This window comes from Scyliorhinus torazame, unplaced genomic scaffold (assembly GCF_047496885.1).
Source record: "Scyliorhinus torazame isolate Kashiwa2021f unplaced genomic scaffold, sScyTor2.1 scaffold_36, whole genome shotgun sequence".
NCBI lineage: Eukaryota > Metazoa > Chordata > Chondrichthyes > Carcharhiniformes > Scyliorhinidae > Scyliorhinus > Scyliorhinus torazame.
This window is the reverse complement of record NW_027307763.1, coordinates 192,181-480,538: the sequence shown is the minus strand read 5'-3', so window position 1 is coordinate 480,538 and position 288,358 is coordinate 192,181.

Below are 288,358 nucleotides of genomic sequence, written 5' to 3'. Positions count from 1 at the left end.
GCACACCGCACACCACTGACAGTACACAATGTACCACACCCCCATCAGGCACACAGCACACCACACACCACTGACAGTACACAATGTACCACACCCCCATCAGACACCCAGCACACCGCACACCACTGACAGTACACAATGTACCACATCCCCATCAGGTACCCAGCACACTGCACACCACTGACAGTACACAATGTACCACACCCCCATCAGACACCCAGCACACCGCACACCACTGACAGTACACAATGTACAACACCCCCATCAGACACCCAGCACACCACACACCACTGACAGTACACAATGTACCACATCCCCATCGGACACCCAGCACACCGCACACCACTGACAGTACACAATGTACCACAGTCCCATCAGACACCCAGCACACCGCACACCACTGACAGTACACAATGTACCACACCCCCATCAGACACCCAGCACACCACACACCACTGACAGTACACAATGTACCACACCCCAATCATACACCCAGCACACCACACACCACTGACAGTATACAATGTACCACACCCACATCAGACACCCAGCTCACCACACACCACTGACAGTATACTGTGTACCACACCCCCATCAGACACCCAGCACACCGCACACCACTGACAGTACACAATGTACCACACCCCCCATCAGACACCCAGCACACCGCACACCACTGACAGTACACAATGTACCACACCCCCATCAGACACCCAGCACACCGCACACCACTGACAGTACTCAATGTACCACACCCCCATCAGGCACCCAGCACACCGCACACCACTGAGAGTACACAATGTACCACACCCCCATCAGGGGCACAGCTCACCACACACCACTGACAGTACACAATGTACCACACCCCCATCAGGCACCCAGCTCACCGCACACCACTGACAGTACACAATGTACCACACCCCCATCAGGCACCCAGCTCACCGCACACCACTGACAGTACACAATGTACCACACCCCCATCAGACACCCACAACACCGCACACCACTGACAGTACACAATGTACCACACACCCATCAAAATCCCAGCACACCGCACACCACTGACAGTACACAATGTACCACACCCCCATCAGGCACCCAGCACCCCGCACACCACTGACAGTACACAATGTACCACACCCCCATCAGACACCCAGCTCACCACACACCACTGACAGTACACAATGTACCACACCCCCATCAGACACCCAGCACACAGCACACCACTGACAGTACACAATGTACCACACCCCCATCAGACACCCAGCTCACCACACACCACTGACAGTACACAATGTACCACACCCCCATCAGAAACCCAGCACACCACACGCCACTGACAGTACACAATGTCCCACACCCCCATCAGGCAACCAGCACACCACACACCACTGACAGTACACAATGTCCCACACCCCCATCAGGCAACCAGCACACCACACACCACTGACAGTACACAATGTACCACACCCCCATCAGACACCCAGCACACCACACACCGCTGACAGTACACAATGTACCACACCCCCATCAGACACCCAGCACACTGCACACCACTGACAGTACACAATGTACCACACCCCCATCAGGTACCCAGCACACCGCACACCACTGAGAGTACACAATGTACCACACCCCCTTCAGACACCCAGCACACCGCACACCACTGACAGTACACAATGTACCACACTCCCATCAGACACCCAGCGCACCGCACACCACTGACAGTACACAATGTACCACACCCCCATCAGACACCCAGCACACCGCACACCACTGACAGTACACAATGTACCACACCCCCATCAGGGACACAGCTCACCACACACCACTGACAGTACACAATGTACCACACCCCCATCAGACACCCAGCACACCGCACACCACTGACAGTACACAATGTACCACCGCCCCATCAGACACCCAGCACACCACACACCACTGACAGTACACAATGTACCACACCCCCATCAGGCACCCAGCTCACCGCACACCACTGACAGTACACAATGTACCACAGCCCCATCAGGCACCCAGCACACCGCACATCACTGACAGAACACAATGTACCACACCCCCATCAGGCACCCACAACACCGCACACCACTGACAGTACACAATGTACCACAGTCCCATCAGACACCCAGCACACCACACACCACTGACAGTACACAATGTACCACACCCCCATCAGACACCCAGCACACCGCACACCACTGACAGTACACAATGTACCACAGCCCTATCAGACACCCAGCACACAGCACATCACTGACAGTACACAATGTACCACACCCCCATCAGACACCCAGCACACCACACACCACTGACAGTACACAATGTACCACACCCCCATCAGACACCCAGCACACCGCACACCACTGACAGTACACAATGTACCACACCCCCATCAGGCACCCAGCACACCACACACCACTGACAGTACACAATGTACCACACCCCCATCAGGCACCCAGCACACCGCACACCACTGACAGTACACAATGTACCACACCCCCATCAGACACCCAGCACACCGCACACCACTGACAGTACACAATGTACCACAGCCCCATCAGACACCCAGCACACCGCACACCACTGACAGTACACAATGTACCACACCCCCATCAGACAGCCAGCACACCACACACCACTGACAGTACACAATGTACCACACACCCATCAAACACCCAGCACACCGCACACCACTGACAGTACACAAAGTACCACACACCCATCAAAAACCCAGCTCACCACACACCACTGACAGTACACAATGTACCTCACCCCCATCAGACACCCAGCACACAGCACACCACTGACAGTACACAATGTACCACACCCCCATCAGACACCCAGCACAGCGCACACCACTGACAGTACACAATGTACCACACCCCCATCAGACACCCAGCTCACCACACACCACTGACAGTACACAATGTACCACAGCCCCATCAGGGACACAGCTCACCACACACCACTGACAGTACACAATGTACCACACCCCCATCAGGCACCCAGCTCACCGCACACCACTGACAGTACACAATGTACCACACCCCCATCAGGCACCCAGCACACCACACACCACTGACAGTACACAATGTATCACACCCCCATCAGACACCCAGCACACCGCACACCACTGACAGTACACAGTGTACCACACCCCCATCAGACAACCACAACACCGCACACCACTGACAGTACACAATGTACCACACACCCATCAAAATCCCAGCACACCGCACACCACTGACAGTACACAATGTACCACACCCCCATCAGGCACCCAGCACCCCGCACACCACTGACAGTACACAATGTAGCACACCCCCATCAGACACCCAGCACACCGCACATTACTGACAGAACACAATGTACCACACCCCCATCAGAAACCCAGCACACCACACGCCACTGACAGTACACAATGTCCCACACCCCCATCAGGCAACCAGCACACCACACACCACTGACAGTACACAATGTCCCACACCCCCATCAGGCAACCAGCACACCACACACCACTGACAGTACACAATGTACCACACCCCCATCAGGTACCCAGCACACCGCACACCACTGAGAGTACACAATGTACCACACCCCCTTCAGACACCCAGCACACCGCACACCACTGACAGTACACAATGTACCACACTCCCATCAGACACCCAGCGCACCGCACACCACTGACAGTACACAATGTACCACAGCCCCATCAGGCACCCAGCACACCACACACCACTGACAGTACACAATGTACCTCACCCCCATCAGACACCCAGCTCACCGCACACCACTGACAGTACACAATGTACCACAGCCCCATCAGACACCCAGCACACCGCACACCACTGAGAGTACACAATGTACCACACCCCCATCAGGCAACCAGCACACCACACACCACTGACAGTACACAATGTCCCACACCCCCATCAGGCAACCAGCACACCACACACCACTGACAGTACACAATGTACCACACCCCCATCAGGCAACCAGCACACCACACACCATTGACAGTACACAATGTCCCACACCCCCATCAGGCAACCAGCACACCACACACCACTGACAGTACACAATGTACCACACCCCCATCAGGTACCCAGCACACCGCACACCACTGAGAGTACACAATGTACCACACCCCCTTCAGACACCCAGCACACCGCACACCACTGACAGTACACAATGTGCCACACTCCCATCAGACACCCAGCGCACCGCACACCACTGACAGTACACAATGTACCACAGCCCCATCAGACACCCAGCACACCGCACACCACTGACAGTACACAATGTTCCACAGCCCCATCAGACACCCAGCACACCGCACACCACTGACAGTACACAATGTACCACAGCCCCATCAGACACACAGCACACCACACACCACTGACAGTACACAATGTACCACACCCCCATCAGGGACACAGCTCACCACACAACACTGACAGTACACAATGTACCACCGCCCCATCAGACACCCAGCACACCGCACACCACTGACAGTACACAATGTACCACACACCCATCAAACACCCAGCACACCGCACACCACTGACAGTACACAATGTACCACACCCCCATCAGGGACACAGCTCACCACACACCACTGACAGTACACAATGTTCCACCGCCCCACCAGACACCCAGCACACCACACACCACTGACAGTACACAATGTACCACACCCCCATCAGGCACCCAGCTCACCGCACACCACTGACAGTACACAATGTACCACACCCCCATCAGGCACCCAGCACACCACACACCACTGACAGTACACAATGTACCACACCCCCATCAGACACCCAGCACACCGCACACCACTGACAGTACACAATGTACCACACCCCCATCCGACACCCAGCACACCGCACACCACTGACAGTACACAATGCACCACACCCCCATCAGACACCCAGCTCACCGCACACCACTGACAGTACACAATGTACCACACCCCCATCAGACACCCAGCACACCGCACACCACTGACAGTACACAATGTACCACAGCCCCATCAGGCACCCAGCACACCGCACACCACTGACAGAACACAATGTACCACAGCCCCATCAGGCACCCAGCACACCGCACACCACTGACAGTACACAATGTACCACACCCCCATCAGGCACCCACAACACCGCACACCACTGACAGTACACAATGTACCACACCCCCATCAGACACCCAGCACACCTCACACCACTGACAGTACACAATGTACCACACCCCCATCAGACACCCAGCACACCGCACACCACTGACAGTACACAATGTACCACACCCCCATCAGACACCCAGCTCACCACACACCACTGACAGTACACAATGTACCACAGCCCCATCAGACACCCAGCACACAGCACACGACTGACAGTACACAATGTACCACACCCCCATCAGACACCCAGCACACCACACACCACTGACAGTACACAGTGTACCACACCCCCATCAGACACCCAGCACTAAGCACACCACTGACAGTACACAATGTACCACACCCCCATCAGACACTCAGCACACCACACACCACTGTCAGTACACAATGTACCTCACCCCCATCAGATACCCAGCACACAGCACACCACTGACAGTACACAATGTCCCACACCCCCATTAGGCACCCAGCACACCGCACAGCACTGACAGAACACAATGTACCACACCCCCATCAGAAACCCAGCACACCACACGCCACTGACAGTACACAATGTCCCACACCCCCATCAGGCAACCAGCACACCACACACCACTGACAGCACACAATGTCCCACACCCCCATCAGACACCCAGCACACCACACACCACTGACAGTACACAATGTACCACAGTCCCATCAGGCACCCAGCACACCACACACCACTGACAGTACACAATGTACCACACCCCCATCAGGCAACCAGCACACCACACACCACTGACAGTACACAATGTACCACACCACCATCAGACACCCAGCACACCGCACACCACTGACAGTACACAATGTACCACACCCCCATCAGACACACAGCACACCGCACACCACTGACAGTACACAATGTACCACACCCCCATCAGACACACAGCACACCGCACACCACTGACAGTACACAATGTACCACACCCCCATCAGACACACAGCACACCGCACACCACTGACAGTACACAATGTACCACAGCCCCATAAGACACCCAGCACACCGCACACCACTGACAGTACACAATGTACCACAGCCCCATCAGACACCCAGCACACCGCACACCACTGACAGTACACAATGTACAACATCCCCATCGGACACCCAGCACACCACACACCACTGACAGTACACAATGTACCACACCCCCATCAGGCACACAGCACACCACACACCACTGACAGTACACAATGTACCACAGCCCCATGAGGCACCCAGCTCACCGCACACCACTGACAGTACACAATGTACCACACCCCCATCAGACACCCAGCACACCGCACACCACTGACAGTACACAATGTACCACAGCCCCATCAGGCACCCAGCACACCGCACACCACTGACAGTACACAATGTACCACAGCCCCATCAGACACCCAGCACACCACACACCACTGACAGTACACAATGTACCACATCCCCATCGGACACCCAGCACACCGAACACTACTGACAGTACACAATGTACCACAGCCCCATCAGGCACCCAGCACACCGCACACCACTGACAGTACACAATGTACCACACCCCCATCAGGCACACAGCACACCACACACCACTGACAGTACACAATGTACCACACCCCCATCAGGTACCCAGCACACTGCACACCACTGACAGTACACAATGTACCACACCCCCATCAGACACCCAGCACACCACACACCACTGACAGTACACAATGTACCACACCCCCATCAGGTACCCAGCACACTGCACACCACTGACAGTAAACAATGTACCACACCCCCATCAGACACCCAGCACACCGCACACCACTGACAGTACACAATGTACCACATCCCCATCGGACACCCAGCACACCGCACACCACTGACAGTACACAATGTACCACAGTCCCATCAGACACCCAGCACACCGCACACCACTGACAGTACACAATGTACCACACCCCCATCAGACACCCAGCACACCACACACCACTGACAGTACACAATGTACCACACCCCAATCATACACCCAGCACACCACACACCACTGACAGTATACAATGTACCACACCCACATCAGACACCCAGCTCACCACACACCACTGACAGTATACAGTGTACCACACCCCCATCAGACACCCAGCACACCGCACACCACTGACAGTACACAATGTACCACCCCCCCCATCAGACACCCAGCACACCGCACACCACTGACAGTACACAATGTACCACACCCCCATCAGACACCCAGCTCACCACACACCACTGACAGTACACAATGTACCACAGCCCCATCAGACACCCAGCACACAGCACACCACTGACAGTACACAATGTACCACACCCCCATCAGACACCCAGCACACCACACACCACTGACAGTACACAATGTACCACAGCCCCATCAGACACCCAGCACTAAGCACACCACTGACAGTACACAATGTACCACACCCCCATCAGACACTCAGCACACCACACACCACTGTCAGTACACAATGTACCTCACCCCCATCAGATACCCAGCACACAGCACACCACTGACAGTACACAATGTCCCACACCCCCATTAGGCACCCAGCACACCGCACAGCACTGACAGAACACAATGTACCACACCCCCATCAGAAACCCAGCACACCACACGCCACTGACAGTACACAATGTCCCACACCCCCATCAGGCAACCAGCACACCGCACACCACTGACAGTACACAATGTACCACACCCCCATCAGACACCCAGCACACCGCACACCACTGACAGTACACAATGTACCACACCCCCATCAGACACCCAGCACACCGCACACCACTGACAGTACACAATGTACCACACCCCCATCAGGCAACCAGCACACCACACACCACTGACAGTACACAATGTACCACACCACCATCAGACACCCAGCACACCGCACACCACTGACAGTACACAATGTACCACACCCCCATCAGACACACAGCACACCGCACACCACTGACAGTACACAATGTACCACACCCCCATCAGACACCCAGCACACCACACACCACTGACAGTACACAATGTACCACACCCCCATCAGACACCCAGCACACCGCACACCACTGACAGTACACAATGTACCACACCCCCATCAGACACCCAGCACACCACACACCACTGACAGTACACAATGTACCACACCCCCATCAGGCACCCAGCTCACCGCACAGCACTGACAGTACACAATGTACCACACCCCCATCAGACACCCAGCACACCGCACACCACTGACAGTACACAATGTACCACACCCCCATCAGGCACCCAGCTCACCGCACAGCACTGACAGTACACAATGTACCACACCCCCATCAGGCACCCAGCACACTGCACACCACTGACAGTACACAATGTACCACACCCCCATCAGACACCCAGCACACCGCACACCACTGACAGTACACAATGTACCACAGCCCCATCAGACACCCAGCACACCACACACCACTGACAGTACACAATGTACCACACACCCATCAGACAGCCAGCACACCGCACACCACTGACAGTACACAATGTACCACACCCCCATCAGACACCCAGCACACCGCACACCACTGACAGTACACAATGTACCACACCCCCATCAGACACACAGCACACCACACACCACTGACAGTACACAATGTACCACAGCCCCATAAGACACCCAGCACACCGCACACCACTGACAGTACACAATGTACCACAGCCCCATCAGACACCCAGCACACCGCACACCACTGACAGTACACAATGTACAACATCCCCATCGGACACCCAGCACACCACACACCACTGACAGTACACAATGTACCACACCCCCATTAGGCACACAGCACACCACACACCACTGACAGTACACAATGTACCACAGCCCCATGAGGCACCCAGCTCACCGCACACCACTGACAGTACACAATGTACCACACCCCCATCAGACACCCAGCACACCGCACACCACTGACAGTACACAATGTACCACAACCCCATCAGGCACCCAGCACACCGCACACCACTGACAGTACACAATGTACCACAGCCCCATCAGACACCCAGCACACCACACACCACTGACAGTACACAATGTACCACATCCCCATCGGTCACCCAGCACACCGAACACTACTGACAGTACACAATGTACCACAGCCCCATCAGGCACCCAGCACACCGCACACCACTGACAGTACACAATGTACCACACCCCCATCAGGCACACAGCACACCACACACCACTGACAGTACACAATGTACCACACCCCCATCAGGTACCCAGCACACTGCACACCACTGACAGTACACAATGTACCACACCCCCATCAGACACCCAGCACACCGCACACCACTGACAGTACACAATGTACCACATCCCCATCGGACACCCAGCACACCGCACACCACTGACAGTACACAATGTACCACAGTCCCATCAGACACCCAGCACACCGCACACCACTGACAGTACACAATGTACCACACCCCCATCAGACACCCAGCACACCACACACCACTGACAGTACACAATGTACCACACCCCAATCATACACCCAGCACACCGCACACCACTGACAGTACACAATGTACCACACCCACATCAGACACCCAGCTCACCACACACCACTGACAGTATACAGTGTAACACACCCCCATCAGACACCCAGCACACCGCACACCACTGACAGTACACAATGTACCACACCCCCCATCAGAGACCCAGCACACCGCACACCACTGACAGTACACAATGTACCACACCCCCATCAGACACCCAGCACACCGCACACCACTGACAGTACTCAATGTACCACACCCCCATCAGGCACCCAGCACACCGCACACCACTGAGAGTACACAATGTACCACACCCCCACAGGGGCACAGCTCACCACACACCACTGACAGTACACAATGTACCACACCCCCATCAGGCACCCAGCTCACCGCACACCACTGACAGTACACAATGTACCACACCCCCATCAGGCACCAGCTCACCGCACACCACTGACAGTATACAATGTACCACACCCCCATCAGACACCCACAACACCGCACACCACTGACAGTACACAATGTACCACACACCCATCAAAATCCCAGCACACCGCACACCACTGACAGTACACAATGTACCACACCCCCATCAGGCACCCAGCACCCCGCACACCACTGACAGTACACAATGTACCACACCCCCATCAGACACCCAGCTCACCACACACCACTGACAGTACACAATGTACCACACCCCCATCAGACACCCAGCACACAGCACACCACTGACAGTACACAATGTACCACACCCCCATCAGGCACCCAGCACACCGCACACCACTGACAGTCCACAATGTACCACACCCCCATCAGAAACCCAGCACACCACACGCCACTGACAGTACACAATGTCCCACACCCCCATCAGGCAACCAGCACACCACACACCACTGACAGTACACAATGTCCCACACCCCCATCAGGCAACCAGCACACCACACACCACTGACAGTACACAATGTACCACACCCCCATCAGACACCCAGCACACCACACACCGCTGACAGTACACAATGTACCACACCCCCATCAGACACCCAGCACACCACACACCACTGAGAGTACACAATGTACCACACCCCCTTCAGACACCCAGCACAACACACGCCACTGAGAGTACACAATGTACCACACCCCCATCAGGCAACCAGCACACCACACACCACTGACAGTACACAATGTACCACACCCCCATCAGACACCCAGCACACCACACACCGCTGACAGTACACAATGTACCACACCCCCATCAGACACCCAGCACACTGCACACCACTGACAGTACACAATGTACCACACCCCCATCAGACACCCAGCACACTGCACACCACTGACAGTACACAATGTACCACACCCCCATCAGACACCCAGCACACCGCACACCACTGAAAGTACACAATGTACCACACCCCCTTCAGACACCCAGCACAACACACACCACTGACAGTACACAATGTACCACACCCCCATCAGGTACCCAGCACACCGCACACCACTGAGAGTACACAATGTACCACACCCCCTTCAGACACCCAGCACAACGCACACCACTGACAGTACACAATGTACCACACTCCCATCAGACACCCAGCGCACCGCACACCACTGACAGTATACAGTGTAACACACCCCCATCAGACACCCAGCACACCGCACACCACTGACAGTACACAATGTACCACACCCCCCATCAGAGACCCAGCACACCGCACACCACTGACAGTACACAATGTACCACACCCCCATCAGACACCCAGCACACCGCACACCACTGACAGTACTCAATGTACCACACCCCCATCAGGCACCCAGCACACCGCACACCATTGAGAGTACACAATGTACCACACCCCAACAGGGGCACAGCTCACCACACACCACTGACAGTACACAATGTACCACACCCCCATCAGGCACCCAGCTCACCGCACACCACTGACAGTACACAATGTACCACACCCCCATCAGGCACCAGCTCACCGCACACCACTGACAGTATACAATGTACCACACCCCCATCAGACACCCACAACACCGCACACCACTGACAGTACACAATGTACCACACACCCATCAAAATCCCAGCACACCGCACACCACTGACAGTACACAATGTACCACACCCCCATCAGGCACCCAGCACCCCGCACACCACTGACAGTACACAATGTACCACACCCCCATCAGACACCCAGCTCACCACACACCACTGACAGTACACAATGTACCACACCCCCATCAGACACCCAGCACACAGCACACCACTGACAGTACACAATGTACCACACCCCCATCAGGCACCCAGCACACCGCACACCACTGACAGTACACAATGTACCACACCCCCATCAGAAACCCAGCACACCACACGCCACTGACAGTACACAATGTCCCACACCCCCATCAGGCAACCAGCACACCACACACCACTGACAGTACACAATGTCCCACACCCCCATCAGGCAACCAGCACACCACACACCACTGACAGTACACAATGTACCACACCCCCATCAGACACCCAGCACACCACACACCGCTGACAGTACACAATGTACCACACCCCCATCAGACACCCAGCACACCACACACCACTGAGAGTACACAATGTACCACACCCCCTTCAGACACCCAGCACAACACACGCCACTGAGAGTACACAATGTACCACACCCCCATCAGGCAACCAGCACACCACACACCACTGACAGTACACAATGTACCACACCCCCATCAGACACCCAGCACACCACACACCGCTGACAGTACACAATGTACCACACCCCCATCAGACACCCAGCACACTGCACACCACTGACAGTACACAATGTACCACACCCCCATCAGACACCCAGCACACTGCACACCACTGACAGTACACAATGTACCACACCCCCATCAGACACCCAGCACACCGCACACCACTGAAAGTACACAATGTACCACACCCCCTTCAGACACCCAGCACAACACACACCACTGACAGTACACAATGTACCACACCCCCATCAGGTACCCAGCACACCGCACACCACTGAGAGTACACAATGTACCACACCCCCTTCAGACACCCAGCACAACGCACACCACTGACAGTACACAATGTACCACACTCCCATCAGACACCCAGCGCACCGCACACCACTGACAGTACACAATGTACCACACCCCCATCAGACACCCAGCACACCGCACACCACTGACAGTACACAATGTACCACACCCCCATCAGGGACACAGCTCTCCACACACCACTGACAGTACACAATGTACCACCGCCCCATCAGACACCCAGCACACCGCACACCACTGACAGTACACAATGTACCACCGCCCCATCAGACACCCAGCACACCACACACCACTGACAGTACACAATGTACCACACCCCCATCAGGCACCCAGCTCACCGCACACCACTGACAGTACACAATGTACCACAGCCCCATCAGGCACCCAGCACACCGCACACCACTGACAGAACACAATGTACCACACCCCCATCAGGCACCCACAACACCGCACACCACTGACAGTACACAATGTACCACAGTCCCATCAGACACCCAGCACACCACACACCACTGACAGTACACAATGTACCACACCCCCATCAGACACCCAGCACACCGCACACCACTGACAGTACACAATGTACCACAGCCCTATCAGACACCCAGCACACAGCACACCACTGACAGTACACAATGTACCACACCCCCATCAGACACCCAGCACACCACACACCACTGACAGTACACAATGTACCACACCCCCATCAGACACCCAGCACACCACACACCACTGACAGTACACAATGTACCACACCCCCATCAGGCACCCAGCACACCGCACACCACTGACAGTACACAATGTACCACACCCCCATCAGACACCCAGCACACCGCACACCACTGACAGTACACAATGTACCACAGCCCCATCAGACACCCAGCACACCGCACACCACTGACAGTACACAATGTACCACACCCCCATCAGACAGCCAGCACACCACACACCACTGACAGTACACAATGTACCACACACCCATCAAACACCCAGCACACCCACACCACTGACAGTACACAATGTACCACACACCCATCAAAAACCCAGCTCACCACACACCACTGACAGTACACAATGTACCTCACCCCCATCAGACACCCAGCACACAGCACACCACTGACAGTACACAATGTACCACACCCCCATCAGACACCCAGCACAGCGCACACCACTGACAGTACACAATGTACCACACCCCCATCAGACACCCAGCTCACCACACACCACTGACAGTACACAATGTACCACAGCCCCATCAGGGACACAGCTCACCACACACCACTGACAGTACACAATGTACCACACCCCCATCAGGCACCCAGCTCACCGCACACCACTGACTGTACACAATGTACCACACCCCCATCAGGCACCCAGCACACCACACACCACTGACAGTACACAATGTATCACACCCCCATCAGACACCCAGCACACCGCACACCACTGACAGTACACAGTGTACCACACCCCCATCAGACAACCACAACACCGCACACCACTGACAGTACACAATGTACCACACACCCATCAAAATCCCAGCACACCGCACACCACTGACAGTACACAATGTACCACACCCCCATCAGGCACCCAGCACCCCGCACACCACTGACAGTACACAATGTACCACACCCCCATCAGACACCCAGCACACCGCACATTACTGACAGAACACAATGTACCACACCCCCATCAGAAACCCAGCACACCACACGCCACTGACAGTACACAATGTCCCACACCCCCATCAGGCAACCAGCACACCACACACCACTGACAGTACACAATGTCCCACACCCCCATCAGGCAACCAGCACACCACACACCACTGACAGTACACAATGTACCACACCCCCATCAGGTACCCAGCACACCGCACACCACTGAGAGTACACAATGTACCACACCCCCTTCAGACACCCAGCACACCGCACACCACTGACAGTACACAATGTACCACACTCCCATCAGACACCCAGCGCACCGCACACCACTGACAGTACACAATGTACCACACCCCCATCAGGCACCCAGCACACCGCACACCACTGACAGTACACAATGTACCACAGTCCCATCAGACACGCAGCACACCGCACACCACTGACAGTACACAATGTACCTCACCCCCATCAGGTACCCAGCACACCGCACACCACTGAGAGTACACAATGTACCACACCCCCATCAGGCAACCAGCACACCACACACCACTGACAGTACACAATGTCCCACACCCCCATCAGGCAACCAGCACACCACACACCACTGACAGTACACAATGTACCACACCCCCATCAGGTACCCAGCACACCGCACACCACTGAGAGTACACAATGTACCACACCCCCTTCAGACACCCAGCACACCGCACACCACTGACAGTACACAATGTGCCACACTCCCATCAGACACCCAGCGCACCGCACACCACTGACAGTACACAATGTACCACAGCCCCATCAGACACCCAGCACACCGCACACCACTGACAGTACACAATGTACCACAGCCCCATCAGGCACCCAGCACACCACACACCACTGACAGTACACAATGTACCACAGCCCCATCAGACACCCAGCACACTGCACACCACTGACAGTACACAATGTACCACACCCCCATCAGGCACCCATCACACCGCACACCACTGACAGTACACAATGTACCACACCCCCATCAGGCAACCAGCACACCACACACCACTGACAGTACACAATGTCCCACACCCCCATCAGGCAACCAGCACACCACACACCACTGACAGTACACAATGTACCACACCCCCATCAGGCAACCAGCACACCACACACCACTGACAGTACACAATGTACCACACCCCCATCAGGTACCCAGCACACCGCACACCACTGAGAGTACACAATGTACCACACCCCCTTCAGACACCCAGCACACCGCACACCACTGACAGTACACAATGTGCCACACTCCCATCAGACACCCAGCGCACCGCACACCACTGACAGTACACAATGTACCACAGCCCCATCAGACACCCAGCACACCGCACACCACTGACAGTACACAATGTACCACAGCCCCATCAGGCACCCAGCACACCGCACACCACTGACAGTACACAATGTTCCACAGCCCCATCAGACACCCAGCACACCGCACACCACTGACAGTACACAATGTACCACACCCCCATCAGGGACACAGCTCACCACACACCACTGACAGTACACAATGTACCACCGCCCCATCAGACACCCAGCACACCGCACACCACTGACAGTACACAATGTACCACACACCCATCAAACACCCAGCACACCGCACACCACTGACAGTACACAATGTACCACAGCCCCATCAGGGACACAGCTCACCACACACCACTGACAGTACACAATGTTCCACCGCCCCATCAGACACCCAGCACACCGCACACCACTGACAGTACACAATGTACCACCGCCCCACCAGACACCCAGCACACCACACACCACTGACAGTACACAATGTACCACACCCCCATCAGGCACCCAGCTCACCGCACACCACTGACAGTACACAATGTACCACACCCCCATCAGGCACCCAGCACACCACACACCACTGACAGTACACAATGTACCACACCCCCATCAGACACCCAGCACACCGCACACCACTGACAGTACACAATGTACCACACCCCCATCCGACACCCAGCACACCGCACACCACTGACAGTACACAATGCACCACACCCCCATCAGACACCCAGCTCACCGCACACCACTGACAGTACACAATGTACCACACCCCCATCAGACACCCAGCACACCGCACACCACTGACAGTACACAATGTACCACAGCCCCATCAGGCACCCAGCACACCGCACACCACTGACAGAACACAATGTACCACACCCCCATTAGGCACCCACAACACCGCACACCACTGACAGTACACAATGTACCACACCCCCATCAGACACCCAGCACACCTCACACCACTGACAGTACACAATGTACCACACCCCCATCAGACACCCAGCACACCGCACACCACTGACAGTACACAATGTACCACACCCCATCAGACACCCAGCTCACCACACACCACTGACAGTACACAATGTACCACAGCCCCATCAGACACCCAGCACACAGCACACCACTGACAGTACACAATGTACCACACCCCCATCAGACACCCAGCACACCACACACCACTGACAGTGCACAATGTACCACACCCCCATCAGACACCCAGCACACCACACACCACTGACAGTACACAATGTACCACAGCCCCATCAGACACCCAGCACTAAGCACACCACTGACAGTACACAATGTACCACACCCCCATCAGACACTCAGCACACCACACACCACTGTCAGTACACAATGTACCTCACCCCCATCAGATACCCAGCACACAGCACACCACTGACAGTACACAATGTCCCACACCCCCATTAGGCACCCAGCACACCGCACAGCACTGACAGAACACAATGTACCACACCCCCATCAGAAACCCAGCACACCACACACCACTGACAGTACACAATGTACCACACCCCCATCAGACACCCAGCACACCACACGCCACTGACAGTACACAATGTCCCACACCCCCATCAGGCAACCAGCACACCACACACCACTGACAGTACACAATGTCCCACACCCCCATCAGGCATCCAGCACACCATACACCACTGACAGTACACAATGTACCACACCCCCATCAGACACCCAGCACACCGCACACCACTGACAGTACACAATGTACCACACCCCCATCAGGCAACCAGCACACCACACACCACTGACAGTACACAATGTACCACACCACCATCAGACACCCAGCACACCGCACACCACTGACAGTACACAATGTACCACACCCCCATCAGACACACAGCACACCGCACACCACTGACAGTACACAATGTACCACATCCCCATCAGACACCCAGCACACCACACACCACTGACAGTACACAATGTACCACAGCCCCATCAGACACCCAGCACACCACACACCACTGACAGTACACAATGTACCACACCCCCATCAGACAGCCAGCACACCGCACACCACTGACAGTACACAATGTACCACACCCCCATCAGACACCCAGCACACCGCACACCACTGACAGTACACAATGTACCACACCCCCATCAGACACCCAGCACACCACACACCACTGACAGTACACAATGTACCACAGCCCCATAAGACACCCAGCACACCGCACACCACTGACAGTACACAATGTACCACAGCCCCATCAGACACCCAGCACACCGCACACCACTGACAGTACACAATGTACAACATCCCCATCGGACACCCAGCACACCACACACCACTGACAGTACACAATGTACCACACCCCCATCAGGCACACAGCACACCACACACCACTGACAGTACACAATGTACCACAGCCCCATGAGGCACCCAGCTCACCGCACACCACTGACAGTACACAATGTACCACACCCCCATCAGACACCCAGCACACCGCACACCACTGACAGTACACAATGTACCACAGCCCCATCAGGCACCCAGCACACCGCACACCACTGACAGTACACAATGTACCACAGCCCCATCAGACACCCAGCACACCACACACCACTGACAGTACACAATGTACCACATCCCCATCGGACACCCAGCACACCGAACACTACTGACAGTACACAATGTACCACAGCCCCATCAGGCACCCAGCACACCGCACACCACTGACAGTACACAATGTACCACACCCCCATCAGGCACACAGCACACCGCACACCACTGACAGTACACAATGTACCACACCCCCATCAGGTACCCAGCACACTGCACACCACTGACAGTACACAATGTACCACACCCCCATCAGACACCCAGCACACCGCACACCACTGACAGTACACAATGTACCACATCCCCATCGGACACCCAGCACACCGCACACCACTGACAGTACACAATGTACCACAGTCCCATCAGACACCCAGCACACCGCACATCACTGACAGTACACAATGTACCACACCCCCATCAGACACCCAGCACACCACACACCACTGACAGTACACAATGTACCACACCCCAATCATACACCCAGCACACCACACACCACTGACAGTATACAATGTACCACACCCACATCAGACACCCAGCTAACCACACACCACTGACAGTATACAGTGTACCACACCCCCATCAGACACCCAGCACACCGCACACCACTGACAGTACACAATGTACCACACCCCCCATCAGACACCCAGCACACCGCACACCACTGACAGTACACAATGTACCACACCCCCATCAGACACTCAGCACACCGCACACCACTGACAGTACACAATGTACCACAGCCCCATCAGACACACAGCACACCACACACCACTGACAGTACACAATGTCCCACACCCCCATCAGGCACCCAGCTCACCGCACACCACTGACAGTACACAATGTACCACAGTCCCATCAGACACCCAGCACACTGCACACCACTGACAGTACACAATGTACAACACCCCCATCAGACACACAGCACACCACACACCACTGACAGTACACAATGTACCACAGCCCCATCAGACACCCAGCACACCGCACACCACTGACAGTACACAATGTACCACAGCCCCATCAGACACCCAGCACACCGCACACCACTGAAAGTACACAATGTACCACACCCCCATCAGACACCCAGCACACCACACACCACTGACAGTACACAATGTACCACACACCCATCAGACACCCAGCGCACCGCACACCACTGACAGTACACAATGTACCACACCCCCATTAGACACCCAGCACACCGCACACCACTGACAGTACACAATGTACCACACCCCCCATCAGGCACACAGCACACCGCACACCACTGACAGTACACAATGTACCACACCCCCATCAGACACCCAGCACACCGCACACCACTGACAGTACACAATGTACCACAGCCCCATCAGACACCCAGCACACCGCACACCACTGACAGTACACAATGTACCACACCCCCCATCAGACACCCAGCACACCGCACACCACTGACAGTGCACAATGTACCACAGCCCCATCAGGCACCCAGCACACCGCACACCACTGACAGTACACAATGTACCACACCCCCATCAGACACCCAGCACACCGCACACCACTGCCAGTACACAATGTACCACACACCCATCAGACACCCAGCACACCGCACACCACTGACAGTACACAATGTACCACACCCCCATCAGGCACCCAGCACACCGCACACCACTGACAGTACACAATGTACCACACCCCCATCAGACACCCAGCACACCGCACACCACTGACAGTGCACAATGTACCACACCGCCATCAGACACCCAGCACACCACACACCACTGGCAGTACACAATGTACCACACCCCCATCAGACACCCAGCACACCACACACCACTGGCAGTACACAATGTACCTCACCCCCACCAGGCACCCAGCACACCGCACACCACTGGCAGTACACAATGTACCTAACACCCATCAGACACCCAGCACACCGCACACCACTGACAGTACACAATGTACCACAGCCCCATCAGACACCCAGCACACCGCACACCACTGACAGTACACAATGTACCACACCCCCATCAGACACCCAGCACACCGCACACCACTGACAGTACACAATGTACCACACCCCCATCAGACACCCAGCACACCACACACCACTGACAGTACACAATGTACCACAACCCCATCTGACACCCAGCACACCACACACCATTGACAGTACACAATGTACCACACCCCCCATCAGGCACCCAGCACACCGCACACCACTGACAGTACACAATGTACCACACCCCCATCAGGCACTCAGCACACGCACACCACTGACAGTACACAATGTACCACAGCCCCATCAGACACCCAGCACACCGCACACCACTGACAGTACACAATGTACCACAGCCCCATCAGACACCCAGCACACCGCACACCACTGACAGTACACAATGTAGACACCCCCCAACAGACACCCAGCACACCACACACCACTGACAGTACACAATGTACCACACCCCCCATCAGGCACCCAGCACACCGCACACCACTGACAGTACACAATGTAGACACCCCCCAACAGACACCCAGCACACCACACACCACTGACAGTACACAATGTACCACACCCCCCATCAGGCACTCAGCACACCGCACACCACTGACAGTACACAATGTACCACAGCCCCATCAGACACCCAGCACACCGCACACCACTGACAGTACACAATGTACCGCAGCCCCATCAGACACCCAGCACACCGCACACCACTGACATTACAAAATGTACCACACCCCCATCAGACACCCCGCACACCGCACACCACTGACAGTACACAATGTACCACACCCCCATCAGACACCCAGCACACCACACACCACTGACAGTACACCAAGTACCACAGCCCCATCAGACACCCAGCACACCACACACCACTGACAGTACACAATGTACCACACCCCCATCAGGCACCCAGCACACCGCACACCACTGACAGTACACAATGTACCACACCCCCATCAGGCACCCAGCACAGCGCACACCACTGACAGTACACAATGTACCACACCCCCATCAGACACCCAGCACACCACACACCACTGACAGTACACAATGTACCACACCCCCATCAGACACCCAGCACACCACTGACAGTACACAATGTACCACAGCCCCATCAGACACCCAGCACACCGCACACCACTGACAGTACACAATGTACCACACCCCCATCAGGCACCCAGCACACCACACACCACTGACAGTACACAATGTACCACACCCCCATCAGACGCCCAGCACACCGCACACCACTGACATTACACAATGTACCACACCCCCATCAGACACCCAGCACACCGCACACCACTGACAGTACACAATGTGCCACAGCCCCATCAGACACCCAGAACACAACACACCACTGACAGTACACAATGTACCACACCCCCATCAGGCACCCTGCTCACCACACATCACTGACAGTACACAATGTACCACACCCCCATCAGATACCCAGCACACCGCACACCACTGACAGTACACAATGTACCACATCACCATCGGACACCCAGCTCACCGCACACCACTGACAGTACACAATGTACCACACCCCCAGCAGGCACCCAGCACACCACACACCACTGACAGTATACAATGTACCACACCCCCATCAGACACCCAGCACACCGCACACCACTGACAGTACACAATGTACCACACCCGAATCAGACACCCAGCTCACCGCACACCACTGACAGTACACAATGTACCACACCCCCAGCAGGCACCCAGCACACCACACACCACTGACAGTATACAATGTACCACACCCCCATCAGACACCCAGAACACCGCACACCACTGACAGTACACAATGTACCACACCCGAATCAGACACCCAGCACACCGCACACCACTGACATTACAAAATGTACCACACCCCCATCAGACACCCCGCACACCGCACACCACTGACAGTACACAATGTACCACACCCCCATCAGACACCCAGCACACCACACACCACTGACAGTACACCAAGTACCACAGCCCCATCAGACACCCAGCACACCACACACCACTGACAGTACACAATGTACCACACCCCCATCAGGCACCCAGCACACCGCACACCACTGACAGTACACAATGTACCACACCCCCATCAGACACCCAGCACACCGCACACCACTGACAGTACACATTGTACCACACCCCCATCAGACACCCAGCACACCGCACACCACTGACAGTACACAATGTACCACACCCCCATCAGGCACCCAGCACACCGCACACCACTGACAGTACACAATGTACCACACCCCCCATCAGACACCCAGCACACCACACACCACTGACAGTACACAATGTACCACACCCCCATCAGGCACCCAGCACACCGCACACCACTGACAGTACACAATGTACCACACCCCCATCAGGCACCCAGCACAGCGCACACCACTGACAGTACACAATGTACCACACCCCCATCAGACACCCAGCACACCACACACCACTGACAGTACACAATGTACCACACCCCCATCAGACACCCAGCACACCACACACCACTGACAGTACACAATGTACCACACCCCCCATCAGGCACCCAGCACACCGCACACCACTGACAGTACACAATGTAGACACCCCCCAACAGACACCCAGCACATCACACACCACTGACAGTACACAATGTACCACACCCCCCATCAGGCACTCAGCACACCGCACACCACTGACAGTACACAATGTACCACAGCCCCATCAGACACCCAGCACACCGCACACCACTGACAGTACACAATGTACCGCAGCCCCATCAGACACCCAGCACACCGCACACCACTGACATTACAAAATGTACCACACCCCCATCAGACACCCCGCACACCGCACACCACTGACAGTACACAATGTACCACACCCCCATCAGACACCCAGCACACCACACACCACTGACAGTACACCAAGTACCACAGCCCCATCAGACACCCAGCACACCACACACCACTGACAGTACACAATGTACCACACCCCCATCAGGCACCCAGCACACCGCACACCACTGACAGTACACAATGTACCACACCCCCATCAGGCACCCAGCACAGCGCACACCACTGACAGTACACAATGTACCACACCCCCATCAGACACCCAGCACACCACACACCACTGACAGTACACAATGTACCACACCCCCATCAGACACCCAGCACACCACTGACAGTACACAATGTACCACAGCCCCATCAGACACCCAGCACACCGCACACCACTGACAGTACACAAAGTACCACACCCCCATCAGGCACCCAGCACACCACACACCACTGACAGTACACAATGTACCACACCCCCATCAGACGCCCAGCACACCGCACACCACTGACATTACACAATGTACCACACCCCCATCAGACACCCAGCACACCGCACACCACTGACAGTACACAATGTGCCACAGCCCCATCAGACACCCTGCTCACCACACACCACTGACAGTACACAATGTACCACACCCCCATCAGATACCCAGCACACCGCACACCACTGACAGTACACAATGTACCACATCACCATCGGACACCCAGCTCACCGCACACCACTGACAGTACACAATGTACCACACCCCCAGCAGGCACCCAGCACACCACACACCACTGACAGTATACAATGTACCACACCCCCATCAGACACCCAGAACACCGCACACCACTGACAGTACACAATGTACCACACCCGAATCAGACACCCAGCACACCGCACACCACTGACATTACAAAATGTACCACACCCCCATCAGACACCCCGCACACCGCACACCACTGACAGTACACAATGTACCACACCCCCATCAGACACCCAGCACACCACACACCACTGACAGTACACCAAGTACCACAGCCCCATCAGACACCCAGCACACCACACACCACTGACAGTACACAATGTACCACACCCCCATCAGGCACCCAGCACACCGCACACCACTGACAGTACACAATGTACCACACCCCCATCAGGCACCCAGCACAGCGCACACCACTGACAGTACACAATGTACCACACCCCCATCAGACACCCAGCACACCACACACCACTGACAGTACACAATGTACCACACCCCCATCAGACACCCAGCACACCACTGACAGTACACAATGTACCACAGCCCCATCAGACACCCAGCACACCGCACACCACTGACAGTACACAATGTACCACACCCCCATCAGGCACCCAGCACACCACACACCACTGACAGTACACAATGTACCACACCCCCATCAGACGCCCAGCACACCGCACACCACTGACATTACACAATGTACCACACCCCCATCAGACACCCAGCACACCGCACACCACTGACAGTACACAATGTGCCACAGCCCCATCAGACACCCAGAACACAACACACCACTGACAGTACACAATGTACCACACCCCCATCAGGCACCCTGCTCACCACACATCACTGACAGTACACAATGTACCACACCCCCATCAGATACCCAGCACACCGCACACCACTGACAGTACACAATGTACCACATCACCATCGGACACCCAGCTCACCGCACACCACTGACAGTACACAATGTACCACACCCCCAGCAGGCACCCAGCACACCACACACCACTGACAGTATACAATGTACCACACCCCCATCAGACACCCAGCACACCGCACACCACTGACAGTACACAATGTACCACACCCGAATCAGACACCCAGCACACCGCACACCACTGACAGTACACAATGTACCACACCCCCATCAGACACCCAGCACACCGCACACCACTGATAGTACACAATGTACCACAGCCCCATCAGACACCCAGCACACCGCACACCACTGACAGGACACAATGTACCACACCACCATCAGACACCCAGCACATCGCACACCACTGACAGTACACAATGTACCACACCCCCATCAGACACCCAGCACACCGCACACCACTGACAGTACACAATGTACCACACCCCCCATCAGGCACACAGCACACCGCACACCACTGACAGTACACAATGTACCACAGCCCCATCAGGCACCCAGCACACCGCACACCACTGACAGTACACAAGGTACCACACCCCCATCAGGCACCCAGCACACCGCACACCACTGACAGTACACAATGTACCACAGCCCCATCAGACACCCAGCACACCGCACACCACTGACAGTACACATTGTACCACACCCCCATCAGACACCCAGCACACCGCACACCACTGACAGTACACAATGTACCACACCCCCATCAGGCACCCAGCACACCGCACACCACTGACAGTACACAATGTACCACACCCCCCATCAGGCACCCAGCACACCGCACACCACTGACAGTACACAATGTACCACACCCCCATCAGGCACTCAGCACACCGCACACCACTGACAGTACACAATGTACCACAGCCCCATCAGACACCCAGCACACCGCACACCACTGACAGTACACAATGTACCACAGCCCCATCAGACACCCAGCACACCGCACACCACTGACAGTACACAATGTAGACACCCCCCAACAGACACCCAGCACACCACACACCACTGACAGTACACAATGTACCACACCCCCCATCAGGCACCCAGCACACCGCACACCACTGACAGTACACAATGTAGACACCCCCCAACAGACACCCAGCACATCACACACCACTGACAGTACACAATGTACCACACCCCCCATCAGGCACTCAGCACACCGCACACCACTGACAGTACACAATGTACCACAGCCCCATCAGACACCCAGCACACCGCACACCACTGACAGTACACAATGTACCGCAGCCCCATCAGACACCCAGCACACCGCACACCACTGACATTACAAAATGTACCACACCCCCATCAGACACCCCGCACACCGCACACCACTGACAGTACACAATGTACCACACCCCCATCAGACACCCAGCACACCACACACCACTGACAGTACACCAAGTACCACAGCCCCATCAGACACCCAGCACACCACACACCACTGACAGTACACAATGTACCACACCCCCATCAGGCACCCAGCACACCGCACACCACTGACAGTACACAATGTACCACACCCCCATCAGGCACCCAGCACAGCGCACACCACTGACAGCACACAATGTACCACACCCCCATCAGACACCCAGCACACCACTGACAGTACACAATGTACCACAGCCCCATCAGACACCCAGCACACCGCACACCACTGACAGTACACAAAGTACCACACCCCCATCAGGCACCCAGCACACCACACACCACTGACAGTACACAATGTTCCACACCCCCATCAGACGCCCAGCACACCGCACACCACTGACATTACACAATGTACCACACCCCCATCAGACACCCAGCACACCGCACACCACTGACAGTACACAATGTGCCACAGCCCCATCAGACACCCTGCTCACCACACACCACTGACAGTACACAATGTACCACACCCCCATCAGATACCCAGCACACCGTACACCACTGACAGTACACAATGTACCACATCACCATCGGACACCCAGCTCACCGCACACCACTGACAGTACACAATGTACCACACCCCCAGCAGACACCCAGCACACCGCACACCACTGACAGTACACAATGTACCACACCTCCATCAGACACCCAGCACACCGCACACCACTGATAGTACACAATGTACCACAGCCCCATCAGACACCCAGCACACCGCACACCACTGACAGGACACAATGTACCACACCACCATCAGACACCCAGCACATCGCACACCACTGACAGTACACAATGTACCACACCCCCATCAGACACCCAGCACACCGCACACCACTGACAGTACACAATGTACCACACCCCCCATCAGGCACACAGCACACCGCACACCACTGACAGTACACAATGTACCACAGCCCCATCAGGCACCCAGCACACCGCACACCACTGACAGTACACAAGGTACCACACCCCCATCAGGCACCCAGCACAGCGCACACCACTGACAGTACACAATGTACCACAGCCCCATCAGACACCCAGCACACCGCACACCACTGACAGTACACATTGTACCACACCCCCATCAGACACCCAGCACACCGCACACCACTGACAGTACACAATGTACCACACCCCCATCAGGCACCCAGCACACCGCACACCACTGACAGTACACAATGTACCACACCCCCATCAGACACCCAGCACACCGCACACCACTGATAGTACACAATGTACCACAGCCCCATCAGACACCCAGCACACCGCACACAACTGATAGTACACAATGTACCACAGCCCAATCAGACACCCAGCACACCACACACCACTGACAGTACACAATGTACCACACCCCCATCAGGCACCCAGCACACCGCACACCACTGACAGTACACAATGTACCACAGTCCCATCAGACACCCAGCACACCGCACACCACTGACAGTACACAATGTACCACACCCCCATCAGACACCCAGCACACCGCACACCACTGACAGTACACAATGTACCACAGCCCCATCAGACACCCAGCACAACGCACACCACTGACAGTACACAGTGTACCACAGCCCCATCAGACACCCAGCACACCGCACACCACTGACAGTACACAATGTACCTCACCCCCATCAGACACCCAGCACATCGCACACCACTGACAGTACACAATGTACCATACCCCCATCAGACACACAGCACACCGCACACCACTGATAGTACACAATGTACCACAGCCCCATCAGACACCCAGCACACCGCACACAACTGACAGTACACAATGTATCACACCCCCATCAGGCACCCAGCACACCGCACACCACTGACAGTACACAATGTACCACACTCCCATCAGACACCCAGCACACCACACACCACTGACAGTACACACTGTACCACACCCCCATCAGACACCCAGCACACCACACACCACTGACAGTACACAATGTACCACACCCCCATCAGACACCCAGCACACCACACACCACTGACAGTACACAATGTACCACACCCCCATCAGACACCCAGCACACCGCACACCACTGACAGTACACAATGTACCACAGCCCCATCAGTCACCCAGCACACCGTACACCACTGACAGTACACAATGTACCACAGCCCCATCAGACACCCAGCACACCACACACCACTGACAGTACACAATGTACCACACCCCCATCAGGCACCCAGCACACCGCACACCACTGACAGTACACAATGTACCACACCCCCATCAGACACCCAGCTCACCACACACAACTGACATTACACAATGTACCACACCCCCATCAGACACCCAGCACACCACACACCACTGACAGTACACAATGTACCACACCACCATCAGACACCCAGCACACCGCACACCACTGACAGTACACAATGTACCACACCCCCATCAGACACCCAGCACACCGCACACCACTGACAGTACACAATGTACCACACCCCATCAGACACCCAGCACAGCACATACCACTGACAGTACACAATGTACCACAACCCCATCTGACACCCAGTACACAGCACACCACTGACAGTACACAATGTTCCACAGCCCCATCAGACACCCAGCACACCGCACACCACTGACAGTACACAATGTACCACAGCCCCATCAGACACCCAGCACACCGCACACCACTGACAGTACACAATGTACCACACCCCCATCAGACACCCAGCACACCGCACACCACTGACAGTACACAATGTACCACACCCCCATCAGGCACCCAGCACACCGCACACCACTGACAGTACACAATGTACCACACCCCCATCAGACACCCAGCACACCACACACCACTGACAGTACACAATGTACCACACCCCCATCAGGCACCCAGCACACCACACACCACTGACAGTACACAATGTACCACACCCCCATCAGACACCCAGCACACAGCACACCACTGACAGTACACAATGTACCACAGCCCCATCAGGCACCCAGCACACAGCACACCACTGACAGTACACAATGTACCACACCCCCATCAGACACCCAGCACACCACACAACACTGACAGTACACAATGTACCACATCACCATCGGACACCCAGCTCACCGCACACCACTGACAGTACACAATGTACCACACCCCCAGCAGGCACCCAGCACACCACACACCACTGACAGTATACAATGTACGACACCCCCATCAGACACCCAGCACACCGCACACCACTGACAGTACACAATGTACCACACCCCAATCAGACACCCAGCTCACCACACACCACTGACAGTACACAATGTACCACACCCCCATCAGACACCCAGCACACCACACACCACTGACAGTACACAATGTACCACACCCCCATCAGACACCCAGCACACCGCACACCACTGATAGTACACAATGTACCACAGCCCCATCAGACACCCAGCACACCGCACACCACTGACAGGACACAATGTACCACACCACCATCAGACACCCAGCACATCGCACACCACTGACAGTACACAATGTACCACACCCCCATCAGACACCCAGCACACCGCACACCACTGACAGTACACAATGTACCACACCCCCCATCAGGCACACAGCACACCGCACACCACTGACAGTACACAATGTACCACAGCCCCATCAGGCACCCAGCACACCGCACACCACTGACAGTACACAAGGTACCACACCCCCATCAGGCACCCAGCACACCGCACACCACTGACAGTACACAATGTACCACAGCCCCATCAGACACCCAGCACACCGCACACCACTGACAGTACACATTGTACCACACCCCCATCAGACACCCAGCACACCGCACACCACTGACAGTACACAATGTACCACACCCCCATCAGGCACCCAGCACACCGCACACCACTGACAGTACACAATGTACCACACCCCCATCAGACATCCAGCACACCGCACACCACTGATAGTACACAATGTACCACAGCCCCATCAGACACCCAGCACACCGCACACAACTGATAGTACACAATGTACCACAGCCCCATCAGACACCCAGCACACCACACACCACTGACAGTACACAATGTACCACACCCCCATCAGACACCCAGCACACCGCACACCACTGACAGTACACAATGTACCACACCCCCATCAGACACACAGCACACCGCACTCCACTGATAGTACACAATGTACCACAGCCCCATCAGACACCCAGCACACCGCACACAACTGACAGAACACAATGTATCACACCCCCATCAGGCACCCAGCACACCGCACTCCACTGTCAGTACACAATGTACCACACTCCCATCAGACACCCAGCACACCGCACACCACTGACAGTACACAATGTACCACAGCCCCATCAGTCACCCAGCACACCGTACACCACTGACAGTACACAATGTACCACACCCCCATCAGTCACCCAGCACACCGCACACCACTGACAGTACACAATGTACCACACCCCCATCAGACACCCAGCTCACCACACACAACTGACAGTACACAATGTACCACACCCCCATCAGACACCCAGCACACCACACACCACTGACAGTACACAATGTACCACACCACCATCAGACACCCAGCACACCGCACACCACTGACAGTACACAATGTACCACACCCCCATCAGACACCCAGCACACCACACACCACTGACAGTACACAATGTACCACACCCCCATCAGACACCCAGCACACCGCACACCACTGACAGTACACAATGTACCACACCCCATCAGACACCCAGCACAGCACATACCACTGACAGTACACAATGTACCACATCCCCATCAGACACCCAGCACACCGCTCACCACTGACAGTACACAATGTACCACACCCCCATCAGACACCCAGCACACCGCACACCACTGACAGTACACAATGTACCACATCCCCATCAGACACCCAGCACACCGCTCACCACTGACAGTACACAATGTACCACATCCCCATCAGACACCCAGCACACCGCACACCACTGACAGTACACAATGTACCACACGCCCATCTGACACCCAGTACACAGCACACCACTGACAGTACACAATGTACCTCACCCCCATCAGGCACCCAGCACACCGCACACCACTGACAGTACACAATGTACCACACCCCCATCTGTCACCCAGTACACAGCACACCACTGACAGTACACAATGTTCCACAGCCCCATCAGACACCCAGCACACCACACACCACTGACAGTACACAATGTACCGCACCCCCATCAGACACCCAGCACACCACACAACACTGACAGTACACAATGTACCACAACCCCATCTGACACCCAGCACACCGCACACCACTGACAGTACACAATGTACCACACCCCCATCAGGCACCCAGCACACCGCACACCACTGACAGTACACAATGTACAACACCCCCATCAGACACCCAGCACACCACACACCACTGACAGTACACAATGTACCACACCCCGATCAGACACCCAGCACACCGCACACCACTGACAGTACACAATGTACCACACCCCGATCAGACACCCAGCACACCGCACACCACTGACAGTACACAATGTACCACACCACCATCAGACACCCAGCACACCGCACACCACTGACAGTACACAATGTACCACACCCCCATCAGACACCCAGCACACCGCACACCACTGACAGTACACAATGTACCACACCCCCATCAGACACACAGCACACCGCACACCACTGACAGTACACAATGTAGCACACCCCCATCAGACACCCAGCACACCACACACCACTGACAGTACATAATGTACCACACCCCCATCAGACACCCAGCACACCGCACACCACTGACAGTACACAATGTACCACAGCCCCATCAGGCACCCAGCTCACCGCACACCACTGACAGCCCACAATGTACCACACCCCCATCAGACACCCAGCACACCGCACACTACTGACAGTACACAATGTACCACAACCCCATCTGACACCCAGCAAACCGCACACCACTGACAGTACACAATGTACCACACCCCCATCAGGCACCCAATACACCGCACACCACTGACAGTACATAATGTACCACACCCCCATCAGACACCCAGCACACCGCACACCACTGCCAGTACACAATGTACCACACACCCATCAGACACCCAGCACACCACACACCACTTACAGTACACAATGTACCACACCCACATCAGACACCCAGCACACCACACACCACTGACAGTACACAATGTACCACACCCCCAGCAGACACCCAGCACACCGCACACCACTGACATTACACAATGTACCACACCCCCATCAGGCACCCAGCACACCGCACACCACTGACAGTACACAATGTACCACACACCCATCAGACACCCAGCACACCACACACCACTTACAGTACACAATGTACCACACCCACATCAGACACCCAGCACACCACACACCACTGACAGTACACAATGTACCACACCCCCAGCAGACACCCAGCACACCGCACACCACTGACATTACACAATGTACCACACCCCCATCAGGCACCCAGCACACCGCACACCACTGACAGTACACAATGTACCACACCCCCATCAGACACCCAGCACACCGCACACCACTGACAGTACACAATGTACCACACCCCCATTAGACACCCAGCACACCGCACACCACTGACAGTACACAATGTACCACACCCCCATCAGACACCCAGCACACCGCACACCACTGACAGTACACAATGTACCACACCCCCATCAGACACCCAGCACACCACACACCACTGACAGTACACAATGTACCACACCCCCATCAGACACACAGCACACCGCACACCACTGACAGTACACAATGCACCACACCCCCCCATCAGGCACACAGCACACCGCACACCACTGACAGTACACAATGTACCACACCCCGATCAGACACCCAGCACACCACACACCACTGACAGTACACAATGTACCACACCCCGATCAGACACCCAGCTCACCGCACACCACTGACAGCACACAATGTACCACACCCCTATCAGACACCCAGCACACCGCACACCACTGACAGTACACAATGTACCACAACCCCATCTGACACCCAGCACACCGCACACCACTGACAGTACACAATGTACCACACCCCCATCAGACACCCAGCACACCACACACCACTGACAGTACACAATGTACCACACCCCCATCAGGCACCCAGCACACCGCACACCACTGACAGTACATAATGTACCACACCCCCATCAGACACCCAGCGCACCGCACACCACTGACAGTACACAATGTACCACACCCCCATCAGACACCCAGCACACCGCACACCACTGACAGTACACAATGTACCACACCCCCATTAGACACCCAGCACACCGCACACCACTGACAGTACACAATGTACCACACCCCCATCAGACACCCAGCACACCGCACACCACTGACAGTACACAATGTACCACACCCCCATCAGACACCCAGCACACCACACACCACTGACAGTACACAATGTACCACACCCCCATCAGACACACAGCACACCGCACACCACTGACAGTACACAATGCACCACACCCCCCCATCAGGCACACAGCACACCGCACACCACTGACAGTACACAATGTACCACACCCCGATCAGACACCCAGCACACCACACACCACTGACAGTACACAATGTACCACACCCCGATCAGACACCCAGCTCACCGCACACCACTGACAGCACACAATGTACCACACCCCTATCAGACACCCAGCACACCGCACACCACTGACAGTACACAATGTACCACAACCCCATCTGACACCCAGCACACCGCACACCACTGACAGTACACAATGTACCACACCCCCATCAGACACCCAGCACACCACACACCACTGACAGTACACAATGTACCACACCCCCATCAGGCACCCAGCACACCGCACACCACTGACAGTACATAATGTACCACACCCCCATCAGACACCCAGCGCACCGCACACCACTGACAGTACACAATGTACCACACCCCCATCAGACACCCAGCACACCGCACACCACTGACAGTACACAATGTACCACACCCCCATCAGACACCCAGCACACCACACACCACTTACAGTACACAATGTACCACACCCCCATCAGACACCCAGCACACCGCACACCACTGACATTACACAATGTACCACACCCCCATCAGACACCCAGCACACCGCACACCACTGACAGTACACAATGTACCACACCCCCATCAGACACCCAGCACACCGCACACCACTGACAGTACACAATGTACCACACCCCGATCAGACACCCAGCACACCGCACACCACTGACAGTACACAATGTACCACACCCCGATCAGACACCCAGCACACCACACACCACTGACAGTACACAATGTACCACACCCACATCAGGCACCCAGCACACCGCACACCACTGACAGTACATAATGTACGACACCCCCATCAGACACCCAGCACACCGCACACCACTGACAGTACACAATGTACCACACCCCCATCAGACACTCTGCACAGCACACACCACTGACAGTACACAATGTACCACAGCACCATCAGACACCCAGCACACCGCACACCACTGACAGTACACAATGTACCACACCCCCATCAGGCACCCAGCACACCGCACACCACTGACAGTACACAATGTGCCACACCCTCATCAGACACCCAGCACACCGCACACCACTAACAGTACACAATGAACCACAGTACCATCAGACACCCAGCACACCACACACCACTGACAGTACACAATGTACCACAGCACCATCAGACACCCAGCACACCACACACCACTAACAGTACACAATGTACCACAGCCCCATCAGACACCCCGCACACCGCACACCACTGACAGTACACAATGTACCACACCCCCATCAGGCACCCAGCACACCGCACACCACTGACAGTACACAATGTACCATACACCCATCAGACACCCAGCACACCACACACCACTGACAGCACACAATGTACCACACCCCCATCAGGCACCCAGCACACCGCACACCACTGACAGTACACAATGTACCACACCCCCATCAGACACCCCGCACACCGCACACCACTGACAGTACACAATGTACCACACCCCCATCAGACACCCAGCACACCGCACACCACTGACAGTACAAAATGTACCACACCCCCATCAGACACCCAGCACACCACACACCACTGACAGTACACAATGTACCACACCCCCATCAGACACCCAGCACACCACACACCACTGACAGTACACAATGTACCACACCCCCATCAGACACCCAGCACACCGCACACCACTGACAGTACAAAATGTACCACACCCCCATCAGACACCCAGCACACCACACACCACTGACAGTACACAATGTACCACACCCCCATCAGACACCCAGCACACCGCACACCACTGACAGTACAAAATGTACCACACCCCCATCAGGCACCCAGCACACCACACACCACTGACAGTACGCAATGTACCACACCCCCATCAGACACCCAGCACACCGCACACCACTGACAGTACAAAATGTACCACACCCCCATCAGACACCCAGCACACCGCACACCACTGACAGTACACAATGTGCCACACCCTCATCAGACACCCAGCACACCGCACACCACTGACAGTACACAATGTACCACACCCCCATCAGACACCCAGCACACCGCACACCACTGACAGTACACAATGTACCACACCCCCATCAGACACCCAGCACACCACACACCACTGACAGTACACAATGTACCACACCCCCATCAGGCACCCAGCACACCGCACACCACTGACAGTACACAATGTACCACATCCCCATCGGACACCCAGCACACCGAACACTACTGACAGTACACAATGTACCACAGCCCCATCAGGCACCCAGCACACCGCACACCACTGACAGTACACAATGTACCACACCCCCATCAGGCACACAGCACACCACACACCACTGACAGTACACAATGTACCACACCCCCATCAGGTACCCAGCACACTGCACACCACTGACAGTACACAATGTACCACACCCCCATCAGACACCCAGCACACCGCACACCACTGACAGTACACAATGTACCACATCCCCATCGGACACCCAGCACACCGCACACCACTGACAGTACACAATGTACCACAGTCCCATCAGACACCCAGCACACCGCACATCACTGACAGTACACAATGTACCACACCCCCATCAGACACCCAGCACACCACACACCACTGACAGTACACAATGTACCACACCCCAATCATACACCCAGCACACCACACACCACTGACAGTATACAATGTACCACACCCACATCAGACACCCAGCTAACCACACACCACTGACAGTATACAGTGTACCACACCCCCATCAGACACCCAGCACACCGCACACCACTGACAGTACACAATGTACCACACCCCCCATCAGACACCCAGGACACCGCACACCACTGACAGTACACAATGTACCACACCCCCATCAGACACTCAGCACACCGCACACCACTGACAGTACACAATGTACCACAGCCCCATCAGACACACAGCACACCACACACCACTGACAGTACACAATGTCCCACACCCCCATCAGGCACCCAGCTCACCGCACACCACTGACAGTACACAATGTACCACAGTCCCATCAGACACCCAGCACACTGCACACCACTGACAGTAAACAATGTACTACACCCCCATCAGACACCCAGCACACCACACACCACTGACAGTACACAATGTACCACAGCCCCATCAGACACCCAGCACACCGCACACCACTGACAGTACACAATGTACCACAGCCCCATCAGACACCCAGCACACCGCACACCACTGACAGTACACAATGTACCACACCCCCATTAGACACCCAGCACACCGCACACCACTGACAGTACACAATGTACCACACCCCCCATCAGGCACACAGCACACCGCACACCACTGACAGGACACAATGTACCACACCCCCATCAGACACCCAGCACACCGCACACCACTGACAGTACACAATGTACCACAGCCCCATCAGACACCCAGCACACCGCACACCACTGACAGTACACAATGTACCACACCCCCCATCAGACACCCAGCACACCGCACACCACTGACAGTGCACAATGTACCACAGCCCCATCAGGCACCCAGCACACCGCACACCACTGACAGTACACAATGTACCACACCCCCATCAGACACCCAGCACACCGCACACCACTGCCAGTACACAATGTACCACACACCCATCAGACACCCAGCACACCGCACACCACTGACAGTACACAATGTACCACACCCCCATCAGGCACCCAGCACACCGCACACCACTGACAGTACACAATGTACCACACCCCCATCAGACACCCAGCACACCGCACACCACTGACAGTGCACAATGTACCACACCGCCATCAGACACCCAGCACACCACACACCACTGGCAGTACACAATGTACCACACCCCCATCAGACACCCAGCACACCACACACCACTGGCAGTACACAATGTACCTCACCCCCACCAGGCACCCAGCACACCGCACACCACTGGCAGTACACAATGTACCTAACACCCATCAGACACCCAGCACACCGCACACCACTGACAGTACACAATGTACCACAGCCCCATCAGACACCCAGCACACCGCACACCACTGACAGTACACAATGTACCACACCCCCATCAGACACCCAGCACACCGCACACCACTGACAGTACACAATGTACCACACCCCCATCAGACACCCAGCACACCACACACCACTGACAGTACACAATGTACCACAACCCCATCTGACACCCAGCACACCACACACCATTGACAGTACACAATGTACCACACCCCCCATCAGGCACCCAGCACACCGCACACCACTGACAGTACACAATGTACCACACCCCCATCAGGCACTCAGCACACCGCACACCACTGACAGTACACAATGTACCACAGCCCCATCAGACACCCAGCACACCGCACACCACTGACAGTACACAATGTACCACAGCCCCATCAGACACCCAGCACACCGCACACCACTGACAGTACACAATGTAGACACCCCCCAACAGACACCCAGCACACCACACACCACTGACAGTACACAATGTACCACACCCCCCATCAGGCACCCAGCACACCGCACACCACTGACAGTACACAATGTAGACACCCCCCAACAGACACCCAGCACACCACACACCACTGACAGTACACAATGTACCACACCCCCATCAGACACCCAGCACACCGCACACCACTGATAGTACACAATGTACCACAGCCCCATCAGACACCCAGCACACCGCACACCACTGACAGGACACAATGTACCACACCACCATCAGACACCCAGCACATCGCACACCACTGACAGTACACAATGTACCACACCCCCATCAGACACCCAGCACACCGCACACCACTGACAGTACACAATGTACCACACCCCCCATCAGGCACACAGCACACCGCACACCACTGACAGTACACAATGTACCACAGCCCCATCAGGCACCCAGCACACCGCACACCACTGACAGTACACAAGGTACCACACCCCCATCAGGCACCCAGCACACCGCACACCACTGACAGTACACAATGTACCACAGCCCCATCAGACACCCAGCACACCGCACACCACTGACAGTACACAATGTACCACACCCCCATCAGGCACCCAGCACACCGCACACCACTGACAGTACACAATGTACCACACCCCCATCAGGCACCCAGCACACCGCACACCACTGACAGTACACAATGTACCACACCCCCCATCAGGCACCCAGCACACCGCACACCACTGACAGTACACAATGTACCACACCCCCATCAGGCACTCAGCACACCGCACACCACTGACAGTACACAATGTACCACAGCCCCATCAGACACCCAGCACACCGCACACCACTGACAGTACACAATGTACCACAGCCCCATCAGACACCCAGCACACCGCACACCACTGACAGTACACAATGTAGACACCCCCCAACAGACACCCAGCACACCACACACCACTGACAGTACACAATGTACCACACCCCCCATCAGGCACCCAGCACACCGCACACCACTGACAGTACACAATGTAGACACCCCCCAACAGACACCCAGCACATCACACACCACTGACAGTACACAATGTACCACACCCCCCATCAGGCACTCAGCACACCGCACACCACTGACAGTACACAATGTACCACAGCCCCATCAGACACCCAGCACACCGCACACCACTGACAGTACACAATGTACCGCAGCCCCATCAGACACCCAGCACACCGCACACCACTGACATTACAAAATGTACCACACCCCCATCAGACACCCCGCACACCGCACACCACTGACAGTACACAATGTACCACACCCCCATCAGACACCCAGCACACCACACACCACTGACAGTACACCAAGTACCACAGCCCCATCAGACACCCAGCACACCACACACCACTGACAGTACACAATGTACCACACCCCCATCAGGCACCCAGCACACCGCACACCACTGACAGTACACAATGTACCACACCCCCATCAGGCACCCAGCACAGCGCACACCACTGACAGTACACAATGTACCACACCCCCATCAGACACCCAGCACACCACACACCACTGACAGTACACAATGTACCACACCCCCATCAGACACCCAGCACACCACTGACAGTACACAATGTACCACAGCCCCATCAGACACCCAGCACACCGCACACCACTGACAGTACACAATGTACCACACCCCCATCAGGCACCCAGCACACCACACACCACTGACAGTACACAATGTACCACACCCCCATCAGACGCCCAGCACACCGCACACCACTGACATTACACAATGTACCACACCCCCATCAGACACCCAGCACACCGCACACCACTGACAGTACACAATGTGCCACAGCCCCATCAGACACCCAGAACACAACACACCACTGACAGTACACAATGTACCACACCCCCATCAGGCACCCTGCTCACCACACACCACTGACAGTACACAATGTACCACACCCCCATCAGATACCCAGCACACCGCACACCACTGACAGTACACAATGTACCACATCACCATCGGACACCCAGCTCACCGCACACCACTGACAGTACACAATGTACCACACCCCCAGCAGGCACCCAGCACACCACACACCACTGACAGTATACAATGTACCACACCCCCATCAGGCACCCTGCTCACCACACACCACTGACAGTACACAATGTACCACACCCCCATCAGATACCCAGCACACCGCACACCACTGACAGTACACAATGTACCACATCACCATCGGACACCCAGCTCACCGCACACCACTGACAGTACACAATGTACCACACCCCCAGCAGACACCCAGCACACCGCACACCACTGACAGTACACAATGTACCACACCTCCATCAGACACCCAGCACACCGCACACCACTGATAGTACACAATGTACCACAGCCCCATCAGACACCCAGCACACCGCACACCACTGACAGGACACAATGTACCACACCACCATCAGACACCCAGCACATCGCACACCACTGACAGTACACAATGTACCACACCCCCATCAGACACCCAGCACACCGCACACCACTGACAGTACACAATGTACCACACCCCCCATCAGGCACACAGCACACCGCACACCACTGACAGTACACAATGTACCACAGCCCCATCAGGCACCCAGCACACCGCACACCACTGACAGTACACAAGGTACCACACCCCCATCAGGCACCCAGCACACCGCACACCACTGACAGTACACAATGTACCACAGCCCCATCAGACACCCAGCACACCGCACACCACTGACAGTACACATTGTACCACACCCCCATCAGACACCCAGCACACCGCACACCACTGACAGTACACAATGTACCACACCCCCATCAGGCACCCAGCACACCGCACACCACTGACAGTACACAATGTACCACACCCCCATCAGACACCCAGCACACCGCACACCACTGATAGTACACAATGTACCACAGCCCCATCAGACACCCAGCACACCGCACACAACTGATAGTACACAATGTACCACAGCCCAATCAGACACCCAGCACACCACACACCACTGACAGTACACAATGTACCACACCCCCATCAGGCACCCAGCACACCGCACACCACTGACAGTACACAATGTACCACAGTCCCATCAGACACCCAGCACACCGCACACCACTGACAGTACACAATGTACCACACCCCCATCAGACACCCAGCACACCGCACACCACTGACAGTACACAATGTACCACAGCCCCATCAGACACCCAGCACAACGCACACCACTGACAGTACACAGTGTACCACAGCCCCATCAGACACCCAGCACACCGCACACCACTGACAGTACACAATGTACCTCACCCCCATCAGACACCCAGCACATCGCACACCACTGACAGTACACAATGTACCATACCCCCATCAGACACACAGCACACCGCACACCACTGATAGTACACAATGTACCACAGCCCCATCAGACACCCAGCACACCGCACACAACTGACAGTACACAATGTATCACACCCCCATCAGGCACCCAGCACACCGCACACCACTGACAGTACACAATGTACCACACTCCCATCAGACACCCAGCACACCACACACCACTGACAGTACACACTGTACCACACCCCCATCAGACACCCAGCACACCACACACCACTGACAGTACACAATGTACCACACCCCCATCAGACACCCAGCACACCACACACCACTGACAGTACACAATGTACCACACCCCCATCAGACACCCAGCACACCGCACACCACTGACAGTACACAATGTACCACAGCCCCATCAGTCACCCAGCACACCGTACACCACTGACAGTACACAATGTACCACAGCCCCATCAGACACCCAGCACACCACACACCACTGACAGTACACAATGTACCACACCCCCATCAGGCACCAAGCACACCGCACACCACTGACAGTACACAATGTACCACACCCCCATCAGGCACCAAGCACACCGCACACCACTGACAGTACACACTGTACCACACCCCCATCAGACACCCAGCACACCACACACCACTGACAGTACACAATGTACCACACCCCCATCAGACACCCAGCACACCACACACCACTGACAGTACACAATGTACCACACCCCCATCAGACACCCAGCACACCGCACACCACTGACAGTACACAATGTACCACACCCCCATCAGACACCCAGCTCACCACACACAACTGACATTACACAATGTACCACACCCCCATCAGACACCCAACACACCACACACCACTGACAGTACACAATGTACCACACCACCATCAGACACCCAGCACACCACACACCACTGACAGTACACAATGTACCACAACCCCATCTGACACCCAGTACACAGCACACCACTGACAGTACACAATGTTCCACAGCCCCATCAGACACCCAGCACACCGCACACCACTGACAGTACACAATGTACCACAGCCCCATCAGACACCCAGCACACCGCACACCACTGACAGTACACAATGTACCACACCCCCATCAGACACCCAGCACACCGCACACCACTGACAGTACACAATGTACCACACCCCCATCAGGCACCCAGCACACCGCACACCACTGACAGTACACAATGTACCACACCCCCATCAGACACCCAGCACACCACACACCACTGACAGTACACAATGTACCACACCCCCATCAGGCACCCAGCACACCACACACCACTGACAGTACACAATGTACCTCACCCCCATCAGACACCCAGCACACCACACACCACTGACAGTACACAATGTACCACACCCCCATCAGACACCCAGCACACAGCACACCACTGACAGTACACAATGTACCACAGCCCCATCAGGCACCCAGCACACAGCACACCACTGACAGTACACAATGTACCACACCCCCATCAGACACCCAGCACACCACACAACACTGACAGTACACAATGTACCACATCACCATCGGACACCCAGCTCACCGCACACCACTGACAGTACACAATGTACCACACCCCCAGCAGGCACCCAGCACACCACACACCACTGACAGTATACAATGTACGACACCCCCATCAGACACCCAGCACACCGCACACCACTGACAGTACACAATGTACCACACCCCAATCAGACACCCAGCTCACCACACACCACTGACAGTACACAATGTACCACACCCCCATCAGACACCCAGCACACCACACACCACTGACAGTACACAATGTACCACACCCCCATCAGACACCCAGCACACCGCACACCACTGATAGTACACAATGTACCACAGCCCCATCAGACACCCAGCACACCGCACACCACTGACAGGACACAATGTACCACACCACCATCAGACACCCAGCACATCGCACACCACTGACAGTACACAATGTACCACACCCCCATCAGACACCCAGCACACCGCACACCACTGACAGTACACAATGTACCACACCCCCCATCAGGCACACAGCACACCGCACACCACTGACAGTACACAAGGTACCACACCCCCATCAGGCACCCAGCACACCGCACACCACTGACAGTACACAATGTACCACAGCCCCATCAGACACCCAGCACACCGCACACCACTGACAGTACACATTGTACCACACCCCCATCAGACACCCAGCACACCGCACACCACTGACAGTACACAATGTACCACACCCCCATCAGGCACCCAGCACACCGCACACCACTGACAGTACACAATGTACCACACCCCCATCAGACATCCAGCACACCGCACACCACTGATAGTACACAATGTACCACAGCCCCATCAGACACCCAGCACACCGCACACAACTGATAGTACACAATGTACCACAGCCCCATCAGACACCCAGCACACCACACACCACTGACAGTACACAATGTACCACACCCCCATCAGACACCCAGCACACCGCACACCACTGACAGTACACAATGTACCACACCCCCATCAGACACACAGCACACCGCACTCCACTGATAGTACACAATGTACCACAGCCCCATCAGACACCCAGCACACCGCACACAACTGACAGAACACAATGTATCACACCCCCATCAGGCACCCAGCACACCGCACACCACTGACAGTACACAATGTACCACACTCCCATCAGACACCCAGCACACCGCACACCACTGACAGTACACAATGTACCACAGCCCCATCAGTCACCCAGCACACCGTACACCACTGACAGTACACAATGTACCACACCCCCATCAGTCACCCAGCACACCGCACACCACTGACAGTACACAATGTACCACACCCCCATCAGACACCCAGCTCACCACACACAACTGACAGTACACAATGTACCACACCCCCATCAGACACCCAGCACACCACACACCACTGACAGTACACAATGTACCACACCACCATCAGACACCCAGCACACCGCACACCACTGACAGTACACAATGTACCACACCCCCATCAGACACCCAGCACACCACACACCACTGACAGTACACAATGTACCACACCCCCATCAGACACCCAGCACACCGCACACCACTGACAGTACACAATGTACCACACCCCATCAGACACCCAGCACAGCACATACCACTGACAGTACACAATGTACCACACCCCCATCAGACACCCAGCACACCGCACACCACTGACAGTACACAATGTACCACACGCCCATCTGACACCCAGTACACAGCACACCACTGACAGTACACAATGTACCTCACCCCCATCAGGCACCCAGCACACCGCACACCACTGACAGTACACAATGTACCACACCCCCATCTGTCACCCAGTACACAGCACACCACTGACAGTACACAATGTTCCACAGCCCCATCAGACACCCAGCACACCACACACCACTGACAGTACACAATGTACCGCACCCCCATCAGACACCCAGCACACCACACAACACTGACAGTACACAATGTACCACAACCCCATCTGACACCCAGCACACCGCACACCACTGACAGTACACAATGTACCACACCCCCATCAGGCACCCAGCACACCGCACACCACTGACAGTACACAATGTACAACACCCCCATCAGACACCCAGCACACCACACACCACTGACAGTACACAATGTACCACACCCCGATCAGACACCCAGCACACCGCACACCACTGACAGTACACAATGTACCACACCCCGATCAGACACCCAGCACACCGCACACCACTGACAGTACACAATGTACCACACCACCATCAGACACCCAGCACACCGCACACCACTGACAGTACACAATGTACCACACCCCCATCAGACACCCAGCACACCGCACACCACTGACAGTACACAATGTACCACACCCCCATCAGACACACAGCACACCGCACACCACTGACAGTACACAATGTAGCACACCCCCATCAGACACCCAGCACACCACACACCACTGACAGTACATAATGTACCACACCCCCATCAGACACCCAGCACACCGCACACCACTGACAGTACACAATGTACCACAGCCCCATCAGGCACCCAGCTCACCGCACACCACTGACAGCCCACAATGTACCACACCCCCATCAGACACCCAGCACACCGCACACTACTGACAGTACACAATGTACCACAACCCCATCTGACACCCAGCAAACCGCACACCACTGACAGTACGCAATGTACCACACCCCCATCAGGCACCCAATACACCGCACACCACTGACAGTACATAATGTACCACACCCCCATCAGACACCCAGCACACCGCACACCACTGCCAGTACACAATGTACCACACCCCCATCAGACACCCTGCACACCGCACACCACTGACAGTACACAATGTACCACACACCCATCAGACACCCAGCACACCACACACCACTTACAGTACACAATGTACCACACCCCCAGCAGACACCCAGCACACCGCACACCACTGACATTACACAATGTACCACACCCCCATCAGACACCCAGCACACCGCACACCACTGACAGTACACAATGTACCACACCCCCATCAGACACCCAGCACACCGCACACCACTGACAGTACACAATGTACCACACCCCCATCAGGCACCCAGCACACCGCACACCACTGACAGTACACAATGTACCACACCCCCATCAGACACCCAGCACACCGCACACCACTGACAGTACACAATGTACCACACCCCCATTAGACACCCAGCACACCGCACACCACTGACAGTACACAATGTACCACACCCCCATCAGACACCCAGCACACCGCACACCACTGACAGTACACAATGTACCACACCCCCATCAGACACCCAGCACACCACACACCACTGACAGTACACAATGTACCACACCCCCATCAGACACACAGCACACCGCACACCACTGACAGTACACAATGCACCACACCCCCCCATCAGGCACACAGCACACCGCACACCACTGACAGTACACAATGTACCACACCCCCATCAGGCACCCAGCACACCGCACACCACTGACAGTACACAATGTACCACACCCCCATCAGACACCCAGCTCACCACACACCACTGACAGTACACAAAGTACCACACCCCCATCAGGCACCCAGCACAGCGCACACCACTGACAGTACACAATGTACCACACCCCCATCAGACACCCAGCACACCGCACACCACTGACAGTACACAATGTTCCACACCCCCATCAGGCACCCAGCACACCGCACACCACTGACAGTACATAATATACCACACCCCCATCAGACACCCAGCACACTGCACACCACTGACAGTACACAATGTACCACAGCCCCATCAGACACCCAGCACACCGCACACCACTGACAGTACATAATATACCACACCCCCATCAGACACCCAGCACACCACACACCACTGACAGTACACAATGTACCACACCCCCATCAGACACACAGCACACCGCACACCACTGACAGTACACAATGTACCACACCCCCATCAGACACACAGCACACCGCACACCACTGACAGTACACAATGTACCACACCCCCATCAGACACCCAGCACACCACACACCACTGACAGTACATAATGTACCACACCCCCATCAGGCACCCAGCTCACCGCACACCACTGACAGCACACAATGTACCACACCCCTATCAGACACCCAGCACACCGCACACCACTGACAGTACACAATGTACCACAACCCCATCTGACACCCAGCACACCGCACACCACTGACAGTACACAATGTACCACACCCCCATCAGGCACCCAGCACACCGCACACCACTGACAGTACATAATGTACCACACCCCCATCAGACACCCAGCGCACCGCACACCACTGACAGTACACAATGTACCACACCCCCATCAGACACCCAGCACACCGCACACCACTGACAGTACACAATGTACCACACCCCCATCAGACACCCAGCACACCACACACCACTTACAGTACACAATGTACCACACCCCCATCAGACACCCAGCACACCGCACACCACTGACAGTACACAATGTACCACACCCCCATCAGACACCCAGCACACCGCACACCACTGACAGTACACAATGTACCACACCCCGATCAGACACCCAGCACACCGCACACCACTGACAGTACACAATGTACCACACCCCGATCAGACACCCAGCACACCACACACCACTGACAGTACACAATGTACCACACCCACATCAGGCACCCAGCACACCGCACACCACTGACAGTACATAATGTACGACACCCCCATCAGACACCCAGCACACCGCACACCACTGACAGTACACAATGTACCACACCCCCATCAGACACTCTGCACAGCACACACCACTGACAGTACACAATGTACCACAGCACCATCAGACACCCAGCACACCGCACACCACTGACAGTACACAATGTACCACACCCCCATCAGGCACCCAGCACACCGCACACCACTGACAGTACACAATGTGCCACACCCTCATCAGACACCCAGCACACCGCACACCACTAACAGTACACAATGAACCACAGTACCATCAGACACCCAGCACACCACACACCACTGACAGTACACAATGTACCACAGCACCATCAGACACCCAGCACACCACACACCACTAACAGTACACAATGTACCACAGCCCCATCAGACACCCCGCACACCGCACACCACTGACAGTACACAATGTACCACACCCCCATCAGGCACCCAGCACACCGCACACCACTGACAGTACACAATGTACCATACACCCATCAGACACCCAGCACACCACACACCACTGACAGCACACAATGTACCACACCCCCATCAGGCACCCAGCACACCGCACACCACTGACAGTACACAATGTACCACACCCCCATCAGACACCCCGCACACCGCACACCACTGACAGTACACAATGTACCACACCCCCATCAGACACCCAGCACACCGCACACCACTGACAGTACAAAATGTACCACACCCCCATCAGACACCCAGCACACCACACACCACTGACAGTACACAAAGTACCACACCCCCATGAGACACCCAGCACACCACACACCACTGACAGTACACAATGTACCACACCCCCATCAGGCACCCAGCACACCGCACACCACTGACAGTACAAAATGTACCACACCCCCATCAGGCACCCAGCACACCACACACCACTGACAGTACGCAATGTACCACACCCCCATCAGACACCCAGCACACCGCACACCACTGACAGTACAAAATGTACCACACCCCCATCAGACACCCAGCACACCGCACACCACTGACAGTACACAATGTGCCACACCCTCATCAGACACCCAGCACACCGCACACCACTGACAGTACACAATGTACCACACCCCCATCAGACACCCAGCACACCGCACACCACTGACAGTACACAATGTACCACACCCCCATCAGACACCCAGCACACCGCACACCACTGACAGTACAAAGAACAAAGAGAACAAAGAACAAAGAAATGTACAGCACAGGAACAGGCCCTTCGGCCCTCCAAGCCCGTGCCGACCATACTGCCCGACTAAACTACAATCTTCTACACTTCCTGGGTCCGTATCCTTCTATTCCCATCCTATTCATATATTTGTCAAGATGCCCCTTAAATGTCCCTATCGTCCCTGCCTCCACTACCTCCTCCGGTAGTGAGTTCCAGGCACCCACCACCCTCTGCGTAAAAAACTTGCCTCGTACATCTACTCTAAACTTTGCCCCTCTCACCTTAAACCTATGCCCCCTAGTAATTGACCCCTCTACCGTGGGGAAAAGCCTCTGACTATCCACTCTGTCTATGCCCCTCATAATTTTGTATACCTCTATCAGGTCGCCCCTCAACCTCCTTCGTTCCAGTGAGAACAAACCGAGTTTATTCAATCGCTCCTCATAGCTTATGCCCTCCATACCAGGCAACATTCTGGTAAATCTCTTCTGCACCCTCTCTAAAGCCTCCACATCCTTCTGGTAGTGTGGCGACCAGAATTGAACACTATACTCCAAGTGTGGCCTAACTAAGGTTCTATACAGCTGCAACATGACTTGCCAATTCTTATACTCAATGCCCCGGCCAATGAAGGCAAGCATGCCGTATGCCTTCTTGACTACCTTCTCCACCTGTGTAGCCCCTTTCAGTGATCTGTGGACCTGTACTCCTAGATCTCTTTGACTTTCAATACTCTTGAGGGTTCTACCATTCACTGTATATTCCCTACCTGCATTAGCCCTTCCAAAATGCATTACCTCACATTTGTCCAGGTTAAACTCCATCTGCCATCTCTCCGCCCAAGTCTCCAGACAATCTAAATCCTGCTGTATCCTCAGACAGTCCTCATCGCTATCCGCAATTCCACCAACCTTTGTGTCGTCTGCAAACTTACTAATCAGTACACAATGTACCACACCCCCATCAGGCACCCAGCACACTGCTCAACACTGACAGTACACAATGTACCACACCCCCATCAGACACCCAGCACACCGCACACCACTGACAGTACACAATGTACCACACCCCCATCAGGCACCCAGCACACCGCACACCTCTGACAGTACACAATGTACCACACCCCCATCAGATACCCAGCACACCACACACCACTGACAGTACACAATGTACCACACCCCCATCAGACACCCAGCACACCGCACACCACTGAGAGTACACAATGTACCACAACCCCATCAGACACCCAGCACACCACACAACACTGACAGTACACAATGTACCACAACCCCATCTGACACCCAGCACACCGCACACCACTGACAGTACACAATGTACCACACCCCCATCAGACACCCAGCACACCGCACACCACTGACAGTACACAATGTACCAAAACCCCATCAGACACCCAGCACACCACACACCACTGACAGTACACAATGTACCACACCCCCATCAGACACCCAGCACACCGCACACCACTGACAGTACACAATGTACCACAGCCCCATCAGGCACCCAGCACACGGCACACCACTGACAGTACACAATGTACCACACCCCCATCAGACACCCAGCACACCACACACAACTGACAGTACACAATGTATCACACCCCCATCAGACACCCAGCACACCTCACACCACTGACAGTACACAATGTACCAAAACCCCATCAGACACACAGCACACTGCACACCACTGACAGTACACAATGTGCCACACCCTCATCAGACACCCAGCACACCGCACACCACTGACAGTACACAATGTACCACACCCCCATCAGGCACCCAGCACACCGCACACCACTGACAGTACACAATGTACCACAGCACCATGAGACACCCAGCACACCACACACCACTGACAGTACACAATGTACCACATCCCCATCAGATACCCAGCACACCGCACACCACTGACAGTACACAATGTGCCACACCCCCATCAGACACCCAGCTCACCGCACACCACTGACAGTACACAATGTACCTCAGCCCCATCAGATACCCAGCACACCACACACCACTGACAGTACACAATGTACCACACCCCCATCAGACACCCAGCACACCACACACCACTGACAGTACACAATGTACCACACCGCCATCAGACACCCAGCACACCGCACACCACTGACAGTACACAATGTACCACAGCCCCATCAGACACCCAGCACACCGCACACCACTGACAGTACACAATGTACCACAGCCCCATCAGACACCCAGCACACCGCACACCACTGACAGTACACAATGTACCACAGCCCCATCAGACACCCAGCACACCGCACACCACTGACAGTACACAATGTACCACACCCCCATCAGACACCCAGCACACCACACACCACTGACAGTACACAATGTACCACACCGCCATCAGACACCCAGCACACCGCACACCACTGACAGTACACAATGTACCACAGCCCCATCAGACACCCAGCACACCGCACACCACTGACATTACACAATGTACCACACCGCCATCAGACACCCAGCACACCGCACACCACTGACAGTACACAATGTACCACAGCCCCATCAGACACCCAGCACACCGCACACCACTGACAGTACACAATGTACCACACCCCCATCAGACACCCAGCACACCACACACCACTGACAGTACACAATGTACCACAGCCCCATCAGACACCCAGCACACCGCACACCACTGACAGTACACAATGTACCACACCCCCATCAGACACCCAGCACACCGCACACCACTGACAGTACACAATGTACCACAGTCCCATTCGGCACCCAGCACACCACACACCACTGACAGTATACAATGTACCACACCCCCATCAGACACCCAGCACACCACACACCACTGACATTACACAATGTACCACACCCCCATCACGCATCCAGCTCACCGCACACCACTGACAGTACACAATGTACCACACCCCCATCAGACACCCTGCACAGCACACACCACTGACAGTACACAATGTACCACACCCCCTTCAGACACCCAGCACACCACACACCACTGACAGTACACAATGTACAACACCCCCATCAGACACCCAGCACACCACACACCACTGACAGTACACAATGTACAACACCCCCATCAGACACCCAGCACACCACACACCACTGACAGTACACAATGTACCACACCCCCATCAGACACCCAGCAAACCGCACACCACTGATAGTACACAATGTACCACACACCCATCAGACACCCAGCACACCACACACCACTGACAGTACACAATGTACCACAGCCCCATCAGACACCCAGCACACCGCACACCACTGACAGTACACAATGTACCACACCGCCATCAGACACCCAGCACACCGCACACCACTGACAGTACACAATGTACCACAGCCCCATCAGACACCCAGCACACCACACACAACTGACAGTACACAATGTACCACACCCCCATCAGACACCCCGCACACCGCACACCACTGACAGTACACAATGTACCACACCCCATCAGACACCCAGCACACTGCACACCACTGACAGTACACAATGTACCACACCCCCATCAGACACCCAGCACACCGCACGCCACTGACAGTACACAATGTACCACACCCCCATCAGACACCCCGCACACCGCACACCACTGACAGTACACAATGTACCACACCCCCATCAGACACCCAGCACACCGCACACCACTGACAGTACACAATGTACCACACCCCCATCAGAAACCCAGCACACCGCACACCACTGACAGTACACAATGTACCTCAACCCCATCAGACACGCAGCACACCGCACACCACTGACAGTACACAATGTACCACACCCCCATCAGACACCCAGCACACCGCACACCACTGACAGTACACAATGTACCACACCCCCATCAGGAACCCAGCACACCGCACACCACTGACAGTACACAATGTACCACAGCCCCATCAGTCACCCAGCACACCGCACACCACTAACAGTACACAATGTACCACACCCCCATCAGGTACCCAGCACACCGCACACCACTGACAGTACACAATGTACCACAGCCCCAACATTCACCCAGCATACCGCACACCACTGACAGTACACAGTGTACCACACCCCCATCAGACACCCAGCACACCGCACACCACTGACAGTACACAATGTACCACACCCCCATCAGACACCCAGCACACCGCACACCACTGACAGTACACAGTGTACCACAGCCCCAACATTCACCCAGCACACCACACACCACTGACAGTACACAATGTACCACAGCCCCATCAAACACCCAGCACACCACACAACTTTGACAGTACACAATGTACCACACTCCCATCAGACACCCAGCACACCACACACCACTGACAGTACACAATGTACCACACCCCCATCAGACACCCAGCACACCGCACACCACTGACAGTACACAATGTACCACACCCCCATCAGGCACCCAGCACACCGCACACCACTGACAGTACACAATGTACCATATCCCCATCAGACACCCAGCACACCGCACACCACTGACAGTACACAATGTACCACACCCCCATCAGACACCCAGCACACCACACAACTTTGACAGTACACAATGTACCACACCCCCATCAGACACCCCGCACACCAAACACCACTGACAGTACACAATGTACCACACCCCCATCAGGCACCCAGCACACCGCACACCACTGACAGTACACAATGTACCACACCCCCATCAGGCACCCAGCACACCGCACACCACTGACAGTACACAATGTACCACCCCCCCATCAGGCACCCAGCACACCACTGACAGCACACAATGTACCACACCCCCATCAGACACCCAGCACACCGCACACCACTGACAGTACACAATGTACCACACCCCCATCAGACACCCAGCACACCGCACACCACTGACAGTACACAATGTACCACACCCCCATCAGATACCCTGCACACCACACACCACTGACAGTACACAATGTACCACACCCCCATCAGGCACTCAGCACACCGCACACCACTGACAGTACACAATGTACCACACCCCCATCAGATACCCTGCACACCACACACCACTGACAGTACACAATGTACCACACCCCCATCAGATACCCTGCACACCACACACCACTGACAGTACACAATGTACCACACCCCCATCAGGCACTCAGCACACCGCACACCACTGACAGTACACAATGTACCACACCCCCATCAGGCACTCAGCACACCGCACACCACTGACAGCACACAATGTACCACAGCCCCATCAGACACCCAGCACACCGCACACCACTGACAGTACACAATGTACCACAGCCCCATCAGACACCCAGCAGACCGCACACCACTGATAGCACACTATGTACCACACCCCATCAGACACCCAGCACACCGCGCACCACTGACAGTACACAATGTACCACACCCCCATCAGACACCCAGCACACCGCACACCACTGACAGTACACAATGTACCACAGTCCCATCAGACACCCAGCACACCACACACCACTGACAGTACACAATGTACCAGACCCGCATCAGGCAACCAGCACACCACACACCACTGACAGTACACAATGTACCACAGTCCCATCAGACACCCAGCACACCACACACCACTGACAGTACACAATGTACCAGACCCCCATCAGGCACCCAGCACACCGCACACCACTGACAGTACACAATGTACCACAGTCCCATCAGACACCCAGCACACCACACACCACTGACAGTACACAATGTACCAGACCCCCATCAGGCAACCAGCACACCACACACCACTGACAGTACACAATGTACCACAGCCCCAACAGACACCCAGCACACCGCACACCACTGAAAGTACACAATGTACCACAGCCCCATCAGGCACCCAGCACACCACACACCACTGACAGTACACAATGTACCACAGCCTCATCAGACACCCAGCACACCGCACACCACTGACAGTACACAATGTACCACACCCCCATCAGGCACCCAGCACACCGCACACCACTGACAGTACACAATGTACCACACCCATCAGGCACCCAGCACACCGCATCCCACTGACAGTACACAATGTACCACAGCCCCATCAGACACACAGAACACCGCACACCACTGACAGTACACAATGTACCTCACCCCCAACAGACACCCAGCACACTGCACACCACTGACAGGACACAATGTACCACACCCCCATCAGACACCCAGCACACCACACACCACTGACAGTACACAATGTACCACACCCCCATCAGACACCCAGAACACCGCACACCACTGACAGCACACAATGTACCACACCCCCATCAGGCACCCAGCACACCGCACACCACTGACAGTACACAATGTACCACAGCCCCATCAGACACCCAGCACACCGCACACCACTGACAGTACGCAATGTACCACAACCCCATCAGACACCCAGCACACGGCACACCACTGACAGTACACAATGTACCACACCCCCATCAGACACCCAGCACACAGCACACCACTGACAGTACACAATGTACCACAGCCCCATCAGACACCCAGCAAACCGCACACCACTGACAGTACACAATGTACCACAGTCCCATCAGACACCCAGCACACCGCACACCACTGACAGTACACAATGTACCACACCCCCATCAGGCACCCAGCACACCGCACACCACTGCCAGTACACAATGTACCACAGCCCCATCAGACACCCAGCACACCGCACACCACTGACAGTACACAATGTACCACACCCCCATCAGGCACCCAGCACACCGCACACCACTGACAGTACACAATGTACCACACCCCCATCAGACACCCAGCACACCGCACACCACTGACAGTACACAATGTACCACACCCCCATCAGACACCCAGCACACCGCACACCACTGACAGTACACAATGTACCACACCCCCATCAGACACCCAGCAAACGGCACACCACTGACAGTACACAATGTACCACACCCCCATCAGACACCCAGCACACCGCACACCACTGACAGTACACAATGTACCACACCCCCATCAGACACCCAGCACACCGCACACCACTGACAGTACACAATGTACCACACCCCCATCAGTTACCCAGCACACCGCACACCACTGACAGTACACAATGTACCACACCCCCATCAGGCACCCAGCACACTGCACACCACTGACAGTACACAATGTACCACACCCCCATCAGACACCCAGCACACCGCACACCACTGACAGTACACAATGTACCACACCCCCATCAGACACCCAGCACACCGCACACCACTGACAGTACACAATGTACCACACCCCCATCAGACACCCAGCACACCGCACACCACTGACAGTACACAATGCACCACACCCCCATCGGACACCCAGCGCACCACACACCACTGACAGTACACAATGTACCACACCCCCATCAGGCACCCAGCACACCACACACCACTGACAGTACACAATGTACCACAGCCCCAACAGACACCGCACACACCGCACACCACTGACAGTACACAATGTACCACACCCCCATCAGACACCCAGCACACTGCACACCACTGACAGTACACAATGTACCACACCCCCATCAGACACCCAGCTCACCACACACCACTGACAGTACACAATGTACCACACCACCATCAGACAGCCAGCACACCGCACACCACTGACAGTACACAATGTACCACACCCTCATCAGACACCCAGCACACCGCACACCACTGACAGTACACAATGTGCCACACCCACATCCGACACCCAGCTCACCGCACACCACTGACAGTACACAATGTACCACACCCTCATCAGACACACAGCACACCGCACACCACTGACAGTACACAATATACCACACCCCCATCAGGCACCCAGCACACCGCACACCACTGACAGTACACAATGTACCACACCCCCATCAGACACCCAGCACACCACACACCACTGACAGTACACAATGTACCACAACCCCATCAGGCACCCAGCACACCGCACACCACTGACAGTACACAATGTACCACACCCCCATCAGACACCCAGCACACCGCACACCACTGACAGTACACAATGTACCACAGCCCCATCAGACACCCAGCACACCGCACACCACTGACAGTACACAATGTACCACACCCCCATCAGACATCCAGCATACCGCACACCACTGACAGTACACAATGTACCTCAACCCCATCAGACACCCAGCACATCGCACACCACTGACAGTACACAATGTACCACACCCCCATCAGACACCCAGCACACCATACACCACTGACAGTACACAATGTACCACACCCCCATCAGGTACCCAGCACACCGCACACCACTGACAGTACACAATGTACCACAGTCCCATCAGGCACACAGCACACCGCACACCACTGACATTACACAATGTACCACAGCCCCATCAGACACCCAGCACACCGCACACCACTGACAGTACACAATGTACCACACACCCATCAGACACCCAGCACACCGCACACCACTAACAGTACACAAAGTACCACACCCCCATCAGACACCCAGCACACCACACACCACTGACAGTACACAATGTACCACAGCCTCATCAGACACCCAGCACACCGCACACCACTGACAGTACACAATGTACCACACCCCCATCAGGCACCCAGCACACCACACACCACTGACAGTACACAATGCACCACAGCCCCATCAGGCACCCAGCTCACCACACACCACTGACAGTACACAATGTACCACAGCCCCATCAGACACCAAGCACACCGCACACCACTGACAGTACACAATGTACCACACCCCCATCAGGCACCCAGCACACCACACACCACTGACAGTACACAATGTACCACACCCCCATCAGACACCCAGAACACCGCACACCACTGACAGCACACAATGTACCACACCCCCATCAGGCACCCAGCACACCACACACCACTGACAGTACACAATGTACCACAGCCCCATCAGACACCCAGCACACCGCACACCACTGACAGTACACAATGTACCACAACCCCATCAGACACCCAGCACACGGCACACCACTGACAGTACACAATGTACCACACCCCCATCAGACACCCAGCACACCGCACACCACTGACAGTACACAATGTACCACAGCCCCATCAGACACCCAGCAAACCGCACACCACTGACAGTACACAATGTACCACAGTCCCATCAGACACCCAGCACACCGCACACCACTGACAGTACACAATGTACCACACCCCCATCAGGCACCCAGCACACCGCACACCACTGCCAGTACACAATGTACCACAGCCCCATCAGACACCCAGCACACTGCACACCACTGACAGTACACAATGTACCACACCCCCATCAGGCACTCAGCACACCGCACACCACTGACAGTACACAATGTACCACACCCCCATCAGGCACTCAGCACACTGCACACCACTGACAGTACACAATGTACCACACCCCCATCAGACACCCAGCACACCACACACCACTGACAGTACACAATGTACCACACCCCCATCAGTTACCCAGCACACCGCACACCACTGACAGTACACAATGTACCACACCCCCATCAGGCACCCAGCACACTGCACACCACTGACAGTACACAATGTACCACACCCCCATCAGACACCCAGCACACCGCACACCACTGACAGTACACAATGTACCACACCCCCATCAAACACCCAGCACACCGCACACCACTGACAGTACACAATGTACCACACCCCCATCAGACACCCAGCACACCGCACACCACTGACAGTACACAATGTACCACACCCCCATCGGACACCCAGCGCACCACACACCACTGACAGTACACAATGTACCACACCCCCATCAGGCACCCAGCACACCACACACCACTGACAGTACACAATGTACCACAGCCCCATCAGACACCGCACACACCGCACACCACTGACAGTACACAATGTACCACACCCCCATCAGACACCCAGCACACTGCACACCACTGACAGTACACAATGTACCACACCCCCATCAGACACCCAGCTCACCACACACCACTGACAGTACACAATGTACCACACCCCCATCAGACAGCCAGCACACCGCACACCACTGACAGTACACAATGTACCACACCCTCATCAGACACCCAGCACACCGCACACCACTGACAGTACACAATGTGCCACACCCACATCCGACACCCAGCTCACCGCACACCACTGACAGTACACAATGTACCACACCCTCATCAGACACACAGCACACCGCACACCACTGACAGTACACAATGTACCACACCCCCATCAGGCACCCAGCACACCGCACACCACTGACAGTACACAATGTACCACACCCCCATCAGACACCCAGCACACCGCACACCACTGACAGTACACAATGTACCACACCCCCATCAGACATCCAGCATACCGCACACCACTGACAGTACACAATGTACCACACCCCCATCAGACACCCAGCACACCGCACACCACTGACAGTACACAATGTACCACACCCCCATCAGACACCCAGCACACCGCACACCACTGACAGTACACAATGTACCACACCCCCATCAGACATCCAGCATACCGCACACCACTGACAGTACACAATGTACCACAACCCCATCAGACACCCAGCACATCGCACACCACTGACAGTACACAATGTACCACACCCCCATCAGACACCCAGCACACCATACACCACTGACAGTACACAATGTACCACACCCCCATCAGGTACCCAGCACACCGCACACCACTGACAGTACACAATGTACCACAGTCCCATCAGGCACACAGCACACCGCACACCACTGACATTACACAATGTACCACAGCCCCATCAGACACCCAGCACACCGCACACCACTGACAGTACACAATGTACCACAGCCCCATCAGGCACCCAGCACACCGCACACCACTGACAGTACACAAAGTACCACACCCCCATCAGACACCCAGCACACCACACACCTCTGACAGTACACAATGTAACACACCCCCATCAGACACCCAGCACACCGCACACCACTGACAGTACACAAAGTACCACACCCCCATCAGACACCCAGCATACCGCACACCACTGACAGTACACAATGTACCACACCCCCATCAGACACACAGCACACCGCACACCACTGACAGTACACAATGTACCACACCCCCATCAGACACACAGCACACCGCACACCACTGACAGTACACAATGTACCTCACCCCCATCAGACACCCAGCACACCACACACCACTGACAGTACACAATGTACCACACCCCCATCAGACACCCAGCACACCACACACCACTGACAGTACACAATGTACCACATCCCCATCAGACACTCAGCACACCGCACACCACTGACAGTACACAATGTACCACACCCCCATCAGACACCCAGCGCACCGCACACCACTGACAGTACACAATGTACCACACCCCCATCAGACACCCAGCACACCGCACACCACTGACAGTACACAATGTACCACACCCACATCAGGCACCCAGCACACCACACACCACTGACAGTACACAATGTACCACACCCACATCAGGCACCCAGCACACCACACACCACTGACAGTACACAATGTACCACACCCCCATCAGGCACCCAGCACACCGCACACCACTGACAGTACATAATGTACCACACCCCCATCAGACACCCAGCGCACCGCACACCACTGACAGTACACAATGTACCGCACCCCCATCAGACACCCAGCGCACCGCACACCACTGACAGTACACAATGTACCACACCCACATCAGACACCCAGCACACCGCACACCACTGACAGTACACAATGTATCGCACCCGCATCAGACACCCAGCGCACCACACACCACTGACAGTTCACAATGTACCTCACCCCCATCAGACACCCAGCTCACCACACACCACTGACAGTACACAATGTACCACAGCCCCATCAGACACCCAGCGCACCGCACACCACTGACAGTACACAATGTACCGCACCCCCATCAGACACCCAGCGCACCGCACACCACTGACAGTACACAATGTACCACAGCCCCATCAGACACCCAGCGCACCGCACACCACTGACAGTACACAATGTACCACACCCCCATCAGGCACCCAGCACACCACACACCACTGACAGTACACAATGTACCACACCCCCATCATGCACACAGCACACCGCACACCACTGACAGTACACAATGTACCACAGCCCCCATCAGACACCCAGCACACCACACACCACTGACAGTACACAATGTACCACACCACCATCAGGCACCCAGCACACCGCACACCACTGACAGTACACAATGTACCACACCCCCATCAGACACCCAGCACACCACACACCACTGACAGTACACAATGTACCACACCCCCATCAGACACTCAGCACACCGCACACCACTGACAGTACACAATGTACCACACCCCCATCAGACACCCAGCACACCACACACCACTGACAGTACACAATGTACCACACCCCCATCAGACACCCAGCACACCACACACCACTCACAGTACACAATGTACCACAGCCCCATCAGGCACCCAGCACACCACACACCACTGACAGTACACAATGTACCACAGCCTCATCAGACACCCAGCACACCGCACACCACTGACAGTACACAATGTACCACACCCCCATCAGGCACCCAGCACACCGCACACCACTGACAGTACACAATGTACCACACCCATCAGGCACCCAGCACACCGCATCCCACTGACAGTACACAATGTACCACACCCCCATCAGGCACCCTGCGCACCGCACACCACTGACAGTACACAATGTACCACAGTCCCATTCGGCACCCAGCACACCGCACAACACTGACAGTACACAATGTACCACACCCCCATCAGACACACAGAACACCGCACACCACTGACAGTACACAATGTACCTCACCCCCAACAGACACCCAGCACACCGCACACCACTGACAGTACACAATGTACCACACCCCCATCAGACACCCAGCACACCACACACGACTGACAGTACACAATGTACCACACCCCCATCAGACACCCAGAACACCGCACACCACTGACAGCACACAATGTACCACAGCCCCATCAGACACCCAGCACACCACACACCACTGACAGCACACAATGTACCACAGCCCCATCAGACACACAGAACACCGCACACCACTGACAGTACACAATGTACCACACCCCCATCAGACACCCAGAACACCGCACACCACTGACAGTACACAATGTACCACACCCCCATCAGGCACCCAGCACACCACACACCACTGACAGTACACAATGTACCACACCCCCATCAGACACCCAGCACACCGCACACCACTGACAGCACACAATGTACCACAGCCCCATCAGACACCCAGCACACCGCACACCACTGACAGTACACAATGTACCACACCCCCATCAGGCACCCAGCACACCGCACACCACTGACAGTACACAATATATCACACCCCCATCAGACACCCAGCACAGCACACACCACTGACAGTACACAATGTACCACACCCCCATCAGACACCCAGCACACCGCACACCACTGACAGTACACAATGTACCACACCCCCATCAGACACCCAGCACACCGCACACCACTGACAGTACACAATGTACCACACCCCCATCAGGCACCCAGCACACCACACACCACTGACAGTACACAATGTACCACAGCCCCTTCAGGCACCCAGCACACCGCACACCACTGACAGTACACAATGTACCACACCCCCATCAGGCACCCAGCACACCGCACACCACTGACAGTACACAATATATCACAGCCCCATCAGAAACCCAGCACACCGCACACCACTGACAGCACACAATGTACCACACCCCCATCAGACACCCAGCACACCACACACCACTGACAGTACACAATGTACCACACCCCCATCAGGCACCCAGCTCACCGCACACCACTGACAGTACAGAATGTACCACACCCCCATTAGACACCCAGCACACCACACACCACTGACAGTACACAATGTACCACAGCCCCATCAGACACCCAGCACACCGCACCCCACTGACAGTACACAATGTACCACACCCCCCATCAGACACCCAGCACACCGCACACTACTGACAGTACACAATGTAACACACCCCCCATCAGGCACCCAGCACACCGCACACCACTGACAGTACACAATGTGCCACACCCTCATCAGACACCCAGCACACCACACACCACTGACAGTACACAATGTACCACAGCCCCATCAGACACCCAGCACACGGCACACCACTGACAGTACACAATGTACCACACCCCCATCAGGCACCCAGCACACCGCACACCACTGACAGTACACAATATATCACACCCCCATCAGACACCCAGCACAGCACACACCACTGACAGTACACAATGTACCACACCCCCATCAGACACCCAGCACACCGCACACCACTGACAGTACACAATGTACCACACCCCCATCAGACACCCAGCACACCATACACCACTGACAGTACACAATGTACCACACCCCCATCAGACACCCAGCACCCCGCACACCACTGACAGTACACAATGTACCACAGCCCCTTCAGGCACCCAGCACACCGCACACCACTGACAGTACACAATGTACCACACCCCCATCAGGCACCCAGCACACCGCACACCACTGACAGTACACAATATATCACAGCCCCATCAGACACCCAGCACAGCACACACCACTGACAGTACACAATGTACCACACCCCCATCAGACACCCAGCACACCACACACCACTGACAGTACACAATGTACCACACCCCCATCAGACACCCAGCACACCGCACACCACTGACAGCACACAATGTACCACAGCCCCATCAGACACCCAGCACACCGCACACCACTGACAGTACACAATGTACCACACCCCCATCAGGCACCCAGCACACCGCAAACCACTGACAGTACACAATATATCACACCCCCATCAGACACCCAGCACAGCACACACCACTGACAGTTCACAATGTACCACACCCCCATCAGACACCCAGCACACCGCACACCACTGACAGTACACAATGTACCACACCCCCATCAGACACCCAGCACACCACACACCACTGACAGTACACAATGTACCACACCCCCATCAGGCACCCAGCTCACCGCACACCACTGACAGTACAGAATGTACCACACCCCCATTAGACACCCAGCACACCACACACCACTGACAGTACACAATGTACCACAGCCCCATCAGACACCCAGCACACCGCACCCCACTGACAGTACACAATGTACCACACCCCCCATCAGACACCCAGCACACCGCACACTACTGACAGTACACAATGTAACACACCCCCCATCAGGCACCCAGCACACCGCACACCACTGACAGTACACAATGTGCCACACCCTCATCAGACACCCAGCACACCACACACCACTGACAGTACACAATGTACCACAGCCCCATCAGACACCCAGCACACGGCACACCACTGACAGTACACAATGTACCACACCCCCATCAGACACCCAGCACACCGCACACCACTGACAGTACACAATGTACCACAGTCCCATCAGACACCCAGCACACCGCACACCACTGACAGTACACAATGCATCAGACACCCAGCACACCGCACACCACTGACAGTACACAATGTACCACACCCCCATCAGGCACCCAGCACACCACACACCACTGACAGTACACAATGTACCACAGCCCCTTCAGGCACCCAGCACACCGCACACCACTGACAGTACACAATGTACCACACCCCCATCAGGCACCCAGCACACCGCACACCACTGACAGTACACAATATATCACAGCCCCATCAGAAACCCAGCACACCGCACACCACTGACAGCACACAATGTACCACACCCCCATCAGACACCCAGCACACCACACACCACTGACAGTACACAATGTACCACACCCCCATCAGGCACCCAGCTCACCGCACACCACTGACAGTACAGAATGTACCACACCCCCATTAGACACCCAGCACACCACACACCACTGACAGTACACAATGTACCACAGCCCCATCAGACACCCAGCACACCGCACCCCACTGACAGTACACAATGTACCACACCCCCCATCAGACACCCAGCACACCGCACACTACTGACAGTACACAATGTAACACACCCCCCATCAGGCACCCAGCACACCGCACACCACTGACAGTACACAATGTGCCACACCCTCATCAGACACCCAGCACACCACACACCACTGACATTACACAATGTACCACAGCCCCATCAGACACCCAGCACACGGCACACCACTGACAGTACACAATGTACCACACCCCCATCAGGCACCCAGCACACCGCACACCACTGACAGTACACAATATATCACACCCCCATCAGACACCCAGCACAGCACACACCACTGACAGTACACAATGTACCACACCCCCATCAGACACCCAGCACACCGCACACCACTGACAGTACACAATGTACCACACCCCCATCAGACACCCAGCACACCATACACCACTGACAGTACACAATGTACCACACCCCCATCAGACACCCAGCACCCCGCACACCACTGACAGTACACAATGTACCACAGCCCCTTCAGGCACCCAGCACACCGCACACCACTGACAGTACACAATGTACCACACCCCCATCAGGCACCCAGCACACCGCACACCACTGACAGTACACAATATATCACAGCCCCATCAGACACCCAGCACAGCACACACCACTGACAGTACACAATGTACCACACCCCCATCAGACACCCAGCACACCACACACCACTGACAGTACACAATGTACCACACCCCCATCAGACACCCAGCACACCGCACACCACTGACAGCACACAATGTACCACAGCCCCATCAGACACCCAGCACACCGCACACCACTGACAGTACACAATGTACCACACCCCCATCAGGCACCCAGCACACCGCAAACCACTGACAGTACACAATATATCACACCCCCATCAGACACCCAGCACAGCACACACCACTGACAGTTCACAATGTACCACACCCCCATCAGACACCCAGCATACCGCACACCACTGACAGTACACAATGTACCACACCCCCATCAGACACCCAGCACACCACACACCACTGACAGTACACAATGTACCACACCCCCATCAGGCACCCAGCTCACCGCACACCACTGACAGTACAGAATGTACCACACCCCCATTAGACACCCAGCACACCACACACCACTGACAGTACACAATGTACCACAGCCCCATCAGACACCCAGCACACCGCACCCCACTGACAGTACACAATGTACCACACCCCCCATCAGACACCCAGCACACCGCACACTACTGACAGTACACAATGTAACACACCCCCCATCAGGCACCCAGCACACCGCACACCACTGACAGTACACAATGTGCCACACCCTCATCAGACACCCAGCACACCACACACCACTGACAGTACACAATGTACCACAGCCCCATCAGACACCCAGCACACGGCACACCACTGACAGTACACAATGTACCACACCCCCATCAGACACCCAGCACACCGCACACCACTGACAGTACACAATGTACCACAGTCCCATCAGACACCCAGCACACCGCACACCACTGACAGTACACAATGTACCACACCCCCATCAGACACCCAGCACACCATACACCACTGACAGTACACAATGTACCACACCCCCATCAGACACCCAGCACACCGCACACCACTGACAGTACACAATGTACCACACCCCCATCAGACACCCAGCACCCCGCACACCACTGACAGTACACAATGTACCACAGCCCCTTCAGGCACCCAGCACACCGCACACCACTGACAGTACACAATGTACCACACCCCCATCAGGCACCCAGCACACCGCACACCACTGACAGTACACAATATATCACAGCCCCATCAGACACCCAGCACAGCACACACCACTGACAGTACACAATGTACCACACCCCCATCAGACACCCAGCACACCACACACCACTGACAGTACACAATGTACCACACCCCCATCAGACACCCAGCACACCGCACACCACTGACAGCACACAATGTACCACAGCCCCATCAGACACCCAGCACACCGCACACCACTGACAGTACACAATGTACCACACCCCCATCAGGCACCCAGCACACCGCAAACCACTGACAGTACACAATATATCACACCCCCATCAGACACCCAGCACAGCACACACCACTGACAGTTCACAATGTACCACACCCCCATCAGACACCCAGCACACCGCACACCACTGACAGTACACAATGTACCACACCCCCATCAGACACCCAGCACACCACACACCACTGACAGTACACAATGTACCACACCCCCATCAGGCACCCAGCTCACCGCACACCACTGACAGTACAGAATGTACCACACCCCCATTAGACACCCAGCACACCACACACCACTGACAGTACACAATGTACCACACCCCCATCAGACACCCAGCACACCGCACACCACTGTCAGTACACAATGTACCGCACCCCCATCAGACACCCAGCACACCGCACCCCACTGACAGTACACAATGTACCACACCCCCCATCAGACACCCAGCACACCGCACACTACTGACAGTACACAATGTAACACACCCCCCATCAGGCACCCAGCACACCGCACACCACTGACAGTACACAATGTGCCACACCCTCATCAGACACCCAGCACACCACACACCACTGACAGTACACAATGTACCACAGCCCCATCAGACACCCAGCACACGGCACACCACTGACAGTACACAATGTACCACACCCCCATCAGACACCCAGCACACCGCACACCACTGACAGTACACAATGTACCACAGCCCCATCAGACACCCAGCAAACCGCACACCACTGACAGTACACAATGTACCACAGTCCCATCAGACACCCAGCACACCGCACACCACTGACAGTACACAATGTACCACACCCCCATCAGGCACCCAGCACACCGCACACCACTGCCAGTACACAATGTACCACAGCCCCATCAGACACCCAGCACACCGCACACCACTGACAGTACACAATGTACCACACCCCCATCAGACACCCAGCACACCGCACACCACTGACAGTACACAATGTACCACAGCCCCATCAGACACCCAGCACACCGCACACCACTGACAGTACACAATGTACCACACCCCCATCAGACACCCAGCACACCGCACACCACTGACAGTACACAATGTACCACACCCCCATCGGACACCCAGCGCACCTCATACCACTGACAGTACACAATGTACCACACCCCCATCAGGCACCCAGCACACCACACACCACTGACAGTACACAATGTACCACAGCCCCATCAGACACCGCACACACCGCACACCACTGACAGTACACAATGTACCACACCCCCATCAGACACCCAGCACACTGCACACCACTGACAGTACACAATGTGCCACACCCACATCAGACACCCAGCTCACCACACACCACTGACAGTACACAATGTACCACACCCCCATCAGACACCCAGCACACCGCACACCACTGACAGTACACAATGTACCACACCCCCATCAGACACCCAGCACACCGCACACCACTGACAGGACACAATGTACCACACCCTCATCAGACACCCAGCACACCGCACACCACTGACAGTACACAATGTACCACACCCCCATCAGACACCCAGCACACCGCACACCACTGACAGGACACAATGTACCACACCCTCATCAGACACCCAGCACACCGCACACCACTGACAGTACACAATGTGCCACACCCACATCAGACACCCAGCTCACCGCACACCACTGACAGTACACAATGTACCACACCCTCATCAGACACCCAGCACACCGCACACCACTGACAGTACACAATGTGCCACACCCACATCAGACACCCAGCTCACCGCACACCACTGACAGTACACAATGTACCACACCCCCATCAGGCACCCAGCACACCGCTGCCAGTACACAATGTACCACACCCCCATCAGGCACCCAGCACACCGCACACCACTGACAGTACACAATGTACCACACCCCCATCAGACACCCAGCACACCGCACACCACTGACAGTACACAATGTACCTCAACCCCATCAGACACCCAGCACACCGCACACCACTGACAGTACACAATGTACCACACCCCCATCAGACACCCAGCACACCGCACACCACTGACAGTACACAATGTACCTCAACCCCATCAGACACCCAGCACACCGCACACCACTGACAGTACACAATGTACCACACCCCCATCAGGTACCCAGCACACCGCACACCACTGACAGTACACAATGTACCACAGTCCCATCAGGCACACAGCACACCGCACACCACTGACATTACACAATGTACCACAGCCCCATCAGACACCCAGCACACCGCACACCACTGACAGTACACAATGTACCACACCCCCATCAGACACCCAGCACACCACACACCACTGACAGTACACAATGTACCACACCCCTATCAGACACTCAGCACAACGCACACCACTGACAGTACACAATGTACCACACCCTCATCAGGCACCCAGCACACCACACACCACTGACAGTACACAATGTACCACACCCCCATCAGGCACCCAGCACACCACACACCACTGACAGTACACAATGTACCACACCCCCATCAGACACCCAGCGCACCGCACACCACTGACAGTACACAATGTACCACACCCCCATCAGACGCCCAGCACACCGCACACCACTGACAGTACATAATGTACCACACCCCCATCAGACACCCAGCGCACCGCACACCACTGACAGTACACAATGTACCACACCCCCATCAGACACCCAGCTCACCGCACACCACTGACAGTACACAATGTACCGCACCCCCATCAGACACCCAGCGCACCGCACACCACTGACAGTACACAATGTACCGCACCCCCATCAGACACCCAGCGCACCACACACCACTGACAGTACACAATGTACCGCAGCCCCATCAGACACCCAGCGCACCGCACACCACTGACAGTACACAATGTACCGCACCCCCATCAGACACCCAGCGCACCGCACACCACTGACAGTACACAATGTACCACACCCCCATCAGGCACCCAGCACACCACACACCACTGACAGTACACAATGTACCACACCCTCATCAGGCACCCAGCACACCACACACCACTGACAGTACACAATGTACCACACCCCCATCAGGCACCCAGCACACCACACACCACTGACAGTACACAATGTACCACACCCCCATCAGACACCCAGCGCACCGCACACCACTGACAGTACACAATGTACCACACCCCCATCAGACACCCAGCACACCGCACACCACTGACAGTACATAATGTACCACACCCCCATCAGACACCCAGCGCACCGCACACCACTGACAGTACACAATGTACCACACCCCCATCAGACACCCAGCTCACCGCACACCACTGACAGTACACAATGTACCGCACCCCCATCAGACACACAGCGCACCGCACACCACTGACAGTACACAATGTACCGCACCCCCATCAGACACCCAGCGCACCACACACCACTGACAGTACACAATGTACCACAGCCCCATCAGACACCCAGCGCACCGCACACCACTGACCGTACACAATGTACCGCACCCCCATCAGACACCCAGCGCACCGCACACCACTGACAGTACACAATGTACCACACCCCCATCAGACACCCAGCACACCGCACACCACTGACAGTACACAATGTGCCACACCAACATCAGACACCCAGCTCACCGCACACCACTGACAGTACACAATGTACCACACCCCCATCAGGCACCCAGCACACCGCACACCGCTGCCAGTACACAATGTACCACACCCCCATCAGGCACCCAGCACACCGCACACCACTGACAGTACACAATGTGCCACACCAACATCAGACACCCAGCTCACCGCACACCACTGACAGTACACAATGTACCACAGCCCCATCAGACACCCAGCACACCGCACACCACTGACAGTACACAATGTGCCACACCAACATCAGACACCCAGCTCACCGCACACCACTGACAGTACACAATGTACCACACCCTCATCAGACACCCAGCACACCGCACACCACTGACAGTACACAATGTACCACACCCCCATCAGGCACCCAGCACACCGCACACCGCTGCCAGTACACAATGTACCACACCCCCATCAGGCACCCAGCACACCGCACACCACTGACAGTACACAATGTACCACACCCCCATCAGACACCCAGCACACCGCACACCACTGACAGTACACAATGTACCACACCCCCATCAGACACCCAGCACACCGCACACCACTGACAGTACACAATGTACCTCAACCCCATCAGACACCCAGCACACCATACACCACTGACAGTACACAATGTACCACACCCCCATCAGGTACCCAGCACACCGCACACCACTGACAGTACACAATGTACCACAGTCCCATCAGGCACACAGCACACCGCACACCACTGACATTACACAATGTACCACAGCCCCATCAGACACCCAGCACACCGCACACCACTGACAGTACACAAAGTACCACACCCCCATCAGACACCCAGCACACCGCACACCACTGACAGTACACAATGTACCACAGCCCCATCAGACACCCAGCACACCGCACACCACTGACAGTACACAATGTACCACACCCCCATCAGACACCCAGAACACCGCACACCACTGACAGTACACAATGTACATCACCCCCATCAGACACCCAGCACACCACACACCACTGACAGTACACAATGTACCTCATCCCCATCAGACACCCAGCACACCGCACACCACTGACAGTACACAATGTACCACACCCCCATCAGGCACCCAGCACATCGCACACCACTGACAGTACACAATGTACCACACCCCCATCAGACACCCAGCACACCGCACACCACTGACAGTACACAATGTACCACACCCCTATCAGACACTCAGCACAACGCACACCACTGACAGTACACAATGTACCGCACCCCCATCAGACACCCAGCGCACCGCACACCACTGACAGTACACAATGTACCACAGCCCCATCAGACACCCAGCGCACCGCACACCACTGACAGTACACAATGTACCACACCCCCATCAGGCACCCAGCACACCACACACCACTGACAGTACACAATGTACCACACCCCCATCACGCACACAGCACACCGCACACCACTGACAGTACACAATGTACCACACCCCCCATCAGACACCCAGCACACCACACACCACTGACAGTACACAATGTACCACACCCCCATCAGGGACCCAGCACACCACACACCACTGACAGTACACAGTGTACCACACCCCCATCAGACACCCAGCACACCACACACCACTGACAGTACACAATGTACCACACCCCCATCAGACACCCAGCACACCACACACCACTCACAGTACACAATGTACCACACCCCCATCAGACACCCAGCACACCACACACCACTGACAGTACACAATGTACCACACCCCCATCAGGCACCCAGCTCACCGTACACCACTGACAGTACACAATGTACCACACCCCCATCAGACAGCCAGCACACCGCACACCACTGACAGTACACAATGTACCACAGCCCCATCAGACACCCAGCACACCGCACACCACTGACAGTACACAATGTACCACACCCCCATCAGACACCCAGCACACCACACACCACTGACAGTACACAATGTACCACAGCCCCATCAGACACCCAGCACACCGCACACCACTGACAGTACACAATGTACCACAGCCCCATCAGACACCCAGCACACCGCACACCACTGACAGTACACAATGTACCACACCCCCATCAGGCACCCAGCACACCGCACACCACTGACAGTACACAATGTACCACACCCCCATCAGACACCCAGCACACCGCACACCACTGAGTGTCTGTGTGTGTATTACAGTGTGTGTGTGTGTGTGTGTTAGTGTCTGTGTATGTGTGAGTGTATTACTGTCTCTGTCTGTGTGTGTAAGTGTATTACTGTATGTGTGTGTGTGAGTGTGTGTCCGTGTCTGTGTTTGTGTTAGTGTCTGTGTGCGTGTGTGTGAGTGTATTACTGTGTGTGTGTGTTACTGTCTCTGTATGTGTGTGTTTGTGTGTCAGTGTCTGTGTGCGTGTGTGTGTTACTGTCTCTGTGAGTGTGCGTGTGTGTGTGTTACTGTCTGTGTGTGTGTGTGTGTGTGTCAGTGTGTGTGTGTTACTGTCTCTGTGTGTGTGTGTGTGTGAGTGTGTGTCAGTGTCTGTATGTGTGAGTGTGTTTTTGTCTGTGTGTGTGTGTATTACTGTGTGTGTGTGTGTGTGTTAGTGTCTGTGTGTGTGTCAGTGTATTACTGTGTGTGTGTGTGAGTGTGTCAGTGTCTGTGTGTGTGTTACTGTCTCTGTATGTATGTGTGTGTGAGTGTGTTACTGTCTCTGTATGTATGTGCGTGTGTGTGTGTATGTGTGTTACTGTCTCTGTATGTGTGTGTTTGTGTGTCAGTCACTGTGTGTGTGTGTGTGTTACTGTCTGTGTGTGTGTGTGAGTGTGTGTTACTGTCTCTGTATGTATGTGTTTGTGTGTCAGTGTCTGTGTGTGTGTGTGTTACTGTCTCTGTATGTATGTGTTTGTGTGTGAGTGTGTGTTACTGTCTGTGTGTGTGTGTGTTACTGTCTCTGCGTGTGTGTGTGTGTGTTACTGTCTCTGTATGTATGTGTTTGTGTGTGTGAGTGTGTGTTACTGTCTGTGTGTGTGTGTGTTACAGTCTCTGTGTGTGTGTGTGAGTGTGTGTTACTGTCTCTGTATGTATGTGTTTGTGTGTCAGTGTCTGTGTGTGTGTGTGTGTTACTGTCTCTGTATGTATGTGTTTGTGTGTCAGTGTCTGTATGTGTGAGTGTGTTTTTGTCTGTGTGTGTGAGTGTATTACTGTGTGTGTGTGTGTTAGTGTCTGTGTGTGTGTCAGTGTATTACTGTGTGTGTGTGTGAGTGTGTCAGTGTCTGTGTGTGTGTTACTGTCTCTGTATGTATGTGTGTGTGTGTGAGTGTGTTACTGTCTCTGTATGTATGTGCGTGTGTGTGTGTATGTGTGTTACTGTCTCTGTATGTGTGTGTTTGTGTGTCAGTGTCTGTGTGTGTGTGTTACTGTCTCTGTATGTGTGAGAGTGTGTGTCAGTGTCTGTATGTGTGAGTGTGTTTTTGTCTGTGTGTGTGAGTGTATTACTGTGTGTGTGTGTGTCAGTGTCTGTGTGTGTGTGTTACTGTCTCTGTATGTGTGTGAGTGTGTGTCAGTGTCTGTATGTGTGAGTGTGTTTTTGTCTGTGTGTGTGAGTGTATTACTGTGTGTGTGTGTGTTAGTGTCTGTGTGTGTGTCAGTGTATTACTGTGTGTGTGTGTGAGTGTGTCAGTGTCTGTGTGTGTGTTACTGTCTCTGTATGTATGTGTGTGTGTGTGTGAGTGTGTTACTGTCTCTGTATGTATGTGCGTGTGTGTGTGTATGTGTGTTACTGTCTCTGTATGTGAGTGTTTGTGTGTCAGTGTCTGTGTGTGTGTGTGTGTTACTGTCTCTGTATGTGTGTGAGTGTGTGTCAGTGTCTGTATGTGTGAGTGTGTTTTTGTCTGTGTGTGTGAGTGTATTACTGTGTGTGTGTGTTAGTGTCTGTGTGTGTGTCAGTGTATTACTGTGTGTGTGTGTGAGTGTGTCAGTGTCTGTGTGTGTGTTACTGTCTCTGTATGTATGTGTGTGTGTGTTACTGTCTCTGTGTGTGTGTGTGAGTGTGTTACTGTCTCTGTATGTATGTGTTTGTGTGTCAGTGTCTGTGTGTGTGTGTGTGTTACTGTCTCTGTATGTGTGTGTTTGTGTGTCAGTGTGTGTGTGTGTGTGTGTTACTGTCTCTGTATGTATGTCTGTGTGTGTGAGTGTGTGTTACTGTCTGTGTGTGTGTGTGTGAGTGTGTGTTACTGTCTCTGTGTGTGTGTGTGTGAGTGTGTTACTGTCTCTGTATGTATGTGTTTGTGTGTCAGTGTCTGTGTGTGTGTGTGTGTTACTGTCTCTGTATGTATGTGTTTGTGTGTCAGTGTCTGTATGTGTGAGTGTGTTTTTGTCTGTGTGTGTGAGTGTATTACTGTGTGTGTGTGTGTTAGTGTTTGTGTGTGTGTCAGTGTATTACTGTGTGTGTGTGTGAGTGTGTCAGTGTCTGTGTGTGTGTTACTGTCTCTGTATGTGTGTGTGAGTGTGTTACTGTCTCTGTATGTATGTGCGTGTGTGTGTGTATGTGTGTTACTGTCTCTGTATGTGTGTGTTTGTGTGTGAGTGTGTGTGAGTGGGAGTGTGTTACTGTCTCTGTATGTGTGTGAGTGTGAGTGTGTGTTACTGTCTGTGTGTGTGTGTGAGTGTGTGTTACTGTCTCTGTGTGTGTGTGAGTGTGTTACTGTCTCTGTATGTGTGTGTTTGTGTGTCAGTGTCTGTGTGTGTGTGTGTGTTACTGTCTCTGTATGTATGTCTGCGTGTGTGAGTGTGTGTTACTGTCTGTGTGTGTGTGTGTGTGAGTGTGTGTTACTGTCTCTGTATGTGTGTGTGAGTGTGTGTTACTGTCTCTGTGTGTGTGTGTGAGTGTGTGTTACTGTCTGTGTGTGTGTGTGAGTGTGTCAGTGTCTGTGTGTGTGTGTTTGTGTGTTACTGTCTCTGTGTGTGTGTGTTACTGTCTGTGTGTGTGTGTGTGTGTTAGTGTCTCTGTATGTGTGTGTGTGTTTGTGTGTCAGTGTATGTGTGTGTGAGTGTGTTACTGTCTGTGTGTGTGTGTTTGTGTGTCAGTGTCTGTGTGTGTGTGTGTGTTACTGTCTGTGTGTGTGTGTGAGTGTGTTACTGTCTCTGTGTGTGTGAGTGTGTGTATTACTGTGTGTGAGTGTGAGTGTGTGTGTGAGTGTGTGTTACTGTCTGTGTGTGTATGTGTGTATTACTGTGTGTGAGCGTGTTACTGTCTCTCTGTGAGTGTGTGTGTGTGTATTAGTATATATTTATTTGACTCCCTCCACACCACGCCGACCATACTTGTGATGTCTTTCCCAGGCTGATGTATAATTTCATTGTGTATTTCCCTTCCTCACAGTGAACCTCATCACAATTGTGGTCCTGAAGAGAAGAAACTGTGGGCTGTCCAAATGTGTGACTTGTTACCTGTTGGCCATGGCAGTGGGGGATCTCCTGGTCGTGATTCTCGACCTGATATTCAGACACATTCCCATTGTTTTTCCTGAACAGTTTTATTTCCTGTACTCCATCCCCGTGTGTAATATCCACGCCGTCCTGCTTTTTGCAGCCACTGACTGTTCTGTCTGGTTCACCGTCACTTTCACCTTTGATCGATTTGTGGCCATTTGTTGCCCGAGGCTGAAAAGTAAATATTGCAGCGAGAAAGCGGCGGCTGTGGTTCTGGGGACAGTGGCTGTGCTGAGCTGTTTGAAGGACATTTCCTGGGGGGTGATGCTGCCCGGTGGGTATCGGCTGGAGAACACCCCCTGGTTTTGTGATGTCACAGAGGGTGTTATGTACTCTCCGGTCTGGGGACCAATCGAGTTCCTCCACCACATTCTAACCCCGGGTGTTCCATTCGCCCTGATTCTGCTGCTCAATGTTCTCTCCGTCAGACACATTGTCCTGAGCAGCAGGGCCCGCAGGAGACTCCGGGCTCACAGCAGTGGGCACAGTGCCAGAGACCCGGAGATGGAGAGTCGCAGCAAATCCATCATCTTACTCTTCGTTATCTCCGCCAACTTCATCCTGTTATGGTCAACGTTAATGGTTTATTCTCTTTGGAGCCGGATGTACAATCTGGGGTATCGGTCTGTGTGGTTAGATTTTTATGTTCTGGAATTGGGCTTCATGCTGCAGCTCCTGAGTTGCTGCACAAACACTGCGATTTACGCCGTGACACAGACTCAGTTCAGGCAGCAGTTGAAAAATGTGCTGAAAGTTCCCTTTCGTTCAATTCTTCAATTTATTAAACCCTGAGAGGAAACCCCACCCACTCGGCATCTCTCTCCTCGCACTGCCGGTGAAACTGACCCTCCCCAGCCAGCCTCACCCTGACTTACCATTCTGCATGACCAGGACTATCGGTGGGTGGGTGTGACTCCCCCCATTGCCGATCAGCTGGGTGTGTGCTTCCCCCCATTGCCGATCAGCTGGGTGTGTGCTTCCCCGCATTGCCGATCAGCTGGGCGTGTGCTTCCCCCCATTGCCGATCAGCTGGGTGTGTGCTTCCCCCCATTGCCGATCAGCTGGGTGTGTGCTGCCCCGCATTGCCGATCAGCTGGGTCTGTCCTTCCCCCCATTGCCGATCAGCTGGGTGTGTGCTGCCCCGCATTGCCGATCAGCTGGGTCTGTCCTTCCCCCCATTGCCGATCAGCTGGGTCTGTCCTTCCCCGCATTGCCGATCAGCTGGGTGTGTGCTTCCCCCCATTGCCGATCAGCTGGGTCTGTCCTTCCCCCCATTGCCGATCAGCTGGGTGTGTGCTTCCCCCCATTGCCGATCAGCTGGGTCTGTCCTTCCCCCCATTGCCGATCAGCTGGGTGTGTGCTTCCCCCCATTGCCGATCAGCTGGGTGTGTGCTTCCCCGCATTGCCGATCAGCTGGGTCTGTCCTTCCCCCCATTGCCGATCAGCTGGGTCTGTCCTTCCCCCCATTGCCGATCAGCTGGGTGTGTGCTTCCCCCCATTGCCGATCAGCTGGGTGTGTGCTTCCCCCCATTGCCGATCAGCTGGGTCTGTCCTTCCCCCCATTGCCGATCAGCTGGGTCTGTCCTTCCCCGCATTGCCGATCAGCTGGGTCTGTCCTTCCCCCCATTGCCGATCAGCTGGGTGTGTGCTTCCCCCCATTGCCGATCAGCTGGGTCTGTCCTTCCCCCCATTGCCGATCAGCTGGGTCTGTCCTTCCCCCATTGCCGATCAGCTGGGTGTGTCCTTCCCCCCATTGCCGATCAGCTGGGTGTGTGCTTCCCCCCATTGCCGATCAGCTGGGAGTGTGCTTCCCCCCATTGCCGATCAGCTGGGTGTGTGCTTCCCCCCATTGCCGATCAGCTGGGTCTGTCCTTCCCCCCATTGCCGATCAGCTGGGAGTGTCCTTCCCCCCATTGCCGATCAGCTGGGAGTGTCCTTCCCCCCATTGCCGATCAGCTGGGTGTGTGCTTCCCCCCATTGCCGATCAGTTGGGTGTGTGCTTCCCCCCATTGCCGATCAGTTGGGTGTGTGCTTCCCCCCATTGCCGATCAGTTGGGTGTGTGCTTCCCCCCATTGCCGATCAGTTGGGTGTGTGCTTCCCCTCATTGCCGATCAGCTGCGTCTGTCCTTCCCCCCCATTGCCGATCAGCTGGGTGTGTGCTTCCCCCCATTGCCGATCAGCTGGGCCTGTCCTTCCCCCCATTGCCGATGAGCTTGGTGTGTGCTTCCCCCCATTGCCGATCAGCTGGGTGTGTGCTTCCCCCCATTGCCGATCAGCTGGGTCTGTCCTTCCCCCCATTGCCGATGAGCTTGGTGTGTGCTTCCCCCCATTGCCGATCAGCTGGGTGTGTGCTTCCCCCCATTGCCGATCAGCTGGGTGTGTGCTCCCCCCATTGCCGATCAGCTGGATGTGTGCTTCCCCCATTGCCGATCAGCTGTGTGTGTGCTTCCCCCCATTGCCGATCAGCTGGGCGTGTGCTTCCCCCCATTGCCGATCAGCTGGGTGTGTGCTTCACCCCATTGCCGATCAGCTGGGTCTGTCCTTCCCCGCATTGCCGATCAGCTGGGTGTGTGCTTCCCCCCATTGCCGATCAGCTGGGTCTGTCCTTCCCCCCATTGCCGATCAGCTGGGTGTGTGCTTCCCCCCATTGCCGATCAGCTGGGTGTGTGCTTCCCCCCATTGCCGATCAGCTGGGTGTGTGCTTCCCCGCATTGCCGATCAGCTGCGTGTGTGCTTCCCCCCATTGCCGATCAGCTGCGTGTGTGCTTCCCCCCATTGCCGATCAGCTGGGTGTGTCCTTCCCCCCATTGCCGATCAGCTGCGTGTGTGCTTCCCCCCATTGCCGATCAGCTGGGTGTGTGCTTCCCCGCATTGCCGATCAGCTGCGTGTGTGCTTCCCCCCATTGCCGATCAGCTGTGAGTGTGCTTCCCCCCATTGCCGATCAGCTGCGTGTGTGCTTCCCCCCATTGCCGATCAGCTGGGTGTGTGCTTCCCCCCATTGCCGATCAGCTGGGTGTGTCCTTCCCCGCATTGCCGATCAGCTGGGTCTGTCCTTCCCCCCATTGCCGATCAGCTGGGTGTGTGCTTCCCCCCATTGCCGATCAGCTGGGTGTGTGCTTCCCCCCATTGCCGATCAGTTGGGCGTGTCCTTCCCCCCATTGCCGATGAGCTGGGTGTGTGCTTCCCCGCATTGCCGATCAGCTGGGCGTGTCCTTCCCCCCATTGCCGATCAGCTGGGTGTGTGCTTCCCCCCATTGCCGATCAGCTGGGTGTGTGCTTCCCCCCATTGCCGATCAGCTGGGTGTGTGCTTCCCCCCATTGCCGATCAGCTGGGTGTGTGCTTCCCCCCATTGCCGATCAGCTGGGTGTGTGCTTCCGCCCATTGCCGATCAGCTGGGTGTGTGCTTCCCCCCATTGCCGATCAGCTGGGTGTGTGCTTCCGCCCATTGCCGATCAGCTGGGTGTGTGCTTCCCCCCATTGCCGATCAGCTGGGTGTGTGCTTCCCTGCATTGCCGATCAGCTGGTGTGTGCTTCCCCGCATTGCCGATCAGCTGGGTGTGTGCTTCCCCCCATTGCCGATCAGCTGGGTGTGTGCCTCCCCCCATTGCCGATCAGCTGGGTGTGTGCTTCCCCGCATTGCCGATCAGCTGGGTGTGTGCCTCACACTTAAACACAGTCTGTGCAGCAGAATGTGACACAGACAGAGACACAGACACACAGACAGAGACACAGACACAGAGACGCAGACACAGACACAGACAGAGACACAGATACAGACACAGACACAGGCACACAGGCAGAGACACAGACAGAGACACAGACACAAAGACACAGACACAGACACAGAGACACAGGCACAGAGACACAGAGACACAGACACAGAGACACAGACACAGACACAGACAGAGACACAGACACAGACAGAGACAGAGACACAGACAGATCAAGGGACACAGACACAGAGACACAGACACAGACACAGAGACACAGACACACAGACACAGAGACACAGACACAGAGACACAGTCACAGACACATAAACAGACGGAGGCACAGACGGAGACACAGACACAGGCACAGACAGAGACAGAGACACAGACGCAGACTCAGAAGGAGACAGAGACAGAAACACAGACAGACACAGACCGAGAGAGAGAAAAAGACACAGGCAGAGACACAGACAGAAACACAGTAAGATTCAGAGACACAGACAGAGACCCGAGCTGAGACACAGACAGTTACAGGGACACAGGCAGACACAGAGACACAGACACCAACACAGACAGAGACAGGGACACAGACAGATATACAGACAGAGACAGAGACACAGGCAGACACAGCGACGCAGACAAAGACAGCGACACAGACAGAGACACAGACAGAGAAACAGGCACAGACAGAGAAAGAGACACAGACAGAAACACAGTCAGATTCAGAGACACAGACAGATACAGGAACACAGGCAGACACAGAGACACAGACACCGACACAGGCACCGACACAGGCACAGACAGAGACACAGACAGAGACACAGACAGAGACACAGACAGCGACAGAGACTGCGACAGAGACAGACACAGACGGAGACACAGACGGAGGCATAGACACAGACAGAGACACAGACAGAGACAGAGACACAGACACAGACATAGACAGAGAAACAGACAGAAACAGCGACAGAGACAGAGACACAGACACAGGCAGAGACACAGACACAGGCATAGACACAGACACAGACAGGGACACAGACAGAGACACAGACACAGACAGAGAAAGAGACACAGACAGGAACACAGACGGACACAGGCCGAGAGAGAGAAAAAGACACAGGCAGAGACACAGGCAGAAACGCAGTCAGATTCAGAGACACAGACAGAGACCCGGGCTGAGACACAGGCAGACACAGAAACACAGACACCAACAAAGACAGAGACAGGGACACAGACAGATATACAGGCAGAGACAGAGACACAGGCAGACACAGCGACGCAGACAGAGACAGCGACACAGACAGAGACACAGACAGAAACACAGACAGACACAGACCGAGAGAGAGAAAAAGACACAGGCAGAGACACAGACAGAAACGCAGTCAGTTTCAGGGACATAGGCAGACACAGAGACGCTGACACCGACACAGACACCGAGACAGAGACACAGACAGAGACAGAGACACAGACACAGACACAGACACAGAGACACAGACACAGGCAGAGACACAGACAGAGACACAGACAGAGACACAGACAGAGACAGAGTCAGCGACACAGACAGAGACACAGACACAGACAGGGACACAGACACATACAGAGACACAGACAGAGACACAGACAGAGACACAGACAGAGACACAGACAGAGACACAGACACAGACAGAGTCAGCGACACAGACGGAGACACAGACAGAGGCATAGCCACAGATACAGGCACAGACACAGACAGGGACACAGGCACAGACAGAGAAACAGACAGAAACACAGACAGAGAGAGAATTGGACACATACAGGCAGAGACACAGGCAGAGATTTACCATTCTGCATTACCAGGAGAGACTGTCGGTGGGTGGGTGTGACTCCCCTATGGCCGATCAGCTGGGTCAGTGTGACTCCCCCATGGCCGATCAGCTGGGACAGTGTGACTCCCCCAATGCTGATCAGCTGGGTCAGTGTGACTCTCCCATGGCCGATCAGCTGGTTCAGTGTGACTCCCCCATGGCCGATGAGTTGGGTCAGTGTGACTCTCCCATGGCCGATCAGCTGGTTCAGTGTGACTCCCCCATGGCCCATCAGCTGTGTGTGTGCTCCCCCCATTGCCGATCAGCTGGGATGTGCTTCCCCCCATTGCCGATCAGCTGGGTGTGTGCTTCCCCCATTGCCGATCAGCTGGGTGTGTGCTTCACCCCCATTGCCGATCAGCTGGGTCAGTGTGACTCCCCCATTGCCGATCAGCTGGATGTGTGCCTCTCCCCATTGCCGATCAGCTGGGTGTGTGCCTCCACCATGGCCGATCAGCTGGGTGTGTGCCTCCACCATGGCCAGTCAGCTGGGTGTGTGTGACTCCCCCAATGCCGATCAGCTGGGTGGGTGCCTCACACCTAAACACAGTCTGTGCAGCAGAATGTGCCCAGACAGAGACAGAGACTGAGACACAGACAGACACGGAGATACAGACAGAGTCAGAGAGTGAGACACAGACACCGACAGACACAGCGACACAGACAGAGGCAGAGGCTGAGACACAGACAGACACAGAGACACAGCGAGACACACAGACAGACACAGAGACATAGACAGAGCCACAGATAGAGACACAGACAGAGACAGACACAGAGACACAGACACAGACAGACACAGAGACACAGACAGAGACAGACAGAGACGGGACACTGACAGAGACACAGACAGAGACAGGGACACAGAGAGAGACAGGGACAGAGAAACAGACACAGACACAGACAGGGACACAGACAGAGACAGAGACACAGACAGACACAGAGACAGAGACACAGACAGAGACAGAGACACAGACCGAGTGTGGGGGAGCACTGCCAGTGCTGGGTGTGTGGTGGGAGCACGGGCAGTGCTGGCTGTGTGGTGGCGCACTGACAGTGCTGGCTGTGTGGTGGGAGCACTGACAGTGCTGGCTGTGTGGGGGGAGCACTGACAGTGCTGGCTGTGTGGTGGGAGCACTGACAGTGCTGGCTGTGTGGTGGGAGCACTGACAGTGCTGGCTGTGTGGTGGGAGCACTGACAGTGCTGGTTGTGAGGTGGGAGCACTGACAGAGCTGGCTGTGTGGTGGGAGCACTGACAGTGCTGGTTGTGAGGTGGGAGCACTGACAGAGCTGGCTGTGTGGGGGCAGCACTGACAGTGCTGGCTGTGTGGTGGGAGCACTGACAGTGCTCGCTGTGAGGTGGGAGCACTGACAGAGCAGGCTGTGTGGGGGGAGCACTGACAGTGCTGGCTGTGTAGGGGCAGCACTGACAGTGTTGGCTGTGTGGGGGAGCACTGACAGTGCTGGCTGTGTGGTGGGAGCATTGACAGTGCTGGCTGTGTGGTGGGAGCACTGACAGTGCTGACTGTGTGGGGGAGCACTGACAGTGCAGGCTGTGTGGGGGAGCACTGACAGTGCTGGCTGTGTGGGGGGAGCACTGACAGTGCTGACTGTGTAGGGGAGCACTGACAGTGCAGGCTGTGTGGAGGAGCACTGACAGTGCTGGCTGTGTGGGGGGAGCACTGACAGTGCTGGCTGTGTGGTGGGAGCACTGACAGTGCTGGCTGTGTGGGGGAGCACTGACAGTGCTGGCTGTGTGGTGGGAGCACGGACAGTGCTGGCTGTGTGGGGGGAGCCCTGACAGTGTTGGCTGTGTGTTGGAGCACCGACAGTGCTGGCTGTGCGGGGGGAGCACAGACAGTGCTCGGTGTGTGTGGCGAGCACGGACAGTGATGGCTGTGAGGGGAGCACTGACAGTGCTGGCTGTGTGGTGGGAGCACTTACAGTGCTGGCTGTGTGGTGGGAGCACTGACAGTGCTGGCCATGAGGGGAGCACTGACAGTGCAGGCTGTGTGGTGGGTGCACTGACAGTGATGGCTGTGTGGGGGAGCACTGGCAGTGCTGGCTGTGTGGGGGAGCACTGACAGTGCTGGCTGTGTGGGGGGAGCACTGACAGTGCTGGCTGTGTGGGGGAGCACTGACAGTGCTGGCTGTGTGGGGGAGCACTGACAGTGCTGGGTGTGTGGGGGGAGCACTGACAGTGCTGGCTGTGTGGTGGGAGCACTGACAATGCTGGCTGTGTGGGGGGAGCACTGACAGTGCTGGCTGTGTGGTGGGAGCCCTGACAGTGCTGGCTGTGGGGGGGAGTGCACTGGCAGTGCTGGCTCTGTGGGGTGAAGTGCACTGGCAGTGCTGGCTGTGGGGGGGGAAGTGCACTGGCAGTGCTGGCTGTGGGGGGGAGCACTGACAGTGCTGGCTGTGGGAAGGGGGGGAAAGTGCACTGGCTGTGCTGGCTGTGTGGTGGGAGCCCTGACAGTGCTGGCTGTGGGGGGGGAGTGCACTGGCAGTGCTGGCTCTGTGGGGTGAAGTGCACTGGCAGTGCTGGCTGTGGGGGGGAAGTGCACTGGCAGTGCTGGCTGTGGGGGGAGCACTGACAGTGCTGGCTGTGGGAAGGGGGGAAAGTGCACTGGCTGTGCTGGCCCTGTGGGGGGTGGGAGGTGCACTGGCAGTGCTGGCTGTGGGGGGAGCACTGACAGTGCTGGCTGTGTGGGGAGCACTTACAGTGCTGGCTGTGTGGGGGAGCACTGACAGTGCTGGCTGTGTGGGGAGCACTGATAGTGCTGGCTGTGTGGTGGGAGCACTGACAGTGCTGGCTGTGTGGTGGGAGCCCTGACAGTGCTGGCTGTGGGGGGGGGAGTGCACTGGCAGTTCTGGCTCTGTGGGGTGAAGTGCACTGGCAGTGCTGGCTGTGGGGGGGGGGAGTGCACTGGCAGTGCTGGCTGTGGGGGGGAGCACTGTCATTGCTGGCTGTGTGGGGGAGCACAGACAGTGCTGGCTGTGTGGGGGAGCACTGACAGTGCTGGCTGTGTGGTGGGAGCACTGACAGTGATGGCTGTGTGGTGGGAGCCCTGACAGTGCTGGCTGTGGGGGGGGAGTGCACTGGCAGTGTTGGCTCTGTGGGGTGAAGTGCACTGGCAGTGCTGGCTGTGGGGGGGGGGAAGTGCACTGGCAGTGCTGGCTGTGGGGGGAGCACTGACAGTGCTGGCTGTGGGAAGGGGGGAAAGTGCACTGGCTGTGCTGGCCCTGTGGGGGGTGAGAGGTGCACTGGCAGTGCTGGCTGTGGGGGGGGGGAGTGCAATGGCAGTGCTGGCTGTGCGGGGGGAGCACTGACAGTGGTGGCTGTCTGGGGGAGCACTGACAGTGCTGGCTGTGTGGGGGGAGCTCTGGCAGTGCTGGCTGTGTGGGGGGAGCACTGACAGTGCTGGCTGTGTGGGTGGAGCACTGACAGTGCTGGCTGTGTGGTGTGAGCACTGACGGTGCTGGCTGTGTGGGGGGAACACTGACAGTGCTGGCTGTGTGGGGAGCATTGACAGGGCTGGCTGTGTGGGGGGAGCACTGACAGTGCTGGCTGTGTGGGGAGCACTGACAGTGCTGGCTGTGTGGTGGGAGCACTGACAGTGCTGGCTGTGTGGGGGAGCACTGACAGTGTTGGCTGTGTGGGGGAGCACTGACAATGCTGGCTGTGTGGTGGGAGCACAGACAGTGCTGGCTGTGTGGTGGGAGCACTGACGGTGCTGGCTGTGTTGGGGGGGGGGGCACTGACAGCGCTGGCTGTGTGTGGGGGAACACTGACAGTGCTGGCTGTGTGAGGGGGGGCACTGACAGTGCTGCCTGTGTGGGGAGCACTGACAGTGCTGGCTATGTGGTGGAAGCACTGACAGTGCTGGCTGTGTGGGGGAGCACTGACAGTGCTGCCTGTGTGGGGAGCACTGGCAGTGCTGGCTGTGTGGGGAGCACTGACAGTGCTGGCTGTGTGGTGGGAGCACTGACAGTGCTGGCTGAGTGGGGGAGCACTGACAGTGCTGGCTGTGTGAGGAGCACTGGCAGTGCTGGCTGTGTGGGGGAGCACTGACAATGCTGGCTGTGTGAGGAGCACTGGCAGTGCTGGCTGTGTGGGGGAGCACTGACAATGCTGGCTGTGTGGAGGGAGCACAGACAGTGCTGGCTGTGTGGTGGGAGCACTGACAGTGCTGGCTGTGTGGGGGAGCACTGAAAATGCTGGCTGTGTGGTGGGAGCACAGACAGTGCTGGCTGTGTGGTGGGAGCACTGACAGTGCTGGCTGTGTGGGGGAGCACTGACAGGGCTGGCTGTGTGGTGGGTGCACTGACAGCACTGGCTGTGTGGTGGGAGCACTGACAGTGCTGGCTGTGTGGTGGGAGCACTGACAGTGCTGGCTGTGTGGTGGGAGAACTGACAGTGTTGGCTGTGTGGGGTTGCACTGGCAGTGCTGGCTCTGTGGGGGGGAAGTGCACTGGCAGTGCTGGCTCTGTGGGGGGGAAGTGCACTGGCAGTGCTAGCTCTGTGGGGGGGGAGTGCACTGGCCATGCTGGCTCTGTGGGGGGGAGTGCACTGGCAGTGCTGGCTCTGTGGGGGGGGTGGAAGTGCACTGGCAGTGCTGGCTCTGTGGGGGGTAAGTGCACTGGCAGTGCTGGCTCTGTGGCTGGGGTGGGGAAGTGCACTTTCAGTGCTGGCTGTGTGGTGGGAGCACTGACAGTGCTGGCTAAGTGATGGGAGCACTGACAGTGCTGGCTGAATGGGGGAGCACAGACAGTGCTGGCTGTGTGGTGGGAACACTGACAGTGCGGGCTGTGTGGGGGGAGCACTGACAGTGCTGGCTGTGTGGGGAGCACTAACAGTGCTGGCTGTGTGATGGGAGCACTGACAGTGCTGGCAGTCTGGGGGGAGCACTGACAGTGCTGGCTGTGTGGTGGGAGCACTGACAGTGCTGGCTGTGTGGTGGGAACACTGACAGTGCTGGCTGTGTGGGGGGAGCACTGACAATGCTGGCTGTGTGGGGAGCACTAACAGTGCTGGCTGTGTGGGGGGAGCACTGACAGTGCTGTCTGTGTTGGGGAGCACTGACAGTGCTGGCAGTGTGGGGGGAGCACTGACAGTGCTGGCTGTGTGGTGGGAGCACTGACAGTGCTGGCTGTGTGGGGGGAGGACTGACAGTGCTGGCTGTGTGGGGTGAGCACTGGCAGTGCTGGCTGTGTGGGGGGAGCACTGGCAGTGCTGCCTGTGTGGGGAGCACTGACAGTGCTGGCTGTGTGGGGGAGCACTGACAGTGCTGGAAGTGTGGGGGAGCACTGATAGTGCTGGCTGTGTGGTGGGAGCTCTGACAGTGCTGGCTGTGTGGTGGGGGCACTGACCGTGCTGGCTGTGTGGGGGAGCACTGACAGTGTTGGCTGTGTGGGGGAGCACTGACAGTGCTGGCTGTGTGGGGGGAGCACTGACAGTGCTGGCTGTGTGGGGTGAGCACTGGCAGTGCTGGCTGTGTGGGGGAGCACTGCCAGTGCTGCCTGTGTGGGGAGCACTGACAGTGCTGGCTGTGTGGGGGAGCACTGACAATGCTGGCTGTGTGGGGGGAGCACAGACAGTGCTGGCTGTGTGGTGGGAGCACTGACAGTGCTGGCTGTGTGGGGGAGCACTGACAGTGCTGGCTGTGTGGGGGGAGCACTGACAGTGCTGGCTGTGTGGTGGGAGCACTGACAGTGCTGGCTGTGTGGGGGAGCACTGACAGTGCTGGCTGTGTGGGGGGGAGCACTGACAGTGCTGACTGTGTGGGGGAGTACTGACAGTGCTGTATGTGTGGGGGGAGGACACTGACATTGCTGGCTGTGTGTGGAGCACTGACAGTGCTGGCTGTGTGGGGAGCACTGACAGTGCTGGCTGTGTGGGGGGAGCACTGACAGTGCTGTCTGTGTGGTGGGAGCACTGACAGTGCTGGCTGTGTGGGGGAGCACTGACAGTGCTGGCTGTGTGGTGGGAGCACAGACAGTGCTGGCTGTGTGGTGGGAGCACTGATAGTTCTTGCTGGGTGGGGAGAACTGACAGTGCTGGCTGTGTGGTGGGAGCACAGACAGTGCTGGCTGTGTGGTGGGAGCACTGATTGTTCTTGCTGTGTGGGGAGCACTGACAGTGCTGGCTGTGTGGGGGTGCACTGACATTGCTGGCTGTGTGGGGGAGCACTGACAGTGCTGGCTGTGTGGTGGGAGCACTGGCAGTGCTGGTTGTGTGGTGGGAGCACTGACAGTGCTGGCTGTGTGGGGGAGCACTGACAGTGCTGGCTGTGTAGGGGAGCACTGACAGTGCTGTAGTGTGGGGGGAGGACACTGACAGTGCTGGTTGTGTAGGAGCAGCGCTGGCAGTGCTGGCTGTGTGGGGGAGCCCTGACAGTGCTGGCTGTGTGGTGGGAGCACTGACAGTGCTGGCTGTGTGGTGGGAGCACTGACATTGCTGGCTGTGTGGGGGGAGCACTGACAGTGCTGGCTGTGTGGTGGGAGCACAGACAGTGCTGGCTGTGTGGTGCGAGCACAGACAGTGCTGGCTGTGTGGTGGGAGCACTGATAGTTCTTGCTGTGGGGGGAGCACTGACCGTGCTGGCTGTGTGGGGGAGCACTGACATTGCTGGCTGTGTGGGGGAGCACTGACAGTCCTGGCTGTGTGGTGGGAGCACTGGCGGTGCTGGCTGTGTGAGGGGAGCACTGATAGCGCGGGCTGTGTGGGGTAGGAGCACTGACAGTGCTGGCTGTGTGGTGGGAGCACAGACAGTGCTGGCTGTGTGGTGGGAGCACTGATAGTTCTTGCTGTGTGGGGAGCACTGACAGTGCTGGCTGTGTGGTGGGAGCACTGACAGTGCTCGCTTTGTGGGGGGAAGCACTGACAGTGCTGGCTGTGTGGGGGTAGCACTGACTGTGCTGGCTGTGTGTGGGGAGCACTGACAGTGCTGGCTGTGTGGGGGAGCACTGACCCCACAATGCACACCCCACTAACTGGCTGTGTGGGGTGTGCACTGACAGTGCTGGCTGTGTGTGGGAGCACTGACAGTTCTGGCTGTGTCGTGGGGGCACTGACAGTGCTGGCTTTGTGTTGGGAGCACTGACAGTTCTGGCTGTGTGGGGGGAGCACTGACTGTGCTGGCTGTGTGGTGGGAGCACTGACAGTGCTGGCTGTGTGGGGAGCACTGACAGTGCTGGCTGTGTGGTGGGAGCACTGACAGTGCTGGCTGTGTGGGGGAGCACTGACAGTGCTGGCTGTGTGGGGGAGCACAGACAGTGTTGGCTGTGTGGGGGAGCACTGACAATGCTGGCTGTGTGGGGGGAGCACTGACAGTGCTGGCTGTGTGGGGGAGCACTGACAGTGCTGGCTGTGTGGTGGGAGCACGGACAGTGCTGGCTGTGTGGGGGGAGCCCTGACAGTGTTGGCTGTGTGTTGGAGCACCGACAGTGCTGGCTGTGCGGGGGGAGCACAGACAGTGCTCGGTGTGTGTGGCGAGCACGGACAGTGATGGCTGTGAGGGGAGCACTGACAGTGCTGGCTGTGTGGTGGGAGCACTTACAGTGCTGGCTGTGTGGTGGGAGCACTGACAGTGCTGGCCATGAGGGGAGCACTGACAGTGCAGGCTGTGTGGTGGGTGCACTGACAGTGATGGCTGTGTGGGGGAGCACTGGCAGTGCTGGCTGTGTGGGGGAGCACTGACAGTGCTGGCTGTGTGGGGGGAGCACTGACAGTGCTGGCTGTGTGGGGGAGCACTGACAGTGCTGGCTGTGTGGGGGAGCACTGACAGTGCTGGGTGTGTGGGGGGAGCACTGACAGTGCTGGCTGTGTGGTGGGAGCACTGACAATGCTGGCTGTGTGGGGGGAGCACTGACAGTGCTGGCTGTGTGGTGGGAGCCCTGACAGTGCTGGCTGTGGGGGGGAGTGCACTGGCAGTGCTGGCTCTGTGGGGTGAAGTGCACTGGCAGTGCTGGCTGTGGGGGGGGAAGTGCACTGGCAGTGCTGGCTGTGGGGGGGAGCACTGACAGTGCTGGCTGTGGGAAGGGGGGGAAAGTGCACTGGCTGTGCTGGCTGTGTGGTGGGAGCCCTGACAGTGCTGGCTGTGGGGGGGGAGTGCACTGGCAGTGCTGGCTCTGTGGGGTGAAGTGCACTGGCAGTGCTGGCTGTGGGGGGGAAGTGCACTGGCAGTGCTGGCTGTGGGGGGAGCACTGACAGTGCTGGCTGTGGGAAGGGGGGAAAGTGCACTGGCTGTGCTGGCCCTGTGGGGGGTGGGAGGTGCACTGGCAGTGCTGGCTGTGGGGGGAGCACTGACAGTGCTGGCTGTGTGGGGAGCACTTACAGTGCTGGCTGTGTGGGGGAGCACTGACAGTGCTGGCTGTGTGGGGAGCACTGATAGTGCTGGCTGTGTGGTGGGAGCACTGACAGTGCTGGCTGTGTGGTGGGAGCCCTGACAGTGCTGGCTGTGGGGGGGGGAGTGCACTGGCAGTTCTGGCTCTGTGGGGTGAAGTGCACTGGCAGTGCTGGCTGTGGGGGGGGGGGAGTGCACTGGCAGTGCTGGCTGTGGGGGGGAGCACTGTCATTGCTGGCTGTGTGGGGGAGCACAGACAGTGCTGGCTGTGTGGGGGAGCACTGACAGTGCTGGCTGTGTGGTGGGAGCACTGACAGTGATGGCTGTGTGGTGGGAGCCCTGACAGTGCTGGCTGTGGGGGGGGAGTGCACTGGCAGTGTTGGCTCTGTGGGGTGAAGTGCACTGGCAGTGCTGGCTGTGGGGGGGGGGAAGTGCACTGGCAGTGCTGGCTGTGGGGGGAGCACTGACAGTGCTGGCTGTGGGAAGGGGGGAAAGTGCACTGGCTGTGCTGGCCCTGTGGGGGGTGAGAGGTGCACTGGCAGTGCTGGCTGTGGGGGGGGGGGAGTGCAATGGCAGTGCTGGCTGTGCGGGGGGAGCACTGACAGTGGTGGCTGTCTGGGGGAGCACTGACAGTGCTGGCTGTGTGGGGGGAGCTCTGGCAGTGCTGGCTGTGTGGGGGGAGCACTGACAGTGCTGGCTGTGTGGGTGGAGCACTGACAGTGCTGGCTGTGTGGTGTGAGCACTGACGGTGCTGGCTGTGTGGGGGGAACACTGACAGTGCTGGCTGTGTGGGGAGCACTGACAGGGCTGGCTGTGTGGGGGGAGCACTGACAGTGCTGGCTGTGTGGGGAGCACTGACAGTGCTGGCTGTGTGGTGGGAGCACTGACAGTGCTGGCTGTGTGGGGGAGCACTGACAGTGTTGGCTGTGTGGGGGAGCACTGACAATGCTGGCTGTGTGGTGGGAGCACAGACAGTGCTGGCTGTGTGGTGGGAGCACTGACGGTGCTGGCTGTGTTGGGGGGGGGGCACTGACAGCGCTGGCTGTGTGTGGGGGAACACTGACAGTGCTGGCTGTGTGAGGGGGGGCACTGACAGTGCTGCCTGTGTGGGGAGCACTGACAGTGCTGGCTATGTGGTGGAAGCACTGACAGTGCTGGCTGTGTGGGGGAGCACTGACAGTGCTGCCTGTGTGGGGAGCACTGGCAGTGCTGGCTGTGTGGGGAGCACTGACAGTGCTGGCTGTGTGGTGGGAGCACTGACAGTGCTGGCTGAGTGGGGGAGCACTGACAGTGCTGGCTGTGTGAGGAGCACTGGCAGTGCTGGCTGTGTGGGGGAGCACTGACAATGCTGGCTGTGTGAGGAGCACTGGCAGTGCTGGCTGTGTGGGGGAGCACTGACAATGCTGGCTGTGTGGAGGGAGCACAGACAGTGCTGGCTGTGTGGTGGGAGCACTGACAGTGCTGGCTGTGTGGGGGAGCACTGAAAATGCTGGCTGTGTGGTGGGAGCACAGACAGTGCTGGCTGTGTGGTGGGAGCACTGACAGTGCTGGCTGTGTGGGGGAGCACTGACAGGGCTGGCTGTGTGGTGGGTGCACTGACAGCACTGGCTGTGTGGTGGGAGCACTGACAGTGCTGGCTGTGTGGTGGGAGCACTGACAGTGCTGGCTGTGTGGTGGGAGAACTGACAGTGTTGGCTGTGTGGGGTTGCACTGGCAGTGCTGGCTCTGTGGGGGGGAAGTGCACTGGCAGTGCTGGCTCTGTGGGGGGGAAGTGCACTGGCAGTGCTAGCTCTGTGGGGGGGGAGTGCACTGGCCATGCTGGCTCTGTGGGGGGGAGTGCACTGGCAGTGCTGGCTCTGTGGGGGGGGTGGAAGTGCACTGGCAGTGCTGGCTCTGTGGGGGGTAAGTGCACTGGCAGTGCTGGCTCTGTGGCTGGGGTGGGGAAGTGCACTTTCAGTGCTGGCTGTGTGGTGGGAGCACTGACAGTGCTGGCTAAGTGATGGGAGCACTGACAGTGCTGGCTGAATGGGGGAGCACAGACAGTGCTGGCTGTGTGGTGGGAACACTGACAGTGCGGGCTGTGTGGGGGGAGCACTGACAGTGCTGGCTGTGTGGGGAGCACTAACAGTGCTGGCTGTGTGATGGGAGCACTGACAGTGCTGGCAGTCTGGGGGGAGCACTGACAGTGCTGGCTGTGTGGTGGGAGCACTGACAGTGCTGGCTGTGTGGTGGGAACACTGACAGTGCTGGCTGTGTGGGGGGAGCACTGACAATGCTGGCTGTGTGGGGAGCACTAACAGTGCTGGCTGTGTGGGGGGAGCACTGACAGTGCTGTCTGTGTTGGGGAGCACTGACAGTGCTGGCAGTGTGGGGGGAGCACTGACAGTGCTGGCTGTGTGGTGGGAGCACTGACAGTGCTGGCTGTGTGGGGGGAGGACTGACAGTGCTGGCTGTGTGGGGTGAGCACTGGCAGTGCTGGCTGTGTGGGGGGAGCACTGGCAGTGCTGCCTGTGTGGGGAGCACTGACAGTGCTGGCTGTGTGGGGGAGCACTGACAGTGCTGGAAGTGTGGGGGAGCACTGATAGTGCTGGCTGTGTGGTGGGAGCTCTGACAGTGCTGGCTGTGTGGTGGGGGCACTGACAGTGCTGGCTGTGTGGGGGAGCACTGACAGTGTTGGCTGTGTGGGGGAGCACTGACAGTGCTGGCTGTGTGGGGGGGAGCACTGACAGTGCTGGCTGTGTGGGGTGAGCACTGGCAGTGCTGGCTGTGTGGGGGAGCACTGCCAGTGCTGCCTGTGTGGGGAGCACTGACAGTGCTGGCTGTGTGGGGGAGCACTGACAATGCTGGCTGTGTGGGGGGAGCACAGACAGTGCTGGCTGTGTGGTGGGAGCACTGACAGTGCTGGCTGTGTGGGGGAGCACTGACAGTGCTGGCTGTGTGGGGGGAGCACTGACAGTGCTGGCTGTGTGGTGGGAGCACTGACAGTGCTGGCTGTGTGGGGGAGCACTGACAGTGCTGGCTGTGTGGGGGGGAGCACTGACAGTGCTGACTGTGTGGGGGAGTACTGACAGTGCTGTATGTGTGGGGGGAGGACACTGACATTGCTGGCTGTGTGTGGAGCACTGACAGTGCTGGCTGTGTGGGGAGCACTGACAGTGCTGGCTGTGTGGGGGGAGCACTGACAGTGCTGTCTGTGTGGTGGGAGCACTGACAGTGCTGGCTGTGTGGGGGAGCACTGACAGTGCTGGCTGTGTGGTGGGAGCACAGACAGTGCTGGCTGTGTGGTGGGAGCACTGATAGTTCTTGCTGGGTGGGGAGAACTGACAGTGCTGGCTGTGTGGTGGGAGCACAGACAGTGCTGGCTGTGTGGTGGGAGCACTGATTGTTCTTGCTGTGTGGGGAGCACTGACAGTGCTGGCTGTGTGGGGGTGCACTGACATTGCTGGCTGTGTGGGGGAGCACTGACAGTGCTGGCTGTGTGGTGGGAGCACTGGCAGTGCTGGTTGTGTGGTGGGAGCACTGACAGTGCTGGCTGTGTGGGGGAGCACTGACAGTGCTGGCTGTGTAGGGGAGCACTGACAGTGCTGTAGTGTGGGGGGAGGACACTGACAGTGCTGGTTGTGTAGGAGCAGCGCTGGCAGTGCTGGCTGTGTGGGGGAGCCCTGACAGTGCTGGCTGTGTGGTGGGAGCACTGACAGTGCTGGCTGTGTGGTGGGAGCATTGACATTGCTGGCTGTGTGGGGGGAGCACTGACAGTGCTGGCTGTGTGGTGGGAGCACAGACAGTGCTGGCTGTGTGGTGCGAGCACAGACAGTGCTGGCTGTGTGGTGGGAGCACTGATAGTTCTTGCTGTGGGGGGAGCACTGACAGTGCTCGCTTTGTGGGGGGAAGCACTGACAGTGCTGGCTGTGTGGGGGTAGCACTGACTGTGCTGGCTGTGTGTGGGGAGCACTGACAGTGCTGGCTGTGTGGGGGAGCACTGACACTATCTGGCTGTGTGGGGTGTGCACTGACAGTGCTGGCTGTGTGTGGGAGCACTGACAGTTCTGGCTGTGTCGTGGGGGCACTGACAGTGCTGGCTTTGTGTTGGGAGCACTGACAGTTCTGGCTGTGTGGGGGGAGCACTGACTGTGCTGGCTGTGTGGTGGGAGCACTGACAGTGCTGGCTGTGTGGGGAGCACTGACAGTGCTGGCTGTGTGGTGGGAGCACTGACAGTGCTGGCTGTGTGGGGGAGCACTGACAGTGCTGGCTGTGTGGGGGAGCACAGACAGTGTTGGCTGTGTGGGGGAGCACTGACAATGCTGGCTGTGTGGGGGGAGCACTGACAGTGCTGGCTGTGTGGTGGGAGCACTGACAGTGCTGGCTGTTTGCTGGGAGCACTGACAGTGCTGGCTGTGTGGTGGGAGAACTGACAGTGTTGGCTGTGTGGGGGAGCACTGGCAGTGCTGGCTCTGTGGAGGGGGGAAGTGCACTGGCAGTGCTGGCTCTGTGGGGGGGAAGTGGACTGGCAGTGCTAGCTCTGTGGGGGGGGGAGTGCACTGGCCATGCTGGCTCGGTGGGGAGTGCACTGGCAGTGCTGGCTCTGTGGGGGGGGTGGAAGTGCACTGGCAGTGCTGGCTCTGTGGGGGGGAAGTGCACTGGCAGTGCTGGCTCTGTGGCTGGGGAGTGCACTGGCAGTGCTGGCTCTGTGGGGGGGGGGAGTGCACTGGCAGTGCTGGCTCTGTGGGGGGGGGAAGTGCACTGACAGTGCTGGATCTGTGGTGGGAGCACTGACAGTGCTGGCTGTGTGGGGGAGCACAGACAGTGCTGGCTGTGTGTTGTGGTAGCACTGACAGTGCCGGCTGTGTGATGGGAGCACTGACAGTGCTGGCTGTGTGGTGGGAGCACTGACAGTGCTGGCTGTGTGGGGGGAGCACTGACAGTGCTTGCTGTGTGGTGGGAGCACTGACAGTGCTGGCTGTGTGGTGGGAACACTGACAGTGCTGGCTGTGTAGGGGGAGCACTGACAGTGCTGGCTGTGTGGGGAGCACTGACAGTGCTGGCTGTGTGGTGGGAGCACAGACAGTGCTGGCTGTGTGGTGGGAGCACTGATAGTTCTGGCTGTGTGGGGAGCACTGACAGTGCTGGCTGTGTGGTGGGAGCACTGACAGTGCTGGCTGTGTGGTGGGAGCACTGACAGTGCTGGCTGTGTGGGGGAGCGCTGACAGTGCTGCCTGTGTGGGGAGCACTGACAGTGCTGGCTGTGTGGGGGGAGCACTGACAGTGCTGGCTGTGTGGTGGGAGCACTGACAGTGCTGGCTGTGTGGTGGGAGCACTGACAGTGCTGGCTGTGTGGGGGAGCGCGGACAGTGCTGCCTGTGTGGGGAGCACTGACAGTGCTGGCTGTGTGGGGGGAGCACTGACAGTGCTGGCTGTGTGGGGTGAGCACTGGCAGTGCTGGCTGTGTGGGGGAGCACTGGCAGTGCTGCCTGTGTGGGGAGCACTGACAGTGCTGGCTGTGTGGGGGGAGCACTGATAGTGCTGGCTGTGGAGGGGGGGGGGAGTGCACTGGCAGTGCAGGCTGTGTGGGGGAGCACTGACAGTGCTGGCTGTGTGGGGGAGCACTGAGAGTGCTGGCTGTGTGGGGGAGCACTGACAGTGCTGACTGTGTGGTGGGAGCACTGACAGTGCTGGCTGTGTGGTGGGAGCACTGACAGTGCTGACTGTGTGGTGGGAGCACTGACAGTGCTGCCTGTGTGGGGGAGCACTGACACTGCTGGCTTTGTGGGGGAGCACTGACAGTGCTGGCTGTGTGGGGGAGCACTGACAGTGCTGGTTGTGTGGTGGGAGCACTGACAGTGCTGGCTGTGTGGTGGAGCACTGACAGTGCTGGCTGTGTGGGGGTAGCACTGACAGTGCTGGCTGTGTGAGGGGAGCACTGACAGTGCTGGCTGTGTGGGGGAGCACTGACACTAACTGGCTGTGTGGGGTGTGCACTGACAGTGCTGGCTGTGTGTGGGAGCACTGACAGTTCTGGCTGTGTGGTGGGGGCACTGACAGTGCTGGCTTTGTGTTGGGAGCACTGACAGTTCTGGCTGTGTGGGGGGAGCACTGACTGTGCTGGCTGTGTGGTGGGAGCACTGACAGTGCTGGCTGTGTGGGGAGCACTGACAGTGCTGGCTGTGTGGCGGGAGCACTGACAGTGCTGGCTGTGTGGGGGAGCACTGACAGTGCTGGCTGTGTGGGGGAGCACAGACAGTGTTGGCTGTGTGGGGGAGCACTGACAATGCTGGCTGTGTGGGGGGAGCACTGACAGTGCTGGCTGTGTGGTGGGAGCACTGACAGTGCTGGCTGTTTGCTGGGAGCACTGACAGTGCTGGCTGTGTGGTGGGAGAACTGACAGTGTTGGCTGTGTGGGGGAGCACTGGCAGTGCTGGCTCTGTGGAGGGGGGAAGTGCACTGGCAGTGCTGGCTCTGTGGGGGGGAAGTGGGCTGGCAGTGCTAGCTCTGTGGGGGGGGAGTGCACTGGCCATGCTGGCTCGGTGGGGAGTGCACTGGCAGTGCTGGCTCTGTGGGGGGGGTGGAAGTGCACTGGCAGTGCTGGCTCTGTGGGGGGGAAGTGCACTGGCAGTGCTGGCTCTGTGGCTGGGGAGTGCACTGGCAGTGCTGGCTCTGTGGGGGGGGGGGAGTGCACTGGCAGTGCTGGCTCTGTGGGGGGGGGAAGTGCACTGACAGTGCTGGATCTGTGGTGGGAGCACTGACAGTGCTGGCTGTGTGGGGGAGCACAGACAGTGCTGGCTGTGTGTTGTGGTAGCACTGACAGTGCCGGCTGTGTGATGGGAGCACTGACAGTGCTGGCTGTGTGGTGGGAGCACTGACAGTGCTGGCTGTGTGGGGGGAGCACTGACAGTGCTTGCTGTGTGGTGGGAGCACTGACAGTGCTGGCTGTGTGGTGGGAACACTGACAGTGCTGGCTGTGTGGGGGGAGCACTGACAGTGCTGGCTGTGTGGGGAGCACTGACAGTGCTGGCTGTGTGGTGGGAGCACAGACAGTGCTGGCTGTGTGGTGGGAGCACTGATAGTTCTGGCTGTGTGGGGAGCACTGACAGTGCTGGCTGTGTGGTGGGAGCACTGACAGTGCTGGCTGTGTGGTGGGAGCACTGACAGTGCTGGCTGTGTGGGGGAGCGCTGACAGTGCTGCCTGTGTGGGGAGCACTGACAGTGCTGGCTGTGTGGGGGGAGCACTGACAGTGCTGGCTGTGTGGTGGGAGCACTGACAGTGCTGGCTGTGTGGTGGGAGCACTGACAGTGCTGGCTGTGTGGGGGAGCGCGGACAGTGCTGCCTGTGTGGGGAGCACTGACAGTGCTGGCTGTGTGGGGGGAGCACTGACAGTGCTGGCTGTGTGGGGTGAGCACTGGCAGTGCTGGCTGTGTGGGGGAGCACTGGCAGTGCTGCCTGTGTGGGGAGCACTGACAGTGCTGGCTGTGTGGGGGGAGCACTGATAGTGCTGGCTGTGGAGGGGGGGGGGAGTGCACTGGCAGTGCAGGCTGTGTGGGGGAGCACTGACAGTGCTGGCTGTGTGGGGGAGCACTGAGAGTGCTGGCTGTGTGGGGGAGCACTGACAGTGCTGACTGTGTGGTGGGAGCACTGACAGTGCTGGCTGTGTGGTGGGAGCACTGACAGTGCTGACTGTGTGGTGGGAGCACTGACAGTGCTGGCTGTGTGGGGGGAGCACTGACAGTGCTGCCTGTGTGGGGGAGCACTGACACTGCTGGCTGTGTGGGGGAGCACTGACAGTGCTGGCTGTGTGGGGGGAGCACTGACAGTGCTGGTTGTGTGGTGGGAGCACTGACAGTGCTGGCTGTGTGGTGGAGCACTGACAGTGCTGGCTGTGTGGGGGGAGCACTGACAGTGCTGGCTGTGTGGGGGAGCACTGACAGTGCTGTATGTGTGGGGGGAGGACACTGACAGTGCTGGCTGTGTGGGGGGGAGCACTGACAGTGCTGGCTGTGTGGGGAGCACTGACAGTGACGGCTGTGTGGGGGGAGCACTGACAGTGCTGGCTGTGTGGGTTGAGCACTGACAGTGCTGGTTGTGTAGGAGCAGCGCTGGCAGTGCTGGCTGTGTGGGGAAGCCCTGACAGTGCTGGCTCTGTGGTGGGAGCACAGACAGTGCTGGCTGTGTGGTGGGATCACTGATAGTTCTTGCTGTGGGGGGAGCACTGACATTGCTGGCTGTGTGGGGGAGCACTGACAGTGCTGGCTGTGTGGGGGGAGCACTGACAGTGCTGGCTGTGTGGGGAGCACTGACAGTGCTGGCTGTGTGGGGAGCACAGACAGTGCAGGCTGTGTGGGGGAGCACTGACAGTGATGGCTGTGTGGGGGAGCACTGACAGTGCTGGCTGTGTGGGGGAGCACTGACAGTGATGGCTGTGTGGGGGAGCACTGACAGTGCTGGCTGTGTGGGGGAGCACTGACAGTGCTGGCTGTGTGGGGGGAGCACTGACAGTGCAGGCTGTGTGGGGGAGCACTGACAGTGCTGGCTGTGTGGGGGGAGCACTGACAGTGCTGGCTGTGTGTTGGGAGCACTGACAGTGCTGGCTGTTTGGGGGGAGTACTGACAGTGCTGGCTGTGTGACGGGAGCACTGACAGTGCTGGCTGTGTGGTGGGAGCACTGACAGTGCTGGCTGTGTGGGGTAGGAGCACTGACAGTGCTGGTTGTGTGGTTGGAGCACTGAAAGTGCTGGCTGTGTGGGGGGAGTACTGACAGTGCTGGCTGTGTGACGGGAGCACTGACAGTGCTGGCTGTGTGGGGTAGGAGCACTGACAGTGCTGGTTGTGTGGGGGAGCACTGACAGTGCTGGCTATATGGGGGAGCACTGACAGTGCTGGCTGTGTGGGGGGAGCACTGACAGTGCTGGCTGTGTGGGGGAGCACTGACAGTGCTGGCTATATGGGGGAGCACTGACAGTGCTGGCTGTGTGGGGGAGCACTGACAGTGCTGGCTGTGTGGTGTGAGCACTGACAGTGCTGGCTGTTTGGGGGAGCACTGACAGTGCTGGCTGTGTGGGGTAGGAGCACTGACAGTGCTGGCTGTGTGTGGGGAGCAATGACAGTGCTGGCTGTGTGGGGTAGGAGCACTGACAGTGCTGGCTGTGTGGGGGAGCACTGACAGTGCTGAATGTTTGGGGAGAGCACTGACAGTGCTGGCTGTGTGGGGGAGCACTGACAGTGCTGGCTGTGTGGGGTAGGAGCACTGACAGTGCTGGCTGTGTGGGGGAGCACTGACAGTGCTGAATGTTTGGGGAGAGCACTGACAGTGCTGGCTGTGTGGGGGAGCACTGACAGTGCTGGCTGTGTGGGGTAGGAGCACTGACAGTGCTGGCTGTGTGTGGGGAGCACTGACAGTGCTGGCTGTTTGGGGAGAGCACTGACAGTGCTGGCTGTGTGTGGGGAGCACTGACAGTGCTGGCTGTGTGGTGTGAGCACTGACAGTGCTGGCTGTGTGGGGGAGCACTGACAGTGCTGGCTGTATGGGGGAGCACTGACAGTGCTGGCTGTGTGGGGGGAGCACTGACAGTGATGGCTGTGTGGTTGGAGCTCTGACAGTGCTGGCTGTGTGGGGGGCACTGACAGTGCTGGCTGTGTGGGGGAGCACAGACAGTGTTGCCTGTGTGGGGGAGCACTGACAATGCTGGCTGTGTGGGGGGAGCACTGACAGTGCTGGCTGTGTGGTGGGAGCACTGACAGTGCTGGCTGTGTGCTGGGAGCACTGACAGTGCTGGCTGTGTGGTGGGAGAACTGACAGTGTTGGCTGTGTGGGGTTGCACTGGCAGTGCTGGCTCTGTGGGGGGGGGGAAGTGCACTGGCAGTGCTGGCTCTGTGGGGGGGAAGTGCACTGGCAGTGCTAGCTCTGTGGGGGGGGGAGTGCACTGGCCATGCTGGCTCTGTGGGGGGGAGTGCACTGGCAGTGCTGGCTCTGTGGGGGGGGTTGGAAGTGCACTGGCAGTGCTGGCTCTGTGGGGGGTAAGTGCACTGGCAGTGCTGGCTCTGTGGCTGGGGTGGGGAAGTGCACTTTCAGTGCTGGCTGTGTGGTGGGAGCACTGACAGTGCTGGCTAAGTGGTGGGAGAACTGACAGTGCTGGCTGTATGGGGGAGCACAGACAGTGCTGGCTGTGTGGTGGGAACACTGACAGTGCTGGCTGTGTGGGGGGAGCACTGACAGTGCTGGCTGTGTGGGGAGCACTAACAGTGCTGGCTGTGTGGGGAGCACTAACAGTGCTGGCTGTGTGATGGGAGCACTGACAGTGCTGGCAGTCTGGGGGGAGCACTGACAGTGCTGGCTGTGTGGTGGGAGCACTGACAGTGCTGGCTGTGTGGTGGGAACACTGACAGTGCTGGCTGTGTGGGGGGAGCACTGACAGTGCTGTCTGTGTTGGGGAGCACTGACAGTGCTGGCAGTGTGGGGGTAGCACTGACAGTGCTGGCTGTGTGGTGGGAGCACTGACAGTGCTGGCTGTGTGGGGGGAGGACTGACAGTGCTGGCTGTGTGGGGTGAGCACTGGCAGTGCTGGCTGTGTGGGGGAGCACTGACAGTGCTGGAAGTGTGGGGGAGCACTGATAGTGATGGCTGTGTGGTGGGAGCTCTGACAGTGCTGGCTGTGTGGTGGGGGCACTGACAGTGCTGGCTGTGTGGGGGAGCACTGACAGTGTTGGCTGTGTGGGGGAGCACTGACAGTGCTGGCTGTGGGGGGGGGGGGAAGTGCACTGGCAGTGCTGGCTGTGTGGGGGAGCACTGACAGTGCTGGCTGTGTGGGGGAGCACTGACAATGCTGGCTGTGTGGGGGGAGCACTGACAGTGCTGGCTGTGTGGTGGGAGCACTGACAGTGCTGGCTGTGTGGGGGAGCACTGACAGTGCTGGCTGTGTGGGGGGAGCACTGACAGTGCTGGCTGTGTGGTGGGAGCACTGACAGTGCTGGCTGTGTGGGGGAGCACTGACAGTGCTGGCTGTGTGGGGGGAGCACTGACAGTGCTGGCTGTGTGGGGAGCACAGACAGTGCAGGCTGTGTGGGGGAGCACTGGCAGTGCTGGCTCTGTGGGGGGGAAGTGCACTGGCAGTGCTGGCTCTGTGGCTGGGGAGTGCACTGGCAGTGCTGGCTCTGTGGGGGGGGGAGTGCACTGGCAGTGCTGGCTCTGTGGGGGGGGGGGAAGTGCACTGACAGTGCTGGATCTGTGGTGGGAGCACTGACAGTGCTGGCTGTGTGGGGGAGCACAGACAGTGCTGGCTGTGTGTTGTGGTAGCACTGACAGTGCCGGCTGTGTGATGGGAGCACTGACAGTGCTGGCTGTGTGGTGGGAGCACTGACAGTGCTGGCTGTGTGGGGGGAGCACTGACAGTGCTTGCTGTGTGGTGGGAGCACTGACAGTGCTGGCTGTGTGGTGGGAACACTGACAGTGCTGGCTGTGTGGGGGGAGCACTGACAGTGCTGGCTGTGTGGGGAGCACTGACAGTGCTGGCTGTGTGGTGGGAGCACAGACAGTGCTGGCTGTGTGGTGGGAGCACTGATAGTTCTGGCTGTGTGGGGAGCACTGACAGTGCTGGCTGTGTGGTGGGAGCACTGACAGTGCTGGCTGTGTGGTGGGAGCACTGACAGTGCTGGCTGTGTGGGGGAGCGCTGACAGTGCTGCCTGTGTGGGGAGCACTGACAGTGCTGGCTGTGTGGGGGGAGCACTGACAGTGCTGGCTGTGTGGTGGGAGCACTGACAGTGCTGGCTGTGTGGTGGGAGCACTGACAGTGCTGGCTGTGTGGGGGAGCGCGGACAGTGCTGCCTGTGTGGGGAGCACTGACAGTGCTGGCTGTGTGGGGGGAGCACTGACAGTGCTGGCTGTGTGGGGTGAGCACTGGCAGTGCTGGCTGTGTGGGGGAGCACTGGCAGTGCTGCCTGTGTGGGGAGCACTGACAGTGCTGGCTGTGTGGGGGGAGCACTGATAGTGCTGGCTGTGGAGGGGGGGGAGTGCACTGGCAGTGCAGGCTGTGTGGGGGAGCACTGACAGTGCTGGCTGTGTGGGGGAGCACTGAGAGTGCTGGCTGTGTGGGGGAGCACTGACAGTGCTGACTGTGTGGTGGGAGCACTGACAGTGCTGGCTGTGTGGTGGGAGCACTGACAGTGCTGACTGTGTGGTGGGAGCACTGACAGTGCTGGCTGTGTGGGGGGAGCACTGACAGTGCTGCCTGTGTGGGGGAGCACTGACACTGCTGGCTGTGTGGGGGAGCACTGACAGTGCTGGCTGTGTGGGGGGAGCACTGACAGTGCTGGTTGTGTGGTGGGAGCACTGACAGTGCTGGCTGTGTGGTGGAGCACTGACAGTGCTGGCTGTGTGGGGGGAGCACTGACAGTGCTGGCTGTGTGGGGGAGCACTGACAGTGCTGTATGTGTGGGGGGAGGACACTGACAGTGCTGGCTGTGTGGGGGGGAGCACTGACAGTGCTGGCTGTGTGGGGAGCACTGACAGTGACGGCTGTGTGGGGGGAGCACAGACAGTGCAGGCTGTGTGGGGGAGCACTGACAGTGATGGCTGTGTGGGGGAGCACTGACAGTGCAGGCTGTGTGGGGGAGCACTGACAGTGCTGGCTGTGTGGGGGGAGCACTGACAGTGCTGGCTGTGTGGGGGAGCACTGACAGTGCAGGCTGTGTGGGGGAGCACTGACAGTGCTGGCTGTGTGGGGGAGCACTGTCAGTGCTGGCTGTGTGTTGGGAGCACTGACAGTGCTGGCTGTGTGGGGTAGGAGCACTGACAGTGCTGGCTGTGTGGGGGGAGCACTGACAGTGCTGGCTGTTTGGGGGAAGCACTGACAGTGCTGGCTGTGTGGGGTAGGAGCACTGACAGTGCTGGCTGTGTGGGGGGAGCACTGACAGTGCTGGCTGTGTGACGGGAGCACTGACAGTGCTGGCTGTGTGGGGTAGGAGCACTGACAGTGCTGGTTGTGTGGGGAGCACTGACAGTACTGGCTGTTTGGGGGTAGCACTGACAGTGCTGGCTATATGGGGGAGCACTGACAGTGCTGGCTGTGTGGGGGAGCACTGACAGTGCTGGCTGTGTGGTGTGAGCACTGACAGTGCTGGCTGTTTGGGGGAGCACTGACAGTGCTGGCTGTGTGGGGTAGGAGCACTGACAGTGCTGGCTGTGTGTGGGGAGCAATGACAGTGCTGGCTGTGTGGGGTAGGAGCACTGACAGTGCTGGCTGTGTGGGGGAGCACTGACAGTGCTGAATGTTTGGGGAGAGCACTGACAGTGCTGGCTGTGTGGGGGAGCACTGACAGTGCTGAATGTTTGGGGAGAGCACTGACAGTGCTGGCTGTGTGGGGGAGCACTGACAGTGCTGGCTGTGTGGGGTAGGAGCACTGACAGTGCTGGCTGTGTGTGGGGAGCACTGACAGTGCTGGCTGTTTGGGGAGAGCACTGACAGTGCTGGCTGTGTGTGGGGAGCACTGACAGTGCTGGCTGTGTGGTGTGAGCACTGACAGTGCTGGCTGTGTGGGGGAGCACTGACAGTGCTGGCTGTATGGGGGAGCACTGACAGTGCTGGCTGTGTGGGGGGAGCACTGACAGTGATGGCTGTGTGGTTGGAGCTCTGACAGTGCTGGCTGTGTGGGGGGCACTGACAGTGCTGGCTGTGTGGGGGAGCACAGACAGTGTTGCCTGTGTGGGGGAGCACTGACAATGCTGGCTGTGTGGGGGGAGCACTGACAGTGCTGGCTGTGTGGTGGGAGCACTGACAGTGCTGGCTGTGTGCTGGGAGCACTGACAGTGCTGGCTGTGTGGTGGGAGAACTGACAGTGTTGGCTGTGTGGGGTTGCACTGGCAGTGCTGGCTCTGTGGGGGGGGGAAGTGCACTGGCCGTGCTGGCTCTGTGGGGGGGAAGTGCACTGGCAGTGCTAGCTCTGTGGGGGGGGGGAGTGCACTGGCCATGCTGGCTCTGTGGGGGGGAGTGCACTGGCAGTGCTGGCTCTGTGGGGGGGGTTGGAAGTGCACTGGCAGTGCTGGCTCTGTGGGGGGTAAGTGCACTGGCAGTGCTGGCTCTGTGGCTGGGGTGGGGAAGTGCACTTTCAGTGCTGGCTGTGTGGTGGGAGCACTGACAGTGCTGGCTAAGTGGTGGGAGAACTGACAGTGCTGGCTGTATGGGGGAGCACAGACAGTGCTGGCTGTGTGGTGGGAACACTGACAGTGCTGGCTGTGTGGGGGGAGCACTGACAGTGCTGGCTGTGTGGGGAGCACTAACAGTGCTGGCTGTGTGGGGAGCACTAACAGTGCTGGCTGTGTGATGGGAGCACTGACAGTGCTGGCAGTCTGGGGGGAGCACTGACAGTGCTGGCTGTGTGGTGGGAGCACTGACAGTGCTGGCTGTGTGGTGGGAACACTGACAGTGCTGGCTGTGTGGGGGGAGCACTGACAGTGCTGTCTGTGTTGGGGAGCACTGACAGTGCTGGCAGTGTGGGGGGAGGACTGACAGTGCTGGCTGTGTGGGGTGAGCACTGGCAGTGCTGGCTGTGTGGGGGAGCACTGACAGTGCTGGAAGTGTGGGGGAGCACTGATAGTGATGGCTGTGTGGTGGGAGCTCTGACAGTGCTGGCTGTGTGGTGGGGGCACTGACAGTGCTGGCTGTGTGGGGGAGCACTGACAGTGTTGGCTGTGTGGGGGAGCACTGACAGTGCTGGCTGTGGGGGGGGGGGGAAGTGCACTGGCAGTGCTGGCTGTGTGGGGGAGCACTGACAGTGCTGGCTGTGTGGGGGAGCACTGACAATGCTGGCTGTGTGGGGGGAGCACTGACAGTGCTGGCTGTGTGGTGGGAGCACTGACAGTGCTGGCTGTGTGGGGGAGCACTGACAGTGCTGGCTGTGTGGGGGGAGCACTGACAGTGCTGGCTGTGTGGTGGGAGCACTGACAGTGCTGGCTGTGTGGGGGAGCACTGACAGTGCTGGCTGTGTGGGGGGGAGCACTGACAGTGCTGGCTGTGTGGGGGAGTACTGACAGTGCTGTATGTGTGGGGGGAGGACACTGACAGTGCTGGCTGTGTGTGGAGGACTGACAGTGCTGGCTGTGTGGGGAGCACTGACAGTGCTGGCTGTGTGGGGGAGCACTGACAGTGCTGGCTGTGTGGTGGGAGCACTGGCAGTGCTGGTTGTGTGGTGGGAGCACTGACAGTGCTGGCTGTGTGGGGGAGCACTGACAGTGCTGGCTGTGTAGGGGAGCACTGACAGTGCTGTAGTGTGGGGGGAGGACACTGACAGTGCTGGTTGTGTAGGAGCAGCGCTGGCAGTGCTGGCTGTGTGGGGGAGCCCTGACAGTGCTGGCTGTGTGGTGGGAGCACTGACAGTGCTGGCTGTGTGGTGGGAGCACTGACATTGCTGGCTGTGTGGGGGGAGCACTGACAGTGCTGGCTGTGTGGTGGGAGCACAGACAGTGCTGGCTGTGTGGTGCGAGCACAGACAGTGCTGGCTGTGTGGTGGGAGCACTGATAGTTCTTGCTGTGGGGGGAGCACTGACCGTGCTGGCTGTGTGGGGGAGCACTGACATTGCTGGCTGTGTGGGGGAGCACTGACAGTCCTGGCTGTGTGGTGGGAGCACTGACAGTGCTGGCTGTGTGGGGGAGCACTGACAGTGCTGGCTGTGTGGGGTAGGAGCACTGACAGTGCTGGCTGTGTGGTGGGAGCACAGACAGTGCTGGCTGTGTGGTGGGAGCACTGATAGTTCTTGCTGTGTGGGGAGCACTGACAGTGCTGGCTGTGTGGGGGTGCACTGACATTGCTGGCTGTATGGGGGAGCACTGACAGTGCTGGCTGTGTGGTGGGAGCACTGGCAGTGCTGGCTGTGTGTTGGGAGCACTGACAGTGCTGGCTGTGTGGAGGGAGCACTGACAGTGCTCGCTTTGTGGGGGGAAGCACTGACAGTGCTGGCTGTGTGAGGGGAACACTGACAGTGCTGGCTGTGTGGGGGAGCACTGACACTAACTGGCTGTGTGGGGTGTGCACTGACAGTTCTGGCTGTGTGGTGGGTGCACTGACAGTGCTGGCTGTGTGGTGGGAGCACTGACAGTTCTGGCTGTGTGGTGGGGGCACTGACAGTGCTGGCTTTGTGTTGGGAGCACTGACAGTTCTGGCTGTGTGGGGGGAGCACTGACTGTGCTGGCTGTGTGTTGGGAGAACTGACAGTGCTGGCTGTGTGGTGGGAGCACTGACAGTGCTGGCTGTGTGGGGAGCACTGACAGTGCTGGCTGTGTGGTGGGAGCACTGACAGTGCTGGCTGTGTGGGGGAGCACTGACAGTGCTGGCATTGTGGGGGATCACAGACAGTGTTGGCTGTGTGGGGGAGCACTGACAATGCTGGCTGTGTGGGGGGAGCACTGACAGTGCTGGCTGTGTGGTGGGAGCACTGACAGTGCTGGCTGTGTGCTGGGAGCACTGACAGTGCTGGCTGTGTGGTGGGAGAACTGACAGTGTTGGCTGTGTGGGGAGCACTGGCAGTGCTGGCTCTGTGGAGGGGCGAAGTGCACTGGCAGTGCTGGCTCTGTGGGGGGGAAGTGGACTGGCAGTGCTAGCTCTGTGGGGGGGGGAGTGCACTGGCCATGCTGGCTCTGTGGGGGGTGGGGAGTGCACTGGCAGTGCTGGCTCTGTGGGGGGGTGGAAGTGCTCTGGCAGTGCTGGCTCTGTGGGGGGGAAGTGCACTGGCAGTGCTGGCTCTGTGGCTGGGGAGTGCACTGGCAGTGCTGGCTCTGTGGGGGGGGGAAGTGCACTGACAGTGCTGGATCTGTGGTGGGAGCACTGACAGTGCTGGCTGTGTGGGGGAGCACAGACAGTGCTGGCTGTGTGTTGTGGTAGCACTGACAGTGCCGGCTGTGTGATGGGAGCACTGACAGTGCTGGCTGTGTGGTGGGAGCACTGACAGTGCTGGCTGTGTGGGGGGAGCACTGACAGTGCTTGCTGTGTGGTGGGAGAACTGACAGTGCTGGCTGTGTGGTGGGAACACTGACAGTGCTGGCTGTGTGGGGGGAGCACTGACAGTGCTGGCTGTGTGGGGAGCACTGACAGTGCTGGCTGTGTGGTGGGAGCACAGACAGTGCTGGCTGTGTGGTGGGAGCACTGATAGTTCTGGCTGTGTGGGGAGCACTGACAGTGCTGGCTGTGTGGTGGGAGCACTGACAGTGCTGGCTGTGTGGTGGGAGCACTGACAGTGCTGGCTGTGTGGGGGAGCGCTGACAGTGCTGCCTGTGTGGGGAGCACTGACAGTGCTGGCTGTGTGGGGGAGCACTGACAGTGCTGGCTGTGTGGTGGGAGCACTGACAGTGCTGGCTGTGTGGTGGGAGCACTGACAGTGCTGGCTGTGTGGGGGAGCGCTGACAGTGCTGCCTGTGTGGGGAGCACTGACAGTGCTGGCTGTGTGGGGGAGCACTGACAGTGCTGGCTGTGTGGGGGAGCACTGGCAGTGCTGCCTGTGTGGGGAGCACTGACAGTGCTGGCTGTGTGGGGGGAGCACTGATAGTGCTGGCTGTGGAGGGGGGGAGTGCACTGGCAGTGCAGGCTGTGTGGGGGAGCACTGACAGTGCTGGCTGTGTGGGGGAGCACTGACAGTGCTGGCTGTGTGGGGGAGCACTGACAGTGCTGACTGTGTGGTGGGAGCACTGACAGTGCTGGCTGTGTGGGGGAGCACTGACAGTGCTGGCTGTGTGGAGGGGGAGCACTGACAGTGCTGGCTGTGTGGGGGAGTACTGACAGTGCTGTATGTGTGGGGGGAGGACACTTACAGTGCTGGCTGTGTGTGGAGGACTGACAGTGCTGGCTGTGTGGGGAGCACTGACAGTGCTGGCTGTGTGGGGGGAGCACTGACAGTGCTGTCTGTGTGGTGGGAGCACTGACAGTGCTGGCTGTGTGGGGGAGCACTGACAGTGCTGGCTGTGTGGTGGGAGCACAGACAGTGCTGGCTGTGTGGTGGGAGCACTGGTAGTTCTTGCTGTGTGGGGAGCACTGACAGTGCTGGCTGTGTGGTGGGAGCACAGACAGTGCTGGCTGTGTGGTGGGAGCACTGATTATTCTTGCTGTGTGGGGAGAACTGACAGTGCTGGCTGTGTGGGGGTGCACTGACATTGCTGGCTGTGTGGGGGAGCACTGACAGTGCTGGCTGTGTGGTGGGAGCACTGGCAGTGCTGGCTGAGTGGTGGGAGCACTGACAGTGCTGGCTGTGTGGGGGAGCACTGACAGTGCTGGCTGTGTGGGGGAGCACTGACAGTGCTGTAGTGTGGGGGGAGGACACTGACAGTGCTGGCTGTGTAGGAGCAGCGCTGGCAGTGCTGGCTGTGTGGGGGGCCCTGACAGTGCTGGCTCTGTGGTGGGAGCACTGACAGTGCTGACTGTGTGGTGGGAGCACTGACATTGCTGGCTGTGTGGGGGGAGCACTGACAGTGCTGGCTGTGTGGTGGGAGCACAGACAGTGCTGGCTGTGTGGTGGGAGCACAGACAGTGCTGGCTGTGTGGTGGGAGCACTGATAGTTCTTGCTGTGTGGGGAGCACTGACCGTGCTGGCTGTGTGGGGGAGCACTGACATTGCTGGCTGTGTGGGGGAGCACTGACAGTCCTGGCTGTGTGGTGGGAGCACTGGCGGTGCTGGCTGTGTGGGGGGAGCACAGACAGTGCTGGCTGTGTGGGGGGAGCACTGACAGTGCTGGTTGTGTGGTGGGAGCACTGACAGTGCTGGCTGTGTGGGGGAGCACTGACAGTGCTGGCTGTGTGGGGTAGGAGCACTGACAGTGCTGGCTGTGTGGTGGGAGCACAGACAGTGCTGGCTGTGTGGTGGGAGCACTGATAGTTCTTGCTGTGTGGGGAGCACTGACAGTGCTGGCTGTGTGGGGGTGCACTGACATTGCTGGCTGTATGGGGGAGCACTGACAGTGCTGGCTGTGTGGTGGGAGCACTGGCAGTGCTGGCTGTGTGTTGGGAGCACTGACAGTGCTGGCTGTGTGGAGGGAGCACTGACAGTGCTCGCTTTGTGGGGGGAAGCACTGACAGTGCTGGCTGTGTGAGGGGAACACTGACAGTGCTGGCTGTGTGGGGGAGCACTGACACTAACTGGCTGTGTGGGGTGTGCACTGACAGTTCTGGCTGTGTGGTGGGTGCACTGACAGTGCTGGCTGTGTGGTGGGAGCACTGACAGTTCTGGCTGTGTGGTGGGGGCACTGACAGTGCTGGCTTTGTGTTGGGAGCACTGACAGTTCTGGCTGTGTGGGGGGAGCACTGACTGTGCTGGCTGTGTGTTGGGAGAACTGACAGTGCTGGCTGTGTGGTGGGAGCACTGACAGTGCTGGCTGTGTGGGGAGCACTGACAGTGCTGGCTGTGTGGTGGGAGCACTGACAGTGCTGGCTGTGTGGGGGAGCACTGACAGTGCTGGCATTGTGGGGGATCACAGACAGTGTTGGCTGTGTGGGGGAGCACTGACAATGCTGGCTGTGTGGGGGGAGCACTGACAGTGCTGGCTGTGTGGTGGGAGCACTGACAGTGCTGGCTGTGTGCTGGGAGCACTGACAGTGCTGGCTGTGTGGTGGGAGAACTGACAGTGTTGGCTGTGTGGGGAGCACTGGCAGTGCTGGCTCTGTGGAGGGGGGAAGTGCACTGGCAGTGCTGGCTCTGTGGGGGGGAAGTGGACTGGCAGTGCTAGCTCTGTGGGGGGGGGAGTGCACTGGCCATGCTGGCTCTGTGGGGGGTGGGGAGTGCACTGGCAGTGCTGGCTCTGTGGGGGGGTGGAAGTGCTCTGGCAGTGCTGGCTCTGTGGGGGGGAAGTGCACTGGCAGTGCTGGCTCTGTGGCTGGGGAGTGCACTGGCAGTGCTGGCTCTGTGGGGGGGGGAAGTGCACTGACAGTGCTGGATCTGTGGTGGGAGCACTGACAGTGCTGGCTGTGTGGGGGAGCACAGACAGTGCTGGCTGTGTGTTGTGGTAGCACTGACAGTGCCGGCTGTGTGATGGGAGCACTGACAGTGCTGGCTGTGTGGTGGGAGCACTGACAGTGCTGGCTGTGTGGGGGGAGCACTGACAGTGCTTGCTGTGTGGTGGGAGAACTGACAGTGCTGGCTGTGTGGTGGGAACACTGACAGTGCTGGCTGAGTGGGGGGAGCACTGACAGTGCTGGCTGTGTGGGGAGCACTGACAGTGCTGGCTGTGTGGTGGGAGCACAGACAGTGCTGGCTGTGTGGTGGGAGCACTGATAGTTCTGGCTGTGTGGGGAGCACTGACAGTGCTGGCTGTGTGGTGGGAGCACTGACAGTGCTGGCTGTGTGGTGGGAGCACTGACAGTGCTGGCTGTGTGGGGGAGCGCTGACAGTGCTGCCTGTGTGGGGAGCACTGACAGTGCTGGCTGTGTGGGGGAGCACTGACAGTGCTGGCTGTGTGGTGGGAGCACTGACAGTGCTGGCTGTGTGGTGGGAGCACTGACAGTGCTGGCTGTGTGGGGGAGCGCTGACAGTGCTGCCTGTGTGGGGAGCACTGACAGTGCTGGCTGTGTGGGGGAGCACTGACAGTGCTGGCTGTGTGGGGGAGCACTGGCAGTGCTGCCTGTGTGGGGAGCACTGACAGTGCTGGCTGTGTGGGGGGAGCACTGATAGTGCTGGCTGTGGAGGGGGGGAGTGCACTGGCAGTGCAGGCTGTGTGGGGGAGCACTGACAGTGCTGGCTGTGTGGGGGAGCACTGACAGTGCTGGCTGTGTGGGGGAGCACTGACAGTGCTGACTGTGTGGTGGGAGCACTGACAGTGCTGGCTGTGTGGTGGGAGCACTGACAGTGCTGACTGTGTGGTGGGAGCACTGACAGTGCTGGCTGTGTGGGGGAGCACTGACAGTGCTGGCTGTGTGGGGGGAGCACTGACAGTGCTGGCTGTGTTGTGGAGCACTGACAGTGCTGGTTGTGTGGTGGGAGCACTGACAGTGCTGGCTGTGTGGGGGAGCACTGACAGTGCTGGCTGTGTGGGGGGAGCACTGACAGTGCTGGCTGTGTTGTGGAGCACTGACAGTGCTGGTTGTGTGGGGGGAGCACTGACAGTGCTGGCTGTGTGTGGTGGGAGCACTGGCAGTGCTGGCTGTGTGGGGGAGCACTGACAGTGCTGTATGTGTGGTGAGAGCACTGACAGAGCTGGCTGTGTGGGGGGAGCACTGACAGTGCTGGCTGTGTGGGGAGCACTGACAGTGACGGCTGTGTGGGGGGAGCACTGACAGTGCTGGCTGTGTGGGTTTAGCACTGACAGTGCTGGCTGTGTGGGGGAGCACTGACAGTGCTGGCTGTGTGGGTTTAGCACTGGCAGTGCTGGCTGTGTGGGGGAGCCATGACAGTGCTGGCTCTGTGGTGGGAGCACTGACAGTGCTGGCTGTGTGGTGGGAGCACAGACAGTGCTGGCTGTGTGGGGAGCACTGACAGTGCTGGCTGTGTGGTGGGAGCACCGACAGTGCTGGCTGTGTGGGGGAGCACTGACAGTGCTATCTGTGTGGAGGGAGCACTGACAGTGCTCGCTTTGTGGGGGGAAGCACTGACAGTGCTGGCTGTGTGAGGAGAGCACTGATAGCGCTGGCTGTGTGGGGTAGGAGCACTGAGAGTGCTGGCTGTGTGGGGTAGGAGCACTGACAGTGATGGCTGTGTGTGGCTAGCACTGACAGTGCTGGCTGTTTGGGGGGAGCACTGACAGTGCTGGCTGTGTGCGGGAGCACTGACAGTGCTGGCTGTGTGGGGTAGGAGCACTGACAGTGATGGCTGTGTGTGGCTAGCACTGACAGTGCTGGCTGTTTGGGGGGAGCACTGACAGTGCTGGCTGTGTGGTGTGAGCACTGACAGTGCTGGCAGTATGGGGGAGCACTGACAGTGCTGGCTGTGTGGGGTAGGAGCACTGAGAGTGCTGGCTGTGTGGTTGGAGCACTGACAGTGCTGGCTGTGTGTGGGAGCACTGACAGTGCTGGCTGTGTGGTGGGAGCACTGATAGTTCTGGCTGTGTGGGGAGCACTGACAGTGCTGGCTGTGTGGTGGGAGCAGTGACAGTGCTGGCTGTGTGGTGGGAGCACTGACAGTGCTGGCTCTGTGGTAGGAGCACTGATAGTTCTGGCTGTGTGGGGAGCACTGACAGTGCTGGCTGTGTGGTGGGAGCACTGACAGTGCTGGCTGTGTGGTGGGAGCACTGACAGTGCTGGCTGTGTGGGGGAGCACTGACAGTGCTGGCTGTGTGGAGGGAGCACTGACAGTGCTGGCTGTGTGGTGGGAGCACTGACAGTGCTGGCTGTGTGGTAGGAGCACTGATAGTTCTGGCTGTGTGGGGAGCACTGACAGTGCTGGCTGTGTGGAGGGAGCACTGACAGTGCTCGCTTTGTGGGGGGAAGCACTGACAGTGCTGGCTGTGTGAGGGGAGCACTGATAGCGCTGGCTGTGTGGGGTAGGAGCACTGAGAGTGCTGGCTGTGTGGTGGGAGCACTGACAGTGCTGGCTGTGTGCGGGAGCACTGACAGTGCTGGCTGTGTTGTGGGAGCACTGACAGTGCTGGCTGTGTGGGGTGGGAGCAGTGACAGTGCTGGCTGTGTGGGGGGAGCACTGACAGTGCTGGCTGTGTGTGGGAGCACTGACAGTGCTGGCTGTGTGGGGGAGCACTGACAGTGCTGGCTGTGTGGTGGGAGCACTGACAGCGCTGGCTGTGTGGGGGAGCACTGACAGTGCTGGCTGTGTTGTGGGAGCACTGACAGTGCTGGCTGTGTGGGGTGGGAGCAGTGACAGTGCTGGCTGTGTGGGGGAGCACTGACAGTGCTGGCTGTGTGGTGGGAGCACTGACAGCGCTGGCTGTGTGGGGGAGCACTGACAGTGCTGGCTGTGTTGTGGGAGCACTGACAGTGCTGGCTGTCTGGGGTGGGAGCAGTGACAGTGCGCGCTGTGTGGTGGGAGCACTGACAGTGCTGGCTGTGTGTTAGGAGCACTGACAGTGCTGGCTGTGTGTGGGAGCACTGACAGTGCTGCCTGTGTGGTGGGAGCACTGACAGTGCTGGCTTTGTGTGGGAGCACTGACAGTGCTGTCTGTGTGGTGGGAGCACTGACAGTGCTGGCTGTGTGGGGGGAGCACTGACAGCGCTGGCTGTGTGGTGGGAGCACTGACAGCGCTGGCTGTGTGGGGGAGCACTGACAGTGCTGGCTGTGTTGTGGGAGCACTGACAGTGCTGGCAGTGTGGGGTGGGAGCAGTGACAGTGCTGGCTGTGTGGGGGGGAGCACTGAAAGTGCTGGCTGTGTAGGAGCAGCGCTGGCAGTGCTGGCTGTGTGGGGGAGCACTGACAGTGCTGGCTGCGTGGTGGGAGCACTGACAGTGCTGGCTGTGTGGTGGGAGAACTGACAGTGCTGGCTGTGTGGTGGGAGCACTTACAGTGCTGGCTGTGTGGTGGGAGCACTGACAGTGCTGGCTGCGTGGGCGAGCACTGACAGTGCTGGCTGTATGGTGGGAGCACTGACAGTGCTGGCTGTGTGGGGGGAGCACTGACAGTGCTGGCTGTGTGGTGGGAGCACTGACAGTGCTGGCTGCGTGGGGGAGCACTGACAGTGCTGGCTGTGTGGTGGGAGCACTGACATTGCTGGCTCTGTGTTGGGAGCACTGACAGTGCTGGCTGTGTGGGGGGAGCACTGACAGTGCTGGCTGTGTGGTGGGAGCACTGACAGTGCTGGCTGCGTGGGGGAGCACTGACAGTGCTGGCTGTGTGGGGGAGCACTGACAGTGCTGGCTGTGAGGGTGAGCACTGACAGTGCTGGCTGTGTGGGGGGAGCAATGACAGTACTGGCTGTGTGGTGGGAGCACTGACAGTGCTGGCTGTGTGGGGGGCGCACTGACCGTGCTGGCTGTGTGGGGAGCACTGACAGTGCTGGTTGTGTGGGGGATCACTGACAGTGCTGGCTGTGAGGGGCAGCACCGACAGTGCTGGCTGTGTGGTGGGAGCACTGACAGTGCTGGCTGCGTGGGGGAGCACTGACAGTGCTGGCTGTGTGGGGGAGCACTGACACTGCTGGCTGTGTGGGGGAGCACTGACGGTGCTGGCTGTGTGGGGAGCACTGGCAGTGCTGGCTGTGTGGGGGAGCACTGACAGTGTTGGCTGTGTAGGGGAGCAATGACTGTGCTGGCTGTGTGGGGGAGCACTGACTGTCCCGGCTGTGTGGTGGGAGCACTGACAGTGCTGGCTGTGTGGTGGGAGCACAGACAGTGCTGGCTGTGTGGTGGGAGCACAGACAGTGCTGGCTGTTTGGGGAGCACTGACAGTGCTGGCTGTGTGGGGGAGCACTGACAGTTCTGGCTGTGTGGTGGGAGCACAAACAGTGCTGGCTGTGTGGTGAGAGCACTGACAGTGCTGGCTGTGTGGTGGGAGCACTGACAGTGCTGGCTGTGTGAGGGAGCACTGGCAGTGCTGGCTGTGTGGTGGGAGCACTGACAGTGCTGGCTGTGTGGTGGGAGCACTGATAGTGCTGGCTGTGTGCTGGGAGCACTGATAATGCTGGCTGTGTGGTATGAGCACTGACAGTGCTGGCCTTGGGAGGGTGGAGCACAGACAGTGCTGGCTGTGTGGGGGGAGCACTGACAGTGCTGGCTGTGTGGTGGGAGCACTGGTAGTGCTGGCTGTGTGGTGGCAGCACTGACAGTGCTGGCCTTGGGATGGGGAAGCACTGACAGTGCAGGCTGTGTGGGGGAGCACTGGCAGTGCTGGCTGTGTGGTGGGAGCACTGGCAGTGCTGGCTGTGTGGGGGAGCGCTGACAGTGCTGGCTATGTGGGGGAGCACTGGCAGTGCTGGCTGTGGGATTGCTGAAAATTGCCATAAATGGTTGCCGTGTACTGACATAAAAAGGCTGCCGTGAACTGATGTAAAATGGTCACCGTGAACTAACATATAATGGCCACAGTGATGGCTGTGTTGTGGGAGCACCGACAGTGCAGGCTGACATAAAATGGCCACTGTGAACTGACATATAATGGCCACCGTGAACTGACATAAAATGGCTGCCGTGAACTGATATAAAATGGCCAACGTGAACTGACATAAAATGGCCACCGTGAACTGACTTAAAATGGCCACCGTGAACTGACATAAAATGGACCCCTTCAACCGACATTAAATGACCACCGTGAACTGACATAAAATGGCTGCCGTGAACTGACATAAAATGGCCACCGTAAATGGACATAAAATGGCTGCCGTGAGCTCACATAAAATAGCCACCGTGACCTGACATAAAATGGCCTCCGTGAACTGACATACAATGGCCACCGTGATCTGACATAAAATGGCCACTGAGAGCTGTAATAAAATGGTTACCTTCAAACGACATAAAATGACCACCGTGATCTGACATAAAATGGCCACTGAGAGCTGTAATAAAATGGTTACCTTCAAACGACATAAAATGACCACCGTGAACTGACATAAAATGGCCACCGTGTACTGACATTAAATGGCCCCTTCGACTGAATAAAATGCCCCCCGTGAACTGACATAAAATGGCCACTGTGAACTGACATAAAATGGCCACCGTGAACTGACATAAAATGGCCCCCGTGAACCAACATGAACTGGCCACCGCAACTGAAATTAAATGGCCATTGCAAACTGACATAAAATGGCCATTGTGATCTGACATACAATGGCCACCGTGAACTGCCATAAAATGGCCACCGTCAACTGAGATAAAATGGCCATTGCAACCTGATGTAAAATGGCCATTGTGAACTGACATACAATGGCCATGGTGAACTGACATGCAATGGCCACCATGAACTGACATAAAATGGCCATTGTGAACAGACATAAAATGGCCATTGTGAACAGACATAAAATGACTATTGTGAACTGACATACAATGGCCACCGTGAACCTGACATAAAATGGCCATTGTGAACTGACATAAAATGGCCACCGTGAACTGACATAAAATGTACCCTGTGAACTGACATAAAATGGCCATTGTGAACTGACATACAAGGGACACCATGAACTGACATAAAATGGCCATTGTGAACTGATATACAATGGCTACCGTGAATTGACATAAAATGGCCACTGTGAACTGACATAAAATGGCCATTGTGAACTGACATAAAATGGCCACCGTGAACTGACATTAAATGGACCCCGTGAACTGACATAAAATGGCCATTGTGAACCGACATACAATGGCCACCATGAACTGACATAAAATGGCCATTGTGAACTGATATAGAATGGCTACCGTAAATTAACATAAAATGGCCTCTGTGAACTGACATAAAATGGCCATTGAAAACTGACATACAATGGCCATTGTGAACTGACATACAATGGCCCCCGTGAACTGACATAAACTGTCCATTGTGAACTGACATACAATGGACGCCATGAACTGTCATACAATGGCCACCGTGAACTGACATAAAATGGCCATTGCGAGCTGACATAAAATGGCCCCCGTCAACCGACATAAAATGACCACCGTGAACTGACATAAAATGGCCACCATGTACTGACATAAAATGGCCCCCATCGACTGAATAAAATGGCCCCCGTGAACTGACATAAAATGGCCACTGTGAACTGAGATAAAATGGCCACCGTGAACTGACATAAAATGACAATTGTGTACTGACATACAATAGCCACCATGAACTGACATAAAATGGCCCCCGTGAACTGACATAAAATGGCCACCGTGAACTGACATAACATGGCCCCCGTGAACCAACATGAACTGTCCACCGCAACTGAGATAAAATGGCCATTGCAAACTGACATAAAATGGCCATTGTGAACTCACATACAATGACCACCGTGAACTGACACAAAATGGCCACCGTCAACTGAGAAAAAATGGCCATTGCAAACTGTCATAAAATGGCCATTGTGAACTGACAAACAATGGCCATTGTGAACTGACATAAAAGGGCCCCCGTGAACTGACATAAACTGTCCATTGTGAACTGACATAAAATGGCAATTGTGAACTGACACAAAATGGCCATTGTGAACTGACGTAAAATGGACCCCGTGAACTGACATAAAATGGCCACTGTGAACTGACATAACATGGCCCCCGTGAACCAAACATGAACTGGCAACCGTAACTGAGATAAAATGGCCATTGCAAACTGACATAAACTGTCCATTGTGAACTGACATAAAATGGCCATTGTGAACTGACACAAAATGGTCATTGTGAACTGACATAAAATGGACCCCGTGAACTGACATAAAATGGCCACTGTGAACTGACATAACATGGCCCCCGTGAACCAAACATGAACTGGCAACCGCAACTGAGATAAAATGGCCATTGCAAACTGACATAAAATGGCCATTGTGAAATGACATACAATGGACACCGTGAACTGACACAAAATTGCCACCGTCAACTGAGAAAAAATGGTCATTGCAAACTGATATAAAATGGCCATTGTGAACTGACATACAATGGCCACCATGAACTGACATAAAATGGCCATTGTGAACTGACATAAAATGGCCATTGTGAACTGACTTACAATGGCCAACGTGAACTGACATAAAATGGCCATTGAGAACTGACATAAAATGGCCATTGTGAACTGACATAAAATAGACCCCGTGAACTGACATAAAATGGCCATTGTGAACTGACATACAATAGCCCCCGTGAACTGACATAAAATGGCCAATGTGAACTGACATAAAATGGCCCCCGTGAACTGACATAAACTGTCCATTGTGAACTGGCATAAAATGGCCATTGTGAACTGACATAAAATGGCCATTGTGAACTGACATAAAATGGAGCCCGTGAACTGACATAAAATGGCCACTGTGAACTGACATAACATGGCCCCCGTGAACCAAACATGAACTGGCCACCGCAACTGAGATAAAATGGCCATTGCAAACTGACATAAAATGGCCATTGTGAACTGACATATAATGGCCACCGTGAACTGACACAAAATGGCCACCGTCAACTGAGAAAAATGGCCATTGCAAACTGACATAAAATGGCCATTGTGAACTGACACAAAATGGTCATTGTGAACTGACATAAAATGGACCCCGTGAACTGACATAAAATGGCCACTGTGAACTGACATAACATGGCCCCCGTGAACCAAACATGAACTGGCAACCGCAACTGAGATAAAATGGCCATTGCAAACTGACATAAAATGGCCATTGTGAAATGACATACAATGGACACCGTGAACTGACACAAAATTGCCACCGTCAACTGAGAAAAAATGGTCATTGCAAACTGATATAAAATGGCCATTGTGAACTGACATACAATGGCCACCATGAACTGACATAAAATGGCCATTGTGAACTGACATAAAATGGCCATTGTGAACTGACTTACAATGGCCAACGTGAACTGACATAAAATGGCCATTGAGAACTGACATAAAATGGCCATTGTGAACTGACATAAAATGGACCCCGTGAACTGACATAAAATGGCCATTGTGAACTGACATACAATAGCCCCCGTGAACTGACATAAAATGGCCAATGTGAACTGACATAAAATGGCCCCCGTGAACTGACATAAACTGTCCATTGTGAACTGGCATAAAATGGCCATTGTGAACTGACATAAAATGGCCATTGTGAACTGACATAAAATGGAGCCCGTGAACTGACATAAAATGGCCACTGTGAACTGACATAACATGGCCCCCGTGAACCAAACATGAACTGGCCACCGCAACTGAGATAAAATGGCCATTGCAAACTGACATAAAATGGCCATTGTGAACTGACATATAATGGCCACCGTGAACTGACACAAAATGGCCACCGTCAACTGAGAAAAATGGCAATTGCAAACTGACATAAAATGGCCATTGTGAACTGACATACAATGGCCAATGTGAACTGACATACAATGGCCACCATGAACTGACATAAAATGGCCATTGTGAACTGACATAAAATGGCCATTGTGAACTGACATAAAATGGCCATTGTGAACTGACTTACAATGGCCACCGTGATCTGACATAAAATGGCCATTGTGAACTGACATAAAATCGCCATTGTGAACTGACATAAAATGGACCCCGTGAACTGAATTAAAATGGCCATTGTGAACTGACATACAATGGGCCGCGTGAACTGACATAAAATGGCCAATGTGAACTGACATAAAATGGCCCCCGTGAATTGACATAAAATGGCCATTGCGACCTGACATAAAAAGGCCCCCGTGAACTGACATAAAATGTCCATTGTGAACTGACATACAATGGCCATTGCGACCTGACATAAAATGGCCCCCGTGAACTGACATAAACTGTCCATTGTGAACTGGCATAAAATGGCCATTGTGAACTGACATAAAATGGCCATTGTGAACTGACATAAAATGGAGCCCGTGAACTGACATAAAATGGCCACTGTGAACTGACATAACATGGCCCCCGTGAACCAAACATGAACTGGCCACCGCAACTGAGATAAAATGGCCATTGCAAACTGACATAAAATGGCCATTGTGAACTGACATATAATGGCCACCGTGAACTGACACAAAATGGCCACCGTCAACTGAGAAAAATGGCCAATGCAAACTGACATAAAATGGCCATTGTGAACTGACATACAATGGCCAATGTGAACTGACATACAATGGCCACCATGAACTGACATAAAATGGCCATTGTGAACTGACATAAAATGGCCATTGTGAACTGACATAAAATGGCCATTGTGAACTGACTTACAATGGCCACCGTGATCTGACATAAAATGGCCATTGTGAACTGACATAAAATCGCCATTGTGAACTGACATAAAATGGACCCCGTGAACTGAATTAAAATGGCCATTGTGAACTGACATACAATGGCCCCCGTGAACTGACATAAAATGGCCAATGTGAACTGACATAAAATGGCCCCCGTGAATTGACATAAAATGGCCATTGCGACCTGACATAAAATGGCCCCCGTGAACTGACATAAACTGTCCATTGTGAACTGGCATAAAATGGCCTTTGCGACCTGACATAAAAAGGCCCCCGTGAACTGACATAAACTGTCCATTCTGAACTGACATACAATGGTCATTGCGACCTGACATAAAATGGCCCCCGTGAACTGACATAAACTGTCCATTGTGAACTGACATAAACTGTCCATTCTGAACTGACATACAATGGTCATTGCGACCTGACATAAAATGGCCCCCGTGAACTGACATAAAATGGCCAATGTGAACTGACATAAAATGGCCCCCGTGAACTGACATAAACTGTCCATTGTGAACTGGCATAAAATGGCCATTGTGAACTGACATAAAATGGCCATTGTGAACTGACATAAAATGGAGCCCGTGAACTGACATAAAATGGCCACTGTGAACTGACATAACATGGCCCCCGTGAACCAAACATGAACTGGCCACCGCAACTGAGATAAAATGGCCATTGCAAACTGACATAAAATGGCCATTGTGAACTGACATACAATGGCCACCGTGAACTGACACAAAATGGCCACCGTCAACTGAGAAAAATGGCCATTGCAAACTGACATAAAATGGCCATTGTGAACTGACATACAATGGCCAATGTGAACTGACATACAATGGCCACCTCGAACTGACATAAAATGGCCATTGTGAACTGACATAAAATGGCCATTGTGAACTGACATAAAATGGCCATTGTGAACTGACTTACAATGGCCACCGTGATCTGACATAAAATGGCCATTGTGAACTGACATAAAATGGCCATTGTGAACTGACATAAAATGGACCCCGTGAACTGAATTAAAATGGCCCCCGTGAACTGACATAAAATGGCCAATGTGAACTGACATAAAATGGCCCCCGTGAATTGACATAAAATGGCCATTGCGACCTGACATAAAAAGGCCCCCGTGAACTGACATAAAATGTCCATTGTGAACTGACATACAATGGCCATTGCGACCTGACATAAAATGGCCCCCGTGAACTGACATAAACTGTCCATTGTGAACTGGCATAAAATGGCCTTTGCGACCTGACATAAAAAGGCCCCCGTGAACTGACATAAACTGTCCATTCTGAACTGACATACAATGGTCATTGCGACCTGACATAAAATGGCCCCCGTGAACTGACATAAACTGTCCATTGTGAACTGACATAAACTGTCCATTCTGAACTGACATACAATGGTTATTGTGACCTGACATAAAATGGCCCCCGTGAACTGACATAAACTGTCCATTATGAACTGACATAAAATGGCCATTGCGACCTGACATAAAATGGCCCCCGTGAACTGACATAAAATGGCCATTGTGAACTGACATAAAATGGCCACTGTGAACTGACATAAACTGTCCATTATGAACTGACATAAAATGGCCATTGCGACCTGACATAAAATGGCCCCCGTGAACTGACATAAAATCGCCATTGTGAACTGACATAAAATGGCCACTGTGAACTGACATAAAATGGCCACCGTGAGTTGACATAAAATGGCCACCGTGAATTGAGATAAAATGGCCCCCGTGATCCGACATAAACTATCCATTGCAAATTGACATAAAATGGCCATTCTGAACTGACATACAATGGCCACCGTGAACTGACATAAAATGGCCATTGCAAATTGACATAAAATGACTATTGTGAACTGACATAAAATGGCCATTGTGAACTGACATAAAATGGCCATTGTGAACTGACATAAAATGGCCATTGTGAACTGACATAAAATGGCCATTGTGAACTGATATACAATGGCCATCGTGAACTGACATAAAATGGCCGTTGTGAACTGACATAAAATGGCCATTGTGAACTGACATACAATGGCCACCGTGAACTGATATAAAATGGCCATTGCGACCTAACCTAAAAAGGCCCCCGTGAACTGACATGAACTGTCCATTGTTAACTGACATAAAATGGCTATTGTGAACTGACAGAAAATGGCTCCCGTGAACCGACATAAAATGGCCACCGTGAACTGACATTCAATGGCCATTGTGAACTGACATACAATGGCCATTGTGAACTGACATACTAATGGCTATCGCGAACTGATGTAAAATGGCCACCGTGAACTGACATAAAATGGCTCCGGTGAACTGACAGAAAATGGCCGACTGCTGATTGTGGATTTTGTTTTGGCAGAGTCCCAGAGAGAGACGGAGAGACGCAGAGACCAAGAGAGATGGAGAGGGGAGAACACCCTCCCCCCCCCCCCCACCGAGAGAGATGGAGAAGGGGAACCCCCCCACCGAGAGAGATGGAGAAGGGGGACCCCCCCACAGAGAGAGATGGAGTGGGTGGAACCCCCCTCCCCCCACCGAGAGAGATGGAGAAGGAGACCCCCCTCAAAGCGCGATGGAGAAGGGGGAACCCCCCCCACCGACAGAGAGATGGAGAGGGTGGAACCACCCCCCCCGGGAGAGATGGAGAGGGGGGAACTCCCCCCCCCCACCGAGAGAGATGGAGAGGGTGGAACTCCCCCCCCGCCGAGAGAGATGGAGAGGGGGGTCCCCCCCACCAAGAGAGATGGAGAGGGGGGAACCCTGGCCCCACCGAGAGAGATGGAGAGGGCGGACCCCCCCCCCCCCCCGCCGAGAGAGATGGAGACGGGGTCCCCCCCACCGAGAGAGATGGAGAGAGGGGACCCCCCCCCGCCGAGAGAGATGGAGACGGGGTCCCCCCCACCGAGAGAGATGGAGAGGGGGACCCCCCACCGAGTGAGATGGAGAGGGGGGACCCCCCACCGAGTGAGATGGAGAGGGGGGACTCCCCACCGAGAGAGATAGAGAGGGGGGAACCCTGCCCCCACCGAGAGAGATGGAGACGGGGTCCCCCCCACCGAGAGAGATGGAGAGGGGGGACTCCCCACCGAGAGAGATAGAGAGGGGGGAACCCTGCCCCCACCGAGAGAGATGGAGAGAGGGGACTCCCCACCGAGTGAGGTGGAGAGAGGGGACTCCCCACCGAGTGAGGTGGAGAGGGGGGACTCCCCACCGAGAGAGATGGAGAGAGGGGACCCCCCACCGAGAGAGATAGAGAGGGGGGACTCCCCACCGAGAGAGATAGAGAGGGGGGACCCCCCCACCAAGAGAGATAGAGAGGCGGGAACCCCCCACCCACCGAGAGAGATGGAGAGGGGGGAACTCCCCCCCCACCGAGAGATAGAGAGGGGGGACCCCCCCACCGAGAGAGATGGAGAGGCGGGAACCCCCCACCCACCGAGAGAGATGGAGAGGGGGGAACTCCCCCTCCACCGAGAGAGATGGAGAGGGTGGACCCCCCCCCCACCGAGAGAGATGGAGAGGCGGGAGCCCCCCCCCCCGCCGAGAGAGAGATGGAGAGGGGGGAACTCCCCCTCCACCGAGAGAGATGGAGAGGGTGGACCCCCCCCCCACCGAGAGAGATGGAGACGGGGTCCCCCCCACCGAGAGAGATGGAGACGGGGTCCCCCCCGCCGAGAGAGATGGAGGGGGTCCCCCCTCCACTGAGAGAGATGGAGAGGGGGGACCCACCCCAACGAGAGAGATGTAGAGGGGGGAACTCCCCCTCCACCGAGAGAGATGGAGAGGGTGGACCCCCCCCCCCGCCGAGAGAGATGGAGAGGGGGAACTCCCCACCAAGAGAGATGGAGAGGGGGGACCTCCCCACCCCACCGAGGGAGATGGAGAGGGGGGACCCACCCCAACGAGAGAGATGTAGAGGGGGGAACTCCCCCTCCACCGAGAGAGATGGAGAAGGAGATCTCCCACAAAGCGTAATGGAGAGGGGGGATCCTTGCCCCCACCGAGAGAGATGGAGAGGGTGGACCCCCCCCCCCCCACCGAGAGAGATGGAGACGGGGTCCCCCCCACCGAGAGAGATGGAGAGAGGGGACCCCCCACCGAGAGAGATGGAGAGGGGGGACTCCCCCAGCGAGAGTGATGGAGAGGGGGACCCCCCCACCGAGGGAGATGGAGAGGGGGGACTCCCCCTCCACCGAGAGAGAAGGAGAGGGCGACCCCCCCCCCACCACCGAGAGAGATGGAGAGGGGGGACCCCCCACCGAGAGAGATGGAGAGGGGGGACTCCCCACCGAGAGAGATGGAGAGGCGGGAACCCCCCACCCACCGAGAGAGATGGAGAGGGTGGACCACCCCCCCCCCCCCGCCGAGAGAGATGGAGAGGGGGAACTCCCCCTCCACCGAGAGAGATGGAGAGGGTGGACCCCCCCCCCGCCGAGAGAGATGGAGAGGGGGAACTCCCCACCTAGAGAGATGGAGAGGGGGGACCCCCCACCCCGCCGAGAGAGATGGAGGGGGGTCCCCCCTCCACCGAGAGAGATGGAGAGGGGGGACCCACCCCAACGAGAGAGATGTAGAGGGGGACCCCCCCCCCCGCCGAGAGAGATGGAGAGGGGGGACTCCCCCAGCGAGAGAGATGGAGAGGGGGGACCCCCCCCCCCACCGAGAGAGATGGAGACGGGGTCCCCCCACGGAGAGAGATGGAGACGGGGTCCCCCCCACCGAGAGAGATTGAGACGGGGTCCCCGCCACCGAGAGAGATGGAGAGAGGGGACCCCCCACCGAGAGAGATGGAGAGGGGGGACCCCCCCACCGAGAGAGATGGAGAGGGGGGACTCCCCCAGCGAGAGAGATGGAGAGGGGGGACCCCCCCCACCGAGAGAGATGGAGACGGGGTCCCCCCACGGAGAGAGATGGAGAGTGGGGACCCCCCACCGAGAGAGATGGAGAGGGGGGACCCCCCCACCGAGAAAGATGGAGAGGGGGGACTCCCCCAGCGAGAGAGATGGAGAGGGGGGACCCCCCACCGAGAGAGATAGAGAGGCGGGAACCCCCCACCCACCGAGAGAGATGGAGAGGGGGGAACTCCCCCTCCACCGAGAGAAATGGAGAGGGTGGACGCCCCCCCGCTGAGAGAGATGGAGGGGGGTCCCCCCCTCCACCGAGAGAGATGGAGAGGGGGGAACCCTGCCCCCACCGAGAGAGATGTAGAGGGGGACCCCCCACCGAGAGAGATGGAGAGGGGGGACTCCCCCACCGAGAGATGGAGAGGGGGGGACCCTTTCCCCCACCCCCACCGAGACGGAGAGGAAAACTGCAGGGGATGGGCACAATGGAAATGTGGAGCTTGTTCAAGGAACAGCTACTGCGTGTCTTTGATAAGTATGTACCTGTCAGGCAGGGAGGAAGTGGTCGAGCAAGGGAACCGTGGTTTACTAAGGCAGTCGAAACACTTGTCTAGAGGAAGAAGGAAGGAGGCTTATGTAAAGATGAGACATGAAGGTTCAGTAAGGGCGCTCGAGAGTTACAAGTTAGCTAGGAAGGACCTAAAGAGGGAGCTAAGAAGAGTCAGGAGGGGACATGAGAAGTCTTTGGCAGGTCGGATCAAGGATAACCCTAAAGCTTTCTATAGATATGATGTGGAGATGCCAGCGTTGGACTGGGGTGAGCACAGTACGAAGTCTTACAACACCAGGTTAAAGTCCAAGAGGTTTGTTTCGATGTCACTAACTTTCGGAGCGCTGCTCCTTCCTCAGGTGAATGAAGAGGTCTGTTCCAGAAACATATGTACAGACAAATTCAAAGATGCCAAACAATGCTAGGAATGCAAGCATTAGCAGGTGATTAAATCTTTACAGATCCAGAGATGGGGTAACCCCAGGTTAAAGAGGTGTGAATTGTGTCAAGCCAGGACAGTTGGTACGATTTCGCAGGCCAGATGGTGGGGGATGAATGTAATGCGACATGAATCCCAGGTCCCGGTTGAGGCCGCACTCATGTGTGCGGAACTTGGCTATAAGTTTCTGCTCGGCGATTCTGCGTTGTCGCGGGTCCTGAAGGCCGCCTTGGAGAACGCTTAACCGGAGATCAGAGGCTGAATGCCCTTGACTGCTGAAGTGTTCCCCGACTGGAAGGGAACATTCCTGCCTGGTGATTGTTGCGCGATGTCCGTTCATTCTAGATATGTCAGGTTTCTATAGATATGTCAGGAATAAAAGAATGACTAGGGTAAGGGTAGGGCCAGTCAAGGACAGTAGTGGGAAGTTGTGCTTGGAGTCCGAGGAGATAGGCGAGGTGCTATATGAATATTTTTCATCACTATTCACACAGCAAAAAGACAATGTTGACGAGGAGAATACTGAGATTCAGGCTACTATACTAGAAGGGCTTGATGTTCATAAGGAGGAGGTGTTAACTATTCTGGAAAGGGTGAAAATTGATAAGTCCCCTGGGCCGGATACGATTTATCCTAGGATTCTCTGGGAAGCTAGGGAGGAGATTACAGAGCCTTTGGCTTTGATCTTTAAGTCATCTTTGTCAACAGGAATAGTGCCAGAAGACTGGAGGATAGCAAATGTTGTCCCCTTGTTCAAGAAGGAGAGTAGAGACAACCCCGGTAAATATAGACCAGTGAGCCTAACGTCTGTTGTGGGCAAAATCTTGGAAAGGTTTATAAGAGATAGGGTGTATAATCATCTGGAAAGGAATAATTTGATTAGGCATAGTCAACACGGTTTCGTGAAGGGTCGGTTGTGCCTCACAGACCATATAGGGTTCTTTGAGAAGGTGAGAAACAGGTGGATGAGGGTAAAGCAGTTGATGTGGTGTATATGGATTTCAGTAAAGCATTTGACAAGGTTCCCCACGGTAGGCTACTGCAGAAAATACGGAAGCATGGGATTCAGGGAGATTTAGCAGTTTGGATCAGAAATTGGCTAGCTGGAAGAAGACAAAGGGTGGTGGTTGATGGGAAGTGTTCAGACTGGAGTCCAGTTACTAGTGGTGTACCACAAGGATCTGTTTTGGGTCCACTGCTATTTGTCATTTTTATAAATGACCTGGAGGAGGGCGTAGAAGGATGGGTGAGTAAATTTGCAGATGATACTAAAGTCGGTGGAGTTGTGGACAGTGCGGAAGGATGTTACAAGTTACAGAGGGACATAGATAAGCTGCAGCGCTGGGCTGAGAGGTGGCAAATGGAGTTTAATGCAGAAAAGTGTGAGGTGATTGATTTTTTAAGGAATAACAGGAAGACAGAGTACTGGGCTAATGGTAAGATTCTTGGCAGTGTGGATGAGCAGAGAGATCTCGGTGTCCATGTACATAGATCCCTGAAAGTTGCCACTCAGGTTGAGAGGGTTGTTAAGAAGGCGTACGGTGTGTTAGCTTTTATTGGTAGAGTGTCTGAGTTTCGGAGCCATGAGGTCATGTTGCAGCTGTACAAAACTCTGGTGCGGCCGCTTTTGGAGAATTGCATGCAATTCTGGTCGCCGCATTATAGGAAGGATGTGGAAGCATTGGAAAGGGTGCAGAGGAGATTTACCAGAATGTTGCCTGGTATGGAGGGAAGATCTTATGAGGAAAGGCTGAGGGACTTGAGGCTGTTTTCGATAGAGAGAAGAAGGTTAAGAGGTGACTTAATTGAGGCATACAAGATGATCAGAGGATTGGATAGGGTGGACAGTGAGAGCCTTTTTCCTTGGATGGTGATGTCTAGCACGAGGGGAAATAGCTTTAAATTGAGGGGAGATAGATATAGGACAGATGTCAGAGGTACGTTCTTTACTCAGAGGGTAGTAAGGGCGTGGAATGCCCTGCCTGCAACAGTAGTGGACTCGCCAACACTAAGGGCATTCAAATGGTCATTGGATAGACATATGGACGATAAGGGAATAGTGTAGATGGGCTTTAGAGTGGTTTCACAGGTCGGCGCAACATCGAGGGCCGAAGGGCCTGTAATGCGCCGTAATGTTCTATGAGAGAGATGGAGAGGGGGTAACACCCCCCGCCCACCGAGAGTGATGGAGAGTGGGGACCCCCCACCGAGAGAGATGGAGAGGGGGGACCCCCCCCCCCCCACCGAGAGGGTTGGAGAGGGGGGAACCCCCACCCCACCGAGAGATATGGAGAGGGGGGAACCCCCCCCACCGAGAGAGGTGGAGAGGGGGAATCCCCCCACAACGAGAGATGGAGGGGGGAATCCCCCCCCCACCGAGAGTTGTGGAGAGGGGGGAACCCCAACCCCCACTGAGAGGGATGGAGAGGGGGACCCCCCCTCCACCGAGAGAGATCAAGAGGGGGGGACCCCCCCCACCGAGAGGGATGGAGAGGGGGAAGCCCCCCACCGAGTGAGAAGGAGAGGGGGGAAGCCCCCCACCAGGAGGGATGGAGAGGGGGGAACCCCCACCCCCACCGAGAGAGATGGAGTGGGGGAACCACCACCCCCACCGAGAGGGATGGAGAGGGGGGAACCCCCACCGAGAGAGATGGAGAGGGGGAGCCACCTCCCCACCGAGAGGGATGGAGAGGGGGGATCCCCCCTACCGAGAGGGATGGAGAGGGGGAAACCCCCCCCCCACTGAGATGGATGGAGAGGGGGGAACCCCCCCCACCGAGAAAGATGGAGAGGGGGAACCACCTCCCACCGAGAGGGATGGAGAGGGGGAAACCACCCCCCCCCACTGAGATGGATGGAGAGGGGGGAACCCCCCCCACCGAGAAAGATGGAGAGGGGGAACCACCTCCCACCGAGAGGGATGGAGAGGGGGAAGCCCCCCACCGAGTGAGAAGGAGAGGGGGGAAGCCCCCCACCAGGAGGGATGGAGAGGGGGGAACCCCCACCCCCACCGAGAGAGATGGAGTGGGGGAACCACCACCCCCACCGAGAGGGATGGAGAGGGGGGAACCCCCACCGAGAGAGATGGAGAGGGGGAGCCACCTCCCCACCGAGAGGGATGGAGAGGGGGGATCCCCCCTACCGAGAGGGATGGAGAGGGGGAAACCCCCCCCCCACTGAGATGGATGGAGAGGGGGGAACCCCCCCCACCGAGAAAGATGGAGAGGGGGAACCACCTCCCACCGAGAGGGATGGAGAGGGGGAAACCCCCCCCCCCCACTGAGATGGATGGAGAGGGGGGAACCCCCCCCACCGAGAAAGATGGAGAGGGGGAACCACCTCCCACCGAGAGGGATGGAGAGGGGGTCCGCCCCCCCACCGAGAGAGATGGAGAGGGGTGAACCCCCGCCCCACCACCGAGAGAGATGGAGAGGGGGGAACCCCCCCCCCACCAAGAGAGATGGAGAGGGGTGAACCCCCACCCCACCACCGAGAGAGATGGAGAGGGGGGAACCCCCCCCCACCGAGAGAGATGGAGAGGGGTGAACCCCCGCCCCACCACCGAGAGAGATGGAGAGGGGGGAACCCCCCCCCCCACAGAGAGAGATGGAGGGGGGAATCCCCCCACACCGAGAGAGATGGAGAGGGGGGAACCCTCACCCCACCGAGAGAGATGGGGAGGGGGACCCCCCCCCCACCGAGAGGGATGGAGAGGGGGACCCCTCCCCCCACCGAGAGAGATGGGGAGGGGGTACCCCCCCCCCAATTCACTGAAAGAACACGGCTGAAACCGATGGAGGGAGAAAAGAAAGGGGGGGTAAGGGGGTAAACAAGGAGCAGGGGGTCACACACCAGGTCGGCCCCGAAGGGCATCACGGAGGGTCTGCGGGGGAGAGAGGGGAAGGGTTAGGGAAAGGGGGGTTGGGGGGGGGGGGGCAGACACGCCGAACTGAACGGCAACAGTTTGTAACGATAGAAACGTAAGAGAAAGCCTTTTCACTCTCTGAGAAATGTAAACTAGCCGCAATGCACAGAATTGTGGAAACGGCAATAAAAAGATTTTTACAATAAATTCAGAGCCCTGTTCAGTTTTTCCAATTAGGGGCAACTTAGCGTGGCCCATCCACCTGCCCTGCACATCTTTGGGTTGTGGGGGTGAAACACACGCAGACACAGGGAGAATGTGCAAACTCCACACGGACAGTGACCCAGAGCCGGGACTGAACAGTGGTTAGCACTGCTGCCTCACAGCTACAGGATCCCAGGTTCGATTCCCGGCTTGGGTCACTGTCTGTGCGGAGTCTGGACGTCCTCCCCGTGTCTGCGTGGGCTTCCTCCGGGTGCTCCGGTTTCCTCCCATCGCCCAAAGACATGCAGGTTAGGTGGGTTGGCCGTGATAAATCCAAATTGCCCACAGTATCTAAAGATGTTCAGGTTAGGTGGGGTGACAGCGACGGGGTAGGGGAGTGGGCCCAGGTATGGCGCTCTCTTCAGGGTTCACACTGTCTCTGTCATTATTGTTTACACCGACAATGCTGCCAAACTTTCTATCAAACTTTCTATCTCATTATCTTCAATCAGTACTCAACAAAGTCAAACTGAGACACACAGATACACACACACACACACACACACACAGGCATACACACACACACAGACACACACACACACACAGACACACACAGACACACACACACACACACAGACAGACACACACACATACACACACACAGACACAGACACACACACACAGACACACACACACAGACACACACACAGACACACACACACACACAGACAGACACACACACATACACACACACAGACACAGACACACACACACAGACACACACACACAGACACACACACACAGACAGACACACACACATACACACACACAGACACAGAGACACACACACAGACACACACACACAGGCACACACACAGACACACACACACAGGCACACACACACAGACACACACAGACACACAGTCACACACTGCAATGAAGTTACTGAGAAAAGTCCCTAGTCTCCAAACTCTGGCGCCTGTTCGGGTACACTGAGGGTGAATACATAATGTCCAATTCACCAAACAGCACGTCCTTCGGGACGTCAGGGGGGAAACCGGAGCACCCGGGAGAAACCCACACGGACAAGGGGAGAACGTGCAGACTCCGCACAGACTGCGACCCAAGCCTGGGGCTCTGGAGCTGTGAGGCCGCAGTGCTAACCACTGTGCTACCGTGTAACTTCCAGTGCCGCGTAAAGAATGCCACACATAACCCCCCTCCCCCAACACACACACACGTGTCTAGAAACACAGATACTCAAACTCAGACAGACTGGGTCAATTCATCTTTCAAATGGAGCGAGATCCATTCTCCACCTTTAACTTGGAGAGGTGTATCTGGCCTGTGTGTGACCCAAGTCACACACTGACTCTGAACATCCTCACAGCAGCTTGGGGACAGACTTTTCCAAAGCACTTTTCATCACCTTTGGGTATCACAAACTGCTTCACAGGCAATGGAGCCCTTTTGAAAGGTGGTAATTTAGGAAATGGACCAGCTAATTTCAGCGAGAGAGAGAGAGAGACATAGAAACAGGATGAGATTGTGCTGTACATGTTTCAGAGCTGTCACTGAGACACACACGAGATGTACAATATCAATTATTATTCTGAAGCATTTTGATTAAATCAGCCCTGAGACTGAATTCCAGTGTTTCAGAGTAAAGCTCCATCTACACTGTCCATCAAACACTCACAACACAAATACTGTCTGGGGTTAAATACAGAGTCAAAATCCCTCTGTCCTGTCCAAGGAATTTTTCATTGCAGATAGTTATTTTTATTTTTTGGAAAAGCAGAACTTAAATTGCACCGAATCCCAGGGTGGACTCTTGTTTATTTCAGCCCTTCACATTCAAACGTGAAGTTTAAGCTCCGATTACAGGTGTCTGCTTGTCTCTGTCTGTGTATTCAATGTTCCTGTAGCTTATTCACTTGTCTGAAGTATTTGAATAATAGGCCTTGGTTAATCAATCCTTTCTCACAGCACATGGAAGTTGTGAATCTTCAAGGCTCTCAGTCTAATGTAGTTAAAAAACAACTGCTTCCTTTGATCCTCAATCCATTTCCCAACCCGAAATAGATCTCACACATTTCCATAATGCAGGAATATCTCCATCAAAACTTCTAATCAGTTCCCCATACACTTGTTAAACTTGCCTGTGTGAAGTAAATTCCACTGACAGATTCCGAAAGCTGCACAGAGCAATGACTGGTTATTTTAAACTTTGAAACGGAACTATTTTAACTTGTCCATCAGTCCTATTAAACAGAAATGTTGTCCCTGTGGGCTGACAGTCTCTCAGCAAGATTGAAACATTGAGGGACCCCACGTCCTGCATTTGACAACATTTGTGGCACTTCCACAATCTACGATACATTGCTGTCTGTATTGTGTGAATCCAGCTGTGAAATATCTGTCCAGTTTAAACTTCCACTGTTTCTGCCTTGTCATCATTGATAAAGATCACGGTTTGATCACCCTTCTGTCTGAGGTGGGAGTGGGACAATCCAGGGCTGCAGGCCCGGCCTCCTGTCCTCCCACCCCTCTGCCTGAGGTGGGAGTGGGAGCATCGAGGGCTGCAGGCCCGTCCTCCTGTCCTCCCACCCCTCTGCCTGAGGTGGGACTGGGACCATCCAGGCTGCAGGCCCAGCCTCCTGTCCTCCCACCCCTCTGCCTGAGGTGGGACTGGGACCATCCAGGCTGCAGGCCCGGCCTCCTGTCCTCCCACCCCTCTGCCTGAGGTGGTGCTGGGAGCATCGAGGGCTGCAGGCCCAGCCTCCTGTCCTCCCACCCCTCTGCCTGAGGTGGGACTGGGACCATCCAGGCTGCAGGCCCGGCCTCCTGTCCTCCCACCCTTCTGCCTGAGGTGGTGCTGGGACCATCCAGGGCTGCAGGCCCAGCCTCCTGTCCTCCCACCCCTCTGACTGAGGTGGGAGTGGGACCATCCAGGGCTGCAGGCCCAGCCTCCTGTCCTCCCACCCCTCTGCCTGAGGTGGGAGTGGGACCGCCTGGGGCTGCAGGCCCAGCCTCCTGTCCTCCCACCCCTCTGCCTGAGGTGGGACCATCCAGGGCTGCAGGCCCAGCCTCCTGTCCACCCACCCCTCTGCCTGAGGTGGGAGTGGGACCATCCAGGGCTGCAGGCCCAGCCTCCTGTCCTCCCACCCCTCTGCCTGAGGTGGGAGTGGGACCTTTCGGGGCTGCAGGCCCAGCCTCCTGTCCTCCCACCCCTCTGCCTGAGGTGGGAGTGGGACCATCCAGGGCTGCAGCACCAGCCTCCTGTCCTCCCACCCCTCTGCCTGAGGTGGGACTGGGACCATCCAGGGCTGCAGGCCCGGCCTCCTGTCCTCCCACCCCTCTGACTGAGGTGGGAGTGGGACCATCCAGGGCTGCAGGCCCAGCCTCCTGTCCTCCCACCCCTCTGCCTGAGGTGGGAGTGGGACCACGTGGGGACTGCGGACCCTGTCCTCCCAACCCTCTGCCTGAGGGGGGAGTGGGACCACGTGGGGACTGCGGACCCTGTCCTCCCACCCCTCTGCCTGAGGTGGGACTGGGACCACCCAGGGCTGCAGGCCCGGCCTCCTGTCCTCCCACCCCTCTGCCTGAGGTGGGACTGGGACCATCCAGGGCTGCAGGCCCAGCCTCCTGCCCTCCCACCCCTCTGGCCAGCACCTCGGGGGCATCCTCCACTGCCGGGGGCAGGGCGGACAAGACATTATGTGGGGGCGGCAGCCTCCCGTCGCTCCGCTGCCCCCGCGGCGCCCTCGCCCTCCCGCCTGCTCACGCGGCAGCTGGGGGTGAAGTGCTATGCCCACCCTACCATGATCATTGAGGCGGGCACCCGTGCGATGGGCGGGGCTGTCGGCCCCTCGGCCATCGTAGCCGCCTCGCGGATGTACGGCAAGGCCGGGTTCTTCCTGCGGGCCGAGCAGGCGGCCCACCGGGCCCTGGAAAGGGGGCTCACGGTGGGCGGGACACACGTGGCGGTGGAGACGCTTGTGGCCACCGCAGAACGTGTTGTTCTATCAAACGTCCCGCCTTCCCTCCCCACCGAGCTCCTCCTGCCCCATCTCTCCCGTGTTGGTGCCCATCCCCCTGACGCCTGGCCCGGGGCACACAATGAAGAGAAGCAAGGCCGGGGGGGCCTCCGAGGCCCCCGAGCCACTCGAGCTGCTGTCGCCCCCCGAGCAGGAGGACCCGGGGTCGAGCGGAGTCGAAGCCCCTGGGGGCCCGTCCCGCCCGGTGCAAGTTTCCTCCCCGGACGCCTCCTCTTCACCATCGCCGGGGGCCGGCAGCAGCAGCGACCGCTCATCGTGCCGCTGTGGGCCGTGGACAGGGAAGGCTCCCCGCCCTCTACACCCGGGCGGGCGACGCCGGAGAGCCCTGTTTTCAAGCCGGACATGTTTCCGGGGGGCCTCTCCGAGGTCCCGGAGTTGCCGGCGCGGGTGGAGGCGCCGTCCAAGGGCCCTGAGCCGCGGGAGGAGCCTGCGAGGGACCTGCCTGAGGACGACCCTGGGGGTGGGGTCGACTCGGGCCAAGGGTTAGCCGGTGGGCCCGTGCCGCCCGCCATACTCCATGTGGCGGGGGACTCGAGCTCGGGAGGTGACCGTTCGGAGGAGGAAGGCTGCTCGGTGGCGGGTGAGGAGGAGGATTTAGACGCTCTCTGCAGCGAGGCAGAGGGCACCCTCACACCCGGCACCAACTCTCCCCTTGTCCCCCCTGGGGAACTCCGGACATTTCTGGGAACGCACCATGGTCACCCGGACTGTGTGCGGCTGGCCCTGGGCAGCTGGGGAAATCTGGGGCTGCTCCTTGGCTCCGCCCGCGCCTATGTCAGAGAGGCCCGGGAGTTCGATCAAGACCAGGGGGAGCAGCGCCAAGCTGCTCAGTTCCTTGTGGGACTCCTGAGGGAGTGGAGGGGGCGGTACCCCCACTCTGAGCACTGAAGGTGATGGATAACTATTGCTGCTGACATGGAGGTAACCATGGCCAGCCTCAACATCAACGGCAGCAGCCACGCGCACCACCGGTTCCAGTTCCTGTCTATCCTCCGGGACGGAAAGTACGAGGTGTGCTTCCTGCAGCAAACCCAGGCCATCCGGGTGACGAAGCTCAGTGGACCCTGGAGGGGCAAGGAGGAGTCTTCATGAGTCACCTGGCCCTACGTTCGGGCGGGGTGGCTATCTTGATGGCTCCACATTTTCAGCCGTAGATCTTGGGGGGTCAAGGAGCCGGGGCCAGTCCGTCTGCTGCACCTAAAGGTCCGTTTCGGGGCAGCGGTGATTCACTTTGTAAATGTATCCGCTCCCGTGGCCGGACCGCAGCAGGCGGCTTCCTTCCAAAAGGTGTCCACTCTTCTTAGCACCATCCCGGCGGGCGAGTGCATCGTCCTCGGAGGGGATTTCAATTGCACCCTCAAGGACAAGGACCGTGGTGAAGTCCAGCGCGGCCTGGCTGCGGAGGTGGAGTTGAGGGACCTGGTTAGGTCCTTTGACTTGGTGGATGTCTGGCGGACTCTCCATCCTGAATTGCGGGTGCGCACCTCTGTGCGGCCCCAGTTCGGAGCGTCCAGCATCGACCGTCTTTACATTTCCAAGACGTACTTGCCCAGCGTTCCGACGGCCTCCATGGAGCAGGTGCCGAGCTCGGATCACCACCTGGTGTGGGCGGGTCTCGCCCCGTCCCGCGCTCAGACACGGTCCGCGTACTGGCACTTTAACAACCTGCTGCTGGAGGGCGAGCGGTTCCTGGACTCGTTCTGCCGTTTCTGGGCCGGCTGGAGAAGGGAGCGGGGTGGCTTCCCCTCCTTGAGGCTGCGGTGGGATGTGGGCAAGGCCCAGAACCGTGCCTTCTGTCAGGGGTACACGAAGGGGTCTTCGGCGGGGCGGAACTCCACGATCGCCAACCTGGCTGAGGAACTCCTCGATCTGGAGTCACGTCTCGCTCAGCCCGATGAGGCCCGGCCCTGGGGCTGGTGTACAGGGAGAAGAGGGGCGCACTGCGGGACCTGCAACTGGCCGGGTCCCGCGGCGAGGACGTGAGGTCACGGATCCGTCTCCTAACGGACATGGACCGCGGCTCCCGCTTCTTCTACTCGCTGGAAAGAGGACGCGGGGCCCGTTGGCAGGTTTCTACGCTGTTGGTCGACGACCGGCCCCTCGTCTCGGATCCGGAGGGGGTCAGGTCCCTGATCAGGGATTTTTACTCCGACCTCTTCTCTCCGGGTCCGTCCAGCGAGGACGCTTGCAGAGTTCTGTGGGAGGACCTGCCGCAGGTGGGCCCGGAGGGCGCCGGGAAGCTCGATAATGCCATCAACCTCCAAGAGCTGACCGGCGCCCTGGACAGCCTCTCACGGGGCAAATCCCCAGGGCTGGACGGGCTGACCGTGGAGTTCTTCGGGGCGTGCTGGGACGTCCTGGGGAGCGACTATGCGGGGGTCCTGGGGGAATGTATCGCGACCGGGGAGATGCCCCTTTCGTGGCGCAGGGCCGTCATTGCCCTCTTGCCCAAGAAGGGGGATCTCCGCCGACTTAAGACCTGGCGACCGGTCTCCCTCCTCAGCACGGACTATAAAATCTTTGCCAAGGTGCTGTGTTTACGCCTTGGCCCCGAGCTGGACCACATGATCCACCCTGACCAGTCCTACACAGTCCCGGACCGCACAATCTACGACAACATCCACCTGGCCCGGGACATTATTCACTTTACCCAGCGGACTGGTATGTCGAGCGCCTCCCTGTCTCTTGACCAGGAGAAGGCGTTCGACAGGGTGGGGCCCGGGGATTTGCTCGGGACTCTGCGAGCTGTCGGGTTCGGGTGGTATTTTGTCCCCCGGATCCGGTTACTGTCCGCCGCCTCGGAGAGTCTGATTAAGGTTAACGGGTCCCTGACGGCGCCCCTTCGCTTTGGGAGAGGAGTGCGTCAGGGCTGCCCCCTGTCCGGCCAACATTATTCCCTCTGCGTGGGGCCTTTCCTGTGCCTCCTGCGGAGGGGGTTCACGGGGCTGGTTCTGCGCGAGCCGGACGGGGGGGTGGTCCTCTCGGCGGACGCTGATGCCGTGTTCCTCATGGTCACTGACCCCGGGGACCCCCGGAGGATGCGAGAGAGCCAAGCTGTCTACTCCGCCGCGTCCTCCCCCCGGATCAACTGGGCCAAATGTTCCGGACTCCTGGTCGGTCCGTGGCAGGTGGACCCCCTCCCGGAGGAGCTCGGGCCCTTCAGCTGGAGTCGGACCAACAGCCTCGACCTGGGAGTCCATCTTTGCCCGGCAGAGGGAGCCTGGCCGGCGAACGGGCAGGAGCTGGAGACCAAGGTCACCGCTGGCCTGGGACGCTGGACAGGACGGCTCCGAGTGCTGTCCCACAGGGGCCGAGTTCTCGTCATAAACCAGCTGATCGCCTCCATGCTGTGGTCCCGGCTGGTCACTGACTCCTCCCCCTGGCTTTGTCTCACCATCCAGAGAGCCCGGCTTCGGTTCCTCCGGGACAATCGACTGCACGGGGTCGCTGCGGAGGTCTGGAGTCTCCCGATGGCGGAGGGCGGTCAGGCGCTGGTGTGCCTCCGCACCCAGACTGCCACTTTCCACCCTCAGACTCTGCAGCGTTACCTGTACGCTGAGCCTCCCCCACGGTGGGGCCCTGGCGACGGATTTCTCCCCCCAGGGGCTCGGCCTGAACTACGACGTGCAGCTCCTGTCTGTGGACCAGCAGGGTCTTCGGAACTCTCTGTTGGCGCTGCCCGTCTTGTACCAGGACCTCCTCAAAGTCTGGAACACGGTCTCCAGGCGCCGCAGCTCTCCCCCGTCAGGAGTGGCGGCTGTCGTAAGGGAGGCGCTGCTCAGGAATCCGCACCTCCGCCAATCTCCATTCGGGTGGCTGGCGGAGCGGAGGGCGGTGGGTGCCGTGGGCAGGGCTGGGTGGGGGAGGGCGGTGGGTGCCGTGGGCAGGGCTGGGTGGGGGAGGGCTGTGGGTGCCGTGGGCAGGGCTTGGTGGCGGAGGGCGGTGGGTGCCGTGGGAAGGGCTGGGTGGGGGAGGGCCGGGCTGTGGGTGCCGTGGGCAGGGCTGGGTGGCGGAGGGCGGTGGGTGCCGTGGGCAGGGCTGGGTGGGGAGGGCTGTGGGTGCCGTGGGCAGGGCTGGGTGGGGAGGGCTGTGGGTGCCGTGGGAAGGGCTGGGTGGCGGAGGGCTGTGGGTGCCGTGGGAAGGGCTGGGTGGCGGAGGGCCGGGCTGTGGGTGCCGTGGGAAGGGCTGGGTGGGGGAGGGCTGTGGGTGCCGTGGGAAGGGCTGGGTGGCGGAGGGCCGGGCTGTGGGTGCCGTGGGCAGGGCTGGGTGGGGAGGGCTGTGGGTGCCGTGGGAAGGGCTGGGTGGGGAGGGCTGTGGGTGCCGTGGGAAGGGCTGGGTGGGGAGGGCTGTGGGTGCCGTGGGAAGGGCTGGGTGGCGGAGGGCCGGGCTGTGGGTGCCGTGGGAAGGGCTGGGTGGGGCCGGGCTGTGGGTGCCGTGGGAAGGGCTGGGTGGCGGAGGGCCGGGCTGTGGGTGCCGTGGGAAGGGCTGGGTGGGGCCGGGCTGTGGGTGCCGTGGGAAGGGCTGGGTGGCGGAGGGCTGTGGGTGCCGTGGGCAGGGCTGGGTGGCGGAGGGCTGTGGGTGCCGTGGGCAGGGCTGGGTGGCGGAGGGCTGTGGGTGCCGTGGGAAGGGCTGGGTGGCGGAGGGCCGGGCTGTGGGTGCCGTGGGAAGGGCTGGGTGGGGGAGGGCCGGGCTGTGGGTGCCGTGGGAAGGGCTGGGTGGCGGAGGGCTGTGGGTGCCGTGGGAAGGGCTGGGTGGCGGAGGGCCGGGCTGTGGGTGCCGTGGGCAGGGCTGGGTGGCGGAGGGCTGTGGGTGCCGTGGGCAGGGCTGGGTGACGGAGGGCCGGGCTGTGGGTGCCGTGGGCAGGGCTGGGTGGCGGAGGGCTGTGGGTGCCGTGGGAAGGGCTGGGTGGGGGAGGGCTGTGGGTGCCGTGGGAAGGGCTGGGTGGGGGAGGGCTGTGGGTGCCGTGGGAAGGGCTGGGTGGCGGAGGGCCGGGCTGTGGGTGCCGTGGGAAGGGCTGTGTGGCGGAGGGCTGTGGGTGCCGTGGGAAGGGCTGGGTGGCGGAGGGCCGGGCTGTGGGTGCCGTGGGAAGGGCTGGGTGGCGGAGGGCCGGGCTGTGGGTGCCGTGGGAAGGGCTGTGTGGCGGAGGGCTGTGGGTGCCGTGGGAAGGGCTGGGTGGCGGAGGGCCGGGCTGTGGGTGCCGTGGGCAGGGCTGGGTGGCGGAGGGCTGTGGGTGCCGTGGGAAGGGCTGGGTGGCGGAGGGCTGTGGGTGCCGTGGGAAGGGCTGGGTGGCGGAGGGCCGGGCTGTGGGTGCCGTGGGAAGGGCTGGGTGGCGGAGGGCTGTGGGTGCCGTGGGAAGGGCTGGGTGGGGGAGGGCTGTGGGTGCCGTGGGAAGGGCTGGGTGGGGCCGGGCTGTGGGTGCCGTGGGAAGGGCTGGGTGGCGGAGGGCTGTGGGTGCCGTGGGAAGGGCTGGGTTGGGGAGGGCTGTGGGTGCCGTGGGAAGGGCTGGGTGGGGGAGGGCTGTGGGTGCCGTGGGCAGGGCTGGGTGGGGGAGGGCTGTGGGTGCCGTGGGAAGGGCTGGGTAGCGGAGGGCCGGGCTGTGGGTGCCGTGGGCAGGGCTGGGTGGCGGAGGGCTGTGGGTGCCGTGGGCAGGGCTGGGTGGCGGAGGGCTGTGGGTGCCGTGGGCAGGGCTGGGTGGGGCCGGGCTGTGGGTGCCGTGGGAAGGGCTGGGTTGGGGAGGGCTGTGGGTGCCGTGGGCACGGCTGGGTGGCGGACGGCAGTGGGTGCCGTGGGAAGGGCTGGGTGGCGGAGGGCTGTGGGTGCCGTGGGCAGGGCTGGGTGGCGGAGGGCTGTGGGTGCCGTGGGAAGGGCTGGGTGGCGGAGGGCTGTGGGTGCCGTGGGAAGGGCTGGGTGGCGGAGGGCCGGGCTGTGGGTGCCGTGGGAAGGGCTGGGTGGGGGAGGGCTGTGGGTGCCGTGGGCAGGGCTGGGTGGGGGAGGGCGGTGGGCGCCGTGAGAAGGGCTGGGTGGGGGAGGGCTGTGGGTGCCGTGGGAAGGGCTGGGTGGGGAGGGCTGTGGGTGCCGTGGGCAGGGCTGGGTGGCGGGCTGTGGGTGCCGTGGGAAGGGCTGGGTGGCGGGCTGTGGGTGCCGTGGGAAGGGCTGGGTGGCGGAGGGCTGTGGGTGCCGTGGGCAGGGCTGGGTGGGGCCGGGCTGTGGGTGCCGTGGGAAGGGCTGGGTTGGGGAGGGCTGTGGGTGCCGTGGGCACGGCTGGGTGGCGGACGGCAGTGGGTGCCGTGGGAAGGGCTGGGTGGCGGAGGGCTGTGGGTGCCGTGGGCAGGGCTGGGTGGCGGAGGGCTGTGGGTGCCGTGGGAAGGGCTGGGTGGCGGAGGGCTGGGCTGTGGGTGCCGTGGGAAGGGCTGGGTGGCGGAGGGCTGTGGGTGCCGTGGGAAGGGCTGGGTGGCGGAGGGCCGGGCTGTGGGTGCCGTGGACAGGGCTGGGTGGGGAGGGCCGGGCTGTGGGTGCCGTGGGAAGGGCTGGGTGGCGGAGGGCTGTGGGTGCCGTGGGAAGGGCTGGGTGGGGGAGGGCCGGGCTGTGGGTGCCGTGGGAAGGGCTGGGTGGGGGAGGGCTGTGGGTGCCGTGGGCAGGGCTGGGTGGGGGAGGGCGGTGGGCGCCGTGAGAAGGGCTGGGTGGGGAGGGCTGTGGGTGCCGTGGGCAGGGCTGGGTGGGGGAGGGCGGTGGGCGCCGTGAGAAGGGCTGGGTGGGGGAGGGCTGTGGGTGCCGTGGGAAGGGCTGGGTGGGGAGGGCTGTGGGTGCCGTGGGCAGGGCTGGGTGGCGGAGGTCCGGGCTGTGGGTGCCGTGGGAAGGGCTGGGTGGCGGAGGGCTGTGGGTGCCGTGGGAAGGGCTGGGTGGGGAGGGCTGTGGGTGCCGTGGGCAGGGCTGGGTGGCGGGCTGTGGGTGCCGTGGGAAGGGCTGGGTGGCGGGCTGTGGGTGCCGTGGGAAGGGCTGGGTGGCGGAGGGCTGTGGGTGCCGTGGGAAGGGCTGGGTGGCGGAGGGCTGTGGGTGCCGTGGGCAGGGCTGGGTGGCGGAGGTCCGGGCTGTGGGTGCCGTGGGAAGGGCTGGGTGGCGGAGGGCTGTGGGTGCCGTGGGAAGGGCTGGGTGGCGGAGGGCCGGGCTGTGGGTGCCGTGGGAAGGGCTGGGTGGGGCCGGGCTGTGGGTGCCGTGGGAAGGGCTGGGTGGCGGAGGGTTGTGGGTGCCGTGGGAAGTGCTGGGTGGCGGAGGGCTGTGGGTGCCGTGGGAAGTGCTGGGTGGCGGAGGGCTGTGGGTGCCGTGCGAAGGGCTGGGTGGCGGAGGGCTGTGGGTGCCGTGGGAAGGGCTGGGTGGCGGAGGGCTGTGGGTGCCGTGGGCAGGGCTGGGTGGCGGAGGGCCGGGCTGTGGGTGCCGTGGGCAGGGCTGGGTGGCGGAGGGCTGTGGGTGCCGTGGGAAGGGCTGGGTGGGGAGGGCCAGGCTGTGGGTGCCGTGGGACCATTGTAAATAATGATATACTGCTCAGAGACCACTGTAAATAATGATATTCTACTCAGGGACCACTGTAAATAATGATATTCTACTCAGGGACCACTGTAAATAATGATATACTGCTCAGAGACCACTGTAAATAATGATATTCTACTCAGGGACCACTATAAATAATGATATACTGCTCAGAGACCACTGTAAATAATGATATACTGCTCAGAGACCACTGTAAATAATGATATACTGCTCAGAGACCACTGTAAATAATGATATACTGCTCAGAGACCACTGTAAATAATGATATTCTACTCAGGGACCTCTGTAAATAATGATATACTGCTCAGAGACCACTGTATTCCATGATATTCTAAACAGGGACCACTGTAAATAATGATATTCTCCCCAGGGACCACTGTAAATAATGATATACTGCTCAGAGACCACTGTATTTCATGATATTCTAAACAGGGACCACTGTAAATAATGATATTCTACTCAGGGACCACTATAAATAATGATATACTGCTCAGAGACCACTGTATTTCATGATATTCTAAACAGGGACCACTGTAAATAATGATATTCTACTCAGGGACCACTGTAAATAATGATATACTGCTCAGAGACCACTGTATTTCATGATATTCTAAACAGGGACCACTGTAAATAATGATATACTGCCCAGGGACCACTGTAAATAATGATATTCTACCCAGGGACCACTGTGTGAAGAATGATATATCTCGCAGAGACCACTGTAAATACTGATATACTACCCTGGGACGACTGTTAATAATGAAATACTTTCCAGACTCCACTGTAAATTAAGAGGTACTACACAGGGCACACTATAAATGATGACATAATGTCCAGGGACCACTGTAAATCATGATGTATCACTCTGGGACCACTGTAAATAATAGTACACTACACTGGGACCACTGTAAATAATGATATGTTACCCAGGGACCACTATAAATAATGATATACCGCCCAGAGACCACTGCAAATAATTATATATCACCAAGCGACAACTGTAAATAATGATAGACAATCCAGACTCCTATAAATAATGATATACTAGCCAGGGACCACTGCAAATAATGATATCCTATCCAGGGGCCACTGTAAATAATGATATACTATCCAGGGACCACTGCAAATAATGATGTACTGAACAGGGAACCCTGTAAATAATGAAATACTACCCGGGGCCCACTGTAAATAATGCTATACTACCCAGAGGCCATTGTAAAAAATGATATGCCACCCTGGAACCACTGTTTATAACGATATTCTACCCAGGGAACGCTGGAAGTAATGAGATACAACCCAGGGACCACTGTAGATAATGTTACACTACCCAGGGACCACTGTAAATAATGATATTCTACCCAGGGACCACTGTAAATAATGATATTCTACCCAGGGACCACTGTAAATAATGATATTCTACCCAGGGACCACTGTAAATAATGATATTCTACTCAGGGACCACTGTAAATAATGATATACTGCTCAGAGACCACTGTATTTCATGATATTCTAAACAGGGACCACTGTAAATAATGATATACTGCCCAGGGACCACTGAAAATAATGATATTCTCCCCAGGGACCACTGTAAATAATGATCTACTATCCAGGGACCATTGTAAATAATGATATTCTACCCAGGGACCACTGTAAATAATGATATTCTACTCAGGGACCACTGTAAATAATGATATACTGCTCAGAGACCACTGTATTTCATGATATTCTAAACAGGGACCACTGTAAATAATGTTATTCTACTCAGGGACCACTGTAAATAATGATATACTGCTCAGAGACCACTGTATTTCATGATATTCTAAACAGGGACCACTGTAAATAATGATATACTGCCCAGGGACCACTGTGTGAAGAATGATATATCTCGCAGAGACCACTGTAAATACTGATATACTACCCTGGGACGACTGTTAATAATGAAATACTTTCCAGACTCCACTGTAAATTAAGAGGTACTACACAGGGCACACTATAAATGATGACATAATGTCCAGGGACCACTGTAAATCATGATGTATCACTCTGGGACCACTGTAAATAATACTACACTACACTGGGACCACTGTAAATAATGATATGTTACCCAAGGACCACTATAAATAATGATATACCGCCCAGAGACCACTGCAAATAATTATATATCACCAAGCGACAACTGTAAATAATGATAGACAATCCAGACTCCTATAAATAATGATATACTGGCCAGGGACCACTGCAAATAATGATATCCTATCCAGGGGCCACTGTAAATAATGATATACTATCCAGGGACCACTGCAAATAATGATGTACTGAACAGGGAACCCTGTCAATAATGAAATACTACCCGGGGCCCACTGTAAATAATGCTATACTACCCAGGGGCCATTGTAAAAAATGATATGCCACCCTGGAACCACTGTTGAAAACGATATTCTACCCAGGGAACGCTGGAAGTAATGAGATACAACCCAGTGACCACTGTAGATAATGTTACACTACCCAGGGACCACTGTAAATAATGATATTCTACCCAGGGACCACTGTAAATAATGATATTCTACCCAGGGACCACTGTAAATAATGATATTCTACCCAGGGACCACTGTAAATAATGATATTCTACTCAGGGACCACTGTAAATAATGATATACTGCTCAGAGACCACTGTATTTCATGATATTCTAAACAGGGACCACTGTAAATAATGATATACTGCCCAGGGACCACTGAAAATAATGAAATTCTCCCCAGGGACCACTGTAAATAATGATCTACTATCCAGGGACCATTGTAAATAATGATATTCTACCCAGGGACCACTGTAAATAATGATATTCTACTCAGGGACCACTGTAAATAATGATATACTGCTCAGAGACCACTGTATTTCATGATATTCTAAACAGGGACCACTGTAAATAATGATATTCTACTCAGGGACCACTGTAAATAATGATATACTGCTCAGAGACCACTGTATTTCATGATATTCTAAACAGGGACCACTGTAAATAATGATATACTGCCCAGGGACCACTGTGTGAAGAATGATATATCTCGCAGAGACCACTGTAAATACTGATATACTACCCTGGGACGACTGTTAATAATGAAATACTTTCCAGACTCCACTGTAAATTAAGAGGTACTACACAGGGCACACTATAAATGATGACATAATGTCCAGGGACCACTGTAAATCATGATGTATCACTCTGGGACCACTGTAAATAATACTACACTACACTGGGACCACTGTAAATAATGATATGTTACCCAAGGACCACTATAAATAATGATATACCGCCCAGAGACCACTGCAAATAATTATATATCACCAAGCGACAACTGTAAATAATGATAGACAATCCAGACCCCTGTAAATAATGATATACTAGCCAGGGACCACTGCAAATAATGACATACTACCCAGGGACCACTGTAAATAATGATATACTGCCCATGGTCCACTGTGAATAAAGATGTACTACACAGTGCACACTATAATTGATGACATACTGTCCAGGTACCATGGTAAATCATGACATAACACCCTGGGACCACTGTAAATAACGATATACTGCCCAGGGACCACTGTGGAAAATGATATACTACCCAGGGACAACTGTAAATAATGATATACTATCCAGGGACCACTGTAAATAATGACATACTACCCAGGGACAACTGTAAATAATGATATACTATCCAGGGACCAATGTAAATAATGATATACTGCCCAGGGACAACTGTAAATAATGATATACTATCCAGGGACCACTGTAAATAATGATATACTATCCAGGGACCACTGCAAATGATGATGTACTGAACAGGGAACCCTGTCAATAATGAAATACTACCCGGGGCCCACTGTAAATAATGCTATACTACCCAGGGGCCATTGTAAAAAATGATATGCCACCCTGGAACCACTGTTTATAACGATATTCTACCCAGGGAACGCTGGAAGTAATGAGATACAACCCAGGGACCACTGTAGATAATGTTACACTACCCAGGGACCACTGTAAATATTGATATTCTACCCAGGGACCACTGTAAATAATGATATTCGACCCAGGGACCACTGTAAATAATGATATTCTACTCAGGGACCACTGTAAATAATGATATACTGCTCAGAGACCACTGTATTTCATGATATTCTAAACAGGGACCACTGTAAATAATGATATACTGCCCAGGGACCACTGTAAATAATGATATTCTCCCCAGGGACCACTGTAAATAATGATGTACTATCCAGGGACCATTGTAAATAATGATATTCTACCCAGGGACCACTGTAAATAATGATATTCTACTCAGGGACCACTGTAAATAATGATATACTGCTCAGAGACCACTGTATTTCATGATATTCTAAACAGGGACCACTGTAAATAATGATATACTGCCCAGGGACCACTGTGTGAAGAATGATATATCTCGCAGAGACCACTGTAAATACTGATATACTACCCTGGGACGACTGTTAATAATGAAATACTTTCCAGACTCCACTGTAAATTAAGAGGTACTACACAGGGCACACTATAAATGATGACATAATGTCCAGGGACCACTGTAAATCATGATGTATCACTCTGGGACCACTGTAAATAATACTACACTACACTGGGACCACTGTAAATAATGATATGTTACCCAGGGACCACTATAAATAATGATATACCGCCCAGAGACCACTGCAAATAATTATATATCACCAAGCGACAACTGTAAATAATGATAGACAATCCAGAGCCCTGTAAATAATGATATACTACCCAGGGACCACTGCAAATAATGACATACTGCCCATGGTCCACTGTGAATAAAGATGCACTACACAGTGCACACTATAATTGATGACATACTGTCCAGGTACCATGGTAAATCATGACATAACACCCTGGGACCACTGTAAATAACGATATACTGCCCAGGGACCACTGTGGAAAATGATATACTACCCAGGGACAACTGTAAATAATGAAATACTACCCGGGGCCCACTGTAAATAATGCTATACTACCCAGGGGCCATTGTAAAAAATGATATGCCACCCTGGAACCACTGTTTATAACGATATTCTACCCAGGGAACGCTGGACGTAATGAGATACAACCCAGGGACCACTGTAGATAATGTCACACTACCCAGGGACCACTGTAAATATTGATATTCTACCCAGGGACCACTGTAAATAATGATATTTTACCATGGGACCACTGTAAATAATGATATTTTACCCATGGACCACAGTAAATAATGATATACTATCCAGGGACCACTGTAAATAATGATATTCTACCCAGGGACCACTGTAAATAATGATATTCTACCCATGGACCACAGTAAATAATGATATACTATCCAGTGACAACTCTAAATAAAGATATACTACCGAAGGACCACTGTAGTTAAAGATACACCATCCAGAGTCCATTGTAAAGAATGATAGACAATCCAGACCCCTGTAGATAATGATATACTACCCAGGGACCACTGTAAATAATGATATACTGCCCATGGACCACTGTGAATAAAGATGTACTGCACAGTGCACACTATAATTGATGACATACTGTCCAGGTACCACTGTAAATCATGATATACCACCTTGGGACCACTGTAAATAACGATATACTGCCCAGGGACCACTGTGGAAAATGATATACTACCCAGGGACAACTGTAAATAATGATATACTGTCCAGGGACCACTGTAAATAATGATATACTACCCAGGGACCACTGTAAATAATGATATCCTCTCCAGGGGCCACTGTAAATAATGATATACTATCCAGGGACCACTGCAAATAATGATGTACTGAACAGGGAACCCTGTAAATAATGAAATACTACCCGGGGCCCACTGTAAATAATACTATACTACCCAGGGGCCATTGTAAATAATGATATGCCACCCTGGAACCACTGTTTATAACGATATTCTACGCAGGGAACGCTGGAAGTAATGAGATACAACCCAGGGACCACTGTAGATAATGTTACACTACCCAGGGACCACTGTAAATAATGATATTTTACCATGGGACCACTGTAAATAATGATATTTTGCCATGGGATCGCGGTAGATAAAGATATGCTGCACAGGGACCACTGTAAATAATGATATTCTACCCAGGGACCACTGTAAATAATGATATTCTACCCAGGGACCACTGTAAATAATGATATTCTACCCATGGACCACTGTAAATAATGATATTTTACCATGGGACCACTGTAAATAATGATATTTTACCGATGGACCACTGTTTATAACGATATTCTACCCAGGGAATGGAGCTGTCTCTTTGAACAACACATTGCTCTATCATAACAGTGACGCTGTCTCAGTGAACAATCGATTGCAATGTCCGAACAATGGAGCTGTCTCTGTGAACAACACATTGCACTATCATAACAGTGGCGCTGTCTCAGTGAACACTCGATTGCAATGTCCGAACAATGGAGCTGTCCCTGTGAACAACACATTGCTCTATCATAACAGTGGCGCTGTCTCAGTGAACAATCGATTGCAATGTCCGAACAATGGAGCTGTCTCTGTGAACAACACATTGCACTATCATAACAGTGGCGCTGTCTCAGTGAACAATCGATTGCAATGTCCGAACAATCGAGCTGTCTCTGTGAACAACACATTGCACTATCATAACAGTGGCGCTGTCTAACTGAACAATCGATTGCAATGTCCGAACAATGGAGCTGTCCCAGTAAACAACACATTGCACTATCATAACAGTGACGCTGTCTCAGTGAATAATCGATTGCAATGTCCGAACAATGGAGCTGTCTCTGTAAACAACACATTGCACTATCATAACAGTGGCGCTGTCTAACTGAACAATCGATTGCAATGTCCGAACAATGGAGCTGTCCCAGTAAACAACACATTGCACTATCATAACAGTGACGCTGTCTCAGTGAATAATCGATTGCAATGTTCGAACAATGGAGCTGTCTCTGTAAACAACACATTGCACTATCATAACAGTGGCGCTGTCTCAGTGAACAATCGATTGCAATGTTCGAACAATGGAGCTGTCTCTGTGAACAACACATTGCTCTGTCACAACAGTGGCGCTGTCTCAGTGAACAATCGATTGCAATGTTCGAACAATGGAGCTGTCTCTGTAAACAACACATTGCACTATCATAACAGTGGCGCTGTCTAACTGAACAATCGATTGCAATATCCGAACAATGGAGCTGTCCCTGTAAACAACACATTGCCCTATCATAACAGTGACGCTGTCTCAGTGAACAATCGATTGCAATGTCCGAACAATGGAGCTGTCTCTGTGAACAACACATTGCACTATCATAACAGTGGCGCTGTCTCAGTGAACAATCGATTGCAATGTTCGAACAATGGAGCTGTCTCTGTGAACAACACACTGCTCCATCATAACAGTGACGCTGTCTCAGTGAACAATAGATTGCAATGTCCGAACAATCGAGCTGTCCCTGTAAACAACACATTGCTCTATCATAACAGTGGCGCTGTCTCAGTGAACAATCGATTGCAATGTCCGAACAATGGAGCTGTCTCTGTGAACAACACATTGCTCTGTCATAACAGTGGCGCTGTCTCAGTGAACAATCGATTGCAATGTCCGAACAATGGAGCTGTCTCTGTGCACATCACATTGCTCTGTCATAACAGTGGCGCTGTCTCAGTGAACAATCGATTGCAATGTCCGAACAATGGAGCTGTCTCTGTGAACAACACATTGCACTATCATAACAGTGGCGCTGTCTCAGTGAACAATCGATTGCAATGTCCGAACAATGGAGCTGTCTCTGTGAACAACACATTGCTCTGTCATAACAGTGGCGCTGTCTCAGTGAACAATCGATTGCAATGTCCGAACAATGGAGCTGTCTCTGTGAACAACACATTGCACTATCATAACAGTGGCGCTGTCTCAGTGAACACTCGATTGCAATGTTCGAACAATGGAGCTGTCCCTGTAAACAACACATTGCTCTATCATAACAGTGGCGCTGTCTAACTGAACAATCGATTGCAATGTCCGAACAATGGAGCTGTCCCAGTAAACAACACATTGCACTATCATAACAGTGACGCTGTCTCAGTGAATAATCGATTGCAATGTTCGAACAATGGAGCTGTCTCTGTAAACAACACATTGCACTATCATAACAGTGGCGCTGTCTCAGTGAACAATCGATTGCAATGTTCGAACAATGGAGCTGTCTCTGTGAACAACACATTGCACTATCATAACAGTGGCGCTGTCTAACTGAACAATCGATTGCAATATCCGAACAATGGAGCTGTCCCTGTAAACAACACATTGCCCTATCATAACAGTGACGCTGTCTCAGTGAACAATCGATTGCAATGTCCGAACAATGGAGCTGTCTCTGTGAACAACACATTGCACTATCATAACAGTGGCGCTGTCTCAGTGAACAATCGATTGCAATGTCCGAACAATGGAGCTGTCTCTGTGAACAACACATTGCACTATCACAACACTGGCGCTGTCTAAGTGAACAATCGATTGCAATGTCCGAACAATCGAGCTGTCCCTGTAAACAACACATTGCTCTATCATAACAGTGGCGCTGTCTAACTGAACAATCGATTGCAATGTCCGAACAATGGAGCTGTCTCTGTGAACAACACATTGCACTATCACAACACTGGCGCTGTCTAAGTGAACAATCGATTGCAATGTCCGAACAATGGAGCTGTCCCTGTAAACAACACATTGCTCTATCATAACAGTGGCGCTGTCTCAGTGAACAATCGATTGCAATGTCCGAACAATGGAGCTGTCTCTGTGAACAACACATTGCACTATCATAACAGTGGCGCTGTCTAAGTGAACAACCGATTGCAATGTCCGAACAATGGAGCTGTCCGTGTAAACAACACATTGCTCTATCACAACAGTGGCCCTGTCTAACTGAACAACCGATTGCAATGTCCGAACAATGGAGCTGTCCGTGTAAACAACACATTGCACTATCACAACAGTGGCCCTGTCTCAGTGAACAATAGATTGCAATGTCCGAACAATGGAGCTGTCTCTGTGAACAACACATTGCTCTATCACAACACTGGCGCTGTCTCAGTGAACAACCGATTGCAATGTCCGAACAATGGAGCTGTCTCTGTGAACAATACATTGCACTATCATAACAGTGACGCTGTCTAAGTGAACAATCGATTGCAATGTCCGAACAATGGAGCTGTCCCTGTAAACAACACATTGCTCTATCATAACAGTGACGCTGTCTCAGTGAACAACCGATTGCAATGTCCGAACAATGGAGCTGTCCCTGTAAACAACACATTGCACTATCATAACAGTGGCGCTGTCTCAGTGAACAATCGATTGCAATGTCCGAACAATGGAGCTGTCTCTGTGAACAACACATTGCTCTATCATAACATTGGCGCTGTCTCAGTGAACAATCGATTGCAATGTCCGAACAATGGAGCTGTCTCTGTGAACAACACATTGCACTATCATAACAGTGACGCTGTCTCAGTGAACAATCGATTGCAATGTCCGAACAATGGAGCTGTCTCTGTGAACAACACATTGCTCTATCATAACAGTGGCCCTGTCTCAGTGAACAATCGATTGCAATGTCCGAACAATGGAGCTGTCTCAGTGAACAATCGATTGCAATGTCCGAACAATGGAGCTGTCTCTGTGAACAATAGATTGCAATGTCCGAACAATGGAGCTGTCTCTGTGAACAACACATTGCACTATCACAACAGTGGCGCTGTCTAACTGAACAATCGATTGCAATGTCCGAACAATGGAGCTGTCTCTGTGAACAACACACTGCACTATCATAACAGTGGCGCTGTCTCAGTGAACAATCGATTGCAATGTCCGAACAATGGAGCTGTCTCTGTGAACAACACACTGCTCCATCATAACAGTGACGCTGTCTCAGTGAACAATCGATTGCAATGTCCGAACAATGGAGCTGTCTCTGTGAACAACACATTGCACTATCATAACAGTGGCGCTGTCTCAGTGAACAATCGAATGCAATGTTCGAACAATGGAGCTGTCTCTGTGAACAACACATTGCTCTATCATAACAGTGACGCTGTCTCAGTGAACAATCGATTGCAATGTCCGAACAATGGAGCTGTCTCTGTGAACAACACATTGCACTATCATAACAGTGGCGCTGTCTCAGTGAACAATCGAATGCAATGTTCGAACAATGGAGCTGTCTCTGTGAACAACACACTGCACTATCATAACAGTGACGCTGTCTCAGTGAACAATCGATTGCAATGTCCGAACAATGGAGCTGTCTCTGTGAACAACACATTGCACTATCACAACAGTGGCGCTGTCTAACTGAACAATCGATTGCAATGTCCGAACAATGGAGCTGTCTCTGTGCACAACACATTGCTCTATCATAACAGTGGCGCTGTCTCAGTGAACAATCGATTGCAATGTCCGAACAATGGAGCTGTCTCTGTGCACAACACATTGCACTATCACAACACTGGCGCTGTCTCAGTGAACAACCGATTGCAATGTCCGAACAATGGAGCTGTCTCTGTGCACAACACATTGCACTATCATAACAGTTGCCCTGTCTCAGTGAACAATAGATTGCAATGTCCGAACAATGGAGCTGTCCCTGTAAACAACACATTGCTCTATCATAACAGTGGCGCTGTCTCAGTGAACAATAGATTGCAATGTCCGAACAATGGAGCTGTCCCTGTAAACAACACATTGCTCTATCATAACAGTGGCGCTGTCTCAGTGAACAATCGATTGCAATGTCCGAACAATGGAGCTGTCTCTGTGCACAACACATTGCTCTATCACAACACTGGCGCTGTCTCAGTGAACAACCGATTGCAATGTCCGAACAATGGAGCTGTCTCTGTGCACAACACATTGCACTATCATAACAGTTGCCCTGTCTCAGTGAACAATAGATTGCAATGTCCGAACAATGGAGCTGTCCCTGTAAACAACACATTGCTCTATCATAACAGTGGCGCTGTCTCAGTGAACAATCGATTGCAATGTCCGAACAATGGAGCTGTGTCTCTGAACAACAGATTGCTCTATCACAACACTGGCGCTGTCTCAGTGAACAACCGATTGCAATGTCCGAACAATGGAGCTGTCTCTGTGCACAACACATTGCACTATCATAACAGTGGCGCTGTCTCAGTGAACAATCGATTGCAATGTCCGAACAATGGAGCTGTCTCTGTGAACAACACATTGCACTATCATAACAGTTGCCCTGTCTCAGTGAACAATAGATTGCAATGTCCGAACAATGGAGCTGTCCCTGTAAACAACACATTGCTCTATCACAACACTGGCGCTGTCTCAGTGAACAACCGATTGCAATGTCCGAACAATGGAGCTGTCTCTGTGCACAACACATTGCACTATCATAACAGTTGCCCTGTCTCAGTGAACAATAGATTGCAATGTCCGAACAATGGAGCTGTCCCTGTAAACAACACATTGCTCTATCATAACAGTGGCGCTGTCTAAGTGAACAATCGATTGCAATGTCCGATCAATGGAGCTGTCTCTGTGAACAACACATTGCTCTATCATAACAGTGGCCCTGTCTCAGTGAACAATAGATTGCAATGTTCGAACAATGGAGCTGTCCCTGTAAACAACACATTGCTCTATCATAACAGTGGCGCTGTCTAACTGAACAATCGATTGCAATGTCCGAACAATGGAGCTGTCTCTGTGAACAACACATTGCACTATCACAACAGTGGCGCTGTCTAACTGAACAATCGATTGCAATGTCCGAACAATGGAGCTGTCTCTGTGAACAACACATTGCACTATCATAACAGTGGCCCTGTCTAACTGAACAATCGATTGCAATGTCCGAACAATGGAGCTGTCTCTGTGAACAACACATTGCTCTATCATAACAGTGGCCCTGTCTCAGTGACCAATCGATTGCAATGTCCGAACAATGGAGCTGTCTCTGTGAACAACACATTGCACTATCACAACAGTGGCGCTGTCTAACTGAACAATCGATTGCAATGTTCGAACAATGGATCTGTCTCTGTGAACAACACACTGCACTATCATAACAGTGGCCCTGTCTAACTGAACAATCGATTGCAATGTCCGAACAATGGAGCTGTCTCTGTGAACAACACATTGCTCTATCATAACAGTGGCCCTGTCTCAGTGAACAATAGATTGCAATGTCCGAACAATGGAGCTGTCTCTGTGAACAACACATTGCTCTATCATAACAGTGGCGCTGTCTCAGTGAACAATAGATTGCAATGTCCGAACAATGGAGCTGTCTCTGTGAACAACACATTGCTCTATCATAACAGTGGCCCTGTCTCAGTGAACAATCGATTGCAATGTTCGAACAATGGAGCTGTCTCTGTGAACAACACATTGCTCTATCATAACAGTGGCGCTGTCTCAGTGAACAATCGATTGCAATGTCCGAACAATGGAGCTGTCTTTGTGAACAACACATTGCACTATCACAACACTGGGACACAGAGAGAGCGAGGGACACAGAGAGCGAGGGACACAGAGAGAGCAAGGGACACAGAGAGAGTGAGCGACTCAGGGAGCGCGAGGGACACAGAGAGAGTGAGGGACACAGAGAGAGCGATGGACACAGAGAGCGAGGGACACAGAGAGTGAGGAACACAGAGAGTGCGGGACACAGAGAGAGTGTGGGACACAGAGAGAGTAAGGGACACAGAGTGTGAGGAACACAGAGAGTGCGGGACACAGACAGGGTGATTGACAGAGACAGATTGTGGGACACAGAGAGAGTGTGGGACACAGAGAGAGTGTGGGACACAGAGAGAGTAAGGGACACAGAGTGTGAGGAACACAGAGAGTGCGGGACACAGACTGGGTGATTGACAGAGACAGATTGTGGGACACAGAGAGAGTGAGGGACACAGAGAGAGATTGAGGGACACAGACAGAGTGAGCGACACAGAGAGAGTGAGGGACACAGAGAGAGTGATGGATACAGTGAGAGTGAGGGACACAGAGAGTGAGGGTCACAGAGAGAGTGAGGGACACAGAGAGAGTGTGGGGCAGATAGAGTGATGGACACAGAGAGAGTCAGGGACAGAGAGAGTGAGGGACACAGAGAGTGAGGGTCAGAGAGAGAGTGACGGACACAGAGAGTGAGGGACAAAGAGAGTGTTAGGGACACAGAGAGAGTGAGGGTCACAGAGAGAGTGAGGGACACAGAGAGAGTGTGGGGCAGATAGAGTGATGGACACAGAGAGAGTCAGGGACAGAGAGAGTCAGGGGCACAGAGAGTGAGGGACACAGAGAGTGAGGGACAGAGAGAGTGATGGACAGAGAGGGTGGGACACAGAGAGAGTGAGGGACACAGAGAGAGTTAGGGACACAGAGAGAGTGAGGGACACAGAGTGAGGGGCAGAGATAGTGAGGGACACAGAGTGAGGGAAACAGAGAGAGTGAGGGACACAGAGAGAGTAAGGGACACAGAGAGTGATGGTCACAGAGAGAGTGAGGGACACAGAGAGTGTGTGGGGCAGATAGAGTGATGGACACAGAGAGAGTGAGGGACACAGAGAGTCAGGGACACGGAGAGTGAGGGACACAGAGTGTGAGGGACAGAGAGAGAGTGACGGACACAGAGAGTGAGGGACAAAGAGAGAGTTAGGGACACAGAGAGAGTGAGGGATACAGTGAGAGTGAGGGACACAGAGAGTGAGGGTCACAGAGAGTGAGAGACAGAGAGAGTCAGGGACACAGAGAGTGAGGGACACAGAGAGTGAGGGACAGAGAGAGTGATGGACAGAGAGGGTGGGACACAGAGAGAGTGAGGGACACAGAGCGAGTTAGGGACACAGAGAGAGTGAGGGACACAGAGAGTGAGGGACACAGATAGTGAGAGACACAGAGTGAGGGACACTGAGAGTGTGAGGGACAGAGAGAGAGTAAGGGACACAGAGTGTGAGTAACACAGAGAGTGAGGGACACAGCGAGAGAGAGTGAGGGACACAGCGAGAGAGAGTGAGGGACACAGCGAGACAGTGAGGGACGCAACGAGAGAGTGTGAGGGACGCAGCGAGAGAGAGTGAGTGACGCAGCGAGAGAGAGTGAGGGACACAGCGAGAGTGAGGGACACAGCGAGAGAGAGTGAGGGACACAGCGAGAGAGAGGGAGGGACGCAGCAAGAGAGCGTGAGGGACGCAGCGAGAGAGTGTGTGGGACACAGCGAGAGAGAGTGAGGGACGCTGCGAGAGAGAGTGAGGGACACAGAGAGAGAGAGTGAGGGACAGAGAGAGAGAGTGTGAGGGACACAGAGAGAGTGAGGGACGCAGCGAGAGAGATAGAGGAACACAGCGAGAGAGAGTGAGGGACGCAGCGAGAGAGAGAGTGAGGGACACAGCGAGAGAGAGTGAGAGACAGAGCGAGAGAGAGTGAGGGTCGCAGCGAGAAAGAGTGAGGGACACAGCGAGAGAGAGTGAGGGTCGCAGCGAGAGAGAGAGTGAGGGACACAGTGAGAGAGAGTGAGGGACACAGAGAGAGAGTGAGGGACACAGCGAGAGAGAGTGAGAGACAGAGCGAGAGAGAGTGAGGGTCGCAGCGAGAAAGAGTGAGGGACACAGCGAGAGAGAGTGAGGGTCGCAGCGAGAGAGAGTGAGGGACACAGCGAGAGAAAGTGAGGGACACAGCAAGAGAGAGTGAGGGACACAGAGAGAGAAAGTGAGGGACACAGAGAGAGAGAGTGAGAGACACAGCAAGAGAGAGTGAGGGGCACCGCGAGAGAGAGTGAGGGACACAGAGAGAGAGTGAGGGACGCAACGAGAGAGAGTGAGGGACACAGCGAGAGAGAGTGAGAGACACAGAGAGAGAGAGTGAGGGACGCAGCGAGAGAGAGTGAGGGACGCAGCGAGAGAGAGTGAGGGGCACAGCGAGAGAGAGTGAGGGACACAGCGAGAGAGAGTGAGGGACGCAGCGAGAGAGATAGAGGAACACAGCGAGAGAGAGTGAGGGACACAGCGAGAGAGAGTGAGGGACGCAGCGAGAGAGAGAGTGAGGGACACAGCGAGAGAGAGTGAGAGACAGAGCGAGAGAGAGTGAGAGACGCTGCGAGAGAGAGCGAGGGACACAGAGAGAGAGAGTGAGGGACACAGCGAGAGAGAGTGAGGGACGCAGCGAGAGAGAGTGAGGGACACAGCGAGAGAGAGTGAGGGACACAGCGAGAGAGAGTGAGGGACACAGCGAGAGAGAGTGAGGAACACAGCGAGAGAGTGAGGGACACAGCGAGAGAGAGTGAGGGACGCAGCGAGAGAGAGCGAGGGACACAGCGAGAGAGAGTGAGGGACACAGCGAGAGAGAGTGAGGGACACAGCGAGAGAGAGTGAGGGACACAGCGAGAGAGAGTGAGGGACACAGCGAGAGAGAGAGTGAGGGACGCAGCGAGAGAGAGTGAGGGACGCAGAGAGAAAGCGTGAGGGACACAGCAGAGAGAGAGTGAGGGACGCAGCGAGAGAGAGTGAGGGGCGCAGCGAGAGAGAGAGTGAGGGACACAGCGAGAGAGAGTGAGGGACGCAGCGAGAGAGAGTGAGGGACACAGCGAGAGAGAGTGAGGGACACAACGAGAGAGAGTGAGGGACACAGCGAGAGAAAGGATGACACAGGGAGAGAGAGTGAGGGACACAGCGAGAGAGAGTGAGGGATGCAGCGGGAGAGAGTGTGGGACGCAGCAAGAGAGAGTGAGGGACACAGCGAGAGAGTGAGGGACACAGCGAGAGAGAGTGAGGGACACAGCGAGAGAGAGTGAGGGGCGCAGCGAGAGAGTGAGGGACGCAGAGCGAGAGCGTGAGGGACACAGCGAGAGAGAGTGAGGGACACAGCGAGAGAGAATGAGGGACACAACGAGAGAGAGTGAGGGACACAGCGAGAGAAAGGAGGACACAGGGAGAGAGAGTGAGGGACACAGCGAGAGAGAGTGAGGGACGCAGCAAGAGAGAGTGAGGGACACAGCGAGAGAGTGAGGGACACAGCGAGAGAGAGTGAGGGACACAGCGGGAGAGAGTGAGGGACACAGCGAGAGAGAGTGAGGGACGCAGCAAGAAAGAGTGAGGGACACAGCGAGAGAGTGAGGGACACAGCGAGAGAGAGTGAGGGACACAGCGGGAGAGAGTGAGGGATGCAGCGAGAAAGAGTGAGGGACACAGCGAGAGAGAGTTAGGGACACAGCGAGAGAGAGTGAGGGACACAGCGAGAGAGAGTGAGAGACACAGCGAGAGAGTGAGGGACACAGCGAGAGAGAGTGAGGGACACAGCGAGAGAGAGTGAGGGACACAGCGAGAGAGAGTGAGGGACACAGCGAGAGAGAGTGAGAGACAGAGCGAGAGAGAGTGAGAGACGCTGCGAGAGAGAGCGAGGGACACCGCGAGAGAGTGAGGGACACAGCGAGAGAGAGTGAGAGACACAGCGAGAGAGAGTGAGGAACACAGCGAGAGAGTGAGGGACACAGCGAGAGAGAGTGAGGGACGCAGCGAGAGAGAGCGAGGGACACAGCGAGAGAGAGTGAGGGACACAGCGAGAGAGAGTGAGGGACGCAGCGAGAGAGAGTGAGGGACGCAGAGCGAGAGCGTGAGGGACACAGCGAGAGAGAGTGAGGGACACAGCGAGAGAGAGTGAGGGACACAACGAGAGAGAGTGAGGGACACAGAGAGAGAAAGGATGACACAGGGAGAGAGAGTGAGGGACACTGCGAGAGAGAGTGAGGGACGCAGCAAGAGAGAGTGAGGGACACAGCGAGAGAGTGAGGGACACAGCGAGAGAGAGTGAGGGACACAGCGGGAGAGAGTGACGGATGCAGCGAGAAAGAGTGAGGGACACAGCAAGAGAGAGTGAGGGGCACAGCGAGAGAGAGTGAGGGACACAGCGAGAGAGAGTGAGGGACACAGAGAGAGAGAGAGTGAGGGACACAGCGAGAGAGAGTGAGGGACACAGCGAGAGAGAGTTAGGGACACAGCGAGAGAGAGTGAGGGACACAGCGAGAGAGAGTGAGGGATGCAGCGGGAGAGAGTGTGGGACGCAGCAAGAGAGAGTGAGGGACACAGCGAGAGAGTGAGGGACACAGCGAGAGAGAGAGTGAGGGACACAGCGAGAGAGAGAGTGAGGGACACAGAGAGAGTGAGGGACACAGCGAGAGAGAGTGAGGGACACAGCGAGAGAGAGTGAGGGACACAGCGAGAGAGAGTGAGGGACGCAGCGAGAGAGTGAGGGACGCAGAGCGAGAGCGTGAGGGACACAGCGAGAGAGAGTGAGGGACACAGTGAGAGAGAGAGTGAGGGACGCAGCGAGAGAGAGTGAGGGACACAACGAGAGAGAGTGAGGGACACAGCGAGAGAAAGGAGGACACAGGGAGAGAGAGTGAGGGACACAGCGAGAGAGTGAGGGACACAGCGAGAGAGAGTGAGGGCCACAGCGAGAGAGAGTGAGGGACACAGTGAGAGAGAGTGAGGGGCACAGCGAGAGAGAGTGAGGGACACAGAGAGAGAGAGTGAGGGACACAGAGAGAGAGAGTGAGGGATGCAGCGAGAAAGAGTGAGGGACACAGCGAGAGAGAGTTAGGGACACAGCGAGAGAGAGTGAGGGACACAGCGAGAGAGAGTGAGAGACACAGAGAGAGAGAGTGAGGGACGCAGCGAGAGAGAGTGAGGGACGCAGCGAGAGAGAGTGAGGGGCACAGCGAGAGAGAGTGAGGGACACAGCGAGAGAGAGTGAGGGACGCTGCGAGAGAGAGTGAGGGACACAGCGAGAGAGAGTGAGGGGCACAGCGAGAGAGAGTGAGGGACACAGCGAGAGAGAGTGAGGGACACAGCGAGAGAGAGTGAGGGACGCTGCGAGAGAGAGTGAGGGACACAGCGAGAGAGAGTGAGGATCGCAGCGAGAAAGAGTGAGGGACACAGCGAGAGAGAGTGAGGGGCACAGCGAGAGAGAGTGAGGGACACAGCGAGAGAGAGTGAGGGACGCTGCGAGAGAGAGTGAGGGACACAGCGAGAGAGAGTGAGGGGCACAGCGAGAGAGAGTGAGGGACACAGCGAGAGAGAGAGTGAGGGACGCAGCGAGAGAGTGTGAGGGACACAGCGAGAGAGAGTGAGGGACACAGCGAGAGAGAGTGAGGGGCACAGCGAGAGAGAGTGAGGGACACAGCGAGAGAGAGTGAGGGACGCTGCGAGAGAGAGTGAGGGACACAGCGAGAGAGAGTGAGGGACGCAGCAAGAGAGCGTGAGGGACGCAGCGAGAGAGTGTGAGGGACACAGCGAGAGAGAGTGAGGGACACAGCGAGAGAGAGTGAGGGACACAGCGAGAGAGAGTGAGGGACACAGCGAGAGAGTGAGGGACACAGCGAGAGAGAGTGAGGGACACAGCGAGAGAGAGTGAGGGACACAGAGAGAGAGCGTGAGGGACGCAGCGAGAGAGAGTGATGGATACAGAGAGAGAGAGTGACGGACACAGTGAGAGAGAGTGAGGGACGCAGAGAGAGAGAGTGAGGGACGCAGTGAGAGAGAGTGAGGGACACAGTGAGAGAGAGTGAGGGACACAGCGAGAGAGAGTGAGGGACGCAGAGAGAGAGAGTGTGAGGGACTCAGCGAGAGAGAGAGTGAGGGTTGCAGAGAGAGAGAGTGTGGGACACAGCGAGAGAGAGTGAGGGACAGAGAGAGAGAGAGTGAGGGACACAGCGAGAGAGAGTGAGGGACATAGCGGAAGAGTGAGGGACACAGTGAGAGAGAGTGAGGGACACAGCGAGAGAGAGTGAGGGATGTAGCACGAGAGAATGAGGGACACAGCGAGAGAGAGTGAGGGACGCAGCGAGAGAGAGTGAGGGACACAGCGAGAGAGAGTGAGGGACGCAGCGAGAGAGAGTGAGGGACACAGCGAGAGAGAGTGAAGGACACAGCGAGAGAGAGAGTGAGGAACGCAGCGAGAGAGAGTGAGGGACGCAGCGAGAGAGAGAATGAGGGACACAGCGAGAGAGAGTGAAGAACGCAGCGAGGGAGAGTGAGGGACACAGCGAGAGAGAGTGAGGGACACAGCGAGAGAGAGTGAAGGACACAGCGAGAGAGAGAGTGAGGGACGCAGCGAGAGAGAAAATGAGGGACACAGCGAGAGAGAGTGAGGGACACAGCGAGAGAGAGTGAGGGATGTAGCAAGAGAGAATGAGGGACACAGCGAGAGAGAGTGAGGGACAAACCGAGAGCGAGTGAGGGACACAGCGAGAGAGAGTGAGGGACACAGCGAGAGAGAGTGAGGGATGTAGCAAGAGAGAATGAGGGACACAGCGAGAGAGAGTGAGGGACACAGAGAGAGACAGTGAGGGACACAGAGAGAGAGAGTGAGGGACACAGCGACAGAGAGTGAGGGACACAGAGAGAGAGTGAGGGACGCAATGAGAGAGAGAGTGAGGGACACAGCAAGAGAGAGTGAGGGACACAGCGATTGAGAGTGAGGGACGCAGAGAGAGAGAGTGAGGGACACAGAGAGAGAGCGTGAGGGACGCAGCGAGAGAGAGTGAGGGATACAGAGAGAGAGAGTGAGGGACACAGTGAGAGAGAGTGAGGGACGCAGAGAGAGAGAGTGAGGGACACAGTGAGAGAGAGTGAGGGACACAGCGAGAGAGAGTGAGGGACACAGCGAGAGAGAGTGAGGGACGCAGAGAGAGAAAGTGTGAGGGACTCAGCGAGAGAGAGAGTGAGGGATGCAGAGAGAGAGAGTGAGGGACACAGCTAGAGAGAGTGAGGGACACAGCGAGAGAAAGTGAGGGACACAGCGAGAGAGAGTGAGGGACACAGCGAGAGAGAGTTAGGGACTCAGCGAGAGAGAGAGTGAGGGACACAGCGAGAGAGAGTGAGGGACACAGCGAGAGAGAGTTAGGGACTCAGCGAGAGAGAGAGTGAGGGACACAGCGAGAGAGAGTGAGGGACACAGCGAGAGAAAGTGAGGGACGCAGCGAGAGAGAGTGAGGGACACAGCGAGAGAGAGTTAGGGACTCAGCGAGAGAGAGAGTGAGGGACACAGCGAGAGAGAGTGAGGGACACAGCGAGAGAGAGCATGAGGGACACAGCGAGAGAGAGTGAGGGACGCAGCGAGAGAGAGAATGAGGGACACAGCGAGAGAGAGTGAGGGACGCAGCGAGAGAGAGAATGAGGGACACAGCGAGAGAGAGTGAGGGACGCAGCGAGAGACAGTGAGGGACACAGCAAGAGAGAGTGAGGGACAGAGAGAGAGTGTGAGGGACGCAGCGAGAGAGAGTGAGGGGCACAGCGAGAGAGTGAGGGACGCAGCGAGAGAAAGTGAGGGACACAGTGAGAGAGAATGAGGGACACAGCGAGAGAGAGTGAGGGACACAGCGAGAGAGAGTGAGGGACACAGCGAGAGAGAGTGAGGGACACAGCGAGAGAGAGAGTGAGGGACACAGAGAGAGAGAGTGAGGGACACAGCGAGAGAGAGTGAGGGGCACAGCGAGAGAGAGTGAGGGACACAGTGAGAGAGAGTGAGGGACACAGCGAGAGAGAGTGAGGGACAGAGAGAGAGAGTGTGGGACACAGAGAGAGAGAGTGAGGGACGCAGCGAGAGAGAGTGAGGGACACAGCGAGAGAGTGAGGGACGCAGCGAGAGAGAGTGAGGGACACAGTGAGAGAGAATGAGGGACACAGCGAGAGAGAGTGGGGGACACAGTGAGAGAGAGTGAGGGACACAGCGAGAGAGAGTGAGGGACACAGCGAGAGAGAGTGAGGGACAGAGAGAGAGAGTGAGGGACGCAGCGAGAGAGAGTGAGGGACACAGTGAGAGAGAATGAGGGACACAGCGAGAGAGAGTGGGGGACACAGTGAGAGAGAGTGAGGGACACAGCGAGAGAGAGTGAGGGACACAGCGAGAGAGAGTGAGGGACAGAGAGAGAGAGTGTGGGACACAGAGAGAGAGAGTGAGGGACACAGAGAGAGAGAGTGAGGGACACAGAGAGAGAGAGTGAGGGACACAGCGAGAGAGAGAGTGAGGGACACAGCGAGAGAGAGTGAGAGACACAGCGAGAGAGAGTGGGGGACACAGTGAGAGAGAGTGAGGGACACAGCGAGAGAGAGTGGGGGACACAGCGAGAGAGAGTGAGGGACGCAGCGAGAGAGAGTGAGGGACACAGTGAGAGAGAATGAGGGACACAGCGAGAGAGAGTGGGGGACACAGTGAGAGAGAGTGAGGGACACAGCGAGAGAGAGTGAGGGACACAGCGAGAGAGAGTGAGGGACGCAGAGAGAGATATTGTGAGGGACGCAGCGCGAGAGAGTGAGGGACACAGTGAGAGAGAATGAGGGACACAGCGAGAGAGAGTGAGGGACACAGCGAGAGAGAGTGAGGGACACAGCGAGAGAGAGTGAGGGACACAGTGAGAGAGAATGAGGGACACAGCGAGAGAGAGTGGGGGACACAGTGAGAGAGAGTGAGGGACGCAGAGAGAGAGAGTGTGAGGGACTCAGCGAGAGAGAGAGTGAGGGATGCAGAGAGAGAGAGTGAGGGACACAGCGAGAGAGAGTGAGGGACACAGCGAGAGAGAGTGAGAGACACAGCGAGAGAGAGTGAGGGACGCAGCGAGAGAGTGTGAGGGACGCAGCGAGAGAAAGTGAGGGACGCAGCGAGAGAGAGTGAGGGACACAGCGAGAGAGAGTTAGGGACTCAGCGAGAGAGAGAGTGAGGGACACAGCGAGAGAGAGTGAGGGACACAGCGAGAGAAAGTGAGGGACGCAGCGAGAGAGAGTGAGGGACACAGCGAGAGAGAGTTAGGGACTCAGCGAGAGAGAGAGTGAGGGACACAGCGAGAGAGAGTGAGGGACACAGCGAGAGAGAGCATGAGGGACACAGCGAGAGAGAGTGAGGGACGCAGCGAGAGAGAGAATGAGGGACACAGCGAGAGAGAGTGAGGGACGCAGCGAGAGAGAGAATGAGGGACACAGCGAGAGAGAGTGAGGGACGCAGCGAGCGACAGTGAGGGACACAGCAAGAGAGAGTGAGGGACAGAGAGAGAGTGTGAGGGACGCAGCGAGAGATAGAGAGAAAGAAGCAGCGAGAGAGAGTGATGGACACAGCGAGAGAGAATGAGGGACACAGAGAGAGAGAATGAGGGACGCAGCGAGAGAGAGTGAGGGACACAGCGAGAGAGTGAGGGACGCAGCGAGAGAGAGTGAGGGACACAGTGAGAGAGAATGAGGGACACAGCGAGAGAGAGTGGGGGACACAGTGAGAGAGAGTGAGGGACACAGCGAGAGAGAGTGAGGGACACAGCGAGAGAGAGTGAGGGACAGAGAGAGAGAGTGTGGGACACAGAGAGAGAGAGTGAGGGACACAGAGAGAGAGAGTGAGGGACACAGAGAGAGAGAGTGAGGGACACAGCGAGAGAGAGAGTGAGGGACACAGCGAGAGAGAGTGAGAGACACAGCGAGAGAGAGTGGGGGACACAGTGAGAGAGAGTGAGGGACGCAGCGAGAGAGAGTGAGGGACACAGTGAGAGAGAATGAGGGACACAGCGAGAGAGAGTGGGGGACACAGTGAGAGAGAGTGAGGGACACAGCGAGAGAGAGTGAGGGACACAGCGAGAGAGAGTGAGGGACGCAGAGAGAGATATTGTGAGGGACGCAGCGCGAGAGAGTGAGGGACACAGTGAGAGAGAATGAGGGACACAGCGAGAGAGAGTGAGGGACACAGCGAGAGAGAGTGAGGGACACAGCGAGAGAGAGTGAGGGACACAGTGAGAGAGAATGAGGGACACAGCGAGAGAGAGTGGGGGACACAGTGAGAGAGAGTGAGGGACACAGCGAGAGAGAGTGAGGGACACAGCGAGAGAGAGTGAGAGGCACAGCGCGAGAGAGTGAGGGACACAGCGAGAGAGAGTGAGGGACACAGCGAGAGAGAGTGAGGGACACAGTGAGAGAGAATGAGGGACACAGCGAGAGAGAGTGAGGGACACAGAGAGAGAGAGTGAGGGACACAGCGAGAGAGAGTGAGGGACACAGCGAGAGAGAGTGAGGGACACAGAGAGAGAGTGAGGGACGCAGCGAGAGAGAGTGAGGGACACAGCGAGAGAGAGTGAGGGGCACAGCGAGAGAGAGTGATGGACACAGTGAGAGAGAGTGAGGGCCACAGCGAGAGAGAGTGAGGGACACAGAGAGAGAGAGTGAGGGACACAGCGAGAGAGAGTGAGGGACACAGCGAGAGAGAGTGAGGGACACAGCGAGAGAGTGAGGGACACAGAGAGAGAGAGTGAGGGACACAGCGAGAGAGAGTGAGGGACGCAGCGAGAGAGAGTGAGGGACACAGCGAGAGAGAGTGAGGGACACAGCGAGAGAGAGAGTGAGGGACAGAGAGAGAGAGAGTGAGGGACACAGCGAGAGAGAGTGAGGGGCACAGCGAGAGAGAGTGAGGGACACAGTGAGAGAGAGTGAGGGACAGAGAGAGAGAGTGAGGGACACAGTGAGAGAGAGCGAGGGACAGAGAGAGAGAGGGTATCAGAGAGAGAGGGACACAGAGAGAGAGGGACAGAGAGAGAGAGGGACAGAGAGGGACGCAGCGAGTGAGAGCGGGACAGAGAGAGAGAGGAACAGAGAGAGAGCGAGGGACACAGAGAGAGCGAGGGACACAGTGTGAGGAAGGGACACAGAGAGTGAGGGACACAGAGAGCGAGGGACACAGAGAGAGCGAGGGGCAGAGAGAGAGCGAGGGACACAGATAGCCAGGGACACAGAGAGAGCGAGGGACACAGTGTGAGGAAGGGACACAGAGAGTGAGGGACACAGAGAGCGAGGGACACAGAGAACGAGGGACACAGAGAGCGCGAGGGACACAGAGAGCGCGAGGGACACAGAGAGCGCGAGAGACACAGAGAGCGAGGGACACAGAGCGATGGACAGAGCGGGACACAGCGAGTGAGAGTGGGACAGAGACAGAGAGGGACACAGCGAGAGAGAGTGGGGGACACAGTGAGAGAGAGTGAGGGACGCAGAGAGAGCGATTGTGAGGGACACAGCGAGAGAGAGTGAGGGGCACAGCGAGAGAGAGTGAGGGACGCAGCGAGAGAGAGTGAGGGACGCAGCGAGAGAGAGTGAGGGACGCAGCGAGAGAGAGTGAGGGGCGCAGAGAGAGAGAGAATGAGGGACACAGCGAGAGAGAGTGAGGGACGCAGCGAGAGAGAGTGAGGGACACAGCAAGAGAGAGTGAGGGACAGAGAGAGATGTGATGGACGCAGCGAGAGAGAGTGAGGGACGCAGCGAGAGAGAGTGAGGGACACAGCGAGAGAGAGTGAGGGACACAGCGACAGAGAGTGAGGGACGCAGAGAGAGAGAGTGAGGGACACAGCGAGAGAGAGTGAGGGACGCAGCGAGAGAGAGTGAGGGACACAGCGAGAGAAAGTGAGGGACGCAGCGAGAGAGAGTGAGGGACGCAGCGAGAGAGAGTGAGGGACGCAGCGAGAGAGAGTGAGGGACACAGCGAGAGAGAGTGAGGGACACAGCGAGAGAGAGCGAGGGACACAGCGAGAGAGAGTGAGGGACACAGCGAGAGAGAGTGAGGGACGCAGCGAGAGAGAGTGAGGGACACAGCGAGAGAGTGAGGGACACAGCGAGAGAGAGTGAGGGACAGAGAGAGAGTGAGGGACGCAGAGAGAGAGAGAGAGAAAGACGCAGCGAGAGAGTGATGGACACAGCGAGAGAGAGTGAGGGACACAGCGAGAGAGAGTGAGGGACGCAGCGAGAGAGAGTGAGGGACGCAGCGAGAGAGAGTGAGGGACACAGCGAGAGAGAGTGAGGGACAGAGAGAGAGTGTGAGGGACGCAGAGAGAGAGAGAGAGAAAGACGCAGCGAGAGAGTGATGGACACAGCGAGAGAGAATGAGGGACGCAGCGAGAGAGGGACACAGAGAGCGAGGGACACAGAGAGCGAGGGACACACAGAGAGAGCGAGGGACACAGACAGAGCAAGGGACACAGAGAGAGCGAGGGACATAGAGAGCGAGGGACATAGGGAGCGAGGGACGCACAGAGAGAACGAGGGACACAGAGAGCGAGGGAAACAGAGAGAGCGAGGGACACAGAGAGCGAGGGACACAGAGAGCGAGGGACACACAGAGAGAGTGAGGGACACAGAGAGAGTGAGGGACACAGAGAGAGGGACACAGACAGAGCGAGGGACACAGACAGAGCGAGGGACACAGAGAGAGCGTGGGACACACAGAAAGGGAGGGACACAGAGAGAGTGAGGGACACAGAGAGCGCGAGTGACACAGAAAGAGCGAGGACACAGAGAGCGAGGGGCACAGAGAGCGAGGGACACACAGAGATAGCGAGGGACACAGAGAGTGAGGGACACAGAGAGAGTGTGGGACACAGAGAGAGTGAGTGACACAAGAGAGAGTGTGGGACACAGAGAGTGAGGGACACACAGACAGAGCCAGGGACACAGAGAGAGCGAGGGACACAGAGAGCAAGGGACACACAGAGAGAGCGAGGGACACAGAGAGCGAGGGACACACAGAGAGAGTGTGGGACACAGAGAGAGTGAGAGACACAGAGAGAGTGAGGGACACACAGAGAGCGAGGAACACAGAGAGAGCGAATGACACAGAGAGCGAGGGACACAGAGAGCGAGGGACACAGAGAGTGAGGGACACAGAGAGAGTGAGGGACCCAGAGGGAGCGAGGGACCCAGAGAGAGCGAGGGACGCAGAGAGCGCGACGGACACAGAGAGTGAGGGACACACAGAGAGTGAGGGGCACAGAGAGTGAGGGACACAGAGAGCGAGGGACACAGAGAGCGAGGGACACACAGAGAGAGCGAGAGACACAGAGAGTGAGGGACACAGAGAGAGTGAGGGACACAGAGAGTGAGGGACACAGAGAGTGAGGGCCACAGAGAGAGTGAGGGACAGAGAGTGAGTGAGGAACACAGAGAGAGTGAGGGACACAGAGAGTGAGGAACACAGAGAGTGAGGGACACAGAGAGAGTGAGGTACACCGAGAGTGAGCGACACAGCGAGAGCGAGGGACACAGAGAGAGGGAGGGACACAGAGAGAGCGAGGGACACAGAGAGCGAGGGACACAGAGAGAGCAAGGGACACAGAGAGAGTGAGCGACTCAGGGAGAGCGAGGGACACAGAGAGAGTGAGGGACACAGAGAGAGCGAGGGACACAGAGAGCGCGAGAGACACAGCGAGAACGAGGGACACACAGAAAGGGAGGGGCACGGACAGAGCGAGGGTCACAGACCGAGCTACACAGAGAGCGCGAGGGACACAGAGAGAGCGAGGGACACAGAGAGTGTGGGACACAGAGAGCGAGAGACACAGAGAGTGAGGGACACAGAGAGTGAGGGACACACAGAGCGAGTGACACAGAGAGTGTGGGACACAGAGAGCGAGGGACACAGAGAGCGAGTAGCACAGAGCATGAGGGATACAAAGAATGAGGGACACAGAGAGTGTGGGACACAGAGAGTGTGGGACACAGAGAGCGAGGGACACAAAGGGCAAGGGACACAGAGAGCAGAGAGAGAGCGAGGGACACAGAGAGCCAGGGACACAGAGGGAGCGAGGGACACACAGAAAGGGAGGGACACAGACAGAGCGAGGGTCACAGACCGAGCTACACAGAGAGCGCGAGGGACACAGAGAGAGCGAGGGACACAAAGAGCGAGGGACACAGAGCACGAGGGACACAGAGAGCGAGGGACACAGAGAGTGTGGGACACAGAGAGCAAGGGAAACAGAGAGTGAGGGACACAGAGAGTGAGGGACTCACAGAGCGAGGGACACAGAGAGTGTGGGACACAGAGAGCGAGGGACACAGAGAGCGAGTAGCACAGAGCTTGAAGGACACAAAGAGTGAGGGACACAGAGAGTGAGGGGCACAGAGAGCGAGGGACACAGAGAGAGCGAGGGACACACAGAGAGCGAGGGACACAGAGAGAGCGAGGGGCAGAGAGAGAGCGAGGGACACAGAGAGCCAGGGACACAGAGAGAGCGAGGGACACACAGCGAGCGAGGGACACTGAGAGAGCGAGGGGCAGAGAGAGAGCGAGGGACACAGAGAGCGAGGGACACAGAGAGAGCGAGGGACACAGAGAGCGAGGGACAAAGAGAGCGAAGGACACAGAGAGCACGAGTGACACAGAGAGCGCGAGGGACACAGAGAGCGCGAGCGACACAGACACCGGGAGGGACACAGAGACAGCGAGGGACAGAGAGAGAGTGGGGGACACAGAGAGAGCGAGGGACACAGAGAGCAAGGGACACAGAGAGAGCAAGGGACACAGAGAGAGCGAGGGACACAGAGAGCGCGAGGGACACAGCGAGAGCGAGGGACACACAGAAAGGGAGGGACACAGACAGAGCGAGGGTCACAGACCGAGCTACACAGAGAGCGCGAGGGACACAGAGAGAGCGAGGGACACAGAGAGTGTGGGACACAGAGAGCGAGAGACACAGAGAGTGAGGGACACAGAGAGTGAGGGACACACAGAGCGAGGGACACAGAGAGTGTGGGACACAGAGAGCAAGGGACACAGAGAGCGAGTAGCACAGAGCATGAGGGACACAAAGAGTGAGGGACACAGAGAGCGAGGGAGACAGAGAGTGTGGGACACAGAGAGCAAGGGACACAGAGAGCAGAGAGAGAGCGAGGGACACAGAGAGCCAGGACACAGAGGGAGCGAGGGACACACAGAAAGGGAGGGACACAGACAGAGCGAGGGTCACAGACCGAGCTACACAGAGAGCGCGAGGGACACAGAGAGAGCGAGGGACACAAAGAGCGAGGGACACAGAGCACGAGGGACACAGAGAGCGAGGGACACAGAGAGTTGTGGACACAGAGAGCGAGGGACACAGAGAGTGAGGGACACAGAGAGTGAGGGACTCACAGAGCGAGGGACACAGAGAGTGTGGGACACAGAGAGTGAGGGACACAGAGAGCGAGTAGCACAGAGCATGAGGGACACAAAGAGTGAGGGACACAGAGAGCGAGGGACACAAAGGGCAAGGGACAGAGTGTGGGACACAGAGAGTGTGGGACACAGAGAGCGAGGGACACAGAGAGTGTGGGACACAGAGAGTGTGGGACACAGAGAGCGAGGGACACAGAGAGCGAGGGACACAGAGAGTGAGGGGCACAGAGAGCGTGAGGGACACAGTGAGCGCGAGGGACACAGAGAGCGAGGGACACAGAGTGTGGGACACAGAGAGCGAGGGAACAGAGTGAGAGAGGGACACAGAGATTGAGGGACACAGAGAGCGAGGGACACAGAGAACGAGGGACACAGAGAGCGCGACGGACACAGAGAGCGCGAGGGACACAGAGAGCGCGAGGGACACAGAGAGCGCGAGGGACACAGAGAGCGAGGGTCACAGAGAGAGCGAGGGACACAGAGAGAGCGAGGGACAAACAGAGAGCGAGGGACACAGTGAGCGAGGGACACAGAGAGCACGAGCGACACAGAGAGCGCGAGGGACACAGAGAGCGGGGGACACAGAAAGAGCGAGGGACACACAGAGAGCGAGGGACATAGAGAGAGCGAGGGACACACAGAGAACGAGGGACACAGAGAGAACGAGGGACACAGAGAGAGCGAGGGACACAGAGAGAGAGAGGGACACAGAGAGCGAGGGACAGAGAGAGCGAGGGACACAGAGAGCGAGGGACACAGAGAGAGAGTGAGTGATACAGAGAGTGAGGGACACAGAGAGAGTGAGGGACGCAGAGCGCGAGGGACAATGCGAACGCGAGGCACGCACAGAAAGGGAGTGACATCGGCAGAGCGAGGGACACAAAACCAGGGACACAGGGAGAGCAAGGGACACAGAGAGAGCGAGGGACACAGAGAGAGCGAGGGACACACAGAGAGAGCGAGGGACACAGAGTGAGCGAGGGACACAGAGAGAGCAAGGGACACAGAGTGAGCGAGGGACACAGAGAGAGCAAGGGACACAGAGAGAGCGAGGGACACACAGAGAGAGCGAGGGACACAGAGTGAGCGAGGGACACAGAGAGAGCAAGGGACACAGAGAGAGCGAGGGACAAAGAGAGCGAGGGACCCAGAGAGCGATTAACACAGAGAACGAGGGACACAGAGAGTGAGGGACACAGTGCACGAGGGACACAGAGAGCGCGAGGGACACAGAGAGCCCGAGGGACACACAGAAAGGGAGGGACACAGAGAGAGCGAGGGTCACAGACCGAGGGACACTGAGAGAGCGAGGGACACAGAGAGAGCGATGGACACAGAGAGAGCAAGGGACACAGAGAGCAAGGGACACAGCGAGAGCGAGGGAAACAGAGAGAGCGATGGACACAGAGAGAGCGAGGGACACAGCGAGAGCGAGGGACACATGGAGGAAGAGGGACACAGAGAGAGCGAGGGATACAGAGAGAGCGAGGGACACAGAGAGAGCGAGGGACACATGGAGGAAGAGGGACACAGAGGGAGTGAGGGACACAGAGAGAGCGAGGAACACAGAGAGTGAGGGACACAGAGAGCAAGGGACACAGCGAGAGAGAGAGAGGGACACAGAGAGTGAGAAACAGAGAGCGCGAGGGACACAGAGATAGCGAGGGACACAGAACGCGAGGGATACAGAGAGTGAGGGACACAGAGAGAGAGAGTGAGGGACACAGCAAGAGAGAGTGAGGGGCACAGCGAGAGAGTGTGAGGGACACAGAGAGAGAGTGAGGGACGCAGCGAGAGAGAGTGAGAGACACAGCGAGAGAGAGTGAGGGACACAGCGACAGCGAGACTGAGGGACACAGCGAGAGAGCGTGAGGGACACAGCGACAGAGAGTGAGGGACAGAGAGAGAGAAAGTGAGGGACACAGCAAGAAAGAATGAGGGGCACAGCGAGAGAGAGTGAGGGACACAGAGAGAGTGAGGGACACAGTGAGAGAGAGTGAGGGACACAGCGAGAGAGAGTGAGGGACGCAGCGAGAGAGAGTGAGGGACGCAGCGAGAGAGTGAGGGACACAGCGAGAGAGGGTGAGGGTCGCAGCAAGACAGAGTGAGGGACACAGCGAGATAGAGTGAGGGACACAGCGAGAGAGTGTGAGGGACGCAGAGAGAGAGAGAGTGAGGGGCGCAGCGAGAGAGAGTGAGGGACAGAGAGAGAGAGAGTGAGGATCACAGCGAGAGAGAGTGAGGGACAGAGAGAGAGAGAGAGTGAGGGGCGCAGCGAGAGAGAGTGAGGGACACAGCGAGAGAGAGAGTGAGGGACTCAGCGAGAGAGAGTGAGGGACACAGCGAGAGAGAGAGTGAGGGACTCAGCGAGAGAGAGTGTGAGGGACTCAGCGAGAGAGAGAGTGAGGGATGCAGAGAGAGAGTGAGGGACACAGCGAGAGAGAGTGAGGGACACAGCGAGAAAAAGTGAGGGACGCAGCGAGAGAAAGTGAGGGATGCAGCGAGAGAGAGTGAGGGACACAGCGAGAGAGAGTGAGGGACACAGCGAGAGAGAGTGAGGGACACAGCGAGAGAGAGTGAGGGACACAGCGAGAGAGAGAGTGAGGGACACAGCGAGAAAAAGTGAGGGACGCAGCGAGAGAAAGTGAGGGACGCAGCGAGAGAGAGTGAGGGACACAGCGAGAGAGAGTGATAGACACAGCGAGAGAGAGTGAGGGGCACAGCGAGAGAGAGTGAGGGACACAGCGAGAGAGAGTGAGGGACACAGCGAGAGAGAGTGAGGGACACAGCGAGAGAGAGTGAGGGACGCAGCGAGAGAGAGTGAGGGGCACAGCGAGAGAGAGTGAGGGACACAGCGAGAGAGACAGAGAGAGCGAGGGACACAAAGAGCGAGGGACACAGAGCACGAGGGACACAGAGAGCGAGGGACACAGAGAGTGAGGGAAACAGAGAGTGAGGGACACAGAGAGAACGAGGGACACAGAGAGTGAGGGACACAGAGAGCGAGGGACACTGAGCGATTAACACAGAGCACGAGGGACACAGAGAACGCGAGGGACACAGCGAGAGCGAGGGACACACAGAAAGGGAGGGACACATACAGAGCGAGAGTCACAGACCGAGCTACACAGAGAGCGCGAGGGACACAGAGAGAGCGAGGGACACAAAGAGCGAGGGACACAGAGCACGAGGGACACAGAGCACGAGGGACACAGAGAGCGAGGGACACAGAGAGCGATTAACACAGAGAATGAGGGACACAGAGAGTGAGGGACACAGTGCACGAGGGACACAGAGAGTGTGAGGGACACAGAGAGCCCGAGGGACACACAGAAAGGGAGGGACACAGACAGAGCGAGGGTCACAGACCGAGGGACACAGACAGAGCGAGGGACACAGAGAGAGCGAGGGAAACAGAGAGTGAGGGTCACAGAGAGAGTGAGGGACACAGAGAGCGAGGGACACAGAGAGCGAGGGACACAGAGAGAGCCAGGGACACAGAGAGAGCGAGGGACAGAGAGAGAGCGAGGGATGCAGAGAGAGCGAGGGACAAACTGAGAGCGAGGGACACAGAGAGCGAGGGACACAGAGAGAGCGAGGGACACAGAGAGAGTGAGCGACACAGGGAGATCGAGGGACACAGAGAGAGTGAGGGACACAGAGAGAGTGAGGGACACAGAGAGAGCGAGGGACACAAAGAGCGAGGGACACAGAGCACCAGGGACACAGAGAGGAGGGTCACAGAGAGTGTGGGACACAGAGAGTGAGGGACACAGAGAGTGAGGGACACAGAGAGAGTGAGGGACACAGAGAGAGCGAGGGACACAGAGAGCGCGAGGGACACAGCGAGAGCGAGGGACACACAGAAAGGGAGGGACACAGACAGAGCGAGGGTCACAGACTGAGCTACACAGAAAGCGCGAGGGACACAGCGAGAGCGAGTGACACACAGAAAGGGAGGGACACAGACAGAGCGAGGGTCACAGACCGAGCTACACAGAGAGCGCGAGGGACACAGAGAGAGCGAGGGACACAAAGAGCGAGGGACACAGAGCACGAGGGACACAGAGAGCGAGGGACACAGAGAGCGATTAACACAGAGAACGAGGGACACAGAGAGTGAGGGACACAGTGCACGAGGGACACAGAGAGTGTGAGGGACACAGAGAGCCCGAGGGACACACAGAAAGGGAGGGACACAGACAGAGCGAGGGTCACAGACTGAGGGACACAGAGAGAGCGAGGGACACAGAGAGAGCGTGGGACACAGAGAGAGCGAGGGACACAGAGAGAGCAAGGGACACAGAGAGCGAGGGACACAGAGAGCGAGGGACAGACAGAGAGAGCGAGGGACACAGACAGAGCCAGGGACACAGAGAGAGCAAGGGACATAGAGAGCGAGGGACACACAGAGAGAGCGAGGGCCACAGAGAGCGAGGGACACAGAGAGCGAGGGACACACAGAGAGAGTGAGGGACACAGAGAGTGAGGAACACAGAGAGCGAGGGAAACAGAGAGAGCGAGGGACACAGAGAGTGTGAGGGACACAGAGAGTGAGGGACACAGACCGAGGGACACAGACAGAGCGAGGGACACAGCGAGAGCGAGGGAAACAGAGAGAGCGAGGGACACAGAGAGAGTGAGGGACACAGAGAGAGTGAGGGACACAGACCGAGGGACACAGACAGAGCGAGGGAAACAGAGAGAGCGAGGGAAACAGAGAGAGCGAGGGACACAGAGAGAGTGAGGGACACAGAGAGTGAGGGACACAGACCGAGGGACACAGACAGAGCGAGGGTCACAGACCGAGCTACACCCAGAGCGCGAGGGACACAGAGAGAGAGGGAGAGGGACACAGAGAGAGTGAGGGACACAGAGAGAGCGAGGGGCACAGAGAGCGAGGGACACAAAGAGCGAGGGACACAGAGAGCGAGGGACACAGAGAGCGAGGGACACAGAGAGCGATTAACACAGAGAACGAGGGACACAGAGAGTGAGGGACACAGTGCACGAGGGACACAGAGAGTGTGAGGGACACAGAGAGCCCGAGGGACACACAGAAAGGGAGGGACACAGACAGAGCGAGGGTCACAGACCGAGGGACACAGAGAGAGTGAGGGACACAGAGAGAGCGAGGGACACACAGAAAGGGAGGGACACAGAGAGAGTGAGGGACACAGAGAGAGCGAGGGACACAGAGAGAGCAAGGGACACAGAGAGAGCGAGGGGCACAGAGAGCGAGGGGCACAGAGAGCGAGGGACACACAGAGAGAGCGAGTGACACAGAGAGAGTGAGGGACACAGAGAGAGCGAGGGACACACAGAAAGGGAGGGACACAGAGAGAGTGAGGGACACAGAGAGAGCGAGGGACACACAGAAAGGGAGGGACACAGAGAGAGTGAGGGACACAGAGAGAGCGAGGGACACACAGAAAGGGAGGGACACAGAGAGAGTGAGGGACACAGAGAGAGCGAGGGACACACAGAAAGGGAGGGACACAGAGAGCGAGGGACACAGAGAGAGCGAGGGACACAGACAAAGCCAGGGACACAGAGAGAGCGAGGGACACACAGAAAGAGAGGGACACAGAGAGAGTGAGGGACACAGAGAGAGCGAGGGACACAGAGAGAGCGAGGGGCACAGAGAGCGAGGGGCACAGAGAGCGTGGGACACACAGAGAGAGCGAGTGACACACACAAAGCCAGGGACACAGAGAGAGCGAGGGGCACAGAGAGCGAGGGGCACAGAGAGCGAGGGACACACAGAGAGAGCGAGTGACACAGACAAAGCCAGGGACACAGAGAGAGCGAGGGACACAGAGACAGCGAGGGGCACAGAGAGTGAGGGACACAGAGAGCGAGGGAAACAGAGAGAGCGAGGGACACAGAGAGTGTGAGGGACACAGAGAGTGAGGGACACAGACCGAGGGACACAGACAGAGCGAGGGACACAGCGAGAGCGAGGGAAACAGAGAGAGCGAGGGACACAGAGAGAGTGAGGGACACAGAGAGAGTGAGGGACACAGACCGAGGGACACAGACAGAGCGAGGGAAACAGAGAGAGCGAGGGAAACAGAGAGAGCGAGGGACACAGAGAGAGTGAGGGACACAGAGAGTGAGGGACACAGACCGAGGGACACAGACAGAGCGAGGGACACAGACGGAGCGAGGGTCACAGACCGAGCTACACCCAGAGCGCGAGGGACACAGAGAGAGAGGGAGAGGGACACAGAGAGAGTGAGGGACACAGAGAGAGCGAAGCGCACAGAGAGCGAGGGACACAAAGAGCGAGGGACACAGAGCACGAGGGACACAGAGAGCGAGGGACACAGAGAGCGATTAACACAGAGAACGAGGGACACAGAGAGTGAGGGACACAGTGCACGAGGGACACAGAGAGTGTGAGGGACACAGAGAGCCCGAGGGACACACAGAAAGGGAGGGACACAGACAGAGCGAGGGTCACAGACCGAGGGACACAGAGAGAGTGAGGGACACAGAGAGAGCGAGGGACACACAGAAAGGGAGGGACACAGAGAGAGTGAGGGACACAGAGAGAGCGAGGGACACAGAGAGAGCAAGGGACACAGACAGAGCGAGGGGCACAGAGAGCGAGGGGCACAGAGAGCGAGGGACACACAGAGAGAGCGAGTGACACAGAGAGAGTGAGGGACACAGAGAGAGCGAGGGACACACAGAAAGGGAGGGACACAGAGAGAGTGAGGGACACAGAGAGAGCGAGGGACACACAGAAAGGGAGGGACACAGAGAGAGTGAGGGACACAGAGAGAGCGAGGGACACACAGAAAGGGAGGGACACAGAGAGCGAGGGACACAGAGAGAGCGAGGGACACAGACAAAGCCAGGGACAGAGAGAGAGCGAGGGACACACAGAAAGAGAGGGACACAGAGAGAGTGAGGGACACAGAGAGAGCGAGGGACACAGAGAGAGCGAGGGGCACAGAGAGCGAGGGGCACAGAGAGCGTGGGACACACAGAGAGAGCGAGTGACACACACAAAGCCAGGGACACAGAGAGAGCGAGGGGCACAGAGAGCGAGGGGCACAGAGAGCGAGGGACACACAGAGAGAGCGAGTGACACAGACAAAGCCAGGGACACAGAGAGAGCGAGGGACACAGAGAGAGCGAGGGGCACAGAGAGTGAGGGACACAGAGAGAGCGAGGGACACAGAGAGAGCGAGGGACACAGAGAGAGCAAGGGACACAGAGAGAGCGAGGGGCACAGAGAGCGAGGGGCACAGAGAGCGAGGGACACACAGAGAGAGCGAGTGACACAGAGAGAGTGAGGGACACAGAGAGAGCGAGGGACACACAGAAAGGGAGGGACACAGAGAGAGTGAGGGACACAGAGAGAGCGAGGGACACACAGAAAGGGAGGGACACAGAGAGAGTGAGGGACACAGAGAGAGCGAGGGACACACAGAAAGGGAGGGACACAGAGAGAGTGAGGGACACAGAGAGAGCGAGGGACACACAGAAAGGGAGGGACACAGAGAGCGAGGGACACAGAGAGAGCGAGGGACACAGACAAAGCCAGGGACACAGAGAGAGCGAGGGACACACAGAAAGAGAGGGACACAGAGAGAGTGAGGGACACAGAGAGAGCGAGGGACACAGAGAGAGCGAGGGGCACAGAGAGCGAGGGGCACAGAGAGCGTGGGACACACAGAGAGAGCGAGTGACACACACAAAGCCAGGGACACAGAGAGAGCGAGGGGCACAGAGAGCGAGGGGCACAGAGAGCGAGGGACACACAGAGAGAGCGAGTGACACAGACAAAGCCAGGGACACAGAGAGAGCGAGGGACACAGAGACAGCGAGGGGCACAGAGAGTGAGGGACACAGAGAGCGAGGGAAACAGAGAGAGCGAGGGACACAGAGAGTGTGAGGGACACAGAGAGTGAGGGACACAGACCGAGGGACACAGACAGAGCGAGGGACACAGCGAGAGCGAGGGAAACAGAGAGAGCGAGGGACACAGAGAGAGTGAGGGACACAGAGAGAGTGAGGGACACAGACCGAGGGACACAGACAGAGCGAGGGAAACAGAGAGAGCGAGGGAAACAGAGAGAGCGAGGGACACAGAGAGAGTGAGGGACACAGAGAGTGAGGGACACAGACCGAGGGACACAGACAGAGCGAGGGACACAGACGGAGCGAGGGTCACAGACCGAGCTACACCCAGAGCGCGAGGGACACAGAGAGAGAGGGAGAGGGACACAGAGAGAGTGAGGGACACAGAGAGAGCGAAGCGCACAGAGAGCGAGGGACACAAAGAGCGAGGGACACAGAGCACGAGGGACACAGAGAGCGAGGGACACAGAGAGCGATTAACACAGAGAACGAGGGACACAGAGAGTGAGGGACACAGTGCACGAGGGACACAGAGAGTGTGAGGGACACAGAGAGCCCGAGGGACACACAGAAAGGGAGGGACACAGACAGAGCGAGGGTCACAGACCGAGGGACACAGAGAGAGTGAGGGACACAGAGAGAGCGAGGGACACACAGAAAGGGAGGGACACAGAGAGAGTGAGGGACACAGAGAGAGCGAGGGACACAGAGAGAGCAAGGGACACAGACAGAGCGAGGGGCACAGAGAGCGAGGGGCACAGAGAGCGAGGGACACACAGAGAGAGCGAGTGACACAGAGAGAGTGAGGGACACAGAGAGAGCGAGGGACACACAGAAAGGGAGGGACACAGAGAGAGTGAGGGACACAGAGAGAGCGAGGGACACACAGAAAGGGAGGGACACAGAGAGAGTGAGGGACACAGAGAGAGCGAGGGACACACAGAAAGGGAGGGACACAGAGAGCGAGGGACACAGAGAGAGCGAGGGACACAGACAAAGCCAGGGACAGAGAGAGAGCGAGGGACACACAGAAAGAGAGGGACACAGAGAGAGTGAGGGACACAGAGAGAGCGAGGGACACAGAGAGAGCGAGGGGCACAGAGAGCGAGGGGCACAGAGAGCGTGGGACACACAGAGAGAGCGAGTGACACACACAAAGCCAGGGACACAGAGAGAGCGAGGGGCACAGAGAGCGAGGGGCACAGAGAGCGAGGGACACACAGAGAGAGCGAGTGACACAGACAAAGCCAGGGACACAGAGAGAGCGAGGGACACAGAGAGAGCGAGGGGCACAGAGAGTGAGGGACACAGAGAGAGCGAGGGACACAGAGAGAGCGAGGGACACAGACTGAGGGGCACAGAGAGAGCGAGGGACACAGAGAGAGTGAGGGACACACAGAAAGGGAGGGACACAGAGAGAGTGAGGGACACAGCGAGAGCGAGGGACACAGAGAGAGCGAGGGGCACAGAGAGTGAGGGACACAGAGAGAGCGAGGGACACAGAGAGCGAGGGGCACAGAGAGCGAGGGACACAGAGACCGAGGGACACAGAGAGCGAGGGGCACAGAGAGCGAGGGACACACAGAGAGAGCGAGTGACACAGAGAGAGCGAGGGGCACAGAGAGTGAGGGACACAGAGAGAGCGAGGGACACAGAGAGAGCGAGGGGCACAGAGAGTGAGGGACACAGAGAGCGAGGGACACAGAGAGAGCGAGGGACACACAGAAAGGGAGGGACACAGAGAGAGTGAGGGACACAGAGAGAGCGAGGGACACAGAGAGAACGAGGGACACAGAGAGCGCGAGGGACACAGAGAGCACGAGGGACACAGAGAGCGATGGACAGAGAGAGAGGGACACAGAGAGAGAGGGGCACTGAGAGAGAGACAGAGAGACAGGAACACAGAGAAAGAGGGACACAGAGAAAGAGGGACACAGAGTGAGAGGGACTGAGAGAGAGGGACCGTGAGGAACGCAGCGAGAGAGAGTGGGACAGAGGGAGAGAGTTGGACACAGCGAGAGAGACAAAGAGAGGGGGACACATGGAGGGAGAGGGACACATGGAGGGAGAGGGTCACAGAGAGAGCGAGGGACACAGAGAGAGCAAGGGACACAGAGAGAGCGAGGGACACAGCGAGAGCGAGGGACACAGAGAGAGCGAGGGACACAGAGAGAGTGGGACCCAGAGAGAGTGAGGGACACAGAGACTGAGGGATACAGAGAGCGCGAGGGACACAGAGAGGGCGAGGGACACATGGAGGGAGAGGGACACATGGAGGGAGAGGGACACAGAGAGAGCGAGGGACACAGAGAGAGCAAGGGACACAGAGAGAGCGAGGGACGCAGAGAGAGCGAGGGACACATGGAGGGAGAGGGACACAGCGAGAGCGAGGGACACAGAGAGAGCGAGGGACACAGAGAGAGCGAGGGACACAGAGAGCGAGGGACACAGAGAGCGAGGGACACAGAGAGCGAGGGACACAGCGAGAGCGAGTGACACAAAGAGAGTGAGGGACACAGGGAGAGCGAGGGACACAGAGAGAGCGAGGGACACACAGAGAGAGCGAGGGACACAGAGAGCAAGGGACACAGGGAGAGCGATGGACACAGAGAGAGCGAGGGACACAGAGAGCAAGGGACACAGCGAGAGCGAGGGACCCAGAGAGAGCGAGGGACACAGCGAGAGCGAGGGACACAGCGAGAGCGAGGGACACAGAGAGAGCGATGGACACATGGAGAGCGAGGGACACAGAGAGAGCGATGGACAGAGAGAGAGAGAGGGACACAGAGAGCAAGGGACACAGAGAGCAAGGGACACAGCGAGAGCGAGGGACACAGAGAGAGCGAGGGACACAGGGAGAGCGAGGGTACAGCGAGAGCGAGGTACACAGCTAGAGCGAGGGATACAGAGAGAGCGAAGGACAAATGGAGGAAGAGGGACACAGAGAGAGCGAGGGACACAGAGAGAGCAAGGGACACAGAGAGAACGAGGGACACAGAGAGTGAGAGTCACAGAGAGCAAGGGACACAGCGAGAGAGAGAGAGGGACACAACGAGAGAGAGGCGGACACAGAGAGAGCAAGGGACACAGAGAGCAAGGGACACAGAGAGCAAGGGACACAGCGAGAGAGAGAGGGACACAACGAGAGAGAGGGGGACACTGCGAGAGGGACGGGTACACGGCGAGAGAGTGAGGGACACAGCGAGAGAGAGAGGGACACAGCGAGTGAGAGAGGACCACAGCGAGAGAGAGAGGGGCACAGCGAGAGAGAGAGGAGCACACCGAGTGAGGGAGGGACACAGCGAGAGAGAGTGGGACAGCACGGTAGCCTTGTGGATAGCACAATTGTTTCACATCTCCAGGGTCCCGGGTTCGATTCCGGCTTGGGTCACTCTCTGTGCGGAGTCTGCACATCCTCCCCGTGTCTGCGTGGGTTTCCTCCGGGTGCTCCGGTTTCCTCCCACAGTCCAAAGATGTGCAGGTTAGGTGGATTGGCCATGATAAATTGCCCTTAGTGTCCAAAATTGCCCTTAGCGTTGTGGGGTTACTGGGTTATGGGGATAGGGTGGCGGTGTTGACCTTGGGTGGCGTGCTCTTTCCAAGAGCCGGTGCAGACTCGATGGGCCGAATGGCCACCTTCTGCACTGTAAATTCTATGATAATCTATGACACAGCGAAAGAGAGAGAGGGACACAGCGAGAGAGCGGGGAACACAGTGAGAGAGAGGGGTACACAGCGAGAGGGACGGGTACACAGCGAGAGAGAGAGGGACACAGCGAGTGAGCGAGGAACACAGCGAGAGAGAGAGAGGGGGACACAGCGAGAGGGACGGGTACACAGCGAGAGAGAGAGGGACACAGCGAGAGAGCGAGGAACACAGCGAGAGAGAGGGGGACACAGCGAGAGAGAGAGGGACGCAGCGAGAGAGAGTGAGGGACGCAGCGAGAGAGAGAGGGACGCAGCGAGAGTGAGAGGGGGACACATCGAGAGGGACGGGTACACAGCTAGCGAGAGAGGGACACAGCGAGAGAGCGAGGAACACAGCGAGAGAGACAGAGAGAGCGAGGGACACAACGAGCAAGGGACACAGAGCACGAGGGACACAGAGAGTGAGGGAAACAGAGAGTGAGGGACACAGAGAGAACGAGGGACACAGAGAGTGAGGGACACAGAGAGCGAGGGACACTGAGCGATTAACACAGAGAACGAGGGACACAGAGAGTGAGGGACACAGTGCACGAGGGACACAGAGAGCGCGAGGGACACAGAGAGCCCGAGGGACACACAGAAAGGGAGGGACACAGACAGAGCGAGGGTCACAGACCGAGGGACACCGAGAGAGCGGGGGACACAGAGAGAGCGATGGACACAGAGAGAGCAAGGGACACAGAGAGAAAGGGACACAGAGAGAGCGAGGGACACAGCTAGAGCTAGGGACACAGAGAGAGCGAGGGACACATGGAGGAAGAGGGACACAGAGAGAGCGAGGGACACAGAGAGTGAGGGACACAGAGATCAAGGGACACAGCGAGAGAGAGAGAGGGACACAACGAGAGGGAGGGGGACACAGAGAGAGCAAGGGACGCAGAGAGCAAGGGACACAGAGAGCAAGGGACACAGCGAGAGTAAGAGGGACACAACGAGAGAGAGGGGGACACAGCGAGAGGGACGGGTACACGGCGAGAGAGTGAGGGACACAGCGAGATAGAGAGGGACACAGCGAGTGAGAGAGGACCGCAGCGATAGAGAGGGGCACAGCAAGAGAGAGAGAGGAGCACACCGAGTGAGGGACGGGGACACAGCGAGAGAGAGTGGGACGCAGCGAGAGAGAGTGAGGGACGCAGCGAGAGAGAGAGGGGGACACATCGAAAGGGACGGGTACACAGCGAGAGAGAGCGAGGAACACAACGAGAGAGCGAGGAACACAGCGAGAGAGACAGAGAGAGCGAGGGACACAAAGAGCGAGGGACACAGAGAGTGAGGGAAACAGAGTGAGGGACACAGAGAGTACGAGGGACACAGAGAGTGAGGGACACAGAGAGCGAGGGACACAGAGAGCGATTAACACAGAGAACGAGGGACACAGAGAGTGAGGGACGCAGTGCACGAGGGACACAGAGAGCGCGAGGGACACAGAGAGCCCGAGGGACACACAGAAAGGGAGGGACACAGACAGAGCGAGGGTCACAGACCGAGGGACACTGAGAGAGCGAGGGACACAGAGAGAGCGAGGGACACACAGAAAGGGAGGGACACAGAGAGAGTGAGGGACACAGAGAGCGAGGGACACAGAGAGCGAGGGACACAGAGAGCAAGGGACACACAGAGAGAGCAAGGGACACAGACAGAGCCAGGGACACAGAGAGAGCAAGGGACATAGAGAGCGAGGGACACACAGAGAGAGCGAGGAACACAGAGAGTGAGGAACACTGAGAGCGAGGGAAACAGAGAGAGCGAGGGACACAGAGAGAGCGAGGGACACAGAGAGAGCGAGGGACACAGAGAGAGTGAGGGACACAGAGCGAGGGACACAGACAGAGCGAGGGGCACAGAGAGAGCGAGGGACACAGAGAGAGCGAGGGACACAGAGAGTGAGGGACAGAGAGAGCGAGGGACACAGAGAGAGAGAGGGGGACACAGAGAGAGTGAGGGGGACACAGAGAGAGCAAGGGACACAGAGAGTGAGGGACAGAGAGAGTGAGGGACAGAGAGAGAGAGGGACACAACGAGAGAGAGGGGGACACAGAGAGAGCAAGGGACATAGAGAGCAAGGGACACAGAGAGCAAGGGACACAGCGAGAGAGAGAGGGACACAACGAGAGAGAGAGGGGGACACAGCGAGATGGACGGGTACACAGCGAGAGAGTGAGGGACACAGCGAGAGAGAGAGGGACACAGCGAGTGAGAGAGGACCGCAGCGAGCGAGAGAGAGGGGCACAGCGAGTGAGAAAGGGACACAGCGAGAGAGAGTGAGGGACGCAGCGAGAGAGAGAGGGGGACACAGCGAGAGGGACGGGTACACAGCGAGAGAGAGAGGGTCACAGCGAGAGAGCGAGGAACACAGCGAGAGAGAGGGGGACACAGCGAGAGAGAGAGGGACGCAGCGAGAGAGAGTGAGGGACGCAGCGAGAGAGAGAGGGGGACACAGCGAGAGGGACGGGGACACAGCGAGAGAGAGAGGGACACAGCGAGAGAGCGAGGAACACAGCCAGAGAGACAGAGAGACGGGGACACATAGAGGGAGAGGGACACAGAGAGAGTGAGACAGATAGAAAGAGGTACGCAGTGAAAGAGAGGGATAGAGTGAGATAGAAGGACACAGACAGCGAGAGAGAGGGACACAGAGGGAGAGAGGGATCCAGAGAGGGACAGTGAGAGGTGGGCACGCAGACAGATTAAGGGACACACACACAGAAAGAGGTACACAGCGGGTCAGGATCTGAGGTTTCGGAGGCGTGAGTGGGTCAGAGATTGAGAGTTAGGGGACATGAGGGTGTGAGGGTGTGAGGGTGCCAGGACATGAGGCAGTCAGGACATTGGGGTTATTAAACTGACCGTTTTCATTGAATCCAAATTGTTTCATTATAAATTCTAATCTCAGGAATTGACATCAGAGGATTTCAGTGAAAAATCCCATTGATCCTCACTGTCTAATAAAATTATGTTGTTGCCGATGACCGTGTACTGATTCAGGAATAAACTTTTCATCTCTCAGTGAGAAAAAGTCAAATTGAATCCATATTTATAGAGCAGCTCATTGAAGAAATCTGTCTGTGAACAACATGTAAAATATGAAGTGAAACTTTGCAATGAGCTTTGTTTTTGTGGCCAGGAATCTTCTCTCCAAATGGAGGCAGAAATGAAGTTGTGTTTAACTCACAAAATCCCTCTGTCCTGTCCAAAGAATTTTTCATTGCAGATAGTTATATTTATTTTATGGAAAAGCAGAACTCAAATTGCACCGAATCCCAGGGTGGATTCTTGTTTATTTCAGCCCTTCACATTCAAACGTGAAGTTTAAGCTCCGATTACAGGTGTCTGCTTGTCTCTGTTTGTATATTCTCTGTTACTGTTGTTTTGTCACTTGTCTGAAGTATTTGAATAATAGGCCTTGGTTAATCAATCCTTTCTCACAGCACATGGAAGTTGTGAATCTTCAAGGCTGTCAGTCTGATATAGATAACAAAAAAATACATCCTTTGATCAATCCATTCCCCAACCCTAAATAGATCTCACACATTTCCATAATGCAGGAATATCTCCATCAAAACTTCCAATCCGTTCCCAATACTCTTGTTAACATTTGCCTGTATAACCTAAATTCCACTGACAGATTCCGAAAGCTGCACAGAAAAATGACTGGGTATTTTAAACTTTGAAACAAAACTATTTGAACTTGTGCTTCAATCCTATTGTACAGAAATGTTGTCCGGTGGGCTGACAGTTTCTCAGTAAGACTGAAACTTTGAGGTACGCCTCGCACTGCACTTGACAACATTTGTGGCACTTCAGGCAAGAGAGAGAGAGTGAGGGACACAGCAAGAGAGAGTGAGGGACGCAGCGAGAGAGAGTGAGGGACACAGCGAGAGAGAGTGAGGGGCAGAGAGAGAGAGAGTGAGGGACACAGCGAGAGAGAGTGAGGGGCAGAGAGAGAGAGAGTGAGGGACACAGCGAGAGAGAGTGAGGGACACAGCGAGAGAGAGTGAGGGACACAGCGAGAGATAGTGAGGGACACAGAGAGAGAGAGAGTGAGGGACACAGCGAGAGAGATTGAGGGACACAGCAAGAGAGAGTGAGGGACACAGCGAGAGAGAGTGAGGGACACAGCGAGAGAGTGAGGGGCACAGCGAGAGAGAGTGAGGGACACAGAGAGAGAGAGTGAGGGACACAGCGAGAGAGTGAGGGACACAGCGAGAGAGAGTGAGGGACAGAGAGAGAGAGAGTGAGGGACACAGCGAGAGAGAGTGAGGGACGCAGCGAGAGAGAGTGAGGGACACAGAGAGAGAGTGAGGGACACAGCGAGAGAGTGAGGGACACAGCAAGAGAGAGTGAGGGACACAGAGAGAGAGAGTGAGGGACACAGCAAGAGAGAGTGAGGGACACAGAGAGAGAGAGAGTGAGAGACACAGCGAGAGAGAGTGAGGGACACAGCGAGAGAGTGAGGGACACAGAGAGAGTGAGGGACACAGCGAGAGAGAGTGAGGGACACAGAGAGAGAGAGTGAGGGACACAGCGAGAGAGTGAGGGACACAGCGAGAGAGAGTGAGGGACAGAGAGAGAGAGAGTGAGGGACACAGCGAGAGAGAGTGAGGGGCACAGCGAGAGAGAGTGAGGGACACAGCGAGAGAGTGAGGGACACAGCGAGAGAGAGTGAGGGACGCAGCGAGAGAGAGTGAGGGACACAGAGAGAGAGTGAGGGACACAGCGAGAGAGTGAGGGACACAGCAAGAGAGAGTGAGGGACACAGAGAGAGAGAGTGAGGAACACAGCGAGAGAGAGTGAGGGACACAGCGAGAGAGAGTGAGGGACACAGAGAGAGAGAGAGTGAGGGACACAGCGAGAGAGAGTGAGGGACACAGCGAGAGAGAGTGAGGGACACAGCAAGAGAGAGTGAGGGACAGAGAGAGAGAGAGTGAGGGACACAGCGAGAGAGAGTGAGGGACACAGCGAGAGAGTGAGGGACACAGCGAGAGAGAGTGAGGGACGCAGCGAGAGAGTGTGAGGGACACAGCGAGAGAGTGTGAGGGACACAGCGAGAGAGAGTGAGGGACACAGAGAGAGAGTGAGGGACACAGCGAGAGAGAGTGAGGGACACAGCGAGAGAGAGTGAGGGACACAGAGAGAGAGTGAGGGACACAGCAAGAGACAGTGAGGGACGCAGCGAGAGAGAGTGAGGGGCACAGCGAGAGAGAGTGAGGGACACAGAGAGAGAGAGTGAGGGACACAGTGAGAGAGAGTGAGGGACACAGTGAGAGAGAGTGAGGGACACAGCGAGAGAGAGTGAGGGACACAGCGAGAGAGAGTGAGGGACACAGAGAGAGAGAGAGGGACGCAGCAAGAGAGAGTGAGGGGCACAGCGAGAGAAAGTGAGGGACACAGAGAGAGAAAGTGAGGGACACAGCAAGAGAGAGTGAGGGACACAGAGAGAGAGAGTGAGGGACACAGCAAGAGAGAGTGAGGGGCACAGCGAGAGAGAGTGTGGGACACAGAGAGAGAGTGAGGGACGCAGCGAGAGAGAGTGAGGGACACAGCGAGAGAGAGTGAGAGACACAGCGAGAGACAGTGAGGGACACAGAGAGAGAGAGTGAGGGACACAGAGAGAGAGAGTGAGGGACACAGCGAGAGAGAGTGAGGGACACAGCGAGAGAGAGTGAGGGGCACAGCGAGAGAGAGTGAGGGACACAGAGAGAGAGAGTGAGGGACACAGCGAGAGAGTGAGGGACACAGCGAGAGAGAGTGAGGGACACAGCGAGAGAGAGTGAGGGACACAGAGAGAGAGAGTGAGGGACACAGCGAGAGAGAGTGAGGGACACAGCGAGAGAGAGTGAGGGACACAGAGAGAGTGAGGGACACAGCGAGAGAGAGTGAGGGACACAGAGAGGGAGTGAGGGACGCAGCGAGAGAGAGAGAGTGACGCAGCGAGAGAGAGTGAGGGACACAGCGAGAGCGAGAGTGAGGCACACAGCGACAGAGAGTGAGGGACACAGAGAGAGAAAGTGAGGGACACAGCAAGAAAGAATGAGGGGCACAGCGAGAGAGAGTGAGGGACACAGAGAGAGTGAGGGACACAGCGAGAGGGAGTGAGAGACACAGCGAGAGAGAGTGAGGGACACAGCGAGAGAGAGTGAGGGACGCAGCGAGAGAGAGTGAGGGACGCAGTGAGAGAGTGAGGGACACAGCTAGAGAGGGTGAGGGTCGCAGCAAGAGAGAGAGTGAGGGACGCAGCGAGATAGAGTGAGGGACTCAGCGAGAGAGAGTGAGGGACACAGCGAGAGAGAGTGAGGGACACAGCGAGAGAGTGTGAGGGACGCAGAGAGAGAGAGAGTGAGGGGCAGAGAGAGAGTGAGGGACACAGCGAGAGAGAGTGAGGGACACAGCGAGAGAGAGTGAGGGGCACAGCGAGAGAGAGTGAGGGACACAGCGAGAGAGGGTGAGGGTCGCAGCGAGAGAGAGTGTGGGACACAGCGAGAGAGAGTGAGGGACGCAGCGAGAGAGAATGAGGGACACAGCGAGAGAGTGTGAGGGACACAGCGAGAGAGAGTGAGGGACACAGCGAGAGAGAGTGAGGGACACAGCGAGAGAGAGTGAGGGACACAGCGAGAGAGAGTGAGGGACACAGCGAGAGAGAGTGAGGGACACAGCGAGAGAGAGTGAGGGACGCAGCGAGAGAGAGTGAGGGACACAGCGAGAGAGAGTGAGGGGCACAGCGAGAGAGAGTGAGGGACACAGCGAGAGAGGGTGAGGGTCGCAGCGAGAGAGAGTGAGGGACACAGCGAGAGAGAGTGAGGGACACAGCGAGAGAGAGAGTGAGGATCACAGCGAGAGAGTGTGAGGGATGCAGAGAGAGAGAGAGTGAGGGGCGCAGCGAGAGAGAGTGAGGGACAGAGAGAGAGAGAGAGTGAGGGGCGCAGCGAGAGAGAGTGAGGGACTCAGCGAGAGAGAGAGTGAGGGATGCAGAGAGAGAGTGAGGGACACAGCGAGAGAGAGTGAGGGACACAGCGAGAGAGAGAGTGAGGATCACAGCGAGAGAGTGTGAGGGATGCAGAGAGAGAGAGAGTGAGGGGCGCAGCGAGAGAGAGTGAGGGACAGAGAGAGAGAGAGAGTGAGGGGCGCAGCGAGAGAGAGTGAGGGACACAGCGAGAGAGAGAGTGAGGGACTCAGCGAGAGAGAGTGTGAGGGACTCAGCGAGAGAGAGAGTGAGGGATGCAATGAGAGAGTGAGGGACACAGCGAGAGAGAGTGAGGGACGCAGCGAGAGAGAGTGAGGGGCGCAGCGAGAGAGAGTGAGGGACACAGCGAGAAAAAGTGAGGGACGCAGCGAGAGAAAGTGAGGGATGCAGCGAGAGAGAGTGAGGGACACAGCGAGAGAGAGTGAGGGACACAGCGAGAGAGAGTGAGGGACACAGCGAGAGAGAGAGTGAGGATCACAGCGAGAGAGTGTGAGGGATGCAGAGAGAGAGAGAGTGAGGGACACAGCGAGAGAGAGTGAGGGATGCAGAGAGAGAGAGTGAGGGACTCAGCGAGAGAGTGAGGGACAGAGAGAGAGAGAGTGAGGGACACAGCGAGAGAGAGTGAGGGGCGCAGCGAGAGAGAGTGAGGGGCGCAGCGAGAGAGAGTGAGGGACACAGCGAGAGAGAGTGAGGGACGCAGCGAGAGCGAGTGAGGGACACAGCGAGAGAGAGAGTGAGGATCACAGCGAGAGAGTGTGAGGGATGCAGAGAGAGTGAGAGTGAGGGGCGCAGCGAGAGAGAGTGAGGGACAGAGAGAGAGAGAGAGTGAGGGGCGCAGCGAGAGAGAGTGAGGGACTCAGCGAGAGAGAGAGTGAGGGATGAAGAGAGAGAGTGAGGGACACAGCGAGAGAGAGTGAGGGACGCAGCGAGAGAGAGTGAGGGACACAGCGAGAAAAAGTGAGGGACGCAGCGAGAGAAAGTGAGGGACACAGCGAGAGAGAGTGAGGGACACAGCGAGAGAAAGTGTGAGGGACACAGAGAGAGAGAGTGAGGGACACAGCGAGAGAGAGTGAGGGACGCAGCGAGAGAAAGTGAGGGACACAGCGAGAGAGAGTGAGGGACAGAGCGAGAGAAAGTGTGAGGGACACAGAGAGAGAGAGTGAGGGACACAGCGAGAGAGAGTGAGGGGCACAGCGAGAGAGAGTGAGGGGCACAGCGAGAGAGAGTGAGGGACACAGCGAGAGAGAGTGAGGGACACAGCGAGAGAGTGAGGGACACAGCGAGAGAGAGTGAGGGACACAGCGAGAGAGAGTGAGGGACACAGCGAGAGAGTGAGGGACACAGCGAGAGAGACAGAGAGAGCGAGGGACACAAAGAGCGAGGGACACAGAGCACGAGGGACACAGAGAACGAGGGACACAGAGAGTGAGGGACACAGAGAGCGAGGGACACTGAGCGATTAACACAGAGCACGAGGGACACAGAGAACGCGAGGGACACAGCGAGAGCGAGGGACACACAGAAAGGGAGGGACACAGACAGAGCGAGGGTCACAGACTGAGCTACACAGAGAGCGCGAGGGACACAGAGAGAGCGAGGGACACAAAGAGCGAGGGACACAGAGCACGAGGGACACAGAGAGCGAGGGACACAGAGAGCGATTAACACAGAGAATGAGGGACACAGAGAGTGAGGGACACAGTGCACGAGGGACACAGAGAGTGTGAGGGACACAGAGAGCGCGAGGGACACACAGAAAGGGAGGGACACAGACAGAGTGAGGGTCACAGACCGAGGGACACAGACAGAGCGAGGGACACAGAGAGTGCGAGGGAAACAGAGAGTGAGGGACACAGAGAGAGTGAGGGACACAGAGAGCGAGGGACACAGAGAGCGAGGGACACAGAGAGAGCCAGGGACACAGAGAGTGCGAGGGACAGAGAGAGAGCGAGGGACGCAGAGAGAGCGAGGGACAAACTGAGAGCGAGGGACACAGAGAGCGAGGGACACAGAGAGAGCGAGGGACACAGAGAGAGTGAGCGACACAGGGAGATCGAGGGACACAGAGAGAGTGAGGGACACAGAGAGAGTGAGGGACACAGAGAGAGCGAGGGACACAAAGAGCGAGGGACACAGAGCACCAGGGACACAGAGAGGGAGGGTCACAGAGAGTGTGGGACACAGAGAGTGAGGGACACAGAGAGTGAGGGACACAGAGAGAGTGAGGGACACAGAGAGAGCAAGGGACACAGAGAGCGCCAGGGACACAGAGAGAGCGAGGGACACAAAGAGCGAGGCACACAGAGCACGAGGGACACAGAGAACGCGAGGGACACAGCGAGAGCGAGGGACACACAGAAAGGGAGGGACACAGACAGAGCGAGGGTCACAGACCGAGCTACACAGAGAGCGCGAGGGACACAGAGAGAGCGAGGGACACAAAGAGTGAGGGACACAGAGCACGAGGGACACAGAGAGCGAGGGACACAGAGAGCGATTAACACAGAGAACGAGGGACACAGAGAGTGTGAGGGACACAGAGAGCCCGAGGGACACACAGAAAGGGAGGGACACAGACAGAGCGAGGGTCACAGACCGAGGGACACAGAGAGAGCGAGGGACACAGAGAGAGCGTGGGACACAGAGAGAGCGAGGGATACACAGAAAGGGAGGGACACAGAGAGAGTGAGGGACACAGAGAGAGCGAGGGACACAGAGAGAGCGAGGGACACAGAGAGAGCGAGGGACACACAGAGAGAGCGAGGGACACAGAGAGAGCGAGGGACACACAGAGAGAGCGAGGGACACAGAGAGAGTGAGGGACACAGAGATAGCGAGGGACACAGAGAGAGCGAGGGACACAGAGAGAGTGAGGGACACAGAGAGAGTGAGGGACACAGACCGAGGGACTCAGACAGAGCGAGGGAAACAGAGAGAGCGAGGGAAACAGAGATAGCGAGGGACACAGAGAGAGTGAGGGACACAGAGAGAGTGAGGGACACAGACCGAGGGACACAGACAGAGCGAGGGACACAGAGAGAGCGAGGGACACAGAGAGAGCGTGGGACACAGAGAGCGAGGGACACAGAGAGAGAGGGAGAGGGACACAGAGAGAGTGAGGGATACAGAGAGAGCGAGGGGCACAGAGAGCGAGGGGCACAGAGAGCGAGGGACACTAGAGAGAGCGAGTGACACAGACAAAGCCAGGGACACAGAGAGAGCAAGGGACACAGAGAGCGAGGGACACAGAGAGAACGAGGGACACAGAGAGAGCGAGGGACACAGCGAGAGCGAGGGACTCAGAGAGAACGAGGGTCACAGAGAGAGCGAGGGGCACAGAGAGAGCGAGGGACACAGAGAGAGTGAGGGACACAGAGAGAGTGAGGGACACAGAGAGTGAGGGACACAGACCGAGGGACACAGACAGAGCGAGGGACACAGAGAGAGCGAGGGGCACAGAGAGAGACAGGGACACAGAGAGAGTGAGCGACACACAGAAAGGGAGGGACACTTAGAGAGTGAGGGACACAGAGAGTGCGAGGGACACACAGAAAGGGAGGGACACAGAGGGAGCGAGGGACACAGCGAGAGCGAGGGACACAGAGAGAACGAGGGTCACAGAGAGAGCGAGGGGCACAGAGAGAGCGAGGGACACAGAGAGAGTGAGGGACACAGAGAGAGTGAGGGACACAGAGAGAGCGAGGGACACACAGAAAGGGAGGGACACAGAGAGAGTGAGGGACACAGAGAGAGCGAGGGGCACAGAGAGACAGGGACACAGAGAGAGTGAGCGACACACAGAAAGGGAGGGACACTTTAGAGAGTGAGAGACACAGAGAGTGCGAGGGACACACAGAAAGGGAGGGACACAGAGAGAGCGAGGGACACAGAGAGCGAGGGACACAGAAAGAGCGAGGGACACAGAGAGCGAGGGACACACAGAGAGTGTGTGGGACACAGAGAGAGCGAGGGACACACAGAAAGGGAGGGACACAGAGAGAGCGAGGGACACAGAGAGCGAGGGACACAGAGAGAGCGAGGGACACAGAGAGCGAGGGACACAGAGAGAGCGAGGGACACAGACAAAACCAGGGACACAGAGAGAGCGAGGGACACACAGAAAGAGAGGGACACAGAGAGAGTGAGGGACACAGAGAGAGCGAGGGACACAGAGAGAGCGAGTGACACAGACAAAGCCAGGAACACAGAGAGAGCGAGGGGCACATAGAAAGGGAGGGACACAGAGAGAGTGAGGGACACAGAGAGAGCGAGGGGCACAGAGAGTGAGGGACACACAGAGAGAGCGAGTGACACAGACAAAGCCAGGGACACAGAGAGAGCGAGGGGCACAGAGAGAGCGAGGGTCACAGATAGTGAGGGACACAGAGAGAGCGAGGGGCACAGAGAGTGAGGGACACAGAGAGAGCGAGGGACACAGAGAGATCGAGGGACACAGACCGAGGGACACAGAGAGAGCGAGGGACACAGAGAGAGTGAGGGACACACAGAAAGGGAGGGACACAGAGAGAGTGAGGGACACAGAGAGAGCGAGGGAGACAGAGAGAGCGAGGGGCACAGAGAGTGAGGGACACAGAGAGAGCGAGGGACACAGAGAGCGAGGGGCACAGTGAGCGAGGGACACAGAGAGCGAGGGACACAGAGAGCGATGGACACACAGAAAGAGCGAGTGACACAGAGAGAGCGAGGGGCACAGAGAGTGAGGGACACAGAGAGAGCGAGGGACACAGAGAGAGCGAGGGGCACAGAGAGTGATGGACACAGAGAGCGAGGGACACAGAGAGAGCGAGGGACAGACAGAAAGGGAGGGACACAGAGAGAACGAGGGACACAGAGAGCGCGAGGGACACAGAGAGCACGAGGGACACAGAGAGCGATGGACAGAGAGAGAGGGACACAGAGAGAGAGGGGCACTGAGAGAGAGACAGAGAGACAGGGACACAGAGAAAGAGGGACACAGAGAAAGAGGGACACAAAGTGAGAGGGACTGAGAGAGAGGGACAGTGAGGAACGCAGCGAGAGAGAGTGGGACAGAGGGAGAGAGTTGGACACAGCGAGAGAGACAAAGAGAGGGGACATATGGAGGGAGAGGGACACATGGAGGGAGAGGGTCACATGGAGGGAGAGGGACACAGAGAGAACGAGGGTCACAGAGAGAGCGAGGGACACAGCGAGAGCGAGGGACACAGAGAGAGCGAGGGACACAGAGAGAGCGAGGGACACAGAGAGTGAGGGACACAGAGAGTGAGGGACACAGAGAGTGAGGGCCACAGGGAGAGCAAGGGAACCAGAGAGAGCGAGGGACACAGAGAGAGCGATGGGCACATGGAGGGAGAGGGACACAGAGAGAGCGAGGGACACAGAGAGAGCGAGGGACACAGAGAGAGCGAGGGACACATGGAGGGAGAGGGACACAGAGAGAGCGATGGACACAGAGAGAGTGAGGGACACAGAGAGCAAGGGACACAGAGAGCAAGGGACACAGCGAGAGCGAGGGACACAGAGAGAGCGAGGGACACAGAGAGAGCGAGGGACACAGCGACAGCGAGGGACACAGCTAGAGCGAGGGACACAGAGAGAGCGAGGGACACATGGAGGAAGAGGGACACAGAGAGCGAGGGACACAGAGAGCGAAGGACACAGAGAGCAAGGGACACAGTGAGAGCGAGGGACACAAAGAGAGTGAGGGACACAGCGAGAGCGAGGGACACAGAGAGAGCGAGGGACACATGGAGGGAGAGGGACACAGGGAGAGCGATGGACACAGAGAGAGCGAGGGACACAGAGAGCAAGGGACACAGCGAGAGCGAGGGACACAGCAAGAGCGAAGGACCCAGCGAGAGCGAGGGACACAGAGAGAGCGATGGGCACATGGAGGGAGAGGGACACAGAGAGAGCGAGGGACACAGAGAGAGCGAGGGACACAGAGAGAGCGAGGGACACATGGAGGGAGAGGGACACAGAGAGAGCGATGGACACAGAGAGAGTGAGGGACACAGAGAGCAAGGGACACAGAGAGCAAGGGACACAGCGAGAGCGAGGGACACAGAGAGAGCGAGGGACACAGAGAGAGCGAGGGACACAGCGACAGCGAGGGACACAGCTAGAGCGAGGGACACAGAGAGAGCGAGGGACACATGGAGGAAGAGGGACACAGAGAGAGCGAGGGACACAGGGAGAGCGAGGGACACAGAGAGAGCGAGGGACACAGAGAGTGAGGGACACAGAAAGCGAGGGACACAGCGAGAGAGAGAGAGTGACACAACGAGAGAGAGGGGGACACAGAGAGAGCAAGGGGCACAGAGAGCAAGGGACACAGAGAGCAAGGGACACAGCGAGAGAGAGGGACACAACGAGAGAGAGGGGGACACAGCGGGAGGGACGGGTACACGGCGAGAGAGTGAGGGACACAGCGAGTGAGAGAGGACCGCAGCGAGAGAGAGAGGGGCACAGCGAGAGAGAGAGGAGCACACCGAGTGAGGGAGGGACGCAGCGAGAGAGAGAGGGGGACACAGCGAGAGAGAGAGGAGCACACCGAGTGAGGGAGGGACACAGCGAGAGAGAGTGGGACAGCACGGTAGCCTTGTGGATAGCACAATTGTTTCACAGCTCCAGGATCCCAGGTTCGATTCCGGCTTGGGTCACTCTCTGTGCGGAGTCTGCACATCCTCCCCGTGTCTGCGTGGGTTTCCTCCGGGTGCTCCGGTTTCCTCCCACAGTCCAAAGATGTGCAGGTTAGGTGGATTGGCCATGATAAATTGCCCTTAGTGTCCAAAATTGCCCTTAGCGTTGTGGGGTTACTGGGTTATGGGGATCGGGTGGCGGTGTTGACCTTGGGTGGGGTGCTCTTTCCAAGAGCCGGTGCAGACTCGATGGGCCGAATGGCCACCTTCTGCACTGTAAATTCTATGATAATCTATGACACAGCGAAAGAGAGAGAGGGACACAGCGAGAGAGCGGGGAACACAGCGAGAGAGAGGGGTACACAGCGAGAGGGACGGGTACACAGCGAGAAAGAGAGGGACACAGCGAGTGAGCGAGGAACACAGCGAGAGAGAGAGAGGGGGACACAGCGAGAGGGACGGGTACACAGCGAGAGAGAGAGGGACACAGCGAGAGAGCGAGGAACACAGCGAGAGGGAGGGGGACACAGCGAGAGGGACGGGTACACAGCGAGAGAGACACAGAGCACGAGGGACACAGAGAGCGAGGGACACAGAGAGTGAGGGAAACAGAGAGTGAGGGACACAGAGAGAACGAGGGACACAGAGAGTGAGGGACACAGAGAGCGAGGGACACTGAGCGATTAACACAGAGAACGAGGGACACAGAGAGTGAGGGACACAGTGCACGAGGGACACAGAGAGCGCGAGGGACACAGAGAGCCCGAGGGACACACAGAAAGGGAGGGACACAGACAGAGCGAGGGTCACAGACCGAGGGACACTGAGAGAGCGGGGGACACAGAGAGAGCGATGGACACAGAGAGAGCAAGGGACACAGAGAGGAAGGGACACAGTGAGAGCGAGGGACACAGAGAGAGCGAGGGACAAAGAGAGAGCGAGGGACACAGCGAGAGCGAGGGACACAGAGAGAGCGAGGGACACATGGAGGAAGAGGGACACAGAGAGAGCGAGGGACACAGAGAGTGAGGGACACAGAGATCAAGGGACACAGCGAGAGAGAGAGAGGGACACAACGAGAGGGAGGGGGACACAGAGAGAGCGAGGGACACAGAGAGAGAGGGAGAGGGACACAGAGAGAGTGAGGGACACAGAGAGAGCGAGGGACACAGAGAGAGCGAGGGGCACAGAGAGCGAGGGGCACAGAGAGCGAGGGACACTAGAGAGAGCGAGTGACACAGACAAAGCCAGGGACACAGAGAGAGCAAGGGACACAGAGAGCGAGGGACACAGAGAGAACGAGGGACACAGAGAGAGCGAGGGACACAGAGAGAGCGAGGGACACAGAGAGAACGAGGGTCACAGTGAGAGCGAGGGGCACAGAGAGAGCGAGGGACACAGAGAGAGTGAGGGACACAGAGAGAGTGAGGGACACAGAGAGAGCGAGGGACACACAGAAAGGGAGGGACAGAGAGAGAGTGAGGGACACAGAGAGAGCGAGGGGCACAGAGAGAGCCAGGGACACAGAGAGAGTGAGGGACACACAGAAAGGGAGGGACACTTAGAGAGTGAGGGACACAGAGAGTGCGAGGGACACACAGAAAGGGAGGGACACAGAGAGAGCGAGGGACACAGAGAGCGAGGGACACAGAGAGAGCGAGGGACACAGAGAGCGAGGGACACACAGAGAGAGTGTGGGACACAGAGAGAGCGAGGGACACACAGAAAGGGAGGGACACAGAGAGAGCGAGGGACACAGAGAGCGAGGGACACAGAGAGAGCGAGGGACACAGAAAGAGTGAGGGACACAGAGAGTGAGGGACACAGAGAGAGCAAGGGACCCAGAGAGAGCGAGGGACACAGAGAGTGAGAAACAGAGAGCGCGAGGGACACAGAGAAAGCGAGGGACACAGAACGCGAGGGATACAGAGAGTGAGGGACACAGAGAGCGAGGGACACAGAGAGCGAGTAACACAGAGCACGAGGGACACAGAGAGAGCGAGGGACACAGAGAGAGCGAGGGACACAGAGAGCGCGAGGGACACAGAGAGTGAGGGACACAGAGAGAGTGAGGGGCACAGAGAGTGAGGGACACAGAGAGCGAGGGACACAAAGAGAGAGTGAGGGACACAGAGAGTGAGGGTCACAGAGAGAGTGAGGGACACAGAGAGCGAGGGACACAGAGAGCGAGGGACACAGAGAGAGCCAGGGACACAGAGAGTGCGAGGGACGCAGAGAGAGCGAGGGACACAGAGAGCGTGAGGGACACAGCGAGAGCGAGGGGCACACAGAAAGGGACGGACACAGACAGAGCGAGGGTCACAGACCGAGCTACACAGAGAGCGCGAGGGACACAGAGAGAGCGAGGGACACAAAGAGCGAGGGACACAGAGCACCAGGGACACAGAGAGGGAGGGTCACAGAGAGTGTGGGACACAGAGAGTGAGGGACACAGAGAGTGAGGGACACAGAGAGAGTGAGGGACACAGAGAGAGCGAGGGACACAGAGAGCGCGAGGGACACAGCGAGAGCGAGGGACACACAGAAAGGGAGGCACACAGACAGAGCGAGGGTCACAGACTGAGCTACACAGAGAGCGCGAGAGACACAGAGAGAGCGAGGGACACAAAGAGCGAGGCACACAGAGCACGAGGGACACAGAGAACGCGAGGGACACAGCGAGAGCGAGGGACACACAGAAAGGGAGGGACACAGACAGAGCGAGGGTCACAGACCGAGCTACACAGAGAGCGCGAGGGACACAGAGAGAGCGAGGGACACAAAGAGCGAGGGACACAGAGCACGAGGGACACAGAGAGCGAGGGACACAGAGAGCGATTAACACAGAGAATGAGGGACACTGAGAGTGAGGGACACAGTGCACGAGGGACACAGAGAGTGTGAGGGACACAGAGAGCCCGACGGACACACAGAAAGGGAGGGACACAGACAGAGCGAGGGTCACAGACCGAGGGACACAGAGAGAGCGAGGGACACAGAGAGAGCGTGGGACACAGAGAGAGCGAGGGATACACAGAAAGGGAGGGACACAGAGAGAGTGAGGGACACAGAGAGAGCGAGGGACACAGAGAGAGCGAGGACACAGAGAGCGAGGGACACAGAGAGCGAGGGACAGACAGAGAGAGCGAGGGACACAGACAGAGCCAGGGACACAGAGAGAGCAAGGGACATAGAGAGCGAGGGACACACAGAGAGAGCGAGGGCCACAGAGAGCGAGGGACACAGAGAGCGAGGGACACACAGAGAGAGTGAGGGAAACAGAGAGTGAGGAACACAGAGAGCGAGGGAAAAAGAGAGAGCGAGGGAAACAGAGAGAGCGAGGGACACAGAGAGTGTGAGGGACACAGAGAGGGAGGGACACAGACCGAGGGACACAGACAGAGCGAGGGACACAGAGAGAGCGAGGGAAACAGAGAGTGAGGGTCACAGAGAGAGTGAGGGACACAGAGAGCGAGGGACACAGAGAGCGAGGGACACAGAGAGAGCCAGGGACACAGAGAGTGCGAGGGACACAGAGAGAGCGAGGGATGCAGAGAGAGCGAGGGACAAACTGAGAGCGAGGGACACAGAGAGCGAGGGACACAGAGAGAGCGAGGGAAACAGAGAGAGCGAGGGACACAGAGAGTGTGAGGGACACAGAGAGTGAGGGACACAGACCGAGGGACACAGACAGAGCGAGGGACACAGAGAGAGCGAGGGACACACAGAAAGGGAGGGACACAGAGAGAGCGAGGGACACAGAGAGCGAGGGACACAGATAGAGCGAGGGACACAGAAAGAGTGAGGGACACAGAGAGTGAGGGACACAGAGAGAGCAAGGGACCCAGAGAGAGCGAGGGACACAGAGAGTGAGAAACAGAGAGCGCGAGGGACACAGAGAGAGCGAGGGACACAGAACGCGAGGGATACAGAGAGTGAGGGACACAGAGAGCGAGGGACACAGAGAGCGAGTAACACAGAGCACGAGGGACACAGAGAGAGCGAGGGACACAGAGAGAGCGAGGGACACAGAGAGCGCGAGGGACACAGAGAGTGAGGGACACAGAGAGAGTGAGGGGCACAGAGAGTGACGGACACAGAGAGCGAGGGACACAAAGAGAGAGTGAGGGACACAGAGAGTGAGGGTCACAGAGAGAGTGAGGGACACAGAGAGCGAGGGACACAGAGAGCGAGGGACACAGAGAGAGCCAGGGACACAGAGAGTGCGAGGGACACAGAGAGAGCGAGGGACGCAGAGAGAGCGAGGGACAAACTGAGAGCGAGGGACACAGAGAGCGAGGGACACAGAGAGCGAGGGACACAGAGAGAGCGAGGGACACAGAGAGAGTGAGCGACACAGGGAGATCGAGGGACACAGAGAGAGTGAGGGACACAGAGAGAGTGAGGGACACAGAGAGAGCAAGGGACACAGAGAGCGCGAGGGACACAGCGAGAGCGAGGGGCACACAGAAAGGGAGGGACACAGACAGAGCGAGGGTCACAGACCGAGCTACACAGAGAGCGCGAGGGACACAGAGAGCGCGAGGGACACAGAGAGTGAGGGACACAGAGAGAGTGAGGGGCACAGAGAGTGAGGGACACAGAGAGCGAGGGACACAAAGAGAGAGTGAGGGACACAGAGACTGAGGGTCACAGAGAGAGTGAGGGACACAGAGAGCGAGGGACACAGAGAGCGAGGGACACAGAGAGAGCCAGGGACACAGAGAGTGCGAGGGACACAGAGAGAGCGAGGGACGCAGAGAGAGCGAGGGACAAACTGAGAGCGAGGGACACAGAGAGCGAGGGACACAGAGAGCGAGGGACACAGAGAGAGTGAGCGACACAGGGAGATCGAGGGACACAGAGAGAGTGAGGGACACAGAGAGAGTGAGGGACACAGAGAGAGCAAGGGACACAGAGAGCGCGAGGGACACAGCGAGAGCGAGAGGCACACAGAAAGGGAGGGACACAGACAGAGCGAGGGTCACAGACCGAGCTACACAGAGAGCGCGAGGGACACAGAGAGAGCGAGGGACACAAAGAGCGAGGGACACAGAGCACCAGGGACACAGAGAGGGAGGGTCACAGAGAGTGTGGGACACAGAGAGTGAAGGACACAGAGAGAGCGAGGGACACAGAGAGCGAGGGACACACAGAAAGGGAGGGACACAGAGAGAGCGAGGGACACAGAGAGCGAGGGACACAGAGAGAGCGAGGGACACAGAAAGAGTGAGGGACACAGAGAGTGAGGGACACAGAGAGAGCAAGGGACCCAGAGAGAGCGAGGGACACAGAGAGTGAGAAACAGAGAGCGCGAGGGACACAGAGAGAGCGAGGGACACAGAACGCGAGGGATACAGAGAGTGAGGGACACAGAGAGCGAGGGACACAGAGAGCGAGTAACACAGAGCACGAGGGACACAGAGAGAGCGAGGGACACAGAGAGAGCGAGGGTCACAGAGAGCGCGAGGGACACAGAGAGTGAGGGACACAGAGAGAGTGAGGGGCACAGAGAGTGAGGGACACAGAGAGCGAGGGACACAAAGAGAGAGTGAGGGACATAGAGAGTGAGGGTCACAGAGAGAGTGAGGGACACAGAGAGCGAGGGACACAGAGAGCGAGGGACACAGAGAGAGCCAGGGACACAGAGAGTGCGAGGGACACAGAGAGAGCGAGGGACGCAGAGAGAGCGAGGGACAAACTGAGAGCGAGGGACACAGAGAGCGAGGGACACAGAGAGAGCGAGGGACACAGAGAGAGTGAGCGACACAGGGAGATCGAGGGACACAGAGAGAGTGAGGGACACAGAGAGAGTGAGGGACACAGAGAGAGCAAGGGACACAGAGAGCGCGAGGGACACAGCGAGAGCGAGGGGCACACAGAAAGGGAGGGACACAGACAGAGCGAGGGTCACAGACCGAGCTACACAGAGAGCGCGAGGGACACAGAGAGAGCGAGGGACACAAAGAGCGAGGGACACAGAGCACCAGGGACACAGAGAGGGAGGGTCACAGAGAGTGTGGGACACAGAGAGTGAGGGACACAGAGAGTGAGGGACACAGAGAGAGTGAGGGACACAGAGAGTGCGAGGGGCACAGAGAGCGCGAGGGACACAGCGAGAGCGAGGGACACACAGAAAGGGAGGGACACAGACAGAGCGAGGGTCACAGACTGAGCTACACAGAGAGCGCGAGGGACACAGAGAGAGCGAGGGACACAAAGAGCGAGGCACACAGAGCACGAGGGACACAGAGAACGCGAGGGACACAGCGAGAGCGAGGGACACACAGAAAGGGAAGGACACAGACAGAGCGAGGGTCACAGACCGAGCTACACAGAGAGCGCGAGGGACACAGAGAGAGCGAGGGACACAAAGAGCGAGCGACACAGAGCACGAGGGACACAGAGAGCGAGGGACACAGAGAGCGATTAACACAGAGAATGAGGGACACAGAGAGTGAGGGACACAGTGCACGAGGGACACGGAGAGTGTGAGGGACACAGAGAGCCCGAGGGACACACAGAAAGGGAGGGACACAGACAGAGCGAGGGTCACAGACCGAGGGACACAGAGAGAGCGAGGGACACAGAGAGAGCGTGGGACACAGAGAGAGCGAGGGATACACAGAAAGGGAGGGACACAGAGAGTGAGGGACACAGAGAGAGCGAGGGACACAGAGAGAGCGAGGGACACAGAGAGCGAGGGACACAGAGAGCGAGGGACAGACAGAGAGAGCGAGGGACACAGACAGAGCCAGGGACACAGAGAGAGCAAGGGACATAGAGAGCGAGGGACACACAGAGAGAGCGAGGGCCACAGAGAGCGAGGGACACAGAGAGCGAGGGACACACAGAGAGAGTGAGGGACACAGAGAGTGAGGAACACAGAGAGCGAGGGAAAAAAAGAGAGCGAGGGAAACAGAGAGAGCGAGGGACACAGAGAGTGTGAGGGACACAGAGAGTGAGGGACACAGACCGAGGACACAGACAGAGCGAGGGACACAGAGAGAGCGAGGGAAACAGAGAGTGAGGGTCACAGAGAGAGTGAGGGACACAGAGAGTGAGGGACACAGACCGAGGGACACAGACAGAGCGAGGGACACAGAGAGAGCGAGGGACACACAGAAAGGGAGGGACACAGACAGAGCGAGGGTCACAGACTGAGCTACACAGAGAGCGCGACGGACACAGAGAGAGCGAGGGACACAAAGAGCGAGTCACACAGAGCACGAGGGACACAGAGAACGCGAGGGACACAGCGAGAGCGAGGGACACACAGAAAGGGAGGGACAGAGACAGAGCGAGGGTCACAGACCGAGCTACACAGAGAGCGCGAGGGACACAGAGAGAGCGAGGGACACAAAGAGCGAGGGACACAGAGCACGAGGGACACAGAGAGCGAGGGACACAGAGAGCGATTAACACAGAGAATGAGGGACACAGAGAGTGAGGGACACAGTGCACGAGGGACACAGAGAGTGTGAGGGACACAGAGAGCCCGAGGGACACACAGAAAGGGAGGGACACAGACAGAACGAGGGTCACAGACCGAAGGACACAGACAGAGCGAGGGACACAGAGAGAGCGAGGGAAACAGAGAGTGAGGGTCACAGAGAGAGTGAGGGACACAGAGAGCGAGGGACACAGAGAGCGAGGGACACAGAGAGAGCCAGAGACACAGAGAGTGCGAGGGACACAGAGAGCGAGGGACACAGAGAGCGAGGGACACAGAGAGAGCCAGGGACACAGAGAGTGCGAGGGACACAGAGAGAGCGAGGGATGCAGAGAGAGCGAGGGACAAACTGAGATCGAGGGACACAGAGAGCGAGGGACACAGAGAGAGCGAGGGACACAGAGAGAGTGAGCGACACAGGGAGATCGAGGGACACAGAGAGAGTGAGGGACACAGAGAGAGTGAGGGACACAGAGAGAGCGAGGGACACAAAGAGCGAGGGACACAGAGCACCAGGGACACAGAGAGGGAGGGTCACAGAGAGTGTGGGACACAGAGAGTGAGGGACACAGAGAGTGAGGGACACAGAGAGAGTGAGGGACACAGAGAGAGCGAGGGACACAGAGAGCGCGAGGGACACAGCGAGAGCGAGGGACACACAGAAAGGGAGGGACACAGACAGAGCGAGGGTCACAGACTGAGCTACACAGAAAGCGCGAGAGACACAGAGAGAGCGAGGGACACAAAGAGCGAGGCACACAGAGCACGAGGGACACAGAGAACGCGAGGGACACAGAGAGAGCGAGGGACACAAAGAGCGAGGCACACAGAGCACGAGGGACACAGAGAGCGAGGGACACAGAGAGCGAGGGACACAGAGAGAGCCAGGGACACAGAGAGTGCGAGGGACACAGAGAGAGCGAGGGACACAGAGAGCGAGGGACACAGAGAGCGAGGGACAGACAGAGAGAGCGAGGGACACAGACAGAGCCAGGGACACAGAGAGAGCAAGGGACATAGAGAGCGAGGGACACACAGAGAGAGCGAGGGACACAGAGAGAGCGAGGGCCACAGAGAGCGAGGGACACAGAGAGCGAGGGACACACAGAGAGAGTGAGGGACACAGAGAGTGAGGAACACAGAGAGCGAGGGAAAAAGAGAGAGCGAGGGAAACAGAGAGAGCGAGGGACACAGAGAGTGTGAGGGACACAGAGAGTGAGGGACACAGACCGAGGGACACAGACAGAGCGAGGGACACAGAGAGAGCGAGGGAAACAGAGAGAGCGAGGGACACAGAGAGAGTGAGGGACACAGAGAGAGCGAGGGACACAGACCGAGGGACACAGACAGAGCGAGGGAAACAGAGAGAGCGAGGGAAACAGAGAGAGCGAGGGACACAGAGAGAGTGAGGGACACAGAGAGTGAGGGACACAGACCGAGGGACACAGACAGAGCGAGGGACACAGACAGAGCGAGGGTCACAGACCGAGCTACACCCAGAGCGCGAGGGACACAGAGAGAGAGGGAGAGGGACACAGAGAGAGTGAGGGACACAGAGAGAGCGAGGGGCACAGAGAGCGAGGGGCACAGAGAGCGAGGGACACTAGAGAGAGCGAGTGACACAGACAAAGCCAGGGACACAGAGAGAGCAAGGGACACAGAGAGCGAGGGACACAAAGAGTGAGGGACACAGAGCACGAGGGACACAGAGAGCAATTAACACAGAGAACGAGGGACACAGAGAGTGAGGGACACAGTGCACGAGGGACACAGAGAGTGTGAGGGACACAGAGAGCCCGAGGGACACACAGAAAGGGAGGGACACAGACAGAGCGAGGGTCACAGACCGAGGGACACACAGAAAGGGAGGGACACAGAGAGAGTGAGGGACACAGAGAGAGCGAGGGACACAGAGAGAGCGAGGGACACAGAGAGAGCGAGGGGCACAGAGAGCGAGGGGCACAGAGAGCGAGGGACACACAGAGAGAGCGAGTGACACAGACAAAGCCATGGACACAGAGAACGAGGGACACACAGAAAGGGAGGGACACAGAGAGAGTGATGAACACAGAGAGAGCGAGGGACACACAGAAAGGGAGGGACACAGAGAGAGTGAGGGACACAGAGAGAGCGAGGGACACACAGAAAGGGAGGGACACAGAGAGAGTGAGGGACACAGAGAGAGCGAGGGACACACAGAAAGGGAGGGACACAGAGAGCGAGGGACACAGAGAGAGCGAGGGACACAGACAAAGCCAGGGACACAGAGAGAGCGAGGGACACACAGAAAGAGAGGGACACAGAGAGAGTGAGGGACACAGAGAGAGCGAGGGACACAGAGAGAGCGAGGGGCACAGAGAGCGAGGGGCACAGAGAGCGAGGGACACACAGAGAGAGCGAGTGACACAGACAAAGCCAGGGACACAGAGAGAGCGAGGGGCACAGAGAGTGAGGGACACAGAGAGAGCGAGGGGCACAGAGAGTGAGGGACACAGAGAGAGCGAGGGACACAGAGAGAGCGAGTGACACAGACAAAGCCAGGGACACAGAGAGAGCGAGGGGCACAGAGAGCGAGGGACACACAGAGAGAGCGAGTGACACAGACAAAGCCAGGGACACAGAGAGAGAGAGGTACACAGAGAGAGCGAGGGGCACAGAGAGTGAGGGACACAGAGAGAGCGAGGGACACAGAGAGAGCGAGGGACACAGACTAAGGGACACAGAGAGAGCGAGGGACACAGAGAGAGTGAGGGACACACAGAAAGGGAGGGACACAGAGAGAGTGAGGGACACAGCGAGAGCGAGGGACACAGAGAGAGCGAGGGGCACAGAGAGTGAGGGACACAGAGAGAGCGAGGGGCACAGAGAGTGAGGGACACAGAGAGAGCGAGGGACACAGAGAGAGCGAGGGGCACAGAGAGTGAGGGACACAGAGAGCGAGGGACACAGAGAGAGCGAGGGACACACAGAAAGGGAGGGACACAGAGAGAGTGGGGGACACAGAGAGAGCGAGGGACAGAGAGAGAACGAGGGACACAGAGAGCGCGAGGGACACAGAGAGCACGAGGGACACAGAGAGCGATGGACAGAGAGAGAGGGACACAGAGAGAGAGGGGCACTGAGAGAGAGACAGAGAGACAGGGACACAGAGAAAGAGGGACACAGATAAAGATGGACACAGAGTGAGAGGGACTGAGAGAGAGGGACAGTGAGGAACGCAGCGAGAGAGAGTGGGACAGAGGGAGAGAGTTGGACACAGCGAGAGAGACAAAGAGAGGGGGACACATGGAGGGAGAGGGACACATGGAGGGAGAGGGTCACAGAGAGAGCGAGGGACACAGAGAGAGCAAGGGACACAGAGAGAGCGAGGGACACAGAGAGAGCGAGGGACACAGAGAGTGTGGGACCCAGAGAGAGTGAGGGACACAGAGACTGAGGGATACAGAGAGCGCGAGGGACACAGAGAGGGCGAGGGACACATGGAGGGAGAGGGACACATGGAGGGAGAGGGACACAGAGAGAGCGAGGGACACAGATAGAGCGAGGGACACAGCGAGAGCGAGGGACACAGAGAGAGCGAGGGACACAGAGAGTGTGGGACCCAGAGAGAGTGAGGGACACAGAGACTGAGGGATACAGAGAGCGCGAGAGACACAGAGAGGGCGAGGGACACATGGAGGGAGAGGGACACATGGAGGGAGAGGGACACAGAGAGAGCGAGGGACACAGATAGAGCAAGGGACACAGAGAAAGCGAGGGACGCAGAGAGAGCGAGGGACACATGGATGGAGAGGGACACAGCGAGAGCGAGGGACACAGAGAGAGCGAGGGACACAGAGAGAGCGAGGGACACAGAGAGCGAGGGACACAGAGAGCGAGGGACACAGAGAGCGAGGGACACAAAGAGAGTGGGGGACACAGGGAGAGCGAGGGACACAGAGAGAGCGAGGGACACACAGAGAGAGCGAGGGACACAGAGAGCAAGGGACACAGGGAGAGCGATGGACACAGAGAGAGCGAGGGACACAGAGAGCAAGGGACACAGCGAGAGCGAGGGACCCAGAGAGAGCGAGGGACACAGCGAGAGCGAGGGACACAGCGAGAGCGAGGGACACAGAGAGAGCGATGGACACATGGAGAGAGAGGGACACAGAGAGAGCGAGAGACACAGATAAAGCGAGTGACACATGGAGGGAGATGGACACAGAGAGAGCGATGGACACAGAGAGAGCGAGGGACACAGAGAGCGAGGGACACACACAGAGAGTGAGGGACACAGAGAGAGCGATGGACACATGGAGAGAGAGGGACACAGAGAGAGCGAGAGACACAGATAAAGCGAGTGACACATGGAGGGAGATGGACACAGAGAGAGCGATGGACACACAGAGAGTGTGGGACACAGAGAGCAAGGGACACAGCGAGAGCGAGGGACACAGAGAGAGCGAGGGACACAGGGAGAGCGAGGGTACAGCGAGAGCGAGGGACACAGCTAGAGCGAGGGATACAGAGAGAGCGAAGGACAAATGGAGGAAGAGGGACACAGAGAGAGCGAGGGACACAGAGAGAGCGAGGGACACAGAGAGAGCGAGGGACACAGAGAGTGAGAGACACAGAGAGCAAGGGACACAGCGAGAGAGAGAGAGGGACACAACGAGAGAGAGGCGGACACAGAGAGAGCAAGGGACACAGAGAGCAAGGGACACAGAGAGCAAGGGACACAGCGAGAGAGAGAGGGACACAACGAGAGAGAGGGGGACACTGCGAGAGGGACGGGTACACGGCGAGAGAGTGAGGGACACAGCGAGAGAGAGAGGGATACAGCGAGTGAGAGAGGACCACAGCGAGTGAGTGAGGGGCACAGCGAGAGAGAGAGGAGCACACCGAGTGAGGGAGGGACACAGCGAGAGAGAGTGGGACAGCACGGTAGCCTTGTGGATAGCACAATTGTTTCACAGCTCCAGGGTCCCAGGTTCGATTCCGGCTTGGGTCACTGTCTGTGCGGAGTCTGCACATCCTCCCCGTGTCTGCGTGGGTTTCCTCCGGGTGCTCCGGTTTCCTCCCACAGTCCAAAGATGTGCAGGTTAGGTGGATTGGCCATGATAAATTGCCTTAGTGTCCAAAATTGCCCTTAGCGTTGTGGGGTTACTGGGTTATGGGGATAGGATGGCGGTGTTGACCTTGGGTGGCGTGCTCTTTCCAAGAGCCGGTGCAGACTCGATGGGCCGAATGGCCACCTTCTGCACTGTAAATTCTATGATAATCTATGACACAGCGAAAGAGAGAGAGGGACACAGCGAGAGAGCGGGGAACACAGCGAGAGAGAGAGGGGTACACAGCGAGAGGGACGGGTACACAGCGAGAGAGAGAGGGACACAGCGAGTGAGCGAGGAACACAGCGAGAGAGAAAGAGGGGGACACAGCGAAAGGGACGGGTACACAGCGAGAGGGACGGGTACACAGCGAGAGTGAGAGGGACACAGCGAGAGAGCGAGGAACACAGCGAGCGAGAGGGGGACACAGCGAGAGAGAGAGGGACGCAGCGAGAGAGAGTGAGGGACGCAGCGAGAGAGAGAGGGGGACACATCGAGAGGGACGGGTACACAGCTAGAGAGAGAGGGACTCAGCGAGAGAGACAGAGAGAGCGAGGGACACAGAGCACAAGGGACACAGAGAGCGAGGGACACAGAGAGTGAGGGAAACAGAGTGAGGGACACAGAGAGTACGAGGGACACAGAGAGTGAGGGACACAGAGAGCGAGGGACACAGAGAGCGATTAACACAGAGAACGAGGGACACAGAGAGTGAGGGACGCAGTGCACGAGGGACACAGAGAGCACGAGGGACACAGAGAGCCCGAGGGACACACAGAAAGGGAGGGACACAGACAGAGCGAGGGTCACAGACCGAGGGACACTGAGAGAGCGAGGTACACAGAGAGAGCGTGGGACACAGCGAGAGAGAGGGACACAGAGGGAGAGAGGGATCCAGAGAGGGACAGTGAGAGGTGGGCACACAGACAGAGTAAGGGACTCACACACAGAAAGAGGTACACAGCGGGTCAGGATCTGAGGTTTCGGAGGTGTGAGTGGGTCAGAGATTGAGTGTTAGGGGACATGAGGGTGTGAGGGTGTGAGGGTGCCAGGACGTGAGGCAGTCAGGACATTGGGGTTATTAAACTGACCGTTTTCATTGAATCCAAATTGTTTCATTATAAATTCTAATCTCAGGAATTGACATCAGAGGATTTCAGTGAAAAATCCCATTGATCCTCACTGTCTAATAAAATTATGTTGTTGCCGATGACCGTGTATTGATTCAGGAATAAACTTTTCATCTCACAGTGAGAAAAAGTCAAATTGAATCCATATTTATAGAGCAGCTCATTGAAGAAATCTGTCTGTGAACAACATGTAAAATATGAAGTGAAACTTTGCAATGAGCTTTGTTTTTGTGGCCAGGAATCTTCTCTTAAACACCCATCAAACACTCCCAGGACAGGTACAGCCCGGGGTTAGATACAGAGTAAAGCTCCCTCTACACTGTCCCCATCAAACACTCCCAGGACAGGTACAGCACGGGGTTAGATACAGAGTAAAGCTCCCTCTACACTGTCCCCATCAAACACTCCCAGGACAGGTACAGCACAGGGTTAGATACAGAGTAAAGCTCCCTCTACACTGTCCCCATCAAACACTCCCAGGACAGGTACAGCACAGGGTTAGATACAGAGTAAAGCTCCCGCTACACTGTCCCCATCAAACACTCCCAGGACAGGTACAGCACAGGGTGAGATACAGAGTAAAGCTCCCTCTACACTGTCCCCATCAAACACTCCCAGGACAGGTACAGCACAGGGTTAGATACAGAGTAAAGCTCCCGCTACACTGTCCCCATCAAACACTCCCAGGACAGGTACAGCACAGGGTGAGATACAGAGTAAAGCTCCCTCTACACTGTCCCCATCAAACACTCCCAAGACAGGTACAGCACGGGGTTAGATACAGAGTAAAGCTCCCTCTACACTGTCCCCATCAAACACTCCCAGGACAGGTACAGCACAGGGGTTAGATACAGAGTAAAGCTCCCGCTACACTGTCCCCATCAAACACTCCCAGGACAGGTACAGCACAGGGTGAGATACAGAGTAAAGCTCCCTCTGCACTGTCCCCATCAAACACTCCCAATACAGGTACAGCACGGGGTTAGATACAGAGTAAAGCTCCCTCTACACTGTCCCCATCAAACACTCCCAAGACAGGTACAGCACGGGGTTAGATACAGAGTAAAGCTCCCTCTACACTGTCCCCATCAAACACTCCCAGGACAGGTATAGCACGGGGTTAGATACAGAGTAAAGCTCCCTCTACACTGTCCCCATCAAACACTCCCAGGACAGGTACAGCACGGGGTTAGATACAGAGTAAAGCTCTGGGGCAGCACGGTAGCATTGTGGATAGCACAATTGCTTCACAGCTCCAGGGTCCCAGGTTCGATTCCGTCTTGGGTCACTGTCTGTGTGGAGTCTGCACATCCTCCCCGTGTGTGCGGGGGTTTCCTCCGGGTGCTCCGGTTTCCTCCCACAGTCCAAAGATGTGCAAGTTAGGTGGATTGGCCATGCTAAATTGCTCTTAGCGTCCAAAATTGTCCGGATGTAGGTCCCTCTACATCTGTCCTCACCAAATACTCCCAGGAGAGGTACATAGGAACAGGAATGGGCCATTCAGGTGATCGAGCCTGCCTTAGCGACTAGACCACCTTAATCAATAACCTATTTTAATAATCCGATACAAAGCCCTGGATGAATTTATTTCCCAGCAGCATCAGTCGCTGTAAATGCTGCTCTACACGGTGTCAGAAATATTACTGCATTAGAGAATGTCATTATGAATATTGCCTTGTAATATATAACCGTTCTCATCCATATCGCTATTGAGAACACATTAGCTCCTTTCCCAGTGATCACAGCAGTTGACCCCGTCACTGTTTTCCTCTCAGCTCTTGTCCCAGTTAATACTACATTACACCACACTGCTGTGGACACTACAATTAACCCTTTTGGAGTGCTGACTACCATGTACCCAGGGTGAGAGCCTGTGGGACGACCATGTATAATAATCTTTATTGTCACAAGTAGGCTTTCATTAACACTGCAATGAAGTTACTGTGAAAAGCCCCTAGTCGCCACACAGCGTCGCCTGTTCGGGTACACAGAGGGAGAATTCAGAATGTCCAAATTACCTAACAGCACGTCTTTCAGACTTGTGGGAGGAAACCGGAGCTCCCGGAGGAAACCCACGCAGACACAGGAAGAACATGCCGGGAATCGAACCCAAGACCCTGGAGCTGTGAAGCCACAGTGCTACCCACTGTGCTACCGTGCCGCGTAATGAGTCACACACACAACCTCCCACCCCACCCCAGACACACAAACACGTGTACAGACAAACACAAACTCACACACAGACACAAACTCAGACAGGCTGCGTCAATACATCTTTCAAATGGAGCGAGATCCATTCTCCACCTTTAACTTGGAGAGGTGTATCTGGCCTGTGTGTGACCCAAGTCACACACTGACTCTGAACATCCTCACAGCAGCTTGGGGACAGACTTTTCGAAAGCACTTTTCAGAACCTTTGGGTATCACAAACTGCTTCACAGGCAATGGAGCCCTTTTGAAATCTAGTCAGGAGTAATTTAGGAAATGGACCAGCTAATTTCAGAGAGAGACACAGAAACAGGATGAGATTGTGTTGTACATGTTTCACAGCTGTCACTGAGACACACACGAGAAGTACAATATCAATTATTATTCTGAAGCATGTGATTAAATCAGCCCTGAGACTGAATTCCAGTGTTTCAGAGTAAAGCTCCATCTACACTGCCCATCAAACACTCACAACACAAATACTGTCTGGGCTTAAATACAGTCAAAATCCCTCTGTCCTGTCCAAAGAATTTTTCATTGCAGATAGTTATATTTATTTTATGGAAAAGCAGAACTCAAATTGCACCGAATCCCAGGGTGGACTCTTGTTTATTTCAGCCCTTCACATTCAAACGTGAAGTTTAAGCTCCGATTACAGGTGTCTGCTTGTCTCTGTTTGTATATTCTCTGTTACTGTTGTTTTGTCACTTGTCTGAAGTATTTGAATAATAGGCCTTGGTTAATCAATCCTTCCTCACAGCACATGGAAGTTGTGAATCTTCAAGGCTGTCAGTCTGATATAGATAACAAAAAAATACATCCTTTGATCAATCCATTCCCCAACCCTAAATAGATCTCACACATTTCCATAATGCAGGAATATCTCCATCAAAACTTCCAATCCGTTCCCAATACTCTTGTTAACATTTGCCTGTATAACCTAAATTCCACTGACAGATACCGAAAGCTGCACAGAAAAATGACTGGGTATTTTAAACTTTGAAACAAAACTATTTGAACTTGTGCTTCAATCCTATTGTACAGAAATGTTGTCCGGTGGGCTGACAGTTTCTCAGTAAGACTGAAACATTGAGGTACGCCTCGCACTGCACTTGACAACATTTGTGGCACTTCAGGCAAGAGAGAGAGAGTGAGGGACACAGCAAGAGAGAGTGAGGGACGCAGCGAGAGAGAGTGAGGGACACAGCAAGAGAGAGTGAGGGACGCAGCGAGAGAGTGAGGGACACAGCGAGAGAGAGTGAGGGACAAAGCAAGAGAGAGTGAGGGACGCAGCGAGAGAGTGAGGGACACAGCGAGAGAGAGTGAGGGACACAGCGAGAGAGAGTGAGGGACACAGCGAGAGAGAGTGAGGGACGCAGCGAGAGAGTGAGGGACACAACGAGAGAGAGTGAGGGACGCAGCGAGAGAGAGTGAGGGACACAGCGAGAGAGAGAGTGAGGGACTCAGCGAGAGAGTGAGGGACACAGAGAGAGAGAGTGAGGGACGCAGCGAGAGAGAGTGAGGGACACAGCAAGAGAGAGTGAGGGGCACAGAGAGAGAGTGAGGGACACAGCGAGAGAGAGAGTGAGGGACATAGCGAGAGAGAGTGAGGGACGCAGCGAGAGAGAGTGAGGGACACAGCGAGAGAGAGTGAGGGACACAGAGAGAGAAAGTGAGGGACACAGCGAGAGAGTGAGGGACGCAGCGAGAGAGAGTGAGGGACTCAACGAGAGAGAGTGAGGAACACAGCAAGAGAGAGTGAGGGGCACAGCGAGAGAGAGTGAGGGACACAGCGAGAGAGAGTGAGGGACACAGCGAGAGAGAGTGAGGGACACAGGAGAGTGAGGGGCACAGCGAGAGAGAGTGAGGGACACAGCGAGAGAAAGTGAGGGACACAGAGAGAGACAGAGAGGGACACAGCGAGAGAGAGTGAGAGACACAGCGAGAGAGTGAGGGACGCAGCGAGAGAGAGTGAGGGACACAGCGAGAGAGAGTGAGGGACACAGCGAGAGAGAGTGAGGGGCACAGCGAGTGAGTGTGAGGGACAGAGCGAGAGAGAGAGTGAGGGACACAGCGAGAGAGAGTGAGGGACACAGCGAGAGAGAGTGAGGGACACAGCAAGAGATAGTGAGGGACACAGCGAGAGAGAGTGAGGGACACAGCGAGAGAGAGTGAGGGACACAGCAAGAGAGAGTGAGGGACACAGCAAGAGAGAGTGAGGGACACAGCGTGAGAGAGTGAGGGACACAGCGAGAGAGATTGAGGGACACAGCGAGAGAGAGTGAGGGACGCAGAGAGAGAGAGAGAGGGGCACAGCGAGAGAGAGTGAGGGACACAGCGAGAGAGAGTGAGGGACGCAGCGAGAGAGAGTGAGGGACACAGCGAGAGAGAGTGAGGGACACAGCGAGAGAGAGTGAGGGGCACAGAGCGAGAGCGTGAGGGACACAGCGAGAGAGAGTGATGGACACAGCGAGAGAGAATGAGGGACACAGCGAGAGAGAGTGAGGGACACAGCAAGAGATAGTGAGGGACACAGCGAGAGAGAGTGAGGGACACAGCGAGAGAGAGTGAGGGACGCAGCGAGAGAGCGTGAGGGGCACAGCGAGAGAGTGAGGGGCACAGCGAGAGACAGTGAGGGACGCAGAGAGAGAGAGTGAGGGACACAGCGAGACAGAGTGAGGGGCACAGCGAGAGAGTGAGGGACACAGCGAGAGAGAGTGTGGGAAACAGAGAGAGAAAGTGAGGGACACAGCGAGAGAGAGTGAGAGACACAGCGAGAGAGAGTGAGGGACGCAGAGAGAGAGAGAGTGAGGGACACAGAGAGAGAAAGTGAGAGACACAGCGAGAGAGAGTGAGGGACACAGCGAGAGAGAGTGAGAGACACAGCGAGAGAGAGTGAGGGTCGCAGAGAGAGAGAGTGAGGGACACAGAGAGAGAAAGTGAGAGACACAGCGAGAGAGAGTGAGGGACACAGCAAGAGAGAGTGAGGGACGCAGAGAGAGAGAGTGAGGGACGCAGCGAGAGAGAGTGAGGGACGCAGCGAGAGAGAGTGAGGGACACAGCGAGAGAGAGTGAGGGACGCAGCGAGAGAGAGTGAGGGACGCAGCGAGAGAGAGTGAGGGACACAGCGAGAGAGAGTGAGGGACAGAGAGAGAGAGAGAGTGAGGGACACAGCGAGAGAGAGTGAGGGACACAGAGAGAGAGAGAGTAAGGGGCGCAGCGAGAGAGAGTGAGGGGCACAGCGAGAGAGAGAGTGAGGGACACAGCGAGAGAGAGAGTGAGGGACACAGCGAGAGAGAGAGTGAGGGACACAGCGAGAGAGAGAGTGAGGGACACAGCGAGAGAGAGTGAGGGGCACAGCGAGAGAGAGTGAGGGACACAGCGAGAGAGAGTGAGGGACACAGCGAGAGAGAGTGAGGGGCACAGCGAGAGAGAGTGAGGGGCACAGCAAGAGAGAGTGAGGGACACAGCGAGAGAGAGAGAGGGACACAGCGAGAGAGAGTGAGGGGCGCAGCGAGAGAGAGTGAGGGACACAGCGAGAGAGAGTGAGGGACACAGCGAGAGAGAGTGAGGGTCACAGCGAGAGAGTGTGAGGGACGCAGCGAGAATGAGTGAGGGACACAGCGAGAGAGAGTGAGGGACACAGCGAGAGAGAGTGAGAGACACAGCAAGAGAGAGTGAGGGACACAGAGAGAGAGAGTGAGGGACACAGCGAGAGAGAGTGAGGGACACAGCGAGAGAGAGTGAGGGACACAGCGAGAGAGAGTGAGGGACGCAGCGAGAGAGAGTGAGGGACACAGAGAGAGAGAGTGAGGGACGCAGAGAGAGAGTGAGGGACACAGCGAGAGAGAGTGAGGGACGCAGAGAGAGAGTGAGGGACACAGCGAGAGAGAGTGAGGGACGCAGAGAGAGAGTGAGGGACACAGCGAGAGAGAGAGTGAGGGACATAGTGAGAGAGAGTGAGGGACGCAGCGAGAGAGTGAGGGACGCAGCGAGAGAGAGTGAGGGACGCAGCGAGAGAGTGTGAGGGACGCAGCGAGACAGAGTGAGGGACACAGCGAGAGAGAGTGAGGGACGCAGCGAGAGAGAGTGAGGGACTCTGCGAGAGGGAGTGAGGGACACAGCGATAGAGAGTGAGGGACGCAGAGAGAGAGTGAGGGACACAGCGAGAGAGAGTGAGGGACGCAGAGAGAGAGTGAGGGACACAGCGAGAGAGAGAGTGAGGGACATAGTGAGAGAGAGTGAGGGACGCAGCGAGAGAGAGTGAGGGACACAGAGAGAGAAAGTGAGGAACACAGCGAGAGAGAGTGAGGGACGCAGAGGGAGAGAGAGTGAGGGGCGCAGCGAGAGAGAGTGAGGGACAGAGAGAGAGAGAGAGAGTGAGGGACGCAGCGAGAGAGAGTGAGGGACACAGCGAGAGAGAGTGAGGGACACAGCGAGAGAGAGAGTGAGGGACACAGCGAGAGAGAGTGAGGGACACAGCGAGAGAGAGTGAGGGACACAGCGAGAGAGAGTGAGGGACGCAGCAAGACAGAGTGAGGGACACAGCGAGAGAGAGTGAGAGACACAGAGAGAGAGAGAGTGAGGGACACAGCGAGAGAGAGTGAGGGACACAGCGAGAGAGAGTGAGGGACGCAGCGAGAGAGAGTGAGGGACACAGCGAGAGAGAGTGAGGGACACAGCGAGAGAGAGTGAGGGACACAGCGAGAGAGAGTGAGGGACGCAGCGAGAGAGAGTGAGGGACACAGCGAGAGAGAGTGAGGGACACAGCGAGAGAGAGTGAGGGACACAGCGAGAGAGAGTGAGGGACACAGCGAGAGAGTGTGAGGGGCGCAGCGAGACAGAGTGAGGGACACAGCGAGAGAGAGTGAGGGACACAGCGAGAGAGTGTGAGGGACACAGCGAGAGAGAGTGAGGGACGCAGCGAGACAGAGTGAGGGACACAGCGAGAGAGAGTGAGGGACACAGCGAGAGAGTGTGAGGGACACAGCGAGAGAGAGTGAGGGACGCAGCGAGACAGAGTGAGGGACACAGCGAGAGAGAGTGAGGGACACAGCGAGAGAGTGTGAGGGACACAGCGAGAGAGAGTGAGGGACACAGCGAGAGAGTGAGGGACACAGCGAGAGAGAGTGAGGGACGCAGCGAGAGAGTGTGAGGGACACAGCGAGAGAGAGTGAGGGACACAGCGAGAGAGAGTGAGGGACACAGCGAGAGAGAGAGTGAGGGACACAGCGACAGAGAGTGAGAGACGCAGCGAGAGAGAGAGGGACGCAACGAGAGAGAGTGAGGGAGTCAGCGAGAGAGAGAGTGAGGGACACAGCAAGAGAGAATGAGGGACACAGCGAGAGAGAGTGAGAGACACAGCGAGAGAGAGTCAGAGACACAGCGAGAGAGAGAGTGAGGGACACAGCGAGAGAGAATGAGGGACACAGCGAGAGAGAGTGAGGGACACAGAGAGAGAGAGTGAGGGACACAGCGAGATAGAGTGAGGGACACAGCGAGAGAGAGTGAGGGTCGCAGCGAGAGAGAGTGAGGGACGCAGCGAGAGAGAGTGAGGGACACAGCGAGAGAGAGAGTGAGGGACACAGCGAGAGAGAATGAGGGACACAGCGAGAGAGAGTGAGGGACACATCGAGAGAGAGTGAGGGTCGCAGCGAGAGAGAGTGAGGGACACAGCGAGAGAGAGTGAGGGACAGAGAGAGAGAGAGAGTGAGGGACACAGCGAGAGAGAGTGAGGGACACAGAGAGAGAGAGAGTAAGGGGCGCAGCGAGAGAGAGTGAGGGACGCAGCGAGAGAGAGTGAGGGTCGCAGCGAGAGCGAGTGAGGGACAGAGAGAGAGAGAGAGTGAGGGACACAGCGAGAGAGAGTGAGGGACACAGCGAGAGAGAGAGTGAGGGACACAGCGAGAGAGAGTGAGGGACACAGCGAGAGAGAGAGTGAGGGACACAGCGAGAGAGAGTGAGGGACACAGCGAGAGAGAGTGAGGGACACATCGAGAGAGAGTGAGGGTCGCAGCGAGAGAGAGTGAGGGACACAGCGAGAGAGAGTGAGGGACAGAGAGAGAGAGAGAGTGAGGGACACAGCGAGAGAGAGTGAGGGACACAGAGAGAGAGAGAGTAAGGGGCGCAGCGAGAGAGAGTGAGGGACGCAGCGAGAGAGAGTGAGGGTCGCAGCGAGAGAGAGTGAGGGACACAGCGAGAGAGAGTGAGGGACACAGCGAGAGAGAGAGTGAGGGACACAGCGAGAGAGAGTGAGGGACACAGCGAGAGAGAGTGAGGGACACAGCGAGAGAGAGAGTGAGGGACACAGCGAGAGAGAGTGAGAGACACAGCGAGAGAGAGTGAGGGACGCAGCGAGAGAGAGTGAGGGACACAGCGAGAGAGAGTGAGGGACACAGCGAGAGAGAGTGAGGGACACAGCGAGAGAGTGAGGGACACAGAGAGAGAGTGAGGGACACAGCGAGAGGGAGTGTGGGACACAGCGAGAGAGAGTGAGGGACACAGCGAGAGAGTGAGGGACACAGCGAGAGAGTGAGGGACACAGCGAGAGAGAGTGAGGGACGCAGCGAGAGAGAGTGAGGGACACAGCGAGAGAGTGAGGGACACAGCGAGAGGGAATGTGGGACACAGCGAGAGAGAGTGAGGGGCACAGCGAGAGAGAGTGAGGGACACAGCGAGAGAGACTGAGGGACACAGCGAGAGAGAGTGAGGGACAAAGCGAGAGAGAGTGAGGGACACAGCGAGAGAGAGTGAGGGACACAGAGAGAGAGAGTGAGGGACAGAGAGAGAGAGAGAGTGAGGGACACAGCGAGAGAGAGTGAGGGACACAGCGAGAGAGAGTGAGGGACACAGCGAGAGAGAGTGAGGGACGCAGCGAGAGAGAGTGAGGGACACAGAGAGAGAGAGTGAGGGACAGAGAGAGAGAGAGAGTGAGGGACAGAGAGAGAGAGAGAGTGAGGGACACAGCGAGAGAGAGTGAGGGACTCAGCGAGAGAGAGTGAGGGACACAGCGAGAGAGAGTGAGGGACGCAGCGAGAGAGAGTGAGGGACACAGCGAGAGAGTGAGGGACACAGCGAGAGAGAGTGAGGGACACAGCGAGAGAGAGAGTGAGGGACACAGCGAGAGAGAGTGAGGGACGCAGCGAGAGAGAGTGAGGGACACAGAGAGAGAGAGTGAGGGACACAGCGAGAGAGTGAGGGACACAGCGAGAGAGAGTGAGGGACACAGCGAGAGAGAGAGTGAGGGACACAGCGAGAGAGAGTGAGAGACACAGCGAGAGAGAGTGAGGGAACCAGCGACAGAGAGTGTGAGGGACGCAGAGAGAGAGTGAGGGACACAGCGAGAGAGAGAGTGAGGGACACAGCGAGAGAGAATGAGGGACACAGCGAGAGAGAGTGAGGGACACATCGAGAGAGAGTGAGGGTCGCAGCGAGAGAGAGTGAGGGACACAGCGAGAGAGAGTGAGGGACAGAGAGAGAGAGAGAGTGAGGGACACAGCGAGAGAGTGTGAGGGACACAGCGAGAGAGAGTGAGGGACAGAGAGAGAGAGAGAGTGAGGGACACAGCGAGAGAGAGTGAGGGACACAGAGAGAGAGAGAGTAAGGGGCGCAGCGAGAGAGAGTGAGGGACGCAGCGAGAGAGAGTGAGGGTCGCAGCGAGAGCGAGTGAGGGACAGAGAGAGAGAGAGAGTGAGGGACACAGCGAGAGAGAGTGAGGGACACAGCGAGAGAGAGTGAGGGACACAGCGAGAGAGAGAGTGAGGGACACAGCGAGAGAGAGTGAGAGACACAGCGAGAGAGAGTGAGGGACGCAGCGAGAGAGAGTGAGGGACACAGCGAGAGAGAGTGAGGGACACAGCGAGAGAGAGAGTGAGGGACACAGCGAGAGAGTGAGGGACACAGCGAGAGAGTGTGAGGGACGCAGAGAGAGAGAGAGTGAGGGACGCAGCGAGAGAGAGTTCGGGACACAGCGAGAGAGTGAGGGACACAGCGAGAGGGAGTGTGGGACACAGAGAGAGAGAGTGAGGGACACAGCGAGAGAGTGTGAGGGACACAGCGAGAGAGAGTGAGGGACACAGCGAGAGAGTGTGAGGGACACAGCGAGAGAGAGTGAGGGACAGAGAGAGAGAGAGAGTGAGGGACACAGCGAGAGAGAGTGAGGGACACAGAGAGAGAGAGAGTAAGGGGCGCAGCGAGAGAGAGTGAGGGACGCAGCGAGAGAGAGTGAGGGTCGCAGCGAGAGAGAGTGAGGGACACAGCGAGAGAGAGTGAGGGACACAGTGAGAGAGAGTGAGGGACACAGCGAGAGAGAGTGAGGGACACAGCGAGAGAGAGAGTGAGGGACACAGCGAGAGAGAGTGAGAGACACAGCGAGAGAGAGTGAGGGACTCTGCGAGAGAGAGTGAGGGACACAGCGAGAGAGAGAGTGAGGTAAACAGCGAGAGAGAGTGAGGGTCGCAGCGAGAGAGAGTGATTGACACAGAGAGAGAGAGAGTGAGGGACGCAGCGAGAGAGAGTGAGGGACACAGCGAGAGAGAGTGAGGGACACAGCGAGAGAGAGTGAGGGACACAGCGAGAGAGAGTGAGGGACACAGCGAGAGAGAGTGAGGGACACAGAGAGAGAGAGTGAGGGACACAGAGAGAGAGAGTGAGGGACACAGCGAGAGAGAGTGAGGGACACAGCGAGAGAGAGTGAGGGACACAGCGAGAGAGAGAGTGAGGGACACAGCGAGAGAGTGAGGGACACAGCGAGAGAGTGTGAGGGACGCAGAGAGAGAGAGAGTGAGGGACGCAGCGAGAGAGAGTGAGGGACACAGCGAGAGAGAGTGAGAGACACAGCGAGAGGGAGTGTGGGACACAGCGAGAGAGAGTGAGGGACACAGCGAGAGAGACTGAGGGACACAGCGAGAGAGAGTGAGGGACACAGCGAGAGAGAGTGAGGGACACAGCGAGAGAGAGTGAGGGACACAGAGAGAGAGAGTGAGGGACAGAGAGAGAGAGAGAGTGAGGGACACAGCGAGAGAGAGTGAGGGACACAGCGAGAGAGAGTGAGGGACACAGCGAGAGAGAGTGAGGGACGCAGCGAGAGAGAGTGAGGGACACAGAGAGAGAGAGTGAGGGACAGAGAGAGAGAGAGAGTGAGGGACAGAGAGAGAGAGAGAGTGAGGGACACAGCGAGAGAGAGTGAGGGACTCAGCGAGAGAGAGTGAGGAACACAGCGAGAGAGAGTGAGGGACGCAGCGAGAGAGAGTGAGGGACACAGAGAGAGAGAGTGAGGGACACAGCGAGAGAGTGAGGGACACAGCGAGAGAGAGTGAGGGACACAGCGAGAGAGAGAGTGAGGGACACAGCGAGAGAGAGTGAGGGACGCAGCGAGAGAGAGTGAGGGACACAGAGAGAGAGAGTGAGGGACACAGCGAGAGAGTGAGGGACACAGCGAGAGAGAGTGAGGGACACAGCGAGAGAGAGAGTGAGGGACACAGCGAGAGAGTGAGAGACACAGCGAGAGAGAGTGAGGGACACAGCGAGAGAGAGTGAGGGGACCAGCGACAGAGAGTGATGGACACAGCGAGAGAGAGTGAGGGACACAGCGAGAGAGAGTGAGGGACACAGTGAGAGAGAGTGAGGGACACAGCGAGAGAGAGTGAGGGACGCAGCGAGAGAGAGTGAGGGGACCAGCGACAGAGAGTGATGGACACAGCGAGAGAGAGTGAGGGACACAGTGAGAGAGAGTGAGGGACGCAGCGAGAGATAGTGAGGGACACAGCGAGAGAGTGAGGGACGCAGCAAGAGAGAGTGAGGGACACAGCGAGAGAGAGAGTGAGGGACACAGCGAGAGAGAGTGAGGGACGCAGCGAGAGAGTGAGGGACACAGCGAGAGAGAGTGAGGGACACAGCGAGAGAGAGTGAGGCACACAGCGAGAGAGTGAGGGACACAGCGAGAGAGAGTGTGGGACACAGCGAGAGAGAGTGAGGGACACAGCGAGAGAGAGTGAGGGACACAGCGAGAGAGAGTGAGGGACACAGAGAGAGAGAGTGAGGGACACAGAGAGAGAGAGTGAGGGACACAGAGAGAGAGAGTGAGGGACACAGCGAGAGAGTGAGGGACACAGCGAGAGAGAGTGAGGGACGCAGCGAGAGAGAGTGAGGGACACAGAGAGAGAGAGTGAGGGACACAGCGAGAGAGAGTGAGGGACACAGCGAGAGAGAGAGTGAGGGACACAGCGAGAGAGAGAGTGAGAGACACAGCGAGAGAGAGTGAGGGAACCAGCGACAGAGAGTGATGGACACAGCGAGAGAGTGAGGGACACAGCGAGAGAGAGAGTGAGGGACACAGCGAGAGAGAGAGTGAGGGACACAGCGAGAGAGTGAGGGACACAGCGAGAGAGAGAGTGAGGGACACAGCGAGAGAGAGAGTGAGGGACACAGCGAGAGAGAGAATGAGGGACACAGCGAGAGAGAGTGAGGGACACAGCGAGAGAGTGAGGGACTCTGCGAGAGAGAGTGAGGGACACAGCGAGAGAGAGAGTGAGGGACACAGCGAGAGAGAGTGAGGGACACAGCGAGAGAATGAGGGACACAGCGAGAGAGAGTGTGGGACACAGCGAGAGAGAGTGAGGGACACAGCGAGAGAGAGTGAGGGACGCAGCGAGAGAGAGTGAGGGACACAGCGAGAGAGTGAGGGACACAGCGAGAGAGAGTGTGGGACACAGCGAGAGAGAGTGAGGGACACAGCGAGAGAGAGTGAGGGACACAGCGAGAGAGTGTGAGGGACGCAGAGAGAGAGAGAGTGAGGGACGCAGCGAGAGAGAGTGAGGGACACAGAGAGAGAGAGTGTGGGACACAGAGAGAGAGAGTGAGGGACGCAGAAAGAGAGAGTGAGGGACACAGCAAGAGAGTGTGAGGGACGCAGAGAGAGAGAGAGTGTGGGACACAGCGAGAGAGAGTGAGGGACACAGCGAGAGAGAGTGAGGCACACAGCGAGAGAGTGAGGGACACAGCGAGAGAGAGTGAGGGACGCAGCGAGAGAGAGTGAGGGACACAGCGAGAGAGAGTGAGGGACACAGCGAGAGAGTGTGAGGGACGCAGAGAGAGAGAGAGTGAGGGACACAGCGAGAGAGAGTGAGGGACACAGAGAGAGAGGGTGAGGGACACAGCGAGAGAGAGTGAGGGACGCAGCGAGAGAGAGTGAGGGACACAGAGAGAGAGAGTGAGGGACACAGAGAGAGAGAGTGAGGGACACAGCAAGAGAGAGAGTGAGGGACGCAGAGCGAGAGCGTGAGGGACACAGAGAGAGAGAGTGAGGGACACAGCGAGAGAGAGTGAGGGACACAGCGAGAGAGAGTGAGGGACGCAGCGAGAGAGAGTGAGGGACACAGCGAGAGAGAGTGAGGGACGCAGCGAGAGAGAGTGAGAGACACAGCGAGAGAGTCCGAGGGACACAGCAAGAGAGAGTGAGTGACACAGCGAGAGAGAGTGAGGGACACAGCGAGAGAGAGTGAGGGACACAGCGAGAGAGTGAGGGGCACACCGAGAGAGAGTGAGGGACACAGCGAGAGAGAGTGAGGGACACAGCGAGAGAGAGTGAGGGACACAGCGAGAGAGACCGAGGGACACAGCGAGAGAGCGAGGGACACAGCGAGAGAGAGTGAGGGACACAGCGATTGAGAGTGAGGGACACAGAGAGAGAGAGTGAGGGACGCAGATAGAGAGTGTGAGGGACACAGCGAGAGAGAGTGAGGGACACAGCGAGAGAGAGAGTGAGGGGCGCAGCGAGAGAGAGTGAGGGACACAGCGAGAGAGAGAGGGACACAGCGAGAGAGAATGAGGGACACAGCGAGAGAGAGTGAGGGACACAGCAAGAGAGAGTGAGGGACACAGAGAGCGAGAGTGAGGGACGCAGCGAGAGAGAGTGAGGGACACAGCGAGAGAGAGTGAGGGACACAGCGAGAGAGAGTGAGGGACACAGAGAGAGAGAGTGAGAGACACAGCGAGAGAGAGTGAGGGACGCAACGAGAGAGAGTGAGGGACGCAACGAGAGAGAGAATGAGGGACACAGCGAGAGAGAGTGAGGGACACAGAGAGAGAGTGAGGGACACAGAGAGAGAGTGAGGGACACAGAGAGAGAGTGAGGGACGCAGCGAGAGAGAGAGTGAGGGACACAGAGAGAGAGTGAGGGACACAGAGAGAGAGTGAGGGACACAGAGAGAGAGTGAGGGACACAGAGAGAGAGTGAGAGACACAGCGAGAGAGAGTGAGGGACACAGCGAGAGAGAGTGAGGGACACAGCGAGAGAGTGAGGGACACAGCGAGAGAGAGTGAGGGACACAGCGAGAGAGAGTGAGGGACGCAGCGAGAGAGAGTGAGGGACACAGCGAGAGAGAGTGAGGGACACAGAGAGAGAGTGAGTGACACAGCGAGAGAGAGTGAGGGACGCAGAGAGAGAGATAGAGAAAGACGCAGCGAGAGAGTGATGGACACAGCGAGAGAGAATGAGGGATGCAGCGAGAGAGAGTGGGGGACACAGTGAGAGAGAGTGAGGGACGCAGAGAGAGAGAGAGTGAGGGACGCAGCGAGAGAGAGTGAGGGACACAGCGAGAGAGTGAGGGGCACAGCGAGAGAGAGTGAGGGACACAGTGAGAGAGAGTGAGGGACAGAGAGAGAGAGTGAGGGACACAGCGAGCGAGGGACAGAGAGAGCGAGGGACAGAGAGAGGGTTTTCAGAGAGAGAGGGACACAGAGAGAGAGGGACGCAGCGAGTGAGAGCGGGACAGAGAGAGAGAGGGACACAGCGAGAGAGACATAGAGAGGGGGACACGTAGGGGGAGAGGGACACAGAGAGCGAGGGACACAGAGAGAATGAGGGACACAGCGAGAGTGAGGGACACAGAGAGCGAGGGACACAGAGAGAGGGAGGGACACAGCGAGAATGAGGGACACAGCGAGAGTGAGGGACACAGAGAGCGAGGGACACAGAGAGAGGGAGGGACACAGCGAGAATGAGGGACACAGCGAGAGTGAGGGACACAGAGAGCGAGGGACACAGAGAGAGCGAGGGACACACAGAGAGCGAGGGACACAGAGAGAGCGAGGGGCAGAGAGAGAGCGAGGGACACAGAGAGCGAGGGACACAGAGAGAGCGAGAGACACACAGAGAGCGAGGGACACAGAGAGAGCGAGGGGCAGAGAGAGAGCGAGGGACACATAGAGCGAGGGACACAGAGAGAGCGAGAGACACACAGAGAGCGAGGGACACAGAGAGCACGAGCGACACAGAGAGCGCGAGGGACACAGAGAGAGCGAGGGACACACAGAGAGCGAGGGACACACAGAGAGCGAGGGACACAGAGAGAGCGAGGGTCACAGAGAGCACGAGCGACACAGAGAGCGCGAGGGTCACAGAGAATGAGGGACACAGAGAGCACGAGGGACACACAGAGAGAGCGAGGGGCACATAGAGTGAGGGACACAGAGAGTGAGGGACACAGAGAGAGCGAGGGACACAGAGTGAGTGAGGGACACAGAGAGTGAGGGACACAGAGAGCGCGAGGGACACAGAGAGCGAGGAACACAGAGCGATGGACAGAGAGAGAGGGACAGAGAGGGACACAGCGAGTGAGAGTGGGACAGAGAGAGAGAGGGACACAGCGAGGGAGACAAAGAGAGGGGGACACGGAGGGGGAGAGGGTCACAGAGAGCGAGGGACACAGAGAGAGCGAGGGACACAGCGAGAATGAGGGACACAGCGAGAGTGAGGGACACAGAGAGCGAGGGACACACAGAGAGCGAGGGACACAGAGAGTGAGGGACACAGAGAGAGCGAGGGGCAGAGAGAGAGCGAGGTACACAAAGAGCGAGGGACACAGAGATAGCGAGGGACACACATAGAGCGAGGGACACAGAGAGTGAGGGACACACATAGAGCGAGGGACACAGTGAGCGAGGGACACAGAGAGCGAGGGACACAGAGAGCGCGTGGGACACAGAGAGCGCGAGGGACACAGAGAGCGAGGAACACAGGGAGCGCGAGGGACAGAGAGAGAGTGGCGGACACATGAGAGCGAGGGACACAGAGAGCGAGGGACACGGAGAGCGAGGGACACAGGGAGAGTGAGGGACACAGAGAGAGTGAGGGACACAGAGAGCGAGGGACACAGAGAGTGAGGGACACAGAGAGCGAGGGACACAGAGATCGAGGGACACAGAGAGTGAGGGACACAGAGAGCGAGGGACACAGAGGGAGCGAGGGACACAGAGAGAGCGAGGGACACAGAGAGTGAGGGACACAGAGAGCGAGGGACACAGAGGGAGCGAGGGACACAGAGAGAGCGAGGGACACACAGAGAGCGAGGGACACCAAGAGAGCCAGGGACACAGAATGCGCGAGGAACACAGAGAGCGTGAGGGACACAGAGAGAGCGAGGGACACAGCGAGAGCGAGGGACACAGAGAGCGAGGTACACAGAGAGCGAGGGACACAGAGAGTGAGGGAAACAGAGAGCGAGGGACACAGAGTGAGAGAGGGACACAGAGAGTGAGGGACACAGAGAGCGAGGGACACAGAGAACGAGGGACACAGAGAGCGCGAGGGACACAGAGAGCGCGAGGGACACAGAGAGCGCGAGGGGCACAGAGAGCGAGGGTCACAGAGAGAGCGAGGTACACAGAGAGAGCGAGGGACAAACAGAGAGCGAGGGACACAGTGAGAGCGAGGGACACAGAGAGCGAGGGACACAGAGAGCACGAGCGACACAGAGAGCGCGAGGGACACAGAGAGCGGGGGACACAGTAAGAGCGAGGGACACAGAGTGAGCGAGGGACACACAGAAAGGGAGGGACACAGAGAGAGTGAGGGACACAGAGAGAGCGAGGCACACAGAGAGAGCGAGGCACACAGAAAGAGCGAGGGACACAGAGAGCGAGGGACACAGAGAGCGAGGCACACAGAGAGAGCGAGGGACACAGACAGAGCCAGGGACACAGAGAGAGCGAGGGACACAGAGAGCGAGGGTACCACACAGAGAGAGCGAGGGACACAGAGAATGAGGGACACAGAGAGCACGAGGGACACACAGAGAGAGTGAGGGACACAGAGTGAGGAAGACAGAGCGCGAGGGACACAGAGAGAGCGAGGGACACAGAGTGAGTGAGGGACACAGAGAGTGAGGGACACAGAGAGCGAGGGACACAGAAAGCGAGGGACACAGAGAGCGCGTGGGACACAGAGAGCGCGAGGGACACAGAGAGCGCGAGGGACACAGAGAGCGAGGAACACAGAGCGATGGACAGAGAGAGAGGGACAGAGAGGGACACAGCGAGTGAGAGTGGGACAGAGAGAGAGCGGGACACAGCGAGAGAGACAAAGAGAGGGGGACACGTAGGGGGAGAGGGTCACAGAGAGCGAGGGACACAGAGAGAGCGAGGGACACAGCGAGAATGAGGGACACAGCGAGAGTGAGGGACACAGAGAGCGAGGGACACAGAGAGAGCGAGGGACACACAGAGAGCGAGGGACAAAGAGTGAGCGAGGGGCACACAGAGAGCGAGGGACACACAGAGAGCGAGGGGCAGAGAGAGAGCGAGGGGCAGAGAGAGAGCGAGGGGCAGAGAGAGAGCGAGGTGCACAGAGAGCGAGGGACACAGAGATAGCGAGGGACACACAGAGAGCGAGGGACACAGTGAGCGAGGGACACAGAGAGCGAGGGACACAGAGAGCGCGAGGGACACAGAGAGCGCGAGGGACACAGAGAGCGCGAGGGACACAGAGAGCGCGAGGGTCAGAGAGCGAGTGGGGGACACAGAGAGAGCGAAGGACACAGAGAGCGAGAGACACACGGAGAGTTAGGGACACAGAGAGAGTGAGGGACACAGAGAGCGAGGGACACAGAGAGCGAGAGACACACGGAGAGTTAGGGACACAGAGAGAGTGAGGGACACAGAGAGCGAGGGACACAGAGAGCGAGGGACACAGAGAGTGAGGGACACAGTGAGTGAGGGACACAGAGAGCGAGGGACACAGAGAGAACGAGGGACACAGAGAGAGCGAGGGACACAGAGAGCGAGGGACACAGTGAGCGAGGGACACCAAGAGAGCCAGGGACACAGAGTGCGCGAGGGACACAGAGAGCGTGAGGGACACAGAGAGCGCGAGGGACACAGAGAGCGAGGGACACAGAGAGTGTGGGACACAGAGAGAGTGAGGGACACAGAGAGAGTGAGGGACACAGAGAGCGCGAGGGACACAGAGAGCGAGGGACACAGAGAGTGTGGGACGCAGAGAGCGCGAGGGACACAGAGAGGGAGGGACACAGAGAGCAAGGGACACAGAGTGAGAGAGGGACACAGAGAGCGAGGGACACAGAGAGCGAGGGACACAGAGAGTGTGGGACGCAGAGAGCGCGAGGGACACAGAGAGGGAGGGACACAGAGAGCGAGAGACACACGGAGAGTAAGGGACACAGATAGAGTGAGGGACACAGAGAGCGAGGGACACAGAGAGCGAGGGACACAGAGAGTGAGGGACACAGAGAGTGAGGGACACAGTGAGTGAGGGACACAGAGAGCGAGGGACACAGAGAGAACGAGGGACAGAGAGAGAGCGAGGGACACAGAGAGCGAGGGACACAGTGAGCGAGGGACACAGAGAGAGCCAGGGACACAGAGTGCGCGAGGGACACAGAGAGCGTGAGGGACAAAGAGAGTGCGAGGGACACAGAGAGCGAGGGACACAGAGAGTGTGGGACACAGAGAGAGTGAGGGACACAGAGAGAGTGAGGGACACAGAGAGCGCGAGGGACACAGAGAGCGAGGGACACAGAGAGTGTGGGACGCAGAGAGCGCGAGGGACACAGAGAGGGCGGGACACAGAGAGCAAGGGACACAGAGTGAGAGAGGGACACAGAGAGTGAGGGACACAGAGAGCGAGGGACACAGAGAGCGAGGGACACAGAGAGTGTGGGACGCAGAGAGCGTGAGGGACACAGAGAGGGTGGGACACAGAGAGCAAGGGACACAGAGTGAGAGAGGGACACAGAGAGAGAGGGACACAGAGAGTGAGGGACACAGAGAGCGAGGGACACAGAGAGCGCGAGGGACACAGAGAGCGCGAGGGACACAGAGAGCGAGGGTCACAGACAGAGCGAGGGACACATAGAGAGCGAGGTACAAACAGAGAGCGAGGGACACAGAGAGAGAGGAACACAGAGAGCACGAGCGACACAGAGAGCGCGAGGGACACAGAGAGCGAGGGACACAGAGACTGCGAGCGACACAGAGAGCGCGAGCGACACCGAGAGCGCGAGGGACACAGAGAGAGTGAGGGACACAGAGAGTGAGGGACACAGAGAGAGTAGGGGACACAGAGAGAGCGAGGGACACAGAGAGCGAGGGACACAGAGAGAGCGAGGGACACAGAGAGCGAGGACACAGAGAGAGTGTGGGACAAACAGAGAGCGAGGGACACATAGAGAGAGGAACACAGAGAGCACGAGCGACACAGAGAGCGGGGGACACAGAAAGAGCGAGGGACACATAGAGAGCGAGGGACACAGAGAGAGCGAGGAACACACCGAGAGCGAGGGACACAGAGAGAGCGAGGGACACACAGAGAACGAGGGACACAGAGAGAGCGAGGGACACACAGAGAACGAGGGACACAGAGAGAGCGAGGGACACACAGAGAACGAGGGACACAGAGAGAGCGAGGGGCAGAGAGAGAGCAAGGGACACAGAGAGCGAGGGACACAGAGAGAGTGAGGGACACAGAGAGAGCGAGGGACACAGGGAGCGCGAGGGACACAGAGAGCGCGAGCGACACAGAGAGCACGAGGGACACAGAGAGCGCGAGGGACAGAGAGAGAGTAGGGGACACATAGAGAGCGAGGGACACAGAGAGCGAGGGACACAGAGAGCGAGGACACAGAGAGAGTGAGGGATACAGAGAGTGAGGGACACAGAGAGAGTGTGGGACACGGAGAGCGAGGGACACAGAGAGCGAGGGACACAGAGCGTGAGGGACACTGCGAGCGCGAGGGACAGACAGAAAGGGAGTGACATAGGCAGAGCGAGGGACACAAAACCAGGGACACAGGGAGAGCGAGGGACACAGAGTGAGCGAGGGACACAGAGAGAGCGAGGGACAGAGAGAGAGTGAGGGACACAGAGAGCGAGGGACACAGAGTGAGCGAGGGACACAGAGAGAGCGAGGGACACAGAGAGAGTGAGGGACACAGAGTGAGCGAGGGACACAGAGAGAGCGAGGGACACAGAGAGCGAGGGACACAGAGAGAGCCAGGGACACAGAGAGCGCGAGCGACACAGAGAGCGCGAGTGACACAGAAAGCGCGAGGGACACATAGAGCGAGGGACACAGAGAGCGAGGGACACAGAGAGCGCGAGGGACACAGAGAGCGCGAGTGACACAGAAAGCGCGAGGAACACATAGAGCGAGGGACACAGAGAGTGTGGGACACAGAGAGCGAGGGACACAGAGAGCGAGGGACACAGAGAGAGCGAGGGACACAGAGAGTGTGGGACATAGAGAGTGTGGGACACAGAGAGCGAGGGACACAGAGAGCGAGGGACACAGAGAGCCAGGGACACAGAAAGCGCGAGGGACACAGAGAGCGCGAAGGATACAGAGAGAGCGAGGGACACACAGAGAGCGAGGGACACAGAGAGAGCGAGGGGCAGAGAGATAGCGAGGGACACAGAGAGCCTGGGACACAGAGAGAGCGAGGGACACACAGCGAGCGAGGGACACAGAGAGAGCGAGGGGCAGAGAGAGAACGAGGGACACAGAGAGCGCGAGGGACACAGAGAGCGCGAGGGACACAGAGAGCGCGAGGGACACAGAGAGCGAGGGACACAGAGCGATCGAGGGACACAGAGAGAGCGAGGGGCAGAGAGAGAGCGAGGGACACAGAGAGCCAGGGACACAGAGAGAGCGAGGGACACACAGCGAGCGAGGGACACAGAGAGAGCGAGGGGCAGAGAGAGAGCGAGGGACACAGAGAGCGAGCGACACAGAGGGAGCGAGGGACACAGAGAGCGAAGGACACAGAGAGCACGAGTGACACAGAGAGCGCGAGGGACACAGAGAGTGCGAGCGACACAGACACCGGGAGGGACACAGAGACCGCGAGGGACAGAGAGAGAGTGGGGGACACAGAGAGAGCGAGGGTCACAGAGAGCAAGGGACACAGAGAGCGAGGGACACTTAGAGAGTGAAGGATACAGAGAGTGAGGGACACACTGAGAGAGTGTGGGACACAGAGAGCGAGTGACACAGAGAGCGCGAGGGACACAGAGAGCGCGTGGGACACAGAGAGAGGGAGGGACACAGAGAGTGAGGGACACAGAGAGTGTGGGACACAGAGAGAGTGAGGGACACAGAGAGAGTGAGGGACACAGAGAGCGAGGGACAGAGAGAGTGAGGGACACAGAGAGAGTGAGGGGCACAGAGAGAGTGAGGGACACAGAGAGTGTGGAACACAGAGAGCGAGGGACACAGAGAGAGCGAGGGACACAGAGAGAGCGAGGGACACAGAGAGAGCGAGGGACACAGAAAGGCAGGGACACAGAGAGCGAGTGTCACACAGAGAGAGTGAGGGACACAGAGAGTGAGGAACACAGAGAGCGTGGGAAATAGAGAGAGCGAGGGACACAGAGAGCGAGGGACACACAGAGAGAGCGAGGGACACAGAGAGCCAGGGACACAGAGAGAGCGAGGGACACACAGCGAGCGAGGGACACAGAGAGAGCGAGGGGCAGAGAGAGAGCGAGGGACACAGAGAGCGAAGGACACAAAGAGCACGAGTGACACAGAGAGCGCGAGGGACACAGAGAGCGCGAGGGACACAGAGAGCGCGAGCGACACAGACACCGGGAGGGACACAGAGACCGCGAGGGACAGAGAGAGTGTGGGGGACACAGAGAGAGCGAGGGTCAAGAGAGCAAGGGACACAGAGAGCGAGGGACACTTAGAGAGTGAAGGATACAGAGAGTGAGGGACACACTGAGAGAGTGTGGGACACAGAGAGTGAGGGACACAGAGAGAGCGAGGGACACAGAGAGCGCGAGGGACACAGAGAGCGAGGGACACAGAGAGTGTGGGACGCAGAGAGCGCGAGGGACACAGAGAGCGAGGGACACAGAGAGTGTGGGACACAGAGAGCGAGGGACACAGAGTGAGAGAGGGACACAGAGAGTGAGGGACACAGAGAGCGAGGGACACAGAGAACGAGGGACACAGAGAGCGCGAGGGACACAGAGAGCGCGAGGGACACAGAGAGCGAGGGTCACAGACAGAGCGAGGGACACATAGAGAGCGAGGGACAAACAGAGAGCGAGGGACACAGAGAGAGAGGAACACAGAGAGCACGAGCGACACAGAGAGCGCGAGGGACACAGAGAGCGAGGGACACAGAGACCGCGAGCGACACAGAGAGCGCGAGCGACACAGAGAGCGCGAGGGACACAGAGAGAGTAGGGGACACAGAGAGAGCGAGGACACAGAGAGAGTGAGGGATACAGAGAGTGAGGGACAAAGAGAGAGTGTGGGACAAACAGAGAGCGAGGGACACATAGAGAGAGGAACACAGAGAGCACGAGCGACACAGAGAGCGCGAGGGACACAGAGAGCGGGGGACACAGAAAGAGCGACGGACACACAGAGAGCGAGGGACACAGAGAGAGCGAGGGACACACAGAGAACGAGGGACACAGAGAGAGCGAGGGGCAGAGAGAGAGCAAGGGACACAGAGAGCGAGGGACACAGAGAGAGTGAGGGACACAGAGAGAGCGAGGGACACAGGGAGCGCGAGGGACACAGAGAGCGCGAGCGACACAGAGAGCACGAGGGACACAGAGAGCGCGAGGGACAGAGAGAGAGTAGGGGACACATAGAGAGCGAGGGACACAGAGAGCGAGGGACACAGAGAGCGAGGACACAGAGAGAGTGAGGGATACAGAGAGTGAGGGACACAGAGAGAGTGTGGGACATGGAGAGCGAGGGACACAAAGAGCGAGGGACACAGAGCGTGAGGGACAATGCGAGCGCGAGGGACACTGCGAGCGCGAGGGACACACAGAAAGGGAGTGACATAGGCAGAGCGAGGGACACAAAACCAGGGACACAGGGAGAGCGAGGGACACTGAGTGAGCGAGGGACACAGAGAGAGCGAGGGACACAGAGAGAGTGAGGGACACAGAGAGCGAGGGACACAGAGTGAGCGAGGGACACAGAGAGAGCGAGGGACACAGGGAGCGCGAGGGACACAGAGAGAGTGAGGGACACAGAGAGAGTGAGGGACACAGAGTGAGCGAGGGACACAGAGAGAGCGAGGGACACAGAGAGCGAGGGACACAGAGAGAGCCAGGGACACAGAGAGCGCGAGTGACACAGAAAGCGTGAGGGACACATAGAGCGAGGGACACAGAGAGTGTGGGACACAGAGAGCGAGGGACACAGAGAGCGCGAGGGACACAGAGAGCGCGAGTGACACAGAAAGCGCGAGGAACACATAGAGCGAGGGTCACAGAGAGTGTGGGACACAGAGAGCGAGGGACACAGAGAGCGAGGGACACAGAGAGAGCGAGGGACACAGAGAGTGTGGGACACAGAGAGTGTGGGACACAGAGAGCGAGGGACACAGAGAGCGAGGGACACAGAGAGCCAGGGACACAGAAAGCGCGAGGGGCACAGAGAGCGCGAAGGATACAGAGAGAGCGAGGGACACACAGAGAGCGAGGGACACAGAGAGAGCGAGGGGCCGAGAGAGAGCGAGGGACACAGAGAGCCTGGGACACAGAGAGAGCGAGGGACACACAGCGAGCGAGGGACACAGAGAGAGCGAGGAGCAGAGAGAGAACGAGGGACACAGAGAGCGCGAGGGACACAGAGAGCGCGAGGGACACAGAGAGCGAGGGACACAGAGAGCCTGGGACACAGAGAGAGCGAGGGACACAGAGAGTGAGGGACACAGAGAGAGCGAGGGGCAGAGAGAGAGCGAGGGACACAGAGAGCGAGCGACACAGAGAGAGCGAGGGACACAGAGAGCGAAGGACACAGAGAGCACGAGTGACACAGAGAGAGCGAGGGGCAGAGAGAGAGCGAGGGACACAGAGAGCGAGCGACACAGAGAGAGCGAGGGACACAGCGAGAGTGAGGGACACAGAGAGCCAGGGACACAGAGAGAGCGAGGGACACACAGCGAGCGAGGGACACAGAGAGAACGAGGGGCAGAGAGAGAGCGAGGGACACAGAGAGCGAGCGACACAGAGAGAGCGAGGGACACAGAGAGCGAAGGACACAGAGAGCACGAGTGACATAGAGAGCGCGAGGGACACAGAGAGCGCGAGCGACACAGATACCGGGAGGGACACAGAGACCGCGAGGGACAGAGAGAGAGTGGGGGACACAGAGAGAGCGAGGGTCACAGAGAGCAAGGGACACAGAGAGCGAGGGACACTTAGAGAGTGAAGGATACAGAGAGTGAGGGACACACTGAGAGAGTGTGGGACACAGAGAGCGAGTGACACAGAAAGCGCGAGGGACACAGAGAGCGCGAGGGACACAGAGAGAGGGAGGGACACAGATAGCGAGGGACACAGAGAGCGAGGGACACAGAGAGTGTGGGACACAGAGAGAGTGAGGGACACAGAGAGAGGGAGGGACACAGATAGCGAGGGACACAGAGAGCGAGGGACACAGAGAGAGCGAGGGACACAGACAGAGCCAGGGACATAGAGAGAGCGAGGGACATAGAGAGCGAGGGACACACAGAGAGAGTGAGGGACACAGAGAGTGAGGAACACTGAGAGCGAGGGAAACAGAGAGAGCGAGGGACACAGAGAGAGCGAGGGACACAGAGAGAGTGAGGGGCACAGAGAGAGTGAGGGACACAGAGAGCGTGGAACACAGAGAGCGAGGGACACAGAGAGAGCGAGGGACACTGAGAGAGCGAGGGACACAGAGAGAGTGAGTGACACAGAGAGAGTGAGGGACACAGAGAGAGTGAGGGACACAGAGAGAGTGAGGGACACAGAGCGAGGGACACAGACAGAGCGAGGGACACAGAGAGAGCGAGGGACACAGAGAGAGCGAGGGACACAGAAAGGCAGGGACACAGAGAGCGAGGGACACAGAGAGCGAGGGTCACACAGAGAGAGTGAGGGACACAGAGAGTGAGGAACACAGAGAGCGAGGGACACACAGAGAGAGCGAGGGACACAGAGAGCCAGGGACACAGAGAGAGCGAGGGACACACAGCGAGCGAGGGACACAGAGAGAGCGAGGGACACAGAGAGAGCGAGGGGCACAGAGAGCGAATGACACAGAGAGCACGAGTGACACAGAGAGCGCGAGGGACACAGAGAGCGCGAGCGACACAGACACCGGGAGGGACACAGAGACCGCGAGGGACAGAGAGAGTGTGGGGGACACAGAGAGAGCGAGGGTCACAGAGAGCAAGGGACACAGAGAGCGAGGGACACTTAGAGAGTGAAGGATACAGAGAGTGAGGGACACACTGAGAGAGTGTGGGACACAGAGAGCGAGTGACACAGAGAGCGCGAGGGACACAGAGAGCACGAGGGACACAGAGAGCGAGGGACACAGAGAGCGAGGGACACTTAGAGAGTGAAGGATACAGAGAGTGAGGGACACACTGAGAGAGTGTGGGACACAGAGAGCGAGTGACACAGAGAGCGCGAGGGACACAGAGAGCGAGGGACACACAGAGAGAGTGTGGGACACAGAGAGAGTGAGAGACACAGAGAGACTGAGGGACACAAGGAGAGCCAGGAACACAGAGAGAGCGAATGACACAGAGAGCGAGGGACACAGAGAGCAAGGGACACAGAGAGTGAGGGACACAGAGAGAGTGAGGGACCCAGAGGGAGCGAGGGACCCAGAGAGAGCGAGGGACGCAGAGAGCGCGAGGGACACAGAGAGTGAGGGACACAGAGAGAGTGAGGGGCACAGAGAGTGAGGGACACAGAGAGCGAGGGACACACAGAGAGAGCGAGAGACACAGAGAGCGAGGGACAAACAGAGAGAGCGAGGGACACAGAGAGCGAGGGACACACAGAGAGAGTGTGGGACACAGAGAGAGTGAGAGACACAGAGAGACTGAGGGACACAAGGAGAGCGAGGAACACAGAGAGAGCGAATGACACAGAGAGCGAGGGACACAGAGAGCAAGGGACACAGAGAGTGAGGGACACAGAGAGAGTGAGGGACCCAGAGGGAGCGAGGGACCCAGATAGAGCGAGGGACGCAGAGAGCGCGAGGGACACACAGAGAGAGCGAGGGACACAGAGAGAGTGAGGGGCACAGAGAGTGAGGGACACAGAGAGCGAGGGACACACAGAGAGAGCGAGGGACACAGAGAGCAAGGGACACACAGAGAGAGCGAGAGACACAGAGAGCAAGGGACACAGAGAGCAAGGGACACAGAAAGTGAGGGACACAGAGAGAGTGAGGGACCCAGAGGGAGCGAGGGACCCAGAGAGAGCGAGGGACGCAGAGAGCGCGAGGGACACAGAGAGTGAGGGACACAGAGAGAGTGAGGGGCACAGAGAGTGAGGGACACAGAGAGCGAGGGACACACAGAGAGAGCGAGAGACACAGAGAATGAGGGACACAGAGAGAGTGAGGGACACAGAGAGCGAGGGTCACAGAGAGCAAGGGACACAGAGAGTGAGGGACACTTAGAGAGTGAAGGATACAGAGAGTGAGGGACACAGAGAGAGCGAGGGACACACTAAGAGAGTGTGGGACACAGAGAGCGAGTGACACAGAGAGCGCAAGGGACACAGAGAGCGCGAGGGACACAGAGAGCGAGGGACACAGAGAGAGAGCGAGGGGCACAGAGAGCGCGAGGGACACAGAGAGCGAGGGACACACAGAGAGAGCGAGGGACACAGAGAGCGCGAGGGACACAGAGAGCGAGGGACACAGAGAGCGAGGGACACAGAGAGCGAGGGACACAGAGAGCGAGCGACACAGAGAGCGAGGGACACACAGAGAGAGCGAGGGACACAGACAGAGCAAGGGACACAGAGAGAGTGAGGGACACAGAATGTGAGGAACACAGAGAGCGAGGGAAACAGAGAGAGCGAGGGACACACAGAGAGAGTGAGGGACACAGAGAGTGTGGAACACAGAGAGCGAGGGACACAGAGAGAGCGAGGGACCCAGAGAGAGCGAGGGACGCAGAGAGCGCGAGGGACACAGAGAGTGAGGGACACAGAGAGAGTGAGGGGCACAGAGAGTGAGGGACACAGAGAGAGAGCGAGAGACACAGAGAGCGAGGGACAAACATAGAGAGTGAGGGACACAGAGAGCGAGGGACACACAGAGAGAGCGAGAGACACAGAGAGCGAGGGACAAACAGAGAGAGCGAGGGACACAGAGAGCGAGGGACACACAGAGAGAGTGTGGGACACAGAGAGAGTGAGAGACACAGAGAGACTGAGGGACACAAGGAGAGCGAGGAACACAGAGAGAGCGAATGACACAGAGAGCGAGGGACACACAGAGAGAGAGCGAGGGACACAGAGAGTGTGGAACACAGAGAGCGAGGGACACAGAGAGAGCGAGGGACACAGAGAGAGCGAGGGACACAGAGAGTGTGGAACACAGAGAGCGAGGAACACAGAGAGAGCGAATGACACAGAGAGCGAGGGACACAGAGAGCAAGGGACACAGAAAGTGAGGGACACAGAGAGAGTGAGGGACCCAGAGGGAGCGAGGGACCCAGAGAGAGCGAGGGACGCAGAGAACGCGAGGGACACAGAGAGTGAGGGACACAGAGAGAGTGAGGGGCACAGAGAGTGAGGGACACAGAGAGCGAGGGACACACAGAGAGAGCGAGAGACACAGAGAATGAGGGACACAGAGAGAGTGAGGGACACAGAGAGCGAGGGTCACAGAGAGCAAGGGACACAGAGAGTGAGGGACACTTAGAGAGTGAAGGATACAGAGAGTGAGGGACACAGAGAGAGCGAGGGACACACTGAGAGAGTGTGGGACACAGAGAGCGAGTGACACAGAGAGCGCAAGGGACACAGAGAGCGCGAGGGACACAGAGAGCGAGGGACACAGAGAGAGAGCGAGGGGCACAGAGAGCGCGAGGGACACAGAGAGCGAGGGACACACAGAGAGAGCGAGGGACACAGAGAGCGCGAGGGACACAGAGAGCGAGGGACACAGAGAGCGAGGGACACAGAGAGCGAGGGACACAGAGAGCGAGCGACACAGAGAGCGAGGGACACACAGAGAGAGCGAGGGACACAGACAGAGCAAGGGACACAGAGAGCGCGTGTGACACAGAGAGAGCGAGGACACAGAGAGCGAGGGACACAGAGAGCGAGGGACACACAGAGATAGCGAGGGACACAGAGAGTGAGGGACACACAGAGAGAGTGTGGGACACAGAGAGAGTGAATGACACAGAGAGAGAGTGTGGGACACAGAGAGTGAGGGACACACAGACAGAGCCATGGACACAGAGAGAGCGAGGGACACAGAGAGCGAGGGACACACAGAGAGAGCGAGGGACACAGAGAGCGAGGGACACACAGAGAGAGTGTGGGACACAGAGAGTGAGGGACACACAGACAGAGCCATGGACACAGAGAGAGCGAGGGACACAGAGAGCGAGGGACACACAGAGAGAGCGAGGGACACAGAGAGCGAGGGACACACAGAGAGATTGAGAGACACAGAGAGAGTGAGGGACACAGAAAGCGATGGACACAGAGAGCGAGGGACACAGAGAGTGAGGGACACAGATAGAGTGAGGGACCCAGAGGGAGCGAGGGGCCCAGAGAGAGCGAGGGACGCAGAGAGTGCGAGGGACACAGAGAGTGAGGGACACAGAGAGAGTGAGGGGCAGAGAGAGTGAGGGACACAGAGAGCGAGGGACCCACAGAGAGAGCGAGAGACACAGAGAGTGAGGGACACAGAGAGCGAGGGACACAGAGAGCGAGGGACACAGAAAGAGTCAGGGACACAGAGAGTGAGGGCCACAGAGAGAGTGAGGGACAGAGAGTGAGTGAGGGACACAGAGAGAGTGAGGGTCACAGAGAGTGAGGGACACAGAGAGAGTGAGGGACACCGAGAGTGAGCGACACAGGGAGAGCGAGGGACACAGAGAGATGGAGGGACACAGAGAGAGCGAGGGACACATAGAGCGAGGGGCACAGAGAGAGCAAGGGACACAGAGAGAGTGAGGGACACGGAGAGTGAGCGACAAAGGGAGAGCGAGGGACACAGAGAGTGTGGGACACAGAGAGCGAGGGACACAGAGTGTGAGGGACACAGAGAGTGAGGGACACAGAGAGTGTGGGACACAGAGAGTGTGGGACACAGAGAGCGAGTAGCACAGAGCATGAGGGACACAAAGAGTGAGGGACACAGAGAGCGAGGGACACAAAGGGCAAGGGACACAGAGAGTGTCGGTCACAGAGAGTGTGGGACACAGAGAGCGAGGGACACAGAGAGAGCGAAGGACACAGAGAGCGAGGGACACAGAGAGCGAGGGACACAGAGAGTGCGAGGGACACAGAGAGTGAGGGACACAGAGAGCGAGGGACACAGAGAGAGCGAGCGACACACAGAGAGCGAGGGACCCAGAGAGTGAGGGACACACAGAGAGCGAAGGACACAGAGAGTGCGAGGGACACAGAGAGTGAGGGACACAGAGAGCGAGGGACACAGAAAGCGCGAGGGACACAGAGAGCGAGGGACACAGAGAGAGCGAGGGACACATAGAGAGCGAGGGACACAGAGAGAGCGAGGGGCAGAGAGAGAGCAAGGGACACAGAGAGCCAGGGACACAGAGAGAGCGAGAGACACACAGCGAGCGAGGGACACAGAGAGAGCGAGGGGCAGAGAGAGAGCGAGGGACACAGAGTGCGATAGACACAGAGAGCGAAGGACACAGAGAGCACGAATGACACAGAGAGCGCGAGGGACACAGAGAGTGCGAGCGACACAGACACCGGGAGGGACACAGAGGCCGCGAGGGACAGAGAGAGAGTGGGCGACACAGAGACAGCGAGGGTCACAGAGAGCAAGGGACACAGAGAGCGAGGGACACTTAGAGAGTGAAGGATACAGAGAGTGAGGGACACACTGAGAGAGTGTGTGACACAGAGAGCGAGTGACACAGAAAGCGCGAGGGACACAGAGAGCGAGTGACACAGAGAGCAAGGGACACAGAGAGCGAGGGACACAGAGAGCGAGGGACACAGAGAGCGAGGGACACAGAGAGCGAAGGACACAGAGAGAGCGAGGGACACAGAGAGTGAGGGACACAGACACCGGGAGGGACACAGAGAGCGCGAGGGACAGAGAGAGAGTGGGGGACACACAGAGAGCGAGGGTCACAGAGAGCAAGGGACACAGAGAGCGAGGGACACTTAGAGAGTGAAGGATACAGAGAGTGAGGGACACACTGAGAGAGTGTGGGACACAGAGAGCGAGTGACACAGAGAGCGAGGGACACAGAGAGCGCTAGGGACACAGAGAGCGCGAGGGACACAGAGAGCGCGAGGGACACAGAGAGCGCGAGGGGCACAGAGAGCGCGAGGGACACAGAGAGCGCTAGGGACACAGAGAGCGCGAGGGGCACAGAGAGCGCGAGGGACACAGAGAGCGCTAGGGACACAGAGAGCGCGAGGGACACAGAGAGCGCGAGGGACACAGAGAGCGAGGGACACAGAGAGTGTGGAACACAGAGAGAGTGAGGGACACAGAGAGAGCGAGGGACACAGAGAGAGCGAGGGACACAGAGAACGAGGGACACTGAGAGCGAGGGACACACAGAGAGAGCGAGGGACACAGACAGAGCAAGGGACACAGAGAGAGCGAGGGACATAGAGAGCGAGGGACGCACAGAGAGAACGAGGGACACAGAGAGCGAGGGACACAGAGAGCGAGGGAAACACAGAGAGAGTGAGAGACACAGAGAGTGAGGAACACAGAGAGCGAGGGAAACAGAGAGAGCGAGGGACACAGTAAGCGAGGGACACACAGAGTGAGGGACCCAGAGAGTGTGGAACACAGAGAGCGAGGGACACAGAGAGAGCGAGGGATACAGAGAGAGCGAGGGACACAGAGAGAGTGAGGGACACAGAGGGAGTGAGGGACACAGAGAGAGTGAGGGACACAGAGAGAGCGAGGACACAGAGAGCGAGAGACACAGAGAGAGTGTAGAACACAGAGAGTGAGGGACACAGAGAGAGCGAGGACACAGAGAGCGAGGACACAGAGAGTGAGGGACACAGAGAGCGCGAGTGACACAGAGAGAGCGAGGACACAGAGAGCGAGGGACACAGAGAGTGTGGGACACAGAGAGAGTGTAGAACACAGAGAGAGCGAGGACACAGAGAGCGAGGGACACAGAGAGTGTGGGACACAGAGAGAGTGTAGAACACAGAGAGTGAGGGACACAGAGAGCGAGGACACAGAGAGCGAGGGACACAGAGAGCGAGGGACACACAGAGAGAGCGAGGGGCACAGAGAGCGAGGGACACACAGAGATAGCGAGGGACACAGAGAGAGCGAGGACACAGAGAGCGAGGGACACAGAGAGTGTGGGACACAGAGAGAGTGTAGAACACAGAGAACGAGTGACACAGAGAGCGCGAGGGACACAGAGAGCACGAGGGGCACAGAGAGCGAGGGACACAGAGAGTGTGGAACACAGAGAGAGTGGGACACAGAGAGCGAGGGACACACAGAGAGAGTGAGGGACACAGAGAGAGCGAGGGACACAGAGAGAGCGAGGGACACAGAGAGTGAGGGACACAGAGAGCGAGGGACACACAGAGAGAGCGAGGGACACAGAGAGCGAGGGACACAGAGAGAGCAAGGGACACAGAGAGAGCGAGGGACATAGAGAGCAGGGACGCACAGAGAGAACGAGGGACACAGAGAGCGAGGGACACAGAGAGCGAGGGAAACACAGAGAGAGTGAGGGACACAGAGAGTGAGGAACACAGAGAGCGAGGGAAACAGAGAGAGCGTGGGACACAGAGAGCGAGGGACACACAGAGAGAGTGAGTGACACAGAGTGTGTGGAACACAGAGAGCTAGGGACACAGAGAGAGCGAGGGACACAGAGAGAGTGAGGGACACAGAGAGAGTGAGGGACACAGAGCGAGGGACACAGACAGAGCGAGGGACACAGACAGAGCGAGGGACACAGAGAGAGCGAGGAACACACAGAAAGGGAGGGACACAGGGAGAGTGAGGGACACAGAGAGCGCGAGTGACACAGAGAGAGCGAGGACACAGAGAGCGAGGGACACAGAGAGCGAGGGACACACAGACATAGCGAGGGACACAGAGAGTGAGGGACACACAGAGAGAGTGTGGGACACAGAGAGAGTGAGTGACACAGAGATAGAGTGAGGGACACACAGACAGAGCCAGGGACACAGAGAGAGCGAGGGACACACAGAGAGAGCGAGGGACACAGAGAGCGAGGGACACACAGAGAGAGTGTGGGACACAGAGAGAGTGAGAGACACAGAGAGAGTGAGGGACACACAGAGAGCGAGGAACACAGAGAGAGCGATTGACACAGAGAGCGAGGGACACAGAGAGCGAGGGACACAGAGAGTGAGGGACACAGAGAGAGTGAGGGACCCAGAGGGAGCGAGGGACCCAGAGAGAGCGAGGGACGCAGAGAGCGCGAGGGACACAGAGAGTGAGGGACACAGAGAGAGTGAGGGGCACAGAGAGTGAGGGACACAGAGAGCGAGGGACACACAGAGAGAGCGAGAGACACAGAGAGTGAGGGACACAGAGAGAGTGAGGGACACAGAGAGCGAGGGACATAGAGAGCGAGGGACACAGAAAGAGTCAGGGACACAGAGAGTGAGGGCCATAGAGAGAGTGAGGGACACAGAGTGAGTGAGGGGCACAGAGAGAGTGAGGGTCACAGAGAGTGAGGGGCACAGAGAGAGTGAGGGACACAGAGAGTGAGGAACACAGAGAGTGAGGGACACAGAGAGAGTGAGGGACACCGAGAGTGAGCGACACAGGGAGAGCGAGCGGCACAGAGAGAGGGAGGGACACAGAGAGAGCAAGGGACACAGAGAGCGAGGGACACAGAGAGAGCAAGGGACACAGAAAGAGTGAGGGACACCGAGAGTGAGCGACACAGGGAGAGCGAGGGACACAGAGAGAGCGAGGGACACACAGAGCGAGGGACACTGAGAGTCTGGGACACAGAGAGCGAGGGACACAGAGAGCGAGTAGCACAGAGCATGAGGGACACAAAGAGTGAGGGACACAGAGAGCGAGGGACACAAAGGGCAAGGGACACAGAGAGCGAGGGACACAGAGAGCGAGGGACACAGAGAGCGAGGGACACAGAGAGAGCGAAGGACACAGAGAGTGCGAGGGACACAGAGAGTGAGGGGCACAGAGAGCGAGGGACACAGAGAGAGCGAGGGACACACAGAGAGCGAGGGACACTGAGAGAGCGAGGGACACACAGAGAGCGAGGGACACAGAGAGAGCGAGGGGCAGAGAGAGAGCGAGGGACACAGAGAGCCAGGGGCACAGAGAGAGCGAGGGACACACAGCGAGCGAGGGACACAGAGAGAGCGAGGGGCAGAGAGAGAGCGAGGGACACAGAGAGCGCGAGCGACACAGACACCGGGAGGGACACAGAGACCGCGAGGGACAGAGAGAGAGTGGGGGACACAGAGAGAGCGAGGGTCACAGAGAGCAAGGGACACAGAGAGCGAGGGACACTTATTGAGTGAAGGATACAGAGAGTGAGGGACACACTGAGAGAGTGTGGGACACAGAGAGCGAGTGACACAGAGAGCAAGGGACACAGAGAGCGAGGGACACTTAGAGAGTGAAGGATACAGAGAGTGAGGGACACACTGAGAGAGTGTGGGACACAGAGAGAGCGAGGACACAGAGAGCGAGAGACACAGAGAGCGAGGGACACACAGAGATAGCGAGGGACACAGAGAGTGAGGGACACACAGAGAGAGTGTGGGACACAGAGAGAGTGAGTGACACAGAGAGAGAGTGAGGGACACACAGACAGAGCCAGGGACACAGAGAGAGCGAGGGACACACAGAGAGAGCGAGGGACACAGAGAGCGAGGGGCACACAGAGAGAGTGTGGGACACAGAGAGAGTGAGAGACACAGAGAGAGTGAGGGACACACAGAGAGCGAGGAACACAGAGAGAGCGAATGACACAGAGAGCGAGGGACACAGAGAGCGAGGGACACAGAGAGTGAGGGACACAGAGAGAGTGAGGGACCCAGAGGGAGCGAGGGACCCAGAGAGAGCGAGGGACGCAGAGAGCGCGAGGGACACAGAGAGTGAGGGACACAGAGAGAGTGAGGGGCACAGAGAGTGAGGGACACAGAGAGCGAGGGACACACAGAGAGAGCGAGAGACACAGAGAGCGAGGGACACAGAAAGAGTCAGGGACACAGAGAGTGAGGGCCATAGAGAGAGTGAGGGACACAGAGTGAGTCAGGGACACAGAGAGAGTGAGGGTCACAGAGGGTGAGGGGCACAGAGAGAGTGAGGGACACAGAGAGTGAGGAACACAGAGAGTGAGGGACACAGAGAGAGCAAGGGACACAGAAAGAGTGAGGGACACCGAGAGTGAGCGACACAGGGAGAGCGAGGGACACAGAGAGAGCGAGGGACACAGAGAGCGAGGGACACAGAGAGAGCAAGGGACACAGAAAGAATGAGGGACACCGAGAGTGAGCGACACAGGGAGAGCGAGGGACACAGAGAGAGCGAGGGACACACAGAGCGAGGGACACAGAGAGTGTGGGACACAGAGAGCGAGGGACACAGAGAGCGAGTAGCACAGAGCATGAGGGACACAAAGAGTGAGGGACACAGAGAGCGAGGGACACAAAGGGCAAGGGACACAGAGAGTGTGGGACACAGAGAGTGTGGGACACAGAGAGTGTGGGACACAGAGAGCGAGGGACACAGAGAGCGAGGGACACAGAGAGAGAGTGAGGGACACAGAGAGTGTGGGACACAGAGAGCGAGGGACACAGAGAGCGAGGGACACAGAGAGAGCGAAGGACACAGAGAGTGCGAGGGACACAGAGAGTGAGGGGCACAGAGAGCGAGGGCCACAGAGAGAGCGAGGGACACACAGAGAGCGAGGGACACAGAGAGAGCGAGGGACACACAGAGAGCGAGGGACACAGAGAGAGCGAGGGGCAGAGAGAGAGCGAGGGACACAGAGAGCCAGGGGCACAGAGAGAGCGAGGGACACACAGCGAGCGAGGGACACAGAGAGAGCGAGGGGCAGAGAGAGAGCGAGGGACACAGGGAGCGAGAGACACAGAGAGAGTGAGGGACACAGCGAGAGCGAGGGACACAGAGAGCGCGAGGGGCAGAGAGAGAGCGAGGGACACAGAGAGAGCGAGGGACACAGAGAGAGCGAGGGACACAGAGAGTGTGGGACACAGAGAGCGAGGGACACAGAGAGCGAGGGACACAGAGAGCGAGTGACACAGAGAGCGAGGGGTACAGAGAGCGAGCGACACAGGGAGAGCGAGGGACACAGAGAGAGCGAAGGACACAGAGAGCACGAGTGACACAGAGAGCGCGAGGGACACAGAGAGCGCGAGGGACACAGAGAGCGCGAGGGACACAGAGAGTGCGAGCGACACAGACACCGGGAGGGACACAGAGACCGCGAGGGACAGAGAGAGAGTGGGGGACACAGAGAGCGAGGGACACAGAGTGAGTGAGGGACACAGAGAGAGCCAGGGACACAGAGAGCGAGGGACACAGAGAGCGAGTGACACAGAGAGCAAGGGACACAGAGAGCGAGGGACACAGAGAGCGCGAGGGACACAGAGAGCGAGTGACACAGAGAGCGCGAGGGACACAGAGAGCGAGGGACACAGAGAGCGAGTGACACAGAGAGCGAGGGACACAGAGAGCGAATAGCACAGAGCATGAGGGGCACAAAGAGTGAGGGACACAGAGAGCGAGGGACACACGGAGAGAGCGAGGGACACAGAGAGTGTGGGACACAGAGAGAGTGAGGGACACAGTGAGCGAGGGACACAGAGAGCGAGGGACACAGAGGGAGTCACCGACACAGAGAGTGAGGGCCAGAGAGAGAGTGAGGGACAGAGAGAGAGTGAGGGACACAGAGAGTGAGGGGCACAGAGAGAGTGAGGGACACAGAGAGTGAGGAACACAGAGGGAGGGACACAGAGAGCGCGAGTGACACAGAGAGCGCGAGCGACACAGAGAGTGAGGGACACATGGAGGAAGAGGGACAGAGAGAGAGCGATGGACACAGAGAGAGCGAGGGACACAGAGAGAGCGAGGGACACATGGAGGAAGAGGGACACAGAGAGAGCGAGGGACACAGAGAGAGCGAGGGACACAGAGAGCGAGGGACACAGAGAGTGGGGGACACAGAGAGAGCGAGGGACACAGAGAGAGCGAGGGACACAGAGAGTGAGGGACACAGGGAGCAATGGACACAACGAGAGAGAGAGAGGGACACAACGAGAGAGGGGGACACAGAGAGAGCAAGGGACACAGAGATCAAGGGACACAGAGAGCAAGGGACACAGCGAGAGAGAGAGGGACACAACGAGAGAGAGGGGGACACAGCGAGAGGGACGGGTACACGGCGAGAGAGTGAGGGACACAGCGAGAGAGAGAGGGACACAGCGAGTGAGAGAGGACCACAGCGAGAGAGAGAGGGGCACAGCGAGAGAGAGAGGAGCACACCGAGTGAGGGAGGGACACAGCGAGAGAGAGAGGGACAGCACGGTAGCCTTGTGGATAGCACAATTGTTTCACTGCTCCAGGATCACAGGTTCGATTCCGGCTTGGGTCACTCTCTGTGCGGAGTGAGGGACACAGAGAGCGAGGGACACAGAGAGTGTGGGACACAGTGAGAGTGAGGGACAGAGAGAGAGCGAGGGACACAGAGAGAGCGAGGGACACAGAGAGCGAGGGACACACAGAGAGAGCGAGGGACACAGACAGAGCCAGGGACACAGAGAGTGTGGGACACAGTGAGAGCGAGGGACACAGAGAGTGTGGGACACAGAGAGCGAGGGACACAGAGAGCGAATAGCACAGAGCATGAGGGGCACAAAGAGTGAGGGACACAGAGAGCGAGGGACACACGGAGAGAGCGAGGGACACAGAGAGTGTGGGACACAGAGAGAGTGAGGGACACAGAGAGCGAGGGACACAGAGAGCGAGGGACACAGAGAGAGTCACCGACACAGAGAGTGAGGGCCAGAGAGATAGTGAGGGACAGAGAGAGAGTGAGGGACACAGAGAGGGAGGGGCACAGAGAGAGTGAGGGACACAGAGAGTGAGGAACACAGAGGGAGGGACACAGAGAGCGCGAGTGACACAGAGAGCGCGAGCGACACAGAGAGGGCGAGGGACACAGAGAGCGCGAGGGACACAGAGAGCGAGGGACACAGAGAGCGAGGGACACAGAGAGCGCGAGGGACAGAGAGAGTGGGGGACAGAGAGAGAGCGAGGGACACAGAGAGCGAGGGACACAGAGAGCGAGGGACACAGGGAGACTGAGGGACACTGAGAGAGCGAGGGACACAGAGAGCGAGGGACACAGAGAGCGAGGGACACAGAGAGTGAGGGACACAGAGAGTGAGGGACACAGAGAGCGAGGGACACAGAGAGAGCGAGGGACACAGAGAGCGAGGGACACAGTGAGCGAGGGACACAGAGAGAGCCAGGGACACAGAGTGCGCGAGGGACACAGAGAGCGTGAGGGAAACAGTGAGCGCGAGGGACACCGAGAGCGAGGGACACAGAGAGTGTGGGACACAGAGAGCGAGGGACACAGAGTGAGAGAGGGACACAGAGAGTGAGGGACACAGAGAGCGCGACGGACACAGAGAGCGCGTGGGACACAGAGAGCGCGAGGGACACAGAGAGCGCGAGGGACACAGAGAGCGAGGGTCACAGAGAGAGCGAGGGACACAGAGAGAGCGAGGGACAAACAGAGAGCGAGGGACACAGAGAGCGAGGGACATAGAGAGCACGAGCGACACAGAGAGCGCGAGGGACACAGAGAGCGGGGGACACAGAAAGAGCGAGGGACACACAGAGAGCGAGGGACACAGAGAGAGCGAGGGACACACAGAGAGCGAATAGCACAGAGCATGAGGGGCACAAAGAGTGAGGGACACAGAGAGCGAGGGACACAGAGAGCGAGGGACACAGAGAGCGAATAGCACAGAGCATGAGGGGCACAAAGAGTGAGGGACACAGAGAGCGAGGGACACACGGAGAGAGCGAGGGACACAGAGAGTGTGGGACACAGAGAGAGTGAGGGACACAGTGAGCGAGGGACACAGAGAGCGAGGGACACAGAGGGAGTCACCGACACAGAGAGTGAGGGCCAGAGAGAGAGTGAGGGACAGAGAGAGAGTGAGGGACACAGAGAGTGAGGGGCACAGAGAGAGTGAGGGACACAGAGAGTGAGGAACACAGAGGGAGGGACACAGAGAGCGCGAGTGACACAGAGAGCGCGAGCGACACAGAGAGGGCGAGGGACACAGAGAGCGCGAGGGACAGAGAGAGTGGGGGACAGAGAGAGAGCGGGGGACACAGAGCGAGGGACACAGAGAGCGAGGGACACAGGGAGAGTGAGGGACACTGAGAGAGCGAGGGACACAGAGAGTGAGGGACACAGAGAGCGAGGGACACAGAGAGCGAGGGACACAGAGAGTGAGGGACACAGAGAGTGAGGGACACAGAGCGAGGGACACAGAGAGAGCGAGGGACACAGAGAGAGCGAGGGACACAGAGAGCGAGGGACACAGTGAGCGAGGGACACAGAGAGAGCCAGGGACACAGAGTGCGCGAGGGACACAGAGAGCGTGAGGGACACAGTGAGCGCGAGGGACACCGAGAGCGAGGGACACAGAGAGTGTGGGACACAGAGAGCGAGGGACACAGAGTGAGAGAGGGACACAGAGAGTGAGGGACACAGAGAGCGAGGGACACAGAGAACGAGGGACACAGAGAGCGCGACGGACACAGAGAGCGCGTGGGACACAGAGAGCGCGAGGGACACAGAGAGCGCGAGGGACACAGAGAGCGAGGGTCACAGAGAGAGCGAGGGACACAGAGAGAGATAGGGACAAACAGAGAGCGAGGGACACAGAGAGCGAGTGACACAGAGAGCACGAGCGACACAGAGAGCGCGAGGGACACAGAGAGCGGGGGACACAGAAAGAGCGAGGGACACACAGAGAGCGAGGGACACAGAGAGAGCGAGGGACACACAGAGAGCGAGGGACACAGAGAGCGAGGGACACAGAGAGAGTGAGGGATACAGAGAGTGAGGGACACAGAGAGAGTGTGGGACACAGAGCGCGAGGGACAATGCGAGCGCGAGGGACACAGAGAGCGCGAGGGACACAGAGAGCGAGGGACACAGAGAGCGGGGGACACAGAAAGAGCGAGGGACACACAGAGAGCGAGGGACACAGAGAGAGCGAGGGAAACACAGAGAGCGAGGGACACAGAGAGCGAGGGACACAGAGAGAGTGAGGGGTATAGACAGTGAGGGACACAGAGAGAGCGAGGGACACAGAGATAGCGAGGGAGACAGAGAGCGCGAGGGACACAGAGAGCGCGAGGGACACAGAGAGCAAGGGACACAGAGCGATCGAGGGACACAGAGAGAGCGAGGGGCAGAGAGAGAGCGAGGGACACAGAGAGCCAGGGACACAGAGAGAGCGAGGGACACACAGCGAGCGAGGGATCAGAGAGAGCGAGGGGCAGAGAGAGAGCGAGGGACAGAGATAGCGAGGGACACAGAGAGAGCGAAGGACACAGAGAGCACGAGTGACACAGAGAGTGAGGGGCAGAGAGAGAGCGAGGGACAGAGAGAGCGAGGGACACAGAGAGAGCGAAGGACACAGAGAGCACGAGTGACACAGAGAGCGCGAGGGACACAGAGAGCGCGAGGGACACAGAGAGCGCGAGGGACACAGAGAGCGCGAGCGACACAGACACCGGGAGGGACACAGAGACCGCGAGGGACAGAGAGAGAGTGGGGGACACAGAGAGAGCGAGGGACACAGAGAGCGCGAGGGACACAGAGAGCGAGGGACACAGAGAGTGTGGGACACAGAGAGAAGGTGACATAGAGAGCGCGAGGGACACAGAGAGCGCGAGGGACACAGAGAGCGAGGGACACAGAGAGTGTGGGACACAGAGAGAGTGAGGGACACAGAGAGAGCGAGGGACACAGAGAGCGAGGGACACACAGAGAGAGCGAGGGACACAGACAGAGCCAGGGACACAGAGAGCGAGTGACACAGAGAGCGAGGGACACCGAGAGCGAGGGACACACAGAGAGAGTGAGGGACACAGAGAGTGTGGAACACAGAGAGCGAGGGACACAGAGAGAGCGAGGGACAGAGAGAGAGCGAGGGACACAGAGAGAGTGAGGGACACAGAGAGAGTGAGGGACACAGAGAGCGCGAGGGACACAGAGAGAGTGAGGGACACACAGAAAGGGAGGGACACAGAGAAGTGAGGGACACAGAGAGCGCGAGTGACACAGAGAGAGCGAGGACACAGAGAGCGAGGGACACAGAGAGCGAGGGACACACAGAGATAGCGAGGGACACAGAGAGTGAGGGACACACAGAGAGAGTGTGGGACACAGAGAGAGTGAGTGACACAGAGAGAGAGAGTGTGGGACACAGAGAGTGAGGGACACACAGACAGAGCCAGGTACACAGAAAGAGCGAGGGACACAGAGAGCGAGGGACACAGAGAGCGAGGGACACACAGAGAGAGCGAGGGACACAGAGAGCGAGGGACACACAGAGAGAGTGTGGGAACAGAGAGAGTGAGGGACACAGAGAGAGTGAGGGACACACAGAGAGCGAGGAACACAGAGAGAGCGAATGACACAGAGAGCGAGGGACACAGAGAGCGAGGGACACAGAGAGTGAGGGACCCATAGGGAGCGACGGACCCAGAGAGTGCGAGGGACGCAGAGAACGCGAGGGACACAGAGAGTGAGGGACACATAGAGAGTGAGGGGCACAGAGGGTGAGGGACACAGAGAGGGAGGGACACACAGAGAGAGCGAGAGACACAGAGAGTGAGGGACACAGAGAGCGAGGGACACAGTGAGCGAGGGACACAGAGAGAGTCAGGGACACAGAGAGAGTGAGGGTCAAAGAGTGTGAGGGGTACACAGAGAGTGAGGGACACAGAGAGTGAGGAACACAGAGAGTGAGGGACACAGAGAGTGTGCGGGACACCGAGAGTGAGTGACACAGGGAGAGCGAGGGACACAGAGAGAGGGAGGGAGACAGAGAGAGCGAGGGACACAGAGAGAGCAAGGGACCCAGAGAGAGTGAGCGACTCAGGGAGAGCGAGGGACACAGAGAGAGTGAGGGACACAGAGAGAGCGAGGGACACAGAGAGTGCGAGGGACACAGCGAGAGCGAGGGACACACAGAAAGGGAGGGACACAGACAGAGCAAGGGTCACAGACCGAGCTACACACAGAGCACGAGGGACACAGAGAGCGAGGGACACAGAGAGTGTGGGACTCAGAGAGCGAGGGACACAGAGAGTGAGGGACACAGAGAGTGAGGGACACATAGAGCGAGGGACACAGAGAGTGTGGGACACAGAGTGCGAGGGACACAGAGAGCGAGTAGCACAGAGCATGAGGGACACAAAGAGTGAGGGACACAGAGAGCGAGGGACAGAAAGGGCAAGGGACACAGAGAGTGAGGGACACACGGAGAGAGCGAGGGACACAGAGAGTGTGGGACACAGAGAGAGTGAGGGACACAGAGAGCGAGGGACACAGAGAGCGAGGGACACAGAGAGAGTCACCGACACAGAGAGTGAGGGCCAGAGAGATAGTGAGGGACAGAGAGAGAGTGAGGGACACAGAGAGAGTGAGGGACACAGAGAGTGAGGAACACAGAGAGGGAGGGTCACAGAGAGAGCGAGGGACACAGAGAGCGAGGGACACAGAGAGAGCAAGGGACACAGAGAGAGTGAGCGACTCAGGGAGAGCGAGGGACACAGAGAGAGTGAGGGACACAGAGAGAGCGAGGGACACAGAGAGCGCGAGGGACACAGCGAGAGCGAGGGACACACAGAAAGGGAGGGACACAGACAGAGCGAGGGTCACAGACCGAGCTACAAAGAGAGCGCGAGGGACACAGAGAGAGCATGGGACACAAAGAGCGAGGGACACAAAGAGCGACGGACACAGGGAGAGCGAGGGACACAGAGAGCGCGAGGGACACAGCGAGAGCGAGGGACACACAGAAAGGGAGGGACACAGACAGAGCGAGGGTCACAGACCGAGCTACAAAGAGAGCGCGAGGGACACAGAGAACATGGGACACAAAGAGCGAGGGACACAGAGCACCAGGGACACAGAGAGAGCGAGGGACACAGAGAGCGACGGACACAGAGAGAGCGAGGGACACAGAGAGAGCGAGGGACACAAAGAGCGACGGGCACAGAGCACGAGGGACACAGAGAGCGAGGGACACAAAGAGCGACGGACACAGAGAGAGCGACGGACACAGAGAGAGCGAGGGACACAAAGAGCGACGGACACAGAGCACGAGGGACACAGAGAGAGCGAGGGACACAGAGAGCGAGGGACACAGAGAGCGAGGGACACAGAGAGAGCGAGGGACACAGAGAGCGAGGGACACAGAGAGTGAGGGACACAGAGAGTGTGGGACACAAAGAGCGAGGGACACAGAGCACGAGGGACACAGAGAGCGAGGGACACAGAGAGTGTGGGACACAGAGAGCGAGGGACACAGAGAGTGAGGGACACAGAGAGAGCCAGGGACACAGAGAGTGTGGGACACAGAGAGAGTGAGGGACACAGAGAGAGCGAGGGACTCAGAGAGAGCGAGGGACACAGAGAGCGAGGGACACAGAGAGCGAGGGTCACACAGAGAGAGTGAGGGACACAGAGAGTGAGGACCACAGAGAGCGAGGGAAACAGAGAGAGCGAGGGACACAGAGAGCGAGGGACACACAGAGAGAGTGAGGGACACAGAGAGTGTGGGACACAGAGAGAGTGAGTGACACAGAGAGCGAGGGACACACAGAGAGAGCGAGGGACACAGTGAGTGAGGAACACTGAGAGCGAGGGAAACAGAGAGAGCGAGGGGCACAGAGAGAGTGAGGGACACACAGAGAGAGCGAGGGACACAGAGAGCGAGGGACACACAGAGAGAGCGCGGGACACAGAGAGTGAGGAACACAGAGAGCGAGGGAAACAGAGAGAGCGAGGGACACAGAGCGAGGGACACAGACAGAGCGAGGGACACAGAGAGCACGAGCGACACAGAGAGCGCGAGGGTCACAGAAAGCGCGAGGGACACACAGAAAGGTAGGGACACAGAGAGAGTGAGTGACACAGAGAGAGCGAGGGATACAGAGAGCGAGGGACACAGAGAGCGAGGGACACAGAGAGAGAGTGAGTGACACAGAGAGAGCAAGGGATACAGAGAGCGAGGGACACAGAGTGAGCGAGGGACACACAGAAAGGGAGGGACACAGAGAGAGTGAGTGACAAAGAGAGAGCGAGGGATACAGAGAGCGAGGGACACAGAGAGCGAGGGACACAGAGAGAGAGCGAGGGACACAGACAGAGCCAGGGACACAGAGAGAGCGAGGGACACAGAGAGCGAGGGTACCACACAGAGAGAGCGAGGGACACAGAGAATGAGGGATACAGAGAGCACGAGGGACACACAGAGAGAGTGAGGGACACAGAGAGTGAGGAACACAGAGAGCGAGGGACACAGAGAGAGCGAGGGACACAGAGTGAGTGAGGGACACAGAGAGTGAGGGACACAGAGAGCGAGGGACACAGAGAGCGAGGGACACAGAGACCGCGTGGGACACAGAGAACAGGTGGGACACAGAGAGCGCGAGGGACACAGAGAGCGCGAGGGACAGAGCGAGAGTGAGGGACACAGAGGGAGTGTGGGGCAGATAGAGTGATGGACACAGAGTGTGAGGGACACAGAGAGTGAGGGACACAGAGAGCGCGAGGGATACAGAGAGTGAGGGACACAGAGAGTGAGGGACACAGAGAGTGAGGGACACAGAGAGCGCGAGGGATACAGAGAGTGAGGGACACAGAGAGTGAGGGACACAGAGAGAGTGAGGGACACAGAGAGTGAGGGAAACAGAGTGAGTGAGGGACACAGTGAGTGAGGGACACAGAGAGTGAGGAACACAGAGAGTGAGGGACACAGAGTGAGGGACAGAGAGAGAGTGAGGAAGACAGAGAGAGTGAGGGACACAGAGAGCGAGGGTCACAGAGAGAGTGAGGGACACAGAGAGTGCGGGACACAGAGAGAGTGAAGGACACATAGATCGAGGGAAACAGAGAGAGTGAGGGACACAGAGAGAGCGAGGGACACAGAGAGCGAGGGACACAGAGAGAGTGAGGGACACAGAGAGTGAGGGACACAGAGAGTGATGAACACAGAGAGAGTGAGGGACACAGAGAATGATGAACACACAGAGAGTGAGGGACACAGAGAGTCAGGGACACAGAGAGTGAGGGAAACAGAGAGAGTGAGGGAAACAGAGAGAGTGAGGGACACAGTGAGTGAGGGACACAGAGAGTGAGGAACACAGAGAGTGAGGGACAGATAGAGTGAGGGAAACAGAGAGAGTGAGGGACACAGTGAGTGAGGGACACAGAGAGTGAGGGACACAGAGAGTGAGGGACAGATAGAGTGAGCGACACAGAGAGTGAGGGACACAGAGAGTGAGGGACACAGCGAGAGTGAGGGACACAGAGAGCGAGGGACACAGAGAGTGAAGGACACAGAGAGTGAGGGACACAGAGAGAGTGAGGGACACAGAGAGCGAGGGACACAGAGAGTGAAGGACACAGAGAGTGAGGGACACAGAGAGTGAGGGACAGAGAGAGTGAGGGACACAGAGGGACACATGGAGAGTGAGGGACAGAGAGAGAGTGAGGGACACATAGAGAGTGAGGGACACAGTGAGTGAGGGACACAGAGAGAACGAGGGACACAGAGAGCGAGGGACACAGAGAGCGAGGGACACAGAGAGAATGAGGGACACAGAGAGTGAGGGACACAGAGAGTGACGGACAGAGATAGTGAGGGACACAGAGAGGGACACAGAGAGAGTGAGGGACACAGAGAGCGAGGGACACAGAGAGCGAGGGACACAGAGAGAGTCACCGACACAGAGAGTGAGGGCCAGAGAGAGAGTAAGGGACAGAGAGAGAGTGAGGGACACAGAGAGTGAGGGGCACAGAGAGAGTGAGGGACACAGAGAGTGAGGAACACAGAGGGAGGGACACAGAGAGCGCGAGTGACACAGAGAGCGCGAGCGACACAGAGAGGGCGAGGGACACAGAGAGCGCGAGTGACACACAGAGTGGGGGACAGAGAGAGAGCGGGGGACACAGAGAGCGAGGGACACAGAGAGCAAGGGACACAGGGAGAGTGAGGGACACTGAGAGAGCGAGGGACACAGAGAGCAAGGGACACAGGGAGAGTGAGGGACACTGAGAGAGCGAGGGACACAGAGAGCGAAGGACACAGAGAGCGAGGGACACAGAGAGTGAGGGACACAGAGAGCGAGGGACACAGAGAGAGCGAGGGACACAGAGAGAGCGAGGGACACAGAGAGCGAGGGACACAGTGAGCGAGGGACACAGAGAGAGCCAGGGACACAGAGTGCGCGAGGGACACAGAGAGCGTGAGGGACACAGTGAGCGCGATGGACACCGAGAGCGAGGGACACAGAGAGTGAGGGACACAGAGAGTGAGGGACACAGAGAGAGCGAGGGACACAGAGAGTGAGGGACACAGAGAGTGGGGGACACATAGATCGAGGGAAACAGAGAGAGTGAGGGACACAGAGAGAGCGAGGGACACAGAGAGCGAGGGACACAGAGAGAGTGAGGGACACAGAGAGTGAGGGACACAGAGAGTGATGAACACAGAGAGAGTGAGGGACACAGAGAGTGATGAACACACAGAGAGTGAGGGACACAGAGAGTCAGGGACACAGAGAGTGAGGGAAACAGAGAGAGTGAGGGACACAGTGAGTGAGGGACACAGAGAGTGAGGAACACAGAGAGTGAGGGACAGATAGAGTGAGGGAAACAGAGAGAGTGAGGGACACAGTGAGTGAGGGACACAGAGAGTGAGGGACACAGAGAGTGAGGGACAGATAGAGTGAGCGACACAGAGAGTGAGGGACACAGAGAGTGAGGGACACAGCGAGAGTGAGGGACACAGAGAGCGAGGGACACAGAGAGTGAAGGACACAGAGAGTGAGGGACACAGAGAGAGTGAGGGACACAGAGAGCGAGGGACACAGAGAGTGAAGGACACAGAGAGTGAGGGACACAGAGAGTGAGGGACACAGAGAGTGAGGGACACAGAGGGACACATGGAGAGTGAGGGACAGAGAGAGAGTGAGGGACACATAGAGAGTGAGGGACACAGTGAGTGAGGGACACAGAGAGAACGAGGGACACAGAGAGCGAGGGACACAGAGAGCGAGGGACACAGAGAGAATGAGGGACACAGAGAGTGAGGGACACAGAGAGTGACGGACAGAGATAGTGAGGGACACAGAGAGGGACACAGAGAGAGTGAGGGACACAGAGAGCGAGGGACACAGAGAGCGAGGGACACAGAGAGAGTCACCGACGCAGAGAGTGAGGGCCAGAGAGAGAGTGAGGGACAGAGAGAGAGTGAGGGACACAGAGAGTGAGGGGCACAGAGAGAGTGAGGGACACAGAGAGTGAGGAACACAGAGGGAGGGACACAGAGAGCGCGAGTGACACAGAGAGCGCGAGCGACACAGAGAGGGCGAGGGACACAGAGAGCGCGAGTGACACAGAGAGTGGGGGACAGAGAGAGAGCGGGGGACACAGAGAGCGAGGGACACAGAGAGCGAGGGACACAGGGAGAGTGAGGGACACTGAGAGAGCGAGGGACACAGAGAGCGAAGGACACAGAGAGCGAGGGACACAGAGAGTGAGGGACACAGAGAGCGAGGGACACAGAGAGAGCGAGGGACACAGAGAGAGCGAGGGACACAGAGAGCGAGGGACACAGTGAGCGAGGGACACAGAGAGAGCCAGGGACACAGAGTGCGCGAGGGACACAGAGAGCGTGAGGGACACAGTGAGCGCGAGGGACACCGAGAGCGAGGGACACAGAGAGTGAGGGACACAGAGAGTGGGGGACACAGAGAGAGCGAGGGACACAGAGAGTGAGGGACACAGAGAGTGGGGGACACAGAAGGAGCGAGGGACACAGAGAGAGCGAGGGACACAGAGAGTGAGGGACACAGGGAGCAATGGACACAACGAGAGAGAGAGAGGGACACAACGAGAGAGGGGGACACAGAGAGAGCAAGGGACACAGAGAGCAAGGGACACAGAGAGCAAGGGACACAGCGAGAGAGAGAGGGACACAACGAGAGAGAGGGGGACACAGCGAGAGGGACGGGTACACGGCGAGAGAGTGAGGGACACAGCGAGAGAGAGAGGGACACAGCGAGTGAGAGAGGACCACAGCGGGAGAGAGAGGGGCACAGCAAGAGAGAGAGGAGCACACCGAGTGAGGGAGGGACACAGCGAGAGAGAGAGGGACAGCACGGTAGCCTTGTGGATAGCTCAATTGTTTCACTGCTCCAGGATCACAGGTTCGATTCCGGCTTGGGTCACTCTCTGTGCGGAGTGAGGGACACAGAGAGCGAGGGACACAGAGAGTGTGGGACACAGTGAGAGTGAGGGACACAGAGAGAGCGAGGGACACAGAGAGAGCGAGGGACACAGAGAGCGAGGGACACACAGAGAGAGCGAGGGACACAGACAGAGCCAGGGACACAGAGAGTGTGGGACACAGTGAGAGCGAGGGACACAGAGAGTGTGGGACACAGAGAGCGAGGGACACAGAGAGCGAATAGCACAGAGCATGAGGGGCACAAAGAGTGAGGGACACAGAGAGCGAGGGACACACGGAGAGAGCGAGGGACACAGAGAGTGTGGGACACAGAGAGAGTGAGGGACACAGAGAGCGAGGGACACAGAGAGCGAGGGACACAGAGAGAGTCACCGACACAGAGAGTGACGGCCAGAGAGAGAGTGAGGGACAGAGAGAGAGTGAGGGACACAGAGAGTGAGGGGCACAGAGAGAGTGAGGGACACAGAGAGTGAGGAACACAGAGGGAGGGACACAGAGAGCGCGAGTGACACAGAGAGCGCGAGCGAAACAGAGAGGGCGAGGGACACAAAGAGCGCGAGGGACAGAGAGAGTGGGGGACAGAGAGAGAGCGGGGGACACAGAGAGCGAGGGACACAGAGAGCGAGGGACACAGGGAGAGTGAGGGACACTGAGAGAGCGAGGGACACAGAGAGTGAGGGACACAGAGAGCGAGGGACACAGAGAGCGAGGGACACAGAGAGTGAGGGACACAGAGAGCGAGGGACACAGAGAGAGCGAGGGACACAGAGAGAGCGAGGGACACAGAGAGCGAGGGACACAGTGAGCGAGGGACACAGAGAGAGCCAGGGACACAGAGAGCGAGGGACACAGAGAGCGAGGGACACAGAGAGTGAGGGACACAGAGAGTGAGGGACACAGAGAGCGAGGGACACAGAGAGAGCGAGGGACACAGAGAGAGCGAGGGACACAGAGAGCGAGGGACACAGTGAGCGAGGGACACAGAGAGAGCCAGGGACACAGAGTGCGCGAGGGACACAGAGAGCGTGAGGGACACAGAGAGTGTGGGACACAGAGAGCGAGGGACACAGAGAGAGCCAGGGACACAGAGAGCCAGGGACACAGAGAGCGTGAGGGACACAGTGAGCGCGAGGGACACCGAGAGCGAGGGACACAGAGAGTGTGGGACACAGAGAGCGAGGGACACAGAGTGAGAGAGGCACACAGAGAGTGAGGGACACAGAGAGCGAGGGACACAGAGAGCGCGAAGGACACAGAGAGCGCGTGGGACACAGAGAGCGCGAGGGCCACAGAGAGCGCGAGGGACACAGAGAGCGAGGGTCACAGAGAGAGCGAGGGACACAGAGAGAGCGAGGGACAAACAGAGAGCGAGGGACACAGAGAGCGAGGGACACAGAGAGCACGAGCGACACAGAGAGCGCGAGGGACACAGAGAGCGGGGGACACAGAAAGAGCGAGGGACACACAGAGAGCGAGGGACACAGAGAGAGCGAGGGACACACAGAGAGCGAGGGACACAAAGAGCGAGGGACACAGAGAGAGTGAGGGATACAGAGAGTGAGGGACACAGAGAGAGTGTGGGACACAGAGCCTGAGGGACAATGCGAGCGCGAGGGACACAGAGAGCGCGAGGGACACAGAGAGCGAGGGACACAGAGAGCGGGGGACACAGAAAGAGCGAGGGACACACAGAGAGCGAGGGACACAGGAGAGCGAGGGAAACACAGAGAGCGAGGGACACAGAGAGCGAGGGACACAGAGAGAGTGAGGGATATAGAGAGTGAGGGACACAGAGAGAGCGAGGGACACAGAGATAGCGAGGGACACAGAGAGCGCGAGGGACACAGAGAGCGCGAGGGACACAGAGAGCAAGGGACACAGAGCGATCGAGGGACACAGAGAGAGCGAGGGGCAGAGAGAGAGCGAGGGACACAGAGAGCCAGGGACACAGAGAGAGCGAGGGACACACAGCGAGCGAGGGATCAGAGAGAGCGAGGGGCAGAGAGAGAGCGAGGGACAGAGAGAGCGAGGGACACAGAGAGAGCGAAGGACACAGAGAGCACGAGTGACACAGAGAGCGCGAGGGACACAGAGAGCGCGAGGGACACAGAGAGCGCGAGGGACACAGACACCGGGAGGGACACAGAGACCGCGAGGGACAGAGAGAGAGTGGGGGACACAGAGAGAGCGAGGGTCACAGAGAGCAAGGGACACAGAGAGCGAGGGACACTTAGAGAGTGAAGGATACAGAGAGTGAGGGACACACTGAGAGAGTGTGGGACACAGAGAGAAGGTGACACAGAGAGCGCGAGGGACACAGAGAGCGCGAGGGACACAGAGAGCGAGGGACACAGAGAGTGTGGGACACAGAGAGAGTGAGGGACACAGAGAGAGCGAGGGACACAGAGAGCGAGGGACACACAGAGAGAGCGAGGGACACAGACAGAGCCAGGGACACAGAGAGCGAGGGACACAGAGAGCGAGGGACACAGAGAGCGAGGGTCACACAGAGAGAGTGAGGGACACAGAGAGTGAAGGACACAGAGAGTGAGGGACACAGAGAGAGTGAGGGACACAGAGAGCGAGGGACACAGAGAGTGAAGGACACAGAGAGTGAGGGACACAGAGAGTGAGGGACACAGAGGGACACATGGAGAGTGAGGGACAGAGAGAGAGTGAGGGACACATAGAGAGTGAGGGACACAGTGAGTGAGGGACACAGAGAGAACGAGGGACACAGAGAGCGAGGGACACAGAGAGCGAGGGACACAGAGAGAATGAGGGACACAGAGAGTGAGGGACACAGAGAGTGACGGACAGAGATAGTGAGGGACACAGAGAGGGACACAGAGAGAGTGAGGGACACAGAGAGCGAGGGACACAGAGAGCGAGGGACACAGAGAGAGTCACCGGCACAGAGAGTGAGGGCCAGAGAGAGAGTGAGGGACAGAGAGAGAGTGAGGGACACAGAGAGTGAGGGGCACAGAGAGAGTGAGGGACACAGAGAGTGAGGAACACAGAGGGAGGGACACAGAGAGCGCGAGTGACACAGAGAGCGCGAGCGACACAGAGAGGGCGAGGGACACAGAGAGCGCGAGTGACACAGAGAGTGGGGGACAGAGAGAGAGCGGGGGACACAGAGAGCGAGGGACACAGAGAGCGAGGGACACAGGAGAGCGAGGGAAACACAGAGAGCGAGGGACACAGAGAGCGAGGGACACAGAGAGAGTGAGGGATATAGAGAGTGAGGGACACAGAGAGAGCGAGGGACACAGAGATAGCGAGGGACACAGAGAGCGCGAGGGACACAGAGAGCGCGAGGGACACAGAGAGCAAGGGACACAGAGCGATCGAGGGACACAGAGAGAGCGAGGGGCAGAGAGAGAGCGAGGGACACAGAGAGCCAGGGACACAGAGAGAGCGAGGGACACACAGCGAGCGAGGGATCAGAGAGAGCGAGGGGCAGAGAGAGAGCGAGGGACAGAGAGAGCGAGGGACACAGAGAGAGCGAAGGACACAGAGAGCACGAGTGACACAGAGAGCGCGAGGGACACAGAGAGCGCGAGGGACACAGAGAGCGCGAGGGACACAGACACCGGGAGGGACACAGAGACCGCGAGGGACAGAGAGAGAGTGGGGGACACAGAGAGAGCGAGGGTCACAGAGAGCAAGGGACACAGAGAGCGAGGGACACTTAGAGAGTGAAGGATACAGAGAGTGAGGGACACACTGAGAGAGTGTGGGACACAGAGAGAAGGTGACACAGAGAGCGCGAGGGACACAGAGAGCGCGAGGGACACAGAGAGCGAGGGACACAGAGAGTGTGGGACACAGAGAGAGTGAGGGACACAGAGAGAGCGAGGGACACAGAGAGCGAGGGACACACAGAGAGAGCGAGGGACACAGACAGAGCCAGGGACACAGAGAGCGAGGGACACAGAGAGCGAGGGACACAGAGAGCGAGGGTCACACAGAGAGAGTGAGGGACACAGAGAGTGAAGGACACAGAGAGTGAGGGACACAGAGAGAGTGAGGGACACAGAGAGCGAGGGACACAGAGAGTGAAGGACACAGAGAGTGAGGGACACAGAGAGTGAGGGACACAGAGGGACACATGGAGAGTGAGGGACAGAGAGAGAGTGAGGGACACATAGAGAGTGAGGGACACAGTGAGTGAGGGACACAGAGAGAACGAGGGACACAGAGAGCGAGGGACACAGAGAGCGAGGGACACAGAGAGAATGAGGGACACAGAGAGTGAGGGACACAGAGAGTGACGGACAGAGATAGTGAGGGACACAGAGAGGGACACAGAGAGAGTGAGGGACACAGAGAGCGAGGGACACAGAGAGCGAGGGACACAGAGAGAGTCACCGGCACAGAGAGTGAGGGCCAGAGAGAGAGTGAGGGACAGAGAGAGAGTGAGGGACACAGAGAGTGAGGGGCACAGAGAGAGTGAGGGACACAGAGAGTGAGGAACACAGAGGGAGGGACACAGAGAGCGCGAGTGACACAGAGAGCGCGAGCGACACAGAGAGGGCGAGGGACACAGAGAGCGCGAGTGACACAGAGAGTGGGGGACAGAGAGAGAGCGGGGGACACAGAGAGCGAGGGACACAGAGAGCGAGGGACACAGGGAGAGTGAGGGACACTGAGAGAGCGAGGGACACAGAGAGCGAAGGACACAGAGAGCGAGGGACACAGAGAGTGAGGGACACAGAGAGCGAGGGACACAGAGAGAGCGAGGGACACAGAGAGAGCGAGGGACACAGAGAGCGAGGGACACAGTGAGCGAGGGACACAGAGAGAGCCAGGGACACAGAGTGCGCGAGGGACACAGAGAGCGTGAGGGACACAGTGAGCGCGAGGGACACCGAGAGCGAGGGACACAGAGAGTGAGCGACACAGAGAGTGAGGGACACAGAGAGAGCGAGGGACACAGAGAGTGAGGGACACAGAGAGTGGGGGACACAGAAGGAGCGAGGGACACAGAGAGAGCGAGGGACACAGAGAGTGAGGGACACAGGGAGCAATGGACACAACGAGAGAGAGAGAGGGACACAACGAGAGAGGGGGACACAGAGAGAGCAAGGGACACAGAGAGCAAGGGACACAGAGAGCAAGGGACACAGCGAGAGAGAGAGGGACACAACGAGAGAGAGGGGGACACAGCGAGAGGGACGGGTACACGGCGAGAGAGTGAGGGACACAGCGAGAGAGAGAGGGACACAGCGAGTGAGAGAGGACCACAGCGGGAGAGAGAGGGGCACAGCAAGAGAGAGAGGAGCACACCGAGTGAGGGAGGGACACAGCGAGAGAGAGAGGGACAGCACGGTAGCCTTGTGGATAGCACAATTGTTTCACAGCTCCAGGGTCCCAGGTTCGATTCCGGCTTGGGTCACTCTCTGTGCGGAGTGAGGGACACAGAGAGCGAGGGACACAGAGAGTGTGGGACACAGTGAGAGTGAGGGACACAGAGAGAGCGAGGGACACAGAGAGAGCGAGGGACACAGAGAGCGAGGGACACACAGAGAGAGCGAGTGACACAGACAGAGCCAGGGACACAGAGAGTGTGGGACACAGTGAGAGCGAGGGACACAGAGAGTGTGGGACACAGAGAGCGAGGGACACAGAGAGCGAATAGCACAGAGCATGAGGGGCACAAAGAGTGAGGGACACAGAGAGCGAGGGACACACGGAGAGAGCGAGGGACACAGAGAGTGTGGGACACAGAGAGAGTGAGGGACACAGAGAGCGAGGGACACAGAGAGCGAGGGACACAGAGATAGTCACCGACACAGAGAGTGACGGCCAGAGAGAGAGTGAGGGACAGAGAGAGAGTGAGGGACACAGAGAGTGAGGGGCACAGAGAGAGTGAGGGACACAGAGAGTGAGGAACACAGAGGGAGGGACACAGAGAGCGCGAGTGACACAGAGAGCGCGAGCGAAACAGAGAGGGCGAGGGACACAGAGAGCGCGAGGGACAGAGAGAGTGGGGGACAGAGAGAGAGCGGGGGACACAGAGAGCGAGGGACACAGAGAGCGAGGGACACAGGGAGAGTGAGGGACACTGAGAGAGCGAGGGACACAGAGAGTGAGGGACACAGAGAGCGAGGGACACAGAGAGCGAGGGACACAGAGAGTGAGGGACACAGAGAGTGAGGGACACAGAGAGCGAGGGACACAGAGAGAGCGAGGGACACAGAGAGCGAGGGACACAGTGAGCGAGGGACACAGAGAGAGCCAGGGACACAGAGTGCGCGAGGGACACAGAGAGCGTGAGGGACACAGAGAGTGTGGGACACAGAGAGCGAGGGACACTGAGAGAGCCAGGGACACAGAGAGCCAGGGACACAGAGAGCGTGAGGGACACAGTGAGCGCGAGGGACACCGAGAGCGAGGGACACAGAGAGTGTGGGACACAGAGAGCGAGGGACACAGAGTGAGAGAGGCACACAGAGAGTGAGGGACACAGAGAGCGAGGGACACAGAGAGCGCGAAGGACACAGAGAGCGCGTGGGACACAGAGAGCGCGAGGGCCACAGAGAGCGCGAGGGACACAGAGAGCGAGGGTCACAGAGAGAGCGAGGGACACAGAGAGAGCGAGGGACAAACAGAGAGCGAGGGACACAGAGAGCGAGGGACACAGAGAGCACGAGCGACACAGAGAGCGCGAGGGACACAGAGAGCGGGGGACACAGAAAGAGCGAGGGACACACAGAGAGCGAGGGACACAGAGAGAGCGAGGGACACACAGAGAGCGAGGGACACAAAGAGCGAGGGACACAGAGAGAGTGAGGGATACAGAGAGTGAGGGACACAGAGAGAGTGTGGGACACAGAGCCTGAGGGACAATGCGAGCGCGAGGGACACAGAGAGCGCGAGGGACACAGAGAGCGAGGGACACAGAGAGCGGGGGACACAGAAAGAGCGAGGGACACACAGAGAGCGAGGGACACAGGAGAGCGAGGGAAACACAGAGAGCGAGGGACACAGAGAGCGAGGGACACAGAGAGAGTGAGGGATATAGAGAGTGAGGGACACAGAGAGAGCGAGGGACACAGAGATAGCGAGGGACACAGAGAGCGCGAGGGACACAGAGAGCGCGAGGGACACAGAGAGCAAGGGACACAGAGCGATCGAGGCACACAGAGAGAGCGAGGGGCAGAGAGAGAGCGAGGGACACAGAGAGCCAGGGACACAGAGAGAGCGAGGGACACACAGCGAGCGAGGGATCAGAGAGAGCGAGGGGCAGAGAGAGAGCGAGGGACAGAGAGAGCGAGGGACACAGAGAGAGCGAAGGACACAGAGAGCACGAGTGACACAGAGAGCGCGAGGGACACAGAGAGCGCGAGGGACACAGAGAGCGCGAGGGACACAGACACCGGGAGGGACACAGAGACCGCGAGGGACAGAGAGAGAGTGGGGGACACAGAGAGAGCGAGGGTCACAGAGAGCAAGGGACACAGAGAGCGAGGGACACTTAGAGAGTGAAGGATACAGAGAGTGAGGGACACACTGAGAGAGTGTGGGACACAGAGAGAAGGTGACACAGAGAGCGCGAGGGACACAGAGAGCGCGAGGGACACAGAGAGCGAGGGACACAGAGAGTGTGGGACACAGAGAGAGTGAGGGACACAGAGAGAGCGAGGGACACAGAGAGCGAGGGACACACAGAGAGAGCGAGGGACACAGACAGAGCCAGGGACACAGAGAGCGAGGGACACAGAGAGCGAGGGACACAGAGAGCGAGGGTCACACAGAGAGAGTGAGGGACACAGAGAGTGAGGAACACAGAGAGCGAGGGAAACAGAGAGAGCGAGGGAAACAGAGAGCGAGGGACACACAGAGAGAGTGAGGGACACAGAGAGTGTGGAACACAGAGAGCGAGGGACACAGAGAGAGCGAGGGACACAGAGAGAGCGAGGGACACAGAGAGAGTGAGCGACACAGAGAGAGTGAACGACACAGAGCGAGGGACACACAGAAAGGGAGGGACACAGAGAAGTGAGGGACACAGAGAGCGCGAGTGACACAGAGACAGCGAGGACACAGAGAGCGAGGGACACAGAGAGCGAGGGACACACAGAGATAGCGAGGGACACAGAGAGCGCGAGGGACACAGAGAGAGTGAGGACACAGAAAGCGAGGGGCACAGAGAGCGAGGGACACACAGAGAGAGTGTGGGACACAGAGAGAGTGAGTGACACAGAGAGTGAGGGACACACAGAGAGAGTGTGGGACACAGAGAGAGTGAGTGACACAGAGAGAGAGAGTGTGAGACACAGAGAGTGAGGGACACACAGACAGAGCCAGGTACACAGAGAGAGCGAGGGACACAGAGAGCGAGGGACACAGAGAGCGAGGGACACACAGAGAGAGCGAGGGACACAGAGAGCGAGGGACACACAGAGAGAGTGTGGGACACAGAGAGAGTGAGGGACACAGAGAGAGTGAGGGACACACAGAGAGCGAGGAACACAGAGAGAGCGAATGACACAGAGAGCGAGGGACACAGAGAGTGAGGGACAGAGAGAGTGAGGGACACAGAGAGAGTGAGGGACCCATAGGGAGCGACGGACCCAGAGAGTGCGAGGGACGCAGAGAACGCGAGGGACACAGAGAGTGAGGGACACATAGAGAGTGAGGGGCACAGAGGGTGAGGGACACAGAGAGGGAGGGACACACAGAGAGAGCGAGAGACACAGAGAGTGAGGGACACAGAGAGCGAAGGACACAGTGAGCGAGGGACACAGAGAGAGTCAAGGACACAGAGAGTGAGGGCCAGAGAGAGAGTGAGGGACAGAGAGAGAGTGAGGGACACAGAGAGAGTGAGGGTCGCAGAGTGTGAGGGGTACAGAGAGAGTGAGGGACACAGAGAGTGAGGAACACAGAGAGTGAGGGAAACAGAGAGTGTGCGGGACACCGAGAGTGAGTGACACAGGGAGAGCGAGGGACACAGAGAGAGGGAGGGAGACAGAGAGAGCGAGGGACACAGAGAGCGCGGGACACAGAGAGAGCAAGGGACCCAGAGAGAGTGAGCGACTCAGGGAGAGCGAGGGACACAGAGAGAGTGAGGGACACAGTGAGAGCGAGGGACACAGAGAGCGCGAGGGACACAGCGAGAGCGAGGGACACACAGAAAGGGAGGGACACAGACAGAGCAAGGGTCACAGACCGAGCTACACACAGAGCGCGAGGGACACAGAGTGAGCGAGGGACACAAAGAGCGAGGGACACAGAGCACGAGGGACACAGAGAGCGAGTGACACAGAGAGTGTGGGACTCCGAGAGCGAGGGACACATAGAGCGAGGGACACAGAGAGTGTGAGGGACACAGAGAGCGAGGGACACAGAGAGCGAGGGACACAGAGAGAGTCACCGACACAGAGAGTGAGGGCCAGAGAGAGAGTGAGGGACAGAGAGAGAGTGAGGGACACAGAGAGAGTGAGGGTCACAGAGAGTGAGGGGCACAGAGAGAGTGAGGGACACAGAGAGTGAGGAACACAGAGAGGGAGGGTCACAGAGAGAGCGTGGGACACAGAGAGCGAGGGACACAGAGAGAGCAAGGGACACAGAGAGAGTGAGCGACTCAGGGAGAGCGAGGGACACAGAGAGAGTGAGGGACACAGAGAGAGCGAGGGACACAGAGAGCGCGAGGGACACAGCGAGAGAGAGGGACACACAGAAAGGGAGGGACACAGAGAGAGCGAGGGTCACAGACCGAGCTACAAAGAGAGCGCGAGGGACACAGACAGAGCGAGGGACACAAAGAGCGAGGGACACAAAGAGCGACGGACACAGAGCACGAGGGACACAGAGAGAGCGAGGGACACAGAGAGCGAGGGACACAGAGAGCGAGGGACACAGAGAGAGCGAGGGACACAGAGAGAGTGAGGGACACAGAGAGCGAGGGACACAGAGAGTGAGGGACACAGAGAGTGTGGGACACAAAGAGCGAGGGACACAGAGCACGAGGGACACAGAGAGCGAGGGACACAGAGAGTGTGGGACACAGAGAGAGCGAGGGACACAGAGAGAGCGAGGGACACAGAGAGCGAGGGACACAGAGAGTGAGGGACACAGAGAGCGAGGGACACAGAGAGAGCGAGGGACACAGAGAGAGCGAGGGACACAGAGAGAGCGAGGGACACAGAGAGTGTGGGACACAGAGAGAGTGAGGGACACAGAGAGAGCGAGGGACTCAGAGAGAGCGAAGGACACAGAGAGCGAGGGACACAGAGAGCGAGGGTCACACAGAGAGAGTGAGGGACACAGAGAGTGAGGACCACAGAGAGCGAGGGAGACAGAGAGAGCGTGGGACACAGAGAGAGCGAGGGACACAGAGAGAGCGAGGGACTCAGAGAGAGCGAGGGACACAGAGAGCGAGGGACACAGAGAGAGCGAGGGACACAGAGAGAGCGAGGGACACAGAGAGAGCGAGGGACTCAGAGAGAGCGAGGGACACAGAGAGCGAGGGACACAGAGAGAGCGAGGGACACAGAGAGAGCGAGGGACCCAGAGAGCGAGGGAGACAGAGAGAGCGAGGGAAACAGAGAGAGCGAGGGTCACACAGAGAGAGTGAGGGACACAGAGAGTGTGGAACACAGAGAGCGAGGGAGACAGAGAGAGCGAGGGACACATAGAGAGTGAGGGACACAGAGAGTGTGGGACACACAGAGAGAGTGAGGGACACAGAGAGAGCGAGGGACACAGAGAGAGGGAGGGACACAGAGAGCGAGAGACACAGAGAGCGAGAGACACAGAGAGCGAGGGACACACAGAGAGAGCGAGGGACACAGACAGAGCAAGGGACACAGAGATAGTGAGGGACACAGAGAGTGTGGGACACAGAGAGAGCGAGGGACACAGAGAGCGAGGGACACAGCGAGAACGAGGGACACAGAGAGAGCGAGGGACACACAGAAAGGGAGGGACACAGAGAGAGGGAGGGACACAGAGAGAGCGAGGGACACAGAGAGCGAGAGACACAGAGAGCGAGGGACACACAGAGAGAGCAAGGGACACAGACAGAGCCAGGGACTCAGAGAGAGCGAGGGACATAGAGAGCGAGGGACACACAGAGAGAGCGAGGGACACAGAGAGTGAGGAACACAGAGAGCGAGGGACACAGAGAGAGCGAGGGACACAGAGAGTGTGGGACACAGAGAGAGTGAGGGACACAGAGAGAGCGAGGGACTCAGAGAGAGCGAGGGACACAGAGAGCGAGGGACACAGAGAGCGAGGGTCACACAGAGAGAGTGAGGGACACAGAGAGTGAGGACCACAGAGAGCGAGGGAAACAGAGAGAGCGAGGGACACACAGAGAGAGTGAGGGACACAGAGAGTGTGGGACACAGAGAGCGAGGGACACAGAGAGTGTGGGACACACAGAGAGCGCGAGGGACACAGAGAGAGTGAGGGACACAGAGAGAGCGAGGGACACAGAGAGAGCGAGGGACACAGAGAGCGAGAGACACAGAGAGCGAGAGACACAGAGAGCGAGGGACACACAGAGAGAGCGAGGGACACAGAGAGAGAGAGACACAGAGAGCGAGGGACACACAGAGAGAGCGAGGGACACAGAGAGAGTGAGCGACTCAGGGAGAGCGAGGGACACAGAGAGAATGAGGGACACAGAGAGAGCGAGGGACACAGAGAGCGCGAGGGACACAGCGAGAGCGAGGGACACACAGAAAGGGAGCGACACAGAGAGAGCGAGGGTCACAGACCGAGCTACAAAGAGAGCGCGAGGGACACAGAGAGAGCATGGGACACAAAGAGCGAGGGACACAAAGAGCGACGGACACAGAGAGAGCGAGGGACACACAGAGAGCGAGGGACACAAAGAGCGACGGACACAGAGCACGAGGGACACAGAGAGAGCGAGGGACACAGAGAGCGAGGGACACAGAGAGCGAGGGACACAGAGAGTGAGGGACACAGAGAGTGTGGGACACAAAGAGCGAGGGACACAGAGCACGAGGGACACAGAGAGCGAGGGACACAGAGAGTGTGGGACACAGAGAGCGAGGGACACAGAGAGTGAGGGACACAGAGAGAGCGAGGGACACAGAGAGTGTGGGACACAGAGAGAGTGAGGGACACAGAGAGAGCGAGGGACTCAGAGAGAGCGAGGGACACAGAGAGCGAGGGACACAGAGAGCGTGAGGGACACAGAGAGTGAGGACCACAGAGAGCGAGGGAGACAGAGAGAGCGTGGGACACAGAGAGCGAGGGACACAGAGAGAGCGAGGGACTCAGAGAGAGCGAGGGACACAGAGAGCGAGGGTCACACAGAGAGAGTGAGGGACACAGAGAGTGAGGACCACAGAGAGCGAGGGAGACAGAGAGAGCGTGGGACACAGAGAGAGCGAGGGACACAGAGAGAGCGAGGGACTCAGAGAGAGCGAGGGACACAGAGAGCGAGGGACACAGAGAGAGCGAGGGACACAGAGAGAGCGAGGGACACAGAGAGAGCGAGGGACTCAGAGAGAGCGAGGGACACAGAGAGCGAGGGACACAGAGAGAGCGAGGGACACAGAGAGAGCGAGGGACCCAGAGAGCGAGGGAGACAGAGAGAGCGAGGGAAACAGAGAGAGCGAGGGTCACACAGAGAGAGTGAGGGACACAGAGAGTGTGGAACACAGAGAGCGAGGGAGACAGAGAGAGCGAGGGACACAGAGAGAGTGAGGGACACAGAGAGTGTGGGACACACAGAGAGAGTGAGGGACACAGAGAGAGCGAGGGACACAGAGAGAGGGAGGGACACAGAGAGCGAGAGACACAGAGAGCGAGAGACACAGAGAGCGAGGGACACACAGAGAGAGCGAGGGACACAGACAGAGCAAGGGACACAGAGATAGTGAGGGACACAGAGAGTGTGGGACACAGAGAGAGCGAGGGACACAGAGAGCGAGGGACACAGCGAGAACGAGGGACACAGAGAGAGCGAGGGACACACAGAAAGGGAGGGACACAGAGAGAGGGAGGGACACAGAGAGAGCGAGGGACACAGAGAGCGAGAGACACAGAGAGCGAGGGACACACAGAGAGAGCAAGGGACACAGACAGAGCCAGGGACTCAGAGAGAGCGAGGGACATAGAGAGCGAGGGACACACAGAGAGAGCGAGGGACACAGAGAGTGAGGAACACAGAGAGCGAGGGACACAGAGAGAGCGAGGGACACAGAGAGTGTGGGACACAGAGAGAGTGAGGGACACAGAGAGAGCGAGGGACTCAGAGAGAGCGAGGGACACAGAGAGCGAGGGACACAGAGAGCGAGGGTCACACAGAGAGAGTGAGGGACACAGAGAGTGAGGACCACAGAGAGCGAGGGAAACAGAGAGAGCGAGGGACACACAGAGAGAGTGAGGGACACAGAGAGTGTGGGACACAGAGAGCGAGGGACACAGAGAGTGTGGGACACACAGAGAGCGCGAGGGACACAGAGAGAGTGAGGGACACAGAGAGAGCGAGGGACACAGAGAGAGCGAGGGACACAGAGAGCGAGAGACACAGAGAGCGAGAGACACAGAGAGCGAGGGACACACAGAGAGAGCGAGGGACACAGAGAGAGAGAGACACAGAGAGCGAGGGACACACAGAGAGAGCGAGGGACACAGAGAGAGTGAGCGACTCAGGGAGAGCGAGGGACACAGAGAGAGTGAGGGACACAGAGAGAGCGAGGGACACAGAGAGCGCGAGGGACACAGCGAGAGCGAGGGACACACAGAAAGGGAGGGACACAGAGAGAGCGAGGGTCACAGACCGAGCTACAAAGAGAGCGCGAGGGACACAGAGAGAGCATGGGACACAAAGAGCGAGGGACACAAAGAGCGACGGACACAGAGAGAGCGAGGGACACACAGAGAGCGAGGGACACAAAGAGCGACGGACACAGAGCACGAGGGACACAGAGAGAGCGAGGGACACAGAGAGCGAGGGACACAGAGAGCGAGGGACACAGAGAGAGCGAGGGACACAGAGAGCGAGGGACACAGAGAGTGAGGGACACAGAGAGTGTGGGACACAAAGAGCGAGGGACACAGAGCACGAGGGACACAGAGAGCGAGGGACACAGAGAGTGTGGGACACAGAGAGCGAGGGACACAGAGAGTGAGGGACACAGAGAGAGCGAGGGACACAGAGAGTGTGGGACACAGAGAGAGTGAGGGACACAGAGAGAGCGAGGGACTCAGAGAGAGCGAGGGACACAGAGAGCGAGGGACACAGAGAGCGTGAGGGACACAGAGAGTGAGGACCACAGAGAGCGAGGGAGACAGAGAGAGCGTGGGACACAGAGAGCGAGGGACACAGAGAGAGCGAGGGACTCAGAGAGAGCGAGGGACACAGAGAGCGAGGGAGACAGAGAGTGAGGGACACAGAGAGCGAGGGACACAGAGAGAGCGAGGGACACAGAGAGAGCGAGGGACCCAGAGAGCGAGGGAGACAGAGAGAGCGAGGGAAACAGAGAGTGCGAGGGTCACACAGAGAGAGCGAGGGACACAGAGAGAGTGTGGAACACAGAGAGCGAGGGAGACAGAGAGAGCGAGGGACACAGAGAGAGCGAGGGACACAGAGAGCGAGGGACACACAGAGAGAGTGAGGGACACAGAGAGTGTGGGACACAGAGAGAGTGAGGGACACAGAGAGTGTGGGACACACAGAGAGAGTGAGGGACACAGAGAGAGCGAGGGACACAGAGAGAGGGAGGGACACAGAGAGCGAGAGACACAGAGAGCGAGAGACACAGAGAGCGAGGGACACACAGAGAGAGCGAGGGACACAGACAGAGCAAGGGACAGAGAGAGAGTGAGGGACACAGAGAGTGTGGGACACAGAGAGAGCGAGGGACACAGAGAGCGAGGGACACAGCGGGAACGAGGGACACAGAGAGAGCGAGGGACACACAGAAAGGGAGGGACACAGAGAGAGGGAGGGACACAGAGAGAGCGAGGGACACAGAGAGCGAGAGACACAGAGAGCGAGGGACACACAGAGAGAGCAAGGGACACAGACAGAGCCAGGGACTCAGAGAGAGCGAGGGACATAGAGAGCGAGGGACACACAGAGAGAGCGAGGGACACAGAGAGTGTGGGACACAGAGAGAGTGAGGGACACAGAGAGAGCGAGGGACTCAGAGAGAGCGAGGGACACAGAGAGCGAGGGACACAGAGAGCGAGGGTCACACAGAGAGAGTGAGGGACACAGAGAGTGAGGACCACAGAGAGCGAGGGAAACAGAGAGAGCGAGGGACACACAGAGAGAGTGAGGGACACAGAGAGTGTGGGACACAGAGAGCGAGGGACACAGAGAGTGTGGGACACACAGAGAGCGCGAGGGACACAGAGAGAGTGAGGGACACAGAGAGAGCGAGGGACACAGAGAGAGCGAGGGAAACAGAGAGTGAGGGACACAGAGAGCGAGAGACACAGAGAGCGAGAGACACAGAGAGCGAGGGACACACAGAGAGAGCGAGGGACACAGAGAGAGAGAGACACAGAGAGCGAGGGACACACAGAGAGAGCGAGGGACACAGACAGAGCCAGGGACTCAGAGAGAGCAAGGGACATAGAGAGCGAGGGACACACAGAGAGAGCGAGGAACACAGAGAGTGTGGAACACAGACAGAGCGAGGGACACAGAGAGCACGAGCGACACAGAGAGCGCGAGGGTCACAGAGAGAGTGAGGGACACAGAGAGTGAGGGACACAGAGAGCGAGGGACACACAGAGAGAGTGAGGGACACAGAGAGTGTGGAACACAGAGAGCGAGGGAAACAGAGAGTGAGGAACACAGAGAGCGAGGGAAACAGAGAGTGAGGGACACAGAGAGCGAGGGACACAGAGAGAGCGAGGGACACAGAGAGAGCGAGGGACACAGAGAGAGCGAGGGACACAGAGAGTGTGGGACACAGAGAGAGTGAGGGACACAGAGAGAGCGAGGGACTCAGAGAGAGCGAAGGACACAGAGAGCGAGGGACACAGAGAGCGAGGGTCACACAGAGAGAGTGAGGGACACAGAGAGTGAGGACCACAGAGAGCGAGGGAGACAGAGAGAGCGAGGGACACAGAGAGCGAGGGACACAGAGAGAGCGAGGGACACAGAGAGAGCATGGGACACAAAGAGCGAGGGACACAAAGAGCGACGGACACAGAGAGAGCGAGGGACACAGAGAGAGCGAGGGACACAAAGAGCGACGGACACAGAGCACGAGGGACACAGAGAGAGCGAGGGACACAGAGAGCGAGGGACACAGAGAGCGAGGGACACAGAGAGAGCGAGGGACACAGAGAGCGAGGGACACAGAGAGTGAGGGACACAGAGAGTGTGGGACACAAAGAGCGAGGGACACAGAGCACGAGGGACACAGAGAGCGAGGGACACAGAGAGTGTGGGACACAGAGAGCGAGGGACACAGAGAGTGAGGGACACAGAGAGAGCGAGGGACACAGAGAGTGTGGGACACAGAGAGAGTGAGGGACACAGAGAGAGCGAGGGACTCAGAGAGAGCGAGGGACACAGAGAGCGAGGGACACAGAGAGCGTGAGGGACACAGAGAGTGAGGACCACAGAGAGCGAGGGAGACAGAGAGAGCGTTGGAGACAGAGAGAGTGAGGGATACAGAGAGAGCGAGGGACTCAGAGAGAGCGAGGGACACAGAGAGGGAGGGACACAGAGAGAGCGAGGGACACAGAGAGAGCGAGGGACCCAGAGAGCGAGGGAGACAGAGAGAGCGAGGGAAACAGAGAGAGCGAGGGTCACACAGAGAGAGTGAGGGACACAGAGAGCGAGGGACACAGAGAGTGAGGGACACAGAGAGCGAGGGACACAGAGAGAGCGAGGGACACAGAGAGAGCGAGGGACCCAGAGAGCGAGGGAGACAGAGAGAGCGAGGGAAACAGAGAGTGCGAGGGTCACACAAAGAGAGCGAGGGACACAGAGAGCGTGGGACACAGAGAGAGTGTGGAACACAGAGAGCGAGGGAGACAGAGAGAGCGAGGGACACAGAGAGAGCGAGGGACACAGAGAGCGAGGGACACACAGAGAGAGTGAGGGACACAGAGAGTGTGGGACACAGAGAGAGTGAGGGACACAGAGAGTGTGGGACACACAGAGAGAGTGAGGGACACAGAGAGAGCGAGGGACACAGAGAGAGGGAGGGACACAGAGAGCGAGAGACACAGAGAGCGAGAGACACAGAGAGCGAGGGACACACAGAGAGAGCGAGGGACACAGACAGAGCAAGGGACAGAGAGAGAGTGAGGGACATAGAGAGTGTGGGACACAGAGAGAGCGAGGGACACAGAGAGCGTGAGGGACACAGCGAGAGCGAGGGACACACAGAAAGGGAGGGACACAGAGAGAGCGAGGGTCACAGACCGAGCTATAAAGAGAGCGCGAGGGACACAGAGAGAGCATGGGACACAAAGAGCGAGGGACACAAAGAGCGACGGACACAGAGAGAGCGAGGGACACACAGAGAGCGAGGGACACAAAGAGCGACGGACACAGAGCACGAGGGACACAGAGAGAGCGAGGGACACAGAGAGCGAGGGACACAGAGAGCGAGGGACACAGAGAGAGCGAGGGACACAGAGAGCGAGGGACACAGAGAGTGAGGGACACAGAGAGTGTGGGACACAGAGCACGAGGGACACAGAGAGCGAGGGACACAGAGAGTGTGGGACACAGAGAGCGAGGGACACAGAGAGTGAGGGACACAGAGAGAGCGAGGGACACAGAGAGTGTGGGACACAGAGAGAGTGAGGGACACAGAGAGAGCGAGGGACTCAGAGAGAGCGAGGGACACAGAGAGCGAGGGACACAGAGAGCGTGAGGGACACAGAGAGTGAGGACCACAGAGTGCGAGGGAGACAGAGAGAGCGTGGGACACAGAGAGCGAGGGACACAGAGAGAGCGAGGGACTCAGAGAGAGCGAGGGACACAGAGAGCGAGGGACACAGAGAGAGCGAGGGACACAGAGAGAGCGAGGGACCCAGAGAGCGAGGGAGACAGAGAGAGCGAGGGAAACAGAGAGAGCAAGGGTCACACAGAGAGAGTGAGGGACACAGAGAGCGAGGGACACAGAGAGTGAGGGACACAGAGAGCGAGGGACACAGAGAGAGCGAGGGACACAGAGAGAGCGAGGGACCCAGAGAGCGAGGGAGACAGAGAGAGCGAGGGAAACAGAGAGTGCGAGGGTCACACAGAGAGAGCGAGGGACACAGAGAGAGTGTGGAACACAGAGAGCGAGGGAGACAGAGAGAGCGAGGGACACAGAGAGAGCGAGGGACACAGAGAGCGAGGGACACACAGAGAGAGTGAGGGACACAGAGAGTGTGGGACACAGAGAGAGTGAGGGACACAGAGAGTGTGGGACACACAGAGAGAGTGAGGGACACAGAGAGAGCGAGGGACACAGAGAGAGGGAGGGACACAGAGAGCGAGAGACACAGAGAGCGAGAGACACAGAGAGCGAGGGACACACAGAGAGAGCGAGGGACACAGACAGAGCAAGGGACAGAGAGAGAGTGAGGGACACAGAGAGTGTGGGACACAGAGAGAGCGAGGGACACAGAGAGCGAGGGACACAGCGGGAACGAGGGACACAGAGAGAGCGAGTTACACACAGAAAGGGAGGGACACAGAGAGAGGGAGGGACACAGAGAGAGCGAGGGACACAGAGAGCGAGAGACACAGAGAGCGAGGGACACACAGAGAGAGCAAGGGACACAGACAGAGCCAGGGACTCAGAGAGAGCGAGGGACATAGAGAGCGAGGGACACACAGAGAGAGCGAGGGACACAGAGAGTGTGGGACACAGAGAGAGTGAGGGACACAGAGAGAGCGAGGGACTCAGAGAGAGCGAGGGACACAGAGAGCGAGGGACACAGAGAGCGAGGGTCTCACAGAGAGAGTGAGGGACACAGAGAGTGAGGACCACAGAGAGCGAGGGAAACAGAGAGAGCGAGGGACACACAGAGAGAGTGAGGGACACAGAGAGTGTGGGACACAGAGAGCGAGGGACACAGAGAGTGTGGGACACACAGAGAGCGCGAGGGACACAGAGAGAGTGAGGGACACAGAGAGAGCGAGGGACACAGAGAGAGCGAGGGAAACAGAGAGTGAGGGACACAGAGAGCGAGAGACACAGAGAGCGAGAGACACAGAGAGCGAGGGACACACAGAGAGAGCGAGGGACACAGAGAGAGAGAGACACAGAGAGCGAGGGACACACAGAGAGAGCGAGGGACACAGACAGAGCCAGGGACTCAGAGAGAGCAAGGGACATAGAGAGCGAGGGACACACAGAGAGAGCGAGGAACACAGAGAGTGTGGAACACAGACAGAGCGAGGGACACAGAGAGCACGAGCGACACAGAGAGCGCGAGGGTCACAGAGAGAGTGAGGGACACAGAGAGTGAGGGACACAGAGAGCGAGGGACACACAGAGAGAGTGAGGGACACAGAGAGTGTGGAACACAGAGAGCGAGGGAAACAGAGAGTGAGGAACACAGAGAGCGAGGGAAACAGAGAGTGAGGGACACAGAGAGCGAGGGACACAGAGAGAGCGAGGGACACAGAGAGAGCGAGGGACACAGAGAGAGCGAGGGACACAGAGAGTGTGGGACACAGAGAGAGTGAGGGACACAGAGAGAGCGAGGGACTCAGAGAGAGCGAAGGACACAGAGAGCGAGGGACACAGAGAGCGAGGGTCACACAGAGAGAGTGAGGGACACAGAGAGTGAGGACCACAGAGAGCGAGGGAGACAGAGAGAGCGAGGGACACAGAGAGCGAGGGACACAGAGAGAGCGAGGGACACAGAGAGAGCATGGGACACAAAGAGCGAGGGACACAAAGAGCGACGGACACAGAGAGAGCGAGGGACACAGAGAGAGCGAGGGACACAAAGAGCGAGGGACACAGAGAGAGCGAGGGACACAGAGAGCGAGGGACACAGAGAGTGAGGGACACAGAGAGTGTGGGACACAAAGAGCGAGGGACACAGAGCACGAGGGACACAGAGAGCGAGGGACACAGAGAGTGTGGGACACAGAGAGCGAGGGACACAGAGAGTGAGGGACACAGAGAGAGCGAGCGACACAGAGAGTGTGGGACACAGAGAGAGTGAGGGACACAGAGAGAGCGAGGGACTCAGAGAGAGCGAGGGACACAGAGAGTGAGGGACACAGAGAGTGTGGAACACAGAGAGCGAGGGAAACAGAGAGTGAGGAACACAGAGAGCGAGGGAAACAGAGAGTGAGGGACACAGAGAGCGAGGGACACAGAGAGAGCGAGGGACACAGAGAGAGCGAGGGACACAGAGAGAGCGAGGGACACAGAGAGTGTGGGACACAGAGAGAGTGAGGGACACAGAGAGAGCGAGGGACTCAGAGAGAGCGAAGGACACAGAGAGCGAGGGACACAGAGAGCGAGGGTCACACAGAGAGAGTGAGGGACACAGAGAGTGAGGACCACAGAGAGCGAGGGACACAGAGAGAGCGTGGGACACAGAGAGAGCGAGGGACACAGAGAGAGCGAGGGACCCAGAGAGCGAGGGACTCAGAGAGAGCGAGGGACACAGAGAGCGAGGGACACAGAGAGAGCGAGGGACACAGAGAGAGCGAGGGACCCAGAGAGCGAGGGAGACAGAGAGAGCGAGGGAAACAGAGAGAGCGAGGGTCACACAGAGAGAGTGAGGGACACAGAGAGTGTGGAACACAGAGAGCGAGGGAGACAGAGAGAGCGAGGGACACAGAGAGAGCGAGGGACACAGAGAGCGAGGGACACACAGAGAGAGTGAGGGACACAGAGAGTGTGGGACACAGAGAGAGTGAGGGACACAGAGAGTGTGGGACACACAGAGAGAGTGAGGGACACAGAGAGAGCGAGGGACACAGAGAGAGGGAGGGACACAGAGAGCGAGAGACACAGAGAGCGAGAGACACAGAGAGCGAGGGACACACAGAGAGAGCGAGGGACACAGACAGAGCAAGGGACACAGAGATAGTGAGGGACACAGAGAGTGTGGGACACAGAGAGAGCGAGGGACACACAGAGAGCGAGGGACACAAAGAGCGACGGACACAGAGCACGAGGGACACAGAGAGAGCGAGGGACACAGAGAGCGAGGGACACAGAGAGCGAGGGACACAGAGAGAGCGAGGGACACAGAGAGCGAGGGACACAGAGAGTGAGGGACACAGAGAGTGTGGGACACAAAGAGCGAGGGACACAGAGCACGAGGGACACAGAGAGAGCGAGGGACACAGAGAGCAAGGGACACAGAGAGCGAGGGACACAGAGAGTGTGGGACACAGAGAGCGAGGGACACAGAGAGTGAGGGACACAGAGAGAGCGAGGGACACAGAGAGTGTGGGACACAGAGAGAGTGAGGGACACAGAGAGAGCGAGGGACTCAGAGAGAGCGAGGGACACAGAGAGCGAGGGACACAGAGAGCGTGAGGGACACAGAGAGTGAGGACCACAGAGAGCGAGGGAGACAGAGAGAGCGTGGGACACAGAGAGAGCGAGGGACACAGAGAGAGCGAGGGACTCAGAGAGAGCGAGGGACACAGAGAGCGAGGGACACAGAGAGAGCGAGGGACACAGAGAGAGCGAGGGACCCAGAGAGCGAGGGAGACAGAGAGAGCGAGGGAAACAGAGAGAGCAAGGGTCACACAGAGAGAGTGAGGGACACAGAGAGCGAGGGACACAGAGAGTGAGGGACACAGAGAGCGAGGGACACAGAGAGAGCGAGGGACACAGAGAGAGCGAGGGACCCAGAGAGCGATGGAGACAGAGAGAGCGAGGGAAACAGAGAGTGCGAGGGTCACACAGAGAGAGCGAGGGACACAGAGAGAGTGTGGAACACAGAGAGCGAGGGAGACAGAGAGAGCGAGGGACACAGAGAGAGCGAGGGACACAGAGAGCGAGGGACACACAGAGAGAGTGAGGGACACAGAGAGTGTGGGACACAGAGAGAGTGAGGGACACAGAGAGTGTGGGACACACAGAGAGAGTGAGGGACACAGAGAGAGCGAGGGACACAGAGAGAGGGAGGGACACAGAGAGCGAGAGACACAGAGAGCGAGAGACACAGAGAGCGAGGGACACACAGAGAGAGCGAGGGACACAGACAGAGCAAGGGACAGAGAGAGAGTGAGGGACACAGAGAGTGTGGGACACAGAGAGAGCGAGGGACACAGAGAGCGAGGGACACAGCGGGAACGAGGGACACAGAGAGAGCAAGGGACACACAGAAAGGGAGGGACACAGAGAGAGGGAGGGACCCAGAGAGAGCGAGGGACACAGAGAGCGAGAGACACAGAGAGCGAGGGACACACAGAGAGAGCAAGGGACACAGACAGAGCCAGGGACTCAGAGAGAGCGAGGGACATAGAGAGCGAGGGACACACAGAGAGAGCGAGGGACACAGAGAGTGTGGGACACAGAGAGAGTGAGGGACACAGAGAGAGCGAGGGACTCAGAGAGAGCGAGGGACACAGAGAGCGAGGGACACAGAGAGCGAGGGTCACACAGAGAGAGTGAGGGACACAGAGAGTGAGGACCACAGAGAGCGAGGGAAACAGAGAGAGCGAGGGACACACAGAGAGAGTGAGGGACACAGAGAGTGTGGGACACAGAGAGCGAGGGACACAGAGAGTGTGGGACACACAGAGAGCGCGAGGGACACAGAGAGAGTGAGGGACACAGAGAGAGCGAGGGACACAGAGAGAGCGAGGGAAACAGAGAGTGAGGGACACAGAGAGCGAGAGACACAGAGAGCGAGAGACACAGAGAGCGAGGGACACACAGAGAGAGCGAGGGACACAGAGAGAAAGAGACACAGAGAGCGAGGGACACACAGAGAGAGCGAGGGACACAGAGAGTGTGGAACACAGACAGAGCGAGGGACACAGAGAGCACGAGCGACACAGAGAGCGCGAGGGTCACAGAGAGAGTGAGGGACACAGAGAGTGAGGGACACAGAGAGCGAGGGACACACAGAGAGAGTGAGGGACACAGAGAGTGTGGAACACAGAGAGCGAGGGAAACAGAGAGTGAGGAACACAGAGAGCGAGGGAAACAGAGAGTGAGGGACACAGAGAGCGAGGGACACAGAGAGAGCGAGGGACACAGAGAGAGCGAGGGACACAGAGAGAGCGAGGGACACAGAGAGTGTGGGACACAGAGAGAGTGAGGGACACAGAGAGAGCGAGGGACTCAGAGAGAGCGAAGGACACAGAGAGCGAGGGACACAGAGAGCGAGGGTCACACAGAGAGAGTGAGGGACACAGAGAGTGAGGACCACAGAGAGCGAGGGAGACAGAGAGAGCGAGGGACACAGAGAGCGAGGGACACAGAGAGAGCGAGGGACACAGAGAGAGCATGGGACACAAAGAGCGAGGGACACAAAGAGCGACGGACACAGAGAGAGCGAGGGACACAGAGAGAGCGAGGGACACAAAGAGCGACGGACACAGAGCACGAGGGACACAGAGAGAGCGAGGGACACAGAGAGCGAGGGACACAGAGAGCGAGGGACACAGAGAGTGAGGGACACAGAGAGTGTGGGACACAAAGAGCGAGGGACACAGAGCACGAGGGACACAGAGAGCGAGGGACACAGAGAGTGTGGGACACAGAGAGCGAGGGACACAGAGAGTGAGGGACACAGAGAGAGCGAGGGACACAGAGAGTGTGGGACACAGAGAGAGTGAGGGACACAGAGAGAGCGAGGGACTCAGAGAGAGCGAGGGACACAGAGAGCGAGGGACACAGAGAGCGTGAGGGACACAGAGAGTGAGGACCACAGAGAGCGAGGGAGACAGAGAGAGCGTGGGAGACAGAGAGAGCGAGGGACACAGAGAGAGCGAGGGACTCAGAGAGAGCGAGGGACACAGAGAGCGAGGGACACAGAGAGAGCGAGGGACACAGAGAGAGCGAGGGACCCAGAGAGCGAGGGAGACAGAGAGAGCGAGGGAAACAGAGAGAGCGAGGGTCACACAGAGAGAGTGAGGGACACAGAGAGCGAGGGACACAGAGAGTGAGGGACACAGAGAGCGAGGGACACAGAGAGAGCGAGGGACACAGAGAGAGCGAGGGACCCAGAGAGCGAGGGAGACAGAGAGAGCGAGGGAAACAGAGAGTGCGAGGGTCACACAAAGAGAGCGAGGGACACAGAGAGCGTGGGACACAGAGAGAGTGTGGAACACAGAGAGCGAGGGAGACAGAGAGAGCGAGGGACACAGAGAGAGCGAGGGACACAGAGAGCGAGGGACACACAGAGAGAGTGAGGGACACAGAGAGTGTGGGACACAGAGAGAGTGAGGGACACAGAGAGTGTGGGACACACAGAGAGAGTGAGGGACACAGAGAGAGCGAGGGACACAGAGAGAGGGAGGGACACAGAGAGCGAGAGACACAGAGAGCGAGAGACACAGAGAGCGAGGGACACACAGAGAGAGCGAGGGACACAGACAGAGCAAGGGACAGAGAGAGAGTGAGGGACACAGAGAGTGTGGGACACAGAGAGAGCGAGGGACACAGAGAGCGAGGGACACAGCGGGAACGAGGGACACAGAGAGAGCGAGGGACACACAGAAAGGGAGGGACACAGAGAGAGGGAGGGACACAGAGAGAGCGAGGGACACAGAGAGCGAGAGACACAGAGAGCGAGGGACACACAGAGAGAGCAAGGGACACAGACAGAGCCAGGGACTCAGAGAGAGCGAGGGACATAGAGAGCGAGGGACACACAGAGAGAGCGAGGGACACAGAGAGTGTGGGACACAGAGAGAGTGAGGGACACAGAGAGAGCGAGGGACTCAGAGAGAGCGAGGGACACAGAGAGCGAGGGACACAGAGAGCGAGGGTCACACAGAGAGAGTGAGGGACACAGAGAGTGAGGACCACAGAGAGCGAGGGAAACAGAGAGAGCGAGGGACACACAGAGAGAGTGAGGGACACAGAGAGTGTGGGACACAGAGAGCGAGGGACACAGAGAGTGTGGGACACACAGAGAGCGCGAGGGACACAGAGAGAGTGAGGGACACAGAGAGAGCGAGGGACACAGAGAGAGCGAGGGAAACAGAGAGTGAGGGACACAGAGAGCGAGAGACACAGAGAGCGAGAGACACAGAGAGCGAGGGACACACAGAGAGAGCGAGGGACACAGAGAGAAAGAGACACAGAGAGCGAGGGACACACAGAGAGAGCGAGGGACACAGACAGAGCCAGGGACTCAGAGAGAGCAAGGGACATAGAGAGCGAGGGACACACAGAGAGAGCGAGGAACACAGAGAGTGTGGAACACAGACAGAGCGAGGGACACAGAGAGCACGAGCGACACAGAGAGCGCGAGGGTCACAGAGAGAGTGAGGGACACAGAGAGTGAGGGACACAGAGAGCGAGGGACACACAGAGAGAGTGAGGGACACAGAGAGTGTGGAACACAGAGAGCGAGGGAAACAGAGAGTGAGGAACACAGAGAGCGAGGGAAACAGAGAGTGAGGGACACAGAGAGCGAGGGACACAGAGAGAGCGAGGGACACAGAGAGAGCGAGGGACACAGAGAGAGCGAGGGACACAGAGAGTGTGGGACACAGAGAGAGTGAGGGACACAGAGAGAGCGAGGGACTCAGAGAGAGCGAAGGACACAGAGAGCGAGGGACACAGAGAGCGAGGGTCACACAGAGAGAGTGAGGGACACAGAGAGTGAGGACCACAGAGAGCGAGGGACACAGAGAGAGCGTGGGACACAGAGAGAGCGAGGGACACAGAGAGAGCGAGGGACTCAGAGAGAGCGAGGGACACAGAGAGCGAGGGACACAGAGAGAGCGAGGGACACAGAGAGAGCGAGGGACCCAGAGAGCGAGGGAGACAGAGAGAGCGAGGGAAACAGAGAGAGCGAGGGTCACACAGAGAGAGTGAGGGACACAGAGAGTGTGGAACACAGAGAGCGAGGGAGACAGAGAGAGCGAGGGACACAGAGAGAGCGAGGGACACAGAGAGCGAGGGACACACAGAGAGAGTGAGGGACACAGAGAGTGTGGGACACAGAGAGAGTGAGGGACACAGAGAGTGTGGGACACACAGAGAGAGTGAGGGACACAGAGAGAGCGAGGGACACAGAGAGAGGGAGGGACACAGAGAGCGAGAGACACAGAGAGCGAGAGACACAGAGAGCGAGGGACACACAGAGAGAGCGAGGGACACAGACAGAGCAAGGGACACAGAGATAGTGAGGGACACAGAGAGTGTGGGACACAGAGAGAGCGAGGGACACAGAGAGCGAGGGACACAGCGAGAACGAGGGACACAGAGAGAGCGAGGGACACACTGAAAGGGAGGGACACAGAGAGAGGGAGGGACACAGAGAGAGCGAGGGACACAGAGAGCGAGAGACACAGAGAGCGAGGGACACACAGAGAGAGCAAGGGACACAGACAGAGCCAGGGACTCAGAGAGAGCGAGGGACATAGAGAGCGAGGGACACACAGAGAGAGCGAGGGACACAGAGAGTGTGGGACACAGAGAGAGTGAGGGACACAGAGAGAGCGAGGGACACAGAGAGTGTGGGACACAGAGAGAGTGAGGGACACAGAGAGAGCGAGGGACTCAGAGAGAGCGAGGGACACAGAGAGCGAGGGACACAGAGAGCGAGGGTCACACAGAGAGAGTGAGGGACACAGAGAGTGAGGACCACAGAGAGCGAGGGAAACAGAGAGAGCGAGGGACACACAGAGAGCGCGAGGGACACAGAGAGAGTGAGGGACACAGAGAGAGCGAGGGACACAGAGAGAGCGAGGGACACAGAGAGCGAGAGACACAGAGAGCGAGAGACACAGAGAGCGAGGGACACACAGAGAGAGCGAGGGACACAGAGAGAGAGAGACACAGAGAGCGAGGGACACACAGAGAGAGCGAGGGACACAGAGAGAGTGAGCGACTCAGGGAGAGCGAGGGACACAGAGAGAGTGAGGGTCACAGACCGAGCTACAAAGAGAGCGCGAGGGACACAGAGAGAGCATGGGACACAAAGAGCGAGGGACACAAAGAGCGACGGACACAGAGAGAGCGAGGGACACAGAGAGAGCGAGGGACACAAAGAGCGACGGACACAGAGCACGAGGGACACAGAGAGAGCGAGGGACACAGAGAGCGAGGGACACAGAGAGCGAGGGACACAGAGAGAGCGAGGGACACAGAGAGCGAGGGACACAGAGAGTGAGGGACACAGAGAGTGTGGGACACAAAGAGTGTGGGACACAGAGAGCGAGGGACACAGAGAGTGAGGGACACAGAGAGAGCGAGGGACACAGAGAGTGTGGGACACAGAGAGAGTGAGGGACACAGAGAGAGCGAGGGACTCAGAGAGAGCGAGGGACACAGAGAGCGAGGGACACAGAGAGCGTGAGGGACACAGAGAGTGAGGACCACAGAGAGCGAGGGAGACAGAGATAGCGTGGGAGACAGAGAGAGCGAGGGACACAGAGAGAGCGAGGGACTCAGAGAGAGCGAGGGACACAGAGAGCGAGGGACACAGAGAGAGCGAGGGACACAGAGAGAGCGAGGGACCCAGAGAGCGAGGGAGACAGAGAGAGCGAGGGAAACAGAGAGAGCGAGGGTCACACAGAGAGAGTGAGGGACACAGAGAGCGAGGGACACAGAGAGTGAGGGACACAGAGAGCGAGGGACACAGAGAGAGCGAGGGACACAGAGAGAGCGAGGGACCCAGAGAGCGAGGGAGACAGAGAGAGCGAGGGAAACAGAGAGTGCGAGGGTCACACAAAGAGAGCGAGGGACACAGAGAGCGTGGGACACAGAGAGAGTGTGGAACACAGAGAGCGAGGGAGACAGAGAGAGCGAGGGACACAGAGAGAGCGAGGGACACAGAGAGCGAGGGACACACAGAGAGAGTGAGGTACACAGAGAGTGTGGGACACAGAGAGAGTGAGGGACACAGAGAGTGTGGGACACACAGAGAGAGTGAGGGACACAGAGAGAGCGAGGGACACAGAGAGAGGGAGGGACACAGAGAGCGAGAGACACAGAGAGCGAGAGACACAGAGAGCGAGGGACACACAGAGAGAGCGAGGGACACAGACAGAGCAAGGGACAGAGAGAGAGTGAGGGACACAGAGAGTGTGGGACACAGAGAGAGCGAGGGACACAGAGAGCGAGGGACACAGCGGGATCGAGGGACACAGAGAGAGCGAGGGACACACAGAAAGGGAGGGACACAGAGAGAGGGAGGGACACAGAGAGAGCGAGGGACACAGAGAGCGAGAGACACAGAGAGCGAGGGACACACAGAGAGAGCAAGGGACACAGACAGAGCCAGGGACTCAGAGAGAGCGAGGGACATAGAGAGCGAGGGACACACAGAGAGAGCGAGGGACACAGAGAGTGTGGGACACAGAGAGAGTGAGGGACACAGAGAGAGCGAGGGACTCAGAGAGAGCGAGGGACACAGAGAGCGAGGGACACAGAGAGCGAGGGTCACACAGAGAGAGTGAGGGACACAGAGAGTGAGGACCACAGAGAGCGAGGGAAACAGAGAGAGCGAGGGACACACAGAGAGAGTGAGGGACACAGAGAGTGTGGGACACACAGAGAGCGCGAGGGACACAGAGAGAGTGAGGGACACAGAGAGATCGAGGGACACAGAGAGAGCGAGGGAAACAGAGAGTGAGGGACACAGAGAGCGAGAGACACAGAGAGCGAGAGACACAGAGAGCGAGGGACACACAGAGAGAGCGAGGGACACAGAGAGAGAGAGACACAGAGAGCGAGGGACACACAGAGAGAGCGAGGGACACAGACAGAGCCAGGGACTCAGAGAGAGCAAGGGACATAGAGAGCGAGGGACACACAGAGAGAGCGAGGAACACAGAGAGTGTGGAACACAGACAGAGCGAGGGACACAGAGAGCACGAGCGACACAGAGAGCGCGAGGGTCACAGAGAGAGTGAGGGACACAGAGAGTGAGGGACACAGAGAGCGAGGGAAACAGAGAGTGAGGAACACAGAGAGCGAGGGACACACAGAGAGAGCGAGGGACACAGAGAGTGTGGAACACAGAGAGCGAGGGAAACAGAGAGTGAGGAACACAGAGAGCGAGGGAAACAGAGAGTGAGGGACACAGAGAGCGAGGGACACACAGAGAGAGTGAGGGACACAGAGAGTGAGGAACACAGAGAGCGAGGGAAACAGAGAGTGAGGAACACAGAGAGCGAGGGAAACAGAGAGTGAGGGACACAGAGAGCGAGGGACACACAGAGAGAGTGAGGGACACAGAGAGTGTGGAACACAGACAGAGCGAGGGACACAGAGAGCACGAGCGACACAGAGAGCGCGAGGGTCACAGAGAGAGTGAGGGACACACAGGAAGGTAGGGACACAGACAGAGCGAGGGTCACAGACCGAGGGACTCAGACAGAGCGAGGGACACAGAGAGAGCGTGGGACACAGAGAGAGCGAAGGACACACAGAAAGGGAGGGACACAGAGAGAGTGAGGGACACAGAGAGATCGAGGCACAGAGAGAGAGCGAGGGATACAGAGAGCGAGGGACACAGAGAGCGAGGGACACAGAGAGAGAGCGAGGGACACAGACAGAGCCAGGGACACAGAGAGAGCCAGGGACACAGAGAGCGAGGGTACCACACAGAGAGAGCGAGGGACACAGAGAATGAGGGACACAGAGAACACGAGGGACACACAGAGAGAGTGAGGGACACAGAGAGTGAGGAACACAGAGAGAGCAAGGGACCCAGAGAGAGCGAGGGACACAGAGAGTGAGGGACACAGAGAGCGAGGGACACAGAGAGCGAGGGACACAGAGACCGCGTGGGACACAGAGAGCGCGTGGGACACAGAGAGCGCGAGGGACACAGAGAGCGCGAGGGACAGAGCGAGAGTGAGGGACACAGAGGGAGTGTGGGGCAGATAGAGTGATGGACACAGAGTGTGAGGGACACAGAGAGTGAGGGACACAGAGAGCGCGAGGGATACAGAGAGCGCGAGGGACAGAGCGAGAGTGAGGGACACAGAGGGAGTGTGGGGCAGATAGAGTGATGGACACAGAGTGTGAGGGACACAGAGAGTGAGGGACACAGAGAGCGCGAGGGATACAGAGAGTGAGGGACACAGAGAGTGAGGGACACAGAGAGAGTGAGGGACACAGAGAGTGAGGGAAACAGAGTGAGTGAGGGACACAGTGAGTGAGGGACACAGAGAGTGAGGAACACAGAGAGTGAGGGACACAGAGAGTGAGGGACAGAGAGAGAGTGAGGAAGACAGAGAGAGTGAGGGACACAGATAGCGAGGGTCACAGAGAGTGTGAGGGACACAGAGAGTGCGGGACACAGAGAGAGTGAGGGACACAGAGAGAGCGAGGGACACAGAGAGCGAGGGACACAGAGAGAGTGAGGGACACAGAGAGTGAGGGACACAGAGAGTGATGAACACAGAGAGAGTGAGGGACACAGAGAGTGAGGGAAACAGAGAGAGTGAGGGACACAGTGAGTGAGGGACACAGAGAGTGAGGAACACAGAGAGTGAGGGACACAGAGAGTGAGGGACAGATAGAGTGAGGGACACAGAGGGAGTGAGGGACACAGTGAGTGAGGGACACAGAGAGTGAGGGACACAGAGAGTGAGGGACAGATAGAGTGAGGGAAACAGAGAGAGTGAGGGACACAGTGAGTGAGGGACACAGAGAGTGAGGGACACAGAGAGTGAGGGACAGATAGAGTGAGCGACTCAGAGAGTGAGGGACACAGAGAGTGAGGGACACAGCGAGAGTGAGGGACACAGAGAGCGAGGGACACAGAGAGTGAAGGACACAGAGAGTGAGGGACACAGAGAGAGTGAGGGACACAGAGAGCGAGGGACACAGAGAGTGAAGGACACAGAGAGTGAGGGACACAGAGAGTGAGGGACACAGAGAGTGAGGGACAGAGAGAGTGAGGGACACAGAGGGACACAGGGAGAGTGAGGGACAGAGAGAGAGTGAGGGACACATAGAGAGTGAGGGACACAGAGAGCGAGGGACACAGAGAGAATGAGGGACACAGAGAGTGAGGGACACAGAGAGTGACGGACAGAAATAGTGAGGGACACAGAGAGGGACACAGAGAGAGTGAGGGACACAGAGAGAGTGAGGGACACAGAGAGCGAGGGACACAGAGAGAGTGAGGGACAGAGAGAGTGAGGGACACAGAGAGAGTGAGGGACACAGAGAGAGTGAGGGACACAGTGAGTGAAGGACAGAGAGAGAGTGAGGGACACAGAGAGGGACACAGAGAGTGAGGGACACAGAGAGTGAGGGACACAGAGAGCGCGAGGGACACAGAGAGTGAGGGACACAGAGAGTGAGGGACACAGAGAGAGTGAGGGACACAGAGAGTGAGGGAAACAGAGTGAGTGTGGGACACAGTGTGTGAGGGACACAGAGAACGAGGGACACAGAGAGAGTGAGGGACACAGAGAGTGAGGGACAAAGAGAGGGCGAGGGACACAGAGAGCGCGAGGGACAGAGCGAGAGTGAGGGACACAGAGGGAGTGTGGGGCAGATAGAGCGAGGGACACAGTGTGTGAGGGACACAGAGAGTGAGGAACACGGAGAGTGAGGGACACAGAGAGTGAGGGACAGAGAGAGAGTGAGGAAGACAGAGAGAGTGAGGGACACAGAGAGCGAGGGTCACAG